This window comes from Lacerta agilis, chromosome 16 (genome assembly GCF_009819535.1).
Source record: "Lacerta agilis isolate rLacAgi1 chromosome 16, rLacAgi1.pri, whole genome shotgun sequence".
In the NCBI taxonomy this organism is placed as follows: domain Eukaryota; kingdom Metazoa; phylum Chordata; class Lepidosauria; order Squamata; family Lacertidae; genus Lacerta; species Lacerta agilis.
The window spans coordinates 7,151,083-7,439,440 of NC_046327.1; the positions used below are offsets into that span (position 1 = coordinate 7,151,083).

Here is a 288,358-nt window from a genome sequence, read left to right on the forward strand (position 1 = left end):
TGCTTTTTAAGATGCTGTCTAGGTATGTCCATGAAGTTCTTCCAAGGCCATGAGGACAATTTGCCAGACACCTTTGGTGATCTGTTGGGGTTTATTGACCAGAGTCTCCTTTTATTCTTAGTGCAGGTACGTCCAACAGGTAGATCACTGGACATCTTATGGTAGATCATTGGTAGATCACCGGCTCCCCCCAAAAAAGCTCAAGAACTTTGACCTGAATTCCCAAAACTCTGTGAGTAGATTGCAGTCTGTTGGGAGTTGGCCACCCCTGTCTTAGTGTTTTCCTATAGATTCCCCCTCCCCATACCTAAATCTTGTCTGCTGTTGTTTTCTTGTACAGTATTCACTGTTTAACGACTGCCAAATGACTCTTCTGTGTTGACATGATTTTACTTTTGTAATTGAACTATTTATTTTTAATAGACCTCCCCCGCGGCTTCATAATTAAATGCAATTATCTTAAAACTTTGACTCTCCAGAACACAAACCTTTTCCCGCCCCCATCTCCATCTGTGCAACTACAAAATATCCCAGTTAACGCAGTGAAAAAAGAAATGTTACAAATGTTTGTATGCATGTTGAGTGATTTTTTTTTTCATGTGAAAAGAGATTATTTGTGTTGGGCAAAAAGCAAAACATCTCTGGGTATGACGCCTGTGATTTCCCCTCAGGCACATGGCTGTGAGATAGCATGTGATTATGTCTATTTCTTAAATGATCTGAGGAAAAGCCAAAGTCTTATGTATATATGTTGGAAGCCTCCCAGAGTGGCTGGGGCAATCCAGTCAGATGGACTGGGTAAAAATAATAAAATTATTCTTATTCTTATTATGGAATAGGGTGCCCAAGTTTAATCGGAAAAATGTTGGAGGATATGAACTAGGTCAGTAGTGGACAGACACCTCGTTCAGTGGGGCTATTCAGAGTGGAAAATCCATGCCCCATGACCTGTTGTTTGCTCCAGTGTTGAGCAGTGGAAGAGCAAGGAGCTGGGCCAATCTGAATAGTCTCACCCTGACATCACACACTCCTTCCCCAGGTGTCTGCTGCAAACACCTGCAAAGATTAGGGCCTTTGCCTGAACAACTGTACATGCCAAGGCTTACACAAAATGGTTCCAGAATCTGGGGGGGTCTTTAGGTGTGCAACTTCTCCTTACAAAGGTGAATGCTGAATGCTCAGGCACTGTGGGAGGAACGTGTGTTGCTGTGGTGTATCTGCTCTGCAAAAAATCCTGGATTTCTTGTCAACCGCTTAGAGGTTTTATTACAATCAAGCGGTATATAAATTTGGTTAGATAATAATAATAAATACATATATTATTGGTGTTTTCTTCATAGATGGACAGAGACAGCAAAGTAGGATGATACAGCCATGTTACAGTGTGCTCATTACAACATGTTCATGAACGAGTATTTATTGTGATGTGATGTATTTATTATTTGGTCTGCATATTTGCATTCAGACGCTTGAAGAAGGAAGCTCTTGGCTCCATTTAAAAAAATAAGAAGTTTACATACAGTGCTACCTCGACTTACGAAATTAATCCGTTCCGAAGGGGCGCTCGTAAGTCGAAATCTTCGTAAGTCGAAGGCGCCATCTCGGAACGGGAAAAAAATCCGGAAGTTGAAAAAAGCGCATTCAAATTTTCGTAAGTCGAGGTATCATGCTGCTGCTTTCCCTTCGCAAGTCGGAAATTTTGGAAGCGGCGGCCATTTTTTTGCTTCCGGAGGTCATTTGGAAGTCGAAAAATACGGAAGTCAAGTACCACTGTACTCTTATCCAACTAAAACCAGTCCATTTGAGGCTGTTATTTCAGCAACTCGTAAAAACTACAGCACTCTGGGTTTCCTTTCCTCTTCCTCCTCCACCTCCTCCTCCTCCTCCTCCTCCTCCTCCTGTTTTCCCTACCATCCCAAAAACTACAATACACATTCACCACTCACTTTTGCAAAGAGTCTCTCTGGGCTTAGAGACAGCGTAATCAAAGCGCAAAGTTAAGCCATGATCTTTGTCATTCATCACCTAGGAGTGCACATTGAATAAGCCAAATTCAGGGTGCTGAACAGCTGTCAGCTTCCTGTTACTGTCAAACAAAGCAGTGCTCCTGCTGCAGAAAGATGAAGGCCAGGTGTATATGCCATGACCTCTTATTACACAATGAAGTACAGCACGCAGCTGTTTTTTGTTTTGCTTTTAGAATGCAGAACAACTGAATGCAAAGGTACAGCCCACAGCATTGAAAGAGAATGAAAGAGAAACCACAAGCACTTCCTTTCCCGAAAGAAGGCTTGCATCTATCTAACCACTTTGCTCAGAAAAGCTAGTGGCTGGAGTTCAGCTTTTTATTCACGAGAGAAGACTCTGGCAATGAAGCATGATACCTTGTTCCTCTCCGACTGTCTCGAGGCACATACATCAAGGAGGTGCTCTTTCGCCTGGGAAAACAAATTCCACTCTGGAGGAGATCTGCCTTAAATCTTGAGGTGAATATAATTCTGATACAGAACATCAGTATTTCTAATATGCTCTAGAACAAATAATTTGTCTGGGTTGTCAGGCAGCACTCTTGGCATAAAGAAAAACATGAGATGTGAAGGGAATTGGTGAAGATTAAACAAGGAACTTGTGTATGTGTAAAAAAAAATTTTTTCTGTGTTTATTGAAATTATGCAGTGGGCAGAAGCTAGATCAGAATCCACTGGTAGATCTCTAGGTGATTTGCAGCAGATCAGAGCCTCAGTTGTCCAACGGTCTCCCCTCGCCCCCCGCCCCCCACCCCAATCTAAAGTAGGGATGTGTACCCATTATACTATTAAAACACATTATATCCCTCAAAGAATTATGGGCACTGTAGTTTGTTAAGGGATGCTTGGAATTTTAACTTTGTGAGGGGTAAACTACAGTGCCCAGTAGTCTAGGAGGGTGTGTGCAGGGTTGCCATATGTCCTCTTTTTCCAGGACATGTCCTCTTTTTCAGGGGTAAAATTTCTGTCCTGGGGGATTTTTTTTGAATTTGCCAAAGTGTCCCCATTTTTTTTCTTTGGTACTAAAGGGAGTATGCGTGTGCTTGGGAACTGCCATTCCGGGAGTGTTAAAATTGGACAAGAGCTGATTCAGACATGCGTGTTTGGTTATTATTTTACTTATTTTCAACAGTCGTCTCCTTCTTTCCCATAAAAGAAAAATAAATCAAGGTAGCAAACAACATGATAGGAAATGAAAACAATATTGAACAATAAAATGCATGCAATTGGGCTAAAACAACAATAAACTCAAAGTCATATGCTGGAGGGGGAACCTGCTCATCAAAAGGAGTGCTGTGATGAGGCTGAACTTCCTTTCTTGTCATCAACATCAGAAAGCCCCCATCCTGTGACTTACATACTGTGCTTAAGATGAAGGGGGAACAGGGCCTTAGAGAATTATCTTGATAATGAAGCTGAGAGCCAGCATGACACACTGGTTAAAGCTTCCGGGCTGAGCCCATAGGTCCATAACAAGGATCCTGCAGGATGAAGCCATCTTTCTTCTTCTTTGGCGATCACTCGTAGCCGAGTAAGATTGTCATTCCATAAACATGGTTTTAAAAGTGAGTCAGTAAGTGACTGTGGAGGCCAATTCCAGATCCACACATCCTTCCACAGTGGGGACATAGGTTTCCGGGCGGGAGTTGATCATGGTGAGGGTTTGCGAAGCATGCCTACCTCTTAGCACGTTTCTCCCTTTTGTCCTGAGTTCAAGCATCTTCAAAATCCATGGCACCTTTGGTAAAGGCTGTTCTCCAATTGGAGCGTTCGCAGGCCAGTGTTTCCCAGTTGTCTGTGTTTATACTGCATTTTTTAAGATTTGCCTTGAGAGAGTCTTTAAACCTCTTTTGTTGACCACCAGCATTATGCTTTCCGTTTTTAAGTTCAGAGTAGAGTAGTTGCTTTGGAAGACGATAATCAGGCATCCAAACAACATGACCAGTCCAATGAAGTTGATGTTGAAGAATCATTGCTTCATGGTGATCTTTGCTTCTTCCAGTACGCTGGCATTATAGGGCTATCTAGGCAAGCATCTTCTCTCCCACATCCCTCTCCGCCCCCCCGTCCCAGGCCTCTTCTTTGCTCTTCAAAATATGGCAACCCTAGAATAGTGTGTACTTACTTAGAATATGCTTGAAGTTAGTGTACACAGTCACAACAGAACCCTTAGGCGGAGACCAGGAGTAGACTGCGGTGGGAAGGACCTGTGGTTCTGATACTGATCACAACTTTTTGCCCTGAGTTTTGTGCTCAGAGGCATCTTCATTAATTCCTAATGTATGTCTGCTCTCTCCCGTTGGTGGACTCCAGGGCGGTAGTAAAAAAAAAAACTCCCAAGAAAGTCCAAAAAACCAAATAAGTTCAACGTCTGCCCCTCCCCCCAGTTTTTAAACTGTCCCATAACAAATGTTCTTTATACCATGACAGCTTTACTGCTGTCAAGTTTACACACACACTTTTAATTAGGGTTTTTTATCGTTGTCGGCCATGTTGTCAGCATTGTTTATGGAAAAGCAAGGTACCAAGGTGCAGGGGCGTACCCAGGATCAAAACTAGGGGGCGGCAAGCCATGGTCGTTCAGGTTCAAAAACAAAAACAGCTTCAAAAAACAAAAACAGCTTCAAAAAACAGAAAAACTCCCCCCCCCCAAACAGAAAGCCCCAAATGGCTGAAAAACTCAGTTTCCCAGGATCCTCAGTCCTCGCAAAGGAACTACTCACCATGCAAGGGAACTCAGTTTGCCAAGCTCCCTTGCAACGATGAATCCCGGCAACGATGAATTCGCCCCCTGACACTGCCCAAGTCTCAGCCTATATCCCCATTTGACCAAGCAGGGTGCAGGCTAGGATCCGGTCTCTGATAGGCACGCCATTTGTCAGCATGAGTGAGGGGGAAACAGCCGGTGCAACACACACACACACACACACACACACACACACACAGTGGGCCAACTGCCTCGGCAAGAGCGGAAGAGCTCAATTGTTATTGAGATTTTGGGAGGGGGAGAAAGACCACTCTTGAGGTTTTTTTTCCCTTTTAGGCTGCCGATAACCATTTAATTTTTTTTTGCTTCGGGGGGGGCAGCTGCCCCCTGCCCCCCCCCCGGGTACGCCCATGCCGAGGTGATAAATTAATAACTAGCTGTGCAGTACAACGCATCCAGGTAAAGCTGCAGACCGCTGTCCATGCTAAATGTTTCCACCTGGCCAGTTCAAGACTTGCTGCACACACCTGCAGCAGCATGGGCTGTGTGCGCATGGGAATCTGGTGTCTCACAGCAGCGGCTCAGAAATGGTAGGGGAAGCAGTGGTCTTCTCCAGGCAGTAGCGGGGCTGTGCTGATGGGCAGGAGTGCCAATGTGGCCCTGTGACCGTGGGTGCCCAGAGCCGTGGCTGCCATGCAGCATGCATGGCCCTGGCACCAAAATTTGTGGGTGTCCGGCTCCTTCATGCGGGCACCTATGCTGATGGTGATAGGTCAGGGGAGTTAGTGGCAGCAAAGTCAGCAGAACCCCTGGTTGGACTTCTCCTTTCCTCCTCCTTTCTCTTTTTTAACCCTTAAACTCAAAAGTGACAAGTAAGAGCACTGGGGCAAAATGCTGAGTGAGATCTATACTATTTTTGGGTTGTCCCCTCTGTTCCCTGTTGGGCAATTCAAAGCAGAGGTCAGAGGTGAAAAAAATGAGTTTCCAATCTTACCTGGCCTGCTCTCTCTCTCTTTATCATTCATGGCAGCATATTTGTGTCAAGGAATGTGTGGCTCTCAGCATGTGCAGAAGCTGCATCTGGAGAAGATATGGGGGCAGGCTCGTGATATAATTAAGACTATCATGCTAACTATTGAAAATGAGCGCAGCTCAGTCCTGCATTTCCTTGCTTTCAGCGCAAGGTAGCCTGATCAGGATGTGCTCTGAAGATCCTACCTCAGATGGCAAATATTGGGTGTAGCATTAAGGTGGAAAATGAAAACTATATCTCATCCTTTGGCCCCGAATATTTGTGGCCCTTGCAGTGGCGAAGCTGCATGCTCCGCTACTGGGGGTGGAGAGCAGACGGGAGCGTGGCTGGCGCCTCCAGGGGTGATGCGCATCCTGGGGGCATGGCACGCCCCCACGAGGGCGTGGCGCGCATTCTGGGGACATGGCGCACAGTCTGTGGGGGGCGGGGGCATGGCACACGGGGGGTGAGTGGCGTTTGTCCGGGGGGGGGGGCCTGCCGCGTTGGCACCCTACTGGAATAGTGGTGCTGGGGGCGGTCCACTCCCTCCGCACTCCTGTTCCTCCGCCAGTGGCCCCTTGCAGTGGTGATGAGGGGTCAGCCTCCCAACTGGTTCCCTTGCATCTACCCTGTCCGAGACCACACCACGAGAGCCAGTATGGTGTAGTGGTTAAGAGTGGTAGACTCGTAATCTGGTGAACCGGGTTCGTGTCCTCCGCTCCTCCACATGCAGCTGCTGGGTGACCTTGGGCTAGTCACACTTCTCTGAAGTCTCTCAGCCCCACTCACCTCACAGAGTGTTTGTTGTGGGGGAGAAGGGAAAGGAGAATGTGAGCCGCTTTGAGACTCCTTCGGGTAGTGAAAAAGCAGGATATCAAATCCAACTCCTCCTCCTCCTCCTCCTCCTCTTCTTCTTCTTCTTCTTCTTCTTCTTCTCTTCTTCTTTTTCTTCTTCTTCTTCTTCTTCTTCTTCTTCTTCTTCTTCTTCCTCCTCCACTGTTGTTGGTTCTTGGCTCAAAACCAATATCAAAATGCATTTAAAAATGTATATTTTGAGAGAGAAAGGTTTCGAAAAAATGACCCTATTTTCCATGTATAAAACGATGTGGTTTTTTGCTTAAAAAAAATTAGTCAAAAGTTGGAGTGGTCTTATACATGGATGGTGAATGCACAGGGTTCGGGTTATGGCTCTTGAAATATGGCAACCCAAACTATTTTAAACATGTTGATTTCTTCATTTGGGTTTCCAAAAAAACAGGGGTCATCTTATACATGGAAGGAGCGTCTTATACATGGGAAAATACGGTATATAGAAAGGTTAAGTTTAAAGTACAGTAATACCTCCGTGAACGTCCGCCTTGTCTAGCGTCCGTTCCGGCGAACGTCCCGCAGCAAACCTGAAAGTACCGGAACGGGTTATTCCGGGTTTGCCGCTCACGCATGCATACAAGCACTAACTCGCAAACCGCTCCCACACGTGCGCATACGCTGCAGTTTGCCCTGCATCCTTTTCGGCTAGTGGCCGGGGCTCCAGAACGGATCCTGGCTGCAAAACAAGGTACGACTGTTGTAACGAAACGGATCTAAGTTAAGGGATTTTCAGAAACCCACGGTGTTTTATGAGTTGATGGGTACCCCAGTTTGAGTGGCAGGAATCTCATGGGAGGCGGGACATTCCGCTCTTTAAAAGGAGGGAGCAGCCGTTAGAGGGGAGGAGTGGTGACTGGAAGAAGGAGGGCGTGGGGCCAGGATAGTGGTGGGTAGGTTAGGTTAGGTTAGGATAGCTTGAAGATGTGTATGATGCTGAAAGAAAGAGTTTACACTGTTATGAAACTAAGCTTATAAACCATTACTGAAACCGTTATGTTCTGAAAGAAATAAAGACTTCTTATTGTTGAGCTAAGAAAATATCGTCATTCATTTGGTCCAGCGAGCTATGTATGCTCATGAGGAGGTGAACTCAGGGAAAGAACAAAACTGACCTGCAGGGTGATAGTTTGTGAGTTTGTGTCTTGCAGTTCCCTCAGGAGGGGCTAGCGGGCGGAAACCCTGGTATTGCCACAGAGTTGCTAAGAGGGCTTAGCTAACTGATATAGTGAGGGATCTAATGAAAGAGAGACCCCGAACTGTAGGCAAAGAAGAGTTTAACCCCTGAAGCCCAGAGCAGAGGATATAACCGGCCACGGCCGCTGGACAGGAAAACTCCCGTTACTAAGAGATCCCCAGATTATAAATAAAAGGGGATTGAAATAACAGACGGACCTCAGAGGGACAGGTGGGGTGGATTGAAATTTGACCCAGAACACCTGATTAGAAATTCACTTAGTAACAAGGGGAGAGTGTGAAGAGGAGGTTCGTCGCAACTGTATGTATTTAAGTGTGATTTTTGTGAGAGAGATCACTCTCTCTCTCTCTCTCACTGATTAATGTGCCTATGGGATGAGACAGACTTATGACTGAACACATACGCGAGTGATATGGATGAAAAATAGGTTGATTCATCCATTCCTAGTTGTCACACCCTATACTAGCTGACATCTCCAGCTGTAATACAGCTAGATCAGTTCCTGTTGGTTAGAACAGTTCCTCTTGGAAGGCTGTATGAAGCATACAAACTGATGCCGTCTTGGAGCTAGCCAGGTATGTGTTCATGGAGCTTGGCGGGTGGGGTGGGGTGGGGTGGGGGATTGAGTCTAGCAACTTTGTCACCTTATTACTTAAATTGCAAATTTTATGAACAATGACTTCCCTTCTTCTCTTTCCATGGTTCATTTTACCTGCCATGCATCCCTGCATATTTTACTATAACCATTCAAATCAGTTTTCCACTTTTACATCCATCTAAATTATTTGCTCTGTTGAATTTATCTCAATGCTGCCAGTGTTTTCAGCTGTATACAGTAATAATAATAATATAATAATAATAATAATAATAATAATAATAATAATAATAAATTTATACCCACCCATCTGGCTGGGTTTCCCCAGCCACTCTGGTGGCTTCCAACAAATATTAAAATACAATAGTCTGTCAAGCATTAAAAGCTTCCCTAAACAGGGCTGCCTTCAGATGTCTTCTAAAAGTTATTTTCCATATATTCAATAATGTTTTCCACTCTTCTTTAAATGTATGTTCTTCTTGCTCTCTTATTCTATATGTTAAATCTGCAAGTTGTGCATATTCTGTCAATTTAAGCTGCCAATCCTCTTAGTTGGGACCCTCGCTCACTTTCCATTTTGAGCTAATCAAAACATGGACCGCAGTTGTTGCATACATAAACAAACCTTCTCTGACACCTAGGAATTTCAGTCTGGGTTATCTTCAACAAAAAGGACTCTGGATTTTTTTTCAAGTAATTTTAAACATTTTTTCAATTCATTATAAATCATTTCCCAATACACTTTTACCTTTTACATGTCCACCACATGAGAAAAAACATTTCCTCTGTTTCTTTACACTTCAACCCATATCTGATTCTGTTTTATCAATCTTAGCCAACCTACTCGGAGGTTAAGTACCATCTATTATTCATTTTCAGTAATTCTCTTTCAATGAATAACATGCAGTAAATTTCAGGTTGCTTTTCCAGAGTTTCTCCTAGAGGTTGAGCTTCAAATGTGTCCTATATCTATTGCCCAGTGAGTCATTGAAGCTTTAACCAGCTAACTTTTGTTTCCCATTCTAGTAGAAAGTTATACATTTTAGACAAAAGTTTATCCATATTTTGTAAAAGTTATTTTTCAAATTGTGAGCCATGTTTATTGTATTTCTTACCCACCTGGAATGTGTTACAACAAAGCAATAAAATAATACTTAATACATCATTGAAAGTACAGTTTAAAACAGAGAATGAAGTCAGGTTCAAAACATGTATCTCAGTTATTGAATTCTCTTCTTTTCGGGGTATATTACTGAATCGGGTGGCACTGTGGTCTAAACCACAGAGCCTAGGGCTTGCTGATCAGAAGGTCCAGCAGTTCAAATCCCCGCAACGGGGTGAGCTCCCGTTGTTCGGTCCCAGCTCCTGCCAACCTAGCAGTTCGAAAGCACGTCAAAGTGCAAGTAGATAAATAGGTACCGCTCCGGTGGAAGGTAAACGCCGTTTCCGTGCGCTGCTCTGGTTCGCCATAAGCGGCTTAGTCATGCTGGCCACATGACCCAGAAGCTGTACGCCGGCTCCCTCGGCCAGTAAGCGAGATGAGCACCGCAACCTCAGAGTTGTTCGCGACTGGACCTAAACGGTCAGGGGTCCCTTTACCTTTACTGAATCATAAGCTGCTTTAAGTGCGAAGAGATGCATTCTTTGGCAGAGCAGTTGTTTATATGCCACAATGTAGGATGTTTATCATGTCAACATTGCCTTTCAGATATGTCTAGGCAAATGTCCAAGCTCCTGCCAATTGTGCTACTGGAAACCCAGCTTCATAGATTGCAGGTGAGAGCTTTCATTTGGTCAGCTTTACAATGAAATCCTCAATAGTTGTACTTTCCCTCACTTTGCGAGGCCAGGATTGAAGGGTGCATGGCTGCTGCGTTCTCCTCATGCCATCCTGCCAGTGCCCCCCAGAAAAAATGTGCCTGGAGCCATTGCCCTGGCAGCTCCCTGCCCCCAAGCTACTCCCCTGTATAGTGATGCCCTAAGGATTCAGGGACAAAAAGGCAGGCAACTGGAAACAAAATTCACTCTGCTAAAGAAGTTATCTGTAAGCAGGGCTTTGGGGACTGTCACCTTTTGCATTGCTGTTCCCGAAGATGTCCATGTACAAAATTATCCATGATTTTAGAATCTCCCTCCCGATACACTTCCATGTAATTCAAATTGGTCCAACATAAAGAGCCTGAAGGAAATGCCATTTACCTTCCTGCCGCAGCGGTACCTATTTATCTACTTGCACTGGCGTGCTTTCAAACTGCTAGGTTGGCAGGAGCTGGGACAGAGCAACAGGAGCTCACCCCGTTGCAGGGATTCAAACCGCCAACCTTCCGATCGGCAAGCCTAAGAGGCTAAGTCAGGCATGGCGAAACTTGGCCCTCCAGCTGTTTTGGGACTACAATTCCCATCATCCCTGACCACTGGTCCTGTTAGCTAGGGATGATGGGAGTTGCAGTCCCAAAACAGCTGGAGGGCCAAGTCTGGCCATGCCTGGGCTAAGTGGTTTAGACCACAGTGCCACTCGCATCCGTAGGCTGAAAAAATGCTGTTCAATAACCATAAATGATGGAGAAGTGGCTAGACAATCGTCCAACCAGGAGTGCAAATGTGAATTACATTTTTGAAAGGCCCATTTGAGCCCTGCCCTGCATAATCAATCGCATGGCATGCCACACATCCATTGAATGACAATACCCATCAACTTTTGGGGGGGAGGGCAGGCGAAGGGTTGGCTCCTATGTCTCCAACAAAGAACGAAAATGTCTATAATATCCAGTCTCTCTATCAGCATCCTGAATGTGTTCAATGCATAGTTCCTGAATATGCACGAAATTGATCTTATGGGAGTCTGAAGTTTGATCCTGGTTGTGTGAAAATTTACTCAAATACTTTTTTTAAAAAAAATGGCAGCAAATCATGGCATGTTTTTATAGAAACTCATTTAAAGGGTCCAATTCTGCGTTTCCTTTTCACTGTAGTGTGGTGACATTGGCATGGAAAGGGGCTACCCTATTGATTCCTCCATGTAGGAAGCAGTCATGTCAGTAAGTTGTGAACAAGAAGGAGACACGCCAACCAGAAATCCACACACTGTTGATAACAGACTTATTGGATTTCTTCTGTTCCGCATAAATCCTGGTGCTTGCATGATAAGATACTCATGCTTTGTTTCAACCTCTCAGCTTTATTCACAGTCAAAGTTCTTCAGCCACATTACACTGCGGAGTATGGGAGTGATGTGATTATGGGGTGTCGCTTTCCAGTCCATCCCCCATTAAATTTGATGGGACTAAGTGTCTCGTGGCAAAGAAAGCTGTCCCTGGGGGACAAAGAAGTCTACAAGCTCAACAATGGCCAAGAAGACCTCACCCATCAGGATTCCGATTATCACGGGAGAGCGTCATTGTCGCGTGAGGAGTTAGACAAAGGACTTTCTTTGTTGTCTATCACCAACGTAAAGCCCACAGATGGAGGAGTTTACATCTGTGTTGTTAAATACGAGGGAGCAGACTACAAGTACATTACTTTGGAAGTTGAAGGTTGGTAGCTGCAGAACTTACATATATACATTGTAATATTATTGCACCCAAGCATTGAGAATTTCAGAGAATGATTTGCAGCAGCATTAGTTTCCTCTGGAGGCAAGAATGCTGAACACACTGTGTCATTTTAATCCTTTGTTTCTTAACAAAGGAACTAATTAACACTTTCCACAGCTTTGAACACACAGAAGGTATGCAGAAAGTTCGAAAAGGGCTCCTATGTATATACAGCTGTATGCAATGGTGGTTGGTCCACTAGGTCTACAGTACTTCTTTCCTGTCTTAAAAAAAAGTTAATTATACTTCTTTCCTATCCCAGGTGGCGCTGTGGGTTAAACCACAGAGTCTAGGGCTTGCTGATCAGAAGGTCGGCGGTTCAAATCCCTGCCACGGGGTGAGCTCCCGTTGCTCGGTCCCAGCTCCTGCCCACCTAGCACTTTGAAAGCACGTCAAAGTGCAAGTAGATAAATAGGTACCGCTCCAGCGGGAAGGTAAACGGATTTTCCGTGCACTGCTCTGGTACACCAGAAGTGGCTTTGTCATGCTGGCCACATGACCCGGAAGCTGTCTGCGGACAAACGCTGGCTCCCTCGGCCTATAGAGCGAGATGAGCGCAGCAACCCCAGAGTCGGACATGACTGGACCTGATGGTCAGGGGCCCCTTTACCTTTACCTTACCTATCTTTAAAAAAAGTTAATTATTTGCAGTTATTTATGTGAGAATTTGGAGAAGAAGAAAAATGAATGGCTTCTGCATGTGCTGCAACTTTCAACACGTGTGTGTTATTGGAACTGCAGGGTTAGTATATGTCTCTGGGTTTGAGAGAAGCATGCACAGTTAGCATTCCTGTTTCCCTTCAGGAAAACTAACCCCCTGCTAACCTCCTGGCCCAAGTAGGATAAGCAAAGCAGAAAGCCTTGGCTTTCTCGTTATGCCTGAACTAGATCTCCTGGTTTGTTTCTTCCAACGTATTTTAAAGATGTGCACATTAAATGCAAAATATATGCAATGTCCTTTCTTGCTTAGTTCAAAGCATGGGTCTTCCCTTATGTCATGATTGCATAAATCAACCAAAGGAAGAGAAACGGAAAAAGTGCCACCAAAATACTGCAAAGCGCTCTGTGATATTGTCCTCCGCTTCTTGCAGCACCCTACAAAAGAATCAATCTACAGGAAAGAAGAGAGGAAGAAGACATGATCTTAACTTGCCAATCAGAAGGGTACCCTCTGGCTGAGGTTTCTTGGCACTATGAGAGGAATCTGAACGCCAGCATACACGCAAACACTACATATGAACTGACAAGGGATGGACTTTTCAACATAACCAGCATCCTGAGAGTCAGACCAAGCTCTCCTGGAAACTACAGCTGTGCATTCTGGAACCAGGAACTGAATCAGGAGACATCAGCCCACAAATTAGTGGTTTTTCCAGGTAAAAACTTAAGTGTGGCTTCACATTAGTCTGTAGCATGCCCCTACAATCAGCTGATCCCAAGGGTGAGTTAAATACCAATGTGCACCACCACCAAGATGTACCAATGGATGCTCTTGATAGCATCACAGCACCTGGTGATTTTTGTAGCGTTAGCTCACTGTCCTTATGAGAAACAGCTTCAGTTGCAGGGGAAATTATGAAAACGGATTTTTAAATAATAATAATAATTCCAAATTATTATATCCTGCTTCTTTGGTCAAACTGGGCAATGTATCAGATTGTGTGCGGGATAATATACGTATTTTAATTTTCTTGTTTACAGATAAAATATCTCCAGCACATAACGTGGGGAAATCTCCCATCTCATTCATCCTACCAATTTGTCTGCTGGCATTATTTTACTAATAGCAATTGCCATTAAAGTCCAAAGGAGTAAGTCAAGCACAAATCTGGTACCCGAAAAGGTGAGAGACTGGACGTGGCAAGACTTGGACTCTTGTGGATATTTCTGTATGTGTGGGTTTGTTATATATTTACAATATATTGGAAGCTGCTTTGGAGATATCTCAGTCAAAAGGTGGAGTATAGTCATCAAAGCTAATGAACGATGAACAAAGGATAGGCCCAAGCGGTTTTGCCTTTGCCTTGCAGATTTCCCTGGGAAAACCCACTCTTCACTGCTAAATCGGAACAAACAGCATTCCGTGGAAAACCATATTGCCATTGGTTCCATATTCAGCAGCAAAGAGCTGGTTTATCTGGAGGGAAGCAGTAGGGCACACAGAAGTGTGGGCCAGCCCTTGTTAGCTTCTGGTTGTTAGAGTTGTACAACAAAACTCCCAGATCTGGACTCTTGTGTAGAAATGAATTTTGTTTATCACAAGAAATGAGTTTTAAAGCCTTACTGCGCGGAGTGTGTGTGTGTCCTAAATATTTAAACATTGCAAAACAACTCCAAAAAAGATACATTGCAAAACCTAGCAATGGCTCAGCTCCATACAGTATTTCTCCCTCTAGTCCCAGAGAGAACTTAAGGAACTTTTACATAGTTTTCATTGCTAAAATCAAAATGCACCTGTCTCCTTTCTCTGGCTGCTGACATCTCTCTGTGCCTGTGTCTCTCTGTGTTGCAAGCAGACTCCTTTACATGTAAAGACTCAGAAGTCAGATCTCCTGTTGAGTCAACATGAAGTCACAAGACTGCCTACAATACCCAGCAGAAAAAAAACCAGGGCAAGAGGCAAGGTGGTGGCAAGGCTGGCAGTGTGAAGAGACAAGCAGAGACAATTGGGTGTTCCCACTTGGGCATTTACACTGTGTCAACCTCCATTCTCCCTTTCTACCTAAGCAGCAGCAATGGGATTGACTAGAGCAGGGGTCAGCAAACATTTTCAGCAGGGGAACGATCCACTGTCCCTCAGACCTTGTGGGGAGCTGGACTATATTTTTTGGGAGGGGGTGATGCAAGAGCATCACGAGCCCCGGTGGCTGCTTACCTGTGTCTTGCGAGTGGCAGGGGCTGGCAGCGGCGGGACGATGAGTGGCGCACAAAAGGGCTGCTTAAAATGGCGGCCGATCAAGCGCTGCTGCTGCTGCCTTCCTCCTCTAGGCAGGGTGGGGAGAAGCCGGGGGGGGGAGGCGCCCCCGCCGTGTGAGGGAGAGAGAAAGAACATGTGCGCTGGCGATCCACATGGCAATTCCTGGACCATCCGTGGGCCGGATCCAGAAGGCAATTGGGCCTGACCTGGCCTGTGGACCTTAGTTTGCCAACCCATGGGCTAGAGGTTGGGTCAGTGTTCCTTCCCAGCAAGCCGCCAACTCAGTGCCGGATTTACATATAAGCTAAACAAGCTTTGCTTAGGGCTACACTCTCTTGGGGGCTCCAACAAAATTTAAAAGGGGGGGGACTGGATGTACATTTCCAAAATATGATAAAAAAACAAATAAAATGAAACCTACATACAGCAACATGTTTTCTGTTGCGTAGACTCCTATGATGTAAGTCATGGGCACGCCTGCTAGCCTGCTCCCTAAATATCACAGCTTGCTCATTTCTATATATAGGGTGCCTACATTCTGCATGGACTGATTGCATGGCAACATGTGCAAATGGCTTAGATGCCTCTTAGGTCCATAAATTACCATATAGTATATAGCATTTCCACATTATCAGCTGATCACCCATTCCCACCACCCTTCTGAGTTAATACCCCTCCCCACTCCCCCACTATATTTAAGGGTCTGGTGACTTCTGTTTCAGGTATCTGAAGAAATGTGCATTGCACACAAAATCTCATACCAAGAACAAACTCAGTTGGTCTCTAAGGTGCTACTGGAAAGAATTTTCTATTTTGTTTCGCATATAGCATATATCAACACAAAAAACAGTGACAATTTGTTGTTGACAAAGGACAGCTGGACATATAAAGGGCCCCCATTGCCTTCAGTAGCTAGCGCCTCATCAAACCTAAATCCAGCCCTGCGCCAACTACTGCATCTTAACCCTCGCTAGCCAATGGATCTGTTGGTAAGGGTTGCCCAAGAAGAAATCGACAAAGCAAACTTACCGTATATACTTGAGTATAAGCCTAGTTTTTCAGCACATTTTTTTGTGCTGAAAAAGCTGCCCTCGGCTTATACTTGAGTGAGGCGGGCAGTGGGGACGGCGAGAAAGAAAGCCCTTTCTCTTCGCTTGTGCCGCCACCCGCTCTCCCCAGTCAACCATTCCTTAAGAAGTGTACAAGAACAGTGGTTCTTTACTCTCCCCAGGCAGCTTGTTCCATTCCTGAACTGCTCGCATAAATGCAAACTTGGCAAGGAGGAAGAGGAAGGAGCAGCCCAAAGGGCTGCTTTCGGGCTGCTCGTTCCTCCTCCTCCTCCACAGCAGCAAAGGTGAATCGGCTTATACTTGAGTCAATAAGCTTTCCCGGTTTTTGTAGGAAAATTAGGTGCCTCGGTTTATATTTGGGTCGGCTTATACTCGGGTATATACGGTAATAATGGCTGTTTCCAAGCCCTTGGCTTTCAATGGAACTTCTTAGCCACAACTGGTTTTAGGATCTCCTCCTCCTCCTCTGCCCTTCTCCTCCTCCTCCTCCTCTGCAATAGTACTTGGAGTGTTAATAAAACCAAAAGTGCTTTTGGGCATTTCCAGATTTCTCTAGCAATAGATAACAGGAAATACATAAGAACAGCTACTTCCTATTGTGGGGATTTACAGCTTCACTGATAATTTTGGCACGGCGATAGATTTGCCAGCGTTGCTTGCAAAATGCCACGCTTGGAAGCTCTCTTTGTATGATCTTGCATGTTTCTAGGTAAACACCTACCAACATTTTGTTTGCTTTTCATATTTCTTCTCAGGAAAACGAAGAAAATCCCGACAGTTTTTAAAGAGTATGTAATTCTGATATAATTCTCTGGTAATTTAAAAAACAAAACAAAAAACCACATCTGCAGCTTTAGACAAATCTCCAGTGAGCTTTACGGCTAAACGGAGATTTGAACCTCACTCAAACCAGTCCTAATCCAGTATGCTTCCACTGCATCACACTGAACCTTACTGGAAGGAAAAGGTCTGTGTTAGTTTGTGTTGTGTTGTGCACCCGTATATGCTTATTTGTAAACAACTGTGAGCTCCAAGTTTGGGTTTCAAATTGGATTTGGTTCATGAATCAGGCATCCTACTATGGGTATCCTCACATGTGGAGCATGGATGTGCATAAGGTGAAATGAAACTCAAGCTGTGTACATGTGGATTTGTGTGATATTTCTCACTTTTGGGGGCAGAATGATTACACAAATCATATGCAACCCACATCTCATGTTACAAGCTCTCCCCACACCTTCATGTTGTGTATCCCACCACCACCAAAAGATGTTTGGTTGCGGGGGGCGGGAATGTAAGATAGGACCTTTTTTGTGGCAGAACCCAAATTGTGTAATTCAATCCCTCAGGAGGCGAGACTAGCTCCATCCCCGATGGTGTTGAGCCAGGCTAATGTTCTTATTCCACACGGCTTCTAACGGTTGTTAAAATAAGATGGAAGTTTTTAACTCTGCTCCTTTTCCATTCGAGTTTTAATTCTTATTTCACCACTTTGTGGTTGTTGTTGGGTTTTGTTTTTGTTTGGTTTTTAAAAAATCTGAACCACTTTGAGAGGCAGAAAAGTTGTATAAATAGAAGAAGGGGTCTTTCTGGTAAGTGTGTGAATTGGCCCTAGTTATTCTGATGAAATGAAGCGCAATGCCGTCCCCACCATCTCAATGCCCACTCAGAGGTGAATTTCCCTCCTTAATTGGCCATAGCTAAATTAAACCGCCGAACGTTCACATCGCCATCTGACCCATCCTAATGCTGTTTAGCAGCTTCTCTGTTTATAAAAGTATTTACATACTGGCCAGCTCTAATAATAATAATAATAATAATAATAATAATAATAATAATAAATAATTTATTTATACCCCGCCCATCTGGCTGGGTTCCCCAGCCACTCTGGGCGGCTTCCAGCAGAGTATTAAAATACAATAGTCCATTAAACATTAAAAGCTTCCCTAAACAGGGCTGCTTTCAGATGTCTTCTAAAAGTCAGATAGTTGTTATTTCCTTGACATCTGATGGGAGGGCGTTCCACAGGGCAGGCACCACTACCAAGAAGGCCCTCTGCCTGGTTCCCTGTGGACTTTCGCTTCTCACAGTGAGGGAAACCGCCAGAAGGCCCTCGGAGCTGGACCTCAGTGTATAGCAAAGTGTTGCATAATATATCTATGGTGATGTTAACGCTTCTGAAATCCATAGTATTGTTTCCATCCAAACTATCCATCTGTTCAGTCCACTCACCTTCTCCAGGGAGAAAGGAAAGGCATACTAGACTTTACTTGAAGGACTGAAAGTGTGTGTTCAAATCTGTGATTAAGTTTGTGAAAAGGAATCATAATTCTCATCTTTCTTCACTATTTAGCTGCTCTCAGAACAATTCCCACCCCCACCCCACCCGGTATTTCCTGTGTCAAACCTGAAAAGTACAGATGTGACTTCGGAAATTACTCACGGTCCATCAATCTGAGAAACTGGGGGTTCTCCCTGTGTCAGTTTCTGAATTATGAAGTGCTATATGTACCAAACACAAAGATGGAAACCTTGAACTTGGGGGACTCTGGAACATCCGGTTAAAGTAAAGGAGACAAACGCTTTAATCTTTCCCGTTTATCACTTTCTAAAGTTCTTTGTCTTTCTGCCATTCCAAGGAGATCTAGTCTTCAAACCAAGGATCTTACTGGGGTGGCCTGTTACAGACTGAAGAGCTAAAATGAAGATGGGAAACTTCTTCTGAGCTGCCTGCAATTTTGCACTTTCCACTTAATTCCGCTTTTAGAAATGTTTGAGGAAGCAATGGTGCTTCGGAGGTAAATAGGGCTGACACTTCTGGTTTTTGTCAGCGCTGCAGCATGTTAATTGCTGATAATCTTTGTGCACTTCAGCACTGTCTTTTTAAAACTACGAAAATTTTGTTGCTGGTCAGCACTTCAAGGGGTTATCTGAGTACATCACATACATTCTGTGACTGCGTGTACCACTTCTCTGAATCTCCCCTCCCTTAATTTCCTCGAAATTTATATGTACATGCATAGACATGTACATCCATTTATGCATTAAAAGTCTGTTTGTTATAATAGCTGAGTTAACTTCTTTATTCCTCGAAGGGAAGAGCAAAGCAGCTGCGTGTGGGACACTCAAGACTCAATCATGTCTCATCTTACCAAACCAAGATTGTGACCATCCAAATGGGACTTGCAGCTGAAAACATTGCCGGGATTCGGTGCTGGAGCTTCCCGTGCGTTGGGTCTAAGCTACCCACGCACGAGATACCAGTTGCTGGGGATTTGCGGCCAGCGTTCCGCGTCCGTATTGGCACGGGCGCCGGCCAAGCCTCAATATCTGAAGGTGCGTGAGTTCTGCAGGTGCGTGAGTCGTTCGGAATGCCTCGAAGGTGAAAGGATGCCTCGAAAGTGGATAAACGCCTCGAAAATAAATGGTTGCCTCGAAACCAATCCTAAAAAGAGCTTGTGACCTCCTGTACTGTTACTAAAGCAAAGCTAATAAACCAAGGGCAAAGTTAAAGCATGGAGAAGGACCCCTTGACGTTTTTGAAATTAAATTAAAAAACTAAACCCTTTTCCCCAATAAAGACAGACACCGATGTTTCTTTTATGGCTTTTGGCTGACCCCGCATAGGCTCTCAGACCGACTTTTACCTACCACTATTCTAATCTTCTTCCCTAAACTCTCAGTCCCTGCACCGCCAGATCTTCCGCAATGCTAGACTAACTAGATCTAAACCGCCAAATCTTCCACGATCTAACCTATGCTAGGTCTAAGGGCTATCTAACCTTTACCGCCAGATCTTCTGCAAGCTAGACCCTAACTACCGCCTGCACGCGCTTCAAAGCCGTCCAACCCAGCCAACCCTAGCCCCAAAACCTTTAAACTAAACTGAACTGAAAGAACGAACAAATCGAAAATTCTTTCTAGTAGCACCTTAGAGACCAACTGAGTTTGTTCCTGGTATGAGCTTTCGTGTGCATGCACACTTCTTCAGATACCATGCACACGAAAGCTCATACCAGGAACAAACTCAGTGGTCTCTAAGGTGCTACTAGAAAGAATTTTCGATTTTGTTTTGACTATGCAGACCAACACGGCTACCCACCTGTAACTGAAAGAACGAAGCTTTCTTCTATCTTTCCAACTGAGTCCCAAATAACAACCCAAAGTTACGTGGATCTGAACCTGAACTAAGGACCGAAATCTCTCTAACTGAACTGCCTAAGCGGGGAGCCGCAGCCTTTTATTGATAACCAAACGTGACATCACAACCAATATTCTTACCAATAGGAACGCTGTTGCTGCCCCCCAAAAAGGCGGGAAGCAGAATAAACGACCATTGATAACTTTGAAAACCTCTGGAACTAACTTTTTAGGCGGAGTGATCTCAGTGGCAACATGCCTACTGAGTTCTTACTTTCACTTTCGCTTTCAAGCGTAAGGAGACACAAAATAGTACCCAAATAATTATTAATTTAACCAAATGACCGCGGATTATAAAAAATCCACGAAGTGTATTCCGACAAAACATGATGAGTGGGGGTCACATGATTTTTTTTAATTTTTTGCTAGACTAACAGCACAATCTTGTACATGTTTACTCAGAGGTGAGATCCACTGGGTTGTATTCAACGTAGCACTAGGTTCTGATAGTGCAAGGATTTCTGCTTATGTAGAACTCCCCCGACGCCGCTCCCATTGGACCTCCTGTGACGGAAAAGTTTGTTTTGCTGGGCAGGTTGGGTACCCAAGCGTTTCCCTTTTTTTTTCCTGCCAGCAAACGGTTAACAAGTGGCGGCCTCTGATTGGCCAGGGTTCCAGGAGAGGGGGTTTGAAAAGGAGAGGATTTGGAGAGACGGTTTTGTTAGGTTAGGATAGAGGTTGGGATAATAGGTTGGGAGATAGGGAGTGAGAGGAGAGTTGGCTCTGGGTAGAAACATCCACTCTGAGGAATATATCAAAGCCAGAGAAAGGAGTCTCTGAGCTTAGTGTGAAGGACAGTGTGTGGTGTCCTGTAAGAGTAATAGGCCAGGAATTAACTGGGAGGCTGAGGCTGAGCCATGAGAAGCAGAAGCTGTGAGGATATAGTCTACTTAGGTCTCGTTCCAGTCAGGAGGGGAGAGATTCTTCTACAAAAAGAGAAGACTCCCAAACCAGTTAAGAAGGAACAAAAAAATTACTTCCAGTAGCACGTTAGAGCAGGGTTGTAGCAAGGGGGGGCAGGCCGTCCCGGGTAGCGCCCTGGGGGGATGACACTCGGGGCAGGGCCCCACCCCCTGCAATCCCCGCCTCCAGCCAGCGGCAAAAAAAGCCGCTGAAAGAGGGAGCTTTCCCCCTTTCAGTGGCTTTTTTTTGCCGCTGCGCTCCCTGAGGCGGCGGGGGAAAGGAGAGGGGCGGCCAGCGAGGGGAGTGACACTCCCCTGGCTGGCCCGACCCCTCTCCATGCCCCGGGACGGCTCCGCTCAGGGAGCACAGCGGCAAAAAACCCCGCTGCGCTCCCTGAGCGGAGCCTGCGGGGAATGGAGAGGGGCGGGCCAGCTGCCTGGGCAGAGGTGTCGCTCCATGCGCATTGCGTCATGACGTCATGCGCACGGAGCGACGCCCCGCCCCCAGGGGTGCCGCTTGGCTTGCCGCCCCCGGCAGCCCAGCGGCTAGCTACGGCCCCTGCCTTAGAGACCAACTAAGTTCATTCTTGGTATGAGCTTTCGTGTGGATGCACACTTCTTCAGATACATTGAAAGAAGTGTGCTACTGGAAGGATTTTTTTGTTTGTTTCGACTACGGCAGACCAACATGGCTACCTACCTGTAACAGTTAAGAAGGGTGTGTTACTTGGAGTACCTCAGGAGTAGGGTTGTCTAAGGGGTGTGTAACTGACAGGAAAGTACCACCTTGAACCAAAGTATTAAGCGGCAACAGCTGTGCAACAACTGAGAAAGAACTGGAGTGAAATAACATTACAATCTGAAGTATCTTATGTTTTACCCACTTTGTGTCATAAACTTCCTTTATTTAATGAATCATTCCTGTTTATTTGATCAAATCTGCCTGAGACTCCAAATTATTAAGTTTTCCCTCACACAAGTCCCCCACAAGGTAATCTGGGGTAGTTTGTAGGAATTCGTGGAATTGGTGTTCTGAGAGGTGGGCGCACTATATTTAAGTGAGGGCGGGCCCAACAGCGCCAGGGAGAAAAGCGCCGTCGCACCTCCTCAAATTGAAGTTTGAAGGCTTTCCAATACTCTAGAGAAGATTTGGGGAGGAAGTCCCATTGTGCTGGAGGGAATCATTGTGCTAACAATTGGCAGAATGTTGCCTATTGTGTACAGGACTGGAGCCTAGGGCGGGGCGATATCTGGTTTTCAACATTGTTATATATCACCAGCTAAACATTGTGATATACCAATATATCAGATGTCTGAAATAAGGTTTTCCCCCCCATATCGTGATTTTTTCCAGTGCCTGCTCTGTGAGTCTCTGCCCCTTGCTAGAGGCAGGAGAGAGCTAAGCCAGCAGAGTTAACAGGGGCTACAGGAATCGAGAGAAACATTGGCTGGTTCCGTGGTTTCCCCCTGTGGCGGAATAAGGCCTGGTTCATCATGGGTTAACCTATAACTCCCATGTTAGGTGGGTGTTCCCTGGGAGGCGGAGCTACCTGACATTCTAAAAGGAGGGGGAACAACCTTGAAAGGCAGTTGGGGGTAACTTGAAAACATGGATGTCTTGAGTTAATACTGGTACAAATCTTCTTATATAATTCAGCTCAGTTATAATCTTTCCAGCATCCCGTTAGCAATGGTAATGACCTTTCCTCCCATTCCCCAAAGCCTAACCTCACAGTTTCTCTTTCTAAACCTCCACACCCAACTGCCAAACCCCCAACTGCCTTTCAAGGTTGTTCCCCCTCCTTTTAGAATGTCAGGTAGCTCCGCCTCCCAGGGAACACCCACCTAACATGGGAGTGATAGGTTAACCCATGATGAACCAGGCCTTATTCCGCCACACCCCCACGTTGTGAATTTTGCACAGTAGATACACCCACCCACCCACCCCACAATATGTGATATATCATCCAAAATTATGAAACCGATATCATGACTTCAAACCGGTTTGATGTATTGCCCATCCTAATGCCGCCATCATGGCTAAGCCCTTATCCTTCACAAATTTTCTAATCCACTTTTAAGAAGAAGAAGAGTTTGGATTTGCTATCCCGCTTTATCACTAACCGAAGGAGTCTCAAAGCGGCTAACATTCTCCTTTCCCTTCCTCCCCCACAACAAACACTCTGTGAGGTGAGTGGGGCTGAGAGACTTCAAAGAAGTGTGACTGGCCCAAGGTCACCCAGCAGCTGCATGTGGAGGAGGGGAGACGCGAACCCGGTTCCCCAGATTACGAGTCTACCGCTCTTAACCACTACACCATCCAAGTTGGTAGCTGTCATTACATCTCGTGGGAACAAATTCTAAGAGCCAAATCACATGTCTCAAGCCCTGGTGAACCAAATGATCTGCGTGACCCTCCCTGGCGCTTTGCAAGAGGCCAAATTCTTTGCCTCCTTGGATTAATATCCAAGGGAGGAAAATAATTATTCGCTTTCCCTTCCTCCACTTCTCGTCAGTTTCTGGCCTGCAGCAATGATGATGAACAGTAGCAGCAGCAGCAGCAGCACATGGGGAGGTGAGGAAGGAGAGCTGAAGTTCTTCTCCACCAACTCCCTCTCTGTTCCAGCTGTTCCTCTGAATGCTGCACATCCTTTCTAAGAGGGGGAACGCAGCAGCTCTTGGGTCTCAGCAGCTGGAAGTACAAGTTGTGTGCCAACTCTCCAGGCTTCTGTTTTATCGGAGGCATTTCTGAATCTGTCATTTCTGCCCGAGTATGTGGATACAACCGTCCAGCACATGTTTCTAACGCACTTTCTGCTTCACCTAATCTCGCACAAGCGGACACTTCAAAGCACCTGTGGGAAGCATTTTCTGGCTTGGGGCAGCACAGATGAAAGACAACAATCGCAGGAGAGGATTTTGAAAGCACACCAGGTTAAGGAATCCTAGTTTTCGCCAGGCTGCACAACTGAAGGCAGCCCTGTTTAGGGAGGCTTTTAATGTTTAATAGATTATTGCATTTTAGTGTTCTGCTGGAAGCCGCCCAGAGTGGCTGGGGAAACCCAGCCAGGTGGGCGGAGTATAAATAATAAATTATTATTATTACTATTATTACTATTACTATTATTGTTGTTGTTATTGTTATTATTATTATTATAATTATTAGTTGAGGTTTCTCCATAAAAAAATCCTTACAGATTAATAATAATAATAATAATAATAATAATAATAATAATAATAATATTCATACCCTGCTCATCTGGCTGGGTTTCCCCAGCCACTCTGGGCAGCTCCCAACAGAACACTAAAAACAGAATAAAACTGCTAACATTAAAAACTTTCCTAAACAGTGTTGCCTTCAGATGCCTTCTAAAAGTCAGATAGTTGTTTATTTCCTTGACATCTGCTGGGAGGGCGTTCCACAGAGCGGGCGCCACTACCGAGAAGGCCCTCTGCCTGGTTCCCTGTAACCTTACTTCTCGCAGTGAGGGAACCGCCAGAAGGCCCTCAGAGCTGGACCTCAGTGTCTAGGCTGAACGATGGGGGTGGAGACGTTCCTTCAGGTATACTGGGCCAAGGCCGTTTGGAAACTTCAAGGGTTAGCTTTTATGAGCAGCTGGACAATGATCTGATGGCATCTTTTTCCGGCTATGAGAAGCATATTGTTGACAAGCAATGACTTCCCTGTTGTCTGTTCTCTGTACCTTTATTCAAAAGCCCAGGGGTTTTCCAAAAGGAACACCACGAACAACAAACTTAGCGACTCTAGCAATAATACGCCACGCGAAAATTAACCAAGGGTCTTTTTCCAAGGAACCACAGCCATCTGCTTAGCTTACACAATTATAAGGGCAATGAGGAACAGTAAACATTATTTATAGGGATTGGTTCCAGGCAGTCACACTTCCCTAATGTCAGGCTGTGTCTAACACGGATGTGCAATTACTCCCAAGGAGAGCATTTCGATCGTTCATATATCCACGTATATGTTTGAAGATACACTCGAGGGTCAATCGGAACACCTGGCCAGCAGCAACAGGGCTTGACAAGTCCCCACTACTTCTAGGCTGGTGCAGCAGAGAGGCCCGGATCAGGCCCCTTGCCATCATGTGGACGTAGCAAGGACAGCATGGCAGGTAGCAGATGTTGCATCAGTCCACCCCACCCCACCTCCCTCCCCTCCCCTGAAACCCCTCATTTTGGGGTTGTTCTGTTAGTGCCATCAGTAATAATGGCACTGGCAGTAGCTTCCACCTGCCTTTTGGACAGGCAAATTGGGGTGCTCCTTGCTAGCAGAGCACCCCTGACGCTGGAGGCCCACAGATGGTCAGTTTCCCCTATCCAAACTCCTCCAGCATGGCTCTGCCAGCTTAAAAAGCATATTTATGAATGATTTAGTGTAGATAAGTGGCAAGACCACTTAGATAAGGACCATTCCCCCCACTTGCCCAAGTGCTTCCGTAACACATCCCTTTACAGTTGTCCCAACCTCCAAACGATATTGATTGCTGAAGAGGCAATCTTCTTCTTTGGCGATCACACATTGTTGTTGTTGTTGTTCAGTCGTTCAGTCGTGTCCGACTCTTCGTAACCCCATGGACCAGAGCACGCCAGGCACGCCTATCTTTCGCTGCCTCCCGCAGTTTGGCCAAACTCATGCCAGTCGCTTCGAGAACACTGTCCAACCATCTCATCCTCTGTCATCCCCTTCTCCTTGTGCCCTCCATCTTTCCCAACATCAGGGTCTTTTCTAGGGAGTCTTCTCTTCTCACGAGGTGGCCAAAGTACTGGAGCCTCAGCTTCAGGATCTGTCCTTCTAGTGAGCACTCAGGGCTGATTTCTTTGAGAATGGATAGGTTTGATCTTCTTGCAGTCCATGGGACTCTCAAGAGTCTCCTAATATTGTCTTCCACGAACACGGTCTTAACAGTGACTGTGGAGGACAATTCCGGATCCACACATCCTTCCACAGTGGGGACATAGGTTTCCGGGCGGGAGTAGATCACGGTGAGGGTTTGCCATGCATGCCTTCCTCTTAGCACGTTTCTCCCTTTCATCCTGAGTTTGAGCATCTTCAAAGTCCACGACACCTACTGCTATCTATACACGCAGGTGAGTGTCTCCTTCACAGGTATTGTGCATCAATGTTCGCAATTCCGTCCCTCTAGTTATGTGTTTCCCAGTGCAATATCACTAGTAAAAGAGGTGCTGGAACTTACCATGAACACCTCCCTCGTTCTCTTAGAATGGCAATGGCGTCCACCTGAGAGGTGCCGGAATTGAGTTCTGGTGAGTTGTGGCTGGAAAAAAAAAATCCCTGGTGTTTCCACACCCCATTGCAGGCATTTGGGCATGTTATTTATTTACTTATATGCACAAAATTGTACTTTAAAAAAATTGAGATATATTTTTTTCCACTCTACCAGACTTGTTTTTTGTCCTGCCTGACCCCTCCAGTAGGTCCACCCTCCCTGAGTTCTGGAAACCTGAGGTTCATAGACCCATGGAAAACAATGGACCTCAGTTAGCCATGCCAATTAATTTTGTCGGGTCTACTCGGAGTAGAAGTAGCATCGCTAAAAACATTTATCCCCTTTGCTCAACGAAAAGTCCCTTTTCTGCTTTAAAAGGGAACTATGTCAAAAGCATAGTTCTTGGAGAAAGCGAACAATCTTTTTGGAAGAAAAATCCCAAACCCTAACCAACATATTGGGTTTAGGAACTAGATCTGCCAGTGGAAGGATCTCTCCTTATGCAACAGAACTTCAGCCCCTCCCCTCCGCCTGCCCCCTAAATCTGTTCGAGGGGTTCCAACGCCCCAGACCAGATTGCGGCGGCTCAACGCATGCGCAGGGGAGGAGAGCTGTAAGCCTTGCTTTCACAGGAAGGTTTAGTTAAATATTGCTGCTATAAATATTGCTAGCCTCCAATCTGGACTTGCGTCACCCTTCATTACTTCATCAAAACCCTGGATTCCTTGTAAGCAGCAGCAGACATCTTACTAGGAAATTTCTTAGCATGAGGGAAGCTTGCAGCATTTGGGACTTTTCAGTTTGGAGAAAATGTGAGTGATGGCGTGATATAAGTTTATAAACTTTGCCTTTTTGCATGGCATAAGCAGATAGGAAAAGCCCCCACCCCCGGTAGAAGGGGCTGCTGGGGCGATGGCCCTGGGCATGTATTTTAAGGGGGCACTGCGCATTTGGCTCCACACACCATCCTGCCAGCTCCGTGCTGCTTTGCGAGGCTGGGATCTGACCTGAATGATTCACCGGGCGAAATCATTCATATCAGATCCTAGCCTCGCAAAGCAGCATAATAATAATAATAATAATAATAATAATAATAATAATAATAATAATAATAATGTATTATTTGTATCCCGCCCATCTGGCTGGGTCTCCCCAGCCACTCTGGGTGGCTTCCACCAAACATTAAAATACATTTTAAATATCACAGTTTAAAAACTTCCCTAAACAGGGCTGCCTTCAGGTATTTTCTGAATGTCAGGTAGTTGTTTATTCCCTTGACTTCTGATGGGAGGGCGTTCCACAGGGCGGGCGCCACTACCGAGAAGGCCCTCTGCCTGGTTTCCTGTAGTTTTGCTTCTCGCAGTGAGGGAACCGACAGAAGGCCCTCGGCGCTGGATCTCAGTGTCCGGGCTGAACGATGGGGGTGGAGACGCTCCTTCAGGTATACAGGACCGAGGCCGTTTAGGGCTTTAAAGGTCAGCACCAACACTTTGAATTGTGCTCGGAAACGTACTGGGAGCCAATGTAGATCTCTCAGGACCGGTGTTATGTGGTCCCAGCGGCCACTCCCAGTCACCAGTCTAGTTGCCGCATAGAGCAGCATACAGCCAGTAGATTGTAAGAAGGACGCAACAGCCATGCGCCCTCCAATCCCAGCCTCACCCTTGCTTTGTGTGGCTGGGGTTGAAGGGTGTGTGTCTGTTGTGTCCTCCTCACCTTGCCCGTGGGCGTCAGGGGATCTGCCCACCAAGGGCTGCCTTATCTGGCCGGGGTCTCCCCTGCGCGGTCGGGCAAGCGGTGCGTGGCCCCACTTGGCTCCAGGGGGGCAGCCCGGTGGTGTCGGTGGCAAGGGCTGGTCTGGTGTGGTGGGCTTCATTCATCCTCTATGCCCTGCCCGTCCCGGTGCATACACGTACCTGCCCTGGGTGCCAGCAAACCACACTACACCACTGCCCCCCGGGCTTCTCTCATAACACTGTAACTGAAGCCGAATGTTGGAAGATTCAGGCTAGATAAAAGGAGGTATGTCTTCATGCAACACACCATTAGAACCAACTGGGGTGGCTTTAAAGGGGAATTGGACAAATTAATGGAGGGCCAGAGGATACTAGTGTCAATGGTTCTGCTCTGCTACCATGTGCAGAGGCTGTAATGCTTCTGAATGCCAGCTGCTGGAAACCACAGGAGAGGTGTGCTCTTGTGCTTGAATCCTGCTTGCTGGATGGCCCTGTGAGCAGGATGCTGTTCTAGATGGGCCATTGGCCTGATCCAGCAGACTCTTCATATATTCTTGGTTAAAGAGAATGGCGTCAATCCAACAAATGGATTTCCATCAAGTGGACTGTAGGAGACACTCCTTCTCTTGCACATCTTTTCTCATGCCAAACATTCGGCTTCCTCCCCATGCGCCAAGTGCTGCAAGGTCACAAAGAAGTGTCCTTGTTAGCCGGGCTGCGGTTGTCTTGAATTCTTTCCCATGGGAGAATGATCAAAGACATGACGACAGAGACTAAATGATTCCAAGAATGGTATTTGCATTTCCCAAGACTAAACCAAACGAACAAAAACTGCACCGCTCAGAATGCCCAGGGTTTTAAAACTATACAATATCTGATGGCTAGATTTGTAGGTGCCGGTGCTTGCAACCTAATCCTACGCCTTTTCCTTGAAGGACTCCCTACTCCCCACCCCCCAATTTTAATAAATTTAATATGTCCCCCTTTATCGCTTTTCCAAATGCAGTTAAACACTTGAGATGAGAAGATCTCAGAAGCAGGTAATTTTTATTCAGCCAGATTTGTCTGATGCATGTAAAGAGCTTCTAGATACATACATGTCTGTGCTGATAGTCTGGAACGATGTCACAATGTAAAACTGTCCAAAGGAAGAACTGTATGGGTGCAGCTGGTTCCCTAGTCCGGATGGCTGGGAGATGGCCTGCTCTTAATGGGATTACACTCCCTCTGAAGGAGCGGTTACCTGGGTTGGGTATACCTCTAGAGCAGGGGTAGGCAACCTAAGGCCCGTGGGCCGGATGCAGCCCAATCGCCTTCTCAATCTGGCCTGCGGACGGTCCAGGAATCAACGTGTTTTTACATGAGTAGAATGTGTCCTTTTATTTAAAGTGCATCTCTGTGATATTTGTGGGGCCTGCCTGGTGTTTTTACATGAGTAGAATGTGTGCTTTTATTTAAAATGTATCTCTGGGTTATTTGTGGGGCATAGGAATTTGTTCATCCCCCCCCCCAAAAAAAAACATAGTCCGGCCCACCACATGGTCTGAGGGACGGTGGACCGGCCCACGGCTGAAAAGGTTGCTGAGAGCAATCACTGTTACTTGAGGTTCAAGTGGCCTTAGCATAGCTGTCAAGTCTCCCTTTTTTGCGGGAAACTCCCTTATTCTAAGCCGTTTCCCGCTGTTATCCCTTATTGTTGATATCCCTTAAATTTCCCTTATTTCCGGGAAGGAGAGTTGGAGTCCGGGGACTCCTTGGGTCCCTGCCTTTCTCAGCCCTGCCTGCCTGCCTGCCTGCCTGCCTGCCTACCTCACAGGACTGTTGTGGGGATTAAATGAGGACTAGGACCAGGGAGCTCCTTGGAGAAAAAGGTGGAATATAAATACCTAATAACAAACAGACAGACAGACAGATATATAAAGAAGATAAAATAGACAAATGTTTCTCGGCAGCAGGTGCTCAGATTAAGCATTGCTGCCCCTAACTGGAGGCAGAGCAGAGCCAACCTGGCCAGAAGCCATCAGTGGTCCTCTCTTCCTGATGAATTTGCCTAATCCTTTCCTAAAGCCATCCAAGTTGGTGGCCATCGCTGCTCCCTGTGGCAGGGAGTACCAGAGGTTAACCGTGTGCTGCGTGAATAAGTGCTTTCTTTTCTCTGCCCTGATTTCTCTTTCCTGGGAGCTCTTTCCTGGTGTAAATAAATTTGTAGCCTGGGGGGATTACCGCGGCGTGGACTGTCCCTGAGAACCGTAGACTGTCCCCAGGACGGGTGAGGGTGCTGATCCCTTATTTTCAAATCCGAAACTTGACAGCTATGGGCCTTAGTGGCATGGAGTGCCTTCCACCAGCTTCGGCTGGTGGCCCAGCTGTGCCCCTCTCTGGACAGGGGTAGCCTAACTCAGTCATCCATGCTCCGGTAACCTCTAGGTTAGATTACTGCAACACATGTAGGGCTGCCTCTGAAGATGGTTCAGAAACTTCAGCTGGTGCAGAATTCAGCAGCCAAGTTGGTTACTGGGGTAAGACAGCTTGAACATATCACATCAATCCGCGCCTAACTGCACTGGCTTCCAGTTAGATTCCGGGACCAATTCAAAGTGCTGTTTTTCACCTATAAAGCCTTAAATAGCTGACGATCACAATACTTTAAGGACCGCCTCTTCTCAAATGAACTGACCCAGACTCTGCAATCATCATCCGAGGCCCTTCTTTGTGTGCCTCCTCCATGAGAGGTCCAGTGGGCGACAACATGAGAACGGGCCTTTTCTGCGGTGGCTCCCCATTTGTGGAATTCTCTCCCCAAGGAGGCTCATTTGGCATCTTCATTATGTATCTTTAGGTGCCAGGCAAAAGGGTTTCTGTTCTCCAACTCCAAAACGTTTCTGTTCTCCCAGACCTTCAGCTGATTAGCGTTCTATGTCCTTTTAAATGTTTTTGTTGTAGTTTTATGCTGTGAAGCTCCCTGTGATCTTCAGAAGATTGTTGTTGTTGTTCAGTCGTTCAGTCGTGTCCGACTCTTTGTGACCCCACGGACCAGAGCATGCCAGGCACGCCTATCTTTCACTGCCTCCCGCAGTTTGGCCAAACTCATGCCAGTCGCTTTGAGAACACTGTCCAACCATCTCATCCTCTGCCGTCCCCTTCTCCTTGTGCCCTCCATCTTCCCCAACATCAGGGACTTTTCCAGAGAGTCTTCTCTTCTCATGAGGTGGCCAAAGTACTGGAGCCTCAGCTTCAGGATCTGTCCTTCCAGTGAGCACTCAAGGCTGATTTCTTTAAGAATGGATATGTTTGATCTTTTTGCAGTCCATGGGACTCTCAAGAGTCTCCTCCAGCACCATAATTCAAAAGCATCAATTATTTGGCGATCAGTCTTCTTGATGGTCCAGCTCTCACTTCCATACATTACTACTGGGAAAACCATAGCTTTAACTATACGGACCTTTGTCGGCAAGGTGATGTCTCTGCTTTTTAAGATGCTGTCTAGGTTTGTCATTGCTTTCCTCCCAAGAAGCAGGCATATTTTAATTTCGTGACTGCTGTCACCATCTGCAGTGATCATGGAGCCCAAGAAAGTAAAATCTCTCACTGCCTCCATTTCTTCCCCTTCTATATGCCAGGAGGTGATGGGACCAGTGGCCATGATCTTAGTTTTTTTGATGTTGAGCAAAATAAAACAACAAACAAACAAACAAACAAACATCCCTTCCCCCTCTTCCTTACCATCCCTTTACCCTCATGTGTCATGTCTATAATCTTGAGGGCAAGGATTGTCCTTACTATTGACTTCTGTAAATTTCTCTGGGAGTATTTTTTGGCCAAGAATGAGTAGGGGTTTACCCTTTAAAATGCTTTAAAATAAAGGATGTTGCCTGGGTGTAAAAAATGTGTTTTTAGGGAGCCTCTCATTTCCCCCCGTTTCACATGTGAACATTTCCCTGAAAGCCAGAATCTGGTATGGAAATTACATTTTTAGAAACAGCAAGGACCTCTTTTCCAACGCACCCCTCCATCACTTCTTTATTTTTTTAAGTGGGTTTGTTGTGCTAGGGTGACAAAGCACTTTAATATACTTTAAATGTGCAAACCTAATGTTCTGGCATGGGCTTGAACTCCTTCTGCAGGGAGCCCTGGGATGTGAAAGCAAATATTCAACCGCTTTTTGAGTCAGCAGTAATGTATGCTTTTTTGAATCCCATTTTATTCTCAAAAGTACATCAAGCTCTGTAGCTCCCCCTTGTGTTTGTTTGTTTTAATTACACTGAAGTACCATACACTCTTGACAAAGGTCCGTATAGTTAAAGCTATGGTTTTCCCAGTAGTAATGTACGGAAGTGAGAGCTGGACCATCAAGAAGGCTGATCGGAAAAGAATTGATGCCTTTGAATTATGGTGCTGGAGGAGACTCTTGAGAGTCCCATGGACTGCAAAAAGATCAAACCTATCCATTCTTAAAGAAATCAGCCCTGAGTGCTCACTGGACGGACAGATCCTGAAGTTGAGGCTCCAGTACTTTGGCCACCTCATGAGAAGAGAAGACTCCCTAGAAAAGACCCTGATGTTGGGAAAGATGGAGGGCACAAGGAGAAGGGGACGACAGAGGATGAGATCGTTGGACAGTGTTCTCGAAGCTACTAACATGAGTTTGGCCAAACTGCGAGAGGCAGTGAAGGATAGGCGTGCCTGGCGTGCTCTGGTCCATGGGGTCACGAAGAGTCGGACACGACTGAACGACTGAACAACAACAACCATACACTCATGTTTTAAAATACAGCGGTACCTCGGGCTGTTTTGATGTAAATGCACCAGTTGAACCTAGTTAGTATATATAGCCTTTGCTCTTGCTCTACTACTCATCTTTGTTGGTTATTTTAAAGAAAGGTATGGATGGCTTTTTCTTTTCATTTCTGTTTGAATTGATGTGAACACATTGTGTTTATCAAACACAAGGTTTACATAAGCATAATACAAAACACACGAACCCACAAAAGTTTAATTTCTAAAATGAAAAAATGTCTTTAGATTCAGATATTGTCAAACCTATTATGCATCTGTGGGTACCTGTATTTGACTAGTTGTTAAGAAGTTACTTTATAGAACCAATTATAGAACTAATAAATGAGCAATCATATTTCCATTAAAGGAGATCAGAGGTATCAAGTGTGAGATGGACTTCAGACTGGAAGGGAGTTCTAAAAAATGTTCCTCAAGCTAAAAGCAAACAACAGGGCTACAGCTGCTCTTAAGCACGTATTAGTCTTTCAATTTCATTTCTAGTTCTCAATCAAGAATAAAACTGGTTTCCCTCAAGAAAATGACCGTCAATGGTTTGTTTGGGAGGGAGAAGTGTTTACAGAGTCTTTGAGTGTACACGTTGGGAATCCACTGGTCTCTAGTTCACTATTATTATCACTTACGTGCATGTTTTGAATTATGAAGATTTATATTTGGGATAAAAGAAGATACATACAGAGAGAAGATGGACGGAAGGGATAAGGGACCTGTGTGGGAGACAGGTTAGAGTGGTATTTCTCAAGGCGAGAAGCTGAGAAAGGTGGAAGCTATCTCCGGTAGGAGCTGTGATGATTCACATGTCTCTCTGTATGTGAATTGAAGATTAAGACAGAATGGTGATAGAAGGGGATAATACACACACACACACACACACACAATTTCCTTTCTTCATCTTTCTTTTTCCTTTTATTGCCTCAGTTTTCTCTTTCTACTGTTTGTTCATATTAGATCTGTGTGGCTTGGTTTTTTTTAAAATTGAAAACCTTTAATTAAACTGATTGGAAAAAGGAATCTGCTGGTGCCCAATCAATGCTACAGAAACGTCTGCGGTATCAGGACTTAGCGAAGAGTTTAAAAATTGCTTTTTCACATGAACCAGCACAGCCCATGCGTACCTGACCACCTGAGATCAGTGCAACCACAGAGATCAATCAGAGCTCAGAAAAGGAAGAACCTATTTGCTTACAGAAAGTGGTTTTGTTGGGTGTTATACTGGAGTGGATGAAATGTATATATAGTGGACAATATATAGCGGACAGACAAAGAATCGGATGTCCCTTACCTTCTGAATTTCATTTCTCTCTTTCTTGTAACCTCTTTTCCATTTCTTTTTCTTTACTTCCCTCTTTCTCTTTATTTATTCCTTTCTCTTTGTGCTTCTATTGCATTTAGATCAAAGTCTTAATTTGGGCAAAAAATAAGAGAAAGATATTAATATTTGTATTCCTAATAAAACAGACCCTCCAAGTGTTCCTATTTTCCAGGGACAGTCCCGGATTTACAGAAGCCATCCTGGTTTCTGATTTTATTCTGGAATGTCTTGCTTTTCCTATTTTCATCAAAGGAAAAGAAGCACCAAGGAAAGAAGTAACTATATAACATTGTTGGTCTCTAAGGTGCTACTGGAAGGAATTTCTTTATTTTTTATTTTGTTTCGATTACGGCAGACCAACATGGCTACCTACCTGTATATATAACATTTATAAGACATCTGAAGGCAACTCTGTATAGGGAAGTTATTTAATGTTTAATGGGTGGCATATAAATTATTATTATTATTATTATTATTATTATTATTATTATTAAATAGGACGTCCCTATTTTCATGGGAGAAATGTTGGAGGCCATGATAAAAATTTATTCGAAAAAAAAGAAAAGGTATTATATGAACCGAATCCAGCTACCATCCTTCCTTTATGAACGCACCACCAGTGACCCTCCGCCTGCCCGCTCAGCCGCTCCGAGACACGTCGCGTTTCCTCCACCGCTCAGAACAGGAAGCCAGGGGGCGCGCGCGTTCCAGTCCCAGCCTTCGACCGTTTCTCTCTCTCTCTCTCTCTCTATGGCCGCCTCGCGACTCCCCCGACGACGCCACTTCCGGCTCCTCCCCTTCCCCGGCGCCTGAACCAATAGCGGCGCCTTTAGTGTGTCTCCGCTTTCCCCCTCCCCACCTGCGCCCGCCAGCCCGCCCTCCTGTCCCCAGCGGGGCTGCCGAGTCGTTCCGACGGAGGGCCGCCGACGCTTGTGCGCGTGCGCGCTCGCCTCCTCTCTCTCTCTCTCTCTTTCTCTCTCTCTCTCTCCCCCACCCGCCGGCATATTCCGGCGGCCAGACGCTTGACGCGGCTGAGGAGAAGAGATGGCGCCGGCGGCGGCGGAGGGAGCCTTGGCGGGGAGAGCGAGCGACGGCTCCCGGGGGGAGACTGAGGCGACGCCGCTAGGGCTCCGTCCTGAGCTGTAACGGCCTTTTCCCCCGCGACCCAACCCCGGCGGAGAGGAGGGAGCCCCTTCTTCCGAGCTGCCCCCCTCAGCCTCTTCCGAGCTGCCCCCCTCAGGCGGGGATTATGCGCGGCTCCTCCTCCGCGGATCACCCGCAGGCCGCGCGGGGCAGAGTCTCCCGAGGCCCATGAGGGGAAAGCTCCTGGCTTCGGCCTGCTAGTGCCTCGCCGGGACAGGCGGGCCTGCCTGCTCGCCAGCCATGTATTTCCTGAGCGGGTGGCCGAAGAGGCTGCTGTGGCCCGCCGAGGCGAGGGAGCCCCCGCTCCGCATCCAGGCGGACCCGCAGCGGACTCTGTTCGCCGTCTTGTCCCGCTCCCAGCTCGGCATCTGGTACAACAGGGTGAGTAGGAGGAGGAGACCCTCGCTGGGCCGCAGCCCGCTTCTTCTTCTTATTCTTCTATTATTATTATTATTATTATTATTATTATTATTATTATTTGGACGGCTTCCAGCAGAATATAAAAAAAACAATAGTAAAACTTAACGGCGTAGCAACCCCCGCCGGCGCCTGAGGTTGGAGGTTTAAATAAGATAAGCAACTGTCTGACTTTTAGAAGACACCTGAAGGCAGACTTGTTTCGGGAAGATACAGGTAGGTAGCCGTGTTGGTCTGCCATAGTCAAAACAAAACAAATAAATAAAAACATTCCTTCCAGTAGCACCTTAGAGACCAACTAAGTTTGTTCTTGGTATGAGCTTTCTTGTGCATGCACACTTCTATCTGAAGGGTTTTTTAATTTTTTAATTTTGTTTTGTTTAGGGAAGTTGTTTAATGTTTGATGTTTCATCGTGTTTTTAATATTCTGTTGGGAGCTGCCCAGAGCGTCTGGGGAAACCCAGCCAGATGGGTGGGGTATAAATTTATTATTATTACTATTATTATTATTATTATTAGAGGTGCTTCAGAGCTCTTTTTAGGAGATGAACAGGACCACCTACCAACTCCCATGCAGCTCCAGTGCCACCCTCGCCCGCCCCCCCCGTGGCGCCCAGTCCGCCCCCCCCAATTGTAAAACATCTAACATTAAAAACTTCCCGATCCAGGGCTGCCTTCAAGTGTCTTTTAAAAGTTGTGTAGTTCTTTATCTCCTTGACATGGGATGGGAGGGCGTTCCACAGGGAAGGCTGCATATGAAATATAACTGATAGACTTCTACAGGATGGGGTATTAGTGTGTGGAAACAGTCCGAATCCCCAAGCATGCACCTCTCATCCACACTAAGTCGCAAGTGGTCAATAGCTAGGTGCAAAATGTGCCTGGCAAATTTTGAACACTGGTTTGACTGGGCTAAATGAGATCAGAGGGCTGTTGTCTTAATGGGTTTGACCCTAAGCTTAAAAGCCTGGCTTCAAAATCCCTACACAGTCAGGTTTTTAATGTGCGACTTCGGTTAGAGCCTCTGTTCTTTGACAGCAAATTTGGAACTGATTGGCCTACTTCACAGTTGTTTCATGTTAACTTGCGAATACTGTACATAGTATCATTGTGTTGTGCGGTCTTTTGAACGATCAGGGCAGGGTCCTCTAAACTCAGGGATGCTTCCCAATCGTTCTCCTTGCCTTCTTGCCTGCAGCCTTCAGATTGACTGATTTCCAGGGTCTCGTTACTTAAATAAATAGCTCTGAAAATATGAGAAAGTTGGGTTTGAACGATGCTTATTTAAAGGGATAGAGCCCCACAGTTTTGATTGTCTGGTGCTCCTGTAGGTTAAATAGTTGCTGATGCTAAATACTCATTTCAGTTTAAAATGTTGGCACATCTGATCTATTTTTCATTTCTGTCTTCTGCTGTACTAAAGCAATGATTCAGGTACATATAAATTAATATTTCCAATAATATGTCCACTAAACTTTTAAAAGAAACAGTGGATAACATTTAAGTGCAACCTATACCTACATTCTGACCCCAAATGATCATTGCTCTTTCATGATTTCTTACACATACACAGTGTGAAAATCCACAAAGACCAATTTTGGTTATACACCTTAAGTCTGAATGTTAGGTTTTTACATAGGTTCCTATTCAGGAAGAGTCAAGTACCATTCATTAGATCTGGAAAAACATATTTTCTTTGAATTTTACACAGTGAGTCTGTACCTTTCAAGCACAGCTTGGCAATGACAGTTCTGCTGACAATAGTTACCTACCAGCTTCTCCATATGGCAGGGAACTGGAACTAACTGCAACTCTGATCAGCTCTGATCAGACTTAAGGTGGTCCAGTGGTCATGGATGATGGAAGTTATAACTGAACAATTTGGAGGGTCACGGGTTTTCTGTCTCTGCCATATGGTGTTCATGCTTTAGCAAAGGCTGCAGTGAAATGTGTTTTTCCCCTCTAGACATTGATAGGTTACTAAAATCAAATTCCAATATGTTGCTTAAGTTGTTCAAAGCTTCTTTTATCAATTTTTAAAATGGCAATAAAGGAAAGCAAGTTTCAGATGCTAGTGAATTGCTTAGCTTCTAGTTCAGCTGGTTCCTAATACCTACGATGCAATGTTTTACAGTGTCCCTTTGTCACCTGTGATAACTTCAAGTAGGTTGGCTTCAGTCTTTCTCTCTGTGTGATGTCATATTTCAAAACCTTTAACACGTTTATGACCAAAGTCCTAATGCCAATAATTTGTGATAGTATTATTTACTTGGAACGTAACTGCAAAGCTTTATTGTTCTCACTGCTCCATTAAAAAAAAAAGATACTGTAGATCTGGAAAAGTGGCAGAAAGGGGCAATAAAAATGAAGATGATTAGATAACCATTTACAGGTAGGTAGCCGTGTTGGTCTGCCATAGTCAAAACAAAATTTAAAATTAAAAAATTCCTTCCAGTAGGACCTTAGAGACCAACTAAGTTTGTTCTTGGTATGAACGAACTTACGGTAGTTGGTCTCTAAGGTGCTACTGGAAGGAGTTTTTATTTTTTTTATTTTGTTTAGATAACCATTGTGACTTTTTAGTTTAATTAAAGATAGCTCAGGGGCCTCATGAGAGATTATTGAAATTATAGCATGGGAAGAGAGTTTCTCTTCCTGGCACAAATAATAAAACTTGGGGTAACCCAGTTAAGTTAGTTAATTGTAGTTTAAGGATGGGCAAAAAGAAGTGCTCCTTCATTCCTGGTGTAATTAACTGGAATTCACTGTCACAGCATGTAGTGATGGTCAACAGTTTAGATGACTTTAAGTAGGTTAGGGTACAGTACTGTACACAATTAACCTGAGAATAAGCTCTGTTGAACGCAGTAGGATTTACTAATGGGTAAACAAGCTTAGTATTATGTTGCAAAATGTTTCTTTCAGTGGTCTGTCAATATCTGTTATGACAGTTGAATGTGACTTCCATTCACATTCAGTGTATACATTTAATCCCCAAGTTTGGGGGGGACAAACAGGCTTATAACTTCCAAAGTAGACAATTATCACGATGCTCTATTGTGAGAGTCTGTATGTGCACAGGGATTGAGGGGAAAGTGGCTGTTTTAAACAATGGCAGATGTTTCAGTAGGGCAAAGTGACACAGAGGTAGAAATGACAGTTTGAGTACAGCAAAAAAGGAATTTGGAAAGGTTATGTTGTACTGGGTTTTTGGTGTTGTCTTTTGTGTTGTACCCATCTCTGCTATTTTTCCTTATTAAAACTGGCTTGTTTGTTTGCAGTTGTTTAAAGCCGCCGTTTTCCTCTTGGTGTCCTTCCCACTTTAACTTCTGTCATTGTTTAAAATAGCAATTTCCCCCCTTTCAGCTTGTCTTCCTCCTTACTGTACTCAAACGTCTTTTATTTCTGTTTCCTCATGTGAGAGAGAGAAAGGATGTGGAGGCCTCAAATGTTCCTAGGTACCTTCACACAGTGTATTTCACTCCAGGTACCATGTGTGCTGTCTTTAACATGAAGTTCCAGGTACAATGTAGTAATTTAGTCCAGGTATTTCATCAGCAGGCAAACACCTGTAGATGTACAACATCCAACAACTGAAATTAACCTTCTTTAACTGAACAAGCTACCTTATGGGGTTGTTTTTAAGATTCTGTTCACCTTAAAGGTACTGTGACATACATACATCATTACTGGGTATGTGTACAAAGGGGGTTACAGAATAGAGAGAAGCTGTGGAAGTGGGGGTGATCTGTGTGCAGAGTTGAGAAGAGTAAGGAGTGGCTAGGAAAAAGGGGGTAAATGTGAAAATGGAGGTGCGAAAAAGGTTGCTAAAAGGAGAGAGTAGGGGGCATGAAATAGTGTGGAAGATGAAACCAGGGGCATTGAAAAGTCTGCAGAATAGGAGGCAATGGTGGCTTCATATTGGGATGGAGGGGTAGAGGGTGCTTAGTAGTTGCAACATGAGAGGAGGAAATTGCAGGAAGTTACCGCAGGGTGCTTTATGTGCAAGGGAGGGGGGATGCACAAAAAGAGGGGAAGGGGAAGTGGCTTCAAAAATGGGGGGGGGGCAATGGAGTGAGCAGGGATGCAGTCCCTAGAAAAATGCATATACTCATAAAAATGTAAAAAATAAAAAAAAATCATTCCAGTGCACCTTAGAGACCAACTAAGTTTGTTATTGGTATGAGCTTTCGTGTGCATGCACACTTCTTCAGATACACTGAAACAGAAGTCACCAGACCCTTATATATGGTGAGGTTGATGGACTTCCATTTCATGTGGCTCAATGTAGTGCCTTCCATAGTTCTAGTTACAGGTAGGTAGCTGTGTTGGTCTGCCGTAGTCGAAACAAAATAAAAAAAATCCTTCCAGTAGCACCTTAGAGACCAACTAAGTTTGTTATTTGTATGAGCTTTCGTGTGCATGCACAGTTTTTCAGATACACCGAAACACTGGTGACTTCTGTTTCAGTGTATCTGAAGAAGTGTGCATGCACACGAAAGCTCATACCAATAACAAACTAGCTTTGAAGTGCATGTAAATTATGTCTCCCTTCTCCTTGATTCATACTGTTATTTTAAATATGTTTGAAGCATAGCTGTGAGTTTTCTTTTACCTGTACTTGTTATCTTTCTGTTGTGAATTGTGCTATGCACAGCTATGTGAGGATCAAAAGCTACAATTCTCCAGACTTTGATGAATCTCAGATATTGCAACATAAGTGTGCATTTGAAGGAATCTTTATCATGCAAGTGTTACCTTGTGATGATTTCGTCATTCTTACATGCAAATGAGCACCAGGTTTTAGAGCAGAATTAATGTTTGCCAGCAGTAGCTTCTCTTAATTTCAGCTCCTCTTAGGTGGCATGTCTGTACATGTGGGATCTCAAAATTTTCTAGGTTTTAGTTTAGAGGACTGTAATGGGGAAGGTAGAAATTTGTTCAGTTGGGTTTGAAAAGAGTATTACTTTAACAATTTGAAAACGACACTAATCCATATATTTCTTGAATGCTTTGGTATCAAGTTCATGTGATGATACTCTTCATCTTGATTCAAACATCAATAGAGAAAGAAAAGCATGACCTTGGATTATGTATTATTTATTCACAAGGCTGCCTAACAATATGAGCCTGGTACATAACATACAACACCCTCAAACTATTTTTGGAGGGCAGTTTAAAGCCTATAGTGGGTATTCTTATGAGCACTTTATAGAGTTGGAGTTTAGTGGGCATGAGCTCAAACTGTTACCCGTCTACATTAAGAGTAAAATCCAAATACTGGGCAGGCAGACTTTCCCTTTCTCTCCTTCCCACTCTCTCACACACATACCCCAGCAGATTTGGGGTGCTTGTGGGGGGCTAAGAGAGGAAGGGGAAGTCTGCTTGCAAGCACACATACACAATTATGATTTATTTATTACATGCCCTTCACCCTAAGGTCACACGGGAGGTAACAGCATTAAAACACAACACTTAAGATGGAACAGAGAGACAAAGCTGAGCATCATCTGTGTATTGACGATGCGTCACTCCAAATCTCTTGGTGACTGATCCTAGCAGCTTCATATAGATGTTAAATAGCAAGGAGAGCAAGATGGAAACCTGTGGGACACCACAGGAAAACTCCCATGGTGCTGAACAGTAGCTTCCCATGACTGCTTTCTGGAAACGATCCTGGAGGTAGTACAGTGCCCTACCTCCCTGAGATGCCTCAGAAGAATATTGTTGTCAACAGTATCAAAAGCCACTGTGAGATCAAAGAGAACAAGAAGGGTTACCCTCCCCCCTATCTTTCTTCTGATAAATGTCATCAACCAGAGAAACCAAGGAAATTTCAGTGTCATAACTAGATCTGAAGCCACACTTGAATCTGTCCAAGTAACCAGCTTCTGTCAAGCATCCCTGAAGCTAGACCACCACCACCTTCTCAAGCACCTTGCCCAGAAAGGTGATATTTGCCACTGGACAATAGTTATCTAACACCCCTGGGTCTACCTCCTTCAAGGCAAATGGTACCTTCCCCCCTCCAAAGAATCATTAATCATTTGGATTTAATCCTAAACTTTGAAGTTTTTGAAAAGTTGAAATATTTTCCTGGCCTCAATCCTTAATACTTTGCTGAAAAGTGCCTCACTAAACATTTCAAAAAAAAAAAAATGTGAATCAGTTAAAGAATCTTTCTGTCTCCCAGAGACTTCTACAGTACAGTATAGCTATTTTAGAGAATTGTATCTGTAAAAATATCCAATAAACTTGGTTTTGTTTTAAAAGTTAGCTTTGAAATGTAGGAGAATTTAACTGGAACTCTTTCCCCCCCACAGCCCAGTGTGTTAATCGTAAGCTACAAAGAATCGTCAAAAGCAGTATTGCAATTTGGACCCTATTACCAAGCAGAGTGGAGACCTGACAGCACCATGATAGCTGTTTCGGTGAGTAAAGGAGCTGTTGGGGAGGTTTTTATGATATGGTGATAATGGTTTAATGTCCAAAGGAGTCTAGCATGCTTTAGAAAGAGAAATTATATTTAAATGAATGCTAGCGTTATCCTTTATTTGCAGCGAATTCTATATGCTTTTGCATTACAGTAACGTACAATTTATATGTGCTGACATAATATTGCTAAGTGGAAACAGCTCAAGGGGATTCATTCACATTACCCTTTTCCCTATTCATGTACAGTGGACGCTTGGGTTGCGAATGCATTTCGTGCGGGAGGCACGTTCGCAACCCACAGTGTTTGAAGCCCGTGCCGCTGTGTCTGCACACGTGCGTAACTCAATTCGGTGCTTCTGTGCATGCGCAAAGCGCCAAAACCTGGAAGTTACCCGTTCTATTACTTCCGGGTTCAGAGTGGTGTGCAACCCAAAATCGCACAACCTGAAGCGGCCGTAACCCGAGGTATAACTGTATTAAAAATGAATGTCGAAAACTAGTCAAACCCAGAGAATGATTGAGAAGACATTTAATGTATGACCAGGTGGACATGGCCCTACAGTTTCTGGTTATTTGCACCAGCAAGTACTGCAGTTAAAACCTACAAGACAATGGTATTCATGAGTAAAATGAGCTGCTGTGTTACAAAGGCATATATCTCATGTTACCAACTGCTTCTTACCAATGTGAGAAGGGAATGGTGATATAGAGAGCTGGCTTAAATGTAAAACTGATCTCTGTCCAAGAAATCTTTTGAGGAAGGTATGCATGTTGTAAAATGAGCATGTTTTGCTTGATAAGAATTTAAGTCCACCACATTCTAATCTTGAGCAGTTACCAAATTGCTGTGCAAATTGGGCAGGAGAGCTAAATCTTGTAGTAAGGAGGAGGAAAAATGTGTCTTTATTAACCAGTAGGTTAGAAATATTTGTGGAACTGAAAGGTAAGTGAGAGAAGAAATAATGGGAAGCTTTGATCTCATTGTTTAGGGAGTTTACTGCCCAAAACTGTCTTTTGAGTCAGTCAAATGCCAACATCATAGATACTCAGTTGTTCAGAGTTGTTAAAAAGAGATTGTGGGGTGCTCCAAAAGTACCTCTCCAAACTGACTGAATGGGTGGTAGAATAGCAAATTCAATTCGGTGTAAACACATGTGAAGTGATATATGTTGGGCAAAAAATAAAATAAAAAATCTTATATAAACTCATGGGATCTGAATTGACAGTGACTGACCAGGAACAAGACCTTATGGGTTGTAATGGATAGCTCGGCGAAGCTGCTGACCCAGGATGCAGCAGCTCTGAAAAAGGGAAATTCCCTGCTAGGTATTATTAGGAAAGAAATTGGAAATAAAGCTGTTGCTAATTCAATCCCATTATACAAGTCTGTATACAGTGGATGCTCGGGTTGTGAACGCGATCCTTGCAAAGCGTGATTTAGTGCTTCTGTGCATGCGTGAGCGCTGAAACCCGGAAGTAACCCGTTCCGGTACTTCCAGGTTTGGCGCATTCGTATCCTGAAAACGCGCAACCCGAGGTATGACTGTACATGGCATGGAGAAAGTGGCTAGAGAGATGTTTTTCTTATATTCTTCTAGTTAGACTATGGAGTTTACTCCCACAAGAGGCAGTGATAGCTGCCAACTTGACTGGCTTTAAAAGAGGATTAGACAGATTCATGGAGTGCAAGGCTACGAGCCACAATGGTTGTGTCCTAGCTCCATTGTCAGAGGCAGTGTGCCTCTGAATACCAGTTGCTAGGAATCACAGGTGGGTTGGGTGCTGCTGTGCTCATGTTCTGCTTGCAGGTTTCCCCACAGACATGGTTGGTCACTGTGAGAATAGTATGCTGGAGAAGAATCATAGAATTGTAGAGCTGGAAGGGACTACGAGGGTCATCTAGTCCAACCTATAGTGTCTTTTGCCCAACATGGGGCTTGAACCCACACCCTGAGATTAAGCATCTTGAGATCAGCCATTGGCCTGATTCAGCAGGCTTTATTGTGTTCTTAAGGGTTGTTTGAGTTTTTAAATTACTATAATTATCTACTGTAATTATGTGTCATTTTACTATCACCAGGAAACAATGCTGGTAAAAGTGTGACAGTTCATGCTATCTTCAGCTGAGCTTTCCGTCAGCTAGGGTGAACCTGGTGTTGCTAACTCTGATTGAATCTGCCCTTCAGTGCCCTGATATTGGTAAAATAAATTGCCATAGTTAGATTTGCCCCATTGATTTCATTGTGATTTAAATTATTTATGATAAACTTAAGTCTGATTGATTTCAGTGGGTCTTCCATAAGTAGGACTGAGTATGGAGCTGAGCGATATCTGGTTTTCAACATCATGATATATCACTAGCTAAATATCACAATATCTCAATATATCACAATATATTTTTGCGGCAGTGGAGGGCCATGCTGGGCATCCCCGTGGTGGCAGAGGGTCCTGCAATACCTCCCTGCAGTGGCAGAGGGTGCACCAAACTTCCCCGCAGTAGGAGAGGGCCTTGCTGGGCCTCCCCGTGGAGTCAGAGGGTTCTACCATACCTCCCCACGGCAGCGGAGGGTGTGCCATGCTTTCCTGCAGCAGCAGAGGGCCTTGCTGTGCCTCCCCATGGCAGCGGAAGGTGCACCATGCTTCCCCACAGCAGCCAAGGGCCTTGACGAGGCTCCCTGCAGTGGTGGAGGGCCTTAAAATGTAAGGAAGTTGTAGATTTAATAAAGATATTAAATAAACGTCCTTATAACGTATTTAATACATTTTCAATTAATTTAAGAGTAGTTTAAGTAATTTCCTAGTCAAGTTGCATCTGTTTCCCCACTCAGAGGTCTTAAGTGGAATCTGTGCATGCATAAGCCGTACTGAGTTCAACTAAACTTACTTATACTTTCCTGGGAGTAAGCCTCATTGAATTCAGTAGGGCTTGCTTGTGAGTAGACATGCCGGATTTATTGTGCAGCCCTACACCACACCTACTTATTTATATGAAAAATTCAAATTCACAACCACCCCCTTCCGAACAACGTTGGTTAAAAGATTTTCATTGTTTCTGTCTAGAACTTGGGAGTTGCAGAGCAATGTTTTAGGAAATCCATGTTTACCCAGTTCTGAATTGCTAAATGCTTAGCTTTCTTTTGTAGCTTGTGTTTGCTAATGCACTGCATCTAGCTGCTGCCACCAGAAACTGCTCGGTTCCTGTGCTCAGTTCTGAAACACCAAGGGGGTTAGGTTTCCCTTCCAAGAGGTTCATTTTAACAGCAAAGTTAGCCTTATGACAGGCCTAAACAAAACAACACATACTATCATTTGGAAGATTTGACTGAAGATGGATGTTTTAAATATGCAAAAGTTTCATACGTACCATTGATGTTTTCAATTTGTTCAAGTATGTACTGGCCTAAACAAGAATGTTAAATTCGTCAAGGATTTCCTGCCCCAACCAGTTTATAAATAACTATTTTCACATAGGCCTTGTGCCTGCAGTACTGACATCTAAAGCAAATGTCTAAAAAAGGTAGACATTCTTACATTGTTCACTTTTTTACTTTGTGTAATTGTCCCTCTATTCTTTGGTGACAAGACAGTGAACTTCTGCATGTTCACAAAGTTCTGTTTTTAGCTTTGTGACTGTAAATTTCTTTTGGAAAGTTGTTCTCCAAAGCTTTGTAAGTAACATTAAGCACTATCATCTCATGCATATTAGAAAGGATTAAAATAAAAATCTAAGCCTGCAACTGTCTGGGTCTTCACAGGCTTTATTTAGAACCAAAGTTGGCCTTTAGTAAATTCCAAAGTACTGTTTCAATAATGGTTTTGAATAAATTGCTGGCAACAAGTGGTAATGAATATCCTTCAGAAACTGCTTACAATTTGCAATCCTTGTGATAATTAAATAGACACTGAAACATAGTAAACAATGATATCTTTAAACATTCACTCTGCATGTACCATAAAGGGATGATATTAGCAGCACCAAACCAAACTGCAAACTTGAACATGTTGGTATCAATATTGTCTGATAACATGATCAGTTATAGTACCTTTGGGCCAGATGTTTTAAACCTTTTGATTGTCAAAACTGAGCTGTAACACTTGAGTGAACACTTTTGTCCATTGCTATTTGGCCTGTGGTTACTTTCCTTATACAGTAAAAGCACAGACTGGCTGCACTTAGATGTTATGCTGTTCATTTATCATGGCTAGGCAAATTAGTTAATGCATGCAACCCAAGCTCCAGAGAGTACAGAGTTGTGATCTTATGCATAAGGCATGAGCTGTGTAGTGGAACATGATAATGGGTTGTTAAACTATGCAGTGGTCAGCCTATTTGTCTTAAATACATTAAAACTAGCTCTTTTCCATTGTGCTTGAAAGACAAGACAGAGCCAGGTCACACACTGAATAAGTAATAAGTGATCAGTGATCTACCTCTACCAAGAATGGAAGTTTTTGAACAATTTTTAGTGCTGTGCCACATAACAGCATATTGCAGTTTTCTATTCTTGAGGTTACAAAAGCATAAATGGCAGTTGATCATAAAAGCTTATTTATCAGTTGGACTAACAAAAGTTTTTTTTGGGGGGTGTCTTGTTTGAACTAGCTGGGTTTCCCCCCCTGGAAACTCCAAGCTAGTGCTAAAAGTTGCTTGGAGCTGGCTCAGAAAGGGGGTTGAAATTGGGGCAACTTGAGGTGACAGACTCTGTTGTCTGAAGGACCTGTGACAGAATGCAAGTGTGGCCTCCACTCTTGATTCTCTCAGTTTTAAGCTCTTCTCCTTGTTTCATACAGGTGAATGAAGCGAGTATGTTCAGTTCACTTGGATGGAACACGTTTAGATGAAAGCTTTGTGAATTTTGCCAGTTATGAAAGTTGGCTATTTGACTCAAATTCCACAGTGACTGGTGGCAACTCTGAATCTACCCGGTATCATTTAGTTGTGGAGCATTATTGAATTGTGATTGCATAGCAAAATATAGCTATATTTTGTTTTTGAAGACTGTGAACAGAAATGAACCTTGTAACATTATCGACTAAAATTGAGGATGGAATTCAAGAAAGTTAATGTTAGAATGAGAGTTCTACATGGTGTTCTTTCTGCTCTTTCTCCTGGCATAGGATACTGCCGCTAGTGTGCATTTCAAGAAATATATTTCTCTTGAATTTTTACTAGTTTTGCTTCTAAAACCGAAGAAATGTGACTAGGTGGGACAGCTAAAGAAATAGGCTAACAAGTGTATGGCCTCCTTCTGCTTCTGTATCCTTAATTGAAAAACAGGAAACCATGCCTGGAAAGAAATTTGAAACCTTCAATTTTTCTCCTTCAGCCTTGCCGCTTTGAGAAACATCCCCGGCCAGTATTAAATGACTGAAATTGCAACAGTAGCTAAGATGAACTTTTTTTCTTGCATCCTGATCGCTAGCTAAGAAGCTGCTCTGGACCTAGGGTTGACGGGTTTTTGGGACTACTGTGGGGAGGAAGGGAATGGGAAATCAGAGCTTCTGTCGGGTCCCATCCATGGGCTTCTCTTTAAATCACTATTATTATTTATAAGATTTTTATCCCATCCTTCCTCCCAGGGTGGCAAACAAAAATAAAATAAAAGCAAAGATGTTAAAAACATGGAAAACCATAAAACATATCGAACGCGCAGTGTATTGAAATAGCTCGAAGTTCCTGTGAGAACTTTTACGTGTGTGCTTCTTTCATTTTTATATCTTACCTCTTTCAGACAGAAAATGGATACATCATGTTTTTTCATCTTCCGTTGGCAAGAGACAAGTATCTTTATGAGCCAGTTTATCCCAAGTAAGTCTTCAAATAAATGCTTCACTTCTTTACATTGTATATTGCTAGGAGGGGGGGCGTTGTTGACCTCCTCAGCTAGAGTATTCTGCATTGGAGTAAAACCGAAAAATGAATAGTAGTTGATATTTGAAAGAAGCCAAGTGGCTTTGCTCCAGCTGCATAGTCTTTCTTCCATTTCAGAGTAGAACTTGGAAGATCATCAGTGTTGGCCTTAAGCCCATGTTCAGTGTGAGCATAAAGAGCACTGTTCAGTTTTAATGTGGTGGTGGAAAGCTGATTGAAATGTAGAAGAAGACAAATAAAAATAGCACTAGAAATTAATGTTAGGCAAAAATATTTTGAGTATGCCGTGTGTAAATTCATAATTTTATTCAGGAAAATTCAGTAGGGAAACGTTTATACCGGTTATACTTCAGTTAAGAAGATGTTAAGAACTTAGAACCTAACTGTTAAATAAATGAAATAAAACTGTGAACATATTGAGATGTTGCATAGTATGGGTCTCTTATTCGCTATAAACAGGACTTTCCTCATGACTTCCTTTCCCTTGACCTTCCCGATTCCCTCTTTTAGATGTCTAAATTGGACAGAAGTGCAGCAATTGCTGATGTGGCAACACAGATGAAACATTCCTTCCACCTTCTGTCACAGCATACATAGATTAAAGGTCAAAGCAATCAATATATTGAAACAGGCTGAATGGCTCATTTAAGCACTTCACATGTTTGTGAGCACCTTGCTTGCATATGCCACATGCTTCTCTCATAGTTGTAGCTGCCAAGGGAGGGAGAATGGAAATTGAGAGATCCGGCTTCCTGGCCGGAGTATTCAAGAACTGCCACTGCCTGGGGCTGAATTCTGGCCCACTTCCCTCCTAGTAAGATTATACAGGAAATAAAGCAGTTTTCAGGCAACTGCTAGAGAGCAATGCCATGATATGGCTGGTCATTTCAGGCATTTAAGACTTTTAAGTGTAACGTGCAGTTTTCTTTTGAGGAAGAATGATTTTTTTTTTTCTGGGAAGGCGGATTAATGAATTGGATTTGTGGGGAGGAGAAGAACAGAGTGGAATGGGTTCTGAGGCTGGAGTGGGGCAAGAACAGGGCAAGAAAGAATTTTGGGTCTGTGCTTTTCCTTGGTTGCATTCTGATTCATCTTGGTTCAAGCCTAGTGATTCCAGAAGCACCTGAGGTTTCCACTCCCCCTGTCCTCCTAGGAGCTCTTGTCCCCTAGTAAGATTGTAATGATTGGACACCAGAGATTAAGAGGGGTTTAGGCATGGCCATGGGATTGAGTCTGCCTTGGTTGACCTTTAAAGAATGGGGCAAGAGGCTTTTCTAGTGCTCCTCAGTCTCTGTGGCTTTCACTATCATTGCCCATGGTAACCTCCTGAGCCTAGTTCCATATAATGGGAATTGGGGGCACTGTGTTACAGTGTTTCTGGTTCTACCTATGGGACCAAATCCAAAGAGTAGCACTGGGAGAGTCCTTTCCATCCCCCTTGTGGTTGTACTCTGAGGTTCCGCAGGGCACTATTCTGTTCCCAGGGCTATTTAATATCTATATGGACATTAACCGCATTGAGGCAACATGCATAGGTATATTGATGACACAGCTCTATTTCTCCATAATAAGTGAATCAGAAGAGGTTGTGTGGGTCCTGGAACAAATGCTTGGATTCGGTGGTGGGATGGATGAGGGAAAATAAGTTGCTTTGGATCTTGACAAGATGAAAGCACTGTGGATGAGTGGTTCCCATATCTGAGAAATCAGTCAACTGCCTGCTCTCAATGGGGTTGCACTTCCCCCTGAAGGAGCAGCTATGCAGTTTGGAAGCTCTTTGACAGTTTTACATACTGCCTTTCCGTCATCTAGATCTTCAAGACATCCAAAAACATATTCCAGTGACCATTCCTTTCCCATCTGCAGATATCTTAAGTATTTTGCAGTGTTGGCTTTGTCTTACATTGTCACTGTTAAAATGAAACTCTATGATAAGTTCATATTGGTCAAGAATTTGTGACGATGCTGTGAGCTGAAAAGCGTATGACTACCTTAACTGACGCGGGTGGCACTGTGGTCTTCTAAACCACAGAGCCTAGGGTTTGCTGATCGGAAGGTTGGTGGTTCAAATCCCTGCGACGGGGTGAGCTCCCGTTGTTCGGTCCCAGCTCCTGCCCACCTAGCAGTTCGAAACCACGTCAAAGTGCAAGTAGATAAATAGGAACCACTCCGGCAGGAAGGTAAATGGCGTTGCCGTGTGCTGCTCTGGTTCGCCAGAAGCGGCTTAGTCATGCTGGCCACATGACCCGGAAGCTGTCTGCGGACAAATGCCGGCTCCCTCGGCCTATAGAGCGAGATGAGTGCCGCAACCCCAGAGTCGTCCGTGACTGGACCCAACGGTCAGGGGTACCTTTACTGACACGGACTGCATATTTTTTTATGATTCTTCTGCTCTGCACCCAACTTGTTAAACCAAGCTTATCTAGTTCTTCTTTGAGATGAGGTCACACAGGCAAATTTGTTGAGGAGACCTTAGTGTACACGCCACAACAGGCTTTCATGACTTCAGTCCTGATTTTGTTTTGTTTTTTGCCTTTGACTAGAATGCATTTTGCATGTTGCAGCATGCATGATGATTCTTTTTCTAATTTGGGGGACTGGGTGGAAGGAAGGTGCTAAGATGGTACTGTTCTGACCCCTCTGAGTCTAGTATTATATACTTCTGGCTACGCTGATAAAAGAAGAATGGTGAAAAAGTGATCTTTCAGATGTTGCTGGAAAAAAATTCCATTTACAATATTTATAAAAATGTTTACTGCTAACTCATACAAATATATCATTGCAGTTTACAGCATTAAAAAGATAAAAACCATACAGTAAAAGTGTAAATGTCCTTTCGCCATGCTGCCTCAGGCTGATGGGAGACCTAGTCCAACAATATTGGATGCAGGGGGCACTGGTTCTCCATTCCAGAAATATCCTCCTTAGCTTGATTATATTCCAGAGAACTCTGGGACCTCACCTATTATTATTTCCAGTGTTGTCCTGCATCACTTTGCAACCCTGTGGAGATTTCCTGTTCCAAGGTTTGCTAGGTAGAGGCAGGGCAAGGTCCCTGACTGAGGGAGCACAAAAGCTGAAAAGTGGTTATCATCTATTGAGCCTCTGGCACTCCCCAGGCGACCTTTCGATCTGCTAAAGAGTGAATCTGACTCCATGGTGGTACTATTTGCATAAGCTGCAGAGCAACCTTGGTCCTTCTGCCCCAAGCAGCTGATTTTTCAGCCCACTCTTCCCCTCCAAAGCAGCTTGTGTTTAAGCTAGCAGTGCTTTGCTCCTCTGTTAAAGAGGCACATTTTCAGAGAGGGGTGGATTAGGTCTTATTTCAGAAGAGAAGAGCTGAAAGAAGAGAAGGGGTGTGTATGGGAGTGCTTTTTAAGCAAACTGAGCTTTGCTTTGGGAATTGGGGGTGAGAGAAGGAGGCTGGCAAATTTCAGGTTTACTTTGTTGTGGGCATTCCTTTCTTATTTACATAATTAGACTCTGGAAGGAAGGCTGCTTTGGAGAGGTTTGAGACTTCCTCTCTTCCATCAACCCCCATTATTTAGGAGGGACTGCTCCTAGAACTATATTTCTACATTCCTGATCATTGTACCCACAGGATCACAGAGCCTTCATTTCTTGTACACAACAGAACTTAGGTTAGATTGCTGTGGCAACTATCATTTTGGCTGTTTTTCTTCATTTGATCGTTTCTACATAGAGCAGTGATTCACTTTAGTGCAAATAGTCCCTATTTAAAGTAGCTTCTACTTAAGATAGAGAGAGACTTTCAAAATCCCTAGGTCCTACCGCCATGTTTTTCTCCTAAAAAAGGAAATTTGCAGTACAGTGGTACCTCGGGTTACATACGCTTCAGGTTACAAACTCCGCTAACCCAGAAATAACGCTTCAGGTTAAGAACTTTGCTTCAGGATAAGAACAGAAATCATGCTCTTGCGGCACAGCGGCAGCGGGAGGTCCCATTAGCTAAAGTGGTGCTTCAGGTTAAGAACAGTTTCAGGTTAAGAACGGACCTCCAGAACGAATTAAGTACTTAACCCGAGGTATCACTGTATTGTAATGTGCCGCACTTTGATATATTTTTTGATTTCCCTGTTCTGGGTTTGTTTCTGTTTTAAAGAGGAAGCCCCCATATGAAAGGAACACCACAGTATAAGGAAGAACAATGTGCCCCATCATTAAATCTAGAGAAGAAGCAAGTGTTGGATTTGCAAGCATCTATAACCAGGTATGGCGAATAATCATTTATGCATCGGATTTCAATGCCAGTGCAGATTGTACGACAACATTAAATAAGGAAATACTCATGTAACATTTGAGGCATTGAGAATATGGGACTGTGTGATGCTGTCAAAGAAAAATGGCCTAGGAGAATATTGTGGTGATATACTGTACATAAGATACGTTATGAAATTGCACCAAACCATGCACAAGCAGGAACTAGCTGCTGCAAACCTTGGGCATACATGCACTCTCTTCCCCTCCTACTTTCAATTTTGGTTAACTACAGTCTGATCCAATAACTGTTGTCAGCATTAACTGTTTAAAATACAGTAAGAAGCTCTAATTGAAGCTGGCTTGTTTTAAGTTCAGCATAAGTAATATTAACCACAGTTTGTCAGTCAGAGTAGCATAACAAACCATCCTAAAACCATACTCTTCCTGGCCATGTGGGGTGGGGTGGAGAACACATAAGTCAGAGGCTCACAGCCACTCATTCTTGCTCATGCACATCACACTAAACCATGGTTTTGCACAGGGGTCAGCAATTTTTTTCAGCAGGGGGCCGGTCCACTGTCCCTCAGACCTTGTTAGGGGCCGGACTATATTTTGAAAATAAAAAAAGAATGAATTCCTATGCCCCACAAATAACCCAGAGATGCATTTTAAATAAAAGGACATATTCTACTCATGTAAAAACATGCTGATTCACAGAATATCCGCCGGCCAGATTGAGAAGGTGATTGGGCCGCATCCGGCCCCTGGGCCTTAGTTTGCCTACCCATGGTTTTGCATGACAAGTGAGGACAGCTATGGAATATTTTATTCTGCCGTTAGATAAAGTTAGCTTTTGGATTATTACTGTACGTTTTCTATGATTTAGCAAGCCCTCTGTTTTCTGATATTTATGCAAAAAGCCCATTCATATGCTTTGGGAAAGTTGAGGGTACACTCTGCTCCTCTACAAAGGAAAATTGGAATGAATTAAGAAATGATATTCAGGTTTTGTATGGCAGTTGGAGGAGACTGATAGTATTGTTCAAAGACTTGCTCTTAGATACATTCAATATTAAATCAGTACTGAAAGGATCTTTGTTGTGGGGTCTTTTAAATAACACTTTAACAACTTTGAGGGGAAATGTGCAGGGGAGAAGGTTTGCCTCTTTCCCCCAAAGGTTCCCTATATTAGAGGAATGCTTGCATTTATTTTCAGATTTATCTGTGTAAAAAACAAACAATTTATCTGTCACTGTGGGTGAAGTTACTGTATTGGTAGAAATATTCTCGTTAGGAAACTGGAATAATCAATGAAAATATGTAATAAGCCTTGAAAAGTACTTCTCTCTGTTGAGTGAATGGACCTATTTCTTTCAACCTCAGTGTCTGGGGAATGATTTGTCTTTCTTGTAGCTTACAGTCCATGCAGGAGGATCTCCTTGTTGCTACTATTGATGGTTTCCTGCATCTTATTCACTGGGATGGCATGATGAATGGAAGGAAAGCCATAAACCTCTGCACAGTCCCGTTTTCTGTGGATCTGCATTCTTCTAGAGGTATTACTTCGCTGCCTGGGCATAAATGGGAGGGGAACGCTTCACTAAAATGACATCTACTTTTCTCGGTCCTTACAGCTGACATGAACATTTTCCCTATTCTGTAGCTGTAGATAGTACCACTTCTTGTACCGATGAAAGAAAGAAATAGTTTGCAGTATGAAAACGGCCTTTTTGATCATTGATCTTGTTCACTACCAGGTTCATATTTGGGATTTGAAGATGTGCACATCAAAGACATGGAATACTGTGCTACTCTTGATGGGTTTGCTGTTGTCTTTAATGACGGCAGAGTTGGTTTCATTACACCAATGTCAAGTGGATTCACAGCAGAGGTATAATTTTCTAACATTTGATTAGTTAGTTGTCTGCATTTTCCAGATTTAGCTAAATGTTTGCTGACCTGCATTAGACTTTTTATTAATCATCCACAGCTGAGAAATTATTAAACTTCATATGGTCGAAATGGTTTGGGGAATACTGTATGAGGGTGTCTCTCCACCCCACCCCCCACCCCGGAACATGCCATCGATGAAAATAACTGGGAGGAATCTTTGGGCAGAAAAAATATTTCATGTATGACATTAAAATAAGTCTAAAGTTCTTTCTGGTGTACAGTTAAGACTATAATCTTACTACACTTAATTTCTAAAATTAATTCTGCATTATCTTCCTAAATTTGATTTATAGTCTTCCTCTCACATTTTGCGTTATGTGAACTGATTATTTTCAAATCCTTTGTACATACTGTCCTTTTAAAGTAAAGCAGCATGCCTGTTAGCACCATATGGATTTAGTAGGCGCGTATTGAACTAAACTGCCCTTTTACTGCTTACTTTAACTTGTTATCTGTTCCTTTTTTGTAAATCTTGCAGAATGGCTATGGGGTTCATATTATCAGTGATGCCTGGCTGCATTTTGAAATACAGATATGGAAACTATTTCAGCTGCTGACTTTTTATGCTAAATAATTCAGTCTAGATACCTTTTGAAATAGCTACACCATCCAGTGGCATCTGGAGGGCCATGGGTTTCCCATCTCCATTAGATGCTGAATCCCCAGTGATTTGAATGCTGTTTGTCACTTAATTTTCAAGTGTACAATATGCGTAGCTTCAAAACGTAGCACATTGTGAGTGATTTCACATGACTGACTTGTTAAGCCAAGACTTTTGCAACCTTCAGACATGAGCCCACAACTGCTTTGCTCGTCCCTCCGTGCAGTTGGTGAAACTAGCCTGGAAGCCACAGTTTCCCATTAAGTGTAAACCAGGAAACTAAGGTTAATGGCCTCCAAGCCATGGTCTGAAAGTTGTAGTTTAAAGTTGGCTTCCCGATCATGGTTTATGTAGAAGATATTAACCATAATTTCAAGTTTGGACAAAGCAGGATGCTATGGTTAAGTGTACCTTTCTAGCTGGTTTGCTTGCTCACACCAATAAAGGAGCAAAGCAGTAGGAATTGGGGCCGCATGTAGGTATAGTTTATTACGGATATGATTGCACAAACATGGCCTGTGGTCAACACTAAACACGTTTATGGGATAAAATCCTTTGTAATGTTTCTTGCAGCAGCTCCATGGCGTTTGGGCGCAAGATGTTTTGGATGGAACCTGTGTGGCTGTAAATAACAAATACAGGTTGATGGCGTTTGGATGCACAAAGTAAGTTGCATGTCTTCGTGTGGAATCTGGAAGGAATGAACTTGGTATCTGCTGTAGCATATCTACTCTTAAATAAAGCTGTACTTACAGTTTCTGAATCCCTGGTTAGGAGGTGTCCTAGAAAATGTTGTACTGTTCTTTAAAGAAAAGTACAAAACATGTTATAACTTGGGGAAACTATATCTTGAGACGCATTCATGAAATGAAGCACTTAGGAAATTACATGCCATATTGGAGAAATACTGAGCTTTCTGTTGTTTGCTATAGATAATCTTGCTGCCATAAGTAAATGCTTAAAATTCTTTGCATAGTTCAGAATGTCTAAATATGTAAAAATATCAGATCTGGAAAATATTTCCCTTTTTAGTGCTGGCAATAGCTTCCTGTTTTAACTTGTTCACTTAATAGAGTGCCCTGCTTTGTCCTTTTTTCTTTTTTTTAAAAGGACTTTTCAAGTAAATGATTGTTTTGTCAGGAATATGCCTGTGCAATGCACACATATGTGGCTGTTCATGACATATGTCTGGTCTTCTTCCCACCAATATTCATTGTCTCTCCACATTATCCTCCCCCACCCACAATGTTGCTTCAGAATTAATTGATGCTGTATATTTCTGGGGCAGGCGGACTTTTATTTCCCCAATTTTGATTATTGGAGCATTCAACAGTGGGATATCATATGCTACTTTCCACTAACTTTGAAAGCTAACGAACAGGTGGTTGCTGGAAATTCTTAGCCCAAATTATTAATAGTAATGTATGGTTTGACACCCTAAAACTTGAGTGTCTTTGGTAGAATGTTGGTTATTCCAAATACAGGCACACACTTTAGAGAGCTGAGATGCTAACTCTTAGCTTGAATATGTAAAGGTTATATTATTTAAGGGATCTCTAAAACCCTAACTGAGCTTGTTGATGTTTGTGTTTTCAGGATGTGTACAGTCTAGCTGTACCTGTTATATAAGGTTTTTTATGTCGCAGTTCAATTTTGGGGATGGAAGTGGATAGTTAGCTTTAAATAACAATGTTGCTGTGTGTGTTTAAATGTAGGTTCAAAGCAACATTTCCTTAAAATGGTTAAAGGTATTACACAACCTAACATGCTAACCGAGGAATATGCTCACACACATACATACCAAGTATCCGGGCTACAGATCTTGTAACAGGCAAAAAATAGGAAAAGGATAAGGCCTACAGACATGGGTTGCCTTTATTGGATTTCTGCTGTTTAAGTCATCTTGGAATTGTAAACCATTTCCCAATTGGGATTGGTTTTCTCATTTCTGCTGGATTCTCTCCTTTATTGGCTTCTCCACCCTGTATTGCCTTCTCTGAGTTGGCGAGGGAACCGTTTTTATAGTTGCAACAAAAACAGTTTCCCATTGAATTTGCAATGCTAACTGGCGGATTATTCTCTGCCAAGATCCAGGTTTGAATTGTCTCCGTAGTGTTCTCTACACAAACGCACAGACACACAAATATCATAGGCCCAAGGTTTGTAACGAAGTCCAGATTGCGGACATCACAGATATTGCCAGCTTGCTAATCTGCTAGGCTAAACCTGCTTCTTCGCTCTCCTGTGAACAAAATCCTATTTACACATGAACACACACACTTCTGTTCTGGTTACTATGCAGCCATATAAGGCATATCCAAGCTGATAAATTCTGCCCTGGAAAGCTCACAACGTAAGTTTTAAAACCACCTGGGTTAAACACAACTTTACTTAATTTTTTAAAAGGGTAGAATAGAATTCAAAGTTATGAGACATGTTTTAAAAGCATTGTAAGTGAGTATAGCATAAGCATAAACATCTCTTAAACATTAGTTTACCACAGGGGTTGTCAAAGTTTTTGTGGCTTGGGCCGGTTCACAGTCCCGCAGACACTGCAGTGGGCTGGAGTGCACACACACACATGCATGCGCAAATGCTATTTCCAGCGCTTCTTCCAGCACAGAGGAGGCGTGCGCAGCTTCCCATTGGCTGCAGGAGCTTCCTGCAGCCAATGGGAAGCCGGCCAGTGTCACGGAAGGCAGTCCCCGCTGTGCTCCGCGCTGCTTTAGCGCGGTGCATGGGAGCCAACTGAGCAGGTGGCAGGGTTCCATGGGCCAGTTAAACGACCCCCATGGGCTGCTTGTGGCCCATGGGCCTTAGGTTGCTGACCCCTGGTTTAACAGGTTGTCAAATACACAGGTTGGACTTAGAGCTTTTGCTTATTAGGGTTAGCAACCTATTGAAACAATGTTTTAAAGATACAAGATGCTCAGCAGTTGTGACACTAGCACTTCCCTGTGTAGCTTGGGAGGTGATTACATAAACACTTCCCTCAAGAATAAACAGGACTTTGGAATGCGAAGGTCGACTATTGTTACATGCAGTGTCACTTGATTTATAAATATTGAGAAACCCAAAATAAATATACATATACTTAGTACACAGCCTTAAAATACCTTTCATTGCCTTTAGACCTGATTAGTGGAGCAAAACTGTATAGCAATTCACTCCTCTTAATCTATTCACCAACTCTGTCTGAGAGGCTGTGGAGGTTCTCAAGGCTTTTCTTTTCCATTGAGCTTTCGAGTTAACTGTTTTATAGAATTGTTTTGTTTAATTCTGGCTCTTGGGGTGTATCACTTTTAAGGTGCTATTGTTTTCTTTTGTCTTTGGTTATTGCAGTTTAGTCACAGAGTTCAACAGAGTTGACTCCCAAGTAATTCTACTGTTTACAGTCTAATGCTGCACACAAACTTAACATAATGGATTTATTTTAAAATACTTACCTGCCTGGAAAATGTATTTTCCATGGAAAATACAGATTTCTAAATGCTGAAAAAAACTGCTCTTTTCCAGTGGTTCAGTGCAAGTTTATACAATTGATCATTCTACGGGGGCCATGCAGCTGTCTCATAAACTGGAATTAACACCAAAACAATATCCTGGTAAGTCTGATCATGACAAGATGGAAACAGAATGTTAAAGGTGTTTATATATGTGTGTGTGTGTGTGTGTGTGTGTGTGTGTATCCCATTCTGATTCAATGTAGCAAGTCAGTCATTTGGCAAACGATGGCAAGCGGCAAGAAGTGCTTTCCTAAAGGCAGCACTATATTTAAGTATGGGTTAATTTTTAACCCGCAGACAACTATGCTTTCTATATTCCAGTCACTTCTGAATTACTCTTGTTTAAATTCCGCGTTAGTTGTCTATACATTGCTGTTGAAAACCAGTGGAACATTGGACTTTGCCTTAAAATGTTGACACTTACAATCTTGCCATAGAATTCTATAGAATCTCCCAGTTCTAGATTAGTATTTCTGCATGCTGACCTCATTTTCTTCTACTATTTATACAGCATAGGCGCATATAGAATTTGTGTTTTGGTAATTAAAATATGCATAGTGCGGCTACCTAGCACCAGTGTGTTTAGATCAAGTGTGTCATGTAAAGTTGGAAGTCTCATTTTGCTGTCTCATGTGCCTGGGCGACAGCTGTAAACTTCTGGTTGCAAGATTGGCTTACTAACCTGAAAGGAATTGTGGCAGGGATCCAAAAAGGTAAGAGCCTGTGCATATCCTGTAAGAATGGGAATATGAAAGGCATGCATCTGCACTCATCTTCTGAGTCCTCATATTGTTAGGGATTGGGGGGGGGGGGAGATGGAGTTCTCTATGCGTAGCTGCACCTGATTCGACTGGATTGTGCCTTTTGAGTATCAGTAATTTACAATAAACAGCGTTCTCCTTTAAAATGGTTAAAGAGCAAGTGCATAGTTTTTCATGAGCTTACATTGTGGATTTTTCTGCTTTTCAATAGACATTTGGAACAAAACCGGAGCTGTTAAACTAATCAGATGGTCTCCCGATAGTTGTGTTGTTATGGTGACTTGGGAATGTGGAGGCCTCTCCTTATGGAGTGTATTTGGTGCCCAGCTGATCTGTACTCTAGGAGGAGACTTTGCGTAAGTATCTTTTAAGCAATGTTGTAACTGAGGAAGCTTAGCCTGATGCATCTCCTGTTCAGCATTTTATTGATTGTGCATTGTTCTGTATTTTGTGCAACACTTCCATGACCATAGTAGTGTTGTTTCTAGTGGCCCAACAAACCATTTGAAATAGTTTTTTGAATGGACCAGTAAAATGCTCATTACACTATGTTGGGCTGCGTTTGTTTTTATCAGAACAATCAGACACTTAAAAATATTATTAACGTTTTGGAATCAGACTTTGCCTCAGGCCACAAAAGCTTATTCTTTCTGAATCACACGACGTTTCCCATAGATACTTTTCCTACATCTCATGTGTCTATCTGCCGCCCCTCGTCTCACTTAATTTGCCCATTTTTAACCTCATCAGCTCCTTCTTTTTCACTGATTTGAGCTTCTGAAAATGATCAGGTGTTTCCCACCTACATCTGGAAAGTGTAGGTCTTGTAGGTTTCTGTGCTTTTTCTGCTTTCTGTGTTTTTAGTGGGATGCACCTAGGGCTGCAGAAGTGCTCCCTGGTCATCTGCATGCCTAAGGCAATGACTAGAAAGTTGAATTTGGCATGTTGTAGTTATATCGTTTAAATATCTGGTGGATCAGAGAAAACGTTTGCCATTTGCTAAGGATCACTATGATTGGGAGAGGGAAATTTTGATATTCTGAAAATAGAAAATAGAAAGACAGGGCCTTTCCTTCAGTTTAATATATCTGGGTACAGAAAAAATCCCTTCTTGTTAACATGCATGCCATATAAACACTTTAAAAAGCCTCGTTTGAATCTGTTTTGTTTTTATTTTAAGTAATAGGTCTGATGGTACCAAAAAAGACCCTCTGAAGATCAGCTCTATGGTAAGCACTGTTTGAGCATCTATCTGTGTCACAAATGCATGTGGCATGGTCAAATTTCATTTTAAGCACATCCCATATAAACCTACCTAGATCTAACCCATTGTATTCCACTAGCACTTTTTCTTGCTGTTTTAGTTTAGCAGTTTTCAGGATTATTTTTGCCACCCAGTTTAATTAAGGAATTGCATTCAAGTCCATTGAGGCTTGCCCAAAATTATTTCTGTCTGGGTGAATCTTTCAGCTGTTGTCCCACTTGGCACCACCTTGCATTTCCTCTAGCAAAAGTAGCAGCAAACATGGTCATATAGTTTCTAGTGCAGGCATAGGCAAACTCCAGCCCTCCAGATGTTTGGGACTACAATTCCCATCACCCCTAGCTAACAGGACCAGTGGTCAGGGATGATGGGAATTGTAGTCCCAAACATCTGGAGGGCCAGAGTTTGCCTATGCCTGTCCTAGTGTGTGATCATGATGGGCAAGGCAAGTGCTACATATATGGTTGGCGGGCTAACTTTTGTGCAGTAGTCTCATCTGCCATTTCTGCTGGCCTCTAGGCCATTGGAGGGGTCGGGAGGAGAATAGACAGTGACAAATGGGAAAGCGTAAGGAACAGGAAAGGGATCGTGGAGAAGGAGGAGGAAGGCAACAACCCCATATTTTTGGACAGCCTTAAAATAGACCCCTGGATTATTGCATGGAAATTGCTACAAAATGTTTCCCCCTCCAGTATTTTTTGGTTTTATTGATTGATTAGTTTTATTTCTTTCAGAGTTGGGGAGCAGAAGGCTATCATCTATGGGTGATTGATGCAAATAGCTCTGGGATGGAGAGAGAGGGCAAAAATGAATCCCAGCATTTTGGTATCTTACAGTTTCAGTTCATCAAGAGTGCACTCACAGTTAACCCTTGCATAGTAAGTATGCATAAATCTTCTTTTTAACGTATTATACTTCTAAGTAACTTTTCATGCATTTTTGGCCAAGTTTATTCTCGTTTTGATTACAGAACAAAAGTTTTCCTTGTTTCCCCTAGTAACACTACTATGCAAGAGTCACTCTCCAACTAAAGCCTTTCAAAAATGGAAGTGATTCCATTTTAAAACAATTTTCTTTAGTAACTTAATCCACTTTAATTGGATTTTTTAAAATTTCTCTTACTGTTCATTGTTTGCTAACTTGAAGCATTTATTCCTATATTCGTAGAGCAACCAGGAGCAGGTCCTCCTTCAGGGAGAAGATCGCTTGTACTTGAACTGTGGCGATGCAATACAAGCTCAGAATCCTAGAAATTCTGCAACACACTCTGAACATAAAGCTGTCAGAGAAAGAGGCCATTTTTCAGATGGGAGCTTAGATTCTCAGGGTTTAAGCACTTTATTAGGGCATAGACATTGGCATGTTGTACAGGTAAGGTGCCTTGTTGGCATTGTTACTGTTTTCTTCGTCTCGTAATTTATTTATTATATGCTTGTTGCAATGCAGTAGGAGAGGATCAGGTGAAAACTAATGACTTTCCAAGATGAAAACATGAGCCGCTTAGCTGTGTTGGAATTTGAGCCTGAGTCTTTTATATCAAAATCCAACGTCCTATCCAGTGCTATCTATTGTTCTTTCAGAACAAAGAATCCTGTTAATGATAAGTCTTACTTGCACAGTACCTTCCTAATTAAAAATGATTTTATGGCATTGGAAGAAAAATAAACGGCTAATCTTGTACATATAAATTGCCTTGCCTTGCTCTTGAATGGTACCTCCATGTGGCCATTGTTTCCAGAGCAAACTGGAAATAAGTTTTGCATTTGAGCCATGTAGGATTTTACAAGGTGAAAAATTGAAATACCTGAAAGAAAAGCATGCTAAATGGTAGCAATTTTTTAAAATTATGATTGTTAATTCTTTTTCCTTCTTCTTTTTTAAGATACACAATACTTATTTAGAGATCAATTGGCCTATAAGGGTGAGTTGCTTTAAAATACTTATTTTGCAACTTTGGATTATATATATAAATGCAAAGATTAAATGTTAAAGGGATGGTAAAGCATGAGGAAATTTACATTAGCTGTCATTACAAAGGTAGGGTAAAGAAGGCAAGTAGTGAACTAGTGTCTCATTGTCACTATTAAGGCTCTAACAAAGTTTTATTTCCTTCCTCCCTGTGAACAGTTTTCTGCTATTGACAAGATGGGGCAGAATGTAGCTGTAGTTGGCAAGTTTGGTTTTGCACATTACTCTTTGCTTTCCAAAAAATGGAAACTGTTTGGAAACATTACCCAGGTGAGTAGTGATATATATATGAAGGAATGAAGAAATGCGACTGTTAGAAAAATGCTTTCCTAAATTCAAATAATTTTGAATAATTAGATTTTGTGAAATGTGAGGCGTTCTGCATAATTTTGAACTGGGTTGTTGTGGGGAGTAAAGTGAGGAGGGAAAGAACCTTAAGCTCCTTGCAGAAGAAGGTGGGATATAAATGCAATGAATAAAATAAAATTTATGTTTCGAGGGAAAAGGGGCATGCCTACCAAGAAACAGAGCTTTCCTATAGTGGTTCCTAAAGGATCCAAACAGCAGAGCTGTTTGCAGAAGCACAGAACAGTTGCCTGTTGCAATGGTGGTGGTGTTTTCATCTAGCAAAGAGGGGAGTTGTCAGCGTTCTCGCTGACAGAATAGATTGCGCAGTTTTAGACTTCTCACTGATAATATGTGGTGCAAAAAGAAGATGCGGGCAGTTGATAGGGCCAAGATGTCTCGCAACTTGCTCTTGCTGTAACCTTGAATCAGCAGACAGTTCTGATGGCGTTCAGTTTGGAAGAGCGGTGCAGAGATGACTAAGGAAGGCACAGGTTGATATGGGAGCCAGAAGCAAATGTGCACATGTTTACCAAAACCAGCCTTGTCTCTTTTGTCTATAAAGCAGGGATATAGAGGTTTAACTTTGCATACTAAGTGGAGTGCATAGGAAAAGCAGAAGTAAAACTCTTCCCCCTGCTCTGCTGCCTGCTTGCAATATTCTTGTGCTTTAAGCTGCTCCTCCCCAGCCCGGTTTTGATACCAGAAATGAGCTGGCAGAAATAAAACTGCTCAGAGCAGCAGGATGCAGTTGCATAAGGATGGGGAGGTGTTTGCTCCCTGTTTTTCTGCTTTCTTTTAATTCCCTACCACGACTTTCAAGCCAGATGAATACACCTGGTTTGACTCTTAACCAGGCAGCAGCATCACACATTCCACATACTGTGGATGGAGTGGAATGCTGCCTGGTCATTGGTAGAGTTCATACTCTGTATGCTAAAGGCCTCAGGTTCAACCTGCGGCATCTGCAGTCAGAAGGATCTTATAGCAGTTGATGCGAAAGAGACCCTGGAGAGCTGCTGCCTGTCAGAGTAAACAATACTCTAGGCCAAAAGGACAAAAAGTCTGATTAAGCACAAGACATTTTTTTTCTGTATGTGTTGCTACTTCTCTTTGTTTTATGTGAGCCATGTCCACACTGAACAACAGCAGTATGTAGGATCCTGAAACAGTAAAGTGCTTAGCTGAGCCTTTGTGAACCTAATTTTTATTGCTTCATAGTTTACAAATTATGTTCTTGTTGCAATGATAAACACAAGTTTACAAATGTATTTAGCGTTTATGGATAAACTGTGGGAATGAAAGTTGTTGCTTTTAAGAAATGTTGTTTAATGCTTGCTTTTTTTAACTTTAAGGAACAAAACATGACTGTGACTGGTGGCTTAGCCTGGTGGAATGATTTTGTTGTTATTGCATGTTATAACTTAAGTGACCGCCAAGAAGAGGTAAGGCATGGGGTTTTTTAACTGACAATTTGCTAGTTGTTGTGCTTAATGGTATTGTCAGTCAGGGAAGGATGGTTTCATTACATCAACCAGTAGAATTCACTTGAGCTCTGAAAACTAATTCCTGAAAATAATATTATTTTTTACTTTTCTAAGGAAACATTTCCTTTTAACTTCATGATTCTTTTTATTAGTATTATTATTATTATTAAAGTTTTATTTATCATATATAGAATGCTTTACAAATTGTACAGTAATAAACAATAAATATACAAATAGAAATAAATGATTATACAATAAAAAAGAAGAAAACCCGACCTCCCCCCAAACCCCCCTCCCCAATATTAAAGGAACAAAAATGAAAAGACAGTATCAACACTATCAATAAATTTTCCAATCCCTTCCGACTCCCTGTCATACCAACCGTATAGTTCACTCTTACTTATGAGTGTATATCAACCTATCCACATATCTTCAAATAAATCTTTATAGCACTACAATCTTGACCCATACCCTGCTTTTCCCTCGTATCCTCTTCTACTTCTACTTCTACTTCCTGGGCTATTGAAAAGCTGACATAACTATCCGACCCCTACTATATTTCTGATTCTTAAGTTTGTACTCTACATGTACTGTGAGTTACCTGTGCCATGTGCCCCTTACCTGGCCTGCCCCACCACTAATAGTAGAAGAATGGAGGTGGGGAGAAGTAATGGGTGCTTAGGGGGACATTTGCAGTCACACACACCCTGAAATGCCAATTCATAATAACGAGGCCATGGATTCTGTTGATGAACCTGTAGATCAACAGCAAACTGCTTAACAGATTTCTCTTGCGGGTGGGTCTTGAGTATTCGTAAATTCATTTTCTACTTAGACTCATTATCATACAATTCATAATAGTGGGGTGCTTTTTTTCTATATTTCAGCTAAGGGTGTATTTGCGAACAGCCAATCTGGACAACGCGTTTGCCCATATCACCAAAGTGCAGGCAGAAACATTATTACTCAGTGTCTTTCGGGACATAGTAATTTTGTTTAGAGCAGACTGTTCTATTTGCCTTTATAGTATTAAAAGAAAACCTAATGGGTAAGTATATTATGAAAATGGTTATTTATAACCTTTCCCCCCATTGTTGCTTTTAGTTTGTCTTTGTGTGTAAGCGAAGGAGAGGGGTGGGCAGGTTAAAATTTAGTACCCTTCCTGGAACATCTTGAAAAGCAGACAGCTTTTTACAAGCTGTTAGCACTGAGACAAAGAATATTTGTGTCCGTTTCTGTCATCATGCCCCATTCTACTGTGCACCTCCCTAGAGGGCCAGATCTCAGGGAAGCAGACTTTAAACGTAGTGTCTCGTTTCCCCTTAGCATTAGCACCAAGAAAATTCACATGCCAAGCTAAAGTTTTGGGTAGCTGCTAAGTTTAGAGCCTGTTGTGGAGTCGTGGTTAGAGTGATGATTAAGCCACGAGGCTCATTGGGGTGACCTTGAGCCAGTCTCTCTCTCTCTCTGCCTAAACTGCCACACAGGTTTGTTGTGAGAATAAAACAAAAAGCCGCATGTGCAGCTCATTGAAAGAAAGGTGGGGCGTAAATGTAGTAAATAAATACTCTCCTCAATTTTATTTGCTGCTTGAATAAGACCCCGGGGTGGAATTCAAGGCCTACTCACACAATGGGGTTTCTCCCCTACTCCTTTCCCGAAATCTGTCCTGGGTTTTTCCTGAAACCTCCAGAGCAGATTTAGGGGGTGTTAGCAGGGGAGAAGTCCAGTAGATCTCATTCCATGCACACAACTGCTTAGTTGCATAGGTAACAGCTACCTAAAATACAGTCATACCTTGGGTTATGTACTTAATTGGTTCCGGGTCGCTGTACATAACCCGAAACGTATGTAACCCAAACAATGCGTTTTGCGCATGCACAAAGTGCGCAGAACACTTCTGCGCATGCACAGATCGTGTGCGTGGCGGGTTACACTTCCGGGTTACGGGAGTACGTAACCCGAAAAGTACGTAACCTGAAGCGTATGTAACCCGAGGTACGACTGTATTTATAGCATTGTTAATTATAGGAGCCTTTTTTTGTTATCTGTAGATTAACAAACGGATGAATTAAGACATTGGAGGATCTCTACAACAGGGATAGGGAACCTCAGGCCGGGAGGCCAAATGTGGCTTTCAGGCTCTTTCCCCCAGATCACACATACCTATCCCCAGGCTGCAACCCTCATTGACCCTGCTCCATGTCCTGCAGAAGTGCCTTTGCCTAGTTGGAACATGTCCTTGAACTGTAATAATCCCTCTTACCTGGATGAAGGGGAAGCAAATACATAAACCTCAGACTTTTGCACAGGTGGGATGTCTCCGACTGTGCCAAGATAGTCTCTGGCCTCACCCACTATTGCTTCCAGGTCCATCCACCACAAGCATCGTGGCTCTTGGGAGGTTGCCCCTGGTGGAAGGTGGCGCTCGGTTCCCTACCCTGATCTTTAAGTTCAACGGATGGCAGAAATTATTATTCTGTATGGTTAGGAGCGTTGTCACCATTTTTGCCTTTGCCTTTCAGTCCTAATCCTACTACCAGTATTCAGGTTCTTCAGGAGGTTTCTATGTCACGATATATCCCTCACCCTTTCCTTGTTGTGTCTGTTACTTTAACATCCGTGAGAACAGAGACGGGCATCAGCTTGAAAATGCCACAGCAGGTACGTACAGGTGCAGTTTTTGCACTAACCCTGCTGTGTAAACTGTGACAGGTTGAAGGCTGTTTCATCAGTGAGACAACTCTTAGTACAATGTTTAAGACATTGTTTGAAACTAAACAAACTTTCCAGAGAGATGCTTGAATTTTATTTATTACAGCAGCATGTGATTTCATGACCTTTAAGCAAAGTTTCAGCACCTGTGATTCTATGATTCTAAAGCCTACCGCTCACTAAATCTGCCAAGGAGTATTTAAGTGCTGTAGGTAGGGAAATGCCTTGATCTGGGTGGGGAAGTACAATCACTTCTGGGTAGAATCAGACACAGCCCTCCCTGAAGGCTATGTTAGCAGTTTGGGAGTTCTTCTAGGCTCAGCTCTGCTTGTGGAAGCATGAGTGGTGATGGCAGCTAGGAGTGTGTTACCAGCTCAGGTTGGTACACTAGTTGTGACCCTGCATAGCAAAAGGCAGGTACCAGTGACATCCATGAGATCTAAGCAGAGCTGCTTTTGGAGATAACTTGGAATCTTGCTTGTTAGGGCTGGATGATCAGAGCTTATTACACAGTTTCTGTACCAGTTTCACTGCTTACCCAGTGAATTTCTGGGCTCAGTTTGAATGGCTGCTTTTAATCTTTAAAACATTGAACTGTTTGGGAGGCACGGCGTGTGTTCAGTGCCTCCCAAATGCCAAGCGCTGGGCTAGCAAAGCTGCTTCTATTGGAATTTGGCTGTGCTGTCGAGTTCCCCACAGAATCAAAGGTCGGTTAGGAAGTGGCCAATAGGCACCTGAAAAGAGAAAAACAAACAAACATTGTTTCTTCTGATTTGGGGAGCTAACATTTGGCCCCTTCAATTAGACTGGAATATGCAGAGCACTGCACTTCTCCAGCTGGCTTTTGGGCACTTGGGGTGGGGGGCACTGCACAAGGGACTTTGACAAGTGGGCGGAACAACTCATTTGTCTATCACTTGATGGTGTAACGTCAAATTGTCCCATGGGGTGGAAACAAATAAGGGCCAAAAAGGGCCCCTCCACAAAACCACTGGAAGAGATTGTCAGGGGGACTAACAGGGATGGGTATCATCCAGGGGGACTGATGACACCCAGCTCTGTTTTCACTTTTCATCTAACGCAGCTAAGCCTGTGAGGTCCTTCATGTCTGTGATCAGTGGTGGACTGGATGAGGATGAATAAACAAGTCTACATTAAGATGCTTTTATTATTGTTGTGGCTTTAACCCATTCACATTTCATGATAAAAGGGATAGATTCTGTAGAGGTGAAGGAAGTAATAGAGCTTTATCCTTTTTTTTTAAAGGCCTGTGAAGCAGAGAGCATCATGTTAAACTTAGCAGGACAGTTAATTATGGTGCAAAGGGATCGATCTGGTCCACAGATAAGAGAGAAGGAGAGTAACCCCAACCAAAGGAAACTTGTGAGTTAACCTACAAGAATATCTTTCTCTAAAACAGTATAAAGAATATGCATTGTGAATGTGTAGTAATAGTTTATAACACAGCATGAACCGTGTAGTTAAACCATCTAAGTCTCTCTGTGAATTGATAGCTCCAACTTTTGTATGTACTTGATTTCCAAACCATCTTTAAAAACTGCTTTGTGCACAGATTCCCACTGTAAACCGTTTCATTTTTTGTTTTTTAAATAGCACGTGTCTGCCTGCCATGGCTACTTAGGGAGATTGACTCTGAATTATGTATACACAGTCACACATTCCTTTGTCGCAAAACATAAATAATTGTGTGAAGCAAGCCAGTGTGGTGTAGTGGCTAAGAGCAGTGGACTCATAATCTGGTGAACCAGGTTCGATTCCCCGCTCCTCCACATGCAGCTGCTGGGTGACCTTGGGTTAGTTACACTTCTTTGGAGTCTCTCAGCCCCACTCACCTCACAGAGTGTTTGTTGTGGGGGAGGAGGGGAAAGGAGATTGTTAGCCGCTTTGAGACTCCTTCGGGTAGTGATAAAGCGGGATATCAAATGCAAACTCTTCTTCTTCTTCTTCTTCTTCTTCTTCTTCTTCTTCTTCTTCTTCTTCTTCTTCTTGGTCTCTTCGCCAATGGAGGAAAAAGGGGGTACTAAAATGAGCCTTTGGAATTCCTAGCAAATTGGACATTAGTTTTGTAGTACTTTACCAAACTGTGTTTTCACCTCTGTATACTTATAGCCATGTTACATTACTATTGAAGATTAACAAGGTGAATAATAGAGAATGCTACCTTTCCAAGTTAGAACTGTGCTGTTGCTTGCTTTTTAAAAATAAAATTATACTATTAAGGGGTAACAAGAGAAATGTGGAAACTGTTTAGTTCAGGAGAGATCTGGGTGAACTAGTAATCTAATATTTGCAACATATTAATTCTGAGATAGAAAATGAGGATGGGAAAGGAATGGCTCACACCAGACTTTTAGAATAAACTTGTATGAAAAGGTAAAAGAAAGTAGTTTTTAAAGGAATTGTGCTTTTGTTTTTAGCTGCCATTTTGTGCTCCAGTTGTTCTTGCCCAGTCTGTTGAAAATGTTTGGACTACATGCCGTTCTAACAAACAGAAACGACACTTACTGGAGGCTCTGTGGCTCAGCTGCGGTGGCTCAGGTATGAAAGTCTGGCTTCCTTTGTTTCCCAGGGACCACCGCAAACCGCATTCTTTTCTTTCAAGACGGATCATGTTGCCTTTCCATATTAACATATACCCCTTGGCCGTCCTGTTTGAAGATGCCTTGGTTCTTGGTGCTGTCAATGACACCGTGCTCTATGACTGTTTATACACTCACAGCAGCGCCACGGAACATTTAGAGGTTCTCTTCCCTTTCTGTATTGTCGAGAGAACATCTCAGATCTACCTCCATCACATTTTACGCCAGCTTTTGGTGAGGAACCTGGGCGAACAAGCCTTGCTTTTGGCTCACTCCTGCGCCACGTTGCCGTACTTTCCTCATGTGCTCGAACTGATGCTGCACGAAGTGCTGGAAGAAGAAGCTACCTCGCGGGATCCCATTCCCGACCCTCTGCTTCCCACTGTGGCTAAATTCATCACAGAGTTCCCCCTCTTCCTGCAGACAGTTGTTCATTGTGCTAGGAAGACAGAATATGCCCTGTGGAATTATCTCTTTGCTGCTGTCGGGAACCCGAAAGACTTGTTTGAAGAGTGTTTGATGGCCCAGGACTTAGACACAGCTGCTTCTTACCTTATTATTCTACAGGTAACTGCATTCATTCATTTTATTCCAAAGGGAGATGCTGCGAGCATGCTGCACAAAAGCGATGGACCATTTTGCTTGTGTTGTATTTATTATATCCATCTAAGTTCTATTCAGGGTATAGACCCATTGCAATGAATGGAAGTAAGCCATGCCCATTTCAGAGGGTCTAATGACTAGAGTTGAATTCAACAGAAACAACTGAAATAAAGATTTCTGAGGTGGGAGGGGGAGGATTGTGACACAAGTGGTATTTTTTTTTAAGGGAACAAACATGATTAATGGCTCCCATGCATTCTTCAACTATGGAAGTTCCTAAGTGGAGGTATTGATCCTTACAGTAGCTGCCTCCAGGCCATCCTACTGACTCTTCTGTGATAGGCCTGGGAGTGTTTAAATGGTGCTGTGGTGATTTAGATTCCCTGATAATAATTTTTATTAGTTTTCAATTACAATTCAGTAATAGCCTCATTATAACAATACCAATTTATAATACTATTACTAATACCCATCATTCAAATACTGAATTGTATAATTTAGGTGGCCCCCTCGCTTGCTAGAATTGATGGTTTGGTTATTTCTTTATTTCTGCATTCCAAAATCTTATTAATTTCAATTACATTCAGGTCACAATAATAATCCCTTACACAACAACTGCAATTTTAGTAACTTCTATTCGTGTTGACACATTAAATGATTTCTAAAACTACAAGTGAGGCACTCAAGCTATGTCCTTGTTCTTCCTGTGTGTGGCAGTTTTGTCCATGGTGTTTCTTCCTGTCCTTGTAAAATTAGATTTCCACAGTGAATGGAGAACATATGGTCCAAAGTGCATTTCCAACAACAATCCTCATTAAAAAAAAAAAAGATTTCTTCCACAGGAGCTATTTCTTGAACCTTGTAAGAGAAATAATATATGAACTCACATCAGCGGCTCCCATCTAAAAGTGTTTTGTGTTGCCTCTAGAACATGGAAGTTCCAGCAGTTAGTAGGCAGCATGCAACTTTGCTGTTCAATACTGCCTTGGAGCAGGGAAAGTGGGATCTCTGTCGTCACATGATCAGATTTCTGAAAGCCATTGGCTCTGGGGAGTCAGAGACACCACCTCCTACACCAACAACTCAGGTTTGTTAGATGTCTGTCATATATGTTACTGGGTAATTATCAAGGAGTAATTTAATATATACTTAACAGCAGAAAGAATGTGACACTGAAGGGTACCATGATCTGTTCAATCTACAGCTATGTAAGAGAACAAACCATAATTCTGTCAAAATTGGCAAGTTACATTAAAATGAAATAAGGAAGTAATAACTTTATATGGCTTACTTAGTTGTTGATCAAGAGATAATCAATAAATATTGTAAATTCTGATTATTTAAAAAATTGGTGTGTCCTCTCTTAGCTCTCAGGCCATGCCTCCCGCCCCACCCTGCTGATGTATAATATTTTTCTTTATGCTTTCTTCCTTGTAGGAACCTAGTTCAAGTGGTGGCTTTGAATTCTTCAGAAATCGCAGCATTAGTTTGTCCCAATCAGGAGAAAGCCTTCCTCCTGGCAAGTTTAACTTGCAGAAAACCTTGAGCATGCCCTCTGGTCCATCCGGCAAAAGGTAATGTGATACCAGAGGCTATAATCCTCATTATGGTAGAACGGAATGTACAAGGCCTCTTCCTGGTCTCTTAAGAAACTAAGAAGACCATGCTGGATCAAGTTCATGGGCCACCTGGTCCAGTGCCCTATTCTCACAGTGAGAATAGTAGTCCAACATGGTCCTTGGAAGACATGGCATGGATCAGCAAAGAAGTACTGTTTCTACTAATCTTAATCTGTTTCTAAGATTAGTTTCTACTAATCTTAAATTAACGGTTTTAGTCATGTGTCCTGATATTCTCTCCATAGGTGGAGTAAAGACAGCGACTGTGCCGAGAATATGTACATTGATATGATGCTATGGCGACATGCCCGGCGCCTATTAGAAGAAATCAGGCTTAAGGACCTTGGTTGCTTTGCTGCCCAGCTGGGCTTTGAGCTGATAGGCTGGTTGTGTAAGGAACGCACCAGAGCTGCCCGTGTAGAGGATTTTGTAACAGCTTTGAAGAAACTGCACAACGACTTTCTCTGGCCGTTTCCGATTATTCCAGTTTGTTCCATAAATTCTCCTCTCAAGAATGGAAAGTACAGGACAGGTACTGTATCCTCAATGTGCTTTTTTGTTTCCACAACCAGGAAGTAAAAGCAGCTTCTAGGCCTGACTGAAATCTGGAGGGAACAGGAGTGCAATTGCCTAGAGCTTCCTTATTCCTCTGTATTTCCAAGCTGGTTGTATTTTTGTTAAATCAAAAGTTGATCTCACTATGCAGAGAGAGTTTCAGAGATCGGTTTGCATAAAGGTTACATTGCGCTTAAATAATTACAGTAGGCAGTTTTAATTGTTTTGGTGTGTACACACACACACACACACAGATAACCTGGCTTAGATTCAAAAAGTCCTATTGTATCAACTAAGAATGAAATCTTGACATGTGTTCATTGCCTATCGGGAGCCATCGTTTATTAATGTGCTTTATTTTCCAGTAATTGGTGAACAACTCTTAAAATCCCAGTCTGCTGACAGCTTTTTGAACATGGAAGTGGACAGTGGCATTCCAAATGTGCCGCGAAGTCACAGCTGGCTCGGTGCCATCAGTTCCTCCCAAAGAGAGATGGATGCAGCATCATCCCATGGTCCGCACATGCAGGAAGCATTTCTCTCCCCTTTGTTAAATAAAGGTATGTGAGTCCTTCATCCCCGCAGTTGGCTTCCTTTGAGAATGCATTAAAGTTCCACATTTTCTTGAGAGTAAGGGGAGCAGGGAATACTTTGCACATCTCGCGGCTCCCTTCTGCTTTCTAGTCTTTCACTGGAATTCTTAAAAGAACAGAAGGAAATGGATTAAATGGATTAAGCAAAAACAGTTCTGGTAATGGATGGATCTAGGCTTAGAAATGCTTTGAGTATGACTGCCATAGTGTGCTGTGGAGAGAATTCCAGGGCATGTTGTAGAATGTTCACTCGGGGTATTGAATAGGCCTCACTGACAGTCTGTGTGAACTCTGAGCACACTTTTAAAACCTGTTCAGTATTACAGGTGGAAATCAGCCATGGTTGGCAAGCTTTATTTCAGAGAAGCTCTCTTAATGACTGATCTTACTGAAGGGAAAACCGAGGCTTCCCTGTAACAGTTTGGAAACTATGGATCTCAAGGTTGTCATTCTGCTCAGTTTGCTACACAGACATGATCAGTACTGATTTTCTAAGTTCCGCATTAAAATGAAAGTGTTTTGACAGGTGATGAATGTAGCATTGGTTCAGCAACAGACCTGACAGAAACAAGCTCTATCGTGGACGGAGACTGGACGATGGTGGATGAGAACTTCTCAACACTGAGTTTAACACAATCCGAGCTGGAACATATCTCCTTGGAGCTGGCCAGTAAAGGGCCACATAAATCACAGGTTCAGCTGCGGTAAGTTAGGTTGGAATTTGTAGTAAAGGGGTGAGGAGTATTTGCTATGTCTCCTTGAAGCCAGTCTTAGCAGGTTGGGGTTAAAGGGGACAGCAGTCTTGCAGTGGTGTTAAAAAGTTCCGTTTGCCTTACCTTGTTTGCTTCAACTTTTTGCTCTTCTGTAGGTATTTGCTTCATATTTTTATGGAAGCAGGATGTCTGGACTGGTGCATTATTATAGGCCTTATTCTCCGGGAATCTTCAATAATCAGTCAAGTTTTTAGCCTAATGCAATCTTCAGAGGTTGATGGAGAGATGTTGCAGAACATAAAGATGGGACTGCAGGCAGTAGATAGATGGGCCTCTACAGACTGGTAAGTTTCATAAGCCTTATCCCCTCCCATTGTCTGCCAGATAAGTCCACATGCAGTTTAACATAGCATTGAAGTACACTGGTGATTAAAGGATGGATTTTTAATGTTGGACCTGTCTCAACCAGGAACTGTTCAGTGACCTCAATAATAGGCATGATATAAACGGCATGATATAAAAAACTGAACAGTAGTGTGAGAACAGGTTGTATCTATCCATAGAACAAGCAGAGTATGCATGTATATCTCAAATCACAGTGACTTAGGATATGGTGGGAATGGCTTCAGGGTAATAAGGGAAACTTGGGACACCATATGAGAAAACACAGGCTTTTACTATTAGAAGTGTTTCCACAGGCATTAATTTATGAGCAAAATGTTTTGAGTATGTTTAGTGTGAGGTATAATAATAATAATAATAATTAATAATAAATTATTTATACCCCACCCATCTGGCTGGGCCTCCTCAGCCACTCTGGGCGGCTTCCAACAAAATATTAAAATACAATAATCCATCAAACATTAAAAGCTTCCCTAAACAGGACTGCCTTCAGATGTCTTCTAAAAGTCTGGTAGTTGTTGTTCTCTTTGACATCTGTTGAGAGGGCGTTCCACAGGGCGGGTGCCACTACCGAGAAGGCCCTCTGCCTGGTTCCCTGTAACTTGGCTTCTCGCAGTGAAGGAACCGCCAGAAGGCCCTGGGCGCTGGAGCTCAGTGTCTGGGCAGAGCAGTGGGGGTGGAGATGCTCCTTCAGATATGTCCTTCAGGTACATCAAGTTCTGAACTTTAATGACCGGGAGAAGGTCAAAGCCCGAATTAAGAGTTTTAAGATAATTAACTAGAACGACTTTTCTCTTTTATGTCCTTTAGCCTTGGGTACAAGCCATTTTTAACCGTCCTCAAGCCCCAGCTCCAGAAACTGAGCGAGATAGCAGAGGAACAAGTGCAGCAGGAAGCCTTTCAGCCTGCAAACCTCTTGAGAGTGGCAGAACAAGCCAGCCCAAGGGCAGAAGAAAACAGAAGTTCAGCTGGCCACAGTGCCAGTCCTCAAACTGACCCTGGCAGTAGCAGCATGGCACGGCACGATGAGGACATGATTGCAGAGGAGGAAGAGGAGGACCCACTCCCAGAAGGCAGTTATGACTGCACTGTGTCCTAACACTGCCTGAAAACTTTTGGCTGATCATATGAATAAGAGCACAGCATCATAGTAATGGCATTTAAGAACATTTGCTTTTTTGGGGGGGCGGGGAGAATCAAAGCCTTCAACAGTTAAACTTTTTTTCTTTTTTAATGCTATTTTTTGTTTGTTTGTTTTTTTTAAAAAATGCATTAACTAAAGAACCTTCTGAAATCTGTGAAAGCTTCCCAGTAAGCAGTCTTGGCTCTTTCATCTATAAACTTGGCTATGTGGAAAAGCAAGAATATCGTATTTGTAGTTTTCATACCAAGATAATTTTATTTTGGAATCTTTGTTTTTCCGCCCCCCTCCTCTCGTCCTCAAATATTTTCCTGTTTTGGATAACTGATCATGCAGAAGGACATATATATCCGTGCACAAGTTGAGTTCCTTTGGGATGCAAGAAGAATGCAGCCTAATATTTGGAGGTTCTAAATTAAACTGGTCCCCTCTGGAAAATGAGACAATATTTAAGAGGAGTGTTTGTCTTGCCTGGTTTTTGAACCCAAACTTAAAAAAAAAAAAAATCAACAATGAAGCTAACTAGGATGACAACTTCGTATGTTCTGCTTAGCTTGATTTCCAGAAACGATGGCTTGATGGAGCTAGGCTCTGTCTGTTTTATAGATTATGCTGTTTGATATCACTAAACTTTTTATATTAAATAATTGTAAAATACATTGTATGTTTTGTGAATATTCCTGTATATTCTGTTCATGCTTCTGGTGCTTGTGCTGCAGTGAAGGGCAGCCCTCTCTGTCTTGCATGCTTTGACCTTTAATTCCAGGAAAATTGGAAGCATAGTTGGATGCGACAAGACTTTCACCGAACTCTTCCACGACAGCAGAAACAGTTGCTAGGGACTTGGTTTTGCTTCTGGACCTATTCAGATGTATCCTAAGCAGATTTTAAACAAATAACGGAAGGTTCTTATTTATTTCACTTGTACATTCTCTCTCTCAAGACTAGTTTTATGTAAATAGAACCACCTTATTGCTGTTAAGGCTGGGTAGTGACAATGTACAGTGTATATACTTAAACTACCACCTTGCAAATATTTTATAATGCATATACTTGTAACTAATTGCAAATGTTTATTTTAACTTTCATACAACAATGTTAAGAGAAGCTGGCTGCAGCAGAGGCTCATGGTTGCTTTGAGGTACTTATTCCCCCCCCATCTGCTGCCCCCAATACGTATAATATTAAATACCTGTAACAGTATTAAAATTTAGGCATTGGTTGGTTTCTACTGTGCAATTGGGGTTACAGGAAAAAAGAGAAATGCAACACTTCTACTTTTTATACAAAAACGTAACACTTATTTTTATAATGTGGGGTATAATGAATACTGATATGGACCAAAACCATTTTATTATGCAGAAGCATCACTGTCTGCCACAACCTCAGTTTGTTCATACATTATATGAATTCTGAACTGGTAATGTGTTGTGAACATTCAGAAGGAGCATAGAAATACAGATGATAACTTTGTATATTTTTCCAGGGGACAAGATCAAATTGTCTTTTAATGGATAAATGTAACTAGATAAGTTTTATTACTGTTGCTTAGACTTTGCCATTAGTACTGGTACATGTGCAATAACTTTCAAATAAATGACGAAGGGTGGAAATGAGGTAACAATCCATACTTCTTGTTAGTTTGACATGCTGCATTGTGTAACATTAAGGGCATAAGCATCTGCTTTTAATTTTTTCTAGGTAGAAATATTTAATCTGTTTTTAATATGTAATGTCCACTCACTAAAGCCTCTCTTGCATTAAGAGGCATGCTGATGAGTACTGTGCCAACCCACCCCCTGCAGGGTTTTACCTTTAATTTTGCTCAATGCTTTGCCCAGGTTTCTGTTTGTTCCCTGCTGCTCATACCACTGACCTCAAGACTAGCCTGTCTTAGCAAAGTCATGCTACTTACTAGAAGCCTGTGCAATGACTTCTGCTTGTGCAAGGGGGTCTTTCCCCTTCTCTTCCATGGCCCCTGAAACTGGGAAGAAAACCTAAGAACGAATCTACTGGCTACACCCATCCTTGAATCTAGCTACAGAAGCACCTAAACAGATTAGACCAGAAAACAAAACCTTTTCATAAAATCAATTTATTTAGCATTGGTTATCTTTTACATACATTCCATTCTCTGACCTCTTGGGTGTTTCTTCCAACATCTGTAACCAGGGCCTGGTTCTCAAACAGAAGACAAATTGGCAAGCATATATGTACCGCTTTAGGCAGCAGGTGAGGGGCTCATGGATAGATTGCTTCCTTTAAAAAAAAGAAAAGAAAGGATTCTTGCGTGGAAGATTAGCACAGCTGGAAAAAGGCAAAGCTAGGACCAATCTCCCTGGCAGGCACCCTCTCGAAAGAGGAGTGTTTCTGGGGTGGTAGAACACAACAGTCCTATGAGCTCCATAAATGCAGTCTGAAGTGGTACACCCAAGCACACATTTAACAACTCATCAGCTATACTGTTAATGTATATGACAAAAACCAGGCCCGTAGTTAGGCTAGCTAGACAAAACAAGGAGCAATAACTGCAGGATTTTTGTTCACACACACTCAATTTATCCTTGAGAACTTTTAAGCTGAAGAATGCCATACTGGGGATTTCAGTGCAATGCTAGAACAAGGGAAGACAAGATAGAATGATCAACAAGAGAATTCATGTGCTAAACAATTAAGTACTTTTTTTTGTAAAGGCAGGAGTTCACAAAAAGGCATCCCACTATTTCATTCTGCTACTTAATAAAATACACAACCTGAGTTAGACAAAGATTTTCTTTCAAGGAACAAAATAGTTATTACTTGCCCTGATGTTCCGAAGCATGCTCTGAGACATGTAGGTATTTTTCATTACTCCATATTTACATCATGCAGTCATTTTCAAACCATTATGTAAGTTTTGAGGCACAATGTAAATCAGTTGTGGGGAAGGCTTGGTGAGTTCTGAATTTCTCCAATCTCAGTTTATTGGAGAACACACACTATGTGCAAAAGGTGCACTGAGATTTTAAAAGCATGTTGCAAAAGCAGTACATTAAGATCCGCAAGAGATTTAGGGCAGATAAACACTATACTTTCTCAAGTTTTCTTTTAATGAATGGAAAATACTACATGCAAAACCAGGTTTTTTTTTAGTGCAGAGTTTGTGCACTTTTTAATATAACTTATTAATGCTGGTTTGTAGCTACAACAATTAAGACAGTAATAAAATAGGCAATTTGTTGGGTTTTGCTTGAAATATTTTGAGTTCTAAGTACAAAGCAGTGCTGTTACTTAGGACCAGCTGATGCATTCCACTAAACATTTCCCACAATAGAGCAGCCAAATATTTAGGTTTCCCCACCCCTCTGTAACGGGGAGTATAACACGCCTTGTGTTCTGATATCACGGGATTCTGAATTTCCTTCCAATGACCATTCAGTGTTTTAGAACGGAGACAGGAAAATGCAGCCCACAATGTCTTGACACAAACAAGTTATACAAGAGGCTACAGAGAGCAAAGGAGGAGCTAAAAATAAACAGCTGCTAGTTTTGGTGGCACACAGGCATCTGGGCTGGCGTTGACCTATAACGTTCAAATTATAATTATGCAACATTTTCCAAGACATTAATAAGGTAATATTAATGCAATGCAGAATTATTGGCATTAAAAAAATGAGGCGAATGGAAATGTTGAGAAGTCATCTGAATGGAAAAATTGAAGAATATATCCCATTTGGACAGTAAAGCTGAAGAACCAGGGATTTCAGATAGCATTATTTTTAAATGGAACTTACTTCGTGGTAGAATTGCAGTAAGCGAATTCTCACCTTGGCCTTTGCATATGTTTTTGTTCCTACCCCACCTGTGTGAAAGCCGCTACAGACACATGCTTTGTACGCTGTGTGATTTGGCATCTTGGCAGCAGCATCACAAACCTGAGTCTTGATGAGCTCGAAGGGGCAACATAGCCTTACAGCTTCCTACTACAGTAAAGCTTAATCGGGAAATGGAAGTTTTCTGCCCAGCACTGATTTTCTTCCCATACTCTAGAGCAGGCACCCCCAAACCCACCCCTCCAGATGTTTTGGGACTCCCACCATCCCTAGCTAACAGGACCAGTGGTCAGGGATGATGGGGATTGCAGTCCCAAAACATCTGGAGGGTCATGTTTGGGGACGCCTGCTCTAGAGAATAGTATTTTATACAATTAAGTTCTCTGAACATTCTGGCATATGCCACCTTTACATGTTCTCTAGCGGAGAGACTGTCCAGCCTATGTTGCTCATTTTGATGAAAATGCCATTTCCCCCCTTCCTTCGCTATGCAAATGAAGCAGAAGAGGTAGGAGGGGGAAAGGGTTGTATTGGTTGCCACTGGAAGTACTTTCTATGATCTGACATAAAACCTCCCCCCCCCCCCAAAAAAAACTGCTTCATGGTACCTGAACCTTCTGTCTGAAGTTATTACTGTGTGGATCTGAAACAAATAATTTGCTTTTTTATATCGCTTCATGTTTTGCTTATTTTATGGCTTCTAATTTATGGCGGGCTGTTTCCAGCCTCCTCCTAGGCAATTCTTCCCAACATGTTTCCTTTTGGAACACGTTTCCTTCCCCCGCGATGCACTAAAATATTTGGGCTTTGAAAGCTGAAGTCATTAATGGCAAAATCCCAAACATGAATAGCATTAATACTACACGTACCTATTCAAAAGCAAGTCCTATTGAGTTCAAATAGAAACAGGGTAGAGCAATATAATCTTAAGTGGAAGGAGTTACAGATGAGCATACCGTGTTCAATATCTCTCTGAACAGAGTTCCTCATTCCAACGTTTTTTTAAAGGAGCACATTTTAAGCATGTGCAACTTGATTTCCTGCAAGCTTCTAACAACACAGTGGAAATTTTGTAGTTTTTTACTAACTTGTAAGAAAGCAACTAAATAATAGGAACTGACCATTGACAGTTTTTAGCAACTACTGAATAGTTGGTACTGCCAAGAATGAAAAGCCAACACACAGATAAGACGTCTGCATACAGAAGGCGAAAGTGGGTAGCTCAGTGCTTCCAAAGTCCAAAGAGACGGCGATAGCACTGTGCGCTTGCATCCGATACAGCCTGGCCTTCATTCCACTTGATCCCCATAGAAAAGTGAGCGCATTTTGGGGTTGGTCCAACATCTACTCAAAGACACTGCAGTCGAGCCTTAGTGCAATGCCCCAAAAGGGACATAACAGAAGTTTTTAGAAAGAAAAACCGTAAAAAATCAGAGCAGGCAAGAATTAGCGATCGCCAAGGTCTCTGCGGTTAGAATTTAAATGGGCATTGATACTTTGGAACTGTAACGATCACTGGCGCTTCTTTTATCTTCCATGATGTACAGTCCTAAAAGTCTCCAACCCAAAGCCTTACTTTATCTGATTTAAGAACAGAACGAATCAAAATTACTGCAAGGCAGAACTCGGGTTCTTTAAAGCCTGCGGAGGGTTTTACATTGTGCTTGGAATGGAAGCCCCTTTTATTGCAAGATGCCCAGGACGGCAACTCTAAAACCACTTCCTAGAAGGCAGCTTTCAAGTAGGTGATATTTTGCATAAAAACCACAGAGGTTTCCTTTTCTCCCCCCCTCCCCCTTTTACATTTTCAAGCTGCCATAGAAATACCTTTGTGGCTGAAGTATTTTACACAGTATTTTTATTTTTATTTTTTTGGTCAACAATACTCATTCTTCCAACTCCTTATGAGCGAAAGTTGCATCCAATGTATGGGAAACAATTTACCTTTGTGTTATCTCTGGGTTAAAAGATAAATTGATCATAGGTGGAGACCCAGCCTGAGGTAAAAGTCCAGTTGGGAAATCTTTCAAGTAAGGCCTGCAACTGAGGAGAGTTGTTGTTTTCTTCAAATAAATACTGCGAAACCACAGCAAGCGTGACCATTCCTTTAGCGGGCTCTTCGGAAGCCTGGAAAAAAAAAACAGCCAAGGCAAAGCCAGATTAAGCAAAGATTTGATCACATGATTTCTAGAAACTTCTAAGTCCCTTATCGTTGCACAATTATAGGTGGCGAAGGGTTTCAGATTCAGAAGACTTGGGGCCTGCAAACAGTATAGAAGCCTGTGCACCCTTCACAGAGACTACAAAGAAGGGGAAATGGTATTTAGCAGGCTGAAAGCTCACAAATGATACTGAAACCAATTTGACAAGTACGGCACACGTGACGAGGAAGCATACTGAAAATGGGAGCTACGCAGCATATCCAACAAACAAGTTATATGGAGATGGAGCAATCTGCACATTTTTAAAAGAGAGTTTTAAGGCTCACAAAAAGCAAAAGTAGAAATGTTGGTTCATAAGAAAAATGTGGATTTGACCTTTTAAGACAATTAGAAACAGTAGGCTAGTAATCGCATGCACATTCTAGGATGGGCTGAAGTTTCCAAAGGCACCCTCTGATGTAGAGCAGATGTGCATTTTTGCTTCTTGCTGCTGGCTAAAAAGGGAATCCTGTATGAAGAAACAGCCTATGCAGAAGCCATTCTATGTCATGCAGGGATACAGAAGGAATTTTCTCCCTATTAAATATCAAACTAGGTAGAAAAGTCATTAAAAGAAGTTTAAAAAACCCAAAAAAACAACAACAGGTTAATAAATGAGGGACAAAACAGCTATGACTACACAGATTGTGCTAGAAGTATGAAAAGCACAAGTATGGGAATTACAGGGATAGAATTAACTAAATTAATATAGAAATTAATTTATGTATGCGACTACAGCGGCAAGAATGTTACTTGCCCAAAAATGGAAAGAAGAAGTCCCAGCAAAGGAAGAATGGATACAGAAAGTTATAGAATATGCAGAAATGGCAAAACTTACTGGAAGAATAATAAATCCAGATAAAAAACTTTTTTTTCTAAAAGAATGGAAATGGTTTATTGAATATTTACGGATAAATTGTAAACAGATAAAAACACTGGCAGGATTATTGTAATAACCTGCAGCTATATAAGAGTATAAAAATATATATAAAGAAGATAAATAAATGAGCAAGTTAAGTTAATTTGGATATGCAGAAGATAGTGAAAATAAATTTAAGCAACCACAGAAAGGGGGAAGGAAGTCAGTGAAATGTATATACAGTGGTACCCTGGTTCTCAAACGCCTTGGTACTCAAACAACTTGGAACCCAAACACTGCAAACCCAGAAGTAAGTGTTCCCGTTTGCGAACCTTTTTCGGAAGCCGAACATGCTCCGTTTTGAGTGCCACACTTCTGTTTTGAGTGTTACGCTGAAGTCTGTCTGTTTTTGCTATTTATTTTGCTTTTTTTTGTTTTTGAGCCTTTTTTGTTTTGTTTTTGTGACTGTGTGGAACCCATATCAGCTACTGATTGATTGACTGTGTGACTGCAGTACATTGTTTATCGCTTTCATTTTATGGATCAATGGTCTTGTCAGAGAGCAAAATCCATGTTAAATTGCTGTTTGAGGGGTTGTTTTTAAAAGTCTGGAACGGATTAATCTGGTTTTGCATTACTTTCTATGGGAAAGCGCGCCTTGGTTTTGGAACGTTTTGGTTTTAGAACGGACTTCCTGAACGGATTATGTTTGAGAACCAAGGTACCACTGTATTAGAAAAGTATAAATAAAATTTAAAAGAAAGAAAAGCGCCTCTACTTTTTACAAGAAACAGAAGAGCCATAACTTGGGATTTTACAGTGAGGCCAGCACATAGATAATATCGGCTTTCTTCGCTGTGGTCAGGAGATCAAACCGGGGGGGGGGGAGCGCAAGGGCTCCTCTCTTCAAGCTGACGCCCCTGTGCGCAGGTGGGTGTTAATGATGATTTTAGAGGGGTTTTGGGAGGGCCATAAAAAAGCTCTGGGGTGGCCAGATGTGGCCCACAGGTGAGCCATCCCTGAAATAAATGGTCTCCCTATGAAGCATGTTTTGAAGCAAACCTTTTGGGATGTGTGCAATGAGAAAAAAAGTAGACTGACAAGCCAAGGGGCAGGAGAGAACTGAGTTCCAAAATGTATAGAATAAAAAGCCTGCATGTTCTTTACACACACACACACAGATGAACCATTGGTACCCGTGTTCCGAAAAAGCAAATCACTTTTAATAGAGTTCTAAGAAGTAAGGTTGCACGTTTTTGATATAGTCTCACCTTCATCTCTATCCAGAAGCGCCATGGCGAGGCCTGGAGTCCATGTGTATAATATATAAAATAATCTTTGCCTATATTATTAGCAACAGGAGTTCCATCTCCAAGAGACCACCTGGACAGCGTTGAACCTTCATGTGGCCGAAGATACACTGACATGTGACTCGGACCTAAAGTAGCGGGGCAGACAAAGATTTCTACATCAGCACAGAGTGAAGAACACAGGAACTTTTTCAGGTATACCCAGAACTAACGTGAATTTCTTTTTTTCTCCTGAATTTCTTTACGTCCCTTACTGATTGCTTTAAGGCAAAGAAATTCAGCTGGATCAGGCCAAAAAGCCAGTCCGGTCCAGCATTCAGTTCCCACAATGGCCTGCCACATGCTTTGAGAAGTCCACAAATAAGACTTGAACTCAATAGCTGCTCATGGTTCTCCAGCAGGAACCCATTCACCATGAAACTTAGTGCATGGCTACACAACAAACTGGTTCGTTCAGCCAAAGGACAACTAGAAAGGTTGGTTGTATGAGTCTATGATTCGCACATCCAACTCTCTCCAATAGTGCTCCAGTGTTAATCAGTAGAGTATGTGGGGCCTGTGTTTTATTCAGAAAGTTGTACATTCAAAGATGTTAGGACCCATTATTGACAGCGATGGAAGGATGGCTGTTAAAACTAACAGACTTAGCTGAGATGGCGAAATCGACGTGTTTAATCAGAGAAAAGCCATTGTAAACATTTACTAAAGATGGGAAACCTCTCATTGACTTTTTGCATGAAAAAGAAGAAGAAATAATGGCATTTGGATTTGAGGATTGAAGATGATTTATAGAAAGTGGCTTTATTAGGTGTTATACTGCGGTTAATGAAGTGAATGCTTATATATAGTAGACCAGGGGTGGGCAACCTAAGGCCCGTGCGGCCCAATTGTCTTCTCAATCCGGCCCGCAGACAGTCCAGGAATCAGCATGTTTTTACATGAGTAGAATGTGTCCTTTTATTTAACATGCATCTCTGGGTTATTTGTGGGGCATAGGAATTTGTCCATTATTATTTTTTTCAAAATACAGTCTGGCCCACCACAAGGTCTGAGGGACGGTGGACCGGCCCACGGTTGACCCCTGTAGCAGACAGACAAGGAATCGGAAGTTCTTTAATTTCTTAACTTTTCTCTCTCTCTTTTCAATCTTTTTCTATTCCTTTTTCTCTATCTCTTCCCCTTCCTTCCTCTTCTTCTCTTTCTCTTTTTTGCCTTTAGATTAATGTTTTGGTTTGGACAAAAAAAGATATTTGACAATCTTTGTATTCTTCTTTATAAACCCTAATAGAAACATACATATTTATATTCATACAGATATAGAAAGCTGTACACTATAAAAAAAATAAAAAAAAGAAAGCTGTACACTGAGCTTCTGTTTGTACATGTCACATTCTTATTGCTTATTTGCCTTCAGTCTGCAAGCAGCTTTGAAGGCCTAAAAAGCAGCATAAAAATTTAAACAAATCACCAGAAGGTAGCTTGTTAGTTGCTTGCTGCAGAGATGAAAAGTCTTGTGGCACTGTAAGGACCAACTAATTTATTGTGACATAACTTTTCATAGACGAGAGCCTACTACAGACAGAAGCTCTTTAATGCATACTGCAACAGTGGCATGCAACATTTCCTGTATCTGGGGAAATGGACTGCTAGGGTCATATATCATCTAATCCCAACTTCCTGCAATGCAGGAATATGCATCTGTCCATATGGGGATCGAACCTGCAACCTCTGCGTTATCAGCACCACACACTAACCAACTGACCTATCCAGGCTGACAGTGACAGGGAATTGTTTGGCAGCAGCCTTGCTCTCAGTATTTTAGGACTAGCATTGCCACCTGCAGAAACCAGAACTTCTCCCCAACGATAAGTAGCAAATGAAAATACAATAGCACACACAACTCACCGGTTATTTCAAAGGTGAACTTTGTAGAATCTGATGGCGTTCGCTCTTTGGAGAGAAGCTGAAAGTGAACTGGTTTCTTGGGAGTGATGGCTGGAGCAGGAAGATACCAATTTTTCCTGCAAGAAAAGGTTGCGTTTAAGATTAATGTGACTCTCCAAAACGGCATTTTTAAAGTACTTTAAATTACTGCTCGGTATTGAATCTGTCTAACTTAAAGAATCTGCACAACACAACTGGTCATATCACAGCGTCAAACAGGGATAGGTTTGAAAACTAAAGTTATCACCTTAGAGCCAGCCACAAATACATAAAGTAAATCCAAACGACTATATTCGTCATATAAAAAAAACAAAAACAAAAATCAGATATGTTGGAATAAATCAAAGTTTTGGTTGGCAAATGCCAAAAGAAAAAGGAATTTTACTTTAAAAAAATCCAAAGTTTTCCTAAAAGCTTATGGGCCCAAATGCTTTTCACAGTCGAGCAATAGCTCACATTGAATCAATGATATTTCAAACGTAAGACTAAATTTAAGCTTTATAGAAAGAAACCACATGATAACCAATGCTTGCTTTAACTATAAACTATTATTATTTATTAAATTTCTATACTGCCCTTCACCTGAAGATCACAGGGAGGTTTATAATATAAAAACACAAAAATATATACCATGGTAACAAACAAAACCAATAATTCCCCCCCCTGCAGTTTCAAAAGGCGTATATTGCTTAATTAGCCAAAGGCCTAGGAGATGATGGGTGTTTTTGCCTGGCGCATAAAGATATGCAACAAAGGCTCCAGGTGAGTTTCCCTGGGGAGAGCAATTCCACAAGCGAAAAGCCATTCTTGTGTTGCTATCCTCAGGACCTCTCGTGGGGGAGGCACACGAAGATGGGAACCCAATGACCACATTGTTGGGGGCGCTTGACATGGGGAGAGGTAGTCCTTGAGGTATTGCGGTCCTGAGCAGTTTAAGGCTTTCTAAGTCAAAACCAGCACTCTGAAACCAGCCGGAAACTAGTGAGCAGTCAGTGCCAGGATTGGCGTAATATGCTCAAACAGTCTTGCCCCGGTGAGCGACCTAGCTGCTGAATTCTGCGCCAGCTGAAGTTTCCAAACGATCTTCAGGGGCAGCCCCACGTATAACGTGATGCGGTAATCTAACCTAGAGGCTACCAGAGTACAGACAACACAAGTTAAGACTATCCCTGCCCAGATAGTTGGTGAAGTTGGGCCACCAGGCGAAGCTGATAGACAGCGTTGAAGGTGAGGACAAAGGGGGAGATGTAGGGCTGTGGTGGGCTGCATCTGCTTCAGTCCCCACAAGCTATATTACCCTGGAAGGTGGGCATTATGGTTGAGGGGACATGCGCCGTGAAATTTAAAAAGTCCCCATCCCTTAACAAGGTTTAAAAAGTCCCATACAGGTAGGATTTGAGAGGAAGGAAAGGGGGAGGGGAACCCACACCTTTTCCCTTCAAGGCCACCCTCACAATATAGCAATGAAACCACTTAAATGTGGCACAGGCCTCCCTTTTTCCTTTGCCTCCTCCTGAAACCCTCCTCACCTGCAAGCCCCAAACAGCAGTACAGGAGAGTTCCAGGCCCTAAACAGAAGCGTTCCTCTTAGAGATGCAGCAGAATCTCCCACTTAGAGGCATCCCAATTTAACTATCGCTTGCTTTGGGGCTTTTTTTGTTATGTGAAACCATTTATAAATGCAGTACAGTGGTACCCTGGTTCTCAAACGCCTTGGTACTCAAACAACTTGGGACCCAAACACTGCAAACCCAGAAGTGTTCCCGTTTGGGAACCTTTTTCGGAAGCCGAACGTGCTCCGTTTTGAGTGTCACACTTCCGTTTTGAGTGTTACGCTGAAGTCTGTCTGTTTTTGCTGTTTTGCGTTTTTTTTTGTTTTTGAGGCTTTTTTTGTTTTTGAGGCTTTTTTTTTGTTTTTGAGGCTTTTTTTGTTTTGTTGGTTTTTTGACTGTGTGGAACCCATTCCAGCTACTGATTGATTTGACTGTGTGACTGCAGTACATTGTTTATCGCTTTCATTTTATGGATCAATGGTCTCGTCAGAGAGCAAAATCCATGTTAAATTGCTGTTTGAGGGGTTGTTTTTAAAAGTCTGGAACGGATGAATCTGTTTTGCATTACTTTCTTAAGGGAAAGCGCGCCTTGGTTTTGGAATGCTTTGGTTTTGGAACGGACTTCCTGAACGGATTATGTTTGAGAACCAAGGTACCACTGTAAACCTAGCCTAAATACCAGTCCGCTGTTATTTTTTTATAAAAGCATTTCATCCGCTCTCAGTCTTATTAAAACACTGAATAGTACATTGAGGAGATGATGTTACCAACTTGAATAAATAGTCCACGGGAAGGATCCAGGGAAATCCACAGAGAGGTGCGCCTTCCTCGCATTTTGTTCTAATGGAATCGTTGAGTTCAGGTATATGAGGAGTGATATGAGATATCCCGCCATAGTCGAGCCCATTAATCCATATTCCAGAATCACTTTTCGCCAACTGCCCATCCAGGCTATGAAATCTTCGATTCATGTGCTGGAAAAGTGACCCAAAAAGGCTCGGCATAAAATATTGATTCCGGGTTATCTGTTCAGCGGACTTATTATGACCATCCACGAAGACCAGCCTTAAGCATTTGCACACACCATACAGTTAAAGCACATGACTTCCCCCAGAGAATCCTGGGAACTGTAGTTTGTTGAGGTTTCTGGGAATTGTAGCTCATGTGTTGGTTAAACGACCATTTCCAGGATTCTCTGGGGAAAGCTGTGTGCTTTATGTTTATGGTGTGTATGCAGCCCATGTGGTACCACGGAGGCAACAATTTTGCGAGACAAGAGTTTACTTTCCATCTTCAAGGGAAAACCAACTACCAACTTGGGTGGTGTCCAAAATATTTTGCAAGAGGGCATTACAGAATGCTCTGCGGGTCTCAATGTGAGTGAAAGGCCAGCTAAGAATGTACTTGGAGTTTACCCAGAGACACTATGGAGGTATATCAGAAACTACAACTAATCCGGAATGCAGCAGCTAGACTGGTGACAGGCAGCAGCTGCTGAGACCATATAACACCGGTCCTGAAAGACCTACGTTGACTCCCAGTATGTTTCTGAGCACAATTCAAAGTATTGGTGCTGACCTTTAAAGCCCTAAACGGCCTTGGCCAAGTATACCTGAAGGAGCGTCTCCACCCACTTTGCTCCGAAGGCCTTCTGGCGGTTCCCTCACTGCGAGAAGTGAGGTTACAGGGAACCAGGCAGAGGACCTTCTCGGTAGTGGCGCCCGCCCTGTGGAACGCCCTCCCGTCAGAGGTCAAAGAGAAAAACAACTATCTGACTTTTAGAAGACATCTGAAGGCAGCCCTATTTAGGGAAGTTTTAAATGTTTGATGTTTTATCACTTTATAATAATATTCTGTTGGGAGCTGGGGAAACCCAGCCAGATGGGCGGGGTATAAATAAATTATTATTATTATTATTATTATTATTATTATTATTACTCCAACGATTGAATTAAGACATGCAAATCAACCTTCAGGGTTGACATATAGCTCCAAAGAATCATACTAGACTAGATGTCATGAAGAAGAGAGAAGAGTTTTGGATTTGATATCCCGCTTTATCACTACCCGAAGGAGTCTCAAAGCGGCTAACATTCTCCTTTCCCTTCCTCCCCCACAACAAACACTCTGTGAGGTGAGTGGGGCTGAGAGACTTCAGAGAAGTGTGACTAGCCCAAGGTCATCCAGCAGCTGCATGTGGAGGAGGGGAGACGCGAACCCAGTTCACCAGATTACAAGTCTACCGCTCTTAACCACTACACCACACTGGCTCTCCAATGAGAACCTAAGTCTGAGAAGAGTCAATAAATACTTTCCATTCGGGGATCAATGGGAACTTACTCAGACTCTAACGAGCAATAAATGTACATTTATCAACTTCTGAAGAATGTATCAAGGAAGAAATTCCAAATTGTTCCCAAACGGAACCAAATGTTAGTTTCTAAACTCAAAACTACTGCAGTTCAAACACAGAACTGCACAAAAAGTCATGAGCGGCTATGATAAATACATAAAAGATTTAAAGGGTTGGGAGATAAGTGTTTCACTACAGCATCACCCCCTAGTTTCCTGTGTTTTATCTCTGGTCCATTTAAGTGGATACATAGAACATTATGAGCCAGCAGCTTCAAAGACTTGCTGTTTCACTCATTTGCCACATCCCTCTGCAGCATCAAAAGCATTCCTTACCTGGAGAAAGATTCGCTTTGGTCTGGGGTTTGCAAAATCTGAACTGAAAGGGAAGAAGATTCCACTGCAAACCAGGACGAACGTGATGGCAGAAACAGTTGCTAATGTTATTATTGTCATCTTTGTACTTTTGGCAAGGTAGATGAATTTAAGCTGAAGAACAGCAGGAGAGAAAAACAAGGATAAGAGCACTTCATCTATAAAAAAAAAAAAACACTTCCAGAAAAACCAACTATTGAACCTGAAGCTTTTGAAATTTAGGTTTATTTAATTGCAAAGGTTTCTCCCAAACACAACTCTGTGTGGCAAATCTGGATGAGGGCCAGTGACCTGACGAAGACCACATGGTTTAGGGGACAGGGAGATGGGAGAAAGGGGTCTACCGGCAAATCTCTGGGCAATTTAGGGGGGGGGGAAATCAGCTCCCAATTGTTTAACAAAAAAAGGCTTTTCTCTCTAAATTAGGCTGCTCAAATGAAAAAGCTTGGAGTGGAAACTAGGAGTGGTAATGCTGGGCACATGTGCAGAAATCATTCCTGTTTATTAATTCTAAGGCTAGGAACCTGGTTCCAGTCAGTGGGCTTTGGGGTTCCAGCAGAAAGAAAATAAAAGAAATCTGGTCTGCCCATATCTGACTTATAAAGTATCTTATTTAGAAGAAGAAGAAGAGTTTGGATTTGATATCCCGCTTTATCACTACCCGAAGGAGTCTCAAAGCGGCTAACATTCTCCTTTCCCTTCCTCCCCCCCACAACAAACACTCTGTGAGGTGAGTGGGGCTGAGAGACTTCAAAGAAGTGTGACTAGCCCAAGGTCACCCAGCAGCTGCATGTGGAGGAGCGGGGAAGCGAACCCGGTTCACCAGATTACGAGTCTACCACTCTTAACCACTACACCACACTGGCTCTCAGAGATCTGAACCAGGGCCTTTCATGCCTCTCCTTTAGTAAGGTCAGGAGGGAACAAACTAGCATGGTATTTACTAGTGAGCAGAAAGAAGCATTCTGAAAATATCAGCTTTTGTTAAAATATAAGAAAATGTTCCTGCTCCTTAAGAGTTGTGAAGATAGTATTGGCAATGACTGGTGAAATCAAAGATGCTAGAGGGGTTCTGTGCAGAATTTCCAGGGGTTGCAAGTTGGGCTTACGGTTCATTACCCTTCCACATAACTTACTGGGCACAATTCATTATGCTAATTCAACGGCATCTACATAATTTGCATCTATTCCAGCAGAAACAGCAGTTTTGCCAACCTCCCAGCGTCTTGCTGAACGAACCAAAGTTTGGGAAAGTGAGCAACCTGCCAACATTTTTTTGTGGGCATATTAAAAACTTGCATAGATCTGTTGCCATCTCTATTTCACAAGAGGGAAAACTTTTTAAAAGCAGCTAATTGAAGCACAGCCCGTGGCAAATTGCAATTCACGCACAAGCTCTCAGGCCATGCATGTTTCACAGCTTAAAACAGAAAGATGTAGAGAAAAATGGTCTTGAAAAATTCATGTTCACATGCACAGAGAAGCCACATGCATTTGCATTTTTAAAATAATAATAATAATAATCACAAGAATTGTCACAGCATTTGTTTAACCTACAGATCAAAGGTTCTTAATGCTACAACACTGTACACTACTTCTCTGCAGTGAGCAGCAATTAATATAACGAGACTTGCTTCCGAGAAGGCATGCCTAGGATTGCACTGTGAATCAGCTTAATTTGTAGAACACAATGTATTTCTGAAAGCATTCTTACAAAGTAGGAAGACAGAAATGTCGTCGCCAAAACGATAAAAGCAGCCACGACCACATCGGGTGGAATTTCTGAACCACTGCGTCCCAAGATGGGAATAAACATTTCAAATATAATCCAGTTGAGGTATAATGAATAGACATATGGAATAAACATTCCCAGGAGGTAAACTGCTACAAATTTCATTGTGGCACCTACATTGAGAGGGGGAAAAAGAAAAGAAAAAGTAGCCAGCAATATAGAATTCTAGACCTTTCTTCAGATTTAGAAGAAGAGGAGTTTGGATTTGATATCCCGCTTTATCACTACCTGAAGGAGTCTCAAAGCGGCTAACATTCTCCTTTCCCTTCCTCCCCCACAACCAGGGGTGTAGCAAGGGGGGTGAGGGGGGTGGTTCGTCCCGGGTTCCAAAATGGAGGGGGTGACAAATTGTCAAGGAACAATTTTATTTGAATTTTATTTATTTATTTATTTTAAATACCTGCTCCGAAGGTCTTATCTTACTATACTAGGGATTATGTAGCTATATATGAAATTTCATGCATATCGGTTAATATCTTGACCCTCCTCCACCAAAATAGCTGTTCACTTGGCTGTTTCAGTTCAGTGGAGCACTTACTCTTCCCAACCCTAACCCTGTGGAAAGCCATCTAATTAGACTTTAATTTGATTTTGAGATGTTTTTAGGAGGCAATTTAATCATTGTTTGATTTTTATACCAATGTTATGTATCTGATGTTAGCCACCCTGAGCCCGACTTCGGCCGGGGAGGGTGGGATATAAATAAAAGTTTTTTTATTATTACTTGTTATTATTCCTTTGTAAGAACATATGAAATAACGTAAAACAATTTTTGCAGGGGGGGGAATCAATGAGGGGTTGACAAGAAATTTTCCGCACCGGGTACCACCTGACCTTCCCATGCCTGGGGGGGGGGAGGTTTGACAATTTTTTTTTGCCCCCGGGTACCATTTTACCTTGCTACGCCCCTGCCCACAACAAACACTTGGTGAAGTGAGTGGGGCTGAGAGACTTCAAAGAAGTGTGACTAGCCCAAGGTCACCCAGCAGCTGCATGGGGAGGAGCGGAGACGCGAACCCGGTTCACCAGATTACGAGTCTACCGCTCTTAACCACTATACCACACTGTTCATTCACCACTAACAACAGGGCTGCTGTGCAAGCATGATGAATATGAAATTAAATATACGAAGGTCCACCCACAAAGTGTTCCCTGGAAATAGTCTGTTGAGCAAGCATTCACCCATCGAGTCCACGAATCCCACCGATTCCTATGGGAATCAGTGGTCTCCCACCCCCACCTGCCGTGCATTCTTCCTGCAGCCAATCAGAAGCCACGCTTTGGTTTCTGAATATTCTGGAAGTCGAACAGACTTCTGGAACGGATTCCGTTCGGCTTCCAAGGTACGACTGTAAATTTAAGCAAGAGCCTATCTATTATTTTTTGAGTCAACGCACTTCTAAACAAGGAGCAGGGAGAAGAGATTTTCAGCAATGCCAATTATCAGAGCGCTTTAAAACAACAGTAACAACAACAATTTGGGATAAGTTTGCAGAACAGGATTGGTTCACATAAGAGGAGGAACAAGAAACTATTCTTTCTTCAAGTGAAAGCAAACATTAATCTGATAAAAAATATGAAAAGGTGGGTGGTATCTCAAATTTTGTACAGTCTAAACCAGTGATGGCGAACCCGTGGCACGCATGCCACAGCTGGCACGCAGAGCTCTCTCTGCCGGCACGCCAGGAGGAAGACTGACCGATGGGCATGCTGAGGACTTTTCCCATGGGGAGCCTCCGCTGTGGGTGGGGAGGGCGCAGCGCTATGCACACGCTCAGAAGCGCGCTGCCGCTTGGTGAGCCTCCCAAGAGTTCCGAGCAGCCGCCTTCCTCCTCCTGCTGCTGCTGCTGCAAGGTTGAGGCTTTGGCTGGGGCCAATGGGAGTGGAGTCAGAAGTGGAGTGGAGGCTTCACGCTCCCCAGCTGAGCTGCCCGATCCCACTCCTACTTGCCTGCAAGCAGGAGCAGGGTGGGGATCTCTCAGCTGGGAAGCGCGGAACCTCCACTTCTGAGAGATCCCTGCCTTCACTCCTGCTTGCACACAAGTAGGAGTGGGATCAGGCAGCTCAGCTGAGGAGCGCCTGGCTGCCTTCAGCTTGGTGCAGGGGGCAGGGGCTCTCAGATGCAGCTTCCGCTCTGCCTCCACCTTCCCCAACCTCAGCAACTATTCAGCCTGACTGCCTTCACGGGGATCTGATGCGGAGGTGGGGGCTCCTTTAAACTTCTCCTTTGAGGAGAGTGCAGCCACGAACCTCTCAATGAAAAGTGTGACGGAGTCTGCACCTCCCCTGCTGAGCAGCCTCGATCCAGCTCCTGTTCTTGTGCAGGCAGCAATGCTCCCTAGCAGAGCAGCCCAATCCCACTCCTACTTGCCTGCAAGCCGGAGCAGGCTGGTGTGTGTGTGTGTGTGTGTGTGTGGCTGCGACATCCCTTGCCTGCTTGCTTGCCACCCAGCCCGCCTTCCCTCACTCTGAAAACGGAAGCGTGGCACTCAAAATGGAAGTTATACTAAGAACAGAACACGTTGCGCTTCCGAAAAAAGTTCGAAAACCGGATCACTCATTTTCAGGTTTGAAGTGTTCGGGTTCCTAGTAGTTCGAGAACTAAGCTGTTCCAAAACCGAGGTTCCACTGTATTATTGCTCCACTCTCTCTCCACACGGATGCGCCAACCTCCTCTTCTAAACTAAAACCTCAGTATTCAGGTTAAATTGCCTTGTTGGCACTTTGCGATAAATAAGTGGGTTTTGGGTTGCTGTTTGGGCACTCGATCTCTAAAAGGTTCGCCATCACTGGTCTAAACTGTACGCTTTGCTTGATGCGAATGCCAAGTATAGGTTGGCAAGGGCAGGTGGGAGTTTTGCAAAAAAAAGGAAAAAAAAGCTCCAAGTAGAACGGCTTTTCAGCCCAGCAGATTCTGAAGAGCGCATGGGGACAAGAGGCAGGCATGAAGGCAAAAGTCTACAAGGTGGAGGGGCTCTGCTATGGCAGAGAGCCTGGGATCCACTGAGGTAGTAAGGTGGTCCTCAGGCCCCTCAGCTGCCTCACATTTTCCACAGTAACAAAAGAGAGGGGGCGGGAAGAGAGAGAGAGAGAGAGAGAGAGAGAGAGAGAGAGAGAGAGAGAGAGAGAGAGGAGAGAAAAGCACATCTCCTTCTCCGTTTGCGCCATGGCCAGGGGCTCAAATCTCCATCTGGTTATGAAACTCACAGGGTGACCTTGGGCCAGAGAATAACTTCTAGAAGTCGAACCTACCACACAAAGTGTTGTTGTGAAGATCACATGGAGAGGGGAAGAATGAATGAACGAATCTTTATTCGCGTCAGCCATCGGCCGTGGCAATACAACAACAACACGATATTCAAAGAATAGAATTATATCAATTATATAAAATACATCAATTATATAAAATACATTTTGGGGTTTTGAAGAACGAAGTCTGCCACCCCAAGCATCTGGGGATATACACGTAAACATGCAAGTAATTTTTACCGTTTACTATTAGATTCGAATGCATTATTGAATATAGCTTTATGTGATATAAGTTGTTTAATTTAAAGTTATTATGACTTTTTACATTGCATCAGATGGTTGCTATTAATGTTTGGTGTTTTGTTGTGTTTTTGTATGTGTTGGGAGCCTCCCAGAGTGGCTGGGCTATAATTATTATTATTACTATTCCCCAGCTGTGAATATTTCCACTAGAATTTCTGCCATAGAAAGTCCTAGTAATTTATATACAAACACCCTAAAGTTCTTTGCAAATATTATCTTCTTGCAACCCTCACAAGAACTCTCAATGGCATACCTTTTTCTTTCAGTTCCTTATAGGTCATTAATTTTGTGAGTAGAGGAAACACAATCCATATTGCGCTGATAAATGCTGAGGAATGTCCTAGGTAAGTAAGCAAAGCCAACATAATTGACCATAAGACAACTGGAACATCAAAGAAGAGCTCTCCCAGGAACTGTTCACTTGTATTCTGGGAAAACAAAAAACAAGCAGACAAAACAGAGAGAGAGAGGCAAGTTTAAATGTCCCGTGCATTATGTAATGTCAACAGCAAACGTTCCAAGCTTCTTAAGAAGCAGACAGGCAGAGCAGTTCTGTGCATATTTGCTTAAAAGTCAAGTCCCACCATGTTCAAAGGAGCTTGTTCTCAGGTAAGTGGATAACCATCTCTGTGTTTTTCTTTATGTTCGAACATAGCCTAGAGAAATGTGCTATGTTACACAGACTCGTCAGCAGAAGCATTGCTCAAGGACGTCCACTTGCAAAACACTATTTTTTTCTGACGCACACTCAAAAAAAAAAAATCTTTTTTGGGGGGGAGGCAGGAGAACTCCCAGAACTGCATGCAAGGAGACGAAGGGGGGGGGGGAAGAGCTGTTGAATCTAGCAAGCCAAAATGCTTGTGCTAATGTAAAACCAAAAGAGTGTGATTAAGACTGCTGCCCCCGACATCACCAATACAGTGGAACCCCGGGTTACGTACCTCCCGTGCTGCGGAGTTGTGAATGTCCGCAACCCAGAAGTGTTTCCGGAGTGCACGCAACCCCCGGATGCGCAGAAGCGTTCTGCGCACTTCGCGCATGCGCAGAAACGCTCAAATCGCGCTTCTTCCGGGTTTTTTTTTTTTCGTGCGTTCGTGATACACACACCCACGTTACGTACTGCCACCCACAACGGATCGCTTACGTAACCCGGGGTATCACTGTGTAAAGTTTGAATTCCCGAGCTAGGGAGATGAAGAGCGCAGCCCGTTTGTTGCAATTTATAACGCCTTTATTTATTTATTTTTGCACAGAGCCGCTTCCGTCCTTAGAAGGAAGGTGGTGCTGCGGGCGGTCACGGCCTCCCCACGAGCGCAGGGGGTGGGGGGCCCAGCCCCTGCGCGATTGGGGAATCCCGGCTGCGTCGCTCGCCAGGCCGACCAATCCGGTCAGCCTGGGGGTGTGGCCTGCCCCATTTAAGCAGGGCGCAGCCGGGAATTCTTCCTGTTCCCTGCTTCCAGCCGCTCCGGTTTTGAAGACGTCGCAGGATCGTCGCTCCGAGGATCGTCTTCTTCTTTAGGCTTCGCTTGAGCTACACCAATCCCTTTTTCTTTAGAGCTGAAATCACTTGCTTCTACGGCTTTGTTTCTGCCACCGACTACGGCTTACAGGAAGCCATGCTTGATCCCTGCCGCTCATATATTGTGTCGTGTGTCACTTATTCTACCACCGGGGGGGGGGGGGTTGGGACATTGCCACGCAATGCTTCTTGCCAAAGCTTATTTTTAGAAGTCAAAAATTAAAGAATCCAAGAACTCTGGCCAGGCAGGAGATCAATTTTAAAGTCTTCAAACAGTTTTATTAATATAGAAGCAAATTCCAGTCGAAATAAATTCCAGGACAAGGCCCTGTTTCGCTAATTCTTCCTCAGCTGGAATGTTAAGAAATCCTACGTTAGAAATAACTCTATGCCTAACTTACTCACACTGTTTGTAGTATTTAAAGGGAAAGTAAGGTGTGGTCCATACAGAGAATTGGTACACCTTGACCATGAAAATCTAGGTAAGCTGTCTTTGTTAGTTATATACTATGTAAATTATGGATTTAGTTTGGTATAAACTGCATAACTAATAGTTACATGAAAGGGTATAATGTATATAAGTACTTATAAGTATTATAAGTGTTATTTCTAACGTAGGATCTCTTAACATTCCAGCTGAGGAAGAATTAGCGAAACAGGGCCTTGTCCTGGAATTTATTTCAACTGGAATTTGCTTCTATATTAATAAAACTGTTTGAAGACTTTAAAATTGATCTCCCGCCTGGCCAGAGTTCTTGGATTCTTTAATTTTTTACTTCAAAGCTTATTTTTAGTCTATGGACAGTAACTGGTTCTAATTCATTTAATACATTACCCAGCGGCATAATTAGATTTACTCCCCCACTTCAGAATGAATGGTGCCTGAAGCACAGAGCTTCCTCTGCCAACGCACTGCCTGCAGTTGCTCTCGTACCCACCCACCCGCAAGAGGCAGCATGCCAAACCTGGAGTTTTGGGTCAACAATTATTAGGCCGATGGCTGAGTCTGTGTAAGAGGAACTCGGCTTCCGAATCTTACAACCTGGAGAAGAAAACAATCTATTGCACAGTCGGCAAAATTAAGCTACGAGTTTTGCATCTGTGCCCAATTCAAGGGAAGGGGCACAGCTCAGCAGGGCAGCACATGCAGAATCTTCAATTAAAAGAAACAGGTAGCAGGTGATGGGGACAACTACTGCCAAAGACCCCAAAGAGCTGCTGCCAGTTGGTGGGAAATAATGGATTAGACGGCCCATCAGACTAAGTCAGACTGAGGCAGTTTTGTGACTAAATCCAACACACAGTTAGGCAGGCTTAAATCCATTGGTTTCAATGGGACTTGTTGCTGTTTAGTCGTGTCCGACTCTTCATGACCCCATGGACCAGAGCACGCCAGGCACTCCTGTCTTCCGCTGCCTCCCGCAGTTTGGTCAAACTCATGTTTCAGTGGGATTAGGTTCGCCTAACTCTGTGCTGGATTTAGGCCTATATGTTTACAATTAAAGGGAAACCAGAGAATAGCTATTATTTTTCAAGTCCTACATTTTTGCATGCCACACTTACTTTGTAATAGAATGTCTTGGCTAACGTATGCAAGAAAATTAGTTGAGCCACGGCTGCAGTTCCGTACAGAAAAACGGAGGCATGGAAGTGGGTGTACCAAAAAAGGGAGCGGCCAAGGAGAGAGATGAACACAGCTATGATAAGCACGCCAATCAAGACAGCAAACCAACTGAGGATTGAGAAGCCAAAGGCGATGGCCAGTTCCTTCAGGTAACTCACTGCAGGAAGAGAAAGACATGAAGCCCAGATCAATATGCTTCTTCTAGCTGGAACTGCTAAGGCTACAGGATCCAAACTAGGCACACCTACCTAACCAAAGGAACAATGATATCTCTCTTTTCAGAACTGGGTGGTAAATGGCCAGGCCTCACCTGTTTGCTATTTATTCTCCAGAGCAGGAGAAAACGAACATTTTCCCTCTTCCATATTGTGATATCAGTTTCATATTTTTTTTTACTTGGCAATCTATTGCAAATCATGGTGTGTGTGTGTGTGTGTGTGCAATGCAAAAACCTTGGGGACGCAGGGGTGGTGGTGCTGCGGTCTAAACAACTGAGGCTCTTGGGCTTGCCAATCGGAAGGTCAGCAGTTCGAATCTTCGTGACGGGGTGAGCTCCCATTGCTCTGTCCCAGCTCCTGCCAACCTAGCAGTTCAAAAGCACACCAGTGCAAGTAGATAAATAGGTACCGCTGTGGCGGGAAGGTAAACGGCGATTCCGTACGCTCTGGTTTCTGTCATGGTGTTCCATTGCGCCAGAAGTGGTTTAGTCATGCTGGCCACATGACCCGGAAAGCTGTCTGTGGACAAACGCCAGCTCCCTTGGTCTGAAAGTAAGATGAGCGCCACACCCCATAGTCGCCTTTGACTGGACTTTACCATCCAGGAGGTCCTTTACTTTTTTTTAATGCAAAAACTACAATACTCCAGAGGGTAGGACCTGGACCAATGGCTTCAAGTTACAAGAAATGAGATTCCAACTGAACATCAGGAAGAACTTTCTGACAGTAAGAGCTGTTTGGCAGTGGAACAGACTCCCACAAGAAGAGATGGACTCTCCTTCTTTGGAGGTTTCTAAGCAGAGATTGGATGGCCATCTGTCATGTATGATCTACCTGAGATTCCTGCAATGCAGGGGGTTGGACTAGATGATCATTGGGGTCCCTTCTAACTCTACAATTGGATCTCAGCCAAGGTGTCTTGGTTTCCTTTTCAAATGAGGCCAACATGCATCCGATGCTCTCTCTTTAGTGCATGCTTTCCACCTCCTGCAGTTTAAAACTTGTTAGCGGCCTTCTTGGCAAAATGTGTTAAGCGCGGCAACAAAAACTAAAAGCCAATTTGGGGTAGTGATTACAGCATCGCCCTAGGAGATGGGAGTTTGAATCCCCACTCAGCCATGAAGCCTGCTGGCTGATCTTGGGATGTTCACTGCCTCTTAGGACTCAGCTATATAGCTGCAAATATTTTTTTTTTTAAGAGTGTTGTAAAGTGCAGTATAGAAATGAGACACTAGATGGCAATGGCGAGCTATGGTGAATACCATACATTTTCCGAAACTATTTTTAAAGAAGCATTTTCATGATTATTTTTTTTATACGTGTCTAGATTCCACCTAAGTCTAATCTACCTCACAAGACTGTTGCAAGGACAGAATGGGGGGGGGGTGCATTGTGTACGGGACCTTGAGCTCCTTGGGGGAAAGCTGGGAAATAAATAAAATGGTAAATAAAGACTTAAGAGAAAGCTAAAACCATGCAAGCGGCTCGTTTGTCTGTTCATAAACAGAATTATAACCAGTCCTGCTTTGTCAGAAAGGCAGATATGGAAAGAGACTTACCTCTTTTTCTCAGTTGCAATGTTTTTCTCCCCAGATAAAGAAACGCAATTGCTGTAACGATATAGTTCATAATGGACCCAACACGAGCTGGGTAGGACATAACGAACATGCCAAAGACATCAAAGAAGACAACATTTCCATGTCGATATTCATGAGATTTGGCCAGTTTGTCCGACTCCGCTAAGTACTTTAGAACACCCAAAATATTGTCGCCTTTGGAGGAAAAAAAATGAGCATATATTTAGAATTTGTCTCTCCACCCCCACCCCCACCCCGCCAATACATCCTTTTCACATAGAATTCCACATGGCATTAGAAAACAAGATAGGAATTGGAGCTTTATGATCATAATAAAGTAAAGACAAAAAACAAAGGAAAGGAAAGTGACCCTATAACAGGACTGTATGCAGGCCTTCTCAGTACTCCAGGAACATTACAAATTGAAACTCTTAAATCGAAACTCTACATTTTCTCTAAAATGTAGAGAAAACTAAAAGAAAAAAGAAAAACAATTCTCCAATTGAAACTCAATGCCAAGAATGATAAAAGAAAGCAGATAAAGGGATAACCAAGAGATAGCTAAAAGTATATACAATCAGGGTGTGAAATCTATAAATTGCCTTCACTAATTAAAGTATACAATCCAATTAGTGTAGGCCGCCCAGTTCAAAGAGCCAATTAATTCACACCCACCCCGGAGATATTTTGGATTTCCTTCCCCACAAGTTTGATTTCTTTGTGATACTGAAGTACACCTGTGGCTTTGAGTTGTAACAACCAGCGTGCAAAGCATTGTTTTGATTTACATTGCTAGAAAACCCCAGGGAAACCCCCGAGTAACCAACCTGCTCTCTGAATAGAATCTGTCAGAATTCGGTCTGCTGTGTCATACTTCGTGTGGTAGATGTAACCGTTTTCGATGAAAGCCAGGTCTATCCCTGTCGATATAATTCAATTGTAATGTGGTCAAACTAATAAATAGTCAAGGTGTTATTTAACTAAACCAAATAACTTTCCACAAAATGAAATGAACTGCTGATATACCCATCTCTTTCCCCAAGTGCAAATCTGCATGTTCACCCGCGACCTCCGGCTTCCCCCATCGTTTTTCCTATGCCCGGCACGGAGATCATCGTCTGAGTTAAGTCAAGAGTCCCCTGTTGTGTCTGATCAATAACAAAATAAGCAACAAATGAAACAACTTGGGACAAAAAGTTCTACTGCAGGGCGGGCCAATGCTCTTTTCGAGTGTGTTAACCTTCACCTATTTCTGCAGATTTGCTATGTTCATGGAGGAACTGAACATTTTTTTGGATGGTTTTGCAGCATGGTTTTGCAGTAAGAGCTGTCCGACAGTGGAATTTGCTGCCAAGGAGTGTGGTGGAGTCTCCTTCTTTGGAGGTCTTTAAGCGGAGGCTTGACAGCCATCTGTCAGGAATGCTTTGATGGTGTTTCCTGCTTGGCAGGGGGTTGGACTGGATGGCCCTTGTGGTCTCTTCCAACTCTATGATTCTATGATTCTATGAATGACCAAGCTGAAACTGTATTCTGCAATAGCACCTTGCCTTCATTTAGATATATTTTAATACACAAGCTGGAAATTGCCCAACAGAGATTTTTGTTTTGTTTTGTTTCGTGCATTTTGCATAGAGCAAATATAAACTGCTTTGCTTAACCAGCGGTGTAGTAGCTCCAGATTTTGTGGCAGAAGTCCCAGAGAACTCCACAATCAGGTGGTTCCCCCCACCCCACCCCACCCCCCAAAAAACCCCAGGCAGTGACAGCATCAAACTGTGGTGTGCTGCCGACAAAGGCTGAACCCACCTGCCACAATTTACTAAAATGTTCTCAAAGTGACAAGGGTTATCAGCAAGCCCAGCCCATTCTGTGATGCCTCTGAGGTCCTGGCACCCGGCAAATCACTGAAGCAGTGAAGGGGCACACAGAGTCCTCCTGGTCTCCCAAATCACTCACTAACCCCGTGATCCCCTCCCCCCCTCCCAAAGTGGCATTGGATTAGCCAAGTTCACTGTGACGCTTGTCACATTGGGGGAAGTTTGGTAAGCCGAAATGCTATCAGGCAGCTGCAGCCTTCAAGTATTTAAGAACAAAACACTCCACTTTTATTTTAGAGTGCTGTTAATTACTTCTAGACAGAAGTTCCAGTCGTAACAGATAACACGCTGCTATGGTTTGCAACTAGGGCTGGGTGATATCTGGTTTTCAGCGATATACCACCAGCTAGATATCGCGATATACCGATATATCACGATGTCTGAAATAAGGCTGGAGACATTGGGCTGGTTTCACGGTTTTCCCCACCTCGTGATTTTTGCCGCCACCCGCTCTGGTGATCCGCTGCCCCCCTGCAAGAGGCAAGGGAAGAGCTGAGCCGGCAGAGTCAACAGGGGCTGCAGGAATTGAGAGAAGCCTTGGCTGGTTTCGCGGTTTCCCCTGCATTGTGATTTTTGCATAGCGCACGTGCCATCATAATTTGCGATATGTTGCCAGGTGAAAAGTTAAGAAACTGATATCACGAGATGGACGTCAAACCAGTTTTGGACGATCTATCGATCTATCGCCCAGCCCAATTTGCAACAACAATTGAAGCCCCCTTTGCGCAGAACTGAAGAGGGGGAGCACTGACTGGGTGGCGTTCCTCTGCCCAGCTCTGCCAGCCTCTGCCTGCAGCGAGGGAACCAGCATTCCCGTCCCCCGTGGTAGAGCAACTAGAGCCAAAGTTGGCCCCACTGCCATTACTTGACTGATGTCTCCCTGCCTTCCACCCTGGAGCAACAGGGTTGTGGATACAGAAGCAGCTCAGGCACAGAATCACACCTCACCACTGCCCAGATGGGGTCTGGATTGTCCTTGAACAGAATCAAGAATCTAAGCGCTTTCAAGCTGCAGTTTATTGCTGTTGCTTCTAAATCTGTGCACCCTGTGCCCCTTTGCCATTACTTATATTGCCCCAGGAAAGAAATGCCTGAAATTCTTTCTAGCGCTGGACGGCTAAGCCTGCGCCCCAACGCTCCAGATCACACATTTCTGTTTGCATGGCTCACACAAGAGAATCATCTTTGTCTACCTCCTTTCTTTTGTTCTCCTGCACACACAAGGAAGCAGAAATAATGGCCCAACCAAATGGTCAAGCAACATACCTACCTGGAATGTTGCCAAAATCTCTGTAAATGCGGAAATCTGTTTCTGCGGGGATAACGCCACTCTGAAACACTTCCTGAGCCACGACACAACCAAAAGGGTGCTTTGCAGCAGAGATATATGCTTGCACCAGCCAAGGGTTTTCAGGTCCTGGAATAATTAGGAAACAATTGCAAAATGAAGAATTGCCCGGTTTTAAATTTGCGCTCTGCATTTGATCTGTAGCTTGCCCTACTGCAAAGGCATAGGCTTGACTCATACAGCTACAGTTACCGTATTTTTCGGACCATAAGACGCTCCTTGTTTTTAAAGGAGAAAAACAAGGGGGGGAAATATTCTAACTCAAAACTGGCGGCGGCTGCAGAGGAGAAAGCAGCTTTTGGGCTGCACGTTCCTCCTCCACAGCGGCAAAGGGGTGGGGGGAACGTTCCTCCTTCCTCCCCTGCCCCTTGGATGCAGGCTTTAAAGCCAGGGGGAGAGCTGTTGACGCCGCCCGTCACCGCCCCCGCCTCTCGCTGAACGCGGCAAGAGGCGGGGGTGGCAGGGGGTGGGAACAGCAGCCCAAAAGGAGCCCTTCCAGGCCGCTGGTCACACCCCCACCGCCCCTGCCTCTCGCCGCATTCAGCGGCATGACCAGCAGCCCGGAAGCGCTCCTTTCAGGCTGCTGGTCCCGCCCCCTGCCGCCCCCCACCTCTCGGAGCGGGAGGCGGGAGCGGGCAGCGGCGGCGGCGGCATGACCAGCGGACCGGAGGGGCTCCTTTTGGGCCACTGGTCACACACCCCGCCGCCCCCGCCTCTCACCGCTTTCAGCGGGGGCCATGGACGGCGTGGCGGCAGAGGAGATGGGACCAGCGGTCCAAAAGCAGGCCTTTCGGGCGCTGGTCCCACCCCCGCCTTCACCCCATAAGACGCAAGTCTTCCCCCCTTCCTTTTTAGGAGGGGAAAAGTGTGTCTTATGGAGCGAAAAATACGGTATTTGCTTGAACCTCTCAATCGCATATTGCTCAGGAAGGCTCCTAAAGGAGTGTTTCCACCCCCATCGTTCTGCCCAGACACTGAGATCCAGCTCCGAGGGCCTTCTGGCGGTTCCCTCACTGTGAGAAGTGAAGTTACAGGGAAGCAGGCAGAGGGCCTTATCAGTAGTGGCACCCGCCCTGTGGAACGCCCTCCCACCAGATGTCAAGGAAATAAACAACTATCTGACTATCTGACTTTTAAATCAGACGGAGATTGCATAGAAGCTTCCACTGGATCTCAGCCTCTTCCACAAACATTTTATTTATTCATTTTTATTTTATTAAATTAATATCTCCCAAGGGAGCCCCAGGCCATGCCATTTGAAGAAGGGGCCGCACTGAAGCCGACCCTTTTAGCCGCACCCCCCCCCATCAAATGTGAACTGTATCGATGCTTAAATTGTTTCCTTGTGTTCCAAATTTCAGGGATATTTGCATTCATCTTTAGCAATACTGGAACTAAAAACACAGGCAAAAGTACTTCTGAACGAACGACTTGCTCCTTTGTTTCATTGCCTGATGGGAGCAATGATTTGATACACTGACTATTTTTTCCCCTCTCTCTCTCCATAAAAACCTTCCCCAGAGCGGTTTACAAGTTCAGCTGAAACAGTAATAATAGAAATAAACAACAGTATTCAGTCAGCAATCACACATCCATTCAACAAACAATATAAACAATTCCATCAATATAAAATAATCCAATAGCATTGGAGGACGGATGAACTAATTTCTAGTGTCTAGAATTCTATGTGTGTCATTCTTTTGATTCAGTGTTTGCAAGAATAGCAGTGTCTTAACCTCTGGAAATATTAACAAAGTAGAACACGGGCAAACCTAGACAGCATCTTAAAAAGCAAAGACATCACCTTGCAGACAAAGGTCTGTATAGTTAAAGCTATGGTTTTCCCAGTAGTAATGTACGGAAGTGAGAGCTGGACCATCAAGAAGGCTGATCGCCGAAGAATTGATGCTTTTGAATTATGGTGCTGGAGGAGACTCTTGAGAGTCCCATGGACTGCAAGGAGATCAAACCTATCCATTCTCAAGGAAATCGGCCCTGAGTGCTCACTAGAAGGACAGATCCTGAAGTTGAGGCTCCAGTACTTTGGCCACCTCACGAGAAGAGAAGACACCCCGGAAAAGACCCTGATGTTGGGAAAGATGGAGGGCACAAGGAGAAGGGGACAACAGAGGATGAGATGGTTGGACGGTGTTCTCGAAGCGACTAACATGAGTTTGGCCAAACTGCGGGAGGCAGTGAAGGATAGGCGTGCCTGGCGTGCTCTGGTCCATGGGGTCATGAAGAGTCGGACACGACTGAACGACCGAACAACAACAACAAAGATTGTCTTCCATGTATACGGTTTTAACAGTGAGTCCGTAAGTGACTGTGGAGGCCAATTCTGGATCCACATGCCCTTCCACAGAGGGGACATTGGTTTCCAGGTGGGAGTTCGTCACAGTGAGGTTTACCTACCTCTTAGCATGTTTCTCCCTTTCGTCTTGAGTTTGAGCGTCTTCAAAACCCATGACACCTTTAGTAAAGGCTATTCTTTTGGCCACCTCATGAGAAGAGAAGACTGTTAGTTAGGTGAGTTGTCTTTTTAAGTCCATCTAGGAGGACTTAAGGTAATGTTGGGAAAGATTGAGGGCACAAGGAGAAGGGGACGACAGAGGACGAGATGGTTGGACAGTGTTCTCGACATGAGTTTTACCAAACTACGGGAGGCAGTGGAAGACAGGAGTCCTGGTGTGCTCTGGTCCATGGGGTCACGAAGAGTCGGACACAACTAAACAACTAAACAACAACAACAACAAAACGAAGGTTGCTCCAGTACCTTCAAAGCATAGGGACACGAGTGGCTCTGTGGTCTAAACCACTGAGACTCTTGGGCTTGCCGAACAGAAGGTCGGCGGTTCGAATCCCCATGGCGGGGTGAGCTCCTGTTGCCCATAAAGAAGGCTGATCACCGAAGAATTGATGCTTTTGAATTATGGTGCTGGAGGAGACTCTTGAGAGTCCCATGGACTGCAAGAAGATCAAACCTATCCATTCTCAAAGAAATCAGCCCTGAGTGCTCACTGGAAGGACAGATCCTGAAGTACTTTGGCCACCTCATGAGAAGAGAAGACTCCCTAGAAAAGACCCTGATGTTGGGAAAGATGGAGGGCACAAGGAGAAGGGGACGACAGAGGATGAGATGGTTGGACAGTGTTCTCGAAGCTACTAACATGAGTTTGGCCAAACTGCGAGAGGCAGTGAAGGATAGGCGTGCCTGGCGTGCTCTGGTCCATGGGGTCACCAAGAGTCGGACACGACTGAACGACTGAACAACAACAGAACACGGGCAAAGTCCCCAAACCAGATTGCTAATGGTTGAATATGCCTACTACAGTGTTCTTGTAATAATGCAGGTGTGTTCAAGAACTTGAAATTGCAGTTAAAGATACCGAGATTATTAGTGAGACTCAGGAAAAGTTAGGCGTGTTCAGAGGTTGCTCCTTAAATACCTAAAACTTCTTGCAATCACCCCGAGGCAGAAGCATACACAAAACAGAGCATAGCTGTAACTGCAGGTTTATCTACTATGTGGGAGCAGATTCCTGCTATACCAGAAAGGAGGGGGGGGGGATTTTTCACGCCAAAGGCATACGAACTGAATAGAACTTGGAACTAACTCTATCAGTGACCAGTGTTTGGACGGGTAAAGGAAAAGCGATTTACTGTACTTTTCCGTGTACAAGACGAGGTTTTTTTTCCTTCAAAAATCATGTTAAAAATTGGGGGTACTCTTAACCATGGGTAGTGCATTGTGGGGACGTGGGACTGGTTGCTGCCACGAGTTGGAGAATGTTATTGGCGCCTGCGTCAAGGGCTGGTGTTGATTGGCTGTCAAGTGGGCGGCCTTTTGCTGCGTTTTTCAGCAAGGGGGACAGAGGATAGAAAGGTGGCTTTTGCAATGCCGGCGGCGGCAGCGGATTAAGTAACATATGCATTTCCCACCAAATAAATAGGTTGGCTCGATAGCCTTGGTGCATTTCTATGGATGGCGCTGCGCAATTAAAAATAAATCTAACTGAAGCTTTTGCGTGGCCATTCGAGCGCGCCAAGTAAACGCGAGGCACTGAGGTAAACGGCTGATTAATTAGCTGGCTTCCTGTGCTGAAAGCTACTCCCTTCTGGTGGGCAGGGAGTGTTTGCGCGGGGGGGGGCTTTTCTTTTCCCTGTTTTTAATGATGACCCCCTAATTAGCGCCTTTCCTCCAGCCCCATGGAGATGGAGGAGGAGGAGGAGGAGGAGGAGTTTGGATTTGATATGATAGCCATGTTCAAATATATCAAAGGATGTCATATAGAGGAGGGTGAAAGGTTGTTTTCTGCTGCTTCAGAGAAGCGGACACAGAGCAATGGATTCAAACTACAAGAAAGAAGATTCCACCTAAACATTAGGAAGAACTTCCTGACAGTAAGAGCTGTTCGACAGTGGAATTTGCTGCCAAGGAGTGTGGTGGAGTCTCCTTCTTTGGAGGTCTTTAAGCAGAGGCTTGACAGCCATCTGTCAGGAATGCTTTGGTGGTGTTTCCTGCTTGGCAGGGGGTTGGACTGGATGGCCCTTGGGGTCTCTTCCAACTCTATGATTCTATGATATTCCGCTTTTCACTACCCGAAGGAGTCTCAAAGTGGCTAACATTCTCCTTTCCCTTCCTCCCCCACAACAAACACTCTGTGAGGTGAGTGGGGCTGAGAGACTTCCAAGAGGTGTGACTAGCCCAAGGTCACCCAGCAGCTGCATGGGGAGGAGGGGAGACGCGAACCCGGTTCACCGGATTATGAGACTACCGCTCTTAACCACTACACCACAGTGGGGAGCGGAAGGCACTTGGGACACGCAGGTAGAAGTCTCCCGCATGCAGCACTTGGGCAGGGTTTTCGTGAGGGTTGCCTTGCAATGGCTTTTACAGTCCTGGTGAGTCCGAGGCTGGACCAAGACAGGAGGGGAAAAGGAGGGCGAAGCAACGGCGGCGCAGTGAGAGGCTCAAAGTGTGGGCTGCAAAGACCCCTCGGCGACCACGGCGGGTAAAGCTCAACAACTTTGGGGAATCCCCCCCCCATTTTCAAAATGTTTAGTCCCCAAAAGTCGGGGGAGTCTTATACAAGGGGGCGTCTTATAGACGGAAAACTACAGCATATGCGTTGTATGTGCGAGATAACGTTGTGCCACCAGATGGCGACGTAGAGTCCCGGTTTTTCTCTACCTGTTTTCCCTGTTTTAAATTTACAACGGTTTAAACCGAAACGCTTCTTTGACGCGTCTAGATCCAGCCTCGATTTCTGCCAGTTTACACAGGCCTTATGTAAGAAATTCATTCACTTTTGCTCATCTTTCAAACATGTTCCCATTTAATTAATACAGAAATTTTGGCACATCCGGTAGTTGCCAAACCAGTTTAAATGCTAGCTGGAACATCAAGGGGATGAACGGTTTAATATTAACCTTCTATGAATAGCAGATCAGATGACTTAAGAGCAAGGATAACTAATTCATTCAGGGCGGCCGCGTTGTTCTTTCTTTTATCAGATCAAAATGATCTGATAACGACAAAGGTTGCTAGATTCATGGAGACTAAGAGCCACTATCTGAACGATAATCATAGATATATGTTTGTTTTTTTATCCACTGTTGTTTTTATTTGTATATTGCATGTCTGTTGTTGCTATGTCTGTTGGCTATGCAAATAAAGCTTTTATCTATCTATCTAATTCACCTGATTTCCCCAGCTTTAATTTTACAACTGTTTGCTTTCGCCAGAGCCATGATGAAAGTTCAACTATATGATAACGTTTTAAACATAATAATAATAACGGATTCTGCATCAGTTGTACAGTAGTACCTCGGGTTAAGAAATTAATTCGTTCTGGAGGTCCGTTCTTAACCTGAAACGGTTCTTAACCTGAGGTACCACTTTAGCTAATGGGGCCTCCCGCTGCCGCCGTGCGATTTCTGTTCTCATCCTGAGGTAAAGTTCTTAACCCGAGGTACTATTTCTGGGTTTGTGGAGTCTGTAACCTGAAGCGTCTGTAACCCGAGGTACCACTGTATTCGAGTAAAGTTTTGTTTTGGATTTGTTTGTTTTCTTTAAAAAAAAAAAAAAGCAAAAAAGCATGATAGGGGATATTAAGCCTCTTACCTGTCTGAAACACAAGTTCTTTCCCTCCTACTCCAGCAGCCTCCAGATTAATAAATGCTCTAACTGATTTAGCCCAGGGGTGCTGAGTAATGAAGCCATGACTAGCCTTGATGAGAAGCAAAAACAACAGATGTCAAACATGGTGACCCATTTGAACCACATCACACAAAAGCAATTCTGGTTCTCACAAAACATTAGGAGACAAGTGTTGTAAGGCAAGGAAATGACTTGTCGCAAGAGCACAGAACAAATTGAACTACAAAACGTCCGACGGGGCTTCCTCAGCTTCCGATTAGCTGCTGGAGCTTCCGCTTGAAGGCAGCAAGAGGGCTGGGGGGGGGGGGCAATCAAATTTTTGGCCTCGCACTGCGAATGCTTTTTTTAAAAAGCGTTTTGAAAAATAGTTTGAATTTGCCATAAGCTCACCAGCGCCATCTAGTGTCACGTTTGTATAATGTGCACTTAAAACACACTAAAAACGTTTTATTTGTATAGCTGTATAGCTGGGTGCTAGGAACGCTCAAGCCTTTAAAGCACAACATCGACATCTGGATCCATTTCAATCCGCCTCAATTCAGCCTTGTTTTGGGACAGAAACTGCTTTGGTTGGGCGGTCAACCCTGGGAACTGGACAGGAAACCTGTGTCCCTTTTTGGTTCTGCTGCAACTCTCAGCCACTTTGAATACCATTGAGCCCGGTAGTCTTTTGGGCCACCTAAAGGGAAAGGGTACTGGATACACAGTTTATGCATCAATTGTTCAGCACTTTTCCATGTAAAAGACTATGTTTTTTCCTTTAAAAATCAAGCAAAAATGTTGGGTTTGTGTTATACATGGGTAGTGCATAGGGTGATTGGTTGCTGCAGAGGCTGTCAGCGGCTATTGCGCATGTTATTGGTTAATGGAAATCCTTCCAGTAGCACCTTAGAGACCAACTAAGTTTGTTCTTGGTATGAGCTTTCGTGTGTATCTGAAGAAGTGTGCATGCACACGAAAGCTCATACCAACAACAAACTTAGTTGGTCTCTAAGGTGCTACTGGAAGGATTTTTTTTTATTTTTTTTTTTTCAATGTTATAAAGCAATGTAGTTGTTTTGTTTGCATCTAGGCCTACGTCACTGATTTTATTAATGTTTTCATAAATCCACCCTTACCTGCAAGACACTCTCTTCCGCACCATTAAACAGGAATATGACAGCATGCTGCAAGGGCTTGGGTGATTTAGAAAGGGTGTGTAGTATCTCCAGCATCACAGAACAGCTGACTGCATCATCGCTGGCCCCTTAAAATGAAAATATACAGAGTGCAAACAATTTTTTAAAAATTGATTTTTTTATTAAGAATTTTTTATTACAAAGTAAACTAATAAACAAAAGAATACATAACGAAACAATGCATAAAGTTGATATTCAATACAAAAGTTCTATGTATCACAGGTTATAAAGCCTATTCTTATGTTACAAAAATAAACATTATTATAAACATCATTATATCACTCATCATGGCTTGTTGGTCTTTGTCTCCCCCCCCCCATATATTAATAATATACATACCAACCGAACAAACAAACAAAAAAAGTATTTTACGAAATTATATTCCAAAATATTCCAAAATCATAGATACACTACCACAATTTGGACTTCCGGTTAATCCCTAATGTATATTATTTTCTTACACTTGAATGTACTCTAATTATTCTGTACTTCTTTACCTAATTATCTAATACATTCCTACATCAGTTAGTATCCTTGATTCCATTACCGCACTCAAATCCTCATTCCAAAGTCATTCAAACCCTAGCATAGACGGCAAACCTTTATTATATTTTTGAACATATATCTTATACCTTTCCCACAAATTTTTGTTTTGAATTGCCTCTCAAACTGTTTGTTAATTGAGCCATTTCAGCAAATTCTTGCATTTTATTCTGCCAGTCCGTTATTGTCGGAACCCCTTTTTCCTTCCACTCCTTAGCCACCAATATTCAAGCTGCAGCTGTTGCGTACAAAAATATTTCCCTCAGAGAATTTGGGATGTCCTTACTAACGATACTTAACAGAAATGCGTCTGTTTTTTGGGCGGGAAGTTATACCCAGCATTTTTTTTTCAACTACTCGTTGCAAATTAAATCCCAAAACGTTTTAATCTTCCGACACGTCCACCACATGCAATCCATTTACATGCGTTGATGCACAACTGCTGCACATTTTTAAAACCTCATTTGAGTAAAACGCCTTTTCTTTCAACCTCATATTGTTACATGAAAACACCCTAAGAGGATTATGGAAACGAAAGGGAAAATTTCCTCCCTCCTTGCCAATTGCGAGTGTTTGAAAGCTCTTGGCATAAAATCAGATGCAGTCCTTCCTTTCGTTAGCATTTTAAAAAGCAAATGGAAAACGATTGCGTTCAAGCACAAAACTATCAAGAGATTTCTGAAACAGGATGGCCTTTGACATTTTAATAGTTTTATAAAAACTATTGAGTGTTTTTTTATATAAAAAACAAAGAAACAAACAAACAAAAAACTACTGTGCAAAAATTTCATTACCCAGATTCAGAAAAGTTTGTGGGATGAGATAAGTCTTTGTAGGCAGGTTAAGGCTTGTTAACAAAATTACGTGTAGGGTTTTTTTTTGCCTTTTATAAAATGTTAAGCAGTAAATTACAACTAATTTTAAATCACATTATGCAGAAAAAGAAAAAGTGGGGGGATGTATACAAATTTACCCCGTTAATATAAGCTTTTGAAAAGGAAAAATATTCTCAGCGTGCTATGAAGCTACAAAGCACCCAACAACTAAGACTTAGAAACCATAAGCCAACTTTAAATAAAATATTTAGGTAGGCCGGCTCAATAAATTGCATGAGTAAAGAATTCTTAGAAATTCCTCCACCAGAATCAATGAATAGAAAGATCTGGGCCTTCTCTGGGGTTCACCTCTTAAAGAAGGGGGGGGACAAATTTCCTGTGAAGTGGCAGCCCCCCACGCCCATTATACAAAACTTTTCTGGTGTGCCTTACCGACAGTATCTGGCACAGAGTCAAAGTGGCAGTTGGAGAGCACAGAATGCTCGGCTCCGGTCTTGGGTTCGAGCTTTACCACGACATTAGTAATGTTGTCATAGTAACTGGTGAAGCCTCCGAGAAAATCAAGATGGAAGCTGCCCGTGGGCCTCTGTATTTGGACAGAGATGGTATGCACACGGTTGCTTTGAGTTTCAATAGCTTTAATTTGTTCCAAGAGGTAGTTGACCGTGAAGATTTCGTTTTCCGGACTTCCAACTGCTCTGGGCCCAATTGCAGTAATGTTTTCTAGGTAAGTCCTGCGGGAGACCATAATAGGGCATTAGAAGCATGTCTTAAAACCCACAAATGCATGCAAACTCGGCTGCAAAAGAGCAGCTACTCCAACGGGCCTTCGAGCCAATGAAGAGAATGTTGCAATAACATTCTTTATGCTATTAGGGCAACAGGGCAAATGGGGCTTAACGGTTCCACTGACTACCAGAAACCAGAGAAAGAGAACAAAATGTCAGTTCAGCAGCTGGGTCTCCATGAACCCCTAAAGACAGGCTAGAAATATTTTAAATAGCAGTACAAATACGGGCACATTACTGATGGTAATACTTCAAAAGAACAAGAGGGGTCATCTAGTGATGGCCACCCACCCAACTGTGCAACAGATTCCTGCCTGAGCAAATAGGTCTTCCCCTTTCTTCCTCGGCCGCCCCATTGCCTCCTCCCACCAGAATCTCCTCTGCCAACTCTATGGAGAAGATCTTGTGGCTGCAGGAGAAGTTGCTGGGGGGGAGGAGGAGGAGGAGGAGGAGGAGAGGAGAAGAAGAGGAGGAGGAGGAGGAGGAGGAGGAGGAGAGGAGGAGAAGAGGAGGAGGAGGAGAAGAGGAGAAGAGGAGGAGGAGGAGGAGAAGAGGAGGAGGAGAAGAAGAAGAAGGAGAAGAGGAGGAGGAGGAGGAGGAGAGGAGGAGGAGGAGGAGGAGGAGGAGGAGGAGAAGAAGAGGAGGAGGAGAAGAAGAGGAGGAGGAGGAGGAGAAGAAGAAGAGGAGGAGGAGAAGAAGAGGAGGAGGAGGAGAAGGAGAAGAGGAGGAGAGGAGGAGGAGAGGAGGAGGAGGGGGAGGAGGAGAAGAAGAGGAGGAGGAGAAGAAGAGGAGGAGGAGGAGAAGGAGAAGAGGAGGAGAGGAGGAGGAGAGGAGGAGGAGAGGAGGAGGAGAGAAGAAGAGGAGGAGGAGGAGGAGGAGGAGGAGGAGGAAGAGGAGGAGGAGGAGGAGGAGGAGGAGGAGGAGGAGGAGGAGGGGAAGAAGGAGGAGGAGGAGGAGGAGGAGGAGGAGAGGAGGAGGAGGAGAGGAGGAGGAGGGGAAGAAGGAGGAGGAGAAGGAGGAGGAGGAGGAGGAGGAGGAGGAGGAGAGGAGGAGGAGGAGAAGAGGAGGAGGAGGAGGAGGAGGAGAAGAATAAGGAGAAGGAGAAGAGGAGAAGGAGAAGAGGAGGAGGAGGAGAAGGAGGAGGAGGAGAAGGAGAAGAGGAGGAGGAGGAGGAGAAGAAGAAGGAGAGGAGGAGAAGAGGAGGAGAAGAAGAGGAGGTGTTATGTACTGAGTTGAATAGGATCCAAACTGCAGCAGTCTGATTGGTCCTAGAACAATAGGATTGAGATTGCAGCAGTCTGACTGGTCTCAGAACAATAGGATTGAGATTGCAGCACTCTGACTGGTCCCAGAACAATAGGATTGAGATTGCAGGAGTCTGATTGGTCTGCAGGAGCCACCCAATCCAGCTCCAGGTGGAAGTGAATCCGCACTCTGATTGGCATACAGGAGTATCCCGGAATTAGCCAATCACGTGGGGCCCATTGTGTAAATAGTGTATATAAAGCAAACGTTTTGGGGGAACTACATTCCTCACTACTATGAGCTGAATAAAGAGCATGAAAATCACACTGGACTCCGAGTATCTTTCACTGGCGACGAAGGTGGGATCCCGCTGAGCTGACTGCCACACACAGCACCGCAGCAACGCCACCTGCCGCACAGCTGCCTCGCACCGTGTATCCAGGCTTCAGCTCCGGGTCCCAAGGAACTCAAGATGGCAACGGACAGCAGCTTCTCGCCATTCAACACAGCATCAGGAGACTGGGAAGGATACGCCACCCGTTTCACCTTTCTTCTAGAAGCTAAAGGGGTCACCAACGATGCCAAGAAGAGGGCGATATTCTTCAGCGTCTGCGGAGAGGAGACATTCGAAATCGCCCGGGCTCTCCTTGCGCCTGATGATGTCGCTACCGTTCCTTACAAAACAATCGTGGAACGGCTGAAGGGGCACTTCTCGCCACAGCCCTCGGTGGTGGCTCGTCGAAATGCCTTCTATGCAAAGCGGCAAGCCCCGGGGGAAACCATAACGGGGTTTGTGACCTCCCTCCGCCAAGCCGCTCGGTTCTGCAACTTCTCAGAGTTGGAGAACATGCTGCGTGACCGTCTCGTCGGTGGCCTGAGGGACGAGAAGCTGCAACGACGCCTCTATGCCAAGAAGGACCTAACGTTCCAGGTCGCTCTGGAGGAGGCCCTGGCAACAGAAGCCGCCGAGAGGTCAATGCAAGAGGCACGGCCGAGCGTGCCGTCCCAACCAAGGGTCCACCACGAGGACCTCATCGACGATTCAGGATCAGACAGGGAGGAGGTGCACAGAGTACAGCGGCGCACTCAAGCCGTGCACACACCACAGCTGCCTCGACCAGAAGGAGGGAACTGCGCAAGCTGCGGGGAGAATCACGAGAGGAGGACCTGCCGTTTCCGCAATGCCGAGTGCAGGCAGTGCAGAAAATCAGGCCACATCGCCCGGGTGTGTCGGGCTCGGCCCATCCGACGCCAGGCATCAGATGACCGCCCCAAGAGCCCCAGGTCCCGGGGCCCAACGCACCAAGGCAACTCGACGGAGACCACGGACTACCAGGTATACCAGTTGCCCCACCCCAACATAGAGAAAATTTATGTAGAGGTACAGATAGAGGGGGCCCGTGCCGCATGGAGCTGGACACAGGTTCAACCCTATCCATAATCTCGGCACGGACTTTAAGGAAACTGTGCCCTAGTGGGGGTCCCAAACTCAGGCCAGCCCCATTCACCCTCCGGGACTTCCAGAAACGTAAGGTCCCCACAATGGGGGTGGGGACCTTCAGGGTGCAATATCGAGGGCGGACGCGGCAACTGGACTTGCTCGTGGTCAAGGGCTCCTACGTTAGCTTACTGGGATTGGCATGGTTTGGACCACTGGGGCTAGCCGTCACCGGGGTGAACCGCACTAGCTTGCAAGTGGATGTGGACGCCATATGCAAGGAGTTTCCGGCAGTTTTCGATGGGAAATTGGGACAGTATACGGGCCCCCCCATTGCCCTACAGCTGGACCCCGCAGTACGACCTGTCCGGCTCAAGGCCCGCCGGGTCCCGTTTGCCCTGAAACCCCGTATAGACGAGGAATTGGACCGGCTCGTGGAGCAAGGAGTGCTGGAGCCTGTGCCTAATGCCACCTGGGAAACCCCGATCGTCACACCCGTCAAGCCTAATGGTTCGGTCCGCATCTGCGCAGACTACAAATGTACCATAAACAAGGCCCTCACGGCCCACGCATACCCAGTGCCAGTGGTCAGCCATGTCCTCGCCACCCTGGCTGGGTCAAAATTGTTTGGCAAGCTGGACTTGGCCCAAGCCTATCAACAGTTGCCAGTAGATGAAGCCACAGCAGAGGCACAGACGATTGTGACACACAGGGGAGCGTTCAAGGTAAAGCGGCTGCAATTCGGTGTCAGCGTGGCACCAGGCATATTCCAGAATCTAATGGACTCTCTCCTTAAAGGGATTCCTGGCGTCACCCCCTTCTTCGATGATGTGTTGATTGCCGGGCCCACGGCAGAGGAGTTTGAGGATCGCCTTCGCACCGTTCTGCACCGTTTCCAGACAGCGGGTCTCAAGGTGAAGCGGGAAAAGTGTCTACTGGGAGTGCCCCAGGTGGACTTTCTGGGATTTATGGTGGATGCAGAAGGGGTCCACCCGACTGGGGACAAGGTACGGGCCATTTGTGATGCCCCAGCGCCCAAGGGCAAGACTGAACTTCAGGCCTTCTTGGGGCTATTGAACTTTTACCATGCCTTCCTTCCCCATAAGGCAGCAGTAGCAGAGTCCCTACACAGACTCCTGGACAAGCGGGCCCCTTGGGTGTGGGGCCAGCGCCAGGAGGCCGCATTCCAGGCAGTCAAGGACTTGCTCGTCTCAAACTCGGTCTTGGCACACTTCGACGAGAGGCTGCCGGTGGTGTTAGCATGTGACGCCTCACCCTACGGCATCGGTGCTGTCCTTGGACACCAACTCCCAGATGGAAGAGAGGTGCCAGTGGCATACAGTACTTTTCCCAGACACTCACCACAGCTGAGCGGAACTACTCGCAAATCGACAAGGAAGGTCTGGCAATCGTGAAGGGAGTAAAAAAATTCCACGATTTCTTGTACGGGCGGCCCTTTACCGTGGTGACTGATCACAAGCCGTTGCTTGGTTTGTTTGCCCCCGAAAAGCAGACCCCCCAAGTGCTGTCTCCTCGCGTCCTCAGGTGGTCAATTTTCCTTGCCGGCTACCAGTATGCACTGATTCACCGCCCTGGGAAAGCGATGGGCCACGCAGACGCCCTCAGCAGGCTACCACTACCAGAAACAGGCCCCGACCCAGCACCCGCACAAGAGGTTATGAGCCTGGAGCTGCTTCCCGACCGCCCTATTCAGGCACAAGAAGTTGCACAGCATTCCAAGAAAGATAGGGTCATCTCCCGGGTCCTGGACTGGGTGTGGAGGGGATGGCCCAGCAGCAGCCCCGGGCCAGAATTCGCTGGCTACGCAACCCGTAAACATGAACTGTCGGCCCACAAGGGGTGCCTGTTATGGGGAAGCAGGGTCGTCGTTCCTGAGCCCCTTCGCAAAAGGGTCCTTGCAGCCCTACACGAGACACACCCAGGGGTAGTGAGAATGAAGGCCCTCGCCAGGAGTTATGTATGGTGGCCAGGGATTGACGGAGAGATAGAGACCTGGGTCAAACACTGCCAGGCCTGCCAAGAATCCCGCCCAGATCCCCCAAGGTCCCCAGTGCAGTCCTGGGAGTCCGCCCGAGCACCATGGTCACGGCTGCACATGGACTTCGCGGGCCCCTTCCAGGGGAAAACATTCTTCATAGTGGTGGACTCCTACACCAAATGGCTGGAAGTCGCACTGGTACCATCCACTTCTACGTCCGCAGCCATCCGGGTACTACGCAGGCTGTTTGCAACCCATGGACTCCCTGACACTCTCGTCTCAGACAACGGAACCGCATTTACGTCAGAAGAATTCCAGACCTTCACAGCGCAGAATGCCATCCGCCACATCCGCTCAGCACCATTCCACCCTGCCACCAATGGCCAAGCAGAGCGCATGGTGCGGACCACCAAGGACACCCTACGCCGCATGACGCAAGGGGACTGGGAGTACCGCCTTGCCACATTCCTTCTAGCACAGCACAGCACCCCCAGCTCAACGACTGGCCGGAGCCCCGCTGAACTACTAATGGGCCGGCGCCTCGCAATCAGACTGGACCGCCTCCACCCTGACAGAGCTCAGGATGAGGTAGTGGTGGGGGAAGGCAGGAACCCCCGGACCTTTGTGGCCCAGGATCCAGTGTACGCAAAGAATTTTGGGGCAGGCCCGGCATGGGTACCCGCCACAGTCACCAGGGTGACGGGCCCCGTGTCATACGAGGTGCTAACAGAGGGGGGGCAATGCTGGCGCCGCCACTGCGACCAGCTACGGCGACGATTCCCAGGAGAAAACCAGGAGGAGGACAGGTCAGAGGAGTCCCAAGGGAACAGTGGGGCATTGAGACCCGTAGAACAGGAGGGGCCGGCAGGGGAGGCAGAATCAGTAAATACTGAGAGGACCCGTGAGGCCGAAAGGGCACCGGAACCAGAGCCACGACAGAGCGAGCTGGTTGCGCCAGACCAAACAGCCCCATCACAACCAGCAACCTTGGAACACGAGCCTGAACCAGAACCCCTGACCAGGGAACAGCCCAGGCCGCAACGCACACGTAGGCGGCCAGCGTACCTTGAGGACTATGGATGCAACCTCCCAGGCAGGACTGGAACTTAGAGGGGAGGGGTGTTATGTACTGAGTTGAATAGGATCCAAACTGCAGCAGGCTGATTGGTCCTAGAACAATAGGATTGAGATTGCAGCAGTCTGACTGGTCTCAGAACAATAGGATTGAGATTGCAGCACTCTGACTGGTCCCAGAACAATAGGATTGAGATTGCAGGAGTCTGATTGGTCTGCAGGAGCCACCCAATCCAGCTCCAGGTGGAAGTGAATCCGCACTCTGATTGGCATACAGGAGTATCCCGGAATTAGCCAATCACGTGGGGCCCATTGTGTAAATAGTGTATATAAAGCAAACGTTTTGGGGGAACTACATTCCTCACTACTATGAGCTGAATAAAGAGCATGAAAATCACACTGGACTCCGAGTATCTTTCAGGAGGAGAGGAGGAGGAGAAGAAGAGGAGGAGAGGAGGAGGAGAAGAAGAGGAGGAGAAGAAGAGGAGGAGGAGGAGAAGAGGAGGAAGAGGAGAAGAAGAAGAAGGAGAAGGAGAAGGAGAAGGAGAAGAGGAGGAGGAGGACATCCGCTCACACAAAACTTGGATGTCACCCAATGTTTACAGTGATTATGCCCAGAGATGTAAAAAAACATATTTCATGATATCCCTGGAGTCTGGCAATCTTCCGTCTATGTGGGGTTATTTTATTTATCCTCACACCAATATGGACTACGTCAAGCCCACTCAGCGAATTTCATACTTAACTGAGGATGTAACCTAGGTCCAACTCTGTATTAAATATACCATATATATCTTTCCATATACACAACACACCCTAGCCATCTGATTTAATGCCTAGGGCATTATTTGAATATTAATCAAAAGTTTTTTATTTTTATGTTCACTGGTCACTTTTTTGCCATAGCAACTCGAAAGCGTCTTAAAACATTTTAAGCAAGAAACACAAATACACACGCAAAAATACATTAAAACCAATTTCTTTTTAAAAACAGAAATAATCTAGCAGATGATACAAATGACACAGCAACCCTGTATGTGTATCGTCATTACCCGGGAGAGTTCCGTTACTAAAGTCGTAAGGTGGAAGAAAAACAGAATATAAATAATAATTTGTACTTCAGTTTCTCAGGTGTTTGTTTCAGATACCACCTATAAGATGCTGCATGTCTGATGGCCACACAAGGTGGTACAAGCCAAACTGCAAAATATTTAACGCACTGCTTTTCCTTAAAAAATAAAAGTTGCTTGGGCAGTTTACTAGAGCAGTTTACGAGCAAAGGCTGCAATTCTATACATATGCATTTGGAATATGATCCAACTCCAAATAAATAGGTTTAGGTTTGAGGTTCAAAGGGAGATCTGTTGCTAAAAACCACGAAGAGCTGCATGCGTACGACATAAAAGGAGAAAGGGGAGTTCCATAAAGCCCAACATCAAACAGGAGGAGATAAGAAAATAACCAACAGGTGCTCAAAGGCTCACTTTACCTAAAACTTGATTAAAAAGATAATGAGCTCCCTTATGGTAAATTTAAATAATGCAAGCACTAGAAAGTAGTTTTGATGGTTTCTTCTTAGCTCAATTTTAAAACTCAATAATCAGGTTTCAAAAAGTCACCCGAAATGTGAGCGTACACCTAGGAGTATGAAATATTTAGTCGCAGAGTGACTTGCAACAAGATTGGTTCAAGAGTATTGAAGCCGGTATCAGCAAGTGATGCGGACGTTTAGCACATGGTTCTCCTAAATTTGACTCAAGGAATGGAAAGTGTTGGGAGTTGGTGATACGAGGAGGGGATAGGAATATTTTAAAAGTTGTTCTTCTATGCCACGTTCCTTATAGTCACACTCATTTCCATGGGTCCCAAGCAAAAATGTTAACAGAAGCACAGAACCCATAAGTACAAATTGGGACACTTTCCCTTGTTTATACTGATACTGAATTGTTACGGGAAAGCAGACTTTATAAACCACTTTGAGGTTTCTTCTATAACCAAGCAGTAATATATTTTTTTATGAAATAAATAACGAAAAGCCAGTTCAGCTGAAACTCTGTCTACGCTCCAGAACTATGTGTCTATATTTTGGATTTGCTCTGAACAAGGAAACTACAGAAGTTTAAACCTAAATACCTTGCATAACAGAAACAAGGCACTGGATTGGACAGCATCAGTTCAGGGCTATTTTTTTTTTAAAAAAAGAATAAATTGTAAGTTGTTTACCCTTGTCTCTCAGCTTGATCCTTTTACGTGGTTTTTTGTATGTTTTGTGCCATTTTATGCATTGCTCGTTATTTTTATTGTTGTTTAGTAATTCTTTATTGTGGCAGTTAAGTGTAAAGTGTAAGCTGTTAAGTGTAAACTGCTGGTATTTAATTTTAATGTTCCACTATTATATTCCAACGGGTTTTTGGAAATTGCTTTATTTGACATAAATTGTTTATTTTATAGTTATGTGTTCATTATGATTTATTTATTTTTGTATTGGATTAGATTGTGATCAGGTGTGTGATCTTGTCTATTTTGTTTTTGTTTTTTTTCAGTTTGTAATCTGCTTTGGGAATAGCAAGATACATTTACCATTGCCTCCTCCCATCATTATCCCCTTGGCTCTCAGTCTTGTTTTTTTATTTCTGATTAATTATGAGCCTTGTGGGAACACAAGCCAGTTTTTATCCCATAACAGCTTTTTCTATTTTTGGAGGCTTATTAGCAGGTTATAAAGGGAACTTCCCACAAACTACCCACAGTGGCCAATAACAATGCGATTTTTGCCTCACTCTATTCCAACTATGGGCTGCAGGTGGCGCTGTGGGTTAAACCACAGAGCCTAGGGCTTGCTGATCAGAAGGTCAGCAGTTCAAATCCCCGTGATGGGGTGAGCTCCCGTTGTTCGGTTCCAGCTCCTGCCAACCTAGCAGTTCGAAAGCACGTCAAAAGTGCAAGTAGATAAATAGGTACCGCTCCGGCAGGAAGGTAAACAGCGTTTCCGTGCGCTGCTCTGGTTTGCCAGAAGCGGCTTTGTCATGCTGGCCACATGACCCGGAAGCTGTATGCAGACAAACGCCGGCTCCCTCGGCCAGTAACGCGAGATGAGCGCCGCAACCCCAGAGTCGGACACGACTGGACCCGATGGTCAGGGGTCCTTTTACCTTATTCCAACTATGATCAACATGAATGGGCTCAAAATACCCCAAGTAAAATTTATTTACCTGCACTGTCAGTGTTTGAAACCAGCCAAGTGCAGGCAAATTTTCCAACTGACTTATCGGCCACTTGCGACCAAGTGAAGATCTCTACCATTTGGAGTTGCATGCCTGGGAACCACAGAATCTGGACCATTTTCACACACTAATACTCCACCATGGAGAATTCTATCTGCTATATTTTATCCGCACAATTGGAATGAACTTTGGGAACCAAAACGCTTTTTCTGGGCACCCTGAGAAGGAGGGTGAACGACATTACAGCTAACTGTTGTAGCTTGACTTCGCTTGCCCCTTTCCCACTGCCCTGCTCACCGTTGTGAAGAATATTCCCATGTTACGAATGGTCCATGTCACCAGGAAGAAAAAGAGGTTGGAATAAGCCAATACAGTCATACCTTGGCTTACGTACATTTTGGGTTGCATATTTTTCAGGTTACGAACTCCGCTAACCCGGAAGCGCAACCCGATGCGCATGTGATTTGCGCATGCACAGAGCGTTTTTTCGGTCTGCGCATGCGCAGAACGAATTGTTCGGGTTACGTCATTTTCGGGTTAAGTACTGTAACCCGGAACAGATTAAGTACGTAACCCGGGGTACCACTGTATATATGTGGACTGTCCTTGGATCAAGTGACTTTTCTTCTTGAAGTTCTCTTACAGTAAGTTCTTAACCAAGCTCAAGGTCTTCTGAACTAGCCAGATGTCTAACTGATAATCAATCACAGCCAGTCCATCATTTGAAAAATAAGACTTTACAGCCGCCTTGTCCCAAAATGGCGAACAGACATTCCATTTTGGCGACTGCAATCTTGGTTTAAGGAGCCATTTGGCCCCAGCTTATATATCTGAGTTTCTAACACTGTCTGCACACAGATATGCACCTGCTATCTAAATCTTCTGAATGCGGAAGGAGAGGTTCTAGCAGAAATGTGCCCGCAAGCTGTCCTACTCAGAAGCGTTTGCTAGGATGACTAACCAGCCGGAAGAAATATAGCATGACTAGCTGTTGTTGTTGTTGTTTTGTCAAAGGGGAAGTAGTGAAAGGGTCTTGTACTGCTTTTTTTCCTCTCCAAACAGTGGCGCAAAAGATCCTGTCTGCTCCCTTCTCAATTCCTCCACACACTCAAGACTCATGCTACTCCTGCAAAACTCCCAAACTAAGTGAGATAGAGCCCACTTTGTCCCAAATCCTCTGGGTAGTCGGTGATGACCCCTCAGATATTACGCATTGTATTTATAACACACCTTTCGACCCCAATACAGCGGTACCGCCGGTTGCGGAAGGGATCCGTTCTGGAGCTCCGGTTGGATCCCGAGGTTTTCGCAACCGGAAGTGCCTGTTCTGCACATGCGCGTGGTAGAGCGCTTCTGCGCATGCGTTAAACCCGGGGAAATGCTTCCGGGTTTGCCGTGTGCGTATCCCAAAGGATACATAACCAGAGGTGCGCGTAAGTAGAGGTACCACTGTAAGGGTATACAACGCTTCATCAAATAAAATGCACTACACAGACTAAAATGAAAACCACAAAACCAGTAAACATGAGCAGCACATCTTAAAACAATAAATTATAATAAAATAATAAAGCAGCCAGTCATTAAGCCAGCCACTTCCACAAGAAGGCAGGAACAGGCAGGGAGCTACATCCTAAACAGACATCTGGAAGCTGTAGGCAACCACAGGTCTAACGGGAGGGAGCGTAACACACAGGGGGCCATAGCAGAAAAGGCCTTGCTTGCTCCATGCTATTATACAGCGAACAGCCCCTGATGGAGGCAAAAGGAAGGCCTCTTCCACTGGTCTTAAGGCGTGGGTTAGCAGGTAGCAGGAGAGGCACTTATTCAAATACTTGCAACCCAGGGCAGAGAGAGCTCGGTATACCAAAGTCAGTAACTTAACCTGAGCCTGGTAGCAAATTCTAGCAAGCCGAGGCAGGATTTGTCCGTCTTCATTCAATGGGATTTATCTTCTGCTGTGGTTGTCCACTAACCTCATAGTGGACAACCACAGCTCTGGTGTTGGGAGCGTTCGGACCCCTAGGCGCTCACTTGTGGGGCTGCCTCAGGGATCCGTCCTCCCCACCATGCTTTTTAACATCTATATGAAGCTGCTGGGAGAGATCATCACAGGGTTTGGGCTGGGTGTTCATCAGTATGCAGATGATACCCAGCTCTACCTCTCCTTTAAATTGGAACCAGTGAAGGCGGTGAACGTCTTGTGTGTGTGTGTGTGTCTGGAGGCAGTTGGAAGATGGGTGGTAGCCAGCAGAACTGAGACTGAATACTGACAAGACAGAAGTACTGTTTTGGGGCAACAGGGTGGGCCTGATCCTGGTCCTGAATGGGGTAACTGTGCCCCTGAAGCACCAGGTGTGCAGCCTGGGAGTCATTTTGGACTCACAGCTGTCCATAGAGGCACAGGTCAGTTCTGTGTCCAGGGCAGCTGTCTACCAGCTCCATCTGGTACGCTGGCTAAGACCTTACCTGCCCACAGATTGTCTTGCCAGAGTGGTGCATGTCCTGGTTATCTCCCACTTGGACTACTGCAACCAGGGTGGATTTGATTTAAATCACAATTTAAATCACTCGTCAGTAAGGCTCAGGGTGGATTTTTTAAAATTTAAATCGGTTTTTTTTAAAAAAATAAATCCACCCTGACTGCAACACGCTCTACGTGGGACTACCTTTGAAGGTGACCTGGAAACTACAACTAATTCAGAATGCGGCAGCTAGACTGGTGACTGGGAGCGGCTGCCGAAACCACATAAAACCGGTCTTGGAAGAAAGACCTACATTGGCTCCCAGCACGTTTCCGAGCACAATTCAAAGTATTTGTGCTGACCTTGAAAAGCCCTAAACAGCTTTGGTCCAGTATACCTGAAGGAGCGTCTCCACCCCCATCGTTCAGCCCAGACACTGAGGTCCAGCTCCGAGGGCCTTCTGGCAGTTCCCTCACTGCAAGAAGTGAGGTTACAGGGAACCAGGCAGAGGGCCTTCTTGGCGGTGGCACCCTCCCTGTGGAACGCCCTCCCATCAGATGTCAAGGAAATTAAAAAAAAAAAACTATCTGACTTTTAGAAGACATCTGAAGGCAGCCTTGTATCAGGAGGTTTTTAATTTTTGATTATTTGCTATGTTTTAACATATGTTTGGAAGCTGCCCAGAGTGGCTTGGGAAACCCAGCCAGATGGGCGGGGTACAAATAATAAAATTACTGTTATTACAGAAACCACTTCTGGGGCTTTGCCACAGTTCAATTAAACCACAGAGACGCTGAATACACGAGTGCACCCTGTTCGTTCCTACCTAAAAATAAAGGTGCCTTAATAGCTAAACAAGACATACTGCATTTTTCCCGTGTATAACACGCCCCCATGTATAAGAACACAGGCCAAGCGTCTATCCTTTATTGCTAGCGACTGTGGAGAACTAGCCTCATGCCAGGTAGGGGTTAAATGTTCTGACAGTTAGAACCCTCAGGGGCGGGCTTAGCCTGGGTATAAAACACCCCTCCCAGTGGACAGTAAGGCAGTTGAAGTAGGAGTTGAAGTGTGGGCAGGAGGAGTTGAAGTTAAGTGCGGGGAGTTAGAGTTGGAGTTGAGCAGTGTGAGTCAAGAGATAGAGCTGGGAGTTTAGAGTCTTAGGTGGATGTTAGCAGAGAGGATAAAGAGATTGTGAAACGCGTTGTTATTGATATTTAGTTTACTATTAGAGGTATTAGGCCGGTATAGGACAACTGTTATAAGCTTATTGAACAACCGTTATTTTATCAGCAACCACAAGCTTTGTACGCAATAAACATCTTTTTAGTTCACAATATCCTCGTCTGTGGTGAATGAAGTAAGCAGGATCCAGCTAGTAGTCTGAAGGGCTGCTGCTGGGAACTGTTTGTCGTTGGTGCAGCACTCATAGACCGTAAAACGTCCGGGGGTGGGCTGTACAGGGCGAAGGGCCCGCGACATTAAAGTGGTGGCAGCGTCGGGACGAAAGATTGTCATAAAGTGGTGGTCACATTGAGATCAAAGATCTAAAGTGTTGGCAAGCAGTGCCAAGGTACAAGAAAGATTTAAGGGTGACGCATTGTGTGAAGTGTGAGGCTTAAAGAGGATTTAAGCAAACTTCTGTGAGACTCTACAATCTAGTCAGGAAGGGGATTGCATACACCTGGAAAGGGAGAAGGGGAATTCAGAGAGGAATTACCTGGCCCTAGGGTGTGGTGTGATAGCGCCTAAGACTGAGAGATTGTGAGAGAGTTACAAAGATACTTTGCGTTTGAAACTATTTCAGGCAGAAAGGTTTATAGTGAGAGGTCGGAAAAGTACGCTGGACAAAGTGCACTGAGGCAACTTTAGGCGTGACTTTGGACCTAAACTGTGGAAACTGAGCCTGAAGAAATAGTTTAACTGAAACATCCTTGATTTAAGTACAGAAATAATACCACCAAATAAATAGAAAATGCCACCTAGAAAGACTAAAACAGCTCTTAGGGACTCACAAGTAGAAAGCTCTGAAGAAGAAAATGGGGTTTCCCAGATTGAGGAAACCAGTACTGAAACAGTTAACAAAAATCCTGCTGAGGGGACGAGTTTTAAAGCCTCAGAGGAATTTGAAAAATGGAAACTTGAGAAGGAATTTAATTTGAAAATCGAACTAGCAAAGCTAGATATTGAAAGAGAAAGGGAGGCAATGGCACTGAAAGAGAGAGAATTAAGGTTACAAGCTGAGGCAAAAGAGAGAGAATTAAATATTGAGAGAGAGAGAGAAAGAGAGGCAATGGCACTGAAAGAGAAAGAAATGACCTTAAAGTTACAAGCTGAGGCAAAAGAGAGAGAATTAAAGTTACAAGCTGAAGCAAAAGAGAGAGAACTGAAAGAGAAAGAAATGACCTTAGCTATTGAGAGAGAAAGAGAAAGGGAGGAAAGAGAATATTTATTAGAAATGAAAAGACTTGAATTATCAGCTGTAGATAATAGAAACAACAACAATAGTTCCACACAAAATCCTAGCAGGGTGGATTTAAAAAGATTCCCTGACTTCAGAGATAAAGACGACCCTGAAGCATTTATCATTTCTTTTGAGAGGGCTTGCGAAGATTTTGAAGTAAAAGATGAGGAGAAAATGCAAATACTGAGAGCGCGTATTAGTGGAACATTAACAGAGATTTATTCTCAAATGCCATCTGATCAATCTAAAGATTTTGAAGCATTTAAACAGTTGGTTTATGTTAGATTCGGAATTACTGCAGAGCAACTGAGACAAAAGTTTAGAACAATAAAAAAGGTGCGTGAGGAAACATTTGCTCAACTAGGAGCTAAAACTACAAATTATTTAAACAAGTGGCTAGAACAGGAGGGTGCTGATTCTGTGGCGAAAATAAAAGAGGTGATCGCATTAGAACAATTTTATGACACGATTAATAGTCATCTGAAGTATTTAATTAAAGAAAGACGCCCTAAAACCATCCTGGAAGCTGCTAATCTGGCAGATGAAATAAATGAAATCCGAGAACACGCTTATGATGCCCCAAAATATAAGGACAAACAGTGGGAAACAAATAAGTTTAAGAGAATGCAACAGCCCACAAAGTTTACCACAGAAACTGCCAAGAAAATTTTTCCCGCCAATGCAAATGTTCCCCATAACACGCCTATGACAACGGGGGGGACTGAGGGAAAAGTAAATAAATATAGTGAGGGTAAAAGGCCTGAATTAATCTGTTGGCAATGTGGGAAAAAAGGCCATAGACAACTGGACTGTAGAACTGAAATCAGAACTAGGAGTGCAAATACTATCCCTCAGAAGCAGACATATTGTGTCCAAACTGTGGAGACAGAGCCAACTGCCAACATGGTTGCCACGACAACCGAGGCCCAGTCAGAGGCTGATGAGTTACCAGTGGCCCAAGTTGTGAGGTGCTATATAATTCAACAAGATGACATGTTATTATACAAAACAGGAGAAGAAATTTGGGTGAATGGTAAACAATATAAAGGCTTAAAAGACACAGGGTCTCAGATTAGTATCGTACATCCTGATTTATTAAAGCCAGAAGACTTTATTAAAGGCAAAACAATCGGTTTAAAAGGAATATCAAAACAGCCAGAAATCTTGCCAGTCGCATTAGTTAATCTGACATATAAACAATGGTCTGGAAAATGGCAAGTAGCAGTTTCACCAGAAATCCCAGCTCCAATGTTAATCGGGTGGGATTTACTTGACCATGTACAGAGTGCATTTGTAATAACTAGGGCACAAAAACTGCGACAGTTACCTCAGGAGGAAAGGCCTGATACAATTGCTGAACTGACACAAGATACAAGTATAATGCCAGTTACAAATAGTCAAGCAGCTAGTTTTGCAGCCAAGCAGAAACTAGATACAGATTTACAGAAATATTTTCAAGCCACAGCCGTGAATACAGTATTAACCCCTGAAAGCCCGGAGCGGTTTATAGTCAACAATGGGTTGCTATACAGAGAGATTCTTTTAAAGCCTAATAGAGGGGGTAATGAGATCCACAGGCAACTGATAGTACCTACTGAATTTAGAACCAAGATAATACAACATGCACATGGCAGTATCTTTGGAGGTCACTTGGGAATCACCAGAACCAAACAAAGGGTGTCCCAAAATTTCTTTTGGCCTGGGATGGGCAAGCAAATAAAGTTATTTTGTCGAACGTGCCATACTTGCCAATTACAAGAACAGTGCAAGGTTGCTCAACACAAACAGAAAGTTTGGTATGACAAAAAAGCACCTGAGAGATCTTTTGAGCCAGGACAAGATATTTTATTAATCAGATCAGTAAACAGTGACAAGTTACAACTGACACGGGAAGGTCCTTTTAAGATCATTTCAAAATTGAATGATGTAAACGATATAATTCAATACGGTGAAGGGAGGCGGGTCATGCATGTGAATATGATAAACCCAATCAAGTCACTAAACCATGAACCCAATCTAGACTACAGTAGTCACGTTGTTGAAAAAGCCTGTGATATTGGTAAAGGAGTGTCTACCTGCAATATGACCAGTGACCTATCTGTGAGATCAGTTAGAACAAGTAGTCATAGTTATGATAAACCATTCATCAGTTGGAAAGATAGAAAGAAAGACGTACTGGAAGTTATAGCTGGCATGGGGGCCTATCGACTTTCTATGAAAGTGAAAGTGTTTCCTACACTAGAGATTGTGTGGTGGGAGGATGGGTACCCTGCTGCTCATGCAACACAAATAAATGTCCAAAATGAATGTAGTTACACAGCTTTAACAGGGCTACCACGTCAAAGGCATACAAAAGTAATCTTAAAATTGCTCGAAGTGGGAACTAATAAATCACTACAGACCAAAGATGAACTGACAACAAGGGAGATTGCTATGAGCAATAAGCAATCAAAGCTTTTTAGCCTACTTTCATTATGTGATCACGCTTGTCTAGAAAGCTTCCGCAAGCTGACTAAAAAAGAAGATATCCACAAACTTCTGAAAATAGTTCCCAGTGCATTTAAAAGCCAGACAACCAGTGTTTATGCAGCTTATGATGACCTGGAGATGTGTGTACAAGTCCGCGAGCTTAAACATTTAACAGAGATCCTGAAGGAGGGAGAGGTTGAACTAAGAGAGCTTTTGGCCCTGAGAAACAAGGACTCTACCCAGCTTGGGATCCACAATCGTTACAGACGCCTCGAGTGCAGGGATCGGCATGGGACTGTGTCATCTGGCCGAGAAAGACAGCTTACATCCCATCACGTATGGCAGAGAAAAGACTGGTGCCCAGAGAAAGATACTTCTTGCGACGGTTAAGGACGATAAGGAGCGTGAAAGGATCCTAAACATCATCGCAGACGCCTATTCATGAAGACCCAAAGACAAAGGTTAATGGACAGTTACGGCTTTTCTTGCAATAAAAGCCTAACGCTGCATGAACTATTGTATATAATGTGAAAAACCCAAATATTATGCCTGTATGATATGTGGAGTTAAGGTTAGTAAGCATAGAAAATGTTTATTTATGTTAATGTTTAAAAACTGTTGTTTGTATCAGAGGGATACTTTGGCTAGTAACTCCTCTGATACAAACCTAAAAAGGAGGGAGGTATGTGGAGAACTAGCCTCATGCCAGGTAGGGGTTAAATGTTCTGACAGTTAGAACCCTCAGGGGCGGGCTTAGCCTGGGTATAAAACACCCCTCCCAGTGGACAGTAAGGCAGTTGAAGTAGGAGTTGAAGTGTGGGCAGGAGGAGTTGAAGTTAAGTGCGGGGAGTTAGAGTTGGAGTTGAGCAGTGTGAGTCAAGAGATAGAGCTGGGAGTTTAGAGTCTTAGGTGGATGTTAGCAGAGAGGATAAAGAGATTGTGAAACGCGTTGTTATTGATATTTAGTTTACTATTAGAGGTATTAGGCCGGTATAGGACAACTGTTATAAGCTTATTGAACAACCGTTATTTTATCAGCAACCACAAGCTTTGTACGCAATAAACATCTTTTTAGTTCACAATATCCTCGTCTGTGGTGAATGAAGTAAGCAGGATCCAGCTAGTAGTCTGAAGGGCTGCTGCTGGGAACTGTTTGTCGTTGGTGCAGCACTCATAGACCGTAAAACGTCCGGGGGTGGGCTGTACAGGGCGAAGGGCCCGCGACAGCGACTACGATCAAAAAGTACATAGGGAACACAATGACACAACATTTGAAACCCCTATCTGGATCAGAGTGAAAGTACATCAGGATACATCAGTACAGTGGTACCTGGGGGTTAAGAACTTAATTTGTTCCGGAGGTCCGTTCTTAACCTGAAACTGTTCTTAACCTGAAGCACCACTTTAGCTAATGGGGCCTCCCGCTGCCGCTGCGCCACCAGAGCACAATTTCTGTTCTTATCCTGAAGCAAAGTTCTTAACCTGAAGCGTTATTTCTGAGTTAGCGGAGTCTGTAACCTGAAGCGTCTGTAAACTGAGGTACCACTGTGCATTAGTCAGGGAGGAGGATGTAGGTGCCAACACCCCAAGGCCCTGGGTGCCCAACCACCCACAAAATTTCCCACAAAGGGGTCGGGCACCCAAAAATGTCAGTGCCAGGGCCACATACGCTGCATGGCACCCACGGCCCTGGGCACCCATGGGCGTGGGGTCAAGTTGGCCCTCCCGGAGGAGAGCATTCCACCTCTCTCCCCATGGGCAGCAGAACCAAGATTTTTGTTGGGGAGGGGGGCAGCCAAAACTTTTCTTTAGGGGACCCTCCAAAGTTGTTGAGGACATTAAGGGGGGCAAACACAGGACCTCAGATAATTGTGTACTTTCAACGCTTTTCAATGGTATTGTGTAGCTCTGCCTTACTACCCGCTCCCCGGCTACGCCCATGTCTCCCTGTCCCAGCGATGCAGGTGCGCCGTGAGGACGGGGGAAGGGACTACGGGTGTAGCCAGGATTCATGTTCGAGGGGGCGGGCAGGCTTTATGTTGAGGTGGGGGGGCAGAACCTCAGCTAGTTATGTACTTGGTGGAGGGGGGGGGGGGGAAATCTCTCCGATGCTACCCACCCACCCACGCACGCACCCCACTCTTGGCCACGGAAGAAGGGACCTGCTGGGACCCGGCGGCAAGCGCGCGAGAGAGCCGCCGCCGCCGCCGCTACCTGCGTTACCTGGCGCGCGGGGCGCTGAAATCCTCGCCGGGGCGGCGCTCCGCCGGCTGCACCAGCCTCCGCAGGGAGAGCTGCGCTATCCCGCGCAGCGCCAGCAAGTAGAGCAGCAGCACCAGGGCCGTGCGCGCCTCCGGCAGCAGCGGGAGGCCCCTCGCTCCTCCTCCTCCTCCCCGGCTGCAGCCCGGCGGCTTCTTCCCGCCGTCCAGTCCGTCGGGCTCCTGGTCCGGGCGCCACGGCTGCTGCTGCTGGTGGTGGTGGTTGGGGCGAGGAGGGTGCTGCTGCTGCTGCTGCGTGCGGAGGCGCCTCACGGCACCCACGGCGGCCGAGCTGCGCTCCATGGTGAGGACCCCGGGTGCCTGGCTCTGGCTTGTAGCAGCAGCAGCAGCAGCAGCAGCGGCAGTATGGCAACGGCGGGAGGGCCAAAAGGCCGGGGCCAACCCACCTTGCTTTCGCGAGCGGGAGGCGGGCCTCAGGAGTCCCTTCGCAAGGTAGCCTGGGCAGGAAATGTCAGGCGGCGCTCCTCCTTCCCCTTCTCTCTTGGTCCCGCCCGCCACCCCGCCGGGGTCAACCGCGGTGACTTTGCGCGAGGGCTCCTGGCTTGCTCCCTGCTTGCAATGCTTGGTCCTCGCCCGCGCTCCTTCTTGGCCCCGAGTCGTGCGCAGAGCCGGACCTGCTGCAAAGGTCCCTAGCGATGGGGCAAATTGGGGTGCCCGCCACCAACCAGCCCCCTGGAAAAAACAACAAAAACAAAATATGCGTCTGGAGCAAGCCAGTGAGGTGGGAAGGGTGCAAATCATAATATTAGGATATATTGGTGGTGATGCACTTCAAAAAAACAAGCCGCGTTGCTGGTGGTTTTTGTTTTTTTTGCAAGGACGCAAAACTTGCACCACGCACGGCGAGATGTACATGCGCGCATTGCGCCCTGTGCAACACGCTGGCAGCGCTCTTCCTTCTTCTTCTTCCTGGCGTTATTTTGATCTGCTGTCAATGGGGCGCCCCCTGGTTTAGGTGGGGATAAGACTCATAAAAAGAACGGGGACATGAAGGAAGAGTGTGCAGGGGAGGGAGAGAAGGAAGGAAGTGGAACCAAGTTCTAGTTTCTGCTATGATGGCTCCTTCAGCGCTTCTTCCGAAAGTTCAAGTGTCAAATTCTTTCCAATTTTTTTTAAAAAATCTTTTTTTGTGCCCTTGGTTTTCCAGTGCCCTCAGTGTGTGCTTAGTCTTCCTATTCAGTGTTTGCATCACCCATAGCAGGCCGGGAAGGGGTCTATCGCGACAAATTTGATGTGACTGTGCCTCATTATTGTTCTCAAACACCAGAAAAAACTCCTGGAACAGCTGAAGTGATGATAAAGAGAAATGTCAGTGAGCACGAGTAGTTTTTCTCTTCCCTGCTACCACTTTTTCCATACTTTGACTGTACACAGGATTTCCAGTCAGGCCAGATAAATTACTTGAAAAAAGAGTGTTGAAACCCTGAGTATTATTTCTGTTTTTATACTGCTTTGTTTTACTATGTATTGTTATTAGTTGGGGGGTGCCAGGGTTTGGGAGTGCCAGATTTCCTTAATTTCCTGGGTTTGATAGGTGGATTTAGCCAAGTGTTAAGATACAGGCTGGACGCGGGTGGCACTGTGGTCTAAACCACAGAGCCTAGGGCTTGCCGATCAGACGGGTGGTGGTTCGAATCCCCGCGATGGAGTGAGCTCCCGTTCTTTGGTCCCAGCCCCTGCCCACCTAGCAGTTCGAAAGCATGTCAAAGTGCAAGTAGATAAATAGGTACCACTCTGGCGGGAAGGTAAATGGCGTTTCCGTGCGCTGCTCTGGTTTCACCAGAAGTGGCTTAGTCATGCTGGCCACGTGACCTGGAAGCTGTACGCCGACTCCCTCAGCCAGTAAAACGAGATGAGCGCAACAACCCCAGAGTCGTCCGCGACTGGACCTAACAGTCAGGGGTCACTTTACCTTTAAGATACAGGCTAAGCCGCTAAACCATGAGTAGGCAAACTAAGGCCTGGGGGCCAGATCCAGCCCAATAGCCTTCTCAATCCGGCCCACGGACAGTCCGGGAATCAGCGTGTTTTTACATGAGTAGAATGTGTGCTTTTATTTAAAATGCATCTCTGGGTGGGGAATAGGAATTTGTTCATTTTTTCCTTCAAAATATAGTCCAGCCCCCCACAAAGTCTGAGGGACAGTGGACCAGCCCCCTGCTGAAAAAGTTTGCTGACCCCTGCACTAAACTAACTTCCCATATTCAGGAAATCACCTAGGAGATCTGCCATTAACCAAAGACAAAGGAAAGCCAGAGAGACGGCTTTCTGTGCCCTGTGGAAAATGGAAAGGACCCCTCCCTCAGCTCTGAGATAGCAGAGTAGAGTTTAGGATTGCAGTGGTGGTTATGTGACCTAGCGTTAAGAGGTTGCAGTTTGTTAAATGCAGTAAGCTGGAAAGGGAGAGAGCACAATGGTGGATTCATGTTTGAATCCATGGCTTCTGTGGCTATGGGAGAAGCAAGACCCTCTTGGGGTGTTAATGCTGTGAACCCCTTCAACGTAGGCCCAGGTTGTATATGTGTTAAATAAACCATATATCATAAAGACACCACAGTCTCCACAGTGCCTCATTTCCATGGACCTTAGGTATGGAACCCCTGAATCCTCAGACTGCTCAGAGATTGGAGCGGTGTGTGGCACTGTTTTATTTGCAAGCTGCCCTGAAAAAAATATAATCAAAGGGCAGCATATAAATTCCTAAAACGAACAGGAGAATGAATTAAACTAATTTTAATTGCTCCATTCTAAACAGTTAAAATAATTAGCAACCAAGTGTTAGTCACCTTAGAAACTTCTAGTCAAGTTTGGGGTAGAAATGTTTCAAATGCTTTTAGAAATTAAGCACTGAATTACTTCTAATTGCTTTATGTGGCTGGGCTCCTATTTGACATCTTTGATAACATTTGCCTTTCAAGGGTTTCCCAATTGGCTACAAAAGAAATGTGTGAGCTTAAGCACAGCCAACTGTAGGCCTTTTTGGATTCTCATAGGGTCACCCTGAGCCAGGAACAGGTTTTGCATCAGAAATGTCACTGAGACTGAAAATCCAAATGACACACCAATGGGTAAATAAAATAACAGACAAATTGCTATTCTTTAGAATGGTACCCAAGTGCACCTCAAATACAGAGTATGAAGAAATAATAATAATAATAATAATAATAATAATAATAATAATAATACCTTTATCGTCAATGTACAGCCTAAGTACAATGAAATTAACCAAGCCTCCCCCCCCCCACAAACCCGCAATCTCATTGCATTCTGAGTGCTTGTTGCACAACACACCAACCCCAAAAGTCATAGAATCCTAGAGTTGAAAGAGACCACAAGGGCCATCCAGTCCAACCCCCTGCCAAGCAGGAAACACCATCAAAGCATTCCTGACAGATGGCTGTCAAGCCTCTGCTTAAAGACCTCCAAATATGGAGACTCATGATTCATCTCCACCTGTAATTAGATCCATTATGGTAGTATCATCTGCAAACTTAATAATTGCAGTAGATGATAAAAATACAGTCATATATACACAATGAGTACAGGTATGGACTCGGCACACGTCCCTGCGGGGTGCCAGTGCTGAGCTTCAGGGAGGTAGATGTAACAGGCCCAATCCTCACTGTTCGAAATGCACCATTTTCTACATTTCTGCACCGCAAAGATCTGAGAAATGAGGCACACGTGTATTTTTGAGGAGGAGAAATAATTATGCTCATTATTCTAATATTTTATCTGAGTTCCGCCAAAGCAGTGGGAAGGACAAGCAGATCAAACTAAAAGCCTTCCGCAACATCATGACGTGTTATGAAATCCTTCTTCCCTTCGCAACATTTTAAAGAGCAGATAAACTGCAGGTAAGCCTATCCAAGCAACTACTGTATAATTATTCTAAGAAGAGTAGGCCTAGAGCCAATCTTCCCAGGACAATATATTACAGAGGAGGACAGATCCACTGGCGCAGGAAAGGGGGTGTGGTGGGTGAGGTTCGCCCTGGGTATTATCCCTGGGGGGTGACCCTACCCCCGCAGGTGGCTCCCCCCGCGCACAGGTGCACAGCATGGTTTTTTTTTGTAGCCCTTCTCATATTGCACCACCAGTTGCGGATTTCATAACTCTTGCTTCATGGGGCAGAATTGGGTCAACATGGGTGCTCTCTAAATTGCAGGGCGATGGTCAGCAGGGAAGATACAGCGTGCCTGGAGGGTCTTCTGCTTTCTGTGCCTTGGAATCTCTACATTCTAGTCATTTTTCTCCTGGCGGGGCTTCATGTGGAGAAGCAAGCTGGCTGGTTAGAAGTAGTTTTCAAGAGAAAACCATGAGCAGAGGGAAATCACACCTCCAGTTTTCCATCCACCAGACTGTGCTTTAAATCTGCCCCACTTACATGACGCCATACAGTGGTACCTGGGGGTTAAGAACTTACCGGTGATTCGTTCTGGAGGTCCGTTCTTAACCTGAAACTGTTCTTAACCTGAAGCACCACTTTAGCTAATGGGGCCTCCCGCTGCCGCTGCGCCACCAGAGCACGATTTCTGTTCTTATCCTGAAGCAAAGTTCTTAACCTGAAGCGTTATTTCTGGGTTAGCGGAGTCTGTAACCTGAAGTGTCTGTAACCTGAAGCGTCTGTAACCTGAGGTACCACTGTATTATAAAATTTATAAGGATTTGGCACGATGCACTATTTGCCCTATTCAGACTTTTAAAAGGGGGTGGGGGGAGAACCAACACGGGTACAGGGAGACTGCTTTTAGCTCTGCTCCTGAGGCCATATGACCAGCGTTGGTACATCCTGGGTCGCCGCTTGAGGCAAAACAGGAAGTGTCTCCAGCTGCCGCCCCTACCAAAGCATCCCTTACCTTGGTTGCACCGTGGCAGGTTCTGTCGAGATCGCGTGAAATCTTTAACCTGCTTCAGTGGCGTAGTGTGGGTTGCCGTGGGCGCGAAATTTTTAGGGGCACAAAATTCCAACACCCAGTGTTGCCTTGATGCTGCAAACCAGGAAGTGACCACTCCAGACAACAAAACAACTTTTTCTTATCTCTGCGGCTGCGATCTCCTGGGTGACACAGATGCCATTTGGCAGTTGAATGTGTATGCGTACTCCGTGGGCACTGGCAACCCATGCTGCGCCACTGCCTCACCTCATGGGTGATCTGGCTCTGCATACAACTCTTGCAGGCTGCAGCTCTCAGTCATGCTGGGGACCTCACAAGACCTCAGAGGCCAGGCTAGGGTATTCCCACGCCTGTGTTGCCTCTGTGAGAAACTGCCTCAACAAAGATGGGAGGGAGATAATTTGACCTGACTCTGGTTGCTTTAAAACTTAAGACACCCCTTGCAGATAGCACTTGTAAATAACACATAAGAGGGCTGGGATTCCATGTATGTGGTAATGTTTTCCAACATCCAGCAGCAAGGTTACGTAACTATATGAAAGGAAGCACCAACGAGCAAAGTAAGGGTGACGCAGTTTGGAAACAAAGCTGGGGTTTTCTTTCAACACACGCAATGAAGGTGCGGGGATTCGCTTCCACGGCACTGGAAATCGCGTCTGTGAAGACACAGACACTGGAAATTGTGGGTGCGTGCAATCCGGCCCACAGAGGGATCTCCGCTGGAGTGAACCGGCCCAGGCGAGGTAAACCATACCAGCACCTGATATAGTTGTTCTTTATCTTTCCCATCTGGGCCTAAAAAACCTTCTGGAGGCTCTTGGTTCATATTGTAAGCAATAAGACCTGCTGGTTAACCACTCCAAATCAAAAATAATGGTCTTCGGAAAACATAGCCCCCATCTGGATGGTTTTCCCCAGTCACTCTGGGCAGCTTCCAATAAAACATTAAAATACAATAATTCATCAAACCTTAAAAGCTTCCCTAAACAGGGCTGCCCTCAGATGTCTTCTAAAAGTCAAACGGTTGTTTATTTCTTTGACATTTGGCGGGAGGGCATTCCACAGGGCGGGCGCCACTCCCGAGAAGGCCCTCCAAATATCTTGGAGTCCTTTTTAGTGAAGCATTGACTTGGAAGTGGTACACCAAGATGGTGAAAACCAGAAGGTCCTATGGCTTCTTAGCGATGTAAACGCTTCAGTGACTCATAAAGTTGCCCTTTTTTGCTTTGGCGGCCAAAAAGATAAGAAAGAAGGACCCTGCTGGATAATATAGCAGTGAATTGTAAGGGAGACGCAGAGATCTAAATAGTGAGTATTTTTTTTTTTTGTGGCACGAAACCCCTTTTGATTGTATTTATTTTTTTATTCAGATTTGTCACGGCCAATGGCTAGCACAATAAAGTTATCTGGATTGGATTGTACCAGAGCCAAGATTTGGGTGTTTGGTAGAATGTGGTCTAACAACTAAACAAACCCCTTTGTGATAATCCAAATGAAAATCTTTTCTTCAGTGGGAGGTAAAGGAAACAATATTGTGATTGGATTATAATTATTCCATCAACATGCGTGGTCCAGTTGTGCGTTTCCTATAAGATGATGATAGGACAACACACACAGAAAGAAAAAATAGAAGAAGCTGTGCTGTTGTCATTGTCATTGCCACATACCCAATAAACTGTTGTAGAACTGGTTTTGTGCAGCAATACTATTAACGACAAGGGACGTGGGTGGCGCTGTGGTCTAAACCACAGAGCCTAGGGCTTGCCGATCAGAAGGTCGGCGGTTCGAATCCCCGCGACGGGGTGAGCTCCTGTTGCTCTGTCCCTGCTCCTGCTAACCTAGCAGTTCGAAAGCACGTCAAAGTGCAAGTAGATAAATAGGTACTGCTCTGGTGGGAAGATAAACGGCGTTTCCGTGCGCTGCTCTGGTTCGCCAAAAGTGGCTTAGTCATGCTGGCCACATGACCCGGAAGCTGCACACTGGCTCCCTTGGCCAGTAACGTGAGATGAGCACCGCAAACCCAGAGTCGGACACGACTGGACCTAACGGTCAGGGGCCCCTGACTGGTTGTATTTAAAAGAAAGAATTTGAATTCCTTGCTACAGCAATAATAATAGTTCTAAGCCCATATATAGCATCCCTCCCTCCCCGCCACCCTGCTTGAATGTTTGACAGATAAATGTTGCTTTTCATGCACAGGGCTAAATAAATATTTGAATTAAGGAATTTATTTAAAGACAGTTGGCGCATAAGCCTTTATTGATTTATTAAATTGACACCCTGCCTTTCTTCCTCCCACTAGAACAAGATCAGACTAAAAAAGAAAGTGAGAGGAGAAGTCCCCATTCTTAACCCGATTTAGCATAAACCTTAAAGACTGGGGGACTCCTAAAGGCTTTTGCCAGTGTTTGCAAGTCTTCCCCCATCAATAACATAGCAAGACTGTCCTTAAATGGAAGGGGAAAAACTGCACCTTCTTCCATTTTAACACAGAGACATGATGCTAATCTGCAGTTGTGAATCCATAGTAAAGTGTCATATGGGCCTTGTTTCAGAGACATTTATTTGTGGGTATCTATGGAGGCAGTGAGAAATTTTACTTTCTTGGGCTCCATGATCACTGCAGATGGTGACAGCAGTCACGAAATTAGAAGACACCTGCTTCTTGGGAGAAAAGCAATGACAAACCTAGACAGCATCTTAAAAAGCAAAGACATCACCTTGCCGACAAAGGTCCGTATAGTTAAAGCTATGGTTTTCCCAGTAGTGATGTATGGAAGTGAGAGCTGGACCATAAAGAAGGCTGATCGCCGAAGAATTGATGCTTTTGAATTATGGTGCTGGAGGAGACTCTTGAGTCCCATGGACTGCAAAAAGATCAAACTTATCCATACTTAAAGAAATCATATTAATGAATTCCCACATTGGTTATGTTGGTCACACTAAACTTCCGCCAGAAAACTTTTTTCAACAGTTTGCAATAAACGTTACAATATGTTTGACACTCGCCCATGAAACATTCTGTATATTGCTGAAGATGGATTTCAAAATAAATAAATAAATAAAACATACTTTCAGAGAAGAGAATTGTTTTAGAGAAAACAAGTTGCACATAAATTCTTGAGGTTGGTCACATCTATTAAAACACAATAAAAAAAGGAATTTAATCTACCTGTGGCATACTTGTCTCAGTTATTTTTGCAGGGAAGGTTATGTCAGTATAATTTTTGGAGTTTTGGAGTATAGTAATTGGAGTTCAAATAATATTACCTGAAGCACAAAATATGTAAAGAAGCTGACGAGTGTTACATTGGTCACGACAAAATTAACCCTACATCCATTTTGCCCTCATAATGTTCCTCCATCTAGTCTCCTGCTTCTCCAAAGCAAAAGTTAGCATCCTTGGGACTCAAAAAGGGAATATTACGCTATTAGCATTGAAAAAAGCTTGGCAGTAATATAACGCAAAGGCTAAAATGTGTTTGGGTTAAAAAAACAAAACACCTCTTTGTATCCATTGGAACCATTTATCAGACATGAATTTCTGAAGGAAGTAATTGTCTCATGTTTAACTAACATCTCTGCATCTAGCACAGACAAGAAGGTGACGTGTTACTGGAGCTCCCTCTATTGAGGAAAATTTAAAAAATAACATACTACAAACGACTGAAGGCTCACAGTCAAATATAAGGAAAGGGAAGCGACTTCCGCTTGCGACGCCATTATGGGTGGTCGTGGGTCGCTTCGGCTGCGAAGCACCCAGTTCATCCCGGGGGTCAGGAGCCCTGCAGCCGCATAGCAGGGCTCCGGTTGGGGTGCGGGAAGAGCGTCCCGTGCCCTGGGCTCCCCGGCTGTGCCCGTTGTGGCTCCGAACCCTTCCCCCGCACCCCCTGTAAAGGGGGAGTGGGGGTGAAGGGACTACGGAGCCGGGCTTTAGGGGAGAAGCCCCAACCGGGATGAAATTGCGGCGGCAAAGCCTGTGATGAGCGTCTAAGTTCTACCTGTCATTAAGGAGCTGATAAGAACCCGGAGGCTGTGAGTAATTGATTGACTCTTTGTATTCCTGGAATGCTCTGGGGGAAAGAAGAAAGGCAGCCCGCCTCCCTCCCTTCGGCTGGTGAAAGAAATTAACTCTTTAAGTGACTGCTGCCACAACAATCATTAGAAAGTATTTGGAATTTGAAAACTGAGTCTGTTGAGACCTCCCTTCGGGGGTTAACTGGGGGAAAAATATCTCCGTTTGAAGTTTGGATCTTTATACTCCTACCTCGGAGAAATGGCGGCGACTCGGAGTGTCGTAGGAAAAATTTGAAACAAAGGAAGGAAGAGACAGGAACTGAAATCTGACACTCACCCTCTCTCTCAAAATGCTGGACTTCGCGCTCACACTGGCATCGAACTCATATTTAAAGGATGAGGAAAAGCTCACTATTTTACAGATGGAACTGCTTGATCGGAAACTACAAGTCTTGAGTGGAATTATTCATAAAAAAGATCTACTTTCCACAGAGGAGGCTTTTCAAAAGTTCTATACAATGGAATCATGCCTTGGCAAAGAGCTGGGAGAGGCGTTTGAAAGATGGTCTGAGATGGCTGGGCAAAACCGGGGAAAGCAACTGGAAATGGGAAAACTTACAATATCCAGACCCCGAGGTGGCAGCTCGGGGGCGAGGGACATGGAATTAGAATTTTTACAAGAAGAAGAAGCAAAAGAAACGGAGGAGCCCAGAATGCAGATGAGGAACGCCTTGAGGCTTGATGCGGGGTTTGCTGTGGATGCAGCCTGGATCTGTGGACACTTGGAGGAAGACAATGGGAGATTTGGCGCTGGAGAAAGACAGGAAAAGACAATGGACAGAGGAGGAGTGGGTTGAAGAACTAAATGTATAATCTAAATGGTCTGCCATGGTATCCGAAGTCGGAGTGTGAAGTCTGTTAATGATAAGTTTATTTTAAATAAGTAAGGAGATATTGAATTTTAAGTTAAAAGCAGCATGATAAAGGACAGAAGAAATAAGTTTAGCTATAAGAATATTTGGTTACGATTTAAGGTATAATGCAAAGATGGAGATAAGTATGTTTTCTTTTTTTTTAAGTAAAGTTAAGTTTTTTACAGAGAAAAGTTGTTAAGGAAATAGTATATTGAATTAAAACCGAAGGTGAAAAGGCGGGGGAAGTCAAGCGTCAAGATTCAGAACTAGAATTTTTTTTTTTGTAAGGTTACAATTAAGAAGAAGAATCCTGACTTTATGTGTATTTGTAGTTGTTTTTGTATTTGTAGGTGTGGGGTTGGGTTTATGTTATATTATGAAAATGTTAATAAATTCTGTTTAAAAAAAAAAACAAATATAAGGAAAGGGAAGAACTATTTGAAAGGAAAGGAAATAAATGTTGTTTTAAATGTGCATTTCATATTCGACTTCCTTTAGTAATGTTTTCTTTTGAAATGTTTAAGATAATTTTGTTGCTGTTGTTAACTTTGCTCCGCTAAATGTGCATTTTGTAGTTGACCTCCTTTGTAATGCGTTATTTGTAATCTTTAAGATAGGGTTGCCATATTTAAAGAAGTAAAAGTTGGATTTTTTGGGGGGGGGAGTTTCAAAAACCTGGACATTTTGCCGATTTCCTGAAATCCCCCCCCCCCAAGAAAATCTGGACGTATGGCAACCCTACTTTAAGGTATTATTTTAGTTTATAGTTGACTTTATTCAGTAACGTTTTATTCCAGATTGTTTCATTCGACATTTTAACGTGTTGTAAACTGCTTTTGAGATTTTTCTTTTCCTTAAAAATATAAAGCTGTATAGAAATGAGGGACAAAATGAACCCTCTCCCATTTCATGTACAGGAGCTGACCAGGGCCGGATTTAGGTTTGATGAGGCCCTAAGCTACTGAAGGTAATGGGGCCCTTTATATGTCCAGCTGTCCTTTGTCAACAACAAACTGTCACTGTTTTTTTGTGTTGAATATATACTATATGGTAACGTATGGACCTAATAGGTATCTAAAGCCATTTGCACATAACAAATATGTATTTTATCAAAGTAATTGTTGAACTGAAATACAATTAAGAAGTATATTAATAGTGAAATAATTATTAAGCTCTAACTTAAAATGATTTTTTTATTCATAACAAACTTAATAATGCAAACACATTGGCATTTGACAATAACAAAAGTTCCTTTAGAAACACAATTTACAAAGACTCACCCTAGGCACCCTATATATAGAAATGAGCAAACCAGTGATATTTTAGAGTGCAGGCTAGCAGGCGGGGCCCATTACTTACATCATTGGAGCCTACACAAAACAAAACACAGTTGCTGTATGTAGGTTTTATTTTATTTGTTTTTTTAATCATATTTTGGAAATGTACATCCAGGTTTTTTTCCTTTCTTTTTCCTTTTTTCTTCCCAAGAGAGTGGGGCCCTAAGCTAGAGCTTGCTTAGCTTATACGTAAATCCGGCACTGGAGCTGACTGAGTGGGAAGTGGACTTGCAAGAGTTCAGATACACAGGGATTCCAAAGAAAGATGAGAGATCAGGTCTTACTTTTTATTTTTTTAAAGGTACAAACTTACAGCAAAGGTCGGAAGGCTCCCTCCTCACCCCTGCTCACAGCATTCGGTGGAAACGACTCTGAAGTGAGAAGATGGCTTGTCGGAACCTAAGTCTGCACACAACCTTTATAGACCCAGGTAGGCTATGTCACCTGGGAACATCACCTCCCCCTTTAGCTATGCCTGGGGCTACATCCAATCATGTGAAATGCAAATGAGCTCCATGCTACAGCTGCTTCCAGGGTCATCTTGGCCATTGTTTGCCTCAAGCAGGGCTTCCAAACCAGCTCTCCTTTCCGGGTCAACACAATGATTGTCCCCGCTCGGCACTTAGGAGTAGCATGGTATTGGTAGAAATACTTCTGCTGGGTGTTAAAAGGTAAAGGTGAAGGGACCCCTGACCGCTAGGTCCAATCGCAAACGACTCTGGGGTTGCGGCGCTCATCTCGCTCTATAGGCCGAGGGAGCCGGCGTTTGTCCGCAGACAGTTTCCGGGTCATGTGGCCAGCATGAGTAAGTGCTTCGGGTGAACCAGAGCAGCGCACGGAAACGCCGTTTACCTTCCTGCAGGAGCGGTACCTATTTATCTACTTGCACTTTGACGTGTAAACAGAGTTAAAATGGGAAGGGTGGTGGTGGTTAGTATAGCAAATTTGGAATTCATGTTGTTGTTGTTCAGTCGTGTCCGACTCTTCGTGACCCCATGGACCAGAGCACGCCAGGCACGCCTATCCTTCACTGCCTCTCGCAGTTTGGCCAAACTCATGTTAGTAGCTTCATACAATCAGACTAATAAAGACCCCCCTGCGAAACCAAGACCAGGATCAAGCCCATGTATTCACCTTATAAACTGCTCGGTTATTAATATTACTTTTTCTGCAGCTGCCTGCTCCGAAGGCATTAGCTAACACGGACAGGGATCTCTTCATCGCTCTCGAGAATAATAGACCTTTGACATCTGGAATCTTGAGTCATCTGAATGGAAGTTCAGCCCATGGCGAAGCACAAATGCCCTGGCATTATCATCACATGGGTTATTTGTGACTGCCTGGCTGCTGGCAGTGACAAAGAACCCCTTTATGCAGTGCGCGCTCTCTCTGCAAGCAGTTATTGGTGAATTCTTCTCCGGGAGGGAAGAAAGTATACCTGATTTGTTTTTAGCTATAAGGAGTACAAGAAAGCCTCTCATTGACTTTGGGTCTTATGCTATCCCCACCCCCCCACCCCCCGCTTTCCCCACCACCACCTCATGGCTCTTTCTACCCTGCTTCCATGGGCTCTTTTCCATTTGTGAAATGTAGGATAAAGTGGCATGGAAAAGGTGCTAATTCTGATGGTACTCCAAGTTACAGACGCTTCAGGTTACAGACTGCAAACCTCAGGTTAAGAACTTTGCTTCAGGATGAGAACAGAAATCAAGCGGCGGCAGCGGGAGGCCCCATTAGCTAAAGTGGTGCTTCAGGTTAAGAACAGTTTCAGGTTAAGAACGGACCCCCAGAACCAATTAAGTTCTTAACCCAAGATACCACTGTATTTACATGTTTTTTAAAAAGGCACATGCTGGAAACATTCAGAGAAAAACAGATGGTGAGTATTACACTCTTTTACTCAAGTATTGTGCCCCACCCCCATTGAATTTATTAAAGCTGGACAGGACAGTGAAAAATACAGGCAGAAAATCTGTGCCTAGTAGGTCCATTGCTCAGACACCATCTTAAGAGATGCACTCTGCTGAACTCACATACCTCTCCTGACCGTTAAGTCCAGTCGCAGACGACTCTGGGGTTGCAGTGCTCATCTCACTTTATTGGCAGAGGGAGCCGGCGTTTGTCTACAGACAGCTTCCGGGTCATGCGGCCAGCATGACTAAGCCGCTTCTGGCAACCAGAGCAGTGCACGGAAACGCTGTTTACCTTCCCCCCAGAGCGGTACCTATATTTATCTACTTGCACTTTGACATGTTTTCGAACTGCTAGGTTGGCAGGAGCAGGGATCGAACAATGGGAGCTCACCCCATCGCGGGGACTCGAACCGCTGACCTTCTGATCGGCAAGCCCTAGGCTCTGTGGTTTACACCACAGCGCCACCCGTGCCCCCTAGCATCTATGCACATCCCTAATTAGACCCTTTATTTATTGCCTAATGTAATGAATCGGATCTAAGTTAAGGGATTTTCAGAAACCCACAGTGTTTTATGAGTTAATGGGTACCCCAGTTTGAGTGGCAGATATCCCATGGGAGGCGGGACATTCCGCTCTTTAAAAGGAGGGAGCAGCCATTAGAGATGAGAGAGTGGTGACTGGAAGAAGGAGGGCGCGGGGCCAGGATAGTGGTGGGTAGGTTAGGTTAGGATACGTTGAAGATGTGTATATGATGCTGAAAGAAAGAGTTTACACTGTTATGAAACTAAGCTTATAAACCATTACTGAAACCGTTATGTTCTGAAAGAAATAAAGACTTCTTATTGTTGAGCTAAGAAAATATCGTCGTTCATTTGGTCCAGCGAGTTATGTATGCTCATGAGGAGGTGAACTCCGGGAAAGGACAAAACTGACCTGCAGGGTGATATTTTGTGTCTTGGAGTTCCCTCAGGAGGGGCTAGCGGGCGGAAACCCTGGTATTGCCACAGAGTTGCTAAGAGGGCTTAGCTAACTGATATAGTGAGGGATCTAATGAAAGAGAGACCCCAAACTGTAGGCAAAGGAGAGTTTAACCCCTGAAGCCCAGAGCAGAGGATATAACCGGCCACGGCCGCTGGACAGGAAAACTCCCGTTACTAAGAGATCCCCAGATTATAAATAAAAGGGGATTGACATCACAGAAGGACCTCAGAGGGACAGGTGGGGTGGATTGAAATTTGACACAGAACACCTGATTAGAAATTCACTTAGTAACAAGGGGAGTGTGTGAAGTGGAGGTTCGTCACACCTGCCACCAGTTGTATGGGCAGTTAATTCAGATGAACCCATCTAGAACCCCCCCCCCCAACTTCTTATTGGTTCTATATTTCTATAGGTAGCTTTTGTGTAAATCTTTCATTTAAAAAAATTTACATTTGTTTTACAAGATTGCAGGCTGAGCCCTTAACCAGCTTGCAGGGAAGTCTCTTTCCATAAACAGCAGAGGCCTTGCTGCAAGCAACCTCTTTGATGTCAAAAATGATGGAGCTTAGATAGGGCTGTCTCATTGGCACCCCCACAACTTCGGAGCCCCATCAGGCCACCCGATTATTAGAATTCAGGTGCAGTTTGAGCTGAGATGATCATACCTGCAGCTGTCCTTTGTATTTGTATTCAGCATTTGCTTCTGCCCCTCTGCAGTGCTTCAAAGAAAGAGGTCTGGATTGCTGCACACAACAATTGAACAGCTACTCTTTATTGTTTGCATAAGGCTGCAATCCTAGACACACTTAGCTAGGGAGCAAGTCCCACTGAACTGAATGTGGCTTCCCTCCGGGAGGGGTTTTGGGTAGAAATGGAAAGAACAGAAACCATTTCTTTGGTCTTAGCCTTTCACGCTAATTAAAGCGATCAAAAAGCTGCACCGCCAGGAATTCAAACTCGTGATGGTCATGAGAGCTCAGTAGTCCTAAGGAGGAAATTTAAAAAAAAGTAAAAAAGAGATAGAGGAGGAAGGAAATCTGGTTATGCCTTAGCACTCAGCCAGAGTCTGTAAGAAAGGTAAGCCTTGTTTATTTATTTCACAAGATTTTCACGTTGTATTAAATCTCAGTTTGACCAGTTTTCTTATCTCTGGGGGAAAAAATGTATTTGATTAAGAAATAAGTTTCTTAAATTGTGGGACCTTTAGCATGGGTCCCCCCACACACCTTACCTGACTGTGGTAGATCTGTAGTTTTAGTTCACAGCACAATTTACTATTCTGTGCACTGCTGAAATCAGAGACTGCGATCCTGCACTTGATAGGCTGTTTCAATCTCCTTTCATTTAATGAGATTTAAGTAGCATAGCTGTGGGCAAGACTGCAGCTAAAATGTTTATCTGTGTGCTTTTCTGGACGAAGCTTTTCAGTTTGATTTGATATGGCTGGTTAATTTTCCTTGGGTATTTACACAAATGACAACCATATAAATCCATCAGATTGTGACATTAGGAAAAGCACAGGGTAATATAAACTTCAGACAATGTTGGTCTACTGCCTTTGCAGAGTTGTGTTCATTTACATCCTAATAGCAAAATCTATTAAGTTTTTAGTTTTTTAAGTTTACACAATGTTCCAGTGTCTCTTTTTTCAAAATCAAGGGTCACCGAATTCTAAATCCTGGAATCTTTCTGTGTTCTTCAAACAGTGGTTCAGGGACTGGAAGTCTATTTCATTTTAAAAATACGTTTATTACATTTTGGTGTAATAACTGACCCAGCAATCAGTGATCTGGCGCCATTAAACAATTGATGCTATCTAGCTGTAAGAACACTCTGCCTACTTTTTATTATTCAAAACATTTACCCCTTTATTTTATGAATTAAAAGTGTGGGTGTTTGTTTTTAGCACACCAGGTTTAAATTTGATAGCCCTGCACTCCACTTTCTGTCTCTTTGCTACATTATCAGAATGTTTGACCAGCTAGCCCTGAATTGTCTGCTCTGATTGACAGCCGGTCTTCAGGGGCTCAGACAACATCTTTCACATACCGGTAACTTGCTCTCTGATCTACTTTTTAACTGGAGATGCAAGAGATTAAATATAGGATGATTCTGAATGCAAAGCCTTTGGCCTACCAGACGCTATAAAATGCATGTGCTCTGAACCTGCTATGAATATAGATATTCTGCAATTACACTAGTCTGAAATGTCCCCCCCCCCCCGCCGCCCTATAAAACCGGAGAGCATGGGAGCAAAGAAGTAAATGTGTGGGGAAATGTCAATGAGACTATTTATTTCACTTAGATTATTCACACGCAGAACTTTATTAAAATACTTTAATAAGCAACCAGCTCATTCACTCATTGAGATTTCCTTTTAGTGGTCAGTGCAAACATTTGCCTTTAATGCATCAATGTCTAATCATTTTCCCAGCATCCTTTTTTTCTCTTTCGAAGGATTGAGACGATATCTAAAGCAAACTGGAAAAGACAATAAAATAAAATTTTAAAAAACGTAAAAATAAAAACCGTTCTGAACCCTAGATCAGGCATAGGCAAACTCGGCCCTCCAGATGTTTTGGGACTACAATTCCCATCATCCCTGACCACTGGTCCTGCTAGCTAGGGATCATGGGAGTTGTAGTCCCAAAACATCTGGCGGGCCGAGTTTGCCTATGCCTGGACTAGATGGTCACCACCAAAGACTTCAGCTGAGTAGCTATGCATATTTGGGGGACATTGCCAGTAAGCTGTTTTCTTTCTTAAGAAACTGTCCTGTCAACAAGTGAAGCTGTGCCAAGATTATCAAGGATAGGCTACGATGAAAATGCCATGTAGGGAATGGTCACCCCTTTGTCCATTTTGTAGGTGTGATCTGAACCAAACAAGATGCCCAGGGGACAGCACTACCTAGATGGCAACTTTGCTCGAGGGAAGGGACCCACCTCTCTTTCAGCGGAAGAGTAAGCGGAGCATCACATTTATTGACAAACTATTTCAATGCCATTCCAAATAAGCAATTTTAGTCGCAAAAGGGAGAGTGGTTTTCTCCATCTGATTCAGTGTGTTGTTCAGATACAAGACCAGCTCTCAGCTCATCAATTTATAACCCACTATCCTCAACTGTGATTGTCCTAAGGGTGTGTCTGCATGAATGTGTTGTACTTGTTAGGCTTCTGATGTGTTGGTTCACTGCATCCAATCCCTCATATCTCCAGGCTTTTGAACATTGTCCACCCTGACTTCAGTAATTCATAGTTTATGCAGTAGACCAGGGAAGCAGCAGGGTCATCGTGAGAATGGCACAGTCTGAGCTACACCATAAGAGGCGGTAGCAGCCTGGCCCAAGGCTCAAATTATTGGGGTGGGGAAGCTTGGGGGCTTCTAATGAAAACCAAAAGCTGACTTTTCCAAGTAATTTAAGCCAAATTGTACCCCTCCCTTCTAATAACAGTAGTTAAATAGACTGTCACAAAACTGTGAGGACTGGGTTCCAGTAAGCATTGCAAAAGCCGGGACCTACATATGAATATAGGAGACCTAAAGAGGCCAGCCATGGCAACGTTATCTCTTAAAATACCTCCTGCTAGCCAGTGATCAAAGTCTTGGTCAACAGAGCAAGAATCTTGGAGAGATGGGAGTTGATAAGACAACACAGTAATTAATTCACCTTTTACTGAAATTCTCAGGAACAGGTTGACAATATTAATTACGCTCATAATGCTAATTACATTCATACTTACACAATCACATGACTGAGGGGGCCAGGTCCAATGTAGCCGATTTGGGTTAGCAGGGAGTCATAGGTGATGGTCTACAGAGCTTTGATCAGAACGCTGTTGCCTTGTTGTCTGCTGGACACAAAGTTGTCAATAGTCTGTGCTCTGGGATTTCCTGTGACTCAGGTTTCTGTGTTAGGAAATACCTCTCTGCACAAATAGACCGTTTCCCAGTGTGGTGTAGTGGTTAAGAGTGATAGACTTGTAATCTGGTGAACTGGGTTCGCTTCCCCGCTCCTCCACATGCAGGTGCTGGGTGACCTTGGGCTAGTCACACTTCTTTGAAGTCTCTCAGCCCCACTCACCTCACAGAGTGTTTGTTGTGGGGGAGGAAGGGAAAGGAGAATGTTAGCCGCTTTGAGACTCCTTCGGGTAGTGATAAAGCGAGATATCAAATCCAAACTCTTCTTCCCACATTCCTCTGAGGCCTCTGGTATCTTCCTCCGTGTCTTTCGTTCTGGTTGGTGTCAGACCCATCAGACCCAGCCAACTGAGGGTTGCCCAAGGTTGATTTGAGAGCCTGGCATAGCTCAGTTGGTAGAAAGAAAGAAAACACACTCAGTAGAAAGAAAGAAAGAAAGAAAGAAAGAAAGAAAGAAAGAAAACATACTTTGCTCATTTACACCCCCACTTTCTGCTACTTTATGCTGTAATGGTTTTTCAGGTGTCACTAGGAATTTGAGTTCATAGGCGTGCTGGAATCGAGACAATGGGGTTGGACAATGGGGTTGGACATATGAGTTCACAACGCCACACGCAATAGCTGCGAAAATAATCCTGCCAGAAATGGAATCGGCTTAGTTTGCTCTGCAGATATGCTTTGGGGAATATATGCACTTTGGAAGACCTGTATCTTAGTGGTTGAGCATCCATTTTGCATGCAGTAGTTCCCCAATTCAATCCCTGGCATCTCTAGGGAGGCCTGGGAAAGAATCCTGCTTGGAGCCCCAGAAAGCCTCTGCTAGTCCGGGTAGACAATACCCAGCTAGATAGAGCAAGGGTCTGACTCAATTTAAGGCACCTTCCTACATTCCTAAGTTGAATATCCCAAGCTTGATGGAACTTTCGACATAAAGATGTCATCTTCCTGAACACAGTGAGGTTTACATTGAAGGTGTCCATGGGAGGTCTTTCTTTGCAAGGGACGCGGGTGGCGCTGTGGTCTAAACCACTGAGCCTCTTGGGCTTGCCGATCAGAAGGTCGGCGGTTCGAATCCCCGCAACGGGGTGAGCTGCTCCCATTGTTCTTTCCCAGCTCCTGCCAACCTAGCAGTTCAAACGCACGCCAGCGCAAGTAGATAAATAGGTACCACTGTGGTAGGAAGGTAAGCGGTGTTTCTGTGTGCTCTGGTTTTCGCCACGGTGTTCTGTTGTGCCAGAAGCGGTTTAGTCCTGCTGGCCACATGACCCGGAAAGCTGTTTGTAGACAAACGCCAACTCCCTCGGCCTGAAAGCGAGATGAGAGCAACAACCCCATAGTCACCTTTGACTGAACTTAACCGTCCAGGGGTCCTTTACTTTTACCTTTCCTTTTTTTGCAGTAGCATCTTGCCTTTGGAATGACTTCTCTGAGGAGCATCTTGCTTCAGTTCTGCTTCCTTTTTTTATGGCAGGTGAACATGCTCCTCTTTGCCCACACCTCTAGTGGAGGTGCACTGAGTTTTGATAAGTTTGTTTCCACTGCCGCTCCTGCCTTATTTCTTTTTATTGTTCCGATTTTATTATTGTTCAATTTCAGCGTATTTATGTATTTTCCACCCCGGGACTTTCAGGTGAGAGGTGGGCTACAAACACCACAAATAAAAAAATACCGGTAATCATTTGTGCATTCACTTTTACGTCCCATCATCACCCTCAGCGTCTCCTCCACTGTGTGAGAGGTTGTCTCTTGGGTGAGATGCAGTTATGTGGCTGCCATTTCCACCTGCAGGATGCGGCTGGTACTGAATTTTATTTTTGAACTCAGCCCTTTCATCCCCTCTAAATCCTATTGGGTCAGTGTCGTAATAAGGAGATATTTCCATATCAAAATATATTCTGATGGAAGCCTCATCATGCAGTGTGCCAGTTGCAGCCCATAATCAAAAGAATAGAATAGAATAGAATAGAATAGAATAGAATAGAATAATAATTTATTGGCCAAGTACATTTTTCAATATACTCGGAATTTGCTTTGGCTACATTACAATGTAAAATACATTATACAAACAATAGTAATTTACAAAGCAAGAGCCGAGGCTGCCCTTCTCAGCGCCTCTTAAGCTGTGGCGGTTGAGTGTAGGCCCGCCTCCTAGGCCTGATGGAGTTGGCCAGAGGAGGGAGCGGTCTTCCCAGACACTCACGGCAGCAGCAACAGCCCATCTTCATTTCTTTGTTCCTGGCTGCCTGTGTGTTTTTTCTTCTTCACAAATTCTGTACTGAATATGCAAAGTTTCATAGAGTTGATTCAACATGCTTATCGCATTCCCTACGAAGCTACGAAACAAAAACCAGTTGTTGCATCTGCTGGTTTGCCTGGCCCCGTGTTAAAGCTGTGCTTCGCACATGACATAGTAAAATCTTCCTTTCCCCCCATATGTGTTTTGTAATGGTGTCTTCTTCTTTTCCGAACAGGGCTGCAGGCATTGGAATTCTTGTTGTGATTCTTACAGCTTTGCTGATTATTGGCTGTTGGTATTACAAAAAGCGCAATGGTTATAGAAGCCTTCTGGTAAGGATAAAAATTAAAATTAAAAAATGCTGCATCTCAGTTCTGCCCGGGATCCACAGTCCAGTAGTCTTTCCCCCTAAACTCTGATGTGCAAATACACTTCATGGTTACTCAGTACTGATGAGGCAAATACACTCTGCCCCTGCTCAGAGGTACGTTTGTATGGTACTGTACTGTACTTCCTATGATCTAGAGTTAAACCTAAACATAGGGAGCAGATACTAGCCCTGTCTTAAGTTAAGCCTTGGGTGTACACAATAGCCTATGACAGCCTTTGCTAGCCTGGTTGCCCTCTAGATGTTTGGGAGACCCCCATCAGACGCAGCCCGCAGAAGGTTGCCAAACGTTGATGCAGGAGGGATGGGTTGCAAGACTATAGCTTGTTAAGAATCACACATGCACTGTAGGGTGAGAGCAAGTAGGACCCCACTTTCACTGTGACTTAAAGAGCAAATTTTGTGCGAGACCACATGTGAATGTTAAAAAAGAAACATTACAGACAGATGATGTAAGCCACAAACAGATTTAGGACTCAAGTGCAAAACACTCAGACTTAATTCTCATTACTGATTTTTTTTTTTAAATTATGGACCTTCTAATTTTCCTTGCACTCAAATATCTCGTTTCTCTGCCCTTTTCTCCCTGTGTGCCACAGAGTAAGAATTTTGGAGGGACCACTGGAAGGATCTCGGAAGGCAAAAGTGGTTTGTTGGGCTCCAAATTGCCCTTGCAGGAATACAACAGCAACAGAAGCCATGTGGTAAGATTATCCTTTCTCTTAACATTTGGAAACCCTTTCCATGACCACCAGAAAGTGCAGTGAGAGGGCCAGTGGGGTGTAGTGGTTAGAGTTTTAGACTAGGACCTGAGAGACTGGGGTTCAAATCCCCCCTCGGCCACGTTGCTCACGGGATGACCTTGGACCAATCATTGCATCTTAGCCTAACCTACCTCACAGGGTTGTTCTGAGGTTAAAATGGGGGTGTCCATGTGACTTTGAGCTCCTTAGAGGGAAGGTGGGACGTAAAATGAACAAATAAATAACTGTTGCCGAAGAATCAACACCACACTGGTACAGAGTCATAGGGGCTGAATGAATTTTTAAAAATGAATTTTCCTTCCCGAGATCTTCAGATGGGGTGGTTGGTGGTGACCCCATGGGCTCTGAGGTTCAATAAGCCTTTACCAGGATCCAAGGCTTTAGTGTCCTGTGGAACTACTTGTCAATAGTGTTGGTTGACAAGGGAGGGTAATAGGTATACAAAAAGGAGAATTCCTGCATGCTGAGGTCCATGTTTCGGATGACTACTCTTCGGTGAGTGAACCCCAGCAGAGATTTAAAATAAAATATACGGTATATACAGCAAAGTAAAGTGCGGAAATATAGTCTGTTAGACCTTTAAAATATTCCCTTATGAGTTCCAAAACTTCCCTCTTCCCTTAGCATAGAAAATGGTTTACTTACAAATTCTTCAAAGGTCAGGTTCATGTGCTTTTCCATGCGGCTTTGACTGGCTGGCTAAGCCAAATGAAGGTAGCCAATGGGTCTCAAACCCTCAGCGAGTTACAGACTTCCCCTGTATGTGAAGACAGGCTCCGGCAGATTGAGTAGACAAGACCAATAGTGGTGTAGAGGGAAGTGAGGGGTAGATGGGACTCATCAACCTGAGAAGGTAGTCCATCTAGAACAGGGGTCCCCAAACTAAGGCCCAGGGGCCGGATGCGGCCCAATCGCCTTCTAAATCCGGCCCATGGGCAGTCCGGGTGCGTTTTTACATGAGTAGAATGTGTCCTTTTATTTAAAATGCATCTCTGGGTTATTTGTGGGGCCTGCCTGGTGTTTTTACATGAGTAGAATGTGTCCTTTTATTTAAAATGCATCTCTGGGTTATTTGTGGGGCCTGCCTGGTGTTTTTACATGAGTAGAATGTGTCCTTTTATTTAAAATGCATCTCTGGGTTATTTGTGGGGCCTGCCTGGTGTTTTTACATGAGTAGAATGTGTGCTTTTATTTAAAACTAGTGCTTTAAACCCATTAAATTAACGGGCGCTAGAACATTCCTTCTGGCGCTCTCTCTCCTCCACCGCTTCGCTTCCGCCTGTGCTCCCTTGGCTACCTTCCGGTCTTCCGCCCGGCTGCGCTCGCTCCCGCCATGGGTCCCCCCCCGGCTCCCTCGCCGCGCGGCCTTTCCGTTCCACCCGCCGGCTCCCTCTCTGCCTCGCCCGCCATGCTTCGTGGCTGGGCCGCCCCCAGGAAAGAGCCGCCTGGGGGTTTCTGCTCGATCCCTCGGAGATCCCGGGGCCCCTGCGCTCCCTTGCTCCCACCTGGGAGGCGCCGTAGTTGCTCTCGGGGTCGCTGAGCGGCACGCGGCGCGAAGTCTCTGCGCTCCAAGTCCCAACGGCTGACCGTGGGGCACATGCGCAGTAGCGCAATCCCACGGACACAGGGACTGGACGCAGAGACACTTGCACTTTATTAGTGTAGATGCATCTCTGGCTTATTTGTGGGGCATAGGAATCCGTTCATATTTTTTTTCCAAAATATAGTCCGGCCCCCCACAAGGTCTGAGGGACAGTGGATCGGCCCCCTGCTGAAAAAGTTTGCTGACCCCTGATCTAGAAGGAGGAAAACTAAAACTAAAGCTGCCTTGTCAGATACCTTCGGGAAGAGAAAGGGCTAAGGATTAAGCCTCACACAAATACGGATTGGAGTTGCAAAGATGGTTGGATGGTGTCTTGCAAGTCTCCTTCTGGCAGCTCCTGCAGCCAAGCTGCTGCCAAATGTCTTGCTCTGCTTTCCTTTGGACCCCATCAGCAAGTCTTGTTGTCTGGGCAGCCCAGGGTGCAGGTCATTTTGTTGCTGATAACACCGTGGTTCAACTTCATTCCCAGAGGCACACTCCATTGTCTCTTGAGACAGACAGATGCCAGCAATGTTCATAGAATCCTAGAGTTGGAAGAGACCCCAAGGGCCATCCAGTCCAACCCCCTGCCAAGCAGGAAACACCATCAAAGCATTCCTGACAGATGGCTGTCAAGCCTCTGCTTAAAGACCTCCAAAGAAGGAGACTCCACCACACATAATGATGTTTGAATGTGGTGATTATGGGAAGCGCATTAAGAAACGTCTGGCAATATTAGCTTAAGGAAGCTATAAAGCTTCTTAGTACCTACAACTTAGCATGTGAATAACTTTTCCCTTTCCCGACTTCCATTTTCACAGGTGCCTGATGCCCCACCGGCCTATGACAAAATATCCACCACCCTTTTGCCACTGCCATATGCACCATGAAGCAGGAACCATTAAATCCAGTGCTTGAACGATGACACACACCATCTTTAATTTTTAGCCACACCTCTCGAAAAATAATGCATGCTGTTGCAAATGTTTCTAGAAGCCATTACTGCTTAAGAAAACGCGGCTGTTCCCAATTGTATGAGATACCTGGGATGCGGATGCCTTTGTACCTGCGTTCCCAGTTGCCTTGAGTCCTTCAGTGTAAGAGATGCTGTGATATATTTTATTCCAGGAGCTATACCAATAAATACTGAAGAGCAAGAACCAGCCTTCATTTTCACTCAAGAAAATCACTGTTTTATAGTTTAAATCAGGAAGAATAAATAAGTAAATGGACAAAAGTACAAAGATTCACAAAATGTTTAGGGATATGCGTATCCTCAGGAAAAAAAACACACTGATAATAACCCTCACACATGGACTCTATTACTCTTTTGTTCTTTTTGAGATTTACTAAAAGAATAAATGATTTTATCTCTTTAATGCTTCTCATTATGTAGCATGCCAATAAATAAAGCCCCTTTTAGCTTCTTGTGCTTCGTTTGCTCAGCTCTCAGCGAACCAGTTGGCCTCCCAGGAGCCTCCTCCCTTGTCTCCCGAGCCATTTTTCTACAAGGCAAACTAGGCGTGAAGGTGGAATAGCCCATCTGAGATCCCACTTAATTCAAATAACAACACAATGATTTCGAGCGTGTGGCGGGGAAGGGGAGATTCTCATGGGTCCTGAAACCCACCTTTGCATTTTGATGCCAAACCATTTCTCCCTTGTTGTTTTCTCGCCCGCTAAAGGGTTTATCGGTACTCTATGGGGGGAAAGAAAAGCTGGTGCCAAGCCATTTCAGGGGGAAATCCTGGGTGGAGTAACTTAAGGGAATATTTCCACATTCAGGGGATGGGTTGCAGGGACAGGTATATCTAGAAAGCAATGCATGTGGGTGAAGATATCCCTGTTTCCTCTCTGGGGTGAACCGCAGCAGCCTTGTTCCATTTCATGTATACATAGCCCCATTGTGATATGGAAGATTCCATGGCAAGTTTTACCTACATCTTTTTTTTTCTTTAAGGTTACCATGGAAGTTATGGATTGGGGCCATTACTCTAGGACCAGGTTAACTATTTCCCCCATTTCCGCAATTTCAGACACTTCCAGAAGCAATGACCTGCGGGAGAATGGATGTGCCCAGTGCTTTTGGGGGGGGGCGGGCGCAGGGGTACGCATACCCCTAAACATGTTATGAATCTAAGTTTGGCCTCATTGAGGGGCAGTATTTCAATATGAGTAGGAAAATGAGAGTACCCCTAAACATTTTTTTTAATAGAAAAAAAGCACTGGACTTGCCTGTGTTGTATCTGTGCACCAACTTTGCTCCAAAGCCAATAGCAGCTTGGAGAGGCTTACACCAAGGAAACTGTGCATGGGGAAACGTGTTAAACTATCTATCCCACAGCACTGCAGTTGCAGTCCAAATAAGACTTATCCTATACAATTGTTTCAGCATATGCTTCCAGTACCAAGCCCATTATAGTGTAGGCACTGGGCATATAGACTGTATGGTGTCCATGGCACCCTGGGAGACTTATCTCAGCACCCACTGTTTTTTGGGTGTAGGTGTTTCGTCTGCTTTGGGGGGGGGTGAGTGAAATTGAGTTTCCAACACCCAGGGCAGTTCCTTAGACCAGTCATGTCCAAACGTGGCCCTCCAGCTGTTTTGGGACTACAACTCCCATCATCTCTAGCTAACAGGACCAGTGGTCAGGGATGCTGGGAACTGTAGTCACAAAACAGCTGGAGGGCCAAGTTTGGCCATGCCTGCTTAGACTTCTAAATGTGCCTCCAGTGGCCAATGTACTTCCTGGAGCTGGATTTCCCTTAAGCTTTGTATACAAATAAACCAAACTTATTAATTCCAAATACGTTTTCTCAATTTGATTTTTGCAACTGTTGAGCATGCCAACACGGTTGTTTGGGGTAAGTACCAGTAAACGATTTTTACGAATTCAATTAATCTGATTGTAACTGAAACATGAGAATTCTTGTTAATCAGGTTACATTTGTGAGTGAATTATATTGTATTTATTATTATCAACGCAGCAGGAAATCTTTGCAGATATTGGGCTTCATTTGAACAGTCTGCATTTGCTTTTTTTCTTTTTAAAGGAACTGTCTAGCCCAACAGAGATGATACTAAATGTGCAATCAGGTAGAAGACATTAATCAAGCAAATTGTACCACGTACATGATAAAATTAATAGTGGTAATTGGTCTCAGCCATTACCAGGAGCAGCTAAGGGGAGCTAATGTGCAGTTAATACTGGTGTTGCACTTAAATGGGGTGAAAGATAATGTGCTCTGTGAACATTTTGAGCGCAGCGAAACCCATTCCACTCTTTGACAGTGTCAGCCTAACTTCCTTGGCAGTAAACCAACTGCGTACCTGTAATGTTGGAAATGCGCTGGTGGGGTAATGGAAAGGCTTTGTTTGCCCTCAGCATCATTACCGCGTGGCATCAGGAAGTTACCATGTCTACTATAACATTCTGTTTCATGGCAAACAAAGAGTGAAGATAGCCAAAGTAGCAGACAAGAACAAGGACTGTAAACCAGTGTGTGTAAGGTAAGGTTTTTTTTCCCCCCAATAGACAATTTCACTGACCAAACAGCAACTTGTTTAAAGAATGGAGCACCAACATATTTTGGTGCAGCACATCTCTCTGGCTGTGGACCTCCAGTTTTGCAGCTATGGGACAGTATTGACTTTCAGGGAATGTACGAATGTCCATGAATATGTCTGTGTACAATTGCAGTATCCATTTTACCCAACCTCCCTTCCATACCATTAAGGTACTCAAAAGATCAAGACAAAGTAAGAGGCACTTCCAAGAACCAAGAAGTGGAGAGGGCACTTACAGACATAATTTTTATAGGTGGCATTCAACTCAGTTTTACTCAAGAGTAGATCTATTCAAATTGATGAACCAAATTTGGCCATGTTCCTAGTTTCAATGCATCTATTCTGAGTTAAATTTCATTGAATGCCATTAATTGTGCATTCACTTTTCCTCATGAGATTTTGTTTTTCATAATAAGATAAAATAATCTAAATAAAAACAAAGAGCAAGGAAAAAGAAAATGCGGAATCCTCTCTCAAAAGGTAGCTCTTAATCACTGTCACCCACAGAAAGTGGTGGACCCTTCCCAGCTACCAGCTGGGAGCTTTCCTTTCTTATCCCAGTCTCTTGTCCTGGGAGGTCTTCCCTTCCCTGCCTCTCAGGGTCCTTCCACCAACCATCTACCACCTTCAGTGATGGACCAGAGCAGAGGACACAAAGGGAAAAAAGAAATAGAAAAGGGGGGAGGGGAGGAGGAAAGAAAGGGAAAAAAGAAAGACAAATATAAAGGACTTCTGATTTTCCGTCTGTTAGTTACATAAAAGAAATTATTCAAAACATTCACTCTAAATTGACACCCAACTATTCTACTTTCTGTTAAGTAATATTTTCCCAGTCTTCAGACCCAAGTGTCTCAAATTCATTCATTCTCCTTTTCACACAAAAGGTCCAAAAGGGGTTCTTTAATTATTACATAATGTCAGCAATGGTTTTTCTCTAATCAAACAACTTTGCCTCCAATAATTTCAACAACCACGCCCCTCCACATCAAGCAATAATGAATCTTTCCATTGTGCATTCATGATTTGTGCCGATTATGCTATCGAGGAAGTCGTATGCAACCCTGCTTTTAATACTGTTCGTGCCCGCAACATTTTGGGCAGTCATATTGCTTCAGTTCCAGTCAGTGCACATCCTGTAACTTCCTGCTGAAATAAGGTTAACAAACTTTTTTCAAAGAATCTGGGGACACTTTTTTTTTTTGAAGAGAAAAAAAGTTATTTTAAAAAAATATTTTTTTTAAAAAAGTAGTATCTTCTCTTCTGTGGTCTCCTGTCGTGTGGCCTTCATCTGGGCCCCAGCCTGCTTTCTTGGAGTACTAGCCGCTGTGGAATAGGCTCGGGTCGGGCCTGGACTCAGCCATGTGTCCTTGCCCTCCCGGTGCTCTCCTACCTCTCCTCCTCAGCAGTAGCAGTGGTGGCGGCACGACAAGGTCGGGGCTCCCCCCTTTTTTCTCCTTCCTCTTTCTCTCCCTTCTTCTCCTCTCCTCCTTCTCCCTGCTTCAGATGGGCAGTCGGCCATGGCGGGTGGCACTCACTCCCGGGGGGGGGGGTTGTGTGTCAGCGGTTCCCCCTCGGCAGTGGCAGTGGCAGCAGCAGTCTCAGCAGCCCAGAGTCAGCCTGGTAGCGCAGTTGGCTCTGGCTGGCTTCAGGAGCTGCTCACTGCGGTGGCGCCCACCATTTTGCCTCGCCGGAAGTCCCCATGTGATGTGTCTTGTGCCGTTGAACCAATCACGCAACGTTCATTCCCTACTAATAAATCTACAACACTTAAAATATAAATCCGGGGACATTAAATGAAATCTGAGGACATTCCGGGGACGGATTTTGTCCGGGGGCAGATTTGTAAATCCGGGAACTGTCCCCAGGAAACGGGGACGTCTGATAACCATATGCTGAACTCTCATTAAATGTTCTGCAGTGTTTTTTTGTTCCACTTTTGTTGTGCTGTAGCCCCTCCAGACAGCGATGATTTGGTAACATCAGGCAAGCATCACAGAGAAAAAAAGTGAAATGCCGTGCAGACAGTCCAGTATAAACCCACCACTGATGCACTATTATGTCAGTAATATGTTGCAGAATATACCTGCACGCACATCCAACACGCACTCCCCAAAGGTATGTTAGATGTAGCCCTAAGCAGAGTTTGATGTACATCTAAGAGACTCTTGTACAAATGGCTTGGAAGTCCTAGTGGTTCGAGTGAAGGGGAGACAGGCTCTAAATCTTAGCAGTTTCAAGGATCTATATTACAGAAATCGTTACGGAGACAAAACATTATCAAATCCTAAACATTCTCTAGAGTTGGTAATCTTTAATTTTGTTCAACAAAAAAACATTTGTTTAGTGACAGTCAACCTACCACAACATGAATCTCTATGATAACTAGTGCTATCACTGGACAAAAAAGGAAAAGGTGGCTATTGCTCACTGCCTACTGTGAAGTTCGAGGTAAAACAAGGGACAGCTGAAGGAAGAATGTTTAGGCCAGTTCTGGCTGAAACTCCCAGTTAGACTTGGCTAAAGACAGCTTAGCCCTGCAAATATAAAATCTTGCCCAACTAAATTAAGCAAAGTGTGAATAAGCATGACTTAGATTTCTACCTTTCCGATAGGTTCAGTTTTGCTTTTTAAAGGTCACATTTCAAACTGTTTTATGCAGAGAACAGTTCTTGTGCTTGCTGCTTAATTCAACCTTAAGTTCAGTTTCTTAAAACAGGCAAACCAGTTCTTTACACATCTTCCTTCCTTCTAACAAATGCAGCCCTTGTCCCAGGCTTATCTGTTACCAGGAAGGAGCATTCAGAATTCCAGCAATTTCTCACATAAGATTCAATTCCCCAATTCTTCCAGCATGCAGCAACTGTAGCCCACCCCATCCACCATATTTGCTAGAAAGCCTTGATTTTTCTTGGTTTCTCTTTGTAGTCACTTATATAAAAGCTGAAGTATTCATTAACATTTAACCCCTCGACGCCTTTGACACAATGAACAGATCTGCAATCAAATCTGGCAATCTTTCTTTTTTTTCTTCCTGATAATAGAAAAAGGAATATTTTCACTCCCTGTGGCAATGGTGAAAATAGAACAAGCTCAAATGTCCATTAACTGTATAAGCTCGGGGGGGGGGAGGTTCAAATGATGCACAAAAGAGCAAGAAAAAGAAATAAAAAGCTGGGAAACCACAAACTTGGGCACTTTTACTTTACAAAAAAATCCCATTAGTTTTAATGGAATTTATGTCTAAGTATCTGAGTTTAGGGCCACAACCTTTCTGTTAATCCCAACATAATAATTTTTTTATGCCCATACATGCCATAACCCTGTGCTATCAAGTATTTCTTCTCCAGATGAAACTGATACATTATCAAAGAAATACGGCAACTTTGTTTATTACATGCAGATTTTTCTGCATTATTGCTAAACAGTACACTTGTCCAAAAATTACTAAAATACTTAAAAAACTATACATTATGTAAACAAAACATAAATAAGACAGAGTAGTTCTTTTTACACATAGTTTAGTACATACTGTTAGGGAGTCAGGGATATGTACAATTTTACACCATAGATTGCATTTTTACAATGCATAAATATGCTTTAAAAAAAGAGAGAGAGAGAGAACCAAAGTAATTTTTTTTAAAAAAAAGTGTACTGTGTTTATAATTAAGATGGAAAAGTCTAAATTTTGAGAAGAAACATATCCCTGTAAATGTGCTAACCAAAAATTAAACATTGCTTTCTACAACACACCTTAACAGATGGCCTTTTCTGACCACTTTAATAAAAACCCTTTGAAAGTATAAGTCTGAAAAGTATTTTAATGATGAGGTTCCTCACCATTTAAAAATAAAATTGTAAGCAGCTGCAATCTAATATGAAGTAATTTTTTAGAAAATCAACTATGGCTGCAAACCCTTAGGTAGATGGTAGGTGTTTTAAAAATTGAGCATGTGGCAGCTCCCAGTTAATGGCAAATTAGCAGCCGATAGATCTGATGTGCAGAATCTGAATCTATTCAGCCTGCGAGTTCCCAAGAACATGCACAACAGCTCAGTTCTTTGCCTAGCGGCTTCCACCTGCTCAAAAGTAGCCATCACATGCCATGGGTTCATGTACACCAGCCTCATGTCTGGTATGTTTCAAATATCAGAAGAATTTCTTAAACAATTATAAATTAACTTCATACACAAAAGAATGCCCCAACATTTTAAGGGCTCGTTTACTTTTACATTTAAGATGCAGCTGTGTTAGGCACGCCTATGTTGGGTTTCAGAAAATTAGGGAAGACAACAGCAGGACTCTTGGTTGTGGAAACTATGTCAGGAGAGAAGGATGACGGTAGAGAGGAAGATTTCGATGTTGGAGTCTTTATAGCATTCAGAATGGCTCCTTCTGGGCTGACCATCAGTTTTTTTATAGATGTGTCTAGATGCAATACAGGTGTGCTGCTTTGCAACTGTGAGTTAGCAGTGTGAGTGGCACAAACCAAAGATGTTTTAGCTAGACCGCCGGGCCAGGTGGTTACCAAAGGCGCAGACAATGTTGCTGCAAAAGATGGGGCGCTTGGTTTTGCAGCGCTGTTTGCAACTTGGGGTGCTGCATGTACAATTGGCAGGGAGTCCGCAGTCCCAAGAGAGTTCACGATTTTGGTAGAGCTTTTCAAAGGCTGTTTCGACGGCTGCCAGCTTAATTCATTGCTCAACACTTGCGTAGTCTTCTGGGGAGAAGGAGAAGCATGAGATGCGCCTTGAAGCCCATGGCCATTATTAACAGTTAAAAGAGGCCCAAGTTTTGGATTTGTAGAGATGAGAAGAACGTGGCTGCCGGCTCCGAGACCCTGAGGTGGAACAATGAACCTAGTGCCACTGATCATTATCTGAGTCCCAGGTGCCAAAGGTGTACACGTGTTAATAATTATTTTTTGTTGAATACAAGACTCGTTCAGCTGTCCCCCTACATTGCCAGCTATAGATGGTGAAGCTGGAACAGTCTGAGTGGAGGTGGCAGTAGGAGCAGAAGTGAAAGCAGGGACAGGCTTTACAAAATTAGGAGGCAGCGGCTGACAAGGTAGGGAAACTAAGTTAGAAAAGCTGACAATTTTACCTGTATTTGGTGGATTGGGGGCCAATACAGTTTGAAGTTTGGGAGCACTTCCATTTGTTGGCACTGCAGCTGGAATTCTGGGTGACTGAAACTGAACGTGTGTGGACTGTTGACCTTTCGAAAGGGGCATACGCTGCACAACAGAGGAAACTGCTGGCAATTGAGGGGCTGTTGGTATCATTTTGGGGGCACTATTCACAGGTCTGGGCAAGGCAACCGTACCTGGCAATTGAAAAGTAGATGACAAGCTTGGGTGAGCTGGTGGGGTCGTTGAAATTAGTACTGATGAAGCAAGGTGTCCCGTTTTCACAGTTGATATAGCTACAGTATTTCCAACATTAGAGGTACGCAGTCGAGTAGTTAAGACGGGTGTCACTTTTGTTGAAGTATCTGCTCCACCAGCCAAGGCAGTAGACCGTGTTCCAGAAGTGGTTCCACTCAGTGCCACAGAAGCAGCATCTAAACATGTAGTTGCTGTTGTTACTGTAGAAACTGCTCTTGTTGTAAGACTCAGAGACTCTTCGACTGGTGCAACACTCTGACTTGCCAAGCTTGAACACAGAGGAACCAAACCATCATTTGTTGACAATGGCAAAACTACACCCTGGCAACTTTTCTCTTCTGCATCTTTGGGAGCTGCCGGTTGCATAATGTTAATTGGTGGAGCACTCGGCGCATTAGCTGTGCTATTTATGATGGCCTGGCCAATATTAAGTCCTATTTTCACATCTTTTATTTGAGAAACCGTTGGCGATGTATTAACTTTAAGTGATGCTCCCATGGTAGATGGAATCAGGACTAACTGAGGCTGCTCTGTGCTTTTAACAAATGCTTTTCCCATCGAAGGAGAGAAGGACTGTTTAAAGGGCTCTGCGGTCAAGCCGGTATTTGATTGAATATTGGCAAGTGGTCTATTAATGAAAACAAGTTTCTGTGCAGTAACGCCAGTGGATGTCGGAGCAGGGACCAGGTTGACTCCTGAAGTTCCACAAGCAGGAAGAAGGGGGGGATTTGTGACCAACATAAGTTTTTGAATTTGAGTGCCACTTACAACACTTCCACTGCTTATAGGTGTGGCCTCAGGCTGTGTAACCGGAGAGTTTATACTATTTACATCAGCTTGCTGATTAATAAAAGAAGCCTGGGTAGTGCATATGGCATTCTGCCCACTATTACCTGGCGAAATGCTATTTGCATTACCAGAGCTGTTAGGCTGTGCCGGCATGGCGATATTAGATGATGACATTGGAGATAAGAAAGAGGGGGAGGACACATGTACAGTTTTTTGCATTCCATGACCCACCGTAGCACTGTTCGTTGGTTGCCCAAACGCAAACATCATGTTTTTCCCTATTCCCTGATTTACACCACTGGGAACAGCTGGAATGGAAACAGAAGTTGTGGGAGAGGACTGGATAAGTGCTGGGATATTAGATACGACTGTTGTCGCAGCCGAAAAGGTAGAGGTCGACAATTGTGTTGATTTTGGCACTAAAAATGCCTGAAGCTGAGGTGCGTATGTGAAAACGGAACCCGGAGATAAGTTACTAGGGGAAATCTGATCTGAATTTGTCTGCACCTTAACGATTCCTGTGTTCCCACCTCGCGTCCGAACAAGGATGGATTGCGAATCTCTGATGCAGACTGTTTTCAGCTCCTGTTTAGGTTCGCCGGTGTCACTTTTCTGCGGGGATGCTAGTCTTGGGGAGGAACCGCTGGTGGAAGTAGAAGCACTTGGTGGTAGTGTTGTTGTCAGCGCCTGAACTGTGGATGAAGTGACAGGGAATGAGGTACCCGAAACAACAGTCTTAGTTTTAGTAGTTTCACTTTGGCTCATTTTCACCACCGACGCCAACACGTTACCTGTGGCTGATATAGAGGGCAACGCCGAAAGACTGTTTGCTGCATTAGCTCCTTGCGGCAAATGTGTAGTATTCTTTTTAAAATTTGTGCCGGGGAGAAATGCAGTAGCAGCATTTATAACCGAAGCTGGAAAGGCAGGAGCTAAAGTAGTGTTGACAGCTGTTGACTGCGGAAGAGAGAGACGGTGCTGCTCGTTCGTCTTCTGCTGCAACGGCGGAATTTCTTTTGTGACACTTTTACCCTCTCTGTGGTGGATAAGGAAATTTTTAGGCAAAATAAGGACCTGCTGCATGAGTTTCTCTCCTGTGGTTTTCTCTCCTGGTTTACAATCGGCCACAGGCTGCACCTGAATTTTCAGTGAATTGTTATGCAGGTCTATTGGCATGCAGTGGCCGTCGGGTATTTTGTATAACACTTGTAATGGACTCTTGGAACTGGCTTGGCAGGGCAACACTGGTTTGACTGGGGAAGAACCTATAGTTGACATAATCAGTTTTTCAGACGTAGAAATGCTTCTACCTGCAGTGGGTGGAAGCTGACTTGTTAAGGTCACTTTGTTCCCAATATTCTTAGCAAGCAAGGCCTGGATGGGTTTGGTCCCTTTTATTAAGCTTGATATTGATGGAGGAGAGTCTGTCATGTCCAATGATTCTGAAGATGAGGATTCTGTTTGTTTCGGTTTATTCAAACCACCATCAATTGGCAAGTCATTTTCCATACCATAGACTGTGGTATCACCTGTGCTTAATTTCAGCTTTTTCCTTGGTGAAAACTCTCTTGTGCTATCATCTAGGTAACTGTTTTGCTTGGACTGGCGTTTAAAATATTTAGGCACCATCTTCTGTATTTCTTTGCAAGTCAGTTCTTTCCTTAACAGTCTGGATTTTCCTGCAGCAAGTTCCATTTCTGACAGTTTCATGTCCTCTAGAGAGAGAAGAAAGCAAAAGAAAGGGAAGTTTTAAAAAGCTAAATTAAAATGTTTCTATGAACTTTATTGTTGGTGGAGGCTCTGTCAATGTAAAATATATTTACACCACCATTCCAACGAATATGAGGAGGTTCTGAGAATATTCTTAATGATTTATTTATATCCAATTTAATTTTCTGTACAGGCAAGACCTCATTAGGAAGTCAATACTGTTTAATTACTATTTGCTAGTGTTTAATTTTACTGTTTACTATTAGATTTTAATGGATTACTGAATATTGCTTTATTTGACATAAGTTGTTTATTTTAAAGTTATTGTGACTTTTTAGATTGGATCACATTGTTATTATTAATGGTTGATGTTTTATTATGTTTGTATATGTGCTGGAAGCTGCCCAGAGTGGCTGGGGCAACCCATACAGTTTCACAAGGGGTGTGTGTGTGATTACAAACTAAAATTGTGAAGGTTTTCCAAGATGTTATATTCAGATACCTACGTTTTAACTGGCAGTAAAGCTTCTTTAGTAAAAGAGCACACTGCTTATGTTGGAAAGTCTTTTAATCAAAAATAGTGGCGACCATTTACCCTGAAATAGGCTAAGCTTTTGCAAGTGTGCCCATTGAACACTTGCAAAAGGCTTAAAAGGTACTCAAAAACCCCTGTCTCTGCTAATTTCCCTTTTCCCCAAACCAAAGAACACACCTTTGGAGGAAGGAAAGGGGAAGGCAGCAGGCACTCCCAGGGCCATGGCTTCTTCTACTGGGACTATCTTCTCTGTTTTCTTCTTCCCCAAATGTAAGTTGTTGGGTTTCAGGGAAAAGGAGGCAGCAGCAGGAATGAGTGAGCATAGCTTGAATCAGCCTGTGCACTGAGCTGTGCTCAATCCTACTCAAATCCTCACGAGACCCTAAAGCTACATAAATTGCTGAGTCCCCCCCCCCCAAAATAAATAAGCACCCCACAAATTTCATGGTAGGAACTGGCCTGAAGTGCCCTTTGTTGTACCACTCAAACTCTCTAGCTGCCTAAAATAAGAACCACATGCAAGGACTGCTGTACATTCCTAGGCACTCACAATGACTAGCAAAAGACTTACCTGTATCTGTATAATCCCTTTTCAGAAGTTCGTTGTGCTCAGGGGATTCACTGGTTGCTTTAGTGGAAACCTCCATGCCAGTATTTACTTCACCATCCTCATTAGTCCACTGTTCTCTTGTAAATTTATCATGATCTGGCTGCTTTCTGAAGTCATCATAATCCTTTTTTAACCGAGACCTTCAACAAAACATCACAAGTAAGAACGGCTCTGACATGATATTCCTGTACGGTGATGGCAGGACAATAAAGCATCTTACACAGCCTAAATGATCACTAAGAGAGTTACTTCAAGCCTGGAAAGATAAATATCCACCATTTATTACATAATGGTCTGATGACCCTAACGCCACTGCTACATTTGAGCATACTTTGCTTGGATAAATATCTGGGCGGCACATTGATCTATATGTGTAAATTAAGAAGTTTATTGATGTTTAAATGTATCATTCATGTGAGCTGACGGGGTTTTCTTCTTGTGCTTCTTCCCTTCTTTGTTTTCTCTCTGTCTCTCTTTTTCTTTTTTCTTTAATGAATTTGCAATAACAAAACCAATTGGGGGGAAAACAAACTGGATAATTCTGGCTGGAGACACAGATCTGGTGACATAATTACCCAGACCCACCACTGTCTAAGGTGGGATGTACCATAAAATGTCTTCTTGTCTGTACCATGAGAGCAATCACAAAACAAGATAATTGGTGCAGAGTCCTTACATTTCACATTATTTAAAACAGCTAATTACCTGTTTCTTTGAAAAGCCTTCATTAGTTTTGGTTCCCATGGTAGCAATTCATTGAGCAGTCGCAACAGAGTACAGTGTAGTTCCTTTACAGCTTGCTTTCGGTGATACCACCTTCCCTGTATACATAAAAATAGGACATTATTATAGTGCATTTGGATGTGATAAAGATACACAGTCCAATCTTTTCATAGTACAACAATATATCAACAGACTTTCCTCCAATTTATTTGCACAATGGTAAGACCAGAGGTTTTTATTTTATTCTTTTAATCTGTTTTATGATGTGACTAGCATTGAGAGGATATACAAATAAATACCTAAATTAAAAACGGCTCCCACTGAAAACCACAACAGGACGAAAGTAACTCGTAGGTAAATTACTGTGGAATTTTATGCCCAAAAAGTAATCTTTCTGTTGAGTAGCATTGGACTACTCCCAAAAACATATCTGCAAGTGTAAAACTGCAGGAGCTGGCAGATACGTCCTTTTAAGCAAAAATACAAATTTCAAAATGTCATGAATAGAAAGCTAAGGTGAAAACATCTTTATTTAGATTGCAAAGAAATTAACTAAGAAATGCCCATTTTTTCTGAAACTTTAAACAGCCGCTCATTCCTAGGACAAAGTTACGTACAGGTCTGATGATTTAGGCTGTAATTCTATACAAAAGAAGATGAATGGAGTTTACATCTGGGTTGGCATGCACAGGATTGTGCCATTATTCTGAAAGTACTTCGGAACAGTTTGATTAGAGCTCAAGACTAATTTCAGATGTTGAACTGAAACTTCAGCTGGCCTGCCACCACTACTTGTTAGCTATCTTGCTGCTCGGTAGTGAACTGACCCACTGGGCCAAGTAGGCTCCCTTACAAATTTGAACCAAGCAGATATGTTGAAATTTCAATGAATTATATGTTCAACATATCTGTTGTTCTCCATACCTCTTTCTTAGCAGATTCCCAATTCTTCACCTAGCCATGGCACGTCATTAGACACTAGTCAAAAGTTCAAAAGAGGTCGCTTTAACTGCCAATCAGCAGTTACAGGGAGCCCTTTGAATTCCTTTTGGGGTATGCAGTGAAATCTAAGAGAGTGGTCTAGAAAATCTGAAGGTGAACATAAAAATATGGAACTTAGGCCTGGGTGATGTATTGATACATCGCCCAGTACCAGTTTAAGGGCCAGAGTGTGATGGTGCCTTCAATTGGCAGTATATTGCCTCTACCTGACTCCCTCCACTGCCAGCATCTGGTGCTCAGAGGGAGGAACAAGCTGCATTGGCCCTGCGAAGAGCCAGGCGAAGCTTGTTGCTCCCTCCACTTTTCAACACTGTGATGATTGTGATGTATCACTGGTGATATATTGCGATGCTGAAAAGCTGACATCATCATCATCATCATCATTAATTATTATTATTATTATTATTAGAACTTATATATAATTTATATACCACTCTATACCCAGAGGTCTCAGGGCGGTTCACAGAACAAAATAAAAATATAAAACCACCAAATATATAATCAAAATAAAAGCAACAACCCAACCCCCTCCCCCAGCCCCCCCCCCATTTTGAAAGGGAATAGGATATCAGCCAGCCCTAATGATAATAGATTTAAAAAGCAGACAGAATATGGAGTTTAATACTGCGTATGAAGCCTCCAAAAGGAGGGCAAATATTTTGAAGCAAATTTATTAACAAAAATAAATCAACACAGATCTGGGTGTGGCAATGACACATGACAGGACGCTAAATTTAGGTTTGAATGCTCATGTGTGTTTACCAGCACAATCATAAGTCCATTTTGTTCAACAGATACAGGATTTGAGCCCAAATGAGACTGTCCTGCTTTTAAGTTCTGAATATCAACTTGTTCCTGCAAAAACCTAATGGTGACTTAACTGAATTGAAAGAAAAGTGTGTGTGTGTGTGTGTGTGTTTCTCTAATCTGTGTTTAGAGAAAAAATATTGTGAAGTGAGATGTCAGCAATGCAAGGTAAGAAAAACATAGACTGCAGCTTGGATGAAAGATTAGGGATGGAAAACAAATACAATATAGGACTATTGTAGATTAATATTTAACTAGAGTGAGCTTGCCTGCAATTTCTATCATATTGTAAACACAAAGCAGGCAGAAGTTGTACATATGGATTCTAAAGTGCTTAGGAAAAAGACTGCTGGACTTTACACCTGAAATGCTATTCTATGCACACTTACTTGGGAGCAAGTACCATAAAACTCAATGAAGTCATATTTTTGAGTAAACATGCATATGATTAACCTGTTAATCTACATTCTACCACAAAACAAAAGTACAGAAAGATGTAGATATCAACTACTCTTCAGTAGAGTAAGTTCCACTGTCCAGTTAAATTATTTATTCTTCAAGTTCCAACCCATGCAACTCCATGACACATATACAAATATACATATACTCAGGAGCAAGTTAATATAGGTATCTATGAAACAAGCAGGTTGGGGCAGCAGTTTTGCCACAAATGCACACCTCTACCCCATTCAACAGATCTCTTCCGCTAAACAGTAAAGTAGCAGCAGGAACATTTCTCTGAACCTGTAACTACTGAAAAAGTTGCAGGAGCCTGACTGCATGATTTGCAATTTTAAAAGCCATTTACAAATGTGAATAGTTACGTACCTTTGGAATCAACCTTTCGGCGTCTTATCATTCTAACAATTTTTTCAAAATTCTTGTAATTCAGTTGGATTATATCCCAGTTTTTATCTCAGTATTCATTGAGCAGAATACAAGTTATATCCACTTATATCACTAGAGCCATGGGGCAGGATTAAGTTAATTTTCACTCTAATACAATATGAGATGACATATAGGCTCACACATGGTTTGCTCTTAGATTCAGGGTGAGAAACAAAACTGGAACAGTGTGCTAGGCACCATATGGATGTGATACGTCCAGCAAGGTAACAACCTAAATTCAACTGATTAGATAAAGGGCAGCACTTCACAAAACATCAGTGAGAGTAAAGAAGAGGAACACCTTATTGGTTATATCCAATGAAGTTGTCCTGTTTGTGCAGGAAATTCTACTTGGGGCACAGAAAGGGAAGGAAAGTTCTGTTGTGCAAACAGAAGTCCTTGCACGAATGGGCAACTTCACTGGATAGAGCCCTTTGTTTGTCTACAGCAGCGGTTCTCAATGACCGACGAGTGCGTGCGTATGTCCATGGCACCATTCACACAACAAAAGCTACCAAAGATATATCTCTTTTTTTTTCAAAAGTAGGGAGTCCATGGCTTGGCTTTTGAAAAACAGGGGGTCTGCAATACTTGGCTATTCGGGAACCACTGGTCTACAGAGTTAGTCACAAGCCAACTTTTATTTGACTAAAAAAAGCCCTAGAGTAATGCTCAAACACTATTGTTCTTCCTAATAGCAGGTAAGAGGCCACAGTGGAAACTTTTAAAAAGTTTTCCATGATTCACCTGGAGAAGGCACAAATGAAAAATGCCTATTAAGTGATAATCCATCCAGTGTTAAGATGTTGCATTAAATAAAAAGAAAAAAGTAGACATACCGATTTCTTTTTAACGTTCTCCACATCTTTGAGTTCATTCTCAATTTTTCTTATTAATTCCCTGAGTTCATCAAGATTAGTGCAAATAAGCTGAAATAAGAGGAAAAAAGATAACATAATCAAGCAAGGAGTTTTAAAATATATAAAATGTTCAGTAACATCTAATACACATTTATTCAGAAGTCAAAGGGTCTGACCTGCTCCCTGCCTTGCAGGTCTTTTTCCACCTGGCCTGGGAGGGAGCCTTGACTGACTGCAGCTACAAAAGCTGAGGCTGCTAAAGAGATTCTTGGGAGCTGTTGCTGTTATTGATATTAATTTTTTATCTTTATTATGATTTATGTGGAAATTGTTCAATCTGGCTGCATATTTTTTATATTTTATTTATTGTTTATGACTACTTTTGTTATATGTTGAATTATGTATTTTTTCATGTTATAAGCCACCTCGAGCATGGTTTGAACTATGAAAAAGTTGCATACAAATAAAATGACGTATGTATTTTAGGGCCACAATTGTGGCCCTATGTTAAGGGTGTTCTACCAAATCACATTCCACTATTAAAACGAGCAATGGGGGACAGTCGATTCTATGGCATCCGAAGTTAGGAAACAGTCAAAGGGTCGCTTTGAAACTTGCAAGTGTAGGAGACATACCGGTAGGTTTGAGGATGGTCCATGCCAAATTTGGGAAGCATGAGTTTTAGCGAGAGACTTTGGCAAGTTCATCTTTCTTCCATAAACTTTGCTGCTGTGGTTTTGGGAGAAATATTTCCCCATCTGTATTGCGTCTTTTGGGAAATTGTTTGTTGGGTTAGGTCAAGGGGAACGTCTGGCATGTGCCATTACCCATGACTTGTAGTTTTTATTTAAAAGGCATTTTGATAGCCAATGTTAATAAATTGAATTTAATAAGGGAGTCCTGCACATATGCTCAGTATAAACATGCTGTGAGAATGCGATGCAATGTGGAGTTGAGAGTGAATGACAGGCATGGAGGGTCTGTTGGAAAATTACAGAATGTGGCTGCCTGAGGGACAGTAAAGCACTTGGGGTGGGAAAGGAGATGAAAGGTAGAGATGAAAGTACTCAAAGGTCAGGCTTTAGCCTTGAATAGTTTATAACATTTAGGGAGAAAAAGCAAGGGAGAGATTCAGGAGCAACTGTGCCTGATTTATCTGCTGAATTTTATATTTTTCTATTGCAACTTTTGAAGACTAGGATCGCCATTTGGCCAGAAGAATCTTAGTTAGGCCTGTTCCTGCACCTTTAACCACCATGCAACCTGCAGAAATAAGCCGGGGTGAATTTAGGGCATGGGAACCAACATAGCTATTGTTACCCAGTGAACTGGTTGTTGCAGGCAGGGAAACAGCAATAGCCAGTAAATGTTGGCAACCCCATTAAAGACCTAGGAGCCATGTTACAAAAAAATAAATAAATTGCCAACTTTTTCTGTCCCCTCCCACCCTTTTTGACTAAACCTTGTTGTTGTTGTTTAGTCATTTTGTCGTGTCTGACCGTAGTGTGATATTTGTATCCCATTAGGTTTAGTCAGTGAACTGGTTGTTTCCCTGCCTGCAACAACCAGTTCACTGACTAAACCTAGTGGGATACAAATATCACACTATGGTGATCATTCAATAAAGGCAAGCATTTATATTTGCCAGACAGAATAACCCCCTCTCCTCCTCTGCAAACTGTTCCGGGAGTGCTTCCAACCTGCACAGAGCCAGTTTTGGAGAGCATGGGGGACCTGGTGTGGAAGGAGAGGGGGGAAGCCCTGCTGCACAAGTGGAAGCTCTTGTGCAGGGCTCCACTGAAGGGACTCATAATCTAGTAATTTTGTCAACATAGGAGAGGAATTTCCCATAGAACAATAGTGAACTCATTCTCCCAATGTGGATCCTATGTAGCTAAAACAGCACCACACACAAGAGGGAATTGTCCAATAGTTACCCTTAAAATACATGATTGTGAAAGGGCAAAAATTATCTATTGGTTCCAGGAGTTGTTAAAACTGAAAACACTGGCATAATTTTCTTTTTAAAAATCCTAACATTTATAGTGACTGTCAGTATTGATTGGCATTTCCAAAAAAAACAATTGGGAAAATATATTTTTACTTTAGATATTAGTGCTTATTCTTTGCAAGTGAATTTATTCCCTTCAAAGTTATTTGTCTATTCATCTATGATCCATAAACAACACATTCCCCACACCCCCTGAATCCAAAAAGCTACATGTTGCATTGCCTACTGTTCTGAAGGGTTGCCTGACCCTCAGGTGTGGCTTTTCATGGGATGAATAGATCTGGTGGGAAGACACCCCATAAAAGCCCTACTTATTTTGCATAAAACTGCACCTAGCCCATTTGGATTCCAGCTGTTGTCATTCTAGTACAAATCCTATCAGTATCAGTATTTGGTCAGTATTTACTATCAGTATCAACTAAAATATATGTAACTGAATATACAGTCAGCTTAATTCAGTTCATCTGCCCCAGTAGAGAAAAACAAAATGCTTTTTCTTGGCTTTCTGCCTTCTACTACATGAAGTACAAGAATTAAAACAGTGCAAACTAATTAAAAAAAACAAGAACCACTTACCTGGAATTCTGGAACAGCAGGCTTCGTAACAGATTTCCTCTTCTTTGTAACTGCTTTTTTAGATATTGATTTCTTTCCTTAAAGGGAGATAAAAAGATTGAATTTGTCGATATCAAGATCCATATATCCATATGGTCTCTAAGGTGCTACTAGAAAGAATTTTCGATTTTGTTTTGCATATATCCATATATTCAAATTACATAGTCTTGAAAATTAAATGGTAACAAAGATTGTGTAACAACCAACAAACTGTGATTGTTTCAGACCACAATAAGTCTCTCTCTTCAGGAAGCTATATTTGAGTAGTAACATTTGTATGAAATTAGACATACAGTAAGTTATTTTAATACTTTTTAGTAATCCTTTTGCTCAAATTCCATATTGTGACTCCTCCTCCCATATCAAAACTATACCTGCCTCTTACAATAGGCTCTCTATATTCATATCCCCAAGAGAAGCATATATATAGGCCTGACCGTTGAGTCTGTCGACTCTGAAAACACGCTTAAAAAACAAAATTTCCCAAAATCTTATACATACATTACAACTGCACCTTAACAGCCTATACTGCTCTACCTGCAAAAAGCTTGGCAGCTCGCTTGTCAGCAGTCAACGCCTAAAGCTTTCAAAAAGGCAAACATCCACAGTCCTCTGCATTTGCACAACTGATAAGAACAGAAATCCTTCTTAGCCCTAAAACCAATCACTTACTTTGAGTCATCAATGTGCTTTGCATAGAGCAAATAAGTACTGAAGGAAGTCAACCAGCCATACAGCTGTATAGGGACCACAAAAAACAGGGGATACACCCCCTATCTCACCTATTTAACAAAATACTTTATATTCATGAAAGATATCCACTCTGGATTTGTGTACAACAGGGTAACAACATAAGAGTTTGGGCTTCATGTTAACGATACTAACAAGCATGCATCGATTGTGAGAGACATTCAATAACCCCTATGATAGGCAGTATCACTCCCACTGTTACCTATTTATTGTTCCACCTGACAACAGATAGGTGTACAGAATTGTCTCTCTCTTGGGACAACTCCAGAGAGAAGGGATGCTAACTTCAACTCCTCAGGGATCATAGAAAATAGAAGAATTATTGAAAGAAGAATTTTGTAAATAGCAGTGGCTAGCCAAATGCTTCCAGGAAAACACAGGAGCAGGGTGTAAGGTCAACAATCATCACCTGTTCTTATTCATAGCACTTGATTTTTCAGAGATATATTGTCTCTTAATATTTGGGAACGATTTAGTATCATGGCTAATCAACGTAAGATATGTCTAACATCTACCCATTTGTCTAATTATTTTTCAAAGCCATGTAAGTTAGCAACCACCACCCCATTATATGGTAATGCATCCCTTAATTGTGATTATCCATTGTATGAAAAAAAAAACAGTATAGTATTTCTGTTTTCAACCTACTGCCAATTGCACTGGGTGGATGATCCTGATGTTCTGGTGCTTGTGGGGGGTGGGGGAACACACTTTCTAAACATTATTTATACTTTTAAACAATCTTTTATTACAATGTCCACATACGAAAAAGTTTGCAAATTATTTCTGCTGCTCTGTCCCTTCTCCTCCCCCCTCACACACTAAAAGGCTCTTTTTTAAACCTCGTTCACTGCTCCCTCTCCCACTGTCTGCACCCAAATTAATTGCTGTTTCTTCTTGAATCCCAACCAGGGTGGATAATGAGTGGTGACTTTTCCTACTCCTCCCCGCATCCACACACATTGTGGATCTTGCCCAAATAACAGAACGTGAAAACTTGCCACAATTTTCTGACATTTTGTTTGGTCTTAATAAAGGTTACTTTGCAACTGGATTGTGGAGCTCCCATAACCCCCCATTTTTTTCCAATTCAAAGCCATAGGGTGAGGTGGCAAACTGGATCAAGGAAAGACACGTAACTCCTTCTCATTCCCCAACCCAATTCAATTTACCAGTGTAAACTGCGCTAGTATTTGCCCTATGAGGAAAACTATATTGATACCTATGTAGGTTCATGCTAAAGAACTCCTCAATGACTGACTGCCAGTTGAAGCACCTATAATATTTCTTTTGTAATCTGGAATTTTCATTCCATCTTCTGTGAGCAGTCAGGTATTTTTTTTACCATAGGCTACAAAAACATACAATCAGGGCTGGAAAAAGCAATGTAAATTCCTAAGTATCAGAATCATTTTTTTAAAAACGAGCCCGAATCAAATGTTTTAAGTACGAGGACACTTAAAAATTTTCCGCAGCTCTGCATGCAAAAGACCGAAATAAGGGCATTTGCTCAAACCACCTTACCCGATTTGTGCTTCTTGTGTTTGGCTTTCTTTTTCATCATGAGCAACTTATTCTGGATCTCAGGTTTATACGATTTCAATGAGTGGAGGTGAATCTCACGCTTTCTCTGAAGGCTTTCATTCAAAATATCTTTCAATTTCTTTTTCTTCTTTTTCTTCTTCTTTGCTCTCACTTTAATAAACTGTAGTGTTTTGCTTTCTACAGAATTCTCTGATGTAGCTTCTTTTGCAACTTTGTGGCAATTCATGTCTGGATTGTCGCTGTGATTCCCATTCACATGCATCTGGCAAGTTTTAAGAGTGTTCTCCTTTAATGGGGTGGTCTCGGTTTTCACTACGGAAGATTCACCACATTTCTCCCCATTTTCCACAACCCTGATTTCTCCTGGGCTGAGGGGCCCCCCAAAGTTAACAACATCTCCTGGAACAATGGCTTTATCTCGATTTTCTTTATAGCAATCTATTGTAAAGTCACAGTCCCTACAGATTTTCTCTTCACAGTTGGAATTCGTGTCATTTTCTGGGGCCACATCCAAACAGTCCAAGTGCATCTTTGCTAAGCCGATATTGTTTCCAGATTCTGCCCTTGTGCAAGGCAGCTCTTCTTTAGTGCTAAGTGTAACTTCGCCATTGCTTTTGGAGACATATTCACATTTCACTTTCTCCAGTTTAATCCGCGGTACTCTTTTCACCTTAATGGGAGGAGCTGGAAACTCAGGGGCATGAAAGGGCTTCTGCTTGTAAATCCGTACATCTGCACCACAGAACTGTGGGAAGTGAACATAGGCATGCTCTAAGTAATCATAGCCCAGTATCACCTCCCTGCACTCGTGGATAGGCTGTCCGAGTACCGCATCTTGCACATCTTTCTGGGTCTCATACACAAAGTCACAGAGGCCTTTCAGCAGCCATACTTTTTGACAAAACAGGAGCTCATGAAATGGTTTTTCCTCCAAAGGATTAATTTCCCCAAGGACTTTAAAAAACTGAGGACAAAGACCAAGTTTCTCTGCGCAACTGTCGGGATTGTCCGTTTGCCCCACAGCTGTATACCACTGCTGTACTTTCTGCTTAAGTGCTGCTTCCCAAGTCCTGTAAGGAAGAGTTGGCCTTCGATGCAAGGTAGATCTGCGATGAGGAGGACTTAACAAAGAAGTCATTATTTTAGACAAAAAAGCGCTACACTGAGGCATCAGAAGGCAGCGTTCTAGCTCATAAAAGACTATTTCAGGCAAATTTAAAATATGCTGTGCTAAACAAAGGAAATGACCAATAGCTGGGATTTCCCACATGTTTTCCATCCGAGTAGGTGATGCTTGAGACAGAAGTGACTTCTCCCATTCTTCAATTTCTTTTTGGCTAGCTTCTTCGGCTTCTTTTCTTTCTTGCTCTCGAAGCCTAAGAAAGTAAAACAAGTCAGGGTTAGTATTAAAGGCAGCAAGAAAAGAAATAAAATAAAATGTCTATCAAAAAGCAATAAAGAAAGCATACTTGCAGAAATAAAGATTTTTACTGACTTTGGGTAACACCACAGAGCTGAAATATATAAATCCAACAGATACTACTGAAATGGTAGAGACCGGCACTTATGTGCCCCTGTTGCTACTGGTCATGGTAGCTATTCATCAACTAACATGTTTAAAATCCTAATCAGATTCAAATGTTTTGATATTCTATTCTCCATTTCATATGTTTGTTATATAAGTTCTACATGTCATACCTAGTTCTACAGAAAATGGAAATGCACCAGAAGACTTTTCCCCTTTCTGTTCTTCCACATGCACACCATTAACCAATAAGAAAGAAGAAGTGGAACCTACAACAAAATGTTGTGGTGTATTCCTCCTCCTAGCAGTAGTGCTGATGGCTCAGGGTTTCACTCAATCTTTTCCTCCTAGAACATCATTCAGCCTCACCTCTTCCTGTATTTTCTGTTTTACAATTGACACCACACTCCATGGCTACTAAATATGCTCAGTTCTTGTTGGGATATTTGGATGTGCCTATGGCTCACCTCTCCAAAAGGGTATGGGAGAATGTGATGCTAACATCCAATACCAAGATGAAGGTCTACCAGGCTTGGTGTTGAGCATGCTGCTTTATGGAAGGGAGTCGTGGGCAACTTACAACCACCAGGAACGATGCCTCAAAGCCTTCTACATGCACTGCATCAGGAAGATTTTGGGCATCACATGGCAGAGCAGAGCCTCAAAGAAAGATGTGCTCTCCCAAGCCCACCACCCCTGCATGCTTGCACTCCTGTCTCAAACGACATCTACACTGGCTTGGTTATGTCCACAGAATAGAAAATAGCAGGATTCCCAAAGATGTGCTCTATGGGGAGCTGCCTTCAGCCACCAGGCCCGTTGGCAGACCAACTCTGCATTACAAAGATGTCTGCAAACATGATATGAAGGCTGGCAAATCAACTCCACTGTGTGGGAATCCCTTGCAGATGACTGCAGTGTCTGGAGACAGGCAATCGGGTTGTGCATCCATAGCAGTGACCAGACGAGGAATGACGGCTGGAAGGAGCACACAGAGAAGAAATAGCATGCTAGAGCTACAGCAGCACAGCCAGACATCTTCATCTGCCCCAGTTGCAACAAAACATGTCTCTCCTGTATTGGTCTCTACAGCTGTAGAGATGACTTCACCCCCAAAGGCACACTCCTCCGTTGTCTCCTGAGACAGATGGATGCCAACAACTGTGCCCCTGGCTGTTTTTTAAAGAGCTTTTTTGTACTTCTACCAACATCAGAGCTCCTCCGAGCAGGCAGATTATTCCTCATTGTCCCTGCCATAGTTACAAGTCTGGCAGTGCTCACCATCACAGTTTGCCATTAGAGAGAATTATGCCAAAAAGTTTATAGAGCACGATGTTATATAAAATGGCTATTTCTCTTCAAATCTACACTGGGGGGTTATAACTTGTACATATCGCACTTGCTAAATTCTGACTGGCAGTCTACTTCCACAGGAAGAGAAGTGCTGTGCCTGGCTGCCACAGTGGCGCTGAATGGATTGCCAGGTCTGAAACCTGGACTTGCCAGAGCTGCCATTTTAATTCCGTTACTGGGGCCACAACATGCACACTATGGGGTGGAGCCAACATAATTAACATGATGGTGCAGGTGAGTTCAGGCTCAAAGGCCTAGAGCACGGCTGAGCATCACCTTCAGGCCACTGTCCTCATGTTTGCGCCACCCTGGGCAGCATGCAGTCTGCTCGCAACAGCAGCCAGTTACTAGCATCACTAAGCAGCAGCCCAAGACTGGCAGTAGCCTGGCAAGAGCGGGCCTTTCTGGGGCTCTAGCATTTGTCCAATTATCCTGTATGCTCGAACCAAGCCTTTATGACAGTCATTCATGTTCAGCTGTCTATAATTTGGACAATTACCAGCATGAAATTGGAGGAGTTATAGGGAAGAAGTCGTTATAGATCAGTGATAGAGCACGTCCTTGGCAAACAAAAGGTCTTCAGTTCAATCCCTGGCACCTCTAGGTTAAAGTATTGGGGTAAGAGTGAGGGAAAGGTCTCCCATGGAGGGAGGGAAGGAGGTCTGTATTTTAATGTTGGAAATCGCTATGTTTTATATGTATAAAAACTTCACCAAAACTTTATATAAAATATATAAATGCTTCCAATCTCCTTCCTCTAGAATATGCCAGGAGGGAAAGGGAGCCCAAACCTGAGATTCAAACAGACTCATTCCCATAATGCCAGAACATTAAACTATGGTTAACAATGCATACTTACTAAGTGCAAGTGAAGCATGCAAAATCAGAACAGTTAGAACACGCTGCAAAAAAAAGCCCAACCATGCACAAATAAATCACAGTGTTGAAGGGCAAAAAGCAATTTTGAAATACTTTTTATTTATTTATTTTTAAAAAAGATTGATACTCTGTTGCTAAACAAATTCGCTTAGAATAGGTCATATACATGTCCACATTGCCTCCCCCCCCCCCCCGCCCCAACTGCAGCTCTTTGTGTTGTGAGCAACTTGTCAGGTAACACGGAAATTTAGAGTGGCAAAGTTTGTGTGTTTCGGGAGCTCTCTGCAGAGTCCTTTGGACCTCAGCCTACTTTTCATCCTAACTTGGCATCACATGACCCATTCACACACTGCTATACAAGGGTTTGTCTGAAGAGTGAATTCCAAATGTCTTTTGAAAGTTGATGTTCCACTTCTGTGTGCCCCCAGTGAATCCTTTCATGCATAGAGCCTTCTGTGCCAGCAGCCAAAGGGTGATCATATGAACTGTCCACAGTTGAACATGTAGCAAGAAACAGAAAGAATAATACTAAGGTATTTTAGACCTCAAACATCAGAGCTACACTGACAATCCGCCCAACTGAATGCAGTGACGATATTTCCCTTAGACAAGTCACTAAAAGAACTAAATTAACTTACAAATAATATTATCAAGATAGAAAAGGACTCATAATGAATACCAAACACCACTCCCTTAAAAAAAGCAATTTACAGCAAAAATTGAATGCATCTTGTCACCCTCTAAAATACTGCAAGAACATCACTGCCAAACACATACCCACCCATCAGCAAGAAGAGAAAGTTGATGCCTCATGGCATGGGACTGATGTGCCTGAATTCTTACCAGTATAATACAGATAAGGTGACTTATTAATAACACAGAAACTAAAATGCAAGGTACAACAAAGCTGATGCATATAGACTTTTCTCAAGTTTGAATCTTCATTTCACATACCAATATTTATGGGATGTTTAAACAAAATATTAAGTCTTTCAGCAGTTCAAATGGTTAGCTGACAGATGGTCACTTGTATAACAACTTGCTTTACTGTTCCCCCGCAACATGCTAAAGATTAAATATCTTTAATCTTCAATAAAACAAAACAACAAGCCATAACTTAGAAATTATTTGTTGCTCTTCCACATAGCACTAAAGACAACATAGCACACTTTCCCAGGTACTCCTTTTGGCACACCATACTCGACTTTACTGTAAAATAATTACTGCTGAGATGTTAAAATACATTTTTATGTGTGGGGAGGGAATGAGTGTTTGAGAACTAAAGCAATGTGCAAATGCATTTGACAAGTTCTGTCCTGACATGATAATGCCTTGTGAAATGCGCTTCCCTTGTAAAACCTGAATTCTCCATACAGTATATTGCTGCAATTCTAGCCAAGAAGAGTAAAGAAAAACATGCCTCAAAGATTGCAATGGGCATCCACCTGCTTCAGTGCAACAACAGTCCAATCACCATCACATTTACAATTCTTACTACAAACATAGGTAAGTCCACAAAATAAATACCACATCCAAGCACCCAAATTATGCATCACCACCAAACTGTCAAGATCAATAAACCAAGCAAAGCAGAGTATTTAATTTAATCCCAGTATTTGACCAGTTGGGTTTCAGAAAAAAATGCCAATCTGTATGTATTTGGGGTGGTGGTGGTGGTGGTGGTGTGTGATTTACGTTTACAGAATTAATGTGTGCATTATGTACATACTTTTCTCTCTTTGTGTGTCTTTGTACTATTCCATGATGAACAATAAAAATCAAGACATAGTTTTGTTAAAAAAATCTAACACCGTTTAGTTTCAAGCTAATGCACGTACTCAGCTTTCAGGAAGTTGGGGTGGAGTTACCATGACTTGGAGAAAATGTGTCAGAAGTGTCTTTTTTAGTCAGGTGTGTAGTTCTGGGATACAGTATTGTCAGACTGCCATGCTTCACAGGTGATGCATGATTCAGTGACAACACAGAAAACTGGTGTTACAGCCAGGACACTATCACATTTACCTGGCTAAAAACCTTTCTCCTGCTTCTCCTTCTGCATGCCAATCACAAGTGGCAGGATGTTTTAGTATTATTATATACAAATTCAAATGAAATTTGTATTTAAAAAAACCAAGAACAATTTCTGAGAAAGGAGTATCTTTGAACATTTGCCATTAAGTCACAGCATTTTCCAGCTATGAAGAATTAGAACAAATGAGAGCTGTAGCAGGGCAGTGAAGCCCATCTTCTGAAAGAAGTGGAATTAGGAGGAAAGGCCTTCATAATAATTGACGTTATTTAATTGCGGAAGCAAAGCAAGACAGTTACTTTGCCTATGTTTCAGTCTCTCTTTCCTTCTCCACCTTCCCAAAATATATGCAATTTCCCCCACATACCAATATTTGCTATAATATATAATTTTAATAGACACAAAAAGACAAATACATTACAAAACAACAGAAATGTGATAATGAAATGCAAGGTAACATATGAAGGAGAAGACATAGAATAAAGAACAGAACCATGTGATTCTTCTTATTCTAGACTGTCAATATACTTAATTCATAGGACACGTTTTCAAATGTTTGACTGCCTAAATGGGATATTCAGTTACACAGAACTCCTAGGCTGAGAAGTGAATTTTGAGGCAGAAATGATGGGGAAGTGAGTGGTATGTTTGATCTCCCAAAGAGGCAAAATTGGGGTGGGGGTTGGGGAGGAAAGAACAGCTAAAAACAATCCACTTTTGCCTTTTACCTCTTTTCTTCTTTTGCTCTCAGTTGCTCTTCCTGTCTCAGAACCTGAACCATTACGGATTCAAACACGCCTGTGGTCAAGCCTGCTAAACTGCGTGGTGTTGAACGCCGCCTTGTTGAAGTACAAGCTGTTCCCTTCTCATCTTCCAGCCCACAGAACCCTTTAGATGTTACTCCTATTGCTGTCTTCTCTCTCAAATGCCTTGAAAGAAAAATCAAATCAATGCACAAGAATATTTTTTTCCCTGACCACCAGTAATCCAGTAGCTACACTTTTAAAACTTATAGAAAAGGGCCAAGTAAAATAAATAAGGTGACCCTTCAAGACGTATAGCTGCACGTTTTCTTCATAGCAGAGGATGCTTGTTACTTAAAAAGAAGAAGAATCTGGATTTAGTGTCATCATTTGAAATTTGAAAGTAGATTTTCTCTTTACAAGAGAACAACGTTCTTCCAAGGAAGTACCGGTAATCAGATTTTCTCAAATCTGTTTCCATTCATCCTTTTTGAACAAGTGTATACAAAAAAAATACACAAAATACTCTGAAACACAATGCAATACTGCTAATATTTTCCGTATTTTAGTAGCACAGGTTCAGTTGACATGCTAGGCCAAAGCACGCTCAGAACAGCATGAGAGTGAAAAACATCACGGAGGAGCAAAACAGCTGTGAGATCCCCATGGAAACTCACATTTGCTTACCATTCAACTTAACATCCTGGTTTACACAACACAGTAACAGCACATTATTTTTTGTTCAAGCTTATACACCAATCAGAATGATTTAAAGAAACTTCATTCAAGTCAGACCATTTGTTCATCCATTGTAATACTGCTACTTCAAACCATGGTTTCTGGTTCACACGTTTGGAAGCAAACTTTGGTTTGCTGTAACTGTGGTCCTTATGATCTGGATGTTGCAATACACCATAGTTCACCATAACATCCAAATCTATAGTGAGGTATGGAATTGTTAAGTACATGAAAGGAGCAGGAAGAAAACAAATCCAAATTTCATTCATGATGGCCAAGTCATGATTTGGCTGTGACATCTAAATCAGGCATCTGCCTGCAAAATGCCTTCCTTTATTATGGTCTCTTTGATAATGATATATTAATTTTAATTAGGAATACAACATGAACCCATAAACAAATACCATTCCTATTTTCAATGCCAGAACTTTTGTATTGTTTTTAATATTTGATGCTTTGTGTTTTTGTGTGTGTTGGAAGCTGCACACAGAGTGGCTGGGATAACCCAGCAAGATTTTATAATAAAATTGTTGTTGTTGTTACAACAATTAAGTTGAATATGGATATTGTTCTATATGAATCCAAATTGTCCTTAGGTGAATATGGTTCCTTTCTTATGGATTAATGCAATGGTTGTCACTTGCGTAGAGTTTAGCAAAGTGTTATTATTTCCTCTAAAACTAATGAACATTTTGTACATTTTTTTCAGAAATAATGAGTGATGGAGTTCTTTCCTATACGGAAGCTATTTATGGTTTTTGTCATATCACTGACAGTAGGTTAGAAAGTGGGATGTCCTTCTCTTATCCTGTTAGCCTGGAGTGGTATTCTTTTTCGTATGAGACAGTCAGCTATTACCATCTCTTTCTGAGGTGACATCATCCATACATCCAGTAAAATGCTGGTAAACCAGATGCTCCTGGAAAAGGAGTCCAAGTGAAACACTTTAGAAAAGTGCATAAGATAGATAGAGACACCTCTGAGGTGTGGGCAGAGCTACAATGCTTTGCGGCCAGATTTGATGGGTGTATGTGTCAGTCAGCAATACGTAAAAAAGACCAAGGCTACTGCATGTAATCTAAGTTAGAGCATGAAGATCTGCAATGCCCACACTTCCTCCACTGCCACCTCTATGAAGCACCATCTTGTGAATGCATGTGTTTGCTCCTCTAGTTCCCCCTGTGTGTACGTGGGTGTGTTTGCATGCACACAGACATGCTTGTCCAACATTGTCTGCTGGACCCTACTGCAGCGTCTCTTCTGAAGCAGAACAGAGGTAGGGTGAGGTGTCCAGCCAGTTGCCGCAGGCAGTGTGTGGTCCATTTTATTAGTTTGTTTCCAGTAGCAGTCTGATAAGCCGAGATACATGATAAGAACGCCACTAAGAGTTCAAAGCTTTGATGCTTAAAAATCAGAAGTTTCCATTCCACAAACCTGGATTCCACCCACCCTGTGAATAAGCTCTCACCACCATCTCTTTCTGCGTTTAATGGAATGCGTGGAGTATGCTATCAAAGAGGGCACTGATCAAATAGTGCCCGACATATTAAAATAATGCTCACTTATACGACCATCTTATGAGTGTCTACTCAGACAACGTCCCCTTCTGTTCAGTGTGGCTTACTCCCTGGCACAAATAAGGGGACATATAAGTCATCTGTAGACTTGAAATCTTTATCAGTTATCTGTAGAAATACAGAAGAGGAAATACGGAATAGGTAGACAGTCATATTAGAAAGCTTATCTTGGGGATTTCCAGAATACTACAGTTGTGTGGAAAAGGATGAATACCCCCGCCCAATAAAAAGAACAAATTTCCCCCTTACCGTATTTATCTAGTCACCCTTAGACCTGGCACTATACTAGCCGTTTTAGTCTTAGCAAGTTGCAAGTGTGCATGGGATTGCAGACTTCAATGAAGCTTTATAACATTTTATCTTCCTTTGGATACACCCCTACAGGCATCCCCAAACTCGGCCCTCCAGATGTTTTGGGACTACAGCTCCCATCATCCCTAGCTAACAGGACCAGTGGTCAGGGATGATGGGAATTGTAGTCCCAAAACATCTGGAGGTCCAAGTTTGGGGATGCCTGCACCCCTAGGTTCAAACCTAAACTAAAATTTAATTGGATTAGATCAATAGAAATTAATAGACATGTCAGTCACAGCCCTTAATTTAAATGGGTCTGCTCTGGGTTTGCCTAATGTTGGATACAACCCCTTATTCCTAGATTTTAATTCTCCCCCCCCCCAAAGTGGGAGATTCTCTTATCTTCTCTCTCCCAATCCCCCTTACGAGAATTATTTATCTCTTTTTTTCTTATTCAATAACACATAAAAACTCTCTCTTATCCATTTATTGCATGCCTGTTCAGGTTTAACTTGTTATGACCACAGACCATTATATCTATTTTGGGGGACACTATTGCCCTATTTGCATTTTTTTAAAAAAAAAAGAAAAGAAAAAAATGAATCTTATATCCAAAGTATGGGTAACTTATTGTTGGCAAGATCTGCACCTCCAAAGCTCTTCCTGCTGGGACTAATGTACATACAACTAGAAAATGAATATAGAAGATTTTTGTAATATATGATCACATGGGAGATGTTATAAGCACATTATTACCTACTGTGGAATAATTGTCATTGAAATTAATGGATTTAGTGTGCATGCACACGAAAGCTCATACCAGGAACAAACTCAGTTGGTCTCTAAGGTGCTACTAGAAAGAATTTTCGATTTTGTTTTGACGTGTTTAATTAGAGCAAAATATTTGTTGACATTTATTAATGATTGCAAACCCCTTATGGATTTTTTTGAGCCAAAAAGATAATGAGCTCATGATATCTGGGTTTGAAGAATGAAAAAAGGTTGGTTTATGGAAGATAGAAGAGTTGGATGTTATTAGGGAGCAGGAGTTTTGCAAATATTTTTAAAGCTGAGAGAGAGAGTTGGAAGTTTTTTCTTCTTTTTTCTTTCTTTTCTTTCTTTTAGTTTTCATGTTAAAAAATGCTTGATATTTGATTTTGACCTCTGTATATTGTTTTTCCTTTGTCTGTTTTTCAAGCTTTAATACCCCCCCAAGAATCTTATGAGTGTCTGATTTGGATATTATTAAACATTAACTGAATTTATCAATATTTTCATGTAATGTTTTACACACATCAAAATATCATTACAGAACATTGTTATCTGTACAGTATAAAAAAGGAGATATGCAAACTGAGGATATAGCTATGCCTATTACACATTTTTACAGTTTGCGCAAGATAATTTACTGCAAACAAATGTATGGTTAATTCCCAATTTTCTCTTTTAACAACACTATAAGGAAAACATTATATTTGGGGTACTCAAATATAAATCAGGCTACAATCCTAAGCACACTTAAATTGAATGAAACTGTTTCTGAGAAAACATGGTTGGGACAGAACCTTATTATTGAGTTTACATTCATAAAGTTTATATTTCACACAGTTTATATTCCCTTCCAGAACAGACTTTGCACTTGTGGTCAGAATGTACCTGACTCTATAGTCCATATGGTTCTGGATTGTCCTCTCTTTAATATCTTTCGCGAAGATTCCTTGATGTCCTTTATATGGCCTAGGGCCCCCTATAATAAACAACTTGTAGCCCAGTTTCTGCTGAGGGATGATTCTCCAGAAGTGACTAGAGTTATGGCACAATTTCTGACCAGGATTTTTGAAGTTAAATCTAGGGCAGTGTTTTTCAACCACTGTTCCGCGGCACACTAGTGTGCCGCGAGATGTTGCCTGGTGTGCCGTGGGAAAAATTGAAAAATTATTTTATATATAGTCAATATAGGCACAGAGTTAATTTTTTTAACATTTTCTAATGGTGGTGTGCCTCGTGATTTTTTTCATGAAACAAGTGTGCCTTTGCCCAAAAAAGGTTGAAAAACACTGATCTAGGGAGCTCTGGCCTGTACAATAGTGGGGATTACCTTTTTCTTCTTCTTTCTTTTCTTCTATATTGTATGCTCTAGAATTTTAACATATACTGATGGTTTTTATTCCTATTGTTTTATCTATGCCAATAAAGGTACTGTATTGTATATTTCTACACCCCCTGTACCAAGCAATCTGTTATGGTGCTTATAACTATTCGCAGAGAACTAAATTCATTACGTCACTATGGCTTTCCCACAAGATATAGTGACGGGAAACCAACTAGTTCGCTTTTTAAGAGAGAATTAGCCATTTGGCTAGTTAGCTCTTGATAGCCTTGTCCTCCATGTACTTGTTTTACATTCTATTTCCACTGTCAGAGGCAGTATGTCTCCATATACCATTTGCTGGGAATCACAAGTAGGAAGAGTGCTGTTGAACTCAGGTCATCCTTGTGGGCTTCACAAAGGCATGTGGCTGACTACTATGGGAAGAAAATGCTGGACTAGATGAGACTTTTAGTCTAATCCAGCAGGGCTCTTCTTACAATGTTGTTTTTTAATCTGCCTTCTGGCAAGTCAAACTTGTGTAAGCATTTATCATGAAACTTTAACCATCCTCAATAGAGAAAGGCAAAGGGAAACTTTTCACTCAATTGTCTTATATGTGAAATAAATCTATCATCTTTTCAGCAAAACATCCAGGAATAATAAATAAAACAATAATAATAATAAATTTTATTTATATCCCGCCCGCCCTGGGCAAAGTCAGGTTCAGAGCGGCAAACATGATACAAGTAAGACAATGCATAAAAACAAGCAATCAATAAATTAAGATACATCCCACAATTAATTCAAACAAATTAAAATTAAAACTGGGAAAGTGGCAATCTTCAGGTTAAAATTGAAGGTGGTTACCAACTGTTTCCACTGATATTATAAGCACCTGTGAACGGGCTGGGAACCTCCTTCATGCTTGTTCTTATACAAGGAAAAAATTAGTCAGACTGAACCCTGACCAAAGGCCTGGCGGAACAGCTCCGTCTTGCAGGCCCTGCAGAAAGATGTCAAATCCCACAGGGCCCTAGTCTCTAATGAGAGAGCATTCCACCAGGCCGGGGCCACAGCCGAAAAGGCCCTGGCTCTGGTCAGGGCCAGTCTGATCTCTCTGGGGCCCGGAATCTTTAGGATGTTGTTATTTGCAGACCGTAAGGTCCTCTGTGGGGCATACCAGGAGAGGCGGTCGCGTAGGTATGAGGGCCCTAGGCCAAACATATATTTGCCCATTAAGTAGGTAATTAATTTCTTTCTCACTAAGTATTAAATCCTCTCTACTTTAAGGTTAGGGATGCGGGTGGCGCTGTGGTCTAAACCACAGAGCCTAGGGCTTGCCAACCAGAAGGTTGGCTGTTCGAATCCCTGCAACGGGGTGAGCTCCCGTTGCTCGGTCCCAGCTCCTGCCCACCTAGCAGTTCAAAAGCACGTCAAAGTGCAAGTAGATAAATAGGTACCGCTCCAGCGGGAAGGTAAACGGCATTTCCATGCACTGCTCTGGTTCGCCAGAAGCGGCTTAGTCATGCTGGCCACACAACCTGGAAGCTGTCTGCGGACAAACACCGGCTCCCTCAGCCTATAGAGCGAGATGAGCGCCGCAACCCCAGAGTCGTCCGTGACTGGATCTAACGGTCAGGGGTACCTTTATCTTTTCCATTAAGGTTACCAGACATCCCCGTTTCCCGGGGACAGTCCCCGGATTTACAAATCAATCCCCTGACAAAATCCATCTAGTTGAAAAGTTGAAAAGTGTCCCCGGATTCATTGAAAAAAAATCTGGTAAACTTACTCTACTTTGCTGCCTGATTGTTAAACACAGTGTTAAAAGCAAATTGGATTTTTTTTTTTACTATTGCACTGTAATATAAACAAAGAAATGGGCATAGAGCTAATTTTAAATGCAATTGCTTGTTTTCCCACCCAAAGCTTGTGTTAAAATGCAAATTAGATACATTTCATTTGTATCAATGAGCCCTTTAGCAACGAGCCCTTTATATGGAGCAAACTTTTTGGAATCACAGTAAGGTAAAAACAAAGTTAAGAGAATGGAGCCCGGGAGAGCTCAGTTACAGTATATAAAGAGCTTTTGCCTAAACCTGAAAATTATTCCAGTGGAAGCTTCTCTGTGCTAAGTCAGACAACCTCAAGGATGGAGCTGTTATTTACAGTGGTACCTTGGTTTAAGAACAGTCCTGTTTACAAATGATTTGGTTTACGAACTCTGCAAAACCGGAAGTAGTGTCCTGGTTTGAGAACTTTACTTCGGTCTAAGAACGGAATCCTAATGGTGGAAGGGCACCAGTGGTGGGAGGCCTCATTAGGGAAAGTGCACCTCGGTTTAAGAACAGTTTTGTTTTAAGAATGGACTTCCAGAACAGATTAACTTTGTAAACCGAGGTACCACTGTATTTCATAATTTCAGAAGCTCTTTGCCCACAGTTCCCTAAAGCCTTAGAATCATATTTAGTGAGGTTTTGTTCAGCAGTGATTAGTGTCCTGGACTAAAAATTCTGTGCATCCTGTACAAGATTCTTGCTTTACATTCTGAGCCCTTCAATTTGAATGAGCTTGTATGCTGAATAAAGCAATTCATGCTTTGTTCATCAGCAACATCACTCCAGTTGTAGAAGAGGGATACAGAGGTGAGACACAATATGCTCCAATGCACAATCTGAGTTATGGATGGTTGATAGGGCCCAACTTTGAAGGAGTTTTCTGCTTGAATCAATTTCAGTTCTGAGCCAGGATGCAAGCCATCCCTTTGGCAAAAGTGTGATGGTATCATTAAGGGACCCAGGGAAGTGTCCTTCCTTAGTTTCTTAAATTATGCATTTTACCACAATCAAAGGACAGCTGTACCTTAGTTTTTGAACAGCTTAGTTCTCAAACATTTTGGTTCCCGAATGCCGTAAACCCGTAAGTGACTGTTCCAGTTTGCAAACTATTTTTGGAAGCCAAACATCCAACAGGGCTTCCGTGGCTGCAGGAAGCTGCGCTTTGGTTTCCAAATGTTTTGGAAGTCGAACAGACTTCCGGAATGGATTCTGTTTGAGTTCCAAGGTACGACTACTGTACTGGTTTCAATAGAAGAAGCTTAGCTTAAGTCTGGTATTCCCAGAGCTCTTGCAACTGGTTCTTTGGCTCTTACATAGAACTGATGAAAGTGAGTTGCTATTCTGGCTTAGCTTGGCAGAGACAGTATAGAAGGATAAAATGAAATAGTAGGCTAGAACCCAATATTCAGGATAAGCTTCCTGAAGTTAATTTAATAGAATCTAATATTCTTGTTAAACAGACAGTAGGCTAAATTAAGTTTACTTGACATCAAAGTTTAGAATTATTAAAACTGTAGCCAAAGGTCTAAAGTGGATAGATTTAGATTGTACAGTACTTAGCTCTCCACAGTCTAGGTTTCCATCAAGCATACAAGAAATGGTTATCATCCTTTTCCTCATAAGTCTGCCGCAAACCAGGTTGTAAGCAATCCTCTCTTGGGATAACTGCTTGCTAGGAATGAAGGTGGCACTGTGGTCTAAACCACTGAGCCTCCTGGGCTTGCCAATCAGAAGGTCGGTGGTTTGAATCCCCACGACAGGGTGAGCTCCCATTGCTCTATCCCAGCTCCTGCCAACCTAGCAGTTCGAAAGTAAATAGGTACCGATGTGGTGGGAAGGTAAACAGCATTTCTGTGCGCTCTGTTTCCGTCACGGTGTTCCATTGCGCCAGAAATGGTTTAGTCATGCTGGCCACATGACCTGGAAAGCTGTCTGCAGACAAACGCCGGCTCCCTCAGCCTGAAAAGCGAGATGAGCACCGCAACCCCATAGTCGCCTTTGACTTAGCCGTCCAGGGGTCCTTTACCTTTACCTTTTAACTTCTTGCTGCTATCCCACTACCCACCTCCACGAAGCAGCACCAGCTGCAGCATGAACACAAGCTAAACTCTGCCCCATAACCAACCAGGGGCTGGGGACAGGCTAGATGTGGGTTGTGGTTCTGTAAATTCTTTCTTATCTTCCCAAATTCATCTACCCACTAGTACTGCCTCTCCCTATCCTCATCTCTTTAAGGGTTTTTTTTTTTGGGGGGGGGTTGTTTTGGTCCTGTGTGAGGCTGCAACTGCAAGGAAGGGGAAATCCTGGGTTGTGATTAAAAACTGTTTGGTTAAGAGAGATACCTCTTAGACCTCCAAGAACTGCAAAACAAAAACGAACAAAAAACACCTCTTTATTAAAAGAGACGGAATACACACATACCCCAAAACACAGAAAGCACACACTTCCTGCCTCCTATACACACAAAGCACACAGGGAAGCTGAAAGCAAATTTTGCTTCTCCATATTCTGGGTTTTGCTAATGTAGGATCCCACATAATTAAATTGGACCCTCTTGAATTAGCATGATTTTTACATGGGTTCCCCCCGACAATCATCCAAAAATTAAAGCTTATATTAGCATCTATAGCTTACACAGTAAAAATAAGAGAACTGGTGCTTGCCATTGCGAAAAAAAACATTGATTTGAAGTGGATCCTGATTTTTTACAAGGGATTCCCCCTTCCCAGCAACTGAAGCCCCACTCCCACATGCAAAATTTCTGCAGGGAAAGCAAGTGGTTTGGATGGTACTGAATGGCAGCACTCAGAGCACTGCCATCCAGCAGTGGTCAAAGAAGCCCCGTTGGAGACGGAAACAGTGGTTGTGCACAGTTGAGGTCCCCCACCCCACCCCACCTTCAGTAGCTTCAAAGGTGGGGAAAAATGCTGATCACTATTGCAGTTCCCAGAGGGCAGCCCTATTCTTGTCATGACAAGGAAAACACTCACAGCCTAAATGTATATACCTAGTTTTTTGCACTGGCAGAACTGGGTTGAGAATAAAATAGCTTCACTAAAAGAACCCCAGAATGATTTTAAAAATAGAATTCTAGCACTATACTAATACACCAAAAGCGCTGCTGAGATCAGAGGGAGGCCTATTCACTATTGTAACAAATTCTATTTTATTTAACATAATTTATATAATACTTGATTGTAGAATCCAGAGTTACTAAGAGCAGAATTATGTATTTGTGCAATCTACGTCAAACTGGTGGTCTCCAAACAAGCGCAATTGGTGTGCTCAAATCTGTCCAGAAAGAAAGCGGCATTATTTGATACCTATTTGAACAAATACTCCTGCAATACTGTAAATGTGGGTTAGTGGGATCATGCTAGAAATATATTGTGTGTTGTGATACCTCCATCCAACCAACTCAACAAGTAATCAAACATGCACAGCAATTTTGAGCAGCCACCATGATTCCAAAGAGTCAAACTGACCAATGTCTAGCTATCCTATAAAATGTTGTCAGTTCAACTTTCTCCATCTTCACCAGTTCTGTGCTGGAGGTCTACATCAGGCATAGGCAAACCTGGCCCTCCAGTTATTTTGGGACTACAACTCCCATGAACCCTAGCTAACAGGACCAGTGGTCAGAGATGATGGGAACTGTAGTCCCAAAACAGCTGGAGGGCCAAGTTTGCCTATGCCTGGTCTATGCCCAAGGATTTTAAGAGAGTGTGTATGCTTATTTAATGACACATTCATGATGCAGTTTCACAAAGTTTCAGAAGGAAAAAAGAGCACAATTATGAGAAGAATTTATTTGAGCCAACCCTTCTCAGCAACATCACAACAGGCAGGTTGTGTATGCAAGAGCAAACCTTAGACCCGTTGGGCTCTTCCCATAGAAAATTGAGCCAATGTTGGGGTTAACAGGTTATTTCTACTCCTTATACCCTGCTCAGGTATGGAGAGTTGCACAGTAGCTGGAGGTGTGCAGGGGAATCATATAATGATTGCAAGAGAAACCTACAATGGATACCCTCCCACACAAAAAACTATGCGCAATTATAAACTAACATATCCCAAATATTTACACCTGAACAATGTTACATTTTCCAATTGTAGTTACCTCTGCTCCTACATTGGCATGGTTTGCACCTAACACTAAGCCACAGTTTATTAAATTGTGGTTTATCAATATAAAGCTTAGAGTTAGGTTTGAAACTGCCCAGCAGATAAACTGTAGTTTGTTTACTGCCATCAAACCACGATCTGAAGCTATAGTTTGCCATCTGCTAATGAATCATAGCTTGTTTTAACAATGGCTTGGTGTTACATGTGGATCCAGCATCCTTCCTTAACCATGGTTTATCTGATCACTCCACTCCACTCCACTCCAGATCCACACAAGTCTAAAAACAACCACAAGCAAGAGCAACTACAAAGCAAAACAAACTATGGAGAAACAGGACTATTTGATTGTCTGTGGGGCAACTCGTGGATTGTTTGTTTGTTTAGAATATTTGTATATATATATATATATATATATATATATATATATATATATATATATATATATATATACAGCTTCCGGGTCATGTGGCTAGCATGACTAAGCCGCTTCTGGCAAACCAGAGCAGTGCATGGAAATGCTGTTTACCTTCCCGCCGGAGCGGTACCTATTTATCTACTTGCACTTTGACATGCTTTCGAACTGCTAGATTGGCAGGAGCAAGGACCAAGCAATGGGAGCTCACCCTGTCACAGGGATTCGAGCCACCAACCTTCTGATCAGCAAGCCCTACCTAGGCTCTGTGGTTTAGACCACAGCTCCACCTGCATCTCTTATGGTTTACAGTAGCCATATATAAAATGATACACTAAAAGCCACATTTAAAAAATGAAAAATGAAATCAGAGACCATCCCATAACTATTATGGAAAGATGTCTTCCAAGTTGCCTGCATAAGCCTGGTGGAATAGAAAAGTTTTCAGAAGGGGTTTAAAGGTTGAAACAGAATACACCTGCTGAAGCTGTATTGGCAGGATATTCCACAGAACTGTGCCAATGGCACTAAAGGCTCAATTTCTTGTTGCTGTTCGATGTGCCTCACCTTAGAGTTAAGCTGGGATATAAGGGTGCATGTAATCCCTAAGGTACCCTAAACCTTTGTTATTTAGGGCTTTGTAAATTAATACAGATTAAACAAACCATGGTTTAGTGTTATGTGCAAGCCAGGCCACAGTCTCCTATTTATTTGCATCACTGCATATTTTACCTTCAGAGATTTCACTTTTGTCAGCAGCAAGCACCACCCCCACCCTTCTTATAGCAACAAGCTAATTTAAAAGGGAATGAGTTAATAATAATAAAAATGCTTTCTTAACACAACAAGAGGAAGTAAATTAACATTTTAGTAGTTAAACATTGTTGTAATAAACTTCAAGAACATTTTGTCTTCCATTATGACCCCACCACACACACAATCAGTCATACGCTTTTACTCAGGTGTAGCTTCCTGCACTTGTTCTACATTCCTAAGCCGATGAGCATTCTCAATTCATTTATAGTCTGTTGCTGTATTTTTAAAGCCACATAAACAATTTTTCGCTACATCCTAAGCAAGTTTCCTCAGAAGCATGTATCACTGTTTTCAGTGTGACATACTCTGAGATAAGTATGCATTATGTATTCAGCCTAATGCTAACATCCACAGAACCCAAGGCATTACCTCATCTAGGATTTCATTTTAATGATTAAATTCAGACCCTAAATCCAGTTTTCAATGTCAGGACAACAGGTCCTCCACATACAGACTCAGGGAATTGGGTTTAAAGAAACCTAAACCCTATAACCTCCCTTTTTAGAAATTAAAACAATTAACAGATATTGTCTGTTCGGAAGTATTACTGTCATTTACTCTAAGTGCACATGCTACAAAAAAAGGTAACATGCTGCTAAAAATGAAAACAAATGCTTTCAATACCACATGTTAACAACCAAACACACACACATTTACTAAGAAGTTTCTCTGTATTCCAATGGAACTTACTTCCATGTAACTGTGCACATGTTAGGCGCGATCCTATACATACTAGCCCTGGAGCAATCTCACTGAATTCAATGGGAGTTACTACTAAGCATTCATCCACAAGTCTGCACTACAAGTGGATTATCACCTTGAATGAGTTTGTGCCAAAGATTTGCAACACCATCTTAAACAGGTTTACTCATTAGGAGGCGAACCAAGTTACAATGGTACTTACTTCCTACTAAATGTCCTTAGGACTGTAGCCATAGAAATATACCGTAGGTAATATATTAAAGAATACGTAGATTTCTACACGAATTGTGGCAATACATAACATTTCACAGGAAGGACAACTCTATGTTTTCCTTTTCGGTGTTCCTTAAGAGACCTGGGTTCAAACCCTCACTCAGCCATAGAGTGGCTAAAGTACTCCCAACACTAGCCTACCTCATGGGGTTGTTGAGAGGATAAAATGGGGAGAACGCTGAGCTCCTAAGGAGTGAAGCTGATGACAACAATACAGCAGGAAGAAGCTCTGCCCATCATCATCACACCTTACCGAGACAGCAGCGCCAGCTTCTGCTCCAGCATCATCTCCAACTTCTGGGCCTGCTTGGAGAGCCAGTGATCCACCCCGTGCAGCCGGTAGCACGTCTCTAGCATCAGCCGGAAATCGGCCACGAAATCGGCGATCCCTTTGTACTGGCCGGAAGAAAACTTCTCTTCCATCTTCAGCAACCACATCCCAGAGAGCGGCGGCAGAGGATCTTGGCTGGACGGGTCCTGGGAAGAAGAAGAAGAAGAGGAGGAGGAGGAGGAGGTGGGGCCGGCCGATCCACTTTGCAGCCCCACTTCAGCCTCCTGCTGGCCTCCTCCTCCTCCGAAAGGTCTCAGGAAAGGAGCTGTCAGGGGCCGGTGCTTTTCCAGCAGGAACTCGCTCAGGATCCGGCGCGCCTGCTGCAGCTCCGGGCTCAGGCTCTGCTCCCAGCCGCCGCTGGCCCCTTCTCCTGCGGCCGCTTCTTCGAGCGGGCACCCAACCGGCGCCGGGTCCGCTGCAGCAGCCGCGTCCTCCGGAGGCTCCATGCCGCCTTCCTCTTCCTCCTCCTCCTCGCCGCCGCCTTCCTCCTCCTCCTCCTCCTCTTGGCCCTCGGGCTGCGCCAGGTTCATGCCCTGACGCCGAGGCTGCCGGCGACGGGCATCCGACGGGCTCCCCGCTTCTCCTCGCCTAGGCCGGCCGCCGCCGCCGCCGCTACTCTGTGCCCGGCATGAAGCCCCTCACGGCGGGGTGTATATATAGGGCTGCCCACCTGTGGCGGCAGGTTGCAGCAGCCGCGCTCCCCGGCCTCGGACCCCGGAGAGGAGAAGGAGGAGGAGGACGGCCGGGGAAGCCGACGCCGCCCCCCTCTTGCCCGGCGTGCGGGACCTGCTTGCCGGGCTGCCCCCTTTCCGCTAGAAGCCGGCGGAGGCGAGGCCTGCTGGTTCCCCTCACGGCGCTCGAGCGCGCGCGGCGTTCGCTGAGGGACGCGGCCGAAGCCGGTCGCGCTGTCAGTTAAGCGGGAGCGGGGAGGGGGGGGGGGCTGCTGCTGCTGCTGCTGCTGCTGCTGCTGCTGCCGCCGCCAGACCTGAGCTGTCCCCTCCCCCCTCCCCCCGCCACAGACAAGAGGCAGAAAGGGTGGGGGAAAGGGAAAAAAAAAGAGTGGCCTCTTTAGGAAACTGCGCATGCGTGGCGGCTCCGGCTGCGCGTTTTGTTTTGGACGCCAGCTGCGGGGCTTCGTCATCAAGGAGCGACAGAGGGGAGGGGGCGGGCAGGCAGGCAGGCGGCAAAGTAGTACTGCGCATGTCCGCTCTTGGGCCATTTAAACTGGGAGCTCATGGAGAAGCCGCTGGCTGGGGTCGTGATACGCGTATTAAGATTCAGTTGAAAAATGCAACAAAGATCTCTTCGTCAGGGGTTGTATGCGGCTGGTTGTTTTGGGGTTCGAATTCCAATAGGCTCTCTGCAATTTCGGAGGTTGTTGTTCCCTGCTGTCTTCCATGGTTGGGAGGGAGGGGCGTTTGCCATCAAAGTCCGTCGTTTTGGGGTTTCTTGCATCCATTGCAATCTTGCGACGGGGGGCGGGGATGGGGGTAGAGTCACGTTGCATTTGCGGGAAGGTTTTGAGGAATGTGCAGAAGTGTGTCGTTCTTGGGAGCGCGATTAGCTCCTTGTCCAGTAGGTGGTGGTCGCAGCTTTGCCACGCAGCAGCAGATTATTCACTCATGTTTCAAGACTTTCTTGGCAGAAAACCCCATTGATGTCGGTAGGATGTCTTCAAAGTAGACGCTGTTAGGATTGTGGTGGCAGTGGAAGAGTTATTTATGCCGGGAACTTGAAGTGATGACCACACTTAGGAGTTGTGTTGCATGTGAGCGTTTGCAGACAGCAAGCTGAGGGCTAGCTTGGCAGAGGCTCTTTTTATTGGCAGAAAATGCAGAACCAGTAAGATACATTTCGGACTGTGCCCTTTGCAAATCTTCCACCCACGAGGTCGCGGGATGACACCAAGCTATTTTGGTACCTGTTTCCACAGCATCACTTTCCCCTTGAACAAGGTTTAATCAAAAGCAGACAAAGGTCACAGAAAGGGCACGGCAGACTGCTAAGGAAGTGAAAGGTGAAGTCGAGGGCACAGTGTTCAGACTGCTGCGGCTTGTATGTGGGCAGTGGTTTGCCTCGCATCCAGAGGTCAAGCCTTGGCTCATAGTGAGAGCCAGTGTGATACAGTGGGTTAAGAGTGGTAGACTCGTAATCTGGTGAACCGGGTTTGCGTCTCCGCTCCTCCACATGTAGCTGCTGGGTGACCTTGAGCTAGTCACACTTTTTGAATTCTCTCAGCCCCACTCACCTCACAGTGTTTGTTGTGGGGGAGGAAGGGAAAGGAGAATGTTAGCCGCTTTGAGACTCCTTTGGGTAGTTATAAAGCGGGATATCAAATCCAAACTCTTCTTCTTCTTCTTCTTCTTCTTCTTCTTCTACATCAGAGGGTGGTGGTTTGCCTCACGCCCGATTCCTACAGGAACTGAAAGATATATCAAGGTAAAGGTAAAGGGACCCCTGACCGTTAGGTCCAGTCGCAGACGACTCTGGGGTTGCAGCACTCATCTCGCTTTACTGGCCGAGGGAGCCGGCGTACAGCTTCCGGGTCATGTGGCCAGCATGACTAAGCTACTTCTGGCGAACCAGAGCAGTGCACAGAAACGCCGTCTATCTTCCCAGCGGAGCAGTACGTATTTATCTACTTGCACTTCGTGCTTTCGAACTGCTAGGTGGGCAGGAGCAGGGACCGAGCAACAGGAGCTCACCCCGTCGTGGGGATTCAAACCGCCAACCTTCTGATCAGCAAGCCCTAGGCCTACAGCGCTGTTGTAATTCTCCCATTCCACCTTAAGTGTTGGACATGTGACTTGGGCTGTCAGTTGGAGTTAACTGCCGATGTGTGTGCTTCTGAAAACAAATCTGAAAACGTCTCTGCTTTTACTTCAGGTTTTGTCCTGATGTTTTGTTTAATAAAGAGGATTGTTTAAAATGTTCATACAAGCCTCTGTTGTGCCAACTTCTGCTGCTTAAGGAAATCTGAAAGCGTGCCTGGCTGTCTGTAGACTAGGCCCATGATTTCCGCTGCTCCAGGGACGGAAACTTGACCCGCAGTTTTCAGCCGTTATTGAGTGAGCTAACTGGGAGGGCATGCCAGTTGCTCTGGTCAACCTGGAATATCAATAACAAGCGCCAGCCATAGTCCGTATCATATTTAGTGTTTAGCTGAATATGTTTATTTATCTAGAGGTAATAGCAGCTATTTTTCTAGAAAAAGAGGTGCTGGTACTCACCATGAACAACTTCCTCGTTCACTTAGAATGGCAGTGGTGCCGGGACTGAGTTCCAGTGAGCTCCTGCCGAAGAAATGCCCTGGGTAATAGGCTGCAAAGAATCATAAAATTTAAACTCCCTTCATGTAAGTGTATCAGCACACACTCCACCCTAGATTTGCTACATGTTAACTGCTCCACAACTTTTATTTATTTATCCAAATTCTTGCCCACTTTCAGTAAAACCTCAAATCAATATTTATTTTTTTAATTTTCTATCCTGCCCCTCTTCCCAAAGGAAATGGAGAATGGTAAACACCAAAAAAAGGGGACGGCACAGTTTTCAACAACATTATGAATCTTCAAATATGCTCACAATTAAGCTTGGCATAAAAAACACTTATCAAAATTGGGTGAGAATCAAAATATCAGCACAATTAAAGCCTGACAATAACAAACTAAAGGTGTCTGCAAAAAAAGGGGGGGTTCTTTAGTTGGAAGCAAAATCTCATAATGGTTGTCATCAGCTATATCTGAAGGGTTGGGTGTATCCATAAAGGGGAATCCATAACAATTTCCTATACACCTAGAATATCCTATGTTTGACATTCTGGTCTGCTGGTATTTATGGTTGCCATTGATCCTACCACTCTTAAGTTTTCTCCATGTGCTAGAGGACTTGGAGAAGTGGGTGATCTTTCTCATTTTGTTGGTCTTTGCAAAAGACAAAGGTGTGTGCTAATATAAAGTCATTGGGGCACTGGGGCAGTCACTGGGAGACTTGGAGCACAGTGTCATTATTATATTGATGATGCTCAGTTCTATTTCTCTGTTACATCTGAATTAATTAAGGTCATGAGGGTCATAGACCAGTTTCAGATTACAATGATAGGCTAGATAAGGCCCAATAAACTTGAACTCAATTCTAGGAAGAGACCCTATTGGCGAGTGGTTGTCAGATCCAGGAATTGGGTTATCATTTGTTCTGGATGAGGTTGCACTCTCCTTGAAATAATGGGTGTATTGTTTGCTAGTATCACTGGAGGACACACTCTTTTACATGCGCACACACACACACACACCTCTATACAAAGTTGATGACACCCTCTAAGTTGAATACACCCTTTGAGCTAGGATCTAAGTAACAAAAGCTGACCTTAAATGTGGGATTAATTACAGTTGGAGGAAAATTGCAGGGAGAACTCGAGCAAGCCAAATTGTGTGAGCATTGAACCTGCTTAAATCTCTGATTAAACTCTGCTTGCGTCATACTGTTAGCATGATTATTAGATAAATGCCTATGCAATTTCCCAAAAAAATTACATCAGTGTCCCAGAATATTGAAATGGACACAGTGTGTGATTCTGTAGTTTTGCAATAAAATCATGCTTCTGCCAGAATATACACACACTTCCCATCTGTTCTCTAGAAAATAACTTTTTAAGAGAAGCAAAATAAATGAGGACAGAAGACCAAGGCTGAAGAAGGGCCAAACAAGATGCAAGCATAACAGCTATGTAACAACAATTAACATGCACTTTGAAATAGGTGGGTGTTTTTGGAAAAGCAACCTCATAGGCCAAGTTGGGACACAAGGTGGGCCTAATTTACCTGCAGGCTGGAGATTCCTGATCTAAATGTGTGGAATTTGAATAGCCCTAATAATACAGCTCATATAATCAAATCCAAAAGGTTGGCTTGAAGTTGCACATATCTTTTTACATTGCAAAAATACAAATGTGTGACCTCGTGTCCCCCCACCCCACTCAATTCCCTCATTCCAGAACACAGCCATGCTTTCCCTGACTGCTTGGTTTGACTCACAGGATGCTGGTTATGTTGAAAAGTCTGTTAGAAAGAGGTTCGGAAGAGAGAGTCTTACTTTCTTGTAGCAAAGTTAAACACAATGGCAATTGCTCCAAGCACACCTGCCTCATCTAACTTTTTTTTTTAATCCCCACAAAAAATACTTAGGCTCTTTCCTTGTCACCTCAACACACATACCCTCACCTTGGCAACATCTTGTCTTCCCCAAGTCAAAGGATTCCTCAGACGGTCTGTCCATCAGCCCCTTTTGTCATGTTAACAGATTTGCTCTTCACTACGTCAGCCAGACTGATTTGCATAAGCCAGCCCAGGGATTCCTTGCCTGGCACAGTTCTGCACCTTGTATTTTCATCCATAATCCAATTAATCAAAATCCTGCCATTTATTAATTTCTAGGGTTAGGGAGGGTCCCCCCCCAAATCAATAACAGTATGTTCTTTTAAGTGTATCCACTGCTGTTTGAACAGCCACACTCGGTGTGTGCTTGTTAAAAGCTCTGCATCAACCTGGAGGGAAGACTCTAGTGGAGATTCACAAGACCCTATTCTTGGCCCTGTGGTGTCCCAGTTTTCAGCCTCCTGTTCTGCCAATCCTTTATCTATATTCTTCTCCAAAGACTCTGTGTCCTCTTTGATTCCACTTTCCATTTCACTCATCTCTGGTTCACTTTTATTCCCTATCAATAGGATTGAGATTGCAGCAGTCTGAGTGGTCCCAGAACAATAGGATTGAGATTGCAGCAGTCTGATTGGTCCACAGGAGCCATCCAATCCAGCTCCAGGTGGAAGTGAATCCGCACTCTGATTGGCATACAGGAGTATCCCGGAATTAGCCAATCACGTGGGGCCCATTGTGTAAATAGTGTATATAAAGCAAATGTTTTGGGGGAACTGCATTCCTCACTACTATGAGCTGAATAAAGAGCATGAAATTCACACTTGACTCCGAGTATATTTCACCCTCATTTCTGATAATGTAGCCCTTACGCTATCTCACACCTACTTGAAGTCATGTCAATAACTAGGGTTTAACAAGGCTAAGGTTTTACAGTACTAGGGTTTTACAATTCATTATCACAGATCAGAGTCTAAGTTTTCTAACATTGGCCCTGACATGCAGAACACCATAGCACAAATATCTAACATCAAAATATGCCACGGGCAGTAAAATTCTTAGGAATTCACATCCTGAGGAAGTTAAGTAAGTGCAGTGACTTGAACTGTGACCCTTTAACACATGAAAAGAATTTAACAGAACTTGGAAAACAAACATGCCCATGTTTCTTGGAAGAATAATCTCAGGGAAGATGATGTTATTGCCAAAACAAATATTTTTTCATTCGTGTGCTCCCTACTTGCATTTGTGAAACTACACTGAAAAACTATTCAACACTTTTGCCTTCCAAAGACAAAGGGTCAGTTAGAAATTATTATACAAAAAAGCAGGGTTGGGGCATCCGAAATCTATAGCTATATCACAGAGCCTTCCAACCCAGAAAAGGCAGGTAGAATCATAGAGTTGGAAGAGACCCCAAGGGCCATCCAGTCCAACCCCCTGCCAAGCAGGAAACACCATCAAAGCATTCCTGACAGATGGCTGTCAAGCCTCTGCTTAAAGACCTCTAAAGGAGACGACTCCACCACACTCCTTGGTAGCAAATTCCACTGCCGAACAGCTCTCACTGTCAGGAAGTTCTTCCTAATGTTTAGGTGGAATCTTCTTTCTTGTAGTTTGAATCCATTGCCCCATGTCCGCTTTTCTGGAGCAGCAGAAAACAACCTTTCATCCTCCTCTATATGACATCCTTTTATATATTTGAACATGGCTATCATATCACCCCTTAACCTTCTCTTCTCCAGGCTAAACATACCCAGCTCCCTAAGCCGTTCCTCATAAGGCATCGTCTCCAGGCCTTTGACCATTTTGGTTGCCCTCTTCTGGACACGTTCCAGCTTGTCAGTATCCTTCTTGAACTGTGGTGCCCAGAACTGGACACGGTATTCCAGGTAGTTCGCATGGAGTAGCAATACTCCAAAAAGTTGCACAGAAATGGAGGTGGTTGCTCCACTGGAAACAATCCCTCTCTTGGTAACAATAAATATGGATTGGCAACCAATACATTCAGTGTACTCTACAAATTTGGAATGAATAGCAACTAATACCGGTATCTATTGTAATCCCATCCCCAGATACCATTTGCCTACCACCCAGGCATGGGTGAAAGTCATAAAAACATTTTTCTAACTTAGAAAAAGAAAGGACATTGCAAGTTGAGAGATTTTTATTTATCAGACCCAATGCCGACTAAATTTCCAGAAAGACGACCAATGAAGCTATATATACACCAGATACACAGCTTTACAATAAAAACAGTGCAAGTTAATAGGCATATTAAGCACTCTGAGACATTGATTCTGAATGCTGAACAGGAATATAAGGAAATTGTAATAATAATAATATGTGCCATTTTATTAGATCATAAAACAGGCACTCTGGGTAGCGTTAAAAGCCATGGGGAGAATGGACTTAGGAGAAACTGTCAAACAAAATGGTTGGATTCCCATATGGAGCAAAAGTCTGTGTCTGCGAATATGAGGGGAGGGTCCCTCAAATTAGTACAATAGTGGTACTCCATATTTTCAGAATGTTGGGGTGCAGAGCAGAGGGGTGTGGCTTCAGAGGCATTTACTTAAATCTCTCTGTGGCAATGCCCAGATTTGGGAATACTTTGGGAAGACATTGTAGCAGAAAGTAATAAAATACCAAGCCACTGTATTGCTATCTGTTTTGGGGGGGGGGGAGTGGTGCAATTTAGAGGTATTGTCGAAAGTTATAGCCTTCTCTTGTGCAAAGATAAGAGCTTAGCAGAGCATTGCCATATTGTAGTTGGTGGGGTTGGATCCAAATAGGGAAAGTCTGGAACAAACATGTTATTTTGAAAGTATGGTCCTCTTGGTCAGTAATAGTAGTATTTAGCTGGTGCCACATTTTAAGTGTTCCAACAACTCAGAGGTGAAGATCTTGTCATCCAGATTGGTTGACAGTATTAGGTTATACGACTCCATTTTCAAACGTTATTTATATACAGTAGTGGCAATTTTCAAATCCAGCTACGAATTGGGAGATCACCACTCTCAAAAATGTCATTGAACAGTCTAGTCAGATTTGGTCTCTAAAGGCTGTAAAACTGTTGAGGGTCTTGTATAAGAAGGATATAAAATCGCCTCAGGGGCCATGCCCAATTTCAGCTGCTTAAGAATCCTCTGCAGTGACATGACTACTCTTTGTAATGTTGCCCTCCTGAAAGCCTCTGACACACAGATAGACAGGTGCTAATCTATGTGTCAGAGACTTTCAGGAGGGCAACATTACTAAGATTATCATTGATTGAGGAAGGGGTTGGGTTACTCAGACTAGACAAGGGAGCAGCAGAACTGAGCAAATGCCGCTCAAATATCTTTAGAAGAGTACTCTGATGTTCCATCTCTCCTTCGAAAACAATGCACCATTGCATTCTATTTTCTTTTCCTACATCAATTTGCCAAGAGCTTTGTGCTCTTCCCTCTGTTTATAATGCTTTTGTTCAGCATACATAAAATTTACCATTTTTAAGATTAACTTCCAGCAGATCAACCTCACACCTTTTTTGTACAATTCGCTAACAGTTTCTTTGCACCTGAATGCTTATAAGCTTGTAATAAAGAATTAATTTCTGACTCCAACTACACCACAACTAAAGTTGTCTGCTTCATAAGTATCTGCTTTTCCTTAATGTGAATGCCCCTTGTTACAGCTTTAATAGCATCCCATAAGATTTCAATTGGAATCTCACATTTCATTGTCTTTAAAATAGAATTCACCTATTGTCTCCTTTTTTTGGCCTTTCAATACCCTCTTAACAAATAAATCTGCTTTTCTTTTCCCCCCTTTCTTTTCTATTGGTTTTCATTAATATACATATTGTATAACCTCCCTGGCCATTCTTATCTTTGAGTGTAGTTGTTAACTCACAATCTAACTAAGCATGCAAAATAACAGCTGCTCCTCAGGGTTTAGCCAGCACTTGAGCACCACACGTTCAAGTCACGATAAAAAGTTCGATTTTAACTAAAGATGATGTCACCATCCTCCATTTGATTATATCTCCCATTCCTTTCAGACTAACACATTTTAAAGCAGTCACTCATAAAAGGAAAGTGTATAAACAAGGCATTAACAGGTCTCCCTTCCATAGACACACCTGACACATCATAACTAAAATCCACTTGAATTTATAATTTATAACGTATTTATAATTTATAATATCCAGTGAAACACTGCCCTTTTTTCACTCAACTGGTGGGATAATTTCCCTGAGCAGCCTAGTTTCTAACCCCAAGAGATAGAGAGCAAGTAAGAAAAAAGCAAAGCAAACAGAAGCATATTACTGTATGCTGTATGTTTCCTGTAGGGGAGAAGTATCTATTCATAGAAGTATCTATCATCTCCAGAACATTAGAAGCTGCAAAGAAAGAAAACATGTCCTTTCTTAAAATGAAAGTGTCCTGGAAACTTCACTACATCACCTCTAAACCGTGCAAGGGTCATCTCTGGTAATTAAATGAAACTTGGATGATTCGGGTCAAAGAAAATATCCAAGTGAAAATGGTTGGCTTCCATGGCTGTTCATGTGTCTCTTCCAAGAAATTAGATTGGGGAAGATATAGTCCCACCCATTATCTGATATATCTCTAGACCCTTCCTCACTGTCTTTAGCCTTCCCAGGTTGAGCAGCTTCTGGTGGAAGTTTGAGTGTATTCTAATGCCATCAAAAGATCTGCCACATCTCTGGTGACCACCTCTATCAGTTGCGTCATGCCTTGCTTGACAATCAGCCCAAAAGTAAATCCATGGCAATATATCATTCTTGCCTCCCGAAGTATAGGGCTTGAAATCTCTTATTTTTGTTTATGTTCCAATAAACAGGTCTTACAGCACCACGAGCAGCTGCTTTTCATGCAATATATTTTGCACAACTTGCAACTGAGCGTGCAAAACAGAGGACTAAATCCTGTGCGGGAGCTCCTTCATGTTGTTTGCTTCCCACAGCACAATGCCGTGTTTAAGATCATCCATTGTGAGCTGCAGCATAGGGAGGGTACCAAGGAGCCATTTTACTATAAAGTCTGTAAGAACTTCATTTTTCACCTCCTCCTGAAAACTGCAGACACAGATTAGTACTCTATACTGATTTCCCACCTCTTCCAACTTTTTCTTAACAGTTAATTTTCTTATAATGTTGCTCGTTTTGTTTTTGTTGATATAATGGATGGAGACACTGAGGTGCAAGGCTATATTTGTTTTGGAGGTCTACATTTGCTTCTTTGCTAGTATGCGTAGGTGCTGGAGAGGAAGGCATATACCGTATTGGCCCAAATATAAGCCGCACCTTTAAAATTCAGGGGGGGGGAGAGAATAAGAGACAATACCCGAATATAAGCCGCTTCCTTAAAATTCCACAGGCACTTACACCCGTTCCATTTTACCGTATGTCTGTTTCAACAGCGATATCGTAAAAGCCAATTTTTGTAAGGTCACGAATTTAAGCTGCACTTTAACTTTTTACGGTCAGAATTTGGAAAAAAAAAAGTGTGGCTTAAATTCAGGCCAATATGGTACATGCACATGTACAAACACACACACACACAAATGTATACATGTATATCACAAAATGCTGCAGGGAGAAAGGAGAGCCCCATGGGGTGTATTTAGAAAAGACTGCATAAGCACTTCTGTATTTGACTGCTTTGAAAACTAAGGATTGCCACCAATGATGTGTGAATTTCATTGTTATACAAATTTCGAACATTCACTGTAGCATACACATACCTTGCTCTATAGGGTAGTGTTTCTGTTGTTTCTGTTTAGATATATATATTCTCGGATAAGGTATGGCTGTGTTGTTCCCACATTTTTAAATTCAGTATTGCGTAATGGTCACTTAAAAAACACTACCAAATGCATGACAAGCAGCTACAAATCTCTTTGCCCAAACAGAAATATTTGCATTCTTACTAAATTATGTGTAGAATACTACATGATAACCTTGTAAATATTTAGTGCCACATTTGCGAGCCCACACGCTAAACCCTGTCCCCGGTGCCCATCACACCCCCAAGAGATGAGACATGACAACAATGTATGGGTTTAAATTAGGCCACAACTTTATTTATTTTCAGGTGTAGGAACCTTGGCTAAGGCATTGGAAGGTATCTCTCTCATGCCCGAAAGGGGCCGATGATGTGCAGGGCAATCAGGTGTTGTGGGAGGGGACTGTAAAGCGTGAACTTACACAGCATGCCCTCACACTTCACCTAGCTGTGAGCTTGACCTACCGGTATATGCTGCCGCTGTAGGGCCAGTGACTCCCACAATCAACCCTTTATATAAATAATTTTTATTTTCAAATATATCCAATTACAGCCAATATAACATCTACACAAATTACATAAATCAATGCTCTGCCGAGCTACGACTTCCCTCCCTCTCATCAGCAGGTTTTCTAGTCGTTTTCTCATCGTGCAGTTTTTACCACTTCTCTATTGAGCTATGTCAAAGGTTTATTCCAGTCCTACTAGTGTTTTTAAACTTCCTCGATTCAATCTTAAGTACTCCACAAATTTACTCCAATCTCTTTGAAACCTTGAGTCGTCCTGGTTTCTGACCCTGCCGGTCAGTTTTGCCAATTCAGCATATTCCACCATCTTCGTCTGCCTCAACACAATCAACCCTTTAATGGGCCCTGCAAACGCCGCCGCAGGGGGGGGTGCATCAATATGCTGCCCCCGACTCACAGATAGACTAAGGTACCAATTTTTCCCCAATAAATCTGGGGACACTTTTCAACTTCAATAGGAATGACAGGATTTTGTCAGGGGACTGATTTTTAAATCCGGGGACTGTCCCCGGGAAACAGGGACGTCTGGTAACCTTAAGATAGACTATATAATACCAACCAAGGCCTGAGAGCCAGTGTGGTGTAGTGGTTAAGAGCGGTAGACTCGTAATCTGGGGAACCGGGTTCGTGTCTCCACTCCTCCACATGCAGCTGCTGGGTGACCTTGGGCTAGTCACACTTCTTTGAAGTCTCTCAGCCCCACTCACCTCACAGAGTGTTTGTTGTGGGGGAGGAAGGGAAAGGAGAATGTTAGCTGCTTTGAGACTCCTTCAGGTAGTGAAAAGCGGGATATCAAATCCAAACTCTTCTTCTTCTCTTCTTCTAAAACTGCCACCTGAGACCCTAACTAGGGTCTCGCCGCCAATATACCTACAGCTGAACATCCTCTCCTACCAAAAAGGAATAGACTCTGACACCCACCAATCCCTGAGGCCCTGGTGAGTTTGTGGCCTATCTAAGCACTGCTGGGGGAGGAGTTCGGACCATAGGGTGGTTGTTGTCGGACTTAGGGCATATCCCTCCAGGTCCTCCTTCGCAGATCTGCACCGCTTGGGCATCCGCTCACCCCATTGCATGCCTCGTTGTTAGGTCTCCAGACGTGTGAGGCAACATGGATTGTGCCCAGTGAGCGATGCCATGCCCCATGACCTAGACTTCTGTGCTGGGCACTCCTGCAACAAAGTCAAAGGGGAAACAGAAAAATGAGAATGCAAAGAGTGACCTGAGAATTTCCTTGTATCGCCACCACAAGCCCCAATGGACTCAAGGAGGATAGTGTCTGCACTGCCTCGGGGGCTAGTTCACAGAAACGCTCCGTAACCACGATTGTCCAGCAAGATACGAAGGGCAACGGCTTTGATTGGGGGAGGAAGTCATAAAAACAGGCAAACCAGAACAGGAAAGCAGCAACTGTTGCAAAAACCAGCCTTGAGGTATTTCCTGGCTGGAAGAGAAACAAGGGAGGGGGCTAGGGAGGAAAATTGGGGGGGGGGGTTACTTCTGCATGGCGCCTCTTGAGTGCTGGGCTCCTGCCTTCAATGCTCCTTGGGCCACTTCTGGATCCTTCTGTCTGTTCTCGCGTCCTGTGCCTTGAAGGCTGTGAGAAGAGGGTCTTGCCCATAAACACTTAGTCTGGGGGTGCGAGCCACCGCAGTGCTCGCACACATGGTTAAAATGACACCTGTCCCATGTGCAGGAGCCGTTTTTAAACTCCTAGCATTCCCTGTGGGGTACCTTGGAGGACTCAACTCCCTGGGCCTGGGCCGAGGGGCATCTGCCCCTTATGCTGGCCCTCGCCCCACCCCCACCCGGCTGCCCATAGGCCTGCCGAGATGGGGGCAGGGCGATGGCCTCCCTCAACAAAGGTGTGTGGCTCACCTGTCCCAGGAGCCCACGCCCACCCAAGGGAGGGGGGCGAGCGGATATTGTACTATGCAGAAGTGAGAATTTATTCCCTTTCTTATTTTATATGCATATCTGCTTTCTTCCACTTGCTGTGCCTAAAATGAAGTAAAACAAGTAAATAGTTTTTTTTGGGGGGGGGGGAACCACGCCAGAAAATTATCAGAAAACATTGTGGTACATGAGAATTCATTATTGTATTTATGTTATTCATAGCCCTTCAGCTTTGTATTCTGAGCTCCATGGTTGCATCTGGGAGATGCTAAATTAAATAAAGTAATATTTAGTTAAAACTTGCCTACATTCACCAGGCATATGACCCGTGACCAATGTATCATGATGAGCATAGCATGTGTCAATTCATTGATAGGTAAAGGGTAAAGGAACCCCTGACCATTAGGTCTAGTCATGTCCGACTCTGGGGTTGCGGCGCTCATCTCACGTTACTGGCCGAGGGAGCCGGCGTACAGCTTCTGGGTCATGTGGGCAGCATGACTAAGCCGCTTCTGGCGAACCAGAGCAGCACACGGAAATGCCATTTACCTTCCCGCCGGAGCTGTACCTATTTATCTACTTGCACTTTTGATGTGCTTTCGAACTGCTAGGTTGGCAGGAGCTGGGACCAAGCAACAGCAGCTCACTCCATCGTGGGGATTCGAACCGCCGAACTTCTGATCAGCAAGCCCTAGGCTCTGTGGTTTAACCCACAGCACCACCCGCATCCCTTTTCAAGTCACTGATAGATACCCACAAATAAATGTTTCCTATTTGTTTGCCCAATATTTTGAAGCAGATCAGGCTACTTCCTTAGTTTCACAGGCAAGGACATGTAAATGTTCGGCCAAGTCCTGTCTATGCTGTTCAGCTGCCAGTGTGGTGAAAGAGACTCTGGATTGCAGACACAATTGCTGGCAAAAATGAATCATTTGCTAGGGCTGCAAAAAAACCCACAAGGTTCACCTGGTATCTGTAGTGTTTGGAAGCAACCCATTTCATTCCAAATCAAATCATTGTTCATATCCAAATCTTGTGTCACCCCATTGATTATCGTGGGAAATGTAAACATGACTACAAAATGTTTTTCTGTTTCACACAAATGCATAAGATTTGCACATAAAAGAGCCCCTAGAGAGTGAGTTAAACACGTCAAATTTCAGGCAGGTCCATCCAGGTGGTTTCTTTTCTTTCAATAAAAATAGGGTTTGTTGTCTGCCAGAATTGAAAGCAAATTGAAGGCTTGGTTACCCCTTTTGAGGGGACGAAGCCTGACAAATTTCAGAAAGGTAAGTGCTGCATTTATCTCACAAGAGCAGCCTTTGCTGCTTTAGGGTGGGAAAACAGAAAACTTGTCCCTAGAGTTTTATAGGCAATCAGTTTCAAAACTGGAAAAATGAGAGAGGTGCCCCTGGGTTAAAAACCTGCCCAAGGATCTGGTGAATAGGTCCAAGCCCTTTTATACTAGGTGGTTTTACATTCTTCTTTTTAATGCCAAAGTTAGTTTTTTCTTGGAGTACCCCCCTTGCTGAAACTACTACACCCCCAATTAAGAAAAAGAGACAGGGAAAGAGCTATGATTTGTTCCTTAGGAAAAATAATGGGAAAGGAGGCAGCAACCCCAACATTCTAGTTTTGCCACTTCTGCCCAACTTCCCATCCAAAATTCAGAGAATGATGACCCACATGAAGAACAATAGCCTACTGTTTATTTACATCAGGCAGCCCCGTCTAACCCATTGGGGCTACTGGCGCGGGGCACCAGGGCGCCGGCCCCACCAGGGGTGCCCCCACAAGCGCAGTGAGCGGGGGAGCCGTGCGGCCCTGGCGGTGGTCGGGCACTCGCGTGCCAGCAGCGCTGCCACTGCCGGCCGTGCCGCTCCCGGGCGGACTGCGAGCCAGCTGCCCTCGTGAGTGGGGGAGCTGTGCGGCCCCGCCAATGGCGGGGCGCTTGTGCACCGGCCGCGCTGCTTCCCGGGGCACGGGGGCGCCAGAGGGATCGCCGCGCCACGGCGGCCAATGTGCTTAAGACGGCCCTGACATCAGGCATCCCCAAATTGCAGCCCTCCAGATGGTTTGGCCTACAACTCCCATGATCCCTAGCTAACAGGACCAGTGGTCAGGGATGATAGGAATTGTAGTCCAAAACATCTGGAGGGCAGAAGTTTGGGGACGCCCAATTTACATCAATGTTTCTCCCGCAAATCATTGTGAGTTAAGTGACCTTGGGAAAATAATTCACGGTGGTTGAAAGCTGGACCTGTGTGTTAAAAACAAAATATACCCCTCCTTCACCTCTCCCGTCTCAGTGGGTGTTTCCACGAGTCATTTCTCTGTGGGGGAGGTAGCACATTTAATGTTTTGGGGAAAAGAGAGGTCACAGAGTCACTTGGAAGCGTTCAATGTCCTTGATCGGCCTCCCTTGTTAATAGTGCAGTCCATCTCAAGAATGTGAGATCATTACTCAGGGGTGCACACTTCAACCAATGCACATCACTGCCACCTGCAGCATATAGAGAAGCTATCTGCCCATTTCAGCACTTTGGGTCAGGTTAAATGCTTGTTTGACTGCTGTACTGTATGCTGCACATTTTGTGAATCTATTTGTTTGGTTAAAACAAATTCAGTCTGAATTTAAACTATTTTGAATAGTCCACTCAGAATTTCACGCCAGATCCCTACTTTGGGCCGCTTAGCAAGCTAGTTTCCGAGCACAATTCAAAGTGTTTGTGCTGACCTTTAAAGCTTAAACGTAAGGTTACCAGATGTCCCCGTTTCCTAGGGACACTCCCCAGATTTACAAATCAGTCCCCTGACAAAATCCATCTATTTAGTAGGAAGTTGAAAAGTGTCCCCGGATTCATTGAAGAAAAAAAAAACCGGACTGCAAAAAGATCAAACTTATCCATCCTTAAAGAAATCAGCCCTGAGTGCTCACTGGAAGGGCAGATCCTGAAGTTGAGGCTCCAATACTTTGGCCACCTCATGAGAAGAGAAGACTCCCTGGAAAAGACCCTGATGTTGGGAAAGATGGAGGGCACAAGGAGAAGGGGACAAGAGAGGATGAGATGGTTGGACAGTGTTCTCAAAGTGACTGGCATGAGTTTGGCCAAGCTGCGGGAGGCAGTGGAGGATAGGGGTGCCTGGCGTGCTCTGGTCCATGGGGTCACGAAGAGTCAGACATGACTGAATGACTGAACAACAACAACAACCTTACCTAAACGGCCTTGGCCCAGTATACCCAAAGGAGCATCACCACCCCCATCCTTCTGCCCAGACGCTGAGGTCCAGCTCCGAGGGCCTTCTGGCGGTTCCCTCAATGTGAGAAGGGAGGTTCCAGGGAACCAGGCAGAGGGCCTTCTGGTTAGTTGTGCCCACCCTGTGGAACGCCCTCCCATCAGATGTCAAGGAAATAAACAACCATCTGACTTTTAGAAGACACCTGAAGGCAACCCTGTTTAGGAAAGTCTTTAATGTTTGATGTTTTATGGTGTTTTTAATATTCATCACCTTGCCGACAAAGGTCTGTATAGTTAAAGCTATGGTTTTCCGTGTAGTGATGTATGGAAGTGAGAGCTGGAACAATAAAGAAGGCTGATTGCCGAAGAATTGATGCTTTTGAATTGTGGTGCTAGAGAAGACTCTTGAGAGTCCCATGGATTGCAAGAAGATCAAGCCTATCCATTCTTAAGGAAATCAGGCCTGAGTGCTCACTGGAAGGACAGATCCTGAAACTGAGGCTCCAAGACTTTGGCTACCTCATGAGAAGAGAAGACTCCCTGGAAAAGACCCTGGTGTTGGGAAAGATGGAGGGCACAAGGAGAAGGGGCCGACAGAGGGTGAGATGGTTGGGCAGTGTTCTTGAAGCTACCAACATGAGTCTGACCAAACTGCAGGAGGCAGTGGAAGACAGGAGTGCCTGGCATGCTCTGGTCCATGGGGTCACGAAGAGTCAGAAATGGCTAACGACTAAACAACAACAACAACATTCTGTTGGGAGCCACCCACAGTAGCTGGGGAAACCCAGCCAGATGGGTGGGGTAGAAATTATAAATTATTATAATATTTTTCTTATAGTAGTAACTGTGGGTGTTGATTCTCTAAACATATTGAATGGGCATTTTTTGGAAGCTGGTAGGGTAGCGGATGAGGCTACTTGCTACTGCAGACAAGTCTTCCCCCTTCAATAATACTGCAGGAGCCTACTTCTCTGAATTCAGTAGGTGGAGGCATTTTATTTCTATTTTGCAACTGCCAGCCAATCTTCCTTGGTTGCTGAGCATGCTCAGTCTTCATTAAACGGTGTTCATTTCTTTTTTGGGGGGAGTGGGGAGAATGCCCCCTTAGGTTCTTGTAGAAATGAAAAGATTGTTTGGAGTTCTGCAAATTTAAGGGCTTCTCTAAGCACACAGCCTCCTCCCTCTTGTTTCTTACTGTGCCTCCTTTGGCTACAATTCTGTCAGCGCTCACTCCCGCCTCTCAAGTTTGCTATTCGAAGGCGTGGTGCTCTTGCTCTCTTTTGCTGATTTGCTCTTGGCTGCTGCAGGTGAGCATTCTCCACGGGGATGCTTCTTTCCAGGATCATTTAGCACCATGGTACCCCGTTTGTCATTTCCCGGAGAGTTCCCACAACCTTCTGGCAGGCCAACCTTCTGTGGCCATTGCAGACAGGGAGAAAAGGCTATTGGAAAGTGAACTGAATTCTGGAAATTCCTTTGTGGCTATTCTTTTTCCTGGACATTTTATGTAGACAGCAGGCATCAGCATGCCTTGCTTGCACAATTCCACTGGTCCTGAGCCAAGTTCTGTTTCTGAGTCACATTTCAAGTGAATAAATTCATTGTGCTGCTCCAGTAAGCCACACAACGATGTCAGCCAGCACCAAGATGAGAAGCAGAAAGCAAAGGCAGAGACCTACAGATAGCGTAAGTAGGAGAATGAATTCTCACTTTAGTACAGCACGAAAATTGTAAAGCTTTTGCGGCGAATGCATGCAGATAAATGTTACTTGATTTCTTTTAGCCCAGCACAAGGATGGAACTGAGAAAACGATACCAAAGAATGACAAGTAACATACGGTAAATACAAGAATAAATTATCACTTCTATGAACCACAAGGTTTCCTGATAATTTTCTGATTCTGGTTTTTTTCTGAACTACTTACTTGTTTTACCTTATTTTAGGAACAGCAAATGCAATAAAGCTGCAGATATGGGGGAAAAGGTAAGAATGAGAATAAATTGTCACTTCTGCACAGCATAAATATGGCACTAAATATTTACTGGGTTATCATGTTGCATCCTGCAAATAGATTAGTAATAATGAAAACATTTCTGGTTTGGCAAGAAGATTTGAAGCTGTCTGTCATGCATTTGGTAGTGTTTTTAAAGTGACCATTATGCAGCCATACCTTCTCAGGAAATGCATCTCGACAGAAAAAAACAGTAGCACTACACTATAAAGCAAGATATGAATATGTTACAGTGAATGTTCAAAATTTGTTTAACATTGACATTCACACATCAGTGCTGTCAATCCTTATTTATCATTATCAAAGCATCAAATACAGGAGTGTATTTGCAATCCTTTTTAAGCAGATCTCACAAAGCTCTTCTTTCTCCCTGCAGCAAAATCCATTTTGTGATATAGACAAATGCCTCTGTATATATGCATCTATGCATATAGATAGATAGGTATCTGATTATTTACAAACTATTTTCCTTCCTTTCCAGCACTGGCATACATAACTAGCCTGATTTGTAAGGAGACAGCTATTACTATCTGGGTAATATGACAGAAAACATGTATTTCATGGCAGGTTTTTCTGTTTTTCTCAGGCAGCAACAGGATATCAGTTTCTCCACCAAGAAGAATGTTTATTCTTAACAGAGGGCAATGAAGTAGTGAAGTTTGATGTGAATGGAATCTCTCTCTCTAGACTCCAGCAAAAAAATGGTATGTTGTTTCTATGCAGTCTTTTATTTTAATTTGCAAGTTGAATAAAAAAAAATAGTACATACATAATACGAATAACAACAAACAATAATCAGTTCACAATGTGAATGCAATAACAATTAGTACAAACATCTGAAGTTAAACATCTAAGTTAATATAAGCCCTCCAAATGTTCAGACTGATATCCACACAAAATTGATGTTTGTATTAAATATGTACAAATTCAGCCACGACTGTGAGGTCCTCCAATCACTGCGTGCAAGGCTCAAAGTGCAAGCGCTTGCAAAACCCACTTTTGTTGCTTCGATTTTAGTTCTCCTACTAGAGGAATATAGTTTAAAAGCACACGAACCTCTGAAAATATCAAGCATTTCGCTAATACAGCTAATACAAAATTGATGCAGAATGAGACAAGGTGGCATATTTTTTCTGTTTTGCAATGTTTGCTTATACACTTCTTTATTTCATAAATAAGAGGCAGATTCACTCTTGCACTTGGAAAGTAATGATAGACAATAGGCAGGCATCCTCTATTCTTAATGGAGGCACTGGCGGAGGAAGAGGGGGGTGGGGGGAGTGCACAGCCCCAGGCACCACGATCCTGGTGGGATACCATTGCAGCTGCTCCCCCCCCCCCCGTGCGCTGGGCACGTCATCAGGAAGTTGGGTGCTTCAGTCCAGCAACATCTGGATGTTTTCCATCTCTGGTAAATAAAACAAAAGAACTTTCAGGGGCAAAAGGGATGGGTTTGCCTTCTCCACCCCTGAAACCAGAGAGTTCTCTCCCTATTTTCTCCTGGTTAAGTCTAGAACAGTACCTGTATTGAAAACAAACCCTTAACATTAAATGCTAAGGGTCAAACTAGTTCTGGTTAATATCAGTAGCAAATGCAGTTCTCTAAATAGTTGCCTTGTTTTTATGTTTTTTAACGTATTATTGCTATGATATCCTATTCTTCTTGTTAGCCACCATTAGACCATTTGGTGTAAAGGCTGGATAGAAGTTTAGCAAAGCAACCCTTTTAACAAGCAAGCAAATCATGATGACAGTACATCCTGTACATTTTATTATAGGAAGCAAATGCAGATACCATGAGAGAAAGAATACAAAATGAATTATCTGTCCTTTGAGTTAGTCTATAAGGACCACACCATTTCCTTTTTATGACTAAGCATGACTGCCCTGGCCACAATGCAGCAGGAGGGGCTTTTAGTCATATGAGTCTTTACATGAGAGCCAGTTTGGTGTAGTGGTTAGGAGCGGCAGACTCGTAATCTGGGGAACCGGGTTCGTGTCTGCACTCCTCCACATGCAGCTGCTGGGTGACCTTGGGCTAGTCACACTTCTCTGAAGTCTCTCAGCCCCACTCACCTCACAGAGTGTTTGTTGTGGGGGAGGAAGGGAAAGGAGAATGTTAGCCGCTTTGAGACTCCTTCGGGTAGTAAAAAGCGGGATATCAAATCCAAACTCTTCTTCTACATGCTGCCTGAAATGGTAGAGCCCAGAGATAGGTTTACTACCTCAGTGATAAGTAGCCTAATCAAAGGGAGGGATGAGGCAGGATAATATTACCACTCATTGCTATATTACAGTAGACTTTAACACTTTGATGTTAACACTTTGATGTGTATTATATTTAGATATCAGATGGATGACTACCTGGATCCATTATTTCCGTGTTCAAGGTAAGAATTGGGTGGCAGTGATCCAGGTTTTCTTTTGTTTAATTATGTTTTTGATTTAAAGGTCAATTAAGAAATGTGCTCCATGGCTCTTTGAAAGCGGGGCTGCCTCCCACACGCATCCCTACTTATCCCCTACAGTGAAGCCAATTTACATCCTCTTATACCAGGAATGTGTGATAGAGGCTTAAGAGCAAAATGTCCATGTTCTAAGCAGTGAAATAAGGAAGCAAGATGCATGCAGTCGCAACACTTGAGAAGTGAGGTATCATCTTAACTTTAAGAGTAACATCCGTTATCCAATCCATGCTCCTAGTCAGTACATTAAACGTCCAAAGCAGTAATTGCACTATAAAAGTATATTGCAGGTTTCCTTACAGCCCTGAAGACTGAGACGTTTCTGGATAAACAAACTGTAAAGATTAGTCTAGCAGGCTTGTACTGTGGCCTATCAAATGAGAAGTCCCTTGCCCTGTGTGACGTCCATCTGTAAGGTGGGATCAATCGCAGCAGATCAAGCCATGCAATCTAGGCCACAAACAGACACCAGTTATAAAACGGGGGGGGGGGGGGGGTTGGTTGGTAAAAAACAACAACAATTGGCTTGGGACAATTAAAACCAATGAGCTAACCATACACTGTATATAATAAGGTGGGACAAAATAAAAACCAACAAACCCTCTCAGTGTCATTGGCAGTCTGACCTGGAGGAAAGTCCTTTATTTGTCCCAAACATAGTGAAACACCAGACCCTAGTCCCAAGCTGCCTTTTTCTGGAATATAATTTTTATTTATTGTACTTATTGTTGTGTATTGATTCAAGGGTTATAATATCTGTATTATTATTGTCTGTGTTCACATTAGGGGATAGTAATTGCCTTCCTGTTCCAGAAGGAACAGCTAATATTGCTTCATTCAAGTTGCTGCATTTGGATCCTCAGTCTTATTGGTTCCCACCAAAAGGCAGCTTTGTGATTGCTTGAGATTGTTCCCTCCAAAATGTATCCTTTCTAGCCAGTCTTTCTGTCCCTATAAAAGTAGCATCCCTCTCCTCAGTTCCCTAGTCTTGTTTGTCTGAATAAAGAGTGGACATAAATCTGATATCAGGAATCACAAGACAGAGAAACCAGTAGGAGAACACTTCAATCTCCCAGGACATTCTATAAAAGATCTCAAAGTAGCTGTCTTAATACAAAGAAATTTCAGAAATAGACTGGAAAGAGAAGTGGCTGAATTGCAACTAATCACCAAACTTAAAACCATGGAGAAACCTGGTCTGAACAAAGACATTGGATTCTTATCTCATTATACATGACAAAACTATCTTTAGCCATCTCACCCCTTGCCTTTCCCTGCAAGACTAATTGCAGCCGTTAAGAGTCGTCAACAGGTTTTCCACACCTATTAGCTGATCACCCATTCCCACCACCCTTCTGAGTAATACCCCTCCCCACTCCCTCACTATATTTAAGGATCTGGTGACTTCTGTTTCAGTGTATCTGAAGAAGTGTGCATGCACACGAAAGCTCATACCAAGAACAAACTCAGTTGGTCTCTAAGGTGCTACTGGAAACAATTTTCTATTTTGTTTCGACTATGGCAGACCAACACGGCTACCCACCTGTAACTGAATAAAGAGTGTTACATGAAGAAGCTGTCTCCTGCCTACTATATCAGAGCTGAAATCACTTGCTGAATCACGATCCCCACGTTACAACACTTATATCCCACTTTTTTCTTCAAGGAGCTCACGGTGGCATATATGGTTCTCCCCCTCCTCATTTAATCCCCACAATAGCCCTGTGCGGTAGGCTAGGCTGAGAAGCAGTCACTGACCCCGGTTCACCCAGTGAGCATCCTAGCCCCTGGTCCAGTACTTTAACCAGTGCACCACATTATCTGTGGACTTTGCTGCCATTGCTTTAGCATGTTTTGCACCCAGTCTTTGTGCTCCCAACCATTTTTGGAACATTGAACTTACTGTTGTTTCACTTGTGTCACCACAGAATATATACTGGTATTCCAATGGATAATTACTTTAGCTCCAGTAATTATTTTAAATTCTGTTATAAATTTATACATAAATCCTGTTATATCTATTATGTTGCATGACGATTCCTTCTTATGCCCCTCTTTTTTTAGGCCCAGGTCGTGGCAGGTTTCTAGTTACTTTTAGCCAAGTGTCCGATGAACAAAACAAATTGCTGGTGCTGACCAAAGACATTGACCAGAAGCAACTGAAGGTAACCACAAGTCTGTTTATGTCTGAGATGGGATAGGGACTGAGCATCACAGAAATGCAGGCAGAAGGTAGAAAGTAATCTGTATGTTCTGATTAAAATATGCATTTAACTTGAAATACGTTTGCCCAACATGGGCCTTAACTGGTAGCTGTGTGATTCTTTATTGATCACACTTTTGCCATTTCAGCTGCACCCTTTTTCTGGTCACTGACACTGGCCAAAGCTGAAAAATCCAGAAGATGTTGATTTAGGACCAAACTAAATATGGCACTATTAATAAAAATAGTAACTGTGTTAATAGATTTTAAGAAGTAAGTAGCAGATGCGCCATTCCCATATGTAGTAAAACTAGCAACCTAGTACCTGTCGTTGCTCAGGAATTCTAAGAAGCCAAAAACCCAGTGTGATTTTGAAAGGTTAAATCTGGCATCTTGATTCTAAATGGTGTTGAATTTTATCCAAACAAAGATGGACACCTGCTCCTTGATCTCAGGAGCCATCATACAAAATTTGATTATGATTTCTTCGGAGGTGTCCATAGCAAACAAAAATTTCAAAATATGTAGTTGATAACGATAATCATTTTTAAAAAATGGTTTGTTAGTTAGTTGCTCTTCTACACTATGTCCAATCTAGTCATTATTTTGGTATCCCATATTTTCCCAAACCATTCTGAAACTAAGAGGTCTTTTCTTTGCAGGTGTTTTCATGCGATATGCCGAATAAGCCACATACTAAGGGCAAAAGGTTTGATATCACTAAGGTACGAGATCAACCAATATTGTTTTCTGAAGAACATGAACACTTAGAAATGCTTTATACCAGGTCTGTACAATTTGTGACCCACCAAACTGAGCACAATTCACTATCAATACTGTATCTACCTACTCAGTACATAACTGTACATGACTCGAAAGCTGCATTCAGTTTTATAATAAGTGGTGCAGGCTTGCTATATGCTATACTGTTTTCTATGTCAATAAAGGTGTTGTATTGTATTGCTATACTGTTTCATGCTCCTCATAGTTCCTTTTCTTTTTCTTCTTCTTCATCATCATCATCATCATCAGGCTGCCTTCAGATGTTTTCTAATCCGATAACTGTTTATTTCCTTGACATTTGACAGGAAGGTGTTCCAACAGGGCGGGTGCCTCTGCCTGGTTCCCTGTAACTTCATTTCTTGCAATTAGGGAACCACCAGAAGGTGGCAAGAGAGTGTTTTAAATGTACAGGGCAGAAAGCACCCATAACTACTCAGAAGTAAGCCCTGCTCGGTCCTGTATACCTGAAGGAGCGTCTCCACCCCCATCGTTCAGCCCAGACACTGAGATCCAGCGCAGAGGGCCTTCTGGCGGTTCCCTCACTGCGAGAAGCAAAGCTACGGGGAACCAGGCAGAGGGCCTTCTCGGTAGTGGAGCCCGCCCTGTGGAACACCCTCCCATCAGAGGTCAAAGAGATAAACTACCTGACATTCAGAAAATACCTGAAGGCAGCCCTGTTTAGGGAAGTTTTTAATCTGTGATATTTTAATGTATTTTAATATTTGTTGGAAGCCGCCCAGAGTGGCTGGGGAGACCCGGACAGATGGGCGGAGTACAAATAAATTATTATTATTATTATTATTATTATTATTATTATTATTATTATTATTATTATTATTATTATTATTGTTGTTGTTGTTGTTGTTGTTGTTGTTGTTGTTGTTGACTTCAATGGGGCTTACTTAGATGTAAGTGGGCTTGGGATTGCAGCTTTAGTCTTGCTTGGAAGCACAGGCAGCTTGTGAGTGAAGACTCATGTGTTGTCAACATGAGAAAGGATTACCGGTAACTATTCAGCTAAAGTGCTATTTAGTGTGTGTGGAATTCCTAGATACAAAACAGTTGACCGGGGAGGCCTGGGTCCAAATCCCTATTTGGCCATAAAGCTTGGTGGGTGACCTTGCACCAGTCAGTCTTTCAATCAACTGAACCTACCTCACAGGGCTGCTGTGAGGATAAAATGGGCAGAACTGTGTACTCTCAGGGTTGTCAGGCTCTAGAAGTGTACAGACCCTCGGGTGAAGCCCTAGCTGAACAAAAACTGGGAAACTGGTTAAAGAGTGGTCAGAAATCACCGATTTGTAGGGGACGTTGGAGTGGTGCTGAGAAATGTATATGCTTCCATAAAAAAATTCCAGAGGCAACAGATTGGCCAGTGGCGTTTGTTTTTCCAGAGTGCACATGCAACAAAATGCATATCTAAAGTGCAAGGGAGACAGTGAACCTTCTTACTCTGGTATAAGTAAGGAACTGCAGTGCCATTGAAAGTGGTACTTTAGAAAATTCCCCAGGACATGGTGTTTTTAAAAAACTCATTTTAGTTGAACATATAAACGGTACCCTGCTAATATTTGTCCTTTTCTTTTCTTTATGTAAGATACTGGAGAAACTGAATAAAAAGTAGGTGGCTTAATAATCTATATTTTGGTATTTCCATAGCTATGTGCAGATGATCTAAAATGTCATCTTTTCTTCATGGATAAAGAAAAAAATGGAGAAGTGGTACAGTTTAAGTGCCCTGAAGATACAACACACTATATTCATGCGAGTCAGACACTGTTTCTAAAGTACAGAGACACAGATGTGACGGATGGATCAATATTCCGCTTCAGGGTGAGAAACTGATAAAGGCACTCCCAAGATCTTGCTGTGTTTTAAGATGCAAATTTAGCAGAAGGGCAGAACTCTAGGGGAGGGGCTGTGGCTCAGTGGTAGAACATCTGCTTTGCATGCAGAAGGTCCCAGGTTCAATCCCCAGCATTGCCAGGTAGGGCTGGAAAAGACTCCCACCTTGAAGAGCTGCTACTAGCCATTGTAGATGTACCAAGTATCTGCCTTGGTGCAAAGTAGCGTCATATGTTGCAGTGGTTGGCAATTTATTGCCACCCTTCTTTTAGGGCTTAGCAATGACAGACCAGAAGTACAAGTTAGATCTCCCCCTCCCATCCATAATATCTAGAACCACTAACCTGTGCTGACTGACAGGGACATGGGTGGCACTGTGGTCTATACCACTGAGCTTCTTGCCGATCTAAGGTCAGCCGTTTGAATTTGCATGGCGGTGTGAGCTCCCATTGCTCTGTCCCAGCTCCTGCTCACCTAGCAGTTCGAAAGCATACCAGTGTGAGTAGATAAATAGGTACCGCCTGTTGCACCAGAAGCAGTTTAGTCATGCTGGCCACATGACCCCGGAAAAGCTGCCTGCGGACAAACACTGGCTCGAAAGCAGAGATGAGTGCCGCACCCCATAGTCAAATTTGACTGGACTGAATTGTCCAGGGTTCCTCTACTTTACCTTTATCTTAGTTTATTTCCAAATCTTTCCCCATAATTGGATGCTTATGATGTGGGGGGGGGGTGGCATCAGATCTCCCTGTCTTTGAAAGCTGAGGATTGAGGGAAGAATAACAACCATGGGCATAGCTGGGGGAGGGGCAGCTTTCCCCCAATCAATTAAAATAATTAAATAACTGAGGTTCTGCCCACCACCACATGAAGCCTGGCTAGGGCCATGGGGGGGGGCAACATAAAATAAAAGTGCAATAACACTGAGGATGTCACAGTGACATCAGGGCAGAGCAATGGGGCAAAACTGAGGGAGCATGTGAGCAAACCTATGCAAATATCCTGTATTGATATCCTGTGCTGCTATCAGTCTTCCTTACCACACCCATAGCATAAACTGTGCCCACTGATACTGTGTGCAAACATTGGGATGGGCCAGCTGCTCTTGCTCAGTTACACCCAAGCAGCAAATTTGCCAGAATTCATTGGGTGCTGATTCTAGAATGTCTGTGTAACCTCTTAGCCAAGTGCCATAGAATCATAGAATATTAAGAGTTGGAAGGGACCCAAGGATCATCTAGTCCAACTCCCTGCAATGCAGGAATCCCAGCTAAAGCAACAAGTGGGCTTCCTGTAGGGGGGCTGGAGAATTCCATTGGAAACAGAAAAGGGAGCAGAAATCCCCACAATCTGCATGTTTGTTAGAATTCAGGAATGGAAGTCACACGAGCAAATATGACCAGTATTCTGTTCTCTGTCTGCAAGCATGTTTACCTTCCATTGAAATTAGTTGTGCAAATTTTAGCCATAGCAGATAGCAAGGAGGATAACGTAGGAATGTAGGTGTTGGTGGAACCTGAACTGTAGCAGATCAGAAATAGTGCTGATTGCAACAAAGCCAGGACTGGGTGAATTTTGCACCCCTAGCTCCCTGTTATTTTATCTGTCTGAGGAATAAATAATATTAATACAAACAATATTAATTCCAGGAAAGCAGTTTAGCAGAGAATCTTGCTTGTGTGCATCCTTTGGAGAAGTATGCACATTTGTGTTTTTCAAGGAAGGCCAGGAGTGCTGCAGGTGAAATTTTGTGTGTGTGTGCCCCCACTCCCTCTGCATCTGGGAGCATCCTTGTTTCTATTCGTTTTCCCTTCAGCTGGTGACTTCCAACTTCTTTCCTTTGTGTAAACTTTTTAAAGGTTAATTTCAGTGTTGACTTTTTCTAGAAACAACCTGGCTATCTGATGTCATAGAGGGGACATAGTCTTGTCACTTTGTCTGGGATAGGGAACCTCCATGGACCTAATTTGGCCTGGCACGGGTTCCACTTTTGCCATAATGCAGTTTTCCCCAGACCAGGTCCACCAGCCCCTGTGTGGTGCTTTGAAGTCCCAAGCATTCATGGGGACTTCAAAGCATGCCATCACCTGATGCCAGGGGTTTGACAATTGAGTGGCCCTTCCTACTGGTTGAATTTTCCCAACAAGGAGTATGGAAGATAATGGTCTATCAGATCCTTACCTTCATTCTTTTGACTGAAACACAGCATATGAATAAACAGTAACATAGCATAACAGATCTAGTTCCCTGCCTTTGATTTAGATGTACAAATCCTGTATGTAAAATGCTCTAGTTTAATTCTCCCCACTCTAACTATGCTGCCTCCATTCATACACTCCTACTGCTGTCACTTGTGCACTGTGATATTTTAGATGACAACCCCCAAAATCCCTGACAATTAGCCATGCTGGCTGGAGTGGATGGGGACCTGGTTGGTGAAGGCTGCCTTAAGACTCTAGCACCGATCCCTTCCATCAAGTCTCTGTATGCAGTAAACTCACAAGTGAAATAGGAAGGCAAGAGCAAGCTGCTAGATAGGTTCTCTAAGGGTGAGGAGTCTTTGGCTTCAAGTGAATGGCTTACCTTACTGCCATTGCAGAACATAAGAGACAGATGTGGAGATAGTGTATTGGAGGAGGGTGGGATTAAACTAGGGCACCGGAAGTTAGTTTTCAGTTGCATTTTATAAACATATGATGAGCTTCTTGTTGTTATTCAATTTGCTATCCAGTTCCAGCTATGGTTACTCAGAAGTAAGTTCCAGTATTTTCCCTATTTATGTTTAGAATTTCAAATTTGGTATTGTAGTAGTCTTAATGCACAGAACCTGTATTTATGACTCTTTCTGTATTTTAACAGCTCAGCAAAGCTGTCCAACCATGAAAGTTTGCAACTGCATATGTTCAACTAAGAGAAGGAAAGATACCACGTTATACTGCCTGATTTTGTAACTCTGTGTTTGAAATAACCAAGTATAGCATTTATTCAATTTGATGTAGAATTACAATTTGTTGTACTGTCATTCTGTGCACTTAATTACTTTCTAATATATTTAAAGAACTGGGACTAGTATATCTTATCTCTTTATGCTGATTAAGATCCTCTTATTGTTTTCATTTGTTGTGCAATCTGGTAATGGCCCCAAGGCTTTGTAACAACCTCCCTAAGGAGATCAGAAATAGCTCTTCCATTATGGCCCTCTGAAATGACTGTAACACTAACTTTCTCTGGATGCTATTTGAAAGCTGCATAAAAATTTATGAAAGATTTGTCTTAATTTTTGCTGGCTACTGGTTTTTTTGCCTTCTTGAATTTAACTGTTTTTATTTTTTTTATTTTTATACAACCTGTATTGTAGTTGTAGATCTCTTAATGGAAAGGTTGAATGTACATATTTTCAATAAAAGTATTTTAAAGCAATGTTTATTGTCAGTTATTTCTCAACACTCTGAGTCCATAACTCTATGGAATAGAACACTCAGTGTGTAATATACAGTGTTACTTGTATTCAGAGTAGGTCCGTTTAAATCAATGCAGTTAAGTGAAAAGTCATTGGGTCTACTCTGGGTACTGCTCAGTTGGATATCACCCAATGCTGAACAAGTCTGAGATTGAACCCCTTTCAGCAGACTTCTAAGTCTTCACTTTTTGTAGTGGTTCTTGGGAGCCAGGGTTAAAGTGGCCGAAGACTGGGTGATATAAACACTAAGTTTAGTTGAATTTAAATGGGATATTTTGCTTCTTCTTTTTAATATGTTAAACCAGTTGTCATCCACCCAAATCTTTTAATATAGCGAAGTTATAACTGGAAGCTCATGGGTTCACCCAGTACTGCCAATCAATATTACAAGTGGGGAGGAGAGGCACACAACCATCGGTGCTCCAATTTCATAACTTTTTGGGAAGTCCCGGTCAAATCAATACACTGGGCTGGATGTCCACCCTTACACATTCATTTCAGGGTTGGCTATTAAAATACACTGTTTCAGTGCTATTTTTCTAGAAAAAGAGGTGCTGGAGCTCACCATGATATTCTCCCTTGTTCTCTTAGAATGGCAATGACACCCATCCGAGAGCTGGAAGCTGAGCTCAAGTGAGCTCCAGCTGGAAAAAAAAGCCCTGCACTGTTTGATTTGCAAATGAAACACATTCTACAGTGGGACTTTCAATTGCTGGTGTGCTACCGGGTAATTATGTTCTTTTTTGCCATCTAGTGGACAAAGAAAGGAGCAATGCAGGGAAATGCTATCAAGTGCATTACCTTTCCCTTTAGAATTAGGGGGCTCCAGCTAAAAAACTAAAAAAATGCTAAAGCTGCAGTTTTATAGACATTGATCTGACAGTATGTCTCATTAAAGAGAGTGGGAAACTTGCATAGAGGGTTGTGCTGCAAACATCACAAGGATCAAAGTAGACTACTGGTATCTGAATGGATGTGAGGTTTCAGGATAGGATTTTTTTGTTTGAAAAGAACAAATACAGTGGTACCTCGGTTTACGAACTTAATCTGTTCCGGAAGTCCGTTCTTAAACCAAGACATGCTTTCCCATAGAAAGTAATGGAAAATTGATTAATCTGTTCCGGACAATGAAAAATAATCCCTAAAACAGCAATTTAACATGAGTTTTCTATCTAATGAGATCATTGATCCATAAAATGAAGACAATAATCAATGTACTGTACTATAAAATAAATAAGACAGTATTGTAGATGATTAAAAAAATTAATTTTTTTCTTACGTGCACTGATGATAGTCATTGTTTGGATGGGGGGCTTTTATCCATTTCTGCAGTCACACAATCAACCGGTAGCTGAACTGGATTCCACACAGTCACAAAAACAAAGTAACAAGCCACAGTCACAAAAACGAAGTCACAAGCCACAGTCACAAGTCAGTCCCATAAAACAAAGGTTGGCAGGAGCTGGGACCGAGCAACGGGAGCTCACCCTGTCGCGGCGATTCGAACCACCAACCTTCCGATTGGCAAGCCCTAGGCTCAGTGGTTTAGACCATAGTGCCACCTGCGTCTGCACTCAACACGAATGTTTCACAACAAATGTAAGTGATTTGTAAGAAAGACTGTACAACCTGAAAAAAGACAAGGCATGTACTTTTGTAAACCAAGAAAATCTTTAATAATTTTTTAAAAGAACTGATCTATCATGCAAAACATGAAGATGCTTCTCTACTGACTTCCCCAGACACAATTTACAAACTCATTGACATTGATTTGTACTGTGGTTTTTGTTCTGAAGTTCACTGACTGGAATTAGAGCTTCAACCTTAATTTGCATAGTCTATGAACAAGGCAAGATCATTCACGTCCAAGACTTATTTTTCACAATTATTTCAAGCAGGGATTGCTGAAGAAGGGACTGGAGGACAAAACATACTGTACTTGTATTTCTCAAACCAACAGACCAAGCCACGTACATGCTATAGAAAAAGTGAAAATCCTAAACCTTCTTAAATATGATTTAAGAAAATAGTGAAGCTTCCTCTGAACCCATGACACTTCCAAGTCAATGGAGAACACAATATCATTTTTTCACCATTCAGAATGGCACCTTTTACAATAATGATTTTAAGAACACAAGCTAGCCAAAGATAAGCACTTTTTAGTCCCACTGACTTCAGTGGGAGAGATAAAAACACGTCCTTTCCTTTTTCACTGAAAGTAGTTGGATATAAAAATATGTAACTTGGCTGGATCATGGCTTTTAAAAGTCAGATTCATAACCTATTCTAGAGTTGTATCCTATTAAATTGCTTTATTATTATTCTATACTTCAGCCCACAAGCAACAGCCATAACTACAAAGTGAAAGATCTAAGCATTTCAGTTTCCTAATCAGATTCAGTTAATTTGTGTGTCTTGAAACAAATTCTGTTCTCAAAGCAATTTCAGTAAAATCACAGCGAATAACGGCAGAGGAAAACATATTAGAATGTTGGTTACTGATTCTGCAAGCTCTGAGAATGGACATAGTTTGCCTTTGCAAATACCTAAAACAGTAAGAAAGTGACACACACAGAAATGGATAAGTAAAAGAATGAGAGGAGAGAACAAAAAATAATCTATTTAAATAGAAATTGGGAACATGAGGTCATGGAAAAGGGCATACTGTAAAATCAAAATTAACAACCAAATGGGGTATAATAGTGAGAAGATGTGAAGAGACACAAGAACAGAAATAGATGTAATGTCTTAAAATGTGCCTCGTATAAATTGCTCTTTTCAAAAAAATAAAATTCACTTTTAGTCATAGCTGCTGTGAACAAAGAATCCCTTCTATAGGTATGGTAGGTTTTTGTAGTCATCAAATGTTGGTGGAGAAGTCACAGATTCACAGAGCCTGCGAACGCTCCAGTTGGAGAACAGCCTTTCCCAAAGATGTCATGGACTTTGAAGATGCTCAAACTCAGGACTCAAGGGAAAAACGTGCTAAGAGGAAGGCACGCTTGGCAAATCCACACCGTGATCTACTCCTGCCTGGAAACCAATGTCCCCACTGTGGAAGGATGTGTGGGTCCAGAACTGGCCTCCACAGTCACTTATGGACTCATTGTTAAAACCATGTTTATGGAAGACAATCTTACTTGGCTACGAGTGATCACCAAAGAAAGAAGCAGTTCTTATATACAGCTCAGCCCACAGTATTTCTAACAGAACTTAAATATAGGGAATAGTAAGCAACCCATATGTAGGTTATCACATGTGATCAGACACACATATTTTGTTGCCTGCTCATGGGCTGGAAAAGAAAACTCCTTCAGAATATCTCACATTTGCCATGTAGGAATTGTGTCATATTTGATACACACATGAGAGAAACTGTCAAAGGAAAGAATTTAGCTTCGCATTTCCAATTAGGACACAAATACCCCTGAAACATTTAAACATGTTTTAAAGGAACTTTTTGAAGAAATGTAATGAAGCTGATACTGTAAAACTTGTTAGAAATATTGTATTTCAAAACTGGAAATGAAATTAGCTTCAATTGTTTTACTTTTTGACACCAAGATAAAAATTAATACAGTTTAGTTATAGATATTCCACACAGACAACATTCCACACAGACAACTTTGCTATCACAAAATAACAGATTTATGTCAAATAGCTGACATATGGGACTTCTTCACACATGTTAACAGCTAATGAAAGACAATCTGTTGTTCTTCTGTTCCATGCAACATACAAAATGACTTGGTTTGGACAAGAATAGCACCACAAATGAATGAACAGAAAACAATCCTTCCCTGTGTGAGTTTTCTCTATGAAAAATGTGCCAGAATAAATTTTCCACTGACTTGTCAATAGTCTCTAGCCTACACACCTACAAGGGAAAGAACTGCCTCCAGACAAGCAGGTAGGAATGGTAGGGAAGCTTTTTATAAACTGGATGAGAATGGGCGGATGTGCCACCAACACCAGTATATCACAAAATATTTTGGTGAGTTGACAACTGTTAGTTGCCAGGGTGTTGTAAGCAGTATTTGCACACTGCGTAACTTTCACTTTACAGTATATACCAGTATGTTACATTCTAAGAATCTCAATGCCTTCCAAACCCTGAATGGCTTTTCTTCCACAGGAATTTGAAGAATTGCTATTATTATCCTGCATTTGTGAACCACATGCATGTTGTTGTTTCTACATTCATTTCAAAAGATTAAAAAAGGTACATCAATGAAAATCCATAGTCTGTGTATATGGCTGCATGCACACCATACATTTAAAGCATCCTCCTCCCCTAAAAAGAATCCTGCAAACTGTTAAGGGTGCTGGGAATTGGAGCTCTGTAAAGGGCAAACTACAGTTCCCAGGGGTTGCTTTAATCATATGGTGTGCACACAAGCATGTCTTTAGAATTTTCATTAAGTGAAGTTACATTATGCCAAAGGTTCACTTGCTGCATAATCCTATAGCCCTGCCATGCCAGCAATCGGCTTATGCTTGTGTAATATCAGCATAGCTTAGTCGAAGTTCTATGCCCTCCCAGCAGAAAAGCGGGGGGGGGGGGACTGCAGTACAAACACCAGGGAATACATCAATCCTACTAGCCATTCCACCAGCATCCATGGCAACACTGCCAACTCCCACCAATCGAAGAGCAGCACACCAATTCCCCCACATCAGCTCGGCATGGATAGAGCTAGTTGAGGAGAAAATTACAACAGGACAAAGAACAGAGAATGCAGCAACACTGCCAGCCACTTCCCCAGCATTAATGGCAAATACCACCCGCACACGTATCCATCATGGAGCAGCATTCTGACAAGAGTCCTGTGTTAGCCACACATGGTCTGAGCTACTCCACCTACAGCAATGGAGATTCTTCACCCTGTCACAGAACATTCACAACACACAGCCTGACAGCTACAGGGATAACATAGCACCCTCTACTGCAAGGGCCATCATAGAGCAGGCAGCAAAAAAAAGGAGCCTCTGCAGTGATCTCTGAGCACAGACCTATGGAACAGCACAGGTTCAAAACCCACCAATTTATATTCTCACTGTCAACTTCTCTTTCTGCAAAAAGAGAGAGGCAAATTTCATGTTCGGGATCATTAGGAAAGGCATCAAAAACAAAACTCCCAGTACAGAAATGCCTAAACACAACTCTATGGTAGACCCGCATTTGGAATACTGTGTTAAGATTTGTTTGCTGCACCTCAAAAGGTATATTGCAGAAATGGAAAAGGTACAAAAAAAGACACATCAAAATTATCAGAGGGCTGGAGAATTCCCCTGTTTATGAAAAAAGGTTGGAACATTTGGCGAAATTTCATTTAGAATGAAGCCAAGTAAGAGGGGGACATGATAGAGGTGTATAACATTAAAAATGGTGTGAAGAAGTTAGAGAGAAGTTTGCCTCCTTCCCTCAGAATATTAGAACCTGGGGCAGTGAATGAAGCTGAGATTCAGGAGAAGACAAACAGAAGTACTTCAAGCAACTCTTAGTTAAAATATGGAACTTTGGAACAAACTTAGATAGCTTTAAATCATTTGGCAAATTAAATGACCACTAGTTATAACAGCTATATACTACACCTCCTAGGTAAGAAGTAGCATACCGCTGAATCCGGATCTAGACACATTAAAGATGTTCAGGCATAAAAGCTGAAGCATTCATAAATAGAAGGAACTGCTACTGTGGTTCACTCCCACCCCAGCACTTCTTCTATTCTACTGGGTCACATGAGAGCAAATGACCTAATTCATGGAATCAGATTGGTTTCCTAGGAGGAGGAGCATTATAGTAGGATAGTTTGGGTTACAGTAGCTGCAGAATTACAATGATCCTTAAAACTGATTTCTTTCTTTATTAATGAATTAATTAATACATCTGCATAGCCACCCAGTTACCAGTTTTCTGGGAAATTCACAAAAACTGTTTGAATAAAATGCAGTATTAAAAACACAATGCTAAACAGTACAAGCAGCATTGAAATATTTTTCTTTTGTCAGATATGCAAAAAGAAAAAGTTGTTCAAAACATTTGGTCTTCACCTTGTGCCAAAAATAAATAAATATAGGGATGGTGTTACAGTATGTGAGCATCTCTAGCCTGTTTCATAATGGAAGTACAACAGCTGGGCAAGAGCTCTCTCCTTTGTAGAGGCGGGGAACCTTTTTCAGTCCCTCATGGGGTACCTTCCAAGGGCTGCATGCCATGGTACATAGGGCCAAAGATTACGCCAAGTACAGTGGTACCTCAGGTTACATATGCTTCAGGTTACATACTCCGCTAACCCAGAAATAACGCTTCAGGTTAAGAACTTTGCTTCAGGATAAGAACAGAAATTGTGCTCTGGCGGCGCAGCGGCAGCAGAAGGTCCCATTAGCTAAAGTGGTGCTTCAGGTTAAGAAGAATTAAGTACGTAACCAGAGGTACCACTGTAGTGTGACAGAAAAGTCAAAGGTATCTCCATATGTATGGACACACACATGCACACACATGCATCTCCCCATCCAGGCAAGCTGGAGGCATTACTCTAGGTGCTGAGAGCACCCACCACAGCATGACATCTGGACTGAATTTATTCACCCGCACATAGCCTGTTTCTGCACCTCACTGATTTAGAACATTGCAGCCCTACCTGCATCTGCTTGGCATCATTTGCGTGGTGGGAAACCTCAGACCAGCTCTTCATCCAGATGACCTCTTCCCATGGTTTCAGATTGGGTTGCATTGCTATTAGCTTTTACCAGAGGCTCATTTTGCCACCTTTTGTGGATGGATGGGTGAATGGGGGAAAGAAATATCATATTACAGGGTAGCAACATCTGTTTTCTTGTATTGTTTGGACTTTGCTTGCAGAATGTCTGCCATGCATGGAGTTGCTCTACCAGGAAACAAAAAAGATGGAAATGCCTAAACAGTAGCAATGTTTTCTAGACCAAAACACTCACATCATCCTATATACTATGTAGGCTTGATGGTCTGGGGAATGTGTCTCCTTTTTGTGTAACTGTTTTTGTGTATCTGTGTGAATATGGAAAGCAGTATAGCATAAAGATCCACAAAATATTTTTTATTACAATTCTATCCTGCCTTGCCTTCCAAGGAGCTCAAGGAGTTGTACACGGTTTTTCTGCCCTACATTTTATCCTTGCAACAACGCTGTTAGGTAGGTTCCTAACAAATACTCATGGAACTTTTTCTAGTTGTGTTATATTACTTAGGCAGACCTTGCTTTTGCTGGGCAGGTTGCCATAAACTGGCAACCTTATTAAAGTCAAGGGAAATTATAAAACAATCTTCCTCCTGAATATTGACTTTCTTCAAGCTTATTAGCTCTAGTGAAGCTGAACCTTGCTTCACACTGGATAAGAGTATAGTCTGTAATAAACAATAAGTTGATGTTATTCAATCTTAAAATGTAAAAGAAAAAGTTAGACACTTGATAAATAATGAAACTAGCTGCAAGGCTCTAGAGTAAAAAAAACCAACCATGGAAGGGAAAGAAGATGACCAGCAGATTTGCTGGAACTGTGGATTGAGAGGAAATGCTCTGCTGCTTCTAAATAAGTTTTTCAAAAATATATCAAATCCCTAGTCAAGTCGGATGCTTTGAAAATGCTCCACTGATTTTAAATGAGCTTTCCCAACAAATCTTGATATGGATGTAGTACTAATTCTCAGCTGAGACTAATGGAAGATTACTATCACCTTCAACTTAATTTAGGATTTGGTGGAAATGTTCCAGTAAAACTAATGAAGGATTTGATTCACAACACATTTTAGCTTTACATAAGTTACGGTATATCCCATCCCTGATCCTCCTAAACTTCCTAAAGAGGGGGGAAAATCTATGTGAATATACTTACTAGTGGGCTGAGCAACACTATCATGGCAGTGGTGAGAATAGCTCAGTTTCTATCCTGGGGCAAGAGGCTGAACAAGAGTATCTACAATATGTTGCATTCCACAACTGACTATATATTGCATATGGTATTTTGTATATTGCATTTTATTTATATATTGTAGTTTATTTTATTTTATTTCAGTATACCTTGTATTTTATTGTGTATATATTGTATTGTATTTATATACATATTTATTTATTTATTACTATTTTACTAGAAATATAAAAATACAGTATTAGAAATAAATGAATCAATTAAAATATAAATAAAAATCAAAGTGAGTATTTAATGTGTTGGAGGAACCATTTCCCATCTTCAGCAAACCCACAGGTCACCTGAATGAAACTTGCAGACTACTGGTGATCCATGCACCAGTTAGGGAACCCTGGGCTGCTAGAATGGACTTATAGCAACTGCTTTGGTTAAGTTGTATTCATTTTGTTTTACACTAGTAGGTGTATTAATGTTGCAATGTGCAAAACTGACAGATCTATGAATTGGCAAGCACAAGGTGCATGCATCGGCACAGCCAGGATTTATGTTGGTGGGAGCGGGCAGAACCTCAGCTAGTTAAGTATTTTATTGATTTACTTGATTTGACTAGGATGAACCTCTCCTTATTGGGAAGAATCACAACAATAAAAATGAATGTTCTTCCAAGGATGTTATTTCTCTTCCAAACTACAGTATTCCAGTAATAATAGGAAATGCATGCTTCAAAGAATGGCAAAGAGAGATCTCAAAATTTATCTGGAATGGGAAAAGGCCAAGGATAAAAAATAAGATACGCACAGATGTGAAAGAAAGAGGTGGATTCTCACTTCCAGATTTAAAATTGTACTATGAAGTGGCATCCCTAATATGGATCCGGGATTGGATCAAGTTGGATAGGAAGGAAATAACAGAACTGGAAGGACATGACATTAGGTTTGGATGACATGCTTATTTATGGTATGGAAAGGCAAAAATACATAAAGGGTTTCATAATCACATAATAAGGAGATCATTGTTTAAAGTGTGGGAAAAGTATAAAGATCTATTAGAACCTAAGACACCTTGGTGGCTATCACCTATTGAGGCATTGTTATTTAAAACATTGGGAAAAAGGAGAATGGCCAACATACAGAGAAAAAACAAAATAAAATAAAAAATTCCTTCCAGTAGCACTTTAGAGACCAACTAAATTTGTTCTTGGTATGAGCTTTTGTGTGCATGCACACTTCTTCAGATACACTGAAACGGAAGTCACCAGACCCTTAAATATAGTGAGGGAGTGGGGAGGGGTATTACTCAGACGGGTGGTGGGAATGGGTGATCAGCTGATGGGTGTGGAAAACCTGTTATATATATATCACCGGTCAAATTAGCAAAAATGTATAAAAATTAAAAGAAGGAGTGTTGGAGGTGTGAGGCTGAAGCTACTTTTTACCATATGTGGTGGGATTGTAAAAACGTATTGGGAAATGATATACAATGAATTGAAGAAAATGTTGAAAATAACATTTGTTAAACAACCAGAAGCCTTCCTATTAGGTATTTTAGGTCAAGATCTGCCGAAAGAGAAGAGGACATTATTTATGTATGCTACTACAGCAGCAAGAATTCTGATAGCACAAAAATGGAAGACTGGAGAAATTCCAACTAAAGAACAATGGCAAGAGAAATTTATTAACTATGCAGAACTGCCAAAGCTGACGGACAGACGAGAAAAGGACAACAGTGACTTTGAAAAAGAGTGGGAACCTTTTACTGGTATATTTGCAGAAACAAAGAAAGACCATTGACTTGATGGCAGCATTTAAATAAACACTCACATTTTTATTAACAAAGAACATTTAAAATAATGAAGAAATGAAATAGTGGACTTTTAAGAAACAGCAGTATGTAATAAGGGGGAAATAAACCAGAAGTGGAAGCTGAGGGAAGCCCGGGAGGGAAGGGGTGAAGTAATGTAATATTATGTTATTGATATGAGATATACAGGTATGTAACGATAGGAAAAAAGTGAATAAAAATTTAATAAAAAAAAAGAAAAAGCCAGGTGTATGTTCTTGCTCTATGGGCATGAAGTGCTGGGTTTGTGATTATTCTGATGCAGACTTGCAGACACACTGAGGTGATTTGGTGGTGGCTATGGTGCGCCACGCGGTGTCAAGATCCCCAAGATCCATTTTCTGTGTGCCATGACGGCGGAAACGTTAAGCACCATAGGCGTGAACTATTACTTTTAAACTGTGCAGCCTGTGGGTACATGAGACCAAGGCCAGATTTAGGTTTGATGAGGCCCTAAGCTACTGAAGGTAATGAGGCATTTATATGTCCAGCTGTCCTTTGTCAAATTGTCACTCTTTTTTGTGCTGAATGTATGCTATATGGTAATTTATGGACCTAATAGGTATCTAAAGCCATTTGCCACTGTTGCTGTATGTAGGTTTTATTTTATTTGTTTTTTCCCCTTATATTTTGGAAATGTACATCCTGTTTTTTCCCCCTTTAATTTTTTTGGGGGGAGGGGGGCAAGAAAGTGGGGCCCTAAGCTATACTTTGTTTATCTTATACGCAAATCCGGCACTGCATGAGACTGATTCTCTGCAAAACAACAACATGCAGATTCACCACGATCCGTTTTCGAGTGTTTCTCCTCACAGAAACGAGGAGGATGCCGGGTTCAGTCTACTTAGGGCGGCAAGAAGAGGCAGCTCCCTCAGCTTCGGGAACCAGCCCTGACCGAATCCATCAGTTCGGCGGGACCCGCTTCCAAACAAAAACACGGACGTGGCTGCCGTTTCCCCCTCCCAAATCCGAAAAAGAGACGGGAAAACGTGCCGAGGAGGAAAATCTCGAGCGCCCCTTCCGAAGCCGACCCCAAAACCGTCGCGCCCCTCAGCGCCTTGAGGTAAAGGCGGAAAGGGGGCGTGGCCTCGCATCGCGAGCCCTCGGAGTGGCGCGAAGACGGACGGAGCCCGTCTCAAGCCCCGCCTCTCCGCTGCTGCTGCTGCTGCTGCCGCCGCCGCCGTTGTTGTCTCTTTAAGGCCGGGAGGAGGAGGGGGGGGTTGTTGTTTTGTGTGTGTGTGTGTGTTTGAGGGCGGGCGGGCGGTTGGAAAGCGGCGGTTGCTGGTGGTCCGCGCGCGCTCGTCTCGCGAGATCCGCGTTGGCGCGCCGTGACCTCCATGTGAGAGCAGCGGCGCCTGGTAAACAGTCCTCGGGGTTAGGACATGGCTCCCGCCGCCGGCGCCCGTTAGTTCACACGGTGGGGAGCCTTCCTTTGCTGGTCTTCGGGGCAGCTCCTGACAGGGGCTTTGCCGCCATTCTGAGTTTGGCTGCGGAAAGGAAGGAAGGAAGGAAGGAAGGGACGGTGAGGGCGGCTGGCGGGGCGAGGAAGGAGGCAGCGAGGAAGGCCGGCGGCAGGCAGTTGAGGAGGCTGGCGGTGGTCCTCGGGGTCTGAGGGAAGGAGCTTCCCACCCCCACCCCCCGCTTCTCTCTCCGGTTCTCCGAGCCGGCGGGAAAAGCGCCTTTCCCCTCGCCCGCCCCCCCCTCTTTCGTCGTCCTCCTCCTCCTCTGGGTGCGCGCCATGTGGATCCAGGTGCGCACCATCGACGGCGCGCAGACCCAGACCATCGACGACCTCAGCCGCCTCACCAAGATCGAGAGCCTGCGCGAGAAGATCCAGGAGAGCTTCCGCGTGAGCCCGGACAGGCAGCGCCTCTTCTACCGGGGCAAGCAGGTGAGGCGGCCGGGCGGGACACTCCCCCCTTCCCTGGGTTCTCGGAGGAGCGATGGGTGCTTCGCATTATTATTGTTGTTGTTGTTATTATAATTATTATTAACCCCAGCAGCTGTTGCATTCTCTCCTCTGGGCTTATTGTTTACCATCTTCCTCACACCTGAGGAGGTAAATGCAGGAAGCAGCCCGACGATGCCTTTGTGCGAAGGGAAGGGCGGCGGCGGCAATTTCATCCACCATCTCCTCCTCCTCCTCCTCCTCCCAGCTCTCGGTTTCCAACGGCGCTGCTCGCCAGGCTCCGCCTCTCTCTCTCTGCCTCGCTAGCGGAGTCTCTGTTCTCAAGGGGTGCGCGCAGGGGGCCCGGGATGCCACGGGGGAAGGGGAAGGATGAGGCCGGTTGCCTCTGCTGCACGACTTCCGGCTCTTCAACAGCCTCGTTGGCTCCCGCTCCGCTCCTGGTCGAGAAAAGTTATTCTCAGTGCCATCTCTTCTCCTTCTCCCTCCCTTTCCACTTCCTCTTCTCCCCACCCCCTCCTTCCCATCCTTTTTTGTATAGGGACACTAGCTCCCCCCCCCCCTTTAGTCGAAAGCTACGAGTATGGAACCGATGTGCCAACTTAACGAGATTCAGTTCCGTAGGCATCATCTAATCGGAAGGAAGCCCCATCGAGTTCAGTGGGACTTGTTTCGGTTAAGTAGGCACAGGCTGCATCCTTAGTGATACATTTCCTTTGTTTTTGGAGTTTGTTTTTGTCAGTGTAGGGGCAGAGGGTTCTGAGGAAGTGCTTGAGTTCCTTGTACTCTCTAGGTACTTAAGGATTTCATTGGAAGCTGGCTCTATTTAAATATACAGCAAATTAGCAAAGGTAGACAAGCCTGGGCTACCATGATGGGAAATGCAAAAGTGGTTGAAACACATTCTGGAATATACATCGTTTTACCTCGTTGGATCCACTGTGGATAAATGCTGTAAAGCATAGCTCATCTGCATAACAGAGATTGAGTATGCAATCAGATCATACAACTTCACTCACTCTTCTAGAGAAGTTGTGACGTTAGTCTTTTGGCACCTTTTTGCTATGGCATAAACTTTCATGGCCAGTGATCCAGAAAAGCTTTTGCTGTGATAAATGGGTGGCATTTATTGTTGTAATTCATTCTTATAACTGCATGTTTTTCTTTTCCCTTAGCCCTTTCAGACTACAGTTACTGTGCTTTCTAGCCATTGTACCTTTAATGTTTTCTGGTTATGGCTAGGTAGCTCTGTGTTTCTGTGAATATATTGTGCTGGGATTTGGTTTGTCATAAATTCTGTAAAGCAAGAGTGTAATTGCCTCTCTGTCTTAGAACATGTTATGGCCAATCTAACGGACCTCAAAGGACCAATGAGATCAGAGATTCAAAGAGTGTTGTTTAAGATGCAGCAGAGGATTCAAAACAAACAGATAACAATGATTAAGAAATGTAGGAGCACATTGGATGCCTCATAACAAAACTAATGCAGGATACTATAGAATGCTGCTGATACTGGTCTGGAAATAACTTAGATGCATAAAGCATGTAGTGATATAGCACTGCTGAAGTGAAAGCAAGTAAATTGTATTTCAAGTGGCATTGGAGAGCCTTAAATTTGTATTTGCAGGTTTGCCATAACATGATTTTTGAGAAATGTGTGAAAGATCACATTTGAAAATTGGAGCATTTTAGCATGTTTGCTCAGTCAGTATGCCAAATGACTGTGCTACTGATCCTAAAGCTTAAAATCATGTAGGGAAGGAGGAATTTCTAGGTGATGGAAAGTGTTTTTCTTTCTTAGTTCAATATATTTTCATAAGACATGGGCAAACTCTTAACCTGAGAGCTACATTTTCTTATTGGTACATCTTTCGGAGTTGCATGCTGGTGGTGGGCCGAACACATGTTAATAACAACAACAGATTTATAAACTACTTTGTAGCTAAAGCCTGCAGCGTGCACAAGCATATAAGACACACTGACTTAAGTCATATGCATCTGGGAGCATGCTACTGTAAAAAATTAGGATTCTCCCCCCACTCACCATGCTATTGCTGTCTCTCTAGGCCACCTCTTACTGTAAGCATTTTGACTCTCTGTAACACCTGCAACCACTCTGCTTCACATAGTTCATCTTAATATCCCTCTGCTTCTGACTGGAATTTCTTGAGCGCTGCAGTACACTCCCCAGTGCTTCCAGACTCCACAACGGACTGAAGAGGAACATGAGTTCTCTCTGGGATGCACAGAGGTGGTGCATATGTTGTGTTGAGCGCTGGCAAACAAGCAGCCGCAGGCAATAGTAGGAGGGGGTGAGACTGCATCAGTGAGCAGGTAGGCATAATAGAGGTTGGAAGGCAAAATGTGGCTTTTGTGCTGCTGGCTTCCCATCCCTGCTCTAAGAGATCACCAGAGTAGTGAAAAAACTGCACTTTACTAGTTTGCATAGGGTTCCACATATGTATGACTACATTGCTGGTTAATTGAAAGGCAAGCCTTACTTAAATAAACAAGGTACTGTTGGGAGATTGTTCTTCCCACCCTTGCCTAAGGATCAACTGATGGAAAGTGAATGGATTTCTATCCTTCTTTCAGTAATGTTGAGGAAAGGAAGCATGCTTCCACAATTTTTTGCTACAAAAATTTCTACAAATTACTTCAGGCCCAGTGAATATCCACTGTATTTACTATAATAATACGTCCATCTTATTTCTAAGCTGCTCCTGATCTATAGTGACCAGGAAATCTTTGTGCTCCCATAGCTGTGCGGCTGCACATTTCTCTCTCTCGTTTAATATACTTGCTTCTTTTCTGCACTATTCAAAAAGAATAGACTTGTCAATGAAGGGGAGGCATGCTGCTGTTTGTTATGAATTATCTTCCTTTCTGTCCTCTCACTCTTCTAATTGAACTGGAAGTGCCCTTTGCTCTCACGGTTCCTGGTAATCTTGAACGTCTGCTATTTCAGAGGACCATTCTTAGTCTTTTCTATGCACAGGCATTGGGTGAGAGAGCATTTGCTTCTTCCATCCTTTGGTTGGAGACTGAATCTGCAGGGGTACCGGTATCTTTCCACATCTAGCATGCTGAGAGGTGTTGAGAGAGTTCTCTTTAAAGGGCCAACATGTTATTTAGGGGATGAAAAGATGGTTTCTTGAAATTTTTACATGAAGCCATGATTGAGCTGCAGGTACTCAGATTGATTTTTCTGTTGCACAGTGCTTGATACAAAACCTTAACAAATTCCGGTACTGTGCTAAAAAAAAAGGAAGGGGTTGCATGGTGTTTCAGAGTATAAAATGCTGTGTGCCCCAAGGTAATTACAACTTAGACTTCTGGAATGAGAACATAATAAGGGAGGTGAAGGCCAGGGTAACAAGGGCTGAATATGAGCATATGCTGTTTTATGTACTGTACTTGGTTCCCACTGAAATTAAAAACGAGGACTAGTGTGGAAGAGAACCATTTTTTTTACATGGAATACCAGGATGTGACTCATGAGATACTTAAGTGTTACTCAAATGGTGTGGTTTAGATATACACATAAAAAATGTGAAGTATGAATGAAACAAGCATGTGAGTCGTATAGGAACCTAGAGCCAGGAATTGATATACTGCATGAGAGTATAAATTCTGGTGCATAGTTTATAGAACAGACCTTAGTTGAACCTGCTGCATGTTGGTCAGGGTGCCATTAACTACACCAGTAAAACTGCTGTTGTCCTCCTTTACCGGAAAACATCTTGGTTTTTGGACGGGCTTTAAAGAATCTGCAATTGGAGTTGGGTCAGAGATAGATTGGAGCTGCTGCTGGGCTGTTGACCACCCTGTAGCCCAGCAGCATCCCTGATGGAGCTGGCCAAGTTGGTCTCTGGGGTATTTTGGGAGGACCCCAGGACTTCAGTAGCCTTGTAGAGGCTGCTGCTGGGCAGGCGCAAGGCTTTATTTATTTATTTATTTATTTATATACTGCCCTTCATTACAAAATCTCAGGGAGGTTCACAGAATAAAATACAAAATAAAAGTAAACAATTAAAAACAACAAAACAATATGCCTCAGTGTTAGAAACTCAGATATATAAGGTGGGTGGCAAATGGCTCCTTAAACCGAGATTACAGTCACCAAATGGAAGGTCTTGTTGCCATTTTGGGGTAAGATGGCTCTAAAGTCTTATTTTTCAAATGATGGACTGACAGTGATTGATTCTCAGTTAAACATCTGGCTAGTTCAGATGACAATCTTGAGCTAGACTACGAACTTTGAGAACTTAAAGAAGAAAAGTAATTTGATCTATGGACAGTCCACATATATACGGGCCTAGTCCAGCCTCTTTTTTGTAATGGTGACTGCTCCTGCTCAGGTTGCACAGGAAAAGAATTTTGGTTACAGGCTTCACCAAGACCCAGAAGAAGGGCAACAAGAAACACAAGAAGAGCAGGAAGGAAAGCTACTCCATCTATATCTAAAAACTCTGTCAGCGACATCTTCAAGCGCATCTATGTCTACAAGGTGCTCAAGCAGGTCCACCCGGACAAGGGCATCTCATCCAAGTCCATGAGCATCATGAACTCTTTCGTCAGTGACATCTTTGAGCGCATCACTGCTGAGTCTTTCCACCTGGCCCGTTACAACAAGCAATCCACTATCACTTCCCAGGAGATTCAGACTGTTGTGCGTCTGCTGCTGTGCGCCAAGGCCTTCACCAAGTACATCAGCTACAAGTAAACTTGGAAAAGAACTACTCCACTTACTTTGTTTTGTTTTGTTTTTATGGGATGGCATCCAATTTCATTCTACTTGTACAATGGCAATAAAGAAATCTTATCTTATTCTGATTGAGCAGATAAAATATAACTGATAGAATTCCACAGGATCTGGTATTAGTGTGTGAAAACAGTCAAGACCCAAGGATCCCCAGGCATGCACCTCCTGATGGTGGAGATGTCAGGCGCCATACTGGTTGCAAGTGGCCAATAACTAAGTGCAAAATGTGCCTAGTGTGCCTGGCAAATTTCAAACACCAGTTATAGTGCCTGAACCAAGATGGTAGGGCTGCTTTTGTTAGACACTTTTTTTGCTCAGCTGAGTTGAATAAAGGTTTGGCAAGATAAGTTCGGTTTTTCCCTTGGTGTGCCCATAGCAGCAGCTTAAATTGTGAAAGTGGATGTGGGGGGAAGTACTGGACCTCTCTAACCCTTTCCACTTCCTCATCCAGGGGTAAGGAACCTGTGGCCCTCCAGGTGTTGTTGGATTCACAGCTCACATCATCCCTGGCCATTGGATGCCAACAGCATATGGAGGGCTACAATTTACCCATCCGTGTCCTAGTATGTCAGACTCAGCAGGGGTTTATCTAGTCAGTATAGACACTATTTTCTCTCGCTGGATAATTCTCAGGTTCGGGTGCAGTCCACCTTACAACATGTGGCATTCTAGAAGTACAAGCCCAGCAGATGGGAGGCAACATATGTCTCAGTTCACCAGACTTAACACTGTACTTCTTTTTAATTGGTCTCCCTGATGGTAGTGAAGATATAGGTCAGACTCTGCTGGGGACAGGATGTCTAACCCTCACCCCTGCCTCATCTGCATATTTGGGCTTCTATAATGCAGCATGGATCTTGTCCTGTGGGTGTGCAGCCTTCCAGGCAAGAGGAGGGTGCATTTACAGAAATCTAGATGAACCCCTTAAAGCATCTTGGTCTTTTGCTGGCATCCCACTAACTAGGATTTTTTCTGACTGCTGACAATAACTATAATAATATTAATAATAATGATGATGATGATGATGATAATAATAATAAATTTATTATTTGTACCCCACCCATCTGTCCGGGTCTCCCCAGCCACTCTGGATGGCTTCCAACAAATATTAAAATACATTAAAATATCACAGATTAAAAACTTCCCTAAACAGGGCTGCCTTCAGGTATTTTCTAAATGTCAGGTAGTTGTTTATCTCTGACCTCTGATGGGAGGGCGTTCCACAGGGTGGGCAGCACTACCGAGAAGGCCCTCTGCCTGGTTCCCTGTAGCTTTGCTTCTCACAGTGAGGGAACTGCCAGAAGGCCCTTGGCGCTGGATCTCAGTGTCCGGGCTGAACGATGGGGTGGAGACGCTCCTAAATATTAAGTTTGCAAAATCCTTGGCAAGTAATTTCCCTAGGATTGTACCTAATAATCATTGTACTATTTCCACTTTTATTTTGTTTCACCAATATTACTAGATACTTTATTATACTAGATTGTATTATATGTTGAAAAGACATAGTCTTCTGCACATGTTCATGTGGGTTCTTAGTCTCTTGTACAGTGTCACCCATCATTGTGAATATGAAACTTTGGATAGTTTGTAGGCAATCCAAAGTTTCATATTCACAATGATGGGTGACACTGTACAAGAGACTAAGAACCCACAGGTACCTGGGTAGTCTTGGGCAAGCTAGTAATTTGTGCATTACTTTCCTTTGTCTACTTGGAAGCAAGTTCTAATGTATTCAGCGTTTCTTATTCCCAGGATTCAGATTCCCCTGCATAGTATTCAGAACATGCATAGGAGATACACACACACACACACACACACACACGTACACGTGTGTGTGTGCAAGGGCTAGCCAATATCTACTTTTTAACAGCGTGATAATTCACCAGCTAAACACTGCAATGTTATCAGCAGCTAAACCTCACAATATCGCCACCTAAACAATGTTACTACCAGCTAAACATTGCAATATACCACAATGTTGGAAATGGATGGAACTACATGGAGGTGGGTGGCACTGTGGGTTAAACCACAGAGCCTAGGGCTTGCTGATCAGAAGATCGACGGTTTGAATCCTCGCGACGGTTGCTCGGTCCCTGCTCATGCCCACCTAGCAGTTCGAAAGCACGTCAAAGTGCAAGTAAATAAATAGGTACTGCTCTGGCAGGAAGGTAAATGGCTTAGCCATGCGCTGCTCTGGTTTTCCAGAAGCGGCTTAGTCATGCTGGCCACATGACCCGGAAGCTGTACGCCGGCTCCCTCAACCAGTAATGCGAGATGAGCGCCGCAACCCCAGAGTCGGATGCGACTAGACCTAATGGTCAGGGGTCCTTTTACCTTTATACGGAGGCAAACAGGACAATGTCCTGGCAACTGCTACTACTTAGAGGTCTAAAATGGATAAATGACAATATTGCCAATCATCGCACACTCAGTTTCATCAGCAGGCAAGCAGATATTGTGATATATTGATATATCATGATGTTTAGCTGGTGATATATAGTGATATTGAAAACCACTTACCGCCTACTCTCTCCCTCCCTCTCCCCCCCCCCCACAGAATTGACCACCTGAAAGAAGCTCATGGGCCTGGATTTTAGATCACTAATGAACTGTTTTATAGTCAGTTAGATTTTTATTATTTTAGAATGTTTTGCAGTAACATTTCATCCTTTGGTTGTCTCTTCATTTTTAATCTCTCCCCGCCCCCCAGGAAACAAGTTGCTTCAACATTTTTTGAGAGAAAACAAAATAAAATAAAAAATGCCTTCCAGCAGCACCTTAGAGACCAACTAAGTTTGTTCTTGGTATGAGCTTTCGTGCTGCTGGAAGGAATTTTTTATTTTATTTTGTTTTGACTATGGCAGACCAACACGGCTACCTACCTGTAACTGGAACTATTTTTTGAGAGATGAGAGTTATTGTTGTTTCTTTACTGTCATGGTGCTCCATTGCAGTAAAAACTTTAAAAGAGAAACTAAAATAAAATTATTCCTAATTGTAGTAGAGCCTCTATTCCTAGTGTCCTAATTTAGTAAATTTCTAGAAAAGCCAGATTAGCAGAAATTCCTAAACTTCAGAGATCTCAGAGATCTCTTAACCTGATTTGTTTTAATGTTAATTGATCCCTATGGAAAATACTTTTGTTTTGTTTAGTCACTTCTTTCCTCCAGTAAAATAAAAAACAAAACAAAACTTCTTGTGTTACATTTAAAAGAGTCTGGTCCAACTGGTATTTTTTGTAGAGAAGAGGAAGTGCATATAATAGGCATCTCTTGAATACTTTTTATGGCAACATGCCTATTCTATTGTTTACAATTTTCTTGAGTAACCCATTATTTTAATGACTGTTTTGTACTGCTTTTAATGTTTCTAATGCTTTTATATTGCTGTAAATCACCCTGTTATTTTTTGAGAAAGCAGTATATACATACCTTTATAAATAAATATTCTGAGATTCTGAGCTACAGTTGTAAAAGGAGTTGAAAGACTTGAGACTGAGTTTGGGTGAGCAAAGGAAGAAAGTGATGGCCAGAATTAGTGGACCTGGTATTTACACTATGAACAAGACTTAACTGAATTTAAAATATCCATATCTGCAGGATTGTACTCTAAAGCGGAGGGAATGTAGGAAGAAAATATAAAGTTGAATACAAACCATCAAGTTTAAATTTGAAAAACATTGCTTTTTAAGATTTAAAAACTACAATGACATTAGGAAATGTGAATGATAAAACTGTAAACAATGAAAGCACTTTTAGTATATTCTTCTGGTCACAGATGTAGGGGTGTATAATGAGTTTCTGTTCTTAATGTAACCTTTTTATTGCACAACATTCATTTGTCATGAAACAAAAGGTAGCAGATCTGGACATATTTATATACAGTAGCTTTTGTTCAAAGTAGTTCAGCTTTTCATAAGAGTTAGTAATACTAATACTGTTTTAAAAACCAAATGAATAGTATAGTTCCAATCTGTAACTTGTCATTACTGTGGTATCAACTGGTCCTGATCCAATTATCAGTATGGTTTGATTTAGCTAGTGTGAAATATTTATTTTATATCTATCTATATATACTCTATCTCTATATATCTTATCTCCAGGTTATATATTGATGTAATTCTTTATATTTTAAGATACAAACTTTTGAACTAACATCTACTGATCGCTTTCCTCCCTGTGTTTTGTTTTGGATAGCTTGAAGATGGACACACCTTATTTGATTATAATGTTGGACTGAATGATATAGTTCAGCTTTTGATACGCTCAGAATCTGATGCTCCTGCTTCTCCATCAACGGATGAAGATGGAAAGCCCAGTTCCTGTGGAGTTGCGAACTGTCAGAACAAAGTCAAGCAAGGAGCAAACAGTGGATCATCTAATCAGCCATCTACATCAGCACGTTCGTTTCTTATTGATCCTGGCATTGGACGATACAAGGTATTTGTATTTTTGTAAATTTTGGACTGCATAATTGTACATATAAAATTTACTCTCATGACTATTGTGAAGTAAAAAAATGTTAAGTAAAGTTTGAGGTTTGTATATTGGATTTCTGTGTAAATTTAGTTGCCCCTATTGCCAGGGGGATAAATTTCCACCCACCCCAAAGCCATATGGAGGGTGATGGCCAAACTTGGCCCTCCAGCTGTTTTGGGACTACAACTCCCATCATCCCTAGCCAACAGGACCAGTGGTCAGGGATGATGGGAATTGTAGTCCCAAAACAGCTGGAGGGCCAAGTTAGTCCATCACTGCTCTACTCCATACAAGTTAATGGTGCGAGTGAAAAAAAGACTGTAGCCCTGAAAATAGCTGGTGGTGGGATAACTCTGCCCCTGAGACTCTAGGAGCAACCGTATCCTTGCTGGAGGAATAAGATTTCCTCCCCACTTGCCATTTTTGGAGTTGCACCCTTTATCTCCAATTTCCAGGGGCTGGTTTGACAGTTCAAATGGCTTCATGAGCCTGATGTGCACCATAGCTTTTCTTCCACTGGTCTACATGAAACTCCTCTGCCATTGGCACAAATGCACTGTAATGGTTTTAGGAAATTTCAGATGTAAGAAAGCCTAAAACTCAGTGGATTCATTGAATCTAGAATGCATTTTCAAGTTATTTGATGAGATAAAACTTGGAACTGCCCTCTTCCTTTAATGTCATGGAAAAGCTGGTATCTAGGAATTTTGAAGCCATGGAAAATGTTTGTTTTTCTAGGTTTTTTTCAGGCAAAATGAATTTTTGGGAAAATGGAAAAACATGCAATAGTTTTTTTTAGTCCTCATTTCATTTTTAGGAACATAAAACGTATTAAGTATATCTTGGTTTGTCATTAAATTATCATGTTTGATACCTTAAAATAGTGTTTATTCACTCAATTCCAAATTGAATATCTACTTTTAAAATGTTTTATTACAAATGAAGCTGTAAGCTACTGAACTGTAAGGAACTTAGCATCTCTTTCATTTTTCCAGTTTATGAGGAGCAGGCAAAAAAACAAAACAATAAAAACAGGAGAAACCACCAACATTATAGTAAAAAAAGAAAGAAAATTACTGTGTTTTCTGAAAATTATCCTGAGTTGTGTTCAGCACTCAGGGCAGACTCATTGACATTAATGAATCTAAGTTAGTCATATGTATTAATGTCAGTGGGGCTACCCTGTGCAGGATGGCTCTTGAATGTTACCCTATGTCTCCTTAAGTGCTCCCAAAGTGTTAAGTCGATATAAAGTACCATATTTTCCGGCGTATAAGACGACTGGGCGTATAAGACGACCACCAACTTTTCCAGTTAAAATATAGAGTTTGAGATGTACTCTACCGCAGATTCTCCACCCGGCGTATAAGACGACCCCCGACTTTTGAGATTTTCCTGGATTAAAAAGTAGTCTTATACGCCAGAATATACAGTACTTACTGTATTTTTCCATGTATAAGACTAGGTTTTCCCCCTACAAATAATGTCAAAAATTAGGGGGCGTCTTATACTCTGGGCCATCTTCCCCCATTTCCCCCCAAAATAGGAAGCATCTTATACATGGGGGCGTATTATAGACAAAAAAAATTATGGTATTTTCATAAGCAAGCTGTGAAAAAGGTGAGTAAACCAAGACTCAATGAATACTGCATGAAATTTAATCAGTCTTATTTTCTGAGTTACCAATATCAGTTTCTGTTTCTTCATATATATCATGGACTTCTGTGTTATTCTGACAGGCTAATACCCCCCCTTAACATTTTTTGATTGATTTTTTTGTGATAATTTAGTGAACTTCACTGGCAGAATCATAGATTCTTATTTTTGGGTGAAAACTTTGCCAGTCATTTGCGACTATATTCCTGGTCTGGGTTCAGATTCTGTCCATTTTACATTTTTTTTCTTTTTTAATGCTGAGCAGCATTAGTTGTATACACGTTTTTAAGTGCCTAACAGACTTGGGATCTAGCATATTTAGCATTTATTTTGTTTTCTTGGTACCACACCCCTGGAAGCAATGTGAAACACAACAAAGGTGCTTTATAGTGTAACATTCTTTTTATATTATGACTGCACCTTGTGTTTGATAATGTTATATCATTTCTCTTCTGTTTCAGAAGCATGCAAATTCAGTTTTCTTACACAATTTTACAGACTGTACTACAAGTGAGCCTATGTACTGGATTGATTGGGCTGAAAATGTACAAGCCTTTTCACATGCCTCATTTAATATTCAGTTACCATAGAAATTTGCTGATACTGAACTACATACTGCTGCAGCTGGAATTCAGGCTTTGTTAATCGTTCAGTTCCTGGGCGCCTATTACGAGGGCTCACACATTGAACGTAATGGCTCACCTAAGGCCATAAATATACCGAGAGCTATGCAAAAATAGCCCTGTTTTCTCCTTTAATTTGAGGTTTTGTGATTTAGTTTCTGGCTTGTGGGCTAGATCCATCCCTTAAGATCCCAACTCGCTCACCTACCTGTTTTTCTGTCCCTGTCACGGGGTTCAGGAAACTGGAGACTGGCACATCTGTAACCATACTCTGAAGGAACATGGTACAGGAGCATACAGACATGGAGATTCTGTTATTGGTGGTAGTGTGGCTTTAACAGGAAGCCACAAGACTGCTAATGAAAACATAGTTTAGCTATGTGTAGTAAAGTATTGTTCTGGTAGGTTTGAGTCATTAAGACCTTTCATGGTCTTGATGCCTTCTCTGTCCTCTTGGATCAGTAGTTAAGTTATCCTGTCTTTCAGCTTCCTCATTTCTAGCAGTACTGCCTCCCTCAAGTTTTCCTCTAACCCTCACCTTTCATCAACTTTGTTCCTCACTGGGTTTTTTTCTGTAGGCCTTTTGTTGAAGTGAGACTAAGCTTAAATCATGGGTACTTTATGGGCCCATAGGCTCATTTGGAAAACTAATAAACCTTTGTGGGCACCAAAAGAACCCATTTCACAGAAGAAAAACTAGTGATGTGCAGACACCCAAAACAAATCAGACAAAAAAGCAATCCAGTAACCCTCTGCCCTGGAAAAGCAGGTATGCCCCAACCAAACAATAAAAAGTGTTGCTGTTGTCCCTCGCTTCCAAAAGAAGGGAGTCTTGCTGGGCACCAAGAGGGTTGTCTGAGGGTGCCATGGTACCTGTGAGCATCAAGATGGGGGCTGAAGGTTTAGACTACTCAATTTTCAGAATGACTTTCCTATTTTCCTCTTTAGAATAGTGAAGCAGAACTGTCATCAACATTGGTGGATTTCATTGTAGTGAAGGATCATATAAATAGATATGGATTGGCCGTTTAAACAGTAGTTATAGTCTGTTTGATGTGCACAGCTAAATGTAACATTCCAGTTAATATGAAAAAATTAATGCTACTTTGTGCTACAAGGTGTATTATAATTGGCCCATGTGTAGTTGCAGCAAATCTTATTTGCCAAAGCAGAGAGGAAACTAAATATACTTTAGTCAAGGGGTAAGCACTGCTTGAGCCCCCATCATCCCTGACCATTGAGCATACTGGCTAGGTAGTTGTATTCAAAAACATCTGGAAGGATACCATGTTGGCTACTCCTGATTTTGGCAGATTCCCTTATGCAAGGCAGAGGTAGGCAGCCATCTGCACTGCTCCATGGTGTCCTCCTGAACCAATTGGGAATTGGGGGCACTGTATTCCTGTGCTTACAGTTCTACAGCGGTTACAGCTCTACCTACGGAACTGAGTCCAGAGAGTAGCACTGGGAGAGTCCTTTTTGGTTGCACTAAGAGGTGACGCAGGGCACTATTCTATATTCAGTTCTATTTGCTGAATTTTATATAAATATAATTGGATATAAATATGTAAATAAACATTTAGATATAAATACATGCAAATGTGCAGTGGGTTGTGAGCATTGACATCATTAGGAAAAGTTTAGGTGTTTTAGCAGATGTAATAAAAGGTATCTTAAAGAATGTAGGTGATGTGTTCTTTTGCATTGGAGAGAGGGAAGTTCTTGGCCGTCAGGGAAAGTATGTTGGGCTTTTGTTTTTAGTGAAAAAAGGAAGAAGTGAAATAGTCCATAAAATGTTGGGCTTTGTTGTTAAGGGCAGGAGGGATGGTGGTAGCTTTAAAAAGCATGTTAGTGGGAAACGCAGCACTAAAGAATTGTAGATGCATTACATTAAGCATTTAAAAAACAAATAAATCACAAAATAGCATAGGCATGGAGGGAGTTGTTTATGCATCAGCAATGATCACAGAGTTACTGGTTGATAATCTCTGTGGCCTTTTTCTTGCAACCTTTGCTAACCCAATACCCAAAGTGTTGTAGTAAAAGTGCTAGTTTGGAGAAAAAAACACATTTCCAAGAGCCAACGCGTTGTACTTTGAGATCTGTGATGTGATTTTCACTCCTCAGAAGTGCTTCCTGGGCACAATACATTTGAATTTCACACAACAAATGAGTAACTGCATTTATTGTGTCATAAGAGATAATTTGGAAAGGTTAAATTGTGTACTGTTAGAGAGATTATATGCAAAAATAATAAGCACAAAATCACCTTTTCATTGGCAAAGCTGAACTATTTAATTGGAGGATGGTTTGTAAATGGATGAGCAAAGAACAGTTTTCAGAGTTAAATGATTTCATTATTATTGTGGAGAAGGAAATGTCTAGAGAAAATGAAGAAAGCAGTAAAATACAGGAAAATCAGGCAAAAAGCAGGAATAACCAAAGGTTAGAAAGCTTCTGTAACCTTACTGATTGTGAATAGTTATGTGAAGAATAGTAATTTAAAACAAGTGCTGCTCTATTTACTTCACATCTGTAGTTTATTTGTGTTAAAATGATTTTCTGACAAAATGTAGAATATTCTGTTTAGTTTTAAGAATGTGAAGATAGAGTGAAGTGAAGGTAGAGTGAATTTAACTAATGCAGTTGCATTGTAGTTGGGGATCCACAGCATTATTAATTCTGTACTTTTTCGGCATAACATTCACTAAATGTCAAATTTATTTTTAGATAAATGAACTTGTGGATGCCCGAGATGTTACTATTGGATCCTGGTTTGAAGCTCATATACAAAATGTAACTCAAGCAACAAAAGGACATAAAAATGGAAAAGCTCAAGGAAAGAGTGGCAGTAATTACAAAAGGACTAATGGAAACTTAAACCAAGATCACTCTAGAGAAAATGCAAATAATTTGGACAATGCACCTTCTACATCTTACTCAGATTATATGGACACTGATGAAGATACTGTTTATCATATCAAGTATGATGAGTAAGTGCTGCTGATATTATTATGAGGACACCATGTGCGTTTATATGGTTGGTATAAGCTAAGAATTTTCACAAGAAATTGAAATCCTTAAGAAAACAAGTTCACATTCCAAGTTCAAAAGAAACAGGATTTTACAAACCATAAAACATTTCTGTTTGATATAATGCATTTCCTAGGAGCAGCATGATTTATTTTGGGAGTTTGGCTGAAATACTAGTTTCTTTGAGAAACCCAGACTTTCGCAGGATGTGAATCCATAAATTAGCCTTGCAATAGTATTTTATAGTACTTTGTATGTACAATCAGAGCATAAGTCTTAAAAATTATCTGGAATAACTAAACAAAACTGAATGGGTTTACTATTAATTTGTGAAGAAACATATAGGAATACAGTTTTGTCAGTACAGTACATTATTTACTTAAACCCTGTTAGCTTTTCCTGTAGGAAGTATTTTGGAGAGACAGATGAGCTCACTGTTAGCTGCTTATTGATGTGAAGAACATAGTAATGGGGTCTCAACCCATCTTCCAGAGTAGGACAAATACAAAATCCCTTATCCACAACTGTCACTAAATATACACACAGAAGCCTTTGGCTAACTGGAAGTATGTGTTTTAATTGGTACTGTGTGTGTGTGTGTGTGTGTGTGAGAGAGAGAGAGAGAGAGAGAGAGAGAGAGAAAGTGAAAGTGACAGGGAGAGAAAGAGAGGTGTGTGTGTGTGGGGGATATTTTGCTTCCACTCCTTGATCCCTGGCTATCCTGATTCAAAATGACTCACTAACTGGGTCCTTGGTCATGTTTCCGTCAAAATCCAATGCACATCTTCAGCCCGAGCAGGATCTGACTCCTGTAGATAAAAGGATATTGTTGTGAGATGATTAATTTTTGTTTCTTTTACAAATTTTGCATGAAGGCATGTTTTGTAGTGTCAAGAGGGAGAAAGAAATATTTAATATATTGTTGTTGTTAAAGTTTGTATACTGCCCTTTATCTGTAGATCTCAGGGTGGTTCACAACATCAAATTACAATGTGTCACGGTTGCTAGTATTGTAAAAATACAAGCATATAATAATATTCTAGTATTAGCAGCACAGGCAGGAGGTGGGGGACCTCCTGCCTGTGCTGAGATCTCAGTTCTGTTGTTTTTAATCTACTTATATGGCCAGTGTTATCTTTGAAATGTTAAATCTTTCTGCAGTTAACCTTATACAGATATTATAGGGTACCTAACAATATCAGCCATTTGTACATTCATAACTGAGAATGAAATAGTGATAATAAACATCGGATTTAGTACTTTTTAAGTTTTGTAAGGGAGTAGGCCAAGATGCATGTGAGTAACTTGAGTCTAATTCATTTTTCTGAATTGATTAAGGAAGTAGCATCGGAATAAACCCTTTGTGTGGACAAAGGGTCTATTCAGGTGCCACTTTCTTAAGCTGTTTAAGAAACTATTTTTTCAGGTCTTGCCTGTGAAGTTCATCTTCAGATGGTACACTTTGCATAGACTGAATGGGCTGCTTTTGCACATCATGTCAAACCTTAGTTTAGTAAGATCTGCTCATGCAGGTGATGGCTTGTTTTAACCCATCATAGTTAAGATTAATCTTGGTTATGCATCTGGATGATGTAGTAAGTTGTTCTTAATCAAAAGTGGAAGTGAAATCTTGGCTGTATGGAAAGAGGGGAGCTAATCAATCTGAGACTGCAGCTCATTCCTGCTCATGTATAGTGCCCTAAACTGTGATTTGGCTTGATGTGCAGATGCAAGCATAGTGTAGGTGAGTATCTTATTTTTGTTGCTTGGGGCTCTTTTGCTTCAGTTTTCACTGAGCCTATAACATAACATATGTCTTATTCAAAATGCCACACTTGTAGAGTGGAAGTCCCTGTACTGGTTTGGCAGATTGCTTGATTTGCCTCTTTGAGGAGCACTGAGGGGATGCTTGTCTTGCTTGCTGTTTGTTAGGCAAGTGTAATTCATTAGGGCTTTGGGTATGGAGGGGTAGTGCTGGCACCTACTTTTGCTGATAACCCTATGGATCTGTGGACCAAGATTGGTCCCTATTTCCAAACTAGGAACTATGGACACAGATCAGACTCCGCCATTGCACTGTTTTGCTCTATTTTGAAGGGTTCAGTTTCGAAGTGTTCTCGTAAGTGGCTTCCAAGTTGCTCGGAAACAGGTACTGTACTGAAAACACTTTTAGGTATTGCCAGCCTCTGATCCCCCCTGCCTCCAAGAAAAGGAAGTAGCACCATGCTGATTAATTGTCTTCACCTAACAATTAGGGATTGAGCCTTGGTTTCTAGCATTCCTGTGCTAAGTGCTTCTTAATTGACTTCAGTGTTGGTTTAAGTTTTGTATGTGATTGCATGTGTGCTGTTACTAGCAGAATCTGTTAAGACAGGGTGGGTTGGGTTGGGTTGGGCAATACACAGCTTTCCATTAGCAGTGTCAAAAGCCAAAATAAACACAGCTCAACTGTAATTGGTAAGCAGAGCCATATTTCTCATAAGAATGACCGAGAGACTGGACTAAGAAGCTGTTTTGGTTCTTGTGATGCAATGCTGATAGTTACAGCTATCCTTATCTCTGTTGAAGGATGCTTTACAACCTCTTTCTGGCCATATTTCCATTATCTTTATGGGCACAGAGATGCTCACTTTCATGAGCCACAACTCTTGGTCATACTAGCATCTTGATATCTCATACTCAACATTGTCAGACTGAACCTTGGAGCCTTCAGTGGAGCATGTTGTAGGGGATCCCAATCCTACCTCTTTGTATGAAGATCACTATCATATGAATTAAGTGCAGAGAATGGCCCAGTATCTGGGATTGAAATACACACGTCCTCAGGTGAATGACCTGTTCTAAAGTTGTTAGTAGCTATTCTTTTAATAGCTAAAAATTCCTGAAACAAGCTCTTGTCCATCTCATAGTACTTGGAAAGCAGTTTTAGCGAAGGGGCTGCTTCTTTCGTTTTAACCACTTGGCTATCAACTCACTTGCTGAGGCATACCAACATGGAGGGAAGCTAGGTTTTCTGGATAGAAAATTACAGTCTACAATTTTCTTATCTTTGTGAAGGCTAGGTACAAATGCTTTCAATGGGACAAACCCATACTTTATCTTGATCACACTCCAGATGACAAGAAAAATCTGGCTCATGTGTTTCAGGCTGATGCACTTCACTTTACTAAGGAAAAAACACTACATGTTACAATGATGATTGGGAATCAAAGGATGTGGTGAGTACTATTGCTGTTTGCCAATAAGCCAAGTATTACTCTACTTTACTGCTTCCATAGAGTAGGGCCAGCACAGAGCACCTGTCCCTTAGTGAAGTTTGTTTTACTTTCTAGAAGGATGGTAGCTTTGAAAGACCCAAGGGGGCCAAAAATACAGCTTGGTTTCTTGAAATCTCACCCCAGTCTACCTATTCATCTAATACCATTCATGGCATTGCTCTCTGGCAACTGTCGTCTTCTATATCTTCTACTGGAGAATATTCATCCAGGAAATTCTGCACCGATGCAGAATTATTGGTGCTGTCAACCAGAGTTTTCAGCTAGTGTAAGGACAATTGGATGACCATATAAACGAACCCTTTGGCTGCTGTTTCTCTTCACCTCACCATCTTGTTCAGCCTTCAGTAAACCCACAACAGAGATTGTCTGTACTCTCCCCATATCCTCCCTCTTTAGGAAGAAGTTGATACAGAGGAAAGTGGAGCAGTTGAGGTTCAAGTATCTCAGAGTCATCTAAGCTCTACTTCTCTATACTTTAACGTGCCAGACAAGAACAGAAGACTTCAGCAGAACCTTGAATTTTCTGGTGTCAACTTTTTTATAAGAAATTCCCAAGAAATTCCAGATGATCCATCTTTGCATATATTCTTCCCTGCCTCACAGATAGTGTATAGATCTAAATTTCTGTATTTCCATTGAATGGCAACACACCTCCAGTTTGCAAACAGACCCACTCCTTTTCAATACTGAGTTTTAGCTTTCAGCTTTCCCACCAAATCAAGGGTATATCCTAATTTATCACCACCATTGTGGCTTACTGTGATTGTGGATGGATTATGGTCTTGATTTCTGCAACTAACTGGCTTCCAATAGGAAATTGTGCAACAATGAGGAACTACATTCCATAGTCACTTTGTTAACACAGGGAGAAAGGTATCATTCATATCAAATCACTTTTTTTACATTCATGAAGGCTGCCGTTGTACTTAGAGGCATTTGTGTAAAGATGCGTGGTGATTACTCAAAGAATCTACAGTGAAATTTCAGATTCAGTCGTGTAAGGCAGATATAATAAATCACTTATGTGATTTTAAATAATGATAATATAATATACAAAATAAAATCAGTAAAACAATGCAAAAAGTGTTCATCTGAAAGAAAAATTAAAAAATCACTGAAACCACAGAAACCACCCTGAACACAGGATGAACATCTACGGCCACCAAAGGCCCCATCATTCAATGCCCAAGAGAAAAAAACTGTATTTTCCTGATGTTAGAAAGATGACTAAGTATCAGTGAGGCTTTTCACAGTCAGGGCTACCACAGTAAAGGCAAGTTCTCCCCTTTCAACATCTGGAGGGGACACAGAAGGGCCTTGTATGTTGTTCAACATCTGGGTAGGTTCGCATGAAGGAAGGTAGTCCATGAGGTATCAGAATCCTATACCGTGCAGTGTTTTATGGGTCAAAACCAGCACTTAGAATTGTGCTGGGGGACGACGACGACTGGCAGTCTATGTAAGTGGGCTGGAGCTGAAGTTTGCTGTTTAGACCAGGCACCCCCAACCTTCGGCCCTCCAGATGTTTTAGACTGCAATTCCCATCATCCCTGACCACTGGTCCTGTTAGCAAGGGATCAGGGCCACAGGTTGGGGGTGCCTGGTTTAGACCAGGGGTCAGCAAACTTTTCCAGCCATGGGCTGGTCCTCCGTCCCTCAGACCATGTGGTGGTCCGGACTATTTTTTTTTTTGGGGGGGGTGAACGAATTCCTATGCCCCACAAATAACCCAGAGATGCATTTTAAATAAAAGAACACATTCTACTCACGTAAAAACATGCAGATTCCTAGACCGTACACGGGCCGGATTGAGAAGGCAATTGGGCCGCATCTGGCCCATGGGCCTGAGGTTGCCTACCCTTGCTTTAGACCATTAAGTCCTTAGTCAGTAGTCTAACTGTCACATTCTTCATTCTTTGAATCCTCCCTACTCTCCCAAATGACCTCTTTCTCTTCCTAGGAATGTGACACAGCATTCTTATAGGCATAGACAAAAGCAGAAACCCAGCCAATCCCCATTAAGTCACTTGCCCGTATGAAGCAAACCCCACAGCCTCCTGTTCACCAAATGTTACGGAGATGCCCTTGTGCCTTCCTGCAAGCAATGTCATCCCAAAGGGGAGCTATAGTCCCTCACCCCCAGAAATGAGCCCGTCATTGTGGTGGTGGAGGGGGAGGGAGGCTTCCTCTGCCAGTGATGTTCTGCTAGCTCTGTCCTTTTGCCTTTCTTATAGCACATAGCTCAGGGCATACAGAACATCACAACACAACACAACACAACACACCACACCACACACCTCCTTCAGCCACTATACGTGCTTGAAAGATACAGTTCTCATCCCTAGAAGGTCAGGTGGTAAGAGAAATCAAAGGAGCATCTTCTGGTATCTTGCTTAAATGTGGGTTCAAGGCAGTATATATGGTAGGCCATATTTTATATCATGGAATAGTTTTTTCTAGTTACTTGCTTTTTATAAGCAGTGGTTGTGATAGTAACCTATATTGTGTGTGTGAAGTTTATTATCTATTATTGTGTGTGTGAAGTTTATTATCTATTATAAAGTTTATTATCTGTTAGATGCTATTCAAATTTTAAGATACGCAGAAATATTATTCATTGTTAAATTGTTGTGTTCTGGTAAGAGTTTGCATTTGGAGGCATTGCCATTTGGGGAAAGATCCTCATGCACAGCAGTGGGCTTCCTGGAAGAAATGGTGCACAAGGCAGATGGTTTGCACTTTCAGCTTTGACATTGCTAATCAACTGTATTTGTGTGTGCTGTGAATTAGAACTTCCCCTTCTCTGACACATGAGCTTCATTGTTAAAACTGACAACGCCCACCATCTTTTCAATGGGACTTGCAGCAACCTATGTGTTAGAGGTGGTATTTCTCCCCCCTCCCCTTTTGAATAACACCATTGTCTATGTAGGAGCACTTCCAGATGGGAAGCTTGAACATGCAAGCCTGTTTCAAAGCGCAAACGTCTCTTGTCAGATTGTGCTTGCTTGATCAGACTGTCCTTGTTTAATATTTTGGTCCAAAATGATCAGTCTAGCTTGAAGGAAGGGAAATAAATTGAACTGTGAACAGATATGAGTCAGTTGTGGTTTCCATGAATCAATTAAATGGACTTGTTTTATGTGTAAATTAGAAGGGGGTCAGGAAAGGATGAAATGATTTTATAATAGGCCTTAAATTTAGGATAGATTTGTTGTATGTTCACATAGGGTTAATACTTTTATCTGAGCCACATTCTAGTAATGTATAAATACAGCCTGTGGTCAAGGAAAACTGGGAGTCTTTCTTCACGGGCAACCAATTGCTAAGAAAGGTTTCCATAGAGATGGAAGATCACGTGAGAGTTCTGCTATGCTAGCATTAATATTTAAAATTAGAAGCAGGTTCGGTAGGGTTAAGCTTTCACAGAGTCAATCATCTATTGAGCATTTTATTTTTTAAATACTTGCTCTTACATTTGTTAGATTCCCCCCATTAATATTTTATTAGAGATACTTTTATAGTAAAATCTTGATTCTTGTCATTCTTGTAGAAACTAAAGTTATTAAAGACATGAGTTATTATTTCAAATGCATCAGGTACACTCACAGTCTATCAAAATAAATGAGAAAGACCCTATTCTTTTCAATACGTTGTGAATTGCAGCTATTACTTTTAAGTTAACATTGCAAAGCTGGTATATGTATAGGTTTACAATATATATGTAACTGAAAAGTGCATTGTTAGTTTAAGATTATGCTAAGATTGTGATGATCAAACTATATAAGGGCAATATACTGATTAGAAAATAATGGGCTTACTTCATCTTTGGTGAAAATGAAATGAGAATCTCCTTTTGTTTCTTTGTCTGGTTTTGCACTATTTCGTGTACTGCAATGCTGTATTATACTGCTACAGTTTAAATCATATAGCTGTTAATGCTGCACTGCTCTGCTATAGTTAAAATGCTGCATTTAGTGGTGGATTATTAAACCTATTGAAATAAAGGGATTTGACTTCAGTGGGTCCACTCTGAGGGTGACTTAGTTGGATATCACCCATTGTTTATAGGCAGATGTTCTGGAAATATTTGAAACCGAATGTGTAATACTGTTTGCATTCTATCCCCATGTTGAAGGTGTGCAGGTGGCTTTTTATTTTCTGAATCTGTTCCTAACAGACAAAGAAATGAATTTCCTATCTTCAGAGCTGTAGAGAATTGGAACAATAGAGGAGTGATATAGTAGATTATTCCTCTTAGAAACCAGAGAGAAGCTGGGTGAAGCTGGGGTGTCTAGAGGTCTATAATCTGCACAACTCCATGTCCTTCCCCATGGCTATAGTGGGGGTCACAACTGTGACCCCTGCCAGATGTGGCTGGACCACAGCTTCTATTGTCCCTGACTATTGGCCATGCTGACTGCAGCTGAGAGGGGCTGGGAGTCCAACAACATCTGGGGGGCACCATGTTTTTTTTTTGCTCCTGGCCACAGTTGCTGTTTCCTTAGATCTCTTTTTTCTTTTGCTGTGCAAATCTCTGTGTATCTCTTTCCCCTGACTAAAATTTTCAAATTGTACAAAAACCCATATTTGTACTTGAATTAAGTTGAATGGTAAATGTATCCTCTCTTGCATAATTTATTTTAATAATAATACACTTCAAACATAGAATGACAATTCCTCCATAATCAACCGCCTTTTTTTAACCACCACAAGAATGTTGCAGCCCAGTCATATGCCTGTCTGCTCAATAGTATGCCCTGTTGAGTTCAATGGGATTGGGGTATGTATAGGATTTCAGCCTAAGCCTTACTTGAGAGTAAGACTCATTGCTAATAATAGGGCTTACTGCTGAGTGTTGCCCCATAAGTCTGCCTTCTGATTTGTAGCCTTGCTCACAAACCAGTGTTTTATGGTCAGAGAAAGCTTACGATTCACTCTCGTAGTCAGATGTCCTCTCTGTTAAAGTAAACCAAGAGGATCATGTCTACAAAACAGGCATAAAAACAGTTACAGGTGGGTAGCCGTGTTGGTCTGCCATAGTCGAAACAATACGAAAGCTCATACCAAGAACAAACTCAGTTGGTCTCTAAGGTGCTACTGGAAAGAATTTTTTTTATTTTGTTGAGGCATAAAAACAGTAGCGGTGGCACTTCACAGACCTGATAACTGGTTCCTACTCTTGCCTGGTGGTCATTTCCTCTTCAGATCACTTCAGTTCTCATATATACCAGCCATCACATCTTTCACCCAGCTTCCATTAACCTTCCAACTTCATACCACACTTACCAACTCTAGTGCCAACATAACCTAGCTACTTGTGCCCTAGTACATACCCTCATGAATCCCCAGCTCTCACACCAGCCATGTCTTCTATAGTACAATCACTCAAGCTTTCCCATTTTAGAATCTTCATTTGTCAGACTGAAGACTCCAATGAATATAATATTCTCTCCAATTACTACAGTCTCAATTCCTGGAAGTTTCATAACTTACAGACTTGGTTAAAATGTACCATTTTTCCTTCTTCAAACCATGGATTGAAAATGAGTTCTGTGCTTATGTGCTCCTTTTCCTTGCACTTTTGGCTTCACGAATAAATTCCTGGCTTGGGTATGTTACAGGCATACCAAAAACTATGGTTTGTGTGTGCCCTGCAAGACAAGATTGCAGACTTGTGTTTTGATGTTTTCCAGTCCTGGTTTGGAGGGACAAATGATTCATGTATTGCAGGGGTTTGGACTTGATGATCCCCAGGGTTCCTTCCAACTCTACAATTCTATGGTTCAAACATAGTTTGTGGAATTGGCTATAATGGCAAAAATAATGGTTTACCAAAACCCAAGCTATTATTCATTAACCTAAGTGTGTGGAAGTGGAGTGGTTAGGAAGGCGCACAAAAACCTATTGCTTGTTCTTTAACTTCAAATAAGGCTTCAGGCTTTTGAAAATGTTTACATTTGTACTATCCCCCCACTACCCCACCCTGAGATTTGGGGTATATGCCAAACCAAGTTTATATATTTTTTTCGCTCTGTAAATTAGTTTCATTTATTGTGTGGCTGTAGATGCTGATCAGCTGTGTAGCACTTCTTTGAGTTTTTAAAACAAGCATTTTTGTGGATTCTTTACAAATAATAATTTGTATAGTAAACCTGCAACATGGGGAGTTACATACTTGGGATCACGCCTAAAGCCAAAAATCATGTTGAAACGGATTGGGTTCAATGGCAGGTGGGATTGTATGTCTCTCCCCCCAAAAATTATACCCCCTTTTAATTATTTTATTATTTTTTGGCCAGGCGCATAAAGATGAATGTGCGTAAGTTGTGGACTTACTGTACTTTAAGATATGACTGTGTATATGATGTGTTGCATACCTTTCACCATGCTAGTGGAACAGGAAAAAGTGAAATTCTTCTTTGCAGAACTAATGAACTTTTTTTTTCTTTCTGTTTTACATTCGTGATCTTTATGGTGAACTTAGAAGCATAGAATCATAGAGTTGGAAGAGACCACAAGGGCCATCCAGTCCAACCCCCTGCCAAACAGGAAACACCATCAAAGCATTCCTGACAGATGGCTGTCAAGCCTCTGCTTAAAGACCTCCAAAGAAGGAGACTCCACCACACTCCTTGGCAGCAAATTCCACTGCCGAACAGCGCTCACTGTCAGGAAGTTCTTCCTAATGTTTAAGTGGGATCTTCTTTCTTGTAGTATGAATCCATTGCTCCGTGTCCGCTTCTCTGGAGCAGCAGAAAATAACCTTTCATCCTCCTCTATATGACATCCTTTTATATATTTGAACATGGCTATCATATCACCCCTCAACCTTCTCTTCTCCAGGCTAAACATACCCAGCTCCCTAAGCCGTTCCTCATAAGGCATTGTTTCCAGGCCTTTGACCATTTTGGTTGCCCTCTTCTGGACATGTTCCAGCTTGTCAGTATCCTTCTTGAACTGTGGTGCCCAGAACTGGACACAGTATTCCAGGTGAGGTCTGACCAGAGCAGAATATAGTGGTACTATTACTTCCCTTGATCTATACGCTATACTCCTATTGATGCAGCCCAGAATTGCATTGGTTTTTATAGCTGCTGCATCACACTGTTGACTCATGTCAAGTTTGTGGTCTACCAAGACTCCTAGATCCTTTTCACATGTACTGCTCTCAAGCCAGGTGTCGCCCATCCTGTATTTGTGCCTTTCATTTTTTTGGCCCAAGTGTAGTACTTTGCATTTCTCCTTGTTAAAATTCATCTTGTTTGCTTTGGCCCAGTTGTCTAATCTGTCAAGGTCATTTTGAAGTGTGATCCTGTCCTCTGGGGTATTAGCCACCCCTCCCAATTTGGTGTCATCTGCAAACTTGATCAGGATGCTCTCAAGCCCATTATCCAAGTCATTGATGAAGATGTTGAATAAGACTGGGCCCAAGATAGAACCCTGTGGCACCCCACTAGTCACTTCTCTCCAGGATGAAGAGGAGCCATTGATGAGCACCCTTTGGGTTCGGTCAGTCAGCCAGTTACAAATCCCCTGAATGGTAGCATTGTCTAGCCCACATTTTACCAGCTTCTTTACAAGAATATCATGGGGCACCTTGTCAAAGGCCTTGCTGAAATCAAGATAGGCTATATCCACAGCATTCCCTTCATCTACCAGGCTTGTAATTCTGTCAAAAAATGAGATCAGGTTAGTCTGACATGACTTATTTTTCAGAAACCCATGCTGACTTTTAGTTATCACAGCATTCCTTTCTAGTTGCTCACAGACCGTTTGCTTAATGATCTGCTCTAGAATCTTTCCTGGTATTGATGTCAGGCTGACTGGGCGGTAATTGTTTGGGTCCTCTCTTTCCCCCTTTTTGAAAATAGGGACAACATTTGCCCTCCTCCAGTCTGCTGGCACTTTGCCTGTTCTCCAGGAATTCTCAAAGATTACTGCCAGTGGTTCTGAAATCACTTCTGCCAGTTCTTTTAATGCTCTTGGATGTAGTTCATCTGGCCCTGGAGACTTGAATACATCTAAATTAGCCAAGTATTCCTGTACTGCCTCCTTACTTATTCTGGGCTGTGTTTCCCCTGCTGAATCATCTGCTCCATATTCTTCAGGTCGGGCATTGTTTTCTTTCTTGGAGAAGACTGAGGCAAAGAAGGCATTGAGGAGTTCTGCCCTTTCTCTGTCCCCTGTTCGCATTTCACCATCTTCTCCTCTAAGTGACCCCACTGTTTCCTTGTTCTTCCTTTTGCTACGGACATACCCATAAAAGCCCTTTTTGTTGCTTTTAACCTCTCTAGCAAGCCTGAGTTCATTCTGTGCTTTAGCTTTTCTGACTTTGTCTCTACACGTGCTGGCTGTTTGTTTGAATTCCTCTCTGGTGGTTTCCCCCCTTTTCCATTTTTTTGTACATATCCCTTTTAAATCTTAACTCAATTAAAAGTTCTTTAGATAGCCACCCTGGCTTCTTTAGGCACCTTCCATGTTTCCGTCTCACTTCATTGCCAGTGTCATGGGGCAGCCCAAGATGTTTTGGCACCTGAGGCAAAATGCACTGCCACCCCCGCAATAGGATGGGAGTCATGAGGCTCTGCAAGGGCTTCCCCTGAAGTGAGAGTAAGGGGCGAGTTCTCCCCTCCCCCCACTGAGGCTTTGCAATGAAGCCCTTGCTGAATCTCACTGCTGGGTTGGTGGGTGAAGGTGATTTTTTGGGTTTGATACTGCCTTTTGGTTTTACACTACTATTGCTACAGTTTCTTAAATTGCCATAAGAGCTTGGTGCTGCTCATATAATTTTGCACTTCCAATTGCTGGATCTTGTCTTCCTGTTTAACTGCAATACTAAGGAAATGAGGCTAGTTTACGTTTTAAATAACTTCTACTTTAACCACTCGAAATGTGATACATAGTTTTTTTTGGAGATACATCTTTTATACTGGGGGTGTCAAACTGGGTCTGCTTGGTGGGCCAGATCTTTATCTTCTATAACCTTCACACACAACGTTTGTCAAGTGGGCATCACAATGACATCAGGTGATGGGGTGCTTTGAAGTCCTGAGAATGGTCGGTGCACTGGGCTTGCAAAGAGCCCTGCACAGTTCTTCAAAGTGGCACCAATCAGTTGATTGTTAGTGCTTCAAAGCGCTAAGCAGGACTCTTGGCAAGTCCCTTCGAGGATTGACTGGCTTCATTCAGAGTTCCCCATGGGGAATTCAGTAGTGCAGCCAATTCTAGGGTGCTCAAAGTGAGTCCCTATCAGGTGATAAACACTCACTTCAAGCCCTGCTTTCTGTGTGGGTTGGCTGGCCATGGATTTCCCCAAGGCAACTCAGGGCATTTCCCAAGGGGAGTCTCCTTGGTAGTGCAGCCAGTCCTAGCTGATTGGTGGCAAGAGCATTCTTGCCTTGTCAGTGCACAACTGGGAATGCACTTGAAGGCTCCCGGTTGTGTATTAGCAGCCATGTCTGCATCCATACCTCTCCTGAGGTGTTAGGTATGGGGTGAATGGGTATGGTTTGGGGTAAATGCCTGGTAGGCCAAATTGGGACCCATGCCAGGCCTGCACCCGCCCGTCCATTTCCTCTGGTGGGTTGGGAGTACCTCCAGAACAGTACTGAAGATGACATAGAAGCTTGAAGTGGGACTCTCCTCCTCTTCCATTGGCAGAGGCATCTGCTAGGTCCAAAACCTTTCAGCAAATGAAATAGCACAATTAGATCCAACTTAAACTGTAACTGGTGTATTTCCTTTAATCTGTGATGTAGCTGATTTTCTCCTAACGTTTCATTTGTTTGTTTATTTCTTTCAGGTATCCAGAGAGTGGCATCGTAGAAATGTCCGTCCGTAATCTACGACCACGAGCAAGAACTATTTTGAAGTGGAATGAATTATGTGTGGGTGATTTGGTGATGGTTAACTACAATGTAGAGAGTCCGGAAGAGAGGGGATTCTGGTTCGATGCAGAAATAACCTCTCTGAGAGAAATTTCAAGGACTAACAAAGAAGTTCATGCCAAAATTTTGCTGGGGTAAGATTTTATTGGTTAATTTTGTCTTTGAGGAACATTTTTAATGGTGATTCATCTTAGACATACTGCCAATTTGTATGTTTCATATATTTCAGTGATCTTTTGAAAATTAAAATTTGCCACATACTTGCAATTATTATGATGAAACAGATTATTTTATTTGCAGGTTGCAATTATATTTGCATAACTGTATTTCAAAATAACACGCTTCTAATAAAGTGATCTGGAAGGTGCCATTCCAGTCACAGCATTTTATTTTTTCAGATTTACTTAATAATGTTACTTCATGTATATCTTCTTGCTTGCATCTTCTACCCTGTGTATAAAAATGGGTTAGTTGGGAATTTGTGTAACCTGCCTCTCAATGAGAGCTTAACAGAATACACTTTAGTTCTGAACAGTGCTTTTTTCTAGAAAAAAGGTGGTGTACTGACCATGAAGTTGTTGTAGTAAGTGTCACACTTTTAACCACTGCTTTTTTTCTAGACAGAAAAGGTGCCGGTACTGCATACGCTTGAGTACCCCCAGAAGTTAGAATTAGCACTTAAGTGCTTTTGGTCAGTTTCTAGTTAATTCTGTGTTAAATCAAAGAACTGTGATATTTAGTAAATAAGGAAAAAATCAGGAACAATAGGGATAAAATAACTACCGTAGAATGTTAGACTGTTCCTATTATTCCGTCATACTTTGCCGAATACCAGCACCCACCTACATAATTTTGGTGTGAAGATAGTCTATTTTACTTAACAATGTGTTACCTTTGACTGTAAAGTAAAATGTAACTAAAATTAATTTCATATCTGTCATAATACTGACAAATATTCTTTCAAGAGGGACTGATCTTACATTCCCTGTATTTCAACTTTCTGCCCTTAAATCTTCAACCTTCTGGCCTCTGATGTTTTCTTGCTGACCTTGAGAAGGCTCTTTCACAGTAACTATGGCAACTGCCAAATTAATTAGTTTCTTGTAGATAGAATTGGTCTAAATATGGATCTCCTGCCAGAGCATTAAAAACTCATAATTCTCTTGACTGTCTTAGATTCAGTATTTTTATTATTTCTGACTGCTGTTTAGAATACTTGTTGTCATCTTTATTTTATAGGTTTAATGGTACTTACCACCTGTTCCTTGATTCGGTAGTTTAATTTTGAGCACATCTGTGTGTAGAATAAAGTTTATTTCAGATTTTTATTTTTTCAAAAACGAAATGAGGAGGAAATACAAAGATACAAGAAATAAAGCGTGGTTGTATTAGACGGTCTCAAGTCTGTTTTCTGTGCTTCAAGCATAGTTAACCACAAGTAAAATGTCTGCTGGGTTGCGCTTTCAAATTGCCAGCCTTGCTGTACAAGGATACAAAGAAAGTGCGCAGAAGGACTTTTTCACTCTTGTCCATTTCCCTCTCAAATGTAAGCCATTTTCTTTTTGTTTAGTATGTCTGCCTTCCCGAAGCGTAAAGCAGGCTTGGCTTCTGAAATGAGCAAGACAAAATTGCAGCCAAGAAAGAGAAACTGCCCCATCGCCCAAGAATTTGCTGGATTTTGAAACACGGCAGTGTTCTGTTCAGTGTGGATGGCTGCCAGCGTAGATGCCCCTCCTCCTTTTCTCCTTGACGATTGAACGGTTCTTTTCCCCTGTAACAAGACTGTTTCCAGAGCCAAGGCAAATCATCACTTCTTTGGTTTTTCTTCCCCTCCTATTCTGCTTATTGCAGCAGTGCTCAATAAGCCTGTGGTATGAAACATTTTGGCAGATTTTCCATCCTCACAATGGTGGCAGGGGAAACTTAAACAAATACCAGTAAACTGAAAATCAAGGAGTCTGCCCTATTACCAGAAGGAGGAGTGAGCACAAGCACAAAAACTGACGACACTGAAAAGCAGTAGTCTTTAAGCACTCTCTTTCCATTCTTGCATTAATAGACAAGCTGAGCATCTTTTTGAATATAACAAGCCCACAACTTAGGCACATTTAACTTGTGTGCATTCAGCTTGGCAATTAAAAATAAAAAGAGGTTGGGCATCAAGGGGAAAATACTTTGGCAATTTCACCTGCCATTGAACCCAATGTGTTTTGACTACATGCAATTTCAGCTTTCGGTGCTATCCCCATAACATAAACCTCAGTATAATGAAGAAGTGCTTAGTCTTCTCAAGTTCTTCCAACAGTCTTCAGTGAGAGATTTTCTTTTTTTCCTGGTGTTGCGTCCATAAAGCCAAAGCTCTAATAAATAGCATTTAATAAATGGTGATTCAAATGAAAATAGTGCTAAATAGAAAATAATGATAAATGATAGTAAAACTCAAGAGTGTATTTATAAAATTTCAACTGGCATGGGTGGTTTGAAGTAGCAGTTACTGTATCTGTTTTCAATTGGCCAATGCTATAATTGGAATTGGAGAAACTGAGCTCAAAACTTTTATGTTTTAATTTTCAGCGGTCCAGAAGATGTCATAAATGATTGCAAACTCGTTTTTATAGAGGAAATATACAAGATTGAAAAGCCAGGAGCGTATCCACTGACATTTGCAGACGGAGAGTTCAAAAGTAGGCATATTCTATTATTTATACACTTTTCTGTTATTTATACAGTATTTTCAAAATTGTCACTTATAAAAGTTGTCAAAGAGCTTTTTGAAATTCTGGAAGTAATAACACTTTGTTTCCAGAATCATTATGTGGGTAGATATGGAGACTGTGTCGGTTCACAGAAATAGATTTATGTTGTGGTTATCTGTGTTGTTGTTGTTGTTTATTAGACAAAAACACCTGTCTCAATTAGTTATTGGATGGATGCCCACACCTAGCTAACCTTGAAATCAAATTGAGAGGAAATAGCTTTTATTCAGTTCAGGAGTATAATTCAACCCTGACTAATCAGCCAACTTCGTTTACTAGCTACTCAACTGTTAGCCAGTTCCCTTTACTGGAGCCTCTCTATGCTGAATCTACATCCATAGTTAAAAGGGATACAAATAGCAAATAAAAGTTGCTGTTTTGCAAGTACTGTAGTTCTTGAGCTGAAACTTTGATTCATCTGATTAAGTGCAAGGTTCTTTCTTTATAGTTGTTGTTCAGTCGTGTCTGACTCTTCGTGACCCCATGGACCAGAGCACGCCAGGCACCCCTATCCTCCACTGCCTCCCGCAGTTTGGCCAAACTCATGCTAGTCGCTTCGAGAACACAGTCCAACCATCTCGTCCTCTGTCATCCCCTTCTCTCTGTGCCCTCCATCTTTGCCAACATCAGGGTCTTTTCCAGGGAGTCTTCTCTTCTCATGAGGTGGCCAAAGTACTGGAACCTCAACTTCAGGATCTGTCCTTCCAGTGAGCACTCAGGGCTGATTTTTTTAAGGATGGATAAGTTTGATCTTTTTGCAGTCCATGGGACTCTCAAGAGTCTTCTCCAGCACCATAATTCAAAAGCATCAATTCTTCGGCGATTAGTCTTCTTTATGGTCCAGCTCTCACTTCCATACATTACTACTGGGAAAACCATAGCTTTAACTATATAGTATGACCCAGTATGACCTATATAGTATGACCCAGTAAAAGCAAAAGTAATCAAATATATATTCTAGAGTCCCTTAAAACAATTAAAGACCAAGGCTTGCATTCAGTGTTGGTTCTTTTTGGAACAGAGCCATTGAAATGATTTCACAGGAGTAACTTAAGTTTACTTTCACCTAACTACCAAGCCCAAGCACCACCATTTCCTATTCTGCTTCAGAGCTGCCCCATTTGAGTTAGCCACAGTCTCCAGAGAATTCATAGAATGTAGGCCTGTCATTATTGCACAGTTTTGTCAGTGGAGGATTTCTGTCTTCCCATACATAGGTGTCATATGGGGATATGGCGAGTAGACAATCACAATTAGCCAACCCAAGTTGCATTTATTTTTTTGCCTCCACAACACTTTGGGACACTGTCAACGTGGCGAAATCTTACTTCATACCAATGTGGTGCCTCAAGTTCTTCTGTACTCTCCACTTTGTGGACAATCATGCTTATATGTCTTCTGGCAGAGCTCAAACCCTTATCAGGTTGGTTTTCTGCAGGGCAATCAAACCTGACCACCCAGCTGTCCAGACCTAGAGGCTTCTCGGGCTAATGGCTTCATCACTTTTACCTGTCTGAGGATGCAACTACCATAATAAGTTCAACACTTCCTGCAGTGTTGCTCTTATTTAACTTGTTCATAACTCAGTCCCCAACTGCTATCTATAGTCACCACTCACTTGATCATAAGTATAGCTTGCTATTCTAATCAGTTTTCTGTGGGATATACTTTTAAGGCCTCTCATGCTATTTTTCTTTGCAGGAAAGAGTGGTCCAGAATGCAAGCATTGCAGAGCGGACCCTGATAAAGAATGCCGATTTTGCTCTTGTTATTTGTGTGGGGGGAAACAGGATGCTCACATGCAACTTCTTTGTGATGAGTGCAATATGGCCTACCATATATACTGCCTGAACCCACCTTTAAGCAAGATACCAGAAGATGAAGACTGGTAAATAATGCAACACAATTTCATTTATAAATGTTCAGTATGTGGGATTGTATGAAGAATAGAATTTCAGTTTTGCAAGAGTGTAGGTTGTCCCTAACTTTGTGCTGTGTTTCGGAGCGGTGAGCTCAGGAACCTCTTGGCCTTGGAATGACAAAATATTGGGGAATATACAATTGTGGTTATTTCTGTACTGATTTTTGAATAATTGCAGCCTATATCCATACTTACTGCAAATACTCAAAAAGGCAGCAGCATTAGAACAAAGGAGTAGCAATGAAACAAGGGGCAATGATGAAGATGTGGGTGTTTTTTTTAGTCTACTCATGATTTTAATATGCTGTTTATAATAATAAAAAACAAATACCTTTGGTTTATTTTTCAGGCAGTGGTGTTAATTTTAAAACATTCCATTGTTTTTAGGTACTGTCCTTCCTGTAAAAATGATTCTAATGAAGTTGTAAAAGCTGGGGAAAAGCTCAAGCAGAGTAAAAAGAAGGCAAAGATGCCATCTGCCTACACAGACAGCCAGCGAGATTGGGGCAAGGTAAAGCATATTTAGAAACAGTTGCATTTATTTATTTATTTAAAATAATTTATAAATCACTTAATATTTGAGAAATCTCTAAAACAGAATGCAGTCTAAAAAGCAGTATATCATTAAGAAACAACAATACAACCTAAAACCAAAAAACCAGCGGTAGAAAAACACATAAAAGCCAATAAAAGAAAAATTCATGGAACTTCAACATGCAAAACAGGATCCAGTCTTATGGTTCTGGGAAAGTGTGTGCAAAAATGTAAGTCTTCAAAAGACGTCTGAAGCAACCGATGAATGCTGCTTCATGTATGGCAGAGTGTAAGGCATTCCACAGAAAAAACAACAGAAAATGTCGGTTTTTCAAGCCACCTCTTTCTTTAAGTCTGTATTGGGACATAATCAGTTGACCTGTAAATTGCCCTATGTGACTTGGAAATGTGATACCTGAAGAATTGTCTATTCCCTTGTGAATCTGACTGTTCTTTAAGATCATAACCGTGAGATCTATCTTTCAAATATCCCCCTTCCCCCGTATGCAGCGAAGTAGGTTTTGGTCACACCAGAATAATGTATGCGCACCATTGCCCTTTTTAATTCAAGTGATAGGCTGGGGTTGAGCACAGCTAAAATGGGCATCTCATCAAAAAGTTCCACAATCACTTTGCTAAATCACTTATTTATTTATTTATTGGGTTCCCTTTTTAAAATTGCTTCCTGTAAAATATATTGAAGTAATTTTATAATAAAAACACTTAAAAACAGTTCTGTATGTAAAAACAATTGCAAAACAGATACAGACTGAGATACATCACTTTCTTGTCTCTTGTGTTTGTAGGGTATGGCTTGTGTTGGTCGTACTAAGGAATGCACTATTGTTCCTTCTAACCACTATGGACCCATACCTGGAGTTCCTGTTGGAGCAACCTGGAAGTTCAGAGTTCAGGTATTAAATAAATGGGCAGATCAGGCTTGTGCAGTCTATTTTGTTCTTTTAATAAATACCTGAGGACCACCAACTGGAGCCATGGAACAGGCTACTTCTGAAAAAAAGATGTTAAGAATAACACTGTAAGAGGTGGGGAAAGACTTGTCATTACCATTGTTAAATAATTGGGAGTTGGACTCTTTCTAGAAAGCACCCAAAAACCTACCAGTAAGTCTCAGTCTACCTTTTGTTTTTTCCTGATGTAGATACACACGCTCTTACATTTGTACCCTTAAGCTTTCTCCTTTCCTTGTGTCATTTGCACTAGTAAGCAAATTATACAACTTCATCCCAATCACATTTTCAATACTTAAAACAGTTTGTGATGCTATCAGCCATTATCTAAAGAGTCTGCTATAAGCCAGTGGTGGTTCACACTGTATTGGAGGCAGTTTCCAAATTTCAACCGAAGAATTTTGAAACTATTTACAAAAGCAGCTTATCTGTTATGGAAATCCGCAGCTCAGAGAAAAAAGTGAATGCAAACCACATTGTTCAATCACTGTAAGAACTTGTTTCAAACTAATTTCACTTGTTTTATCACCAAGGTGAGTGAAGCAGGTGTTCATAGACCTCATGTTGGTGGAATTCATGGACGGAGTAATGATGGAGCTTATTCCCTTGTGCTGGCTGGAGGATTTGAAGATGAAGTAGTAAGTTTTACATCCAGATTTGTTTATGTGCACTGAGAGTTGATTGAATTGCTTTATTAAATACCATATCTAGAGAAAACTTGACAGTATTTAACGGCACTTGTGATATTGCAACAGACATTTTAAAATAGGTGTATTTCTGGTTGTGTATGTACCTACTTGTCTATCATTTATATATATGTTAGTAGAGACCCAGTTTGTGAGCATACTGGAAGCCTAATTGGTTGGGTGGGGGATGAAAGGAGAAACACCCAAATCCTTCTCTCTCCCCCGCCGCTAAACTCTTGGGGGACAGAAGAAAGGCTCAAAGCAGTCATTGGCAACAGTTATTTAGGAATTATGTGCTCAAATGACTTGCTTCATTCCTTTGTTTCCCTTTAAATTCACGCCACCTTCTCCCCTACAGGTTTCTGTGCAGGAACCATGTCTATACTTGCATCAAATAGGCAGCCTTGATTTCAAGGCTATTTGCCAGCAAGTCAGATTAAGTGTATCATTTTTTTTAACCTGTAAAGCCCTAAGCAGTTTGGGACTTGTTTATGTACGGAAATGCCTCTGCCCATGACGATCTGCTGGAGAGGCCATGCTGGTGGTTCCAAATGGAAAATAGATATGTGGGTTACTTAGACTGATGCCAACAGTGTATAGCTTCTGGTAGCATCTGAAAAACAGCCTTTTTGTTCAGTTTTCTTTAAAGTGGTCATAATGATCTGTATAGTGCACATTCACTGATAATTGAACATAATATGTTGTGTTTGATACAATCTGCCTTTGGGTCTTGCAACAAAGTGGGATGTAAATTGAAAAAAACAAACCTTTTTTTTCAAAATAGAGGGTTTTACTTCTAAAAGCTACCTAATTTTTTGTGCCTCGTCAAAAATGAAAATCCCCCCCCCCAATTCTTTCCCCTCCAAATTATTACAAATCAAACCAAATTAATTTAATTTAATACAATTTCTTAAAATAAGGTTTCCCACTCTGGTTCCAAACATAAGATCATCATCATTTCCTAACATAGGCGCATCATTTCTTTTTTAATGTCCAGTTGATGTCCTTCACTTGCCATTAAACCATTCTTCCAGCTGGCCATTTTTTCCACCATACAAACAGCACTTCCATTAAATAATCCATTTCATGTGTGTAGTCCTTCATGTACATTGTTGTTCCAGACCTGGTGTGCTGGGAGAATTCATTACTATCTTCCATTATTTTGTTCTTTGCAGTGTTAAAGTCACATTCCATTTCTTCCACTGGTTACTGAGTAGCGTATGAGCTGCAGCCATAAACAACTCACAGAATGCATATCCAAACTCCGCCATTAATTATGTGTTTAAATTATTTGTGCATTTTTTGGTTTTGATCCGATTTTTTAATTGCTATATTGCTTAATCTATTAAAAAAATTCTCTAAACAGATTACAAAAAACCGAAGCAACAACAGACAACTTAAAACAAAATATTACCAAAATGCACAGTTAAAGACATATAAAATTTATTATATTAATGCAGTTTATTTTCCTTTGGTTACACTTTCCCTCTCAGTCTCTGGGAGGTTCTCAGCCAGGGTGCAAAGAAACACAGCTCACTTACAAACTTCTAACAATGAGAAGAGATCCTGGAAACAGTGGGCCCTAGTCTCTCACTCTAGATTTGCTTTTTATGGGCAGACCCAAGATGGATGGTACCTTCCTTAGGCTGCCCAAAGCTAGGTCCCATTTCAGCTGTACTATCCACACTCAGGTCTAGGCCCAGCAGTTTCGTTTAGTTTCCCAGAGGGTCTCCTCCTAATAGTAAGACTTCAGAATCTTCTAAGCAATGTCCATTAATGTCTTCATGAGTCTACACATGTGAAGATCGAAGCTGCAAATACTGGGTCACCTTAGGTTTCTTTCCATAATGCTCAATGCCAAAAATACAGATGCTGTTCTTCAGAATGAGGTTCTCTTTGCTTTAGAATTATTTTAGTATCTCACTAGCAGATTCCAAGCACAGATAGTTAGACTCAAACTACATTGAAATTGTTGACCCTCCTCTCCAACAACAACGACATTATATAGTGTTTAGCTATTCATAATATTAGGATTTATTTATTTATTTATTTAAAAAAATCAGTCATAGAAAATTGTGATTTTGTCTCAGTTGCATCTGGTAACACAGTGACACATGCACTTAGGAAAAAGGTTGCATGTGGAGTGTATTCTGTTTCAGATGAAGTTTATTGACATTTATATCCATGTTTTTATTATATTACATTTTTACTGTGGTGGCAATCCTGGTTTTCCCCAGGATCGTTTTATTTATTACATTTATATTGTGCCTTACTTCCAAGATGGAAGTACATGGGGTTCTGAGGCAGTCTGCCATTCAGGTATTGTCCAAAACGAGACTTGCTTGGCTTCAGCAAGCTGACTGCATTCTGCCCCTATTCTGGGGCCCGGAAGAGTATTCCTTTTAGGCCTAATCTGACAGAGATGATAACCTGTGCCTGGTTCATACCACTTCAGACTCCAAGATGGGTTTCACATGATCTAAAGTTGCTCTGTACAAAACTAAAAAACCTGCATGTAGAAAACTAGCACATCTGAGAAATCACTTCTACCTGACATGGTACCTGTCTACATGTGGATAGCTTTTTGTACAGAGAAACATACAGTGTTTCAGACAAGACACAGATTGACCACCTCAGTGAGAATCAGGTTTAGGGGTTGCAGTTAAAAACTTGAGAAACAACACTGAAGTAACATAAATAGCAATATTTACCTGTAAAGAGTAAGATATTTGTGGCATAGTCTCTCTTAAAACTATTTTATGTGAATTAGCAGTGTTCTTCCACTTCTGCCACCAACAAACCACAAGCCTGCCTTCAGACGACGCAACAAGCCAGACTGGCTTATTCTGTCTGCCGCACCATAGCAAAGGGGTGGAACACCATGGGGACCCATTCACATTAACCCATAGTTTGTTTTTAACTATGGTTTAATGTTCCCTGCAACCAGGCCAGTGTCTAGCCCCTGGAAGCAGATATTGGGAAATTAAGCTGCAAGCTGTTCTGTGTGATGAAACAATATTTGTGTCTTTTTTATTTCATGAATCTAGCTATGGTTTGTTTAGGCATAAGCTGTTTTATACAATCAGAGTAATGTTTACACCCTCTTCTTCAGCTCTGTACCATCAGGAGGAATTCTGAAGCATGCTTCAGGTGAACGATAAAGCAGTAAGCAATGTGTTAAGAGTTGTTTTTAAGAGCCATTAGTAAAGAAAATGAAATGAACCTTCTGAGTAGCATCATAATATTATGTATTCTTTGCCAAACACTTACTCAGTTCTTTTTACTGCTGCAATATATAAGATATCAATGGCGTTTGGTTGAAGAAATCCCATGAGAACATACTCGGTGCTGATAAATTATCATCACTGGAAAGAACTGCAAAGGTCAAGGCATGTGGTCCTAATATCCTAACAAAGCTAGATGCATAGATTTGCAGCATACCGTGACTTCTGAGTCTGCTGGCTTTTCTTTTCTTGGTGATGATGATGGTGGGTTAGCAAATGATGTATTTCAGAAGCTCAATGGGCTGAAGTACCACTCAAATTATGTACACTTTTGTGCACTGATATTTTTTTCTTAGTTAGATTTTCTTATAGAAGTGTTTAAGCCTCCCTTTTCACTATACTGCCTGTAAGTCAGGTTTGCCAAATAACATATTTGTGATCAAGAAATGTCTGCCAGAGTTGCAGTCCTGTATCGTTTCTGTATCTGACAAGTGACCTGAATTGGTTGAGTGAACAGTAGATGTTGGCAGTGCCCCAGGAAAAGATGATAGAAACCTAAAGATGGGCAATTGTGGGAGAATCTTTTTCACTTGGATTGATACTGGCATAGTAGAACCAGCACTATTACTAAGTTTAAGGGGTTGAAATCACCTTTCTCGGAATCCTCTTCTCCTACTCCACAAATTCTCGCCACCTACTATAGGTTCTGAAGTTAGATTCCAAGCACATATAGGTTAACATTAGCCAGTCAACACCCATAATCCTAAACCAAGGAAAGAGAGATCAAAGGGAATTTGCATGTGAGAGAAGAGGGGCTGCTTGGTCAATTCTGTGGTTTCATCTCCACCCTTTAACACAAGTACATGGCCATGTTAGCAGTGCATCTATATTGGTCTTAAATATTATTTCTATCCTCTCTCTTTGCCCCTTACTTTACTATGGGCTGTTATAAGAATTTGTAAGTACTTGGAAATCTGTTAAATTTACAGACTTGGTTATCTTACGATAATCTGATAAATGGGCTTTGTAGTGTTCTTCATATTTCTACTCAGAAAACGTCCTGTTGAGTTCAGGAGGACTTACTCTTAGAAAAGTGAAGTAGCCTTAGAAGACCAAACCTATATGGGTGACAATCAGCTATGTCATACTTAGAATAGGCCTGTTAAAAATTATGAAGTCAATTGGGGTAACTTAAGTTCCTTGATTTCGCTGGGTCTGCTGTGACCCACAGACACACACCATATATATGAATGAATGAATGTGGCACAGACAAATGAATATGCAACAAATATTAAAGATGAAACTGAGTCCCCTTGAACTCAAGATGACTTTCTTCTGAGTAGACAAGCCTAAGATTGCACTTGAAAAATCCCTTCCTCAGCTAAGTTTCTCACCTTTGTCTAGTGATCTGTTATCGTTCCACTTCATCTTCATTATGAGGTGAATTACATTGATGTATCTAGCAGCATAATAATAATAATTAATAGCCCTTAATGCTATTATCGATTGCTTATAAAACATCATAAATCATTCATGTATGCTTCATAATTCATTAATCATTTTTTAGTTCCTAAGATGTGAGTAGGTTGCTGCAGTGGATTCAGCTCTGATCTCTATATTTCAGGTTGAGGGGTAGAGTGTCAGGCAGGAAGGAGAGACCCTGTTCTAACTTTATATTCACATAGGAATTGCTTTGGGGTGGATGCGTTGCTTCCAGGGTGGCACAGGGCAAATCAGCCCAATTTGGGGGCCACAACATGGTCAGGAGGTCCACTCACACCATGACTTATTTTCTTGCTGCTGACTATGCATTTTAAAATTGTATTAGCCAACACATTTCAACATTTCTTTAATAATTTTTATAGTCTCTTTTGCATGCTGACATTTTTGCAGGGTGGACTTGATTTAAATCACTAATAATAATAATAATAATAATAATAATAATAATAATAATAATAATAATAATAATAATAATTTTATTTATACCCCGCCCTTCCCAGCCAGAGAACCGGGCTCAGGGCGGCTAACATCAATTAAAATCACAACAAAAAACATAAAAACGATCAATTTAAAATAACAGATTAAAATACAAATTTAAAATTCAATTAAAACTGCAGGTCTCAATTTCAAAATAACCCACCAATAAAAGATGAAGCATAAATATTAAACAGAAACCAACCCAAAGGCCAGGTGGAACAGCTCCGTCTTGCAGGCCCTGCGGAAAGATGCCAAATCCCGCAGGGCCCTGGTCTCCCGTGATAGGCTGTTCCACCAAGTCGGGGCCAATATTGAGAAGGCCCTGGCCCTAGTTGAGGCCAACCTAACGTCTTTGTTGCTCGGGACCTCCAAAAGATTATCACTTGAGGACCTTAAGGTCCTACATGGGACATACCAGGAGAGGCGGTCCCTTAAATACGAGGGTCCCAAACCGCATAGGGCTTTAAAGGTCAAAACCAGCACCTTAAACCTGATCCTGTACTCCACCGGGAGCCAGTGCAGCTGGTAAAGCACTGGATGAATGTGGTCCCGCGGCAAAGACCCGGTAAGGAGCCTCGCCGCGGCATTCTGCACCCGCTGGAGTTTCTGGGTCAGCTTTAGGGGCAGCCCCGCGTAGAGCGAGTTACAATAGTCAAGTCTGGAGGTGACCGTCGCATGGATCACTGTGGCCAGATCAGGGCGAGAGAGGTAGGGGGCCAACTGCTTAATACGGCGGAGATGGAAAAATGCCACCTTTGCTGTGATTGCAACCTGTGCCTCCATAGAAAGAGAGGCATCAAAGGTTACGCCCAAACTCTTGACGGAAGGCGCTGGCACTAGTTGGGCCCCCGCAAGAGATGGGAGTTGGCCTCCCAACCCCATGTCGTCCCGACCCAGCCAGAGGACCTCTGTCTTCGAAGGGTTTAACTTCAACCGGCTCCCACGCATCCATGCAGCCACAGCCTCCAAGCCAGTAGTCAGTAAGACTTGATTTAAACCAATTTTTTTAAACAGAAATACGCATTCTTGCTGGTATAATCTTAATATTTACAACCAGATGAAGTTTTCATTTTTGGAATAATAAATTTTCAGAGTAGTTTTTACAGTTATATCAAAAATTACTGATGTGGTTATACTATTAGAAATGCATAGAAAGATAATTATGAAATTATTGTGAGGTTTAATAAGTTAACTATATTTGGACAAATTTTTGCTGTATTTTATTGGAAGGAGAAAAATAATCATTTCCTTAATAACAGTTTAAACAATTTATTTAACTAAAACAATAACATTATAGCATATGTATCCATGTTTGTTAAATGATGTGGTTAAACGGTTTTTTATTTAAAAAAACACCTTAGACTGAGTTTTAGCACACATGAAAAACTTAAAACAAATCCTTATTTCCTGATGAATAGCCTTTGAACTATAATGTAACTTAAAAAAAAAAATCATTGATTTTTAACCACCCTGCATTCTTGACAACTCAGGAGAAAAGGAAAAGATATGCCCTCCTCCCTTGCTTTGCTTTTCAGTTCCCAGAATTTTTGTGATTGATGTTAATAAATTATACTTGAAATTCTGTTGCAGTAGGTTTGTTCCAGTTCATTTGCAGTTATTGTATTGTGGTGAGAGAAAGCCTTAGTATTTTGTTAGTGTATGCTGATACTAGGAGAATGTGGGAATGCTCCTTATACATGAAAAATACATTTTTTTCTGAACAATTGATAGCAACTTTGTTTAGCCCATTAATACTTTACATACTGCAGTATTCATCCCAGTTGCTGAATGCATTTGTCTTGTGCTTAGTTTTTTTTTAAAGTTTATGTGTGGTATCCATTGGGGGGGGGGGTCTTCCACTGATAGGAGGCATCCTTCAGTGGAATGGGGAAGGAGACTATTTTCAGTAATTCCCCCTTCTCCAAAATCTTATCTAGAGGGTTGAGGGACCCTTGAAAGCAGATTGGAGAGCTATGGGGGCAGGGGAAGAATGTCTGAAAATTGTCTTCCTCCCCAGTGGAGAAACACCAATGGGATATTATTACATTATGTGGTTACAGATTCCTTAAAATGTCTGAGGAAAGGTAGCAAACCATTGTGGGAGTACAGTTGTTCCTCGGAAGTCGAACGGAATCCATTCCGGAAGTCTGTTCCACTTCCAAAACATTTGGAAACAATGACACAGCTTCCGATTGGCTGCAGGAAGCTCCTGCAGCCAATCGGAAGCTGTGGAAGCCGCGCCAGACATTTGGGTTCCAAAGAACGTTTGTAAACCAGAATACTCACTTCCGGATTTGCGGTGTTTGGGAGCCAAAAAGCATGAGTACCAAGGCTTCCAAGGTACCACTGTAGTTGAACAGGAATAACTTGCTAAACATCATTCAGGGTGAGTCCAACAGACCCTTGTGATCTGTTGATACCCGTTTTGGAGAGAAGATGATAGAAGGCAGCATTTGCCAACTTAGTGCCCTCCAGATTTATTGTTCTACAATTCCCAGCAAGCCCAGCAAGAGCCAGCTTGGCGAAGACAAATGAATGTGCTAAACTGTCTTATAATGTATCATAATTGAAGAATCCTTTTTAGAACAATGAAATCATTGACAGACTCTAGCTTTGGGTTGGGGAAAACACTTTATAGAGAACAATCTCATCTGTGTACCTCATCAACCTCTTTTCCAGACAAACAAACTTAAATCTATGCCACCAAAAAGTTGTTTATAACAGCCAAAATTCTTATGTGTTGTAATATATATGTATACGTCCCATACTCCTATACTGATAAAGATATGACCTAAAAAACTGTGGCATCAGCAGATCAAGCGCTGACCTGTTTTTATATGCAAGGCAATTGTTAACTTTGTTAACACAATTAATTTTCTACTAGTATATTTGAATTTTTGCAGTCCTGACATTTTAAAGAGTAATTAATCTCCTCATAGGATCGAGGTGATGAATTTACTTACACTGGGAGTGGTGGAAGAGATCTGTCTGGCAATAAAAGGATTGGAGAACATTCATTTGATCAAACTTTGACACACATGAACAGGTAAGCTGTGCCACATTCTTACATTAAATAAGCTGACTCTCCTGCAACTATGAACTATTCATACACCCCCCCCTCTAGAATAGAGAAAACACTCCAGTGAACCTGTTTATTTGCTGGAATTTGGTTATCATTAATCTAGATATTCTGTGATTCTCCAGTGGTTTTTCACCCCCAGAAGTGCACTCCACTGTTTTTCGAGACAGATGCCACCAATTTTTAAAATATTTTTTTAATTGGATTGCATTAATTGCTTATTTATTTTTCTTTACTAATACAGGCAACCCCAAATTTGGTGCAGGGGTTGCGTTTCTGGCCCCCGTGTGCATTGACAGAGCACTCATAAGGCCACCCTTTTATGCCCCATTCTATCCCGCTCCCATTTTGCCCTCTTCCAGGTCCAAAAGGACCCATGCGTCATCGATGGCCTTGCGTCAGTTGAGGATGCACAAAATGTTCACCACCTGTATGCTATTTTAATATGGTTTTGTTGCTTTAAATGTTACTTTTAAATACTTGGTTACATTTGTTAGCCACTATGAGCTCAGCTTTATTGTTGAGAAAGTGGCATATAAATACAAAAACAAATCAGATTCAAATCTTAAGCATATTTACTTGGGAGCAAGCAGTGATGGGAGCAAGCAGATTCTGGATTTTTTTTTTAAATTTTCATTGACTAATAATAATGACATTTACATGGGAAAGTATTCGGTTTGCATGGGAATGTTTTCTTACGCCTAAGAGCAGGGGTAGTCAACCTTTCTATATCTACCGTCACTAATGCATCTTTCTTGATGGTAAAATTTCCTTATCGCCCACCAGTGCTCGATGGAAGGATACAGCTTGTGACGTAGAACCCCCTACTACCCACCTAGAATCCTCAAATGCCCACTAGTGGGCGGTAGGGACCAGGTTAACAACCCCTGCATTAGAGGGTAATTTAACTTAGTCTGTAGTGTATATGTTACTTGTATCTGTTTCTGGATTATATTCAGTGTAGCATTAAGCAATTCCATCAGCACGATGATTTTTTTACTTGTGCAATGGAATGTTCTTCTCACCCTGGTGTGTCCCTTGTATCTGTTTTGCACACATCCCAAACCCTCCGGGTGCATGCCGGTGGAAATCCTGTTGTGCCGGCATTATATCAATAATTCTTAACTTCAGGTTGAATAAAATGCTTTATCTTCTGCCTACCATGGAAAATTAAATTGAAATAGCTGAGTAAGATATTTGCTTGTGCTCTTAATACTTGAGGAAGCATTATCTCTTACGTTTTTTCATTTTCAGGGCACTTGCGCTAAATTGTGATGCCCCCCTGGATGATAAAAATGGAGCCGAGTCTAAAAACTGGAGAGCTGGCAAGCCAGTCCGAGTGGTTCGCAGCTCAAAGGGCCGAAGGATCAGCAAATATGCCCCTGAAGAAGGCAACAGATACGATGGCATTTATAAAGTGCGTATTTTCTTACTTTAACGTTTATTGCATTAAAAAAGAGCAAAGCATTTTGAGTTTTAGGGGAAATTACCTTGGGTTGCCCCTTCATAGAACACTACCTTGCTTAAGGATTGTATATGGTGTATATCCTGGACTTGATTTGTATGTTAGGAAGTAACCAGTAAAGAAATTTGTTGCAAACATTACCATTCAGCCTGTTGTGCTCTACGTATATGTTGTAACTGTCGTGGCGAAGGGGCTTGAATAACTCCAGGAAGCTATGAGCTATGCCGTGCAGGGCCAGCCAAGATGGACAGGTCATAGCTGAGAGTTTAGACTAAATGTGATCCACCTTGAGAAGTAACTGGCAAACCACTCCAGTATTTTGCCAAGAAAACTCCACGGACATAAAAAGGAGAAGCTTTGAGAAGAAAGTGAGAGTTTCCAAGGCATGCTCTGGTTCATGGGGTCATGGAGTTGAACACAACTAAGAAGACTAAACAACAACAAATCTTGGGTTGCACAACTAGCTTTCCTGTCTCTTCCCCCTGCCTCAACTTCTGCACCTCCTTGTATTCCCTGAAAAGCCTCTCCAGAGAGCCAGTGTGATGTAGTGGTTAAGAGCGGTAGACTCGTAATCTGGGGAACCGGGTTCACGTCTCCGCTCCTCCACATGCAGCTGCTGGGTGACCTTGGGCTAGTCACACTTCTCTGAAGTCTCTCAGCCCCACTCACCTCACAGAGTGTTTGTTGTGGGGGGGGGAAGGGAAAGGAGAATGTGAGCCGCTTTGAGACTCCTTCGGGTAGTGATAAAGCGCGATATCAAATCCAAACTCCTCCTCCTCCTCTTCTTCTTCTTCTTCTTCTTCTTCTTCTTCTTCTTCTTCTTCTTCCTGAAAAAATTGTCCTCTTATTGGCCCACAGGGCATATACAGCAGTTAAGCTGTTTATGCACATTAAGCATGTTTTATCTTTACAACTCCATTGCTGTCTCAGGAAGTCTCATACAGGACAGTGCAGCACCATTTTATCTTAAAACTGATGAATACATAGAGGTGAAATTTATTAAACTTCTTATAATAAATGGGGGGATTTGAGGGATTTAATTGGACAGGCCTTCAGACTGTGGAAGATAAAACATAACAGTGATAGGAACTTTTATCATTTAGGTGGTGAAATACTGGCCTGAAATTGGAAAATGTGGATTCTTAGTTTGGCGCTATCTTCTGAGAAGAGATGATGCTGAACCTGCCCCATGGACTTCAGAAGGAATGGAAAGGTCAAAGAAATTGGGCTTGAGTTTACAGGTTAGAACATCAAGTTACCATAGTTCTAAAAAGTTTTATTGAAACATAAGTGTTCCAACATCTATGTTAGAGAAGCTCTACACTCTGCTGAAAATGATCAAGCATGTAGTCATGTCATATCATTTGTTCACATTTGGGTTCCTAGAAAGGTTTATAAAATCTAAGAAATGGTAAACAGCTGTCATCCCCCTAATGAGAGTCAAAAGCAAAAGAGTTAGCTACATCCCAGAGGTCTATCCATCTGTTTTTTGTCCCAGGGTATGAATCAAAGAGCAAGGTGGTCCAGCTTATGCCCTTGTGACAGATCTTTTTTGTGAGTCAGTTGCGCAGGTGCCTGCTCCTTATGTTCTGTGCCCTAATGTTAGGTTAGTTTGGTTTTGAAAATGATGTCATTCTGGACATTGTTGTTTTAATGTGAATGCTGTTTAAGATACTTTTCAGACCTGGTGCTCTTCTTTTGCAGTACCCGGAAGGCTATTTGGAAGCTATGGCGAGCAAAGAAAAGAAGGATAAAGTAAAAAAGCAACCTACAAAACAGGAGCCAACAGAACAGAGCAATGGAAATCAGAAAAGACTGATTGATGATGGTATGGTAGCAGGAGGAAGGGGAATTAACTTACTAGGCTCACTGTTTTCAAAGGAGTAAGGGCTAGTGGCCAAGCATCATTTCTTGTTGTTCTGTCTACTTTATTGGCATCAGTTTATTGGTGAGCCAAGGAGCTAGTTGAGCTCTGTTCAGAGAAAGAAGGCATTTAGGAGTGGTCATGTCAGCAGTCTGAATATTTCACACTGCAAATTAACACTAGATGGAACACCAGGTCAACTTCCGAAATATAAATTTGCCAGAAAAGGGTCCAGAGGGTGGCAACATGAGAATGGGCCTTCTCTGTGGTGGCTCCCCATTTGTGGAATGCTCTCCCCAGGGGAGGTTTGTCTGGCACCTTCATTATATTTTTTTAGGTGCCAGGAAAAAAGTTCCTTTTCAGTCAGGCCTTTGGCTGATTATCTTACAGCCTTTTAAATGTATCTGTGGCAAGGGTTGTGTATGTTTTGCTGTTTTGTTTTAATTATTTACTTGTGTTTTATCTTATATTTTAGTCTGTGAACCACCCTGAGATATGAAGGGCGGTGTATAAATCTAATTAATAATTATAAAAGCTAGAAGCTGGGGGGGGGGGGGAATGTTGTTCTACTGTTAGGTTCCCAGACAGCCACTGCCTCTCCATAATACTCCAGCTGGTTTTCTGTCTCTCCCCACCACCTTCAAATAATCAGTCAGCATTCTGTTCCCTCTGAGCAGACCCATTCCTTGTTGGACTATGTAGGAGTCCAGAGTTCTTCCTAAAGATTTCCCCCCTTTAGAACGGGGCTCCCCCAAACCTGCAGATGCCTCCATCCTATGTGTGGATGGTACCATTTTGGCAACGTAAGGACCCACACCTGGGTTCCTATATGTCTATGATGCTGTAGTCTCACTTTGGTTTTTATGTGGGGCATCTGAAAGCAGTCCCACATGAAACCATGCAGCCTCTGAAAGAAAAGCTGCTTGCTGCAGCCCCATCTTTCAGACACATTGACTTCAAATTGGGACAGCTGGTGTTCATTGCCTAACACAATGGTTCATAGCAGCCAAAATTTGTCTTAATGGGACTGGCTTGAGTTTGGCCCCAGAAAAAATACATTGTAGAAAAAATAGGGTAGATATTTTGCCAGAATTTAGGTGCCACAGATGAAGCTGAAGAAAAAATAAAGTGAACATTATAGTGTCTAAAATGTTTCTAGTTTAAAAAAAAAAATCATTGCGTTTTCCAGAATAAAGTTGAATGGGAAGATTTTATATATATATATATAATTTCCTCACTAAGCCACCCCAGGATTATAATGCTTTTTCATTATTTTTCAGAAGGAATTGAGGAACCCACAAACGCAGCCAAAGTCATGAGGATGGGAGACGGAGGGAAAGGAGAAGGCGGCAAAGGAGAAGCTTTCCAGCTCACTCAGCAGCAGCAGTGGTTGATTCAGGAAGATTCTCCGAACCAGAAGCTGTGGGATGAAGTTCTCGCTTCTCTTAAGGAAGGACCGGTACGTTTTCTTAGAGTAACCCACATTCTGCATTTTAACCTTTCTTGCAGTGACAAGAAGGGATCAATATGTAACACATTTATTGAAGTAGAAGGTGTGTTTGGGCTTAGTTTAACCACATAACATTCTGGTCTTTGTAGAATGTGGGAGTTACTTTACAGGAATAATACCTTTTATGAAGAGGTGGTTTATTTTAAACAACTAAGAGGAAGGATTTGCTTGATGCAGGCAGCCTACAATTTCATTTTCTGTGTAACTTATTTTTCTCTTGTCATAGAACTTTTTGAAGAAACTGGAACAATCTTTTATGTGTGTCTGCTGCCAGGAGCTGGTATACCAACCGGTGACCACAGAGTGCCTCCACAATGTCTGTAAAGTAAGTTGTACCGTAGTGATGTTTCCTCTTGATCTTGGAACCATTGGTCCTGGTTCTGTTGGAAAGCAAGTCACCAGCATTTTGAACTCACTCTGTTCCTTCCTTGAAAGAGGTACAAGACCAGGGGTTGGCAGAAAGTAGATTGGGGTATACTGGTAGATCCTTGAGTAATTAGCATTAGATCATCAATGACTTCTGACTTCCGGGTGTTTAACAGTAGCAGCAACTTTTTTCTGTGTATTGGCTACTGAAATAATGTTGGGGGTTGGGATACAGAAAACATAATTAAAGAACGAGACAGTTTTCAGCATATGTCCGCCTGGAATTTCCAAGTTCACTAGCCGCAGCCCTGAAAAGTGCTAGCTTAGAGAAAGGAGGACAAAGTAGACCACACAAGCCTGAAGTCTGCCCACCCCTGAACTGGCACAGTTTTACATTGCAACTAAAAACGAGATGAGTTATTTTTCATTTTCACATACCGAATTAGGTAAAGGATATCAGTTACTTTTCCTGTACATAGGCTGGATCTATTTCAGAGTCGCCATGGGCAGAGATTTAAGCACATTCTTATCTCTTCCATTGAAATCAAGGTGACTTTGGCAGAAGTGTGCCTTGCAATATTTATCCTAATGTTCATAATTTTGACTTGGTTTTGAGGGGGCATATAAACAACTCTTAACTGTTAGTAGAGGTCACATTCACAAAATCAGTTTAAGCTGTAGAATACTAGAAGGAACAAAGAGAAGTGCCTTTTTGATCCAACGCAGGGTACATTCCCCTCATCTTTGAGCTCTATGGGAAGATGACAAAACCACCAACATCATTTATGAATCGCTTCCTATTTCGCTTCTCAAAGTGATTTCACAATACAATAAAAACAAATATGAAACAATTACATATGTAAACAGGCCCAGATCACACTTCCCAATGAGCCAGTGCATAAGGGAAATGTACTCCCAATACCTGTGCCCGTCTCCTGATGCCCTAATTCTCCTTCCCATCCAGGTGTATGCCTAAACTAATGTTAAAACCCCATTGTTAATTAGGGCTGCCAAAGTGAGTTTAGGAGAGTACTGGGATTCATTTTAAGCAGGGCTGGTAAAGGATGAATGCAACAAACACTGAGCCCCAAAGCAGGCAAAGGAGAATTTTCACTCATTTTTTTGGGGGGGGGAGACCACACAATTCCACATCCTGACCCCACTCACTAACCTAGATTTCATTGTTAAACTGGGCACATTTGCAAAAAAGACCACTACTGAGCATCTGGTACTTGATTGCTTGTAGTAGCCAAGATTTTTGTCTGCAAAGGATAGAGCACCTGGGAATGTTATTCTATGTGCCATAGCTCCTAGCTGTTTAGAAAGTACTTGTAGGCTTTTTAAAAAATCACATGAGAACATAGCTTTGCCTGTAACAAATGTAGAGCCATTCACCAGCATTTGTGTAAAAGTTAGTTTAGTTATATTGAAGGTTGTGATCTAGACTGTTCTTTGCACGATACTCTCCTTGGTTGCATAAAACTGTAATCGACCTCTGCCTGAACCAGGCTGCACAACAAATTAGGGCTCAATATACAGTAGTGCTACTGATTTTGCAAATGTTTAAACAGAATTCATTTATAACGTATGACAGACTACTGCTAGAAAAATAATGTTTATGCAGAAAAATAGCACAGTACCAATCCCTCATAACATAACTGGTATATTTATTTAGCATATGCCGGTAGCCCTATTTTGTTTTTGTCAATTTATGTAATCTCAGGAAAAGGCTTTCTGTAAATGCAGAAAGCCCAGAGGTCTATTTTTGGCATTTAGCTGATGTATCATTTTATTGCAAACCATATTTTAAGTTGTGTCCTAAACATATTCCTTATCGTTCTATAACATAGAGCTGTTTACAGCGCTCCTTTAGAGCTGAAGTCTTCACCTGCCCTGCTTGCCGACATGACCTTGGAAAGGGTTACACCATGGTTCCCAACAAAATACTGCAGACACTACTTGACCAGTTCTTCCCTGGTTACAGCAAAGGACGGTGATATGAGTTCAGTTCTCAGTATACTTCTCTTAATGACTTACAGACTGTACAAAGAGAAGAAACCAGGAAAATTCAAAAGAGGACCAGCTGGCTTGAGCGCAGTTCACATGACTGTCACATTGTGGAGCGGCTAACTCAACCTTCTTTCCCATTTTGCAATCTTTTTTGTGTAGTGATAACTTCACATTCTCAGCTGACTTTCAACCCTGAAGGTAGTTTTGGACAGATGACAACAAGGGGGGCGGGGTACAAGCCCCGGCTCTGACTGGCCACAACAGCGGATGCTTCAGTTTGTTTTTTGTTACTACCTCAGATGGAGGAAAACAAATTGTGGGGAATTTTAAGAGCGCGTCAGATGAAGTTCAGCTACACACTGCCTCCTGAATATTAGTTTGCCCGGTCCATGCAGTTTGATTTTACAACAAGAAAACAGCACTTAAGCTAGTTTTTAATTACAGAACATCAAATTCTGTGGTGTGCATAATCTTTTTGTGCGTGTGCATTTCCTGCCATTATGCTGTTTTTCTTAATTTCTTTTGCAAGAACAGGCTTTTAGTCTATTTTTGTGAGCGTCATTGTGCTCTTGTATCTTATGCAAGTTGACTACTAATGACTGAGAACAATATGAATGCATTGTTGCTGTTAATGTAAAGTGATTTGTGTTTTTTGCACTTAAAGAGGGTATTCAAAACACTCTAGTTGTGTAAAAACTATTTCATATGAAACAAGCCACTTTTGTATTAGGTAAAACTGTATGCTTTTAGTAGGTCTTGTATCAGTGGCAATACATCTTACACAGCATTGAGAGCAGTGCTAGCTTGGAGAGGGCTCAAATCGCTTCATATTGTGATCTGAAATTTTATATACAGTATATTCCTCTTCCCCAATATACCTTATTAAATATTTTATGATTCATAAAGTGTTATTGTTTGCATTTTGCAGCCATAAGACAGTGTTTCCTGGAAGATGGCTGAATGTCTATTTGAAAACTTTTGATAACAAGGTGTTTGGGTCTTGGGTTTAATATTATACAAAACATTTTTAAAAGACCTTAGTTTTGTGGAGAAGTTGGCCTTCTGCATTTTTTTGTCTGTTGGTACAAAGCCTAACTCACTGGGTTTTTGCACAATGCTATCACAAGGAGGGGGGTGTGGAATTCACAAACACACTACCCCAAGCCTCACCTGGTGTCTTGGGCAGAAGACAATGCATTGTTAGAAGCACCCCTTCAAGCCCATGCAAGCATAGAATACAACTCACTATAAATAGTTCACAAAAGCACGTAACAAAATAAAACATTCTTTCAGAAAATCTTGTTTTTAATCAGACTTTGAAATCAGTTTTCAAAAGCTATTACAACTTCTAGATTTTATTGGAATGCTACCACAGGGAGTTTAAAAAAAAGAAAAACTAGTTCCTTAAAATGACATCATCATCACTAGAAGCAATATATAAATCTAATTAATACAAACTACAAAAGTTTATAGCCACAATCTAATACAAAGTGAGGTACAGAGGAACTTACTTTCCTTTGTTTCAGCATATTGTGGTCTGTCTTTCAGTTCATACAAAGTGAATAATGACTATAATTTTAGCCACAAAACAGCCT

General features: G+C 42.8%; 8 protein-coding genes across 15 annotated transcripts in view; 5 read left to right on the plus strand and 3 right to left on the minus strand.

Annotated features, from left to right (window-relative positions):
• Positions 1-2,327: 2,327 nt before the first annotated feature.
• On the plus strand, positions 2,328-13,843 carry LOC117060770 (programmed cell death 1 ligand 1-like). 2 transcript variants are annotated; one of them, XM_033173305.1, is made up of 5 exons: positions 2,328-2,486; positions 10,115-10,182; positions 11,583-11,939; positions 13,091-13,375; positions 13,701-13,843. In XM_033173305.1, the coding sequence occupies exons 3-5, from the start codon at positions 11,645-11,647 to the stop codon at positions 13,781-13,783; spliced, it is 663 nt and encodes a 220-aa protein (XP_033029196.1). In that variant the 5' UTR covers positions 2,328-2,486; positions 10,115-10,182; positions 11,583-11,644; the 3' UTR covers positions 13,784-13,843. The 2 variants fall into 2 exon arrangements, with proteins under 2 accessions (XP_033029196.1, XP_033029197.1); XM_033173306.1 differs by lacking the exon at positions 2,328-2,486 and adding an exon at positions 8,260-8,386.
• Positions 13,844-35,509: 21,666 nt separating this feature from the next.
• RIC1 (RIC1 homolog, RAB6A GEF complex partner 1) lies at positions 35,510-76,724 on the plus strand. 4 transcript variants are annotated; one of them, XM_033173430.1, is made up of 26 exons: positions 35,510-35,706; positions 42,066-42,173; positions 47,910-47,986; positions 52,173-52,280; positions 53,648-53,826; positions 54,028-54,161; positions 55,401-55,489; positions 58,341-58,429; positions 59,303-59,447; positions 60,272-60,320; positions 61,090-61,233; positions 61,523-61,726; positions 62,238-62,276; positions 62,483-62,593; positions 64,024-64,113; positions 65,043-65,203; positions 66,681-66,819; positions 68,137-68,253; positions 69,309-70,037; positions 71,002-71,160; positions 71,511-71,647; positions 71,938-72,224; positions 72,613-72,807; positions 73,367-73,544; positions 73,709-73,897; positions 74,766-76,724. In XM_033173430.1, the coding sequence occupies exons 1-26, from the start codon at positions 35,566-35,568 to the stop codon at positions 75,052-75,054; spliced, it is 4,287 nt and encodes a 1,428-aa protein (XP_033029321.1). In that variant the 5' UTR covers positions 35,510-35,565; the 3' UTR covers positions 75,055-76,724. The 4 variants fall into 4 exon arrangements, with proteins under 4 accessions (XP_033029321.1, XP_033029320.1, XP_033029322.1 ...); XM_033173429.1 differs by having other exon boundaries at positions 35,511-35,706; positions 55,398-55,489; XM_033173431.1 differs by having other exon boundaries at positions 35,512-35,706; positions 53,684-53,826; positions 55,398-55,489.
• Positions 76,725-77,173: 449 nt separating this feature from the next.
• ERMP1 (endoplasmic reticulum metallopeptidase 1) lies at positions 77,174-131,473 on the minus strand. 3 transcript variants are annotated; one of them, XM_033173433.1, is made up of 16 exons: positions 131,116-131,472; positions 112,162-112,463; positions 110,291-110,418; positions 109,137-109,242; positions 102,932-103,078; positions 100,612-100,704; positions 99,767-99,979; positions 97,929-98,146; positions 95,100-95,274; positions 91,217-91,407; positions 89,464-89,616; positions 87,547-87,749; positions 85,184-85,299; positions 83,240-83,406; positions 80,853-81,035; positions 77,174-77,710 (listed from the first exon to the last, which is right to left on the minus strand). In XM_033173433.1, the coding sequence occupies exons 1-15, from the start codon at positions 131,451-131,453 to the stop codon at positions 80,871-80,873; spliced, it is 2,715 nt and encodes a 904-aa protein (XP_033029324.1). In that variant the 5' UTR covers positions 131,454-131,472; the 3' UTR covers positions 77,174-77,710; positions 80,853-80,870. The 3 variants fall into 3 exon arrangements, with proteins under 3 accessions (XP_033029324.1, XP_033029325.1, XP_033029326.1); XM_033173434.1 differs by having other exon boundaries at positions 77,174-77,355; positions 131,116-131,471; XM_033173435.1 differs by lacking the exons at positions 77,174-77,710; positions 80,853-81,035 and having other exon boundaries at positions 83,321-83,406; positions 87,543-87,749; positions 131,116-131,473.
• A 14,615-nt stretch (positions 131,474-146,088) lies between these two features.
• Positions 146,089-155,257, plus strand: MLANA (melan-A). The gene is made up of 5 exons (XM_033173943.1): positions 146,089-146,309; positions 148,101-148,195; positions 151,625-151,721; positions 152,377-152,481; positions 154,945-155,257. Exons 2-5 carry the CDS (start codon positions 148,122-148,124, stop codon positions 155,011-155,013), a joined length of 345 nt encoding a protein of 114 aa, XP_033029834.1. The 5' UTR covers positions 146,089-146,309; positions 148,101-148,121; the 3' UTR covers positions 155,014-155,257.
• Positions 155,258-161,064: 5,807 nt separating this feature from the next.
• KIAA2026 (KIAA2026 ortholog) lies at positions 161,065-196,194 on the minus strand. 2 transcript variants are annotated; one of them, XM_033174073.1, is made up of 8 exons: positions 195,572-196,194; positions 182,437-182,637; positions 175,902-177,298; positions 173,589-173,665; positions 170,981-171,070; positions 167,427-167,542; positions 166,683-166,861; positions 161,065-165,581 (listed from the first exon to the last, which is right to left on the minus strand). In XM_033174073.1, the coding sequence occupies exons 1-8, from the start codon at positions 196,177-196,179 to the stop codon at positions 161,923-161,925; spliced, it is 6,327 nt and encodes a 2,108-aa protein (XP_033029964.1). In that variant the 5' UTR covers positions 196,180-196,194; the 3' UTR covers positions 161,065-161,922. The 2 variants fall into 2 exon arrangements, with proteins under 2 accessions (XP_033029964.1, XP_033029965.1); XM_033174074.1 differs by lacking the exon at positions 182,437-182,637.
• Positions 196,195-213,718: 17,524 nt separating this feature from the next.
• On the plus strand, positions 213,719-224,984 carry LOC117061050. The gene is made up of 9 exons (XM_033173720.1): positions 213,719-213,942; positions 214,040-214,095; positions 214,201-214,240; positions 214,855-214,972; positions 216,614-216,658; positions 218,798-218,898; positions 219,599-219,661; positions 221,379-221,552; positions 224,424-224,984. Exons 1-9 carry the CDS (start codon positions 213,886-213,888, stop codon positions 224,445-224,447), a joined length of 678 nt encoding a protein of 225 aa, XP_033029611.1. The 5' UTR covers positions 213,719-213,885; the 3' UTR covers positions 224,448-224,984.
• An 11,492-nt stretch (positions 224,985-236,476) lies between these two features.
• Positions 236,477-287,668, plus strand: UHRF2 (ubiquitin like with PHD and ring finger domains 2). The gene is made up of 16 exons (XM_033173970.1): positions 236,477-236,662; positions 245,639-245,881; positions 250,930-251,192; positions 264,316-264,534; positions 266,975-267,084; positions 268,858-269,044; positions 269,465-269,588; positions 270,418-270,525; positions 271,116-271,220; positions 279,409-279,515; positions 280,803-280,965; positions 282,117-282,254; positions 282,718-282,841; positions 284,158-284,336; positions 284,614-284,712; positions 286,604-287,668. Exons 1-16 carry the CDS (start codon positions 236,510-236,512, stop codon positions 286,748-286,750), a joined length of 2,469 nt encoding a protein of 822 aa, XP_033029861.1. The 5' UTR covers positions 236,477-236,509; the 3' UTR covers positions 286,751-287,668.
• Positions 287,669-288,050: 382 nt separating this feature from the next.
• The window catches only part of GLDC (glycine decarboxylase), a 37,382-nt gene continuing 37,074 nt past the window's right edge, over positions 288,051-288,358 (minus strand). Inside the window, exon 25 of the mRNA XM_033172722.1 lies at positions 288,051-288,358. This exon is cut by the window's right edge and continues 585 nt beyond it. The gene's annotated coding sequence lies outside the window, so the exon portion shown is untranslated.

Bases quoted from the DNA above. Each gene is read 5' to 3' on its own strand.
- LOC117060770 (XM_033173305.1), top strand. From the start codon at position 11,645: ATGGGGTGTCGCTTTCCAGTCCATCCCCCATTAAATTTGATGGGACTA. The intron at 11,940-13,090 runs GTTGGTAGCTGC...CGCTTCTTGCAG, and splicing joins CATTACTTTGGAAGTTGAAG to CACCCTACAAAAGAATCAAT. The intron at 13,376-13,700 runs GTAAAAACTTAA...TCTTGTTTACAG, and splicing joins CAAATTAGTGGTTTTTCCAG to ATAAAATATCTCCAGCACAT.
- RIC1 (XM_033173429.1), top strand. From the start codon at position 35,566: ATGTATTTCCTGAGCGGGTGGCCGAAGAGGCTGCTGTGGCCCGCCGAG. The intron at 66,820-68,136 runs GTACGTACAGGT...TTTTTTTTAAAG, and splicing joins GCTTGAAAATGCCACAGCAG to GCCTGTGAAGCAGAGAGCAT. The intron at 73,545-73,708 runs GTAAGTTAGGTT...GCTCTTCTGTAG, and splicing joins AAATCACAGGTTCAGCTGCG to GTATTTGCTTCATATTTTTA.
- ERMP1 (XM_033173433.1), bottom strand. From the start codon at position 131,453: ATGGAGCGCAGCTCGGCCGCCGTGGGTGCCGTGAGGCGCCTCCGCACG. The intron at 98,147-99,766 runs GTAAGTCTCTTT...CTCTTCCTGCAG, and splicing joins ATTGCAACTGAGAAAAAGAG to TGAGTTACCTGAAGGAACTG. The intron at 91,408-95,099 runs GTATGCCATTGA...CTCTCAATGTAG, and splicing joins TAAGGAACTGAAAGAAAAAG to GTGCCACAATGAAATTTGTA.
- MLANA (XM_033173943.1), top strand. From the start codon at position 148,122: ATGCCCAGGGGACAGCACTACCTAGATGGCAACTTTGCTCGAGGGAAG. The intron at 148,196-151,624 runs GTAAGCGGAGCA...TTTTCCGAACAG, and splicing joins ACCTCTCTTTCAGCGGAAGA to GGCTGCAGGCATTGGAATTC. The intron at 152,482-154,944 runs GTAAGATTATCC...CCATTTTCACAG, and splicing joins ACAGCAACAGAAGCCATGTG to GTGCCTGATGCCCCACCGGC.
- KIAA2026 (XM_033174073.1), bottom strand. From the start codon at position 196,179: ATGAACCTGGCGCAGCCCGAGGGCCAAGAGGAGGAGGAGGAGGAGGAA. The intron at 171,071-173,588 runs GTAAGTGGTTCT...CTCTTATTTCAG, and splicing joins CTGCTGTTCCAGAATTCCAG to CTTATTTGCACTAATCTTGA. The intron at 165,582-166,682 runs GTAAGTCTTTTG...TTCTCTCTCTAG, and splicing joins AAGGGATTATACAGATACAG to AGGACATGAAACTGTCAGAA.
- LOC117061050 (XM_033173720.1), top strand. From the start codon at position 213,886: ATGTCAGCCAGCACCAAGATGAGAAGCAGAAAGCAAAGGCAGAGACCT. The intron at 216,659-218,797 runs GTAAGAATTGGG...CTCTTTTTTTAG, and splicing joins CCATTATTTCCGTGTTCAAG to GCCCAGGTCGTGGCAGGTTT. The intron at 219,662-221,378 runs GTACGAGATCAA...GTATTTCCATAG, and splicing joins AAAGGTTTGATATCACTAAG to CTATGTGCAGATGATCTAAA.
- UHRF2 (XM_033173970.1), top strand. From the start codon at position 236,510: ATGTGGATCCAGGTGCGCACCATCGACGGCGCGCAGACCCAGACCATC. The intron at 267,085-268,857 runs GTAGGCATATTC...TTTTCTTTGCAG, and splicing joins TGCAGACGGAGAGTTCAAAA to GAAAGAGTGGTCCAGAATGC. The intron at 269,045-269,464 runs GTAAATAATGCA...CATTGTTTTTAG, and splicing joins ATACCAGAAGATGAAGACTG to GTACTGTCCTTCCTGTAAAA.